The sequence below is a fragment of the Lissotriton helveticus genome, chromosome 2_1, assembly GCF_964261635.1.
Source record: "Lissotriton helveticus chromosome 2_1, aLisHel1.1, whole genome shotgun sequence".
NCBI classification, from domain to species: Eukaryota; Metazoa; Chordata; class Amphibia; order Caudata; family Salamandridae; genus Lissotriton; species Lissotriton helveticus.
The window spans coordinates 1002106238-1002394595 of record NC_136059.1 but is presented as its reverse complement, the minus strand read 5'-3'; the positions used below and the strand labels follow the sequence as shown (position 1 = coordinate 1002394595).

The following is a 288358-nucleotide window of genomic DNA, read 5'->3' as shown; positions in this document are numbered from 1 at the left end:
GGGGGGGGGTTTCCTCATCTAGAATGCCCCCTTTTATCTGGTATATGAGGAATACAAAAAAAAAAGCAGCGTTATTTTTTAAGCGCAGGGTTGCAACATATTTACAACAATATGTTGCATCTCTGTGCTTACACCTGCGCTGGCACACAAACTGCCGCTAAGTGCCGATACAGGCAACCTTGCACCAAGTTGCAAGACTGCCTGCGTCATTGGGAGATTGTGTTTGTGCAGGAAGGGGCACTTTCCTGCACCAAAAATAAACAATTGAGATGATTTCCTCTTCAAATGTGTGCTGTAAAATGCAGCACGCATTGAGCGATGATAAAACCAAGGAAAAATGTATACATTTCTCCTCATTGCACCCCGCTACACCACCGCTAGGGTGGCGTGACATTCTGACGCATTTCCAGATTTAGGGGCCGATTATGATGGCGGACGGACCTGAGTCCGTCCGCCACCCTAGAGTCGGAGGGACCGTCCGCAGGGGCAGCGGCGGTCCCTCCGTGCAAATTAGGATGTGACCGCCACCCTGGCGGTCACATCCTGTATTTTTAACATTGGGGCGGGTGCTGCTTGAAGCAGCACCCGCCGCAATGTTAAAAATGAAAGTTGTGCATTTGCATGCACAAAGGGGCAGGCACCGCGCGGTGCCTACCGCTTTGTGGATACAAATGCAGGGGGGTACCATTGGTACCCCCATGTGCATCCCCCCCCTTCACCCAGGGGGCCCGCAACGGGCCCCCGAAGTGAAGGTCCGTATGCTTTTCCACGGCGGAAAAGCCGCCGCGGAAAAGCATACATCTAACACCATCCTAATATGGCTGGCGGTGTCTGATAGACACCGCCAGCCATGTTAAAGCTTTTCCGCTGCGGTCGGAAGGCGACCGCGGCGGAAAAGCTGCGGACAGATTTCAAGACCCACCGCAATCCTAATATGGCGGTGGGTCTTTTGAGGCTCCGTTGCGGTTTTCCCGCATCCTCCGGGCCGGCGGTGGCTTCCGCCGGCCCAGAGGATGCGGGAAAACCGCGATCCTAATCTCCCCCTTAGGCTTTATTGTAAGTCTGGCAATGCATCAGTGGATATGGGTATTGCGTGGGAACAACCACAGCAACACCCATGGAACATCCCTTCTATGTAAACTGCTGCGTGTAAAGGTGGCATATTCACAAGGGCATGGAAAGTCACACAGGCTGGATTTTCATTTCATTGTAAATATTGACCATGACACAGCACCACCAGTATGTCAACAAAAGTGAAGTACTAATGGCACAAGGGTCTAGAAAATTGGCCCTGTTGTATTCAAGTGCTCGGAAAGTTACACAGTGTGGTGCACACACAGGGCTTGTGGTGCCTCACTGCGGCACACTCTTGGAAATCTGGCCCTATCCTGTGTAAATCTCATGATATACATAAGTCTGGATGTGTATGTAAGCATGAGGCATCAATCAACCAACCAAACAATCATTGAAATTATAAGTGCGCTACTCACATGTGAGGTTCTGAATGAGTGGGGGGGAGCATCTGCGTGCAGTTGAAGAGTTAGATCTTTACAGTTGCTATGAAGATGTGCAGGGTGGGTTTTTGCTCAGGCTTGTTAGCGCATTGAATGTGGGTCAGAGTTATACCCACTTCCACTTGACGTTGAAAGGCCACTTCTGATGCTTGTGTTGATCGTAATCTTTTAATGCTGGACTGATGGCTGCAGCAGCTTTGTGGAAGAGGGGTGGGACAGGGGTCCATCTGTGATCATGAGTGGATGCCTATAATGGTCGATGCGTTATCTTGGGTGCTGATAGTCGTTCGAGATCAGATGGAGGGGTAGCTGGTGTTGCTTGAAGATTGTGTATTTTCATAGACCTGTGACTGGTCTTTAAACTTGTCTTAGAGGTCATGATATCCATGTGGAATTATAAGCAGAGCTTATTGTAGTGGTCCTGGGAGGGGGAGAAGTATGTATTATCCATGTGAGTTTTGCAAAAATAACTGATGATGCAGAATAGTTACTTTGCATTTCTGGAGTTGGTGAGTATCGAGTGTGGGATTACATTCCTTTTTTGTAAGTCTGATGCTTTGGGTGGAATTCTGATATGGTGTTCTTGCAGTTGGATCCGTTTTCAGGGGACTTGCTTTTACTCTGCTTCTCCACAAGGCATCTGCATGTGCTTCCTGTGCTGCTGTGTGTTGGTGCTACATACTGTTGCAAGTTCATGTACACATTTTGAGATCCATCAGTGGATCCATTTTAAGCAAAGTTTGTTTTGTACAAGGTTTTAGTGGCATTATGTCTTTTAGCTGAATATAGTTGTTTTATGATCATCTTGTGTCAGTTCCTTAGTGGAGTGCATTTAGGATTTTCATATACAGATGCTTTGTTGACGTGGAGGTGTACGCTGTGCTGGTCAGTCAATGGGGGTTACGTGGTCTGGCTGTAGTGGATGGGGTTGTGGGTGGTGACAAGTTGTTACTGTTAGACGTTTGCAAGCTTGTCCATGTGGCTGTCAAATTTGTTGTCAACCGAAAGCTGTTAGTTGAGGTATGTTACAAGTATGTAGTACATGTATGCAACGGCATGTTGTACAATAATGTTTGTGAAGTAGGTGGTGTACACAGTTCAAAGTCTGGATGATCTGTAGCCAAGCGTCCCTCACATGTTTGTCCTTGGTCTGGTCTGAATCCGGAAGTGTACGTGTTTGGTGTTGAGTGGGCTGTGCTTGAGTTTGAGTTTGTGATTCGGAAGTAGCTCTCAAGTGCAATGGTAAGGCCTCATACAGAGAGGTAGTTGCAGGCCCTTCCTCATATTTTTATATTGTTCTGTGATGCATTTGGCAATGTTGTTGGCAAAGGTGGCATTTTCCATGGTTGCTGTGAGTAATGCAACATCTGGTGCAAGGGTGTTGATGAAGATCCAGATCTCCATTGCTAGTCTGTTCAGGGAGGACACTTTGAGGAGGATGCATTTCAGCGGTCACGTGTTGGTGCAGTTTGGTGTGTATGTAGTGTGTATTTGTGCAGTTGGTGTTGCAGGTCTGAGGGCAGTATAGTCAGGATTATTGTCCATGGATGTTGCTCTGTGTGTACAGGTTGCTTTTCTGAAAGTTTTCACTGGTACAGTGCAAGACATTTACTGAGTCATAGCTGGGGGATTCCGGAGATCCATGACCTCTGGCGCTAGTTGCGTTTGTTTTTTTGACGGCTGCAGAGGGGTTCGGCTGATGAGCAAATACTGTGCATGGCTGCTGTGTGGATATGCATCAAACACCATCTAATTGGGAAGGGGTTACTGATGCACAGCTGGAACTCTGGAATCGTCAGTGTGGAGGCACTGCGGGTGTATCAGGAACGGATGGGGAAGCGGGCAGCCAAAAGAACAACAAGACATGTGCAATAAACAATGCAAAAGTCACACGCAAGGCCCAATCAGTGTGCAATCAGGCAACAAGATAGAGTTTAACATGCTGCAATAATGTAGAGACTCAAAGAAGTATTGTGAGTCCTCACATAAAAAAACTGTGTACACATGTGCGTGGACAGACACATTTTTGGGACCAGACATCCTTACAGCATTGTGCAATTGTGTCTGCGTATATCTGATTAATCTGTTGAAGCGCATGCAAACTCACAGGGATGCTACACATGCATTTTTTAACACTCAGTGAAGTGTGATGTGGAATTGATACTATTATCTATTTTAAACAACAAGGGAACCCATACGGTTATCCAGGGACCGTGGGTGGCTATACTTTATAAACAACAGTGGTCCCAAGGAATATGTAGATATAGATTTAGTAGATAAAATACAGTCCACGATAGGAGCTATATTGGCCACTGTCCAGCCGGACAGGGTATTTTTTATTTTTCAATGAAATATATAATGGAGTAAACAAAGGCACAATCCTGTACCTTTTTGTGAACACACAGAGAGGGTTTTTAGGCAAGAAAGAGCATAGTTGGCCACTTGTAATTCAGTAGGGTTTTTAAGTAGTGCCAAGTAAGTGCTAGACACAGCATCAATCAAACATAATAGTTAGGCTGTCAAAACACTTTAAACAAGTCGACGTTTCGATCCCTTATGCTCAATATAACGGGATCATCATCAGGACTAACAATCCATATATTTGCTTGCCTGGTAAAAACATTTTAACACACAACCGCCTAATCGAAACAGAAATACAAAATGAAAAAGAAACATAATAAACAATGGGGAAATAAAGAAGAGAGAGAGAGAGAGAAGGGGGGTTACCCACTGCGTTAAGCACTGAATATCACTGACATTGCACTGTATTCGGAACCGACTTAGCGTGCCTAGTAATTTCGTGCAAGTGATGTCTGTAGCCTTGATTCGCGCTGGTGGTGAGGAGGGTGACAGACGATATGGTTAATAAAAATTAATAAAATAAAATATATTAATAATGGACCAATAGCACTTTTCTGTCGGAATACGAGGTGGGAATATCCTTATTACAATTGTCAATATTCTTTTGCAGGATCAATAGTTGTGCCTGGAGATTTTATTACAGAATCCGCGTGGGTGCATCAATCACGGGCATTCGTGTCTACTCATACATCATGCACATACGTGCTCATCCATTCCGTGTCTTATCCAGGGACGGCGGGGCCGCTTACCCATTTGGGGGTCGGAAGGGTTCAGGGAAGGTTTGAAAGGGTGGACGAGGCTTTTGGATAAACCTAGAGTGAGGAAGAGAAACCAATAAATGGGGAATTGCCAGTGAGTAGTTGTACTACTGGTGGTGGATCGCGGTTGCCAGTAATTACCTGGTAAATGCCGGTAATCAGTCTCGTCTTCAGTTAATTAAGAAGTCTGTGGGGTAGAGGACTTGGTTTAGTAACAGGGTGGTAGAAAGGGCTCTATACTCCTTACCGCGGGTGAGGGGGCTTACCTTGATTTTAATGAGTGGCCGCATGGTCAGTTGATTGCTCTAAGTCGAGTCGAGTCTGAAAAAAGAAACCGCGTTTTAGTAACCGGGTCTCGATGACCTCGTGGGGGGGTACGGGGAGCGTCTTAATTCTATCAGCTTTGGCTTACCTTGGGAGGAGAGAGCCTCCTCGGTGTCCGTTTCCCTGGGTGTACTGTAGAATCACAGTCACTACGTCGCTCTGGAGGGAACGCTAGATAAGCGTGGTCTGCCCGACAGAGACAAAGGACTAGGCGCGCATGGGCGCCATCTTGGAGTGGGGTGTTTTGTTACTACATGAGATAGAGTGCACTGGTGAGGTGCTGTGGTGAATTCCGGCGACGCAGTGACATTAAATATTATGATAACGGCGCAGTGCTAGTGAGGCTGTGACTGTAATTAAAACCAAGATGAAAAATTGGTAAAAATGGAGAATAATTACAATTATGTACAAAATGTTAATTTAACATATGTTTGTTCAGGAAAAAACGAACAGGAGGGTCAAGTCTCTCATAGGTATATGCAATGTTTAGAGTTCCATTGAAATGTTCCAGACTGGTTCCTTTTCCTTCCTTTATAACAATGTGGTCCAATCCTCAGCACGGTTTAAACCATCACGAATCGAGTTCAAATGGATCATGAGTTTCAGCTCTTCTCTGTTCAGCATTTTCGCCAGGTTCGTGATGGTTTAAACCGTGCTGAGGATTGGACCACATTGTTATAAAGGAAGGAAAAGGAACCAGTCTGGAACATTTCAATGGAACTCTAAACATTGCATATACCTATGAGAGACTTGACCCTCCTGTTCGTTTTTTCCTGAACAAACATATGTTAAATTAACATTTTGTACATAATTGTAATTATTCTCCATTTTTACCAATTTTTCATCTTGGTTTTAATTACAGTCACAGCCTCACTAGCACTGCGCCGTTATCATAATATTTAATGTCACTGCGTCGCCGGAATTCACCACAGCACCTCACCAGTGCACTCTATCTCATGTAGTAACAAAACACCCCACTCCAAGATGGCGCCCATGCGCGCCTAGTCCTTTGTCTCTGTCGGGCAGACCACGCTTATCTAGCGTTCCCTCCAGAGCGCCGTAGTGACTGTGATTCTACAGTACACCCAGGGAAACGGACACCGAGGAGGCTCTCTCCTCCCAAGGTAAGCCAAAGCTGATAGAATTAAGACGCTCCCCGTACCCCCCCACGAGGTCATCGAGACCCGGTTACTCAAACGCGGTTTCTTTTTTCAGACTCGACTCGACTTCGAGCAATCAACTGACCATGCGGCCACTCATTAAAATCAAGGTAAGCCCCCTCACCCGCGGTAAGGAGTATAGAGCCCTTTCTACCACCCTGTTACTAAACCAAGTCCTCTACCCCACAGACTTCTTAATTAACTGAAGACGAGACTGATTACCGGCATTTACCAGGTAATTACTGGCAACCGCGATCCACCACCAGTAGTACAACTACTCACTGGCAATTCCCCATTTATTGGTTTCTCTTCCTCACTCTAGGTTTATCCAAAAGCCTCGTCCACCCTTTCAAACCTTCCCTGAACCCTTCCGACCCCCAAATGGGTAAGCGGCCCCCCCCGTCCCTGGATAAGACACGGAATGGATGAGCACGTATGTGCATGATGTATGAGTAGACACGAATGCCCGTGATTGATGCACCCACGCGGATTCTGTAATAAAATCTCCAGGCACAACTATTGATCCTGCAAAAGAATATTGACAATTGTAATAAGGATATTCCCACCTCGTATTCCGACAGAAAAGTGCTATTGGTCCATTATTAATATATTTTATTTTATTAATTTTTATTAACCATATCGTCTGTCACCCTCCTCACCACCAGCGCGAATCAAGGCTACAGACATCACTTGCACGAAATTACTAGGCACGCTAAGTCGGTTCCGAATACAGTGCAATGTCAGTGATATTCAGTGCTTAACGCAGTGGGTAACCCCCCTTCTCTCTCTCTCTCTCTTCTTTATTTCCCCATTGTTTATTATGTTTCTTTTTCATTTTGTATTTCTGTTTCGATTAGGCGGTTGTGTGTTAAAATGTTTTTACCAGGCAAGCAAATATATGGATTGTTAGTCCTGATGATGATCCCGTTATATTGAGCATAAGGGATCGAAACGTCGACTTGTTTAAAGTGTTTTGACAGCCTAACTATTATGTTTGATTGATGCTGTGTCTAGCACTTACTTGGCACTACTTAAAAACCCTACTGAATTACAAGTGGCCAACTATGCTCTTTCTTGCCTAAAAACCCTCTCTGTGTGTTCACAAAAAGGTACAGGATTGTGCCTTTGTTTACTCCATTATATATTTCATTGAAAAATAAAAAATACCCTGTCCGGCTGGACAGTGGCCAATATAGCTCCTATCGTGGACTGTATTTTATCTACTAAATCTATATCTACATATTCCTTGGGACCACTGTTGTTTATAAAGTGGAATTGATACAGCATTTTCAACATCCTGGTGTGGGTGACACCATTGCTGTACTCAATATGAAAGGAGTTACATGGTCTGGTAATTACATGCATGTGTCATGCTAACTTATTTTTTTCCATTTAATAAACATATGTCCGGAATTCCAACATGATTGTACGTCTGTTCATGTTTCTTAGGTGGACTACAGCCATATACACAGGGGAGGTCGATACATTTGAAGACCCCAACGCTGCCAGTGAGTATCATTCATCATTGATTGTGATGTTGGTGATGTGCAAGGATGGAAGCTTGACTCTGTTTGTGGGCAACTATAGTATGATCACTACATCCAGCTGCAGTCTCAACTTGTTGAACGTTATCAAAGTTCAAATACCATGATGAAACACATTGTGAATGTTGTACTGCGTGGAGACATGCGTGGACACATTAAAAGCCATGAAAGTGTCAGACAGGCCTTCCCTCAATCCACAATTCGAAATGGAGTGCCCATTGCCACTTAGCATGGAGTAGCAGAAGCCAAGTGGTTATAGCAGCATCAGATGGATGATGTTTGGAGAGGAAGGCATGCTTAACACTGTCCTTACTACATGTGGGTAGTGGTATTGTGCCCAACCGTTGGACAAGATGTTGTTCCTGGGTTGCAATGTGGGTGCAAGGTCAGAGTCAGCTGGTCTAGGGAAGTACATGGGTTGCAATGCTTTTTCGCATAGAGTCAATGTAATAGCACAGAGAACAACCAAGGACAAACTGGCCATGCTCAGTGTCCATCATTGTCATATGTCTCTTCACAATTTTGACATTTTAAGTGTAAACAAGTTTAGTTATGTGACTATTATTTGTCATCCATGGCTCAAATTTCTGATGTATCGTACTAGGGATACCTGATCAATGATGCACTTTCAAACAACATCCATAGACCATACTCATTTGTATGCAAATGAGCTACAGGAATGGCAGTCTGCCTTATGTATTTGGATGCGATAACCTTGTGCTGTGTCAAGAACAATATTTAATTGTGTCATCACGCAAGTGTGCCACATCTTGTACTACAAAATTGCCTTCTCATTCAAGCGGCATATATGTCTAGAAAAGATGATCTTCATCCACGACACACTGTGACACTGTCTGATATCAGCTCTTGTTGCAGATTAAGGATTGCATGACTCCATGATTTGTACATGGGGAGCCAGATAATGTGTTTTCTTTGAGGAAATGCCATGATGTATGTTAACTGGTTACTCATTTCTCTGGCTCTTCATAAATTGATTAGTTTTTAAGTGTGAAAATGATTTACGTAGAATCATGACATTCAGCAGTCTACACAGTAAATGATGAACCAACTGAGTGGTATTGTATTGGGTTGTGTGGGCCACACAGTGACCAGATTATTGGCCCTAATGTTGGGTTCATCGCACATGATAGCATGCCTTTCCTAACAACATTTGTCCGTCATGTACTGATTGGCTGACATGTGTGCTTCTTTTCATACAGATAACATGCGTGCAGAAGAGGAAAGCGTTTTCCGCAGATGGAAGACCTGATACACACACATCTGTGAGGTAGTGAAGGGGTTTAGATGGACCTCCCACCTGTATGACAAGCAGAAGGCAGTCAATACCTGGAACACCAACGCCCCAGGCAAGAATGGCAAGGTTTCAAGTCAGCATCCGGGAGCATTGAAAGCCCCAACCCCAGCCCCAGGAGCTGTCAGTACCTACCCCTCCATGTCAGGATAAACTGTCGGACATGGCATGTCAAGCCAGGATGTGGACTATTTAAAAAAAAGAATGGATGGGCTGGAGCAACAGATGGCTAAAATGTCTGAAAAAATTGACAAAATGCAGCAGTCCCTGGACCATCTCATCAGCCTGATCTGAGGGCTGATTGTACATATTTTTTAATAATTAAGATTCAGTTTATTGTAGAGTTTGCATTGTTAATATAGGTACCCATAGTTAGTTTAGTTAGGTTAGTTAGTTAGGTGTTTCTAATTAAAACGTTATTCTTTTTTTTTCATAGAGTATTTTTATAGTATTTAGGGGTTGGTGCGTCCTTTAGTGTGTGTTTCATGTTCTTAAAATACATTTCTACTTAGTTTATGTATAGGATAAGTATGTGTATGTCTATTGTGCATTGACGTGTTTTAGATTATTCATGATTTTAGTTTCAAATTTTATTGTCAAGGACATTGAAAAATTGGAAGAGGAACTGAAAGAGGAGGAGGATCAAGCAAGGATTGGAGAGTATAGGGAGCAAATGAAAAAACGCTTGAAACTCTATGAAGATAAGATTAAAGTAAGCAAACAGAGTAAATTCGATAGAGACGCAGCCGACTATGCCCAAGGTATGGTTCTGACATTCGCAAAGAAATTTGACGCCCCACGCAAGGAGTTATGAAACAAAAATAAAAGCCCGGTACAAACAGCTACAGGTACAACGGAGGCACCAGCAACTTCAGAATCGGAAGTTACCGAGAACGAATCCTCGGAGGAGGAAGGTGGAGGAGCGCTGAGGTCAGGACGTCCTTTTCGCGAGGAATTCAAATTGATCCGCCAATCTTGGCGGCAAGGGGGTGCGGGCAAGCCCCCAGAAAAATCCGGAAGAGGAAAACAAGGAGGGGGCAGGGGGGCTGGAAGAGGCAACTTCTCACCACCTGCAACAAGAAGCAAAAAGATTTACAACCAGAAACGACAATAATGGAAGACAATCTCACCATTATCAATTTGACTGAGAAACAGCTGACGAGTACTGAGGAGTCGGTACTCAAGTTGGGGTTGACATTCTGCCCCCAAAAAACTATGGAATTTACGCAAACTCGTATTGACTTGTATAAATTTACGAGGAAACTGAAACTTCATACGTTTTTCAAGACTAAACCACAAACTGGGAGACCGTCAAAACAAGGTAACACGGAAATAGAAACGTACAAACTGGCTGTGAAAGATCTCGGGGCAATAATGACCCTCGAGGAGTTGAGAACGGAGGAACAATTGACAACGTTGAGTAGGACACAACAACTCAATGTATCAGAAATAGTTCAAGTTGGAGGGTTAACATCTTTCAAACCTGCCTCCAAGTTTCACCTTCAGATGGCTGTGGATGCTATTGATATATTTGCTGATGCAGTGGTCAAGAATTTAACAAAATTCAGACGTAGACAGAAACACTCTAGCTCATCGAACAACAATTTCTCTGAGATACAAAAACAAGCGCTGTTGAAATTGTGTGATGATAAAAGTGTTGTCTACAAACCGTCAGACAAAGGTGGCAACATTGTTATCCAGAGCAAGTCAAATTATGAGGGAGAAGCTCTTCGCCAACTTAATAACAAGGAAACATACTCTCCGATCACAGCCAAGGAATATCAACAAAGCATGGTAGAATGCCAGGCGCTCACGTCGAAATGGCATAACAAAGGGCTATTAGACATGGATGAGTTCCTATTCTTGAGACGTTTGAATCCCACCATCCCTACATTCTATCACCTACCCAAGGTCCACAAGAACAAGACCATGCCCCCGGGAAGACCGATTGTAGCGTCACAAGGAAGTCTGACAGAGAATTTGTCTATTTACATTGATTTCTTCCTGATACAACATGTGAAGACCTTAAATTCCTACATTCGGGACACTATGGACCTATTGGACAAATTGTCTGTATTGAAATGGGAGGAGGGTTATTGCATGCTGGTTTTGGATATAACCAGCCTGTACACATCGATTGAACACAGAGATGGTCTCCTGTCCACGAAGTATTTCCTTGAAAAAAGGCCATTGAAATATACACAACACAGTGCAATGGTCTTGGAATTTGTAGAATTCTGTTTATCCAATAACATTTTTCTTTTTGAGAAACAGCTGTATAGACAACTGGATGGGACAGCTATGGGCACCTGCTTTGCCCCCAGCTACGCAAATTTATTCGTTGGCTGGTGGGAGGAGCAGGTGGCCTGGGGGGCACCCAATAAAGAATGGACAGATCGCATCGTAGGGTGGTATCGTTTCATAGACGATCTATTGATCATATGGAACGGACCCCCAGACAGAGCTAGGGAATACATCAAATTCCTGAATAGGAATCAAATCAACCTAGAATTCTCGGGTGAAGTGAGCACTACATCTGTGAATTACTTAGATATTAACATCTATGTAGATGCAGGAGAACTGAATACCCGACTGTATCGCAAGCCCATGGCGGGGAATTCAGTGTTAGAAGCCACTAGCAGTCATCCCCCGAATCTTATAAGAAGTATCCCCTATGGGGAGCTTCTTAGAATTAAACGCAACTGCTCAGATGAGAGAGAATTCCAGAGTGCTGCCAAAAACAGTATGCAACGTTTCAGAAACCGGGGTTACAGTGAGGAAATCCTGAGTAGTGCATTTGAAAGAGCCAACAAACTTAAAAGGATAAATCTCCTTAAGACCAAAAATAGAGAACAGCAGGATTCAAAGAATGAAGGCAAATTTCGCCTGATAACAACTTATTCTAAGAATGCCATGCACCTGAAAAAGATTCTGAGAAGGAGCTGGCATATACTACAGACCGATGAGGCTTTAAAGACAGATCTGCCATCTAATCCATTGATTACCTTTAGAAAGGCGAGGTCTTTGAAGAATGATCTGGTGCCATTTTGCCACAAAATCCAAGTCAGCTTTTGGACCCTTGCAAGGCTTTTTCCCTTGTGGAAAATGCAAAGCTTGCAAGATCAGTAAAAGAGTCCTGAGCTATGAAATCCCCATTGCAGGAGTTTGTAGGAAGATCAGAAGTTTCCTTACTTGTACGACTCCCTATTGTGTTTACTGCTTAACCTGCCCGTGTGGGCTGCGTTACGTGGGAAGCACAATTAATCCCATGAAAATGAGAATACTGGAACACATGCGGGCAATTGCCAAGGGTGATGAAGCATACCCTGTTGCGCGTCATTTTGACAAAGTTCATCAACGCAACAGGGATTTATTGAGTTATTTTGGCTTGGACCATGTTCCCAGTAACCCTAGAGGGGGAGACAGATTGCTAAGACTTCGCTGACTTGAGTCAAGGTACATCATTGACATGCATACGAAACATCCTCTAGGGTTGAATAGCAGCGAAGAACTTGCTATACATTTGGGGGAATAAGTATGGACCATCCTGGTGGGTTGGCAAATATGGCTACATGAGTTTGTTGGGATGTTATGGTCTGCTGTGATAACAACTTGGGGATGGCGCCCCTGACCATAAGCTGTTGTATATACTGTAATTTATGTCTAGATTTATTATGTAAATAGAATTTCTCTTGTTCTCCTCTAACCTCTTGATCCTTTCTCCTCTTCCTTTTTCTCTTCCTCTTCCTCTGTTTCTCTCCTTTGGTAGCAGGATATATATTATATTTTTTTGGTCACTGTTGAACGCAGAGGAAGCAATAGGTTATGAGCGTATGCCCATCCAGGGCATGATGGATGTTGCTGATATATATGTTTATATTGTATACAATGCACAAATTGTATATAAGTGTGCCCATCCATGGGCGTGATTAGGTTTAGACATTACTTTAGAGGTTTATTTAGACACTCTAATATGGCGCTCATTTATCGTCAATGTCCTGTCGAATTGTTCGAGTCCTTCTTTGCTTTCCATTAACTTTGTGTTTATAACTGTGACCATGATGGCGCTTCGGTAAACATGGATGAAAGTTTACTACCAAAACGCGTCTGCTTACGAAGTGTTGGTTTGGTGTTGAAATAAACTAACCCAAACTGGTCCCCGCGAGTGCTTTTTTCCGTTTGGGCAGTGTCCCTTGTTACGGAGTTTGGAGCTGAGATAAAAATAATGTTATTTAACAAGCTTTGACTATATTCTTTGATGGTCAGCATTTAGTATGTTGTATCCGTGAGTTATTGGGCACATCAAATATGAACACAGATTACTGTTTGAGTGTATCATATTTGTTCATTCTAGCAGGTTGGTGCTCCATGCATGAATATTTGTACATGTTAGTCCAACACCTGTGCTTCAACATTTTGTGGTACCCACTCTTGGGTATTCACATACATATGGGTCTGATTCCAATCATGAGTCTTTGGACAACCTAAGCATGTGTATCTATCTTAAATCTGTGTCAGCTATGTATGATGTCGCTATATGTAAGTGAAATATGGGTTGTCTTATTCACAGATGTTCAGAACGTACACACCACACATTATCTCTCTCGGTGTTGTCATACCTATTACATGTTAATGGACAAGTAATCATTGTGTTATGAGTGGCTAATTCATACAACTGAACAACCCAATGTCTGTATACAGGCGGAGTTGAGTGGCATGGCTGGTGTATGAAGTAGCCTGGTCAAACTTTGACCACATCTTGTTTGCTGGTATGTATAATTTCATGGGCTGTACAAGTTCAATATTTTGACACTACATCGTTAATGTTTTAGGTGCAGATTTATAATCCTGGCATTGCGTCAGTATGCTACGCCACACTAGGGGTGGCATACAGAGGCACAATGTGGAGCAAGCTTTTCATTTCTCCACGTTTCTTAAACTTTGAAGGTGTGCTGCAGTGTACAGTATGCATAAATGTAGGAAAAAGCCTATTGTGACCGTTTTTGTGCAGGAAGGTACCCCTTCATGCACAACAAATAATCTCACCATGACGCAGGCATTCTTGCCCCATGGTGCAAGGGTGCATGCACAGGCGCATTGCAGCTGTTTCAGCAAAAGCGCAGGGGAGAGCAAAGGAATGCTACATTTGATTGGATATATGTGGCATTTCTGTGCTCAGGAAGTTACACAGCGTGGCTCAGACAAAGGGTTTGTTGTGCTGAGCTCCGGCACTTTCATGTAAATCTGCCCCTTAAATCTCCATATGATAACATGCATTTTCACATTTGCATAGTCATACTTAACAGACATTGATCAAGTACTTACACACTCTTTCATGTGTGTCTGGATTTTACAACAAACATTATACCCAGTGATATTGTGGAATGGTACAAACCTGAAACAAGGGCACATTGTTCTTGACACACAAGTAGTGAAGCAGCAGAAACAATTTGACTTTGATGAGAAAAATGTTTGTAAGTGTTGAAACAAAGAGATTTTATTTGTATTTTGCTCTGTGATGAATACATTGTTGTTGTCATAATGTATTCTACTTCAGTGAGTGAGGAAAAACAAGATGTGAGGCACAGGTGTTACCGTTTTTTAAATGATATTGTCTGTCCGACATTTTTCTCATCAAAGTCAAATTGTTTCTCTTGTCATACAACACCTGTAACTTTGTGTCAATTTAGTGACCGGTCTTCCTCCTGAACTGTGTTGCTGACTCATTATCCTCCTCAGAGTCATCAGATTTGGCCATTGTTGGCTCTGTAACTACAGGGCGTGTTGTATCACTGCTACCACCAGCAGTGGCAGAGGAGGTGTGAGGGAACACATATTCTGGTGACATGAAGTTTGCCATAAGGGCATTCAACATCACTTGCTGATTTTTAACTGTTCCCCATGAAAGGCAGTCATGGTTGTCATGTACATGTCTTGCTTTTGCTGCATGTATGTCATTGTCTCATTGATGTTTTGAAGGTGCTGAGCAACATCCCTGGTGCCACTTTGTGGTAGCATTTGTACATGCCTCTGGATCATTATGTTGGATATGTTAGCCTGTGATTGTGCAAGTCCTGGTGTTTTTGTGTTGCTGGCTTGTCCTGTACCAATGTCCCACAAATCAGGATTCAAGCTTCGGAGTATTGCTTGCAGGATGCCACCCATACTCTCCACAGCCACATGAACCGCTCTGAGGAGTTCCCGTTGTAGAGCTACAGTAGTTCTTTGGAACTCTACCTGTGTGTTCTCCAAGTCCAGGCTCATATTTGTTGTTGCAGATTCTGGTGGTGGTGGTGGTTGGGTTTCAGATGGAGCAACTAACACACCATTCTCACTTTCAGGAGGTGCCGTATGGTGGTAATGAGTTCCTCTAATGTGTCACTGTCAATGGAGGGCAGGGTGTTGTCCATTTCCTCAAAAAGAGTGGTGTCATCCACCTGTTGTGATGTGGAAGGTGCATCCTCTGAAAAATAAGGTGTAAGTCTGTTAGTTCTGTTTGCATGTTCAGTTGTAGTGAGGTTTAGTAAGAGCCATTGTATGTGGCTTATCAAAGCTGATCTCTGTGTCACAGACAAGCGATCTATGCCCTGATGTAGATTGATGCTCAAGACTCATATCCACTAGCATGGACATTGTAGCACTTATTGTTACAGTTGTGGTGCTGGTCATTGTTATTCATTGTTACTGACCTGTGGACTGCATTGGAAAATGTTGCTCTTAGTGGTAGATGCACTTTTCTGCCAAAACTGCAATGGCAATTGGAAATTAGTGTGTGACATCAGTATGTTGGTCTCCTTTCAAGCACAACATACTACCAACCTAAAGATATGTTTCCATGGACATTTTGGAGATATTATAGCCCATATGTAAACGTACTCACTGAAACTACCACCAACACTAGTTAGCGGACGTTTGCTGTGTGCCGGCCTATCGCCCACAAACAATGCACTGTTAGTGATGTCATTATAATACTTTGTAACATGGAGAGATTTGCAGTTGGCTGCAATGATGACTACCAGAAATACGGCTGTAAAAGCGTAGGTAATTTCACTGTTAGCAAGCAATGACTTACAAAAGGTAGAATAGCAGCAAAGGAAATCAAATAACTCACCCCTAGTTTTTTATGACATCAACAGTGAATTCAAGCCTTTGAGTCATTCTATAATGAGAACTGGATACTAAAAATATTTATCATGCAGAATGGATTAGCCTGGACCCAGTACATCACAGATAAGCAACTCCCCCAAGCCCCCCAACAGCTGTGATGACCATCCATAGACCCAGGGAAAGAAGAAAGTCTGGGCTACAATACTGAGTACAAGCACTGTGCTGAGAAATGCCATTGTGCATCAAATCTCATTGGGCACTCCTGCTACACAATGGCATACAAACCCATCTAGCCACCAATGAGTACCCGGCTCAGGGTGGCATTGGTGGCCCGCCATTTGTCAGCCGACCTGGGATGCGGAGGTGAAGTGAAGTTGCTGGTCTGTGGTGGTAGGCATTGAGGCATTGGTGATCACCCTTATCTGGTGGTGTAGTCAGCCGGGTCGCATGGAGGCAGGTTTCAGACTTGTGTGAGAATACACCCTGGTCCCCCTTGTAGCTGTGAATGGTATATGTCCTCCTGAGTAACTACGTGGGGAGGTACACATTGTATACCATGCCCCAACAGTACACTGGGCTGCACAAAGGATTTCGCCAATGGGGGCCAATGCATATCTGCATCAGAGGCCAAAGGATGGGTCACTGGCCATACGCTGTGGAGGGTGCGTACCCTGGGATGATGCAAACTTATGTTGCACAAGCACTGAAACTCCACACCCAAGGGATGCGTGTTGCATCACCATTATTGTGTGATTACTCAGCTGTCTTATCATTGAATGCTGGACCCAGGCTTGTGTAAGCCCACCTGGCTGGGGATCATGCTGGCTGAGTCACAGACTTTGAGAGAGTGAATGAGATGACACCACTGTATCGATGTCCAAGTGAGTGGAAGGAATGATGTGTAGCGGAGGATTCCAGGGTATAGTGGGGCACAGGGGTAGCACCTGTGGGTGAGGGACCCCCAGTGGTGGATAAGCCACTATGGTGCTGGAGCACTGGGCCAATGATTTTGAGCAGTGCAAGACAGTGAAACAAAGACCATGAAGGTCAATTTTCAAGGTACTAATGCTATGTTTCCTTTCTGGGTGGGAGGGTGATTGGGGCTGCTCTACTCACAAGTAGGGTCAGGGCTCAGTGGTATGCCCTCTAAAGTGCACAATGACTGTTTCTTTGGCCCTCCTAGTCTGCCCTGAACAGTCATGTGCACTTCCCTGTTTGCAATGCAGTCAGCATTACAGGGTGCAGGGAGAACATGCCCACCCCTCAAACCCCTATCTGAACGCATTGTCCCTGTGCGCATGAGGAATCACAACGCCACATTGCAGCCTTGTGATTGACTTAGGTGAGGGAGCCTGGCTGGCTGCTTCCTGTTCCTTGAAGCAGACTCAGAGGTTTAGGAGCACAGAATACGCAGGACCAGGCCTGGTTGCACTTTTCCTTTTGTAATGTGATCCCATACCCCGCACACACCCACATCCATGCCCCCTCCAGTGTCTTTTCAGGCTTTTTCCACCTCTCAGCTGTCCATTGCCCCCTACATCAGTTCTCAGTGGCAGATGCTGTGAAGCCATGTGCAGCAGGCGGACCAGTGTATACCAAAGGAATATCTTTGGTTGCAAGGCATACCATTACATTGCATTCCAATCAAATGCATGGCAATATGTCTCATATTGCAACAGTGGAGAAAGAGCTGGATAGGGTAGCAATGTAAATTACAGTTCCCACTACGGGGAGTGCAACCCTAACAGGAACACTTGTAACACATAACAAGACACCCTAATTTCATTTCTGACCCCAAAAGACACCTTAATTTCATGTTTTGACCCCAAAAGACACAGTAATTTTATATTTTAACCCCAAATGACACCCTAATTATATATTTTGTACCCAAAAGATACCCTAAATTCATTTTTTGACCCCAGAACACACTATTTTTAATTTTTTACCCCTAAACAAATCTATTTTTTATTTTATCCATACAAAAATGACACTACATGTCACGATTTAACGCATAAGGCCCCATACATTTTATATTTGATCACAAGGAAACCCCCTTATATTTTTATCTGACACCAGAGCGCAATAGCTGACCTGGAAATTATGGATTTCCATTACTTGCATCACAATGCATTAATACGACATGCAATGTAAAGGCCACTGCGTGCCTGAAGTAACTTTGAACTGGCATTCAAAAGTGATAACTGTGTTGTAATGTATGTCTCCCATGATGAAGGCAAGCCATGGATAAGACCATCTGCGTCTATTTGCCCCTGGACCACACTCAGCAGCAAGGACCATTCCTCTCATACACTCCTCCGCTGCAACACAAGCACCCTCCTCGCCATCTACCCTGGACGCAAGACCACCTGCCATTTTGCAAGACTGTATGCTTATCTTGCACCCTGCACCAGTCGAAACTCCAAACAAGCCTTCAGCCACATCAACACACCAGTGCCTCATGCGACCCAGCCAAACAACACTCCACACAACCAGCTCAACTGCATCCTCCACAACGTGCAGTCTATACACATACACACTACAGAAATGTGGCACCTCGTTGCTGCAACCTCTTCAGATGTCACCTATTTCATAAAAACATGTACCAACCTCTGGTCTGGACCAAAAATCACAATAGCCATCAGTGACAGCTACTTTATGACCTGCAAGGCCCACCACGTCCATCGAGGAGGAGGTATTGCCTTCTCCTACAAGAAAGAAAAACACTCCAACTAATCATGCACTTTGATGAGCCAGCGGTGACCATGGTACTACACAACTTAAAATCCTGGACCAAGCACAGCAACATTAACTTTAGCACCTTCTTTTGCAGCCCCCCCCGGGCCATGGACACCCATTCACCAATGCCATTTTAGACATCATTGCACACCAGGCTCTCCCATCCACCAACAACATTCCTACTTTGAGAACTCTAGTTCCACCTGGACAACCACAGTGACCAGAACACCATTGCCTCCTGGGTGAGCTTGCTGACATCAAACTGTAGCAGCTATTTGCCACAGTAAGCCATGTTGCAGGAGACAAAGTCAAGCACATCTCCTCCACCAGTAGACAGATTCAACTACAGCCACACCACCGGATTCACCTGGACCAACCATCATTGTAAATGTCACATATTCACCAAGCCCATCAGACACCATCCCCATCATTGAGCCACATCACAAATGGATCCAGGCCATCTAATCAGTTATAATTGAGTCCATTGACCTCATCACTCTGCCAATGCTTACATACAATGACCCTGCTGCACACGTCCCCCAACCATTGATCTCAAACTGCCCCAACACACTGGCATACCTCAAGAAAGACCAGGCAAGATGTAGCACCACGTTGCACCGTTTTACCTAAGTTACGCATGTCTGCATATGCATGACCTTGTGAACGTCATTTATGTAGTCCTTGCGCCAACGGGTCTTCACTGTGGACATTCACAAAAGTGGTCTACTGTTGGTGCAAGGCCCTTCATATATGAGGTCCAGTATGTCTGCTCCGTCAGAGATGGACATGGCAGTGCTGTTTTGACATGTGATTGTCATGTGTGATTAACTTACATTGATAATACTTGTGATTGCGGAAAAGTATAGATAACAAGATGCACACATCAGACTGTGGCACAGGGACATTTCTATCTGCAATCACCACCATGACACATTACTGACATCTGTGCACTTATTGTTACTTACCCGTTGTCTGTTCTTCAGTTTTTCGGGCTGCACTGTCCTGTCCAGATATTCCAGTGATGATTTCCTCTGGGATGACTGCCGCCACCCGCTCCTCAAGGTCATCCAGGACCTCCTGCTCTGCTGGGCTGCCTCCTCCAGTTATTGGGGCTGCCTTACGGTTTGCTGCAAGCTTTTATTTTGTCCTGCGCTTACAGTCATGCCACCTTTTTTTGCAGTCCATGACTGTTCTCTTGAACTGGCCTACACTGTTCATCTTTTGGACGATTCTTTTCCATATCGCCTCTTTTTTAGCGAGAGGCAGCTTGGAACTAACAAAGAGCTGGTGCTGGTGGTTGGTGACCTCCGTCACCAGTATATAATTTTCCTCTCGACTCAAATTGGACTTCTGTTTCCTTTTTGTCTCAGTCTCAGCCTGTGTATCTGGTCTTCTGCTACCAGTGTTAGCCAGAGGGTCCTGGCTCCTAGGGTTACCTTCCTGGTTCGTTGTTAGGTCCTCCGTGGTCCACAAATGTCTTTTTGGAGATTTGCGTCAATTCCCGGGTGACTTTTGCCGCTTTATGCAGTGTGAACTGTCGCAAGGTTTTCTTAATGGCGTTGCGTGTCGCAAATCCACCTTACGTGACTCTTTCTGCAGTCGCGTCAGCCTGACTTGCAGCAGTTTTGCAGCACCTACGTCAGTTTTTCTGATGCTGGCCTCCGCGTTGTGCCACAGTCCGTCACCTTGAAGATTTGCTGCATCCGATTTGACTTGCGTTGTCACAGAAGCGACACAATATTTTGGACGCATCATTGCTTTACTGAAGTGATACATCACTTTTTGTTAATCTGCCCCCCCCAGTGTTGTGCAACATGTCGACGACGTCTTTGCTCTTCAAGAAGAAAGCAAGCTTTCATATTGAACAGGAAATGCAACAAGAGCATATGTTAACAATCTATTAACTGTGTGAAAGAGATGTTTTAATGAATGCAAATATACACTGCCGATAAGATGCACGCTTTGAAGAACTTTAACATGAAGAAAAAAAGAGAACTCGAAAAGCTCCATGAGAAGTGACAATGCAAAACAAACTTTATTTAAAAACGTATAATAGGTGCTTTAACTGGGAAGGCACTCTCCAGGTGCTGAGTGCCTGCGCTGTTGACAGGGAGAGAATGTGCGCTCCTCAGCACTATTACAAACGATTTAATGAGAGAGTGCTGACCCTTTTCAGGAGGAAACTCTGGATAGTGAGTACCGACAATTCTATATTTCCATTTAAAGCACTGCGGAAGACCATCCTCACTACTATCATTCCTCTAAAAGAACCTTGCCACACCAGTGCAGAAAATTGAGGAGCTCAGGCCATATCTCGGGTCCAGCATCTGCTACTGAGCAGGATCCGAGGTCCAGACCAGCCCCAGCGAAGTATGCTGGATTTGTCCTACATGCTCTATGTTCATAGGAGAAACTTGCACGTGGTGAGGACAGGCTTTAATGTTCAGTTACAGATAGACCTAAAAAATACCTCACTTAAAGGCCATCATCACTTATGTTGTTTACTTCCCACCTTGGCTGGGGCTTAGCTGCAGCTTAACATCTTGGTGCAAGTGCCATTGAGGAAACAAAGACACTCATTTAATCACTTCTCAAGTGATCAAGAGCAAAGCTTCTTGATTTGGAGACAGGATTTTAGCTTTCCAACTCCTTCATGTAACAAGTATGCATGCAATGTAAGAATGTCAGCTGTTTCTGTCTGTATAAGTAATTACATGGGCATTGGTGCAGCTAGTGAAGTGGCATCAGGGCCCAGAAGCCTGTGAGACCCATTGAACCCAGATTATTGCGTATTTTATAAGTCAAACAATAGGCGGGGGCACTACTTCCTTTCACTAGACCCCAGGACACTATGGCTACATCTAGAGTAATTACTTAGAGTACTATTTATATAGCATGTACTAATCTATTTTTCACTATATAGTTACTATTGTAGCACTACTCATCCCATTATAGGGTGTCAGAACATTTTGCATCACACACATTTTATTTCAATGAAATGATTCATACAAGTGTGTAAGCCAGTATACAGGAAACATTACATAAAACAATGAGGACTACAAGATTAAGGAGTCACATATCATCCTTACTGCTAAGATTTCCATGTTAAGAGAGTTTGTTCTGGAGCAACACAGTCAGATTTTAAAATGGGTGTCGTCTCCAAAATGTAGTTTTGAGGTTGTCTATTATTTACTTTCCTTTGTCAGTACATCTAGGAACACTTTTCAGCCACCGTAGAATCACACACTATTGAGGGAAAAAACAATAAGACTCTTGCAGTTTGTGTACAGCTCCTTGATACCAGCTTTCACTGTTTTAGAAATTAAGGTTTCTGGTTGGCAGAGTATACACCCGTTTTAAGCAGGAGCCACAATCCTAGTTAGCGTAAATCAGATACACAACCTAAATTAACCTGTCCTCACCCTCTGGTAGCTTGGCACAGAGCAGAGAGGCTCAACTTAAAAGGCAATGTGTAAAGTGTTTGTGCAACACTTACAGTAGCACGGTGAAAACACCACAGCAAAACTCAACACCTGGTTTCGAAAAACAGGGAATATTTATCTTAGTAAAACAAGACCAAAACGACAAAAATCCAATCAGTAGAAGTAGAGATATGACATTTTTAAGATTATATACAAAACAGTGCTTAGAAGTCAATAACGCTAGAAGGTTACTTGAGGTCGTACTAGACCGGGTAAATCCAAAGTTCAGGCCGACCGCAATGGAGGGCAGGCCAGCTACATGACCCACGCAGGGACTGCTGAAAAAGAACCTTGTACGGAGCAAGCATCGAAAGCTTGACTGCGTAGGCTCTGATCCACACATTCGGTCGATGTGTCGGAGTAGAGACTCGTAGACAGTGTGGAAGGATCTGCTCTGTATTATCATTACGCTTCACAATCAGTGTAAAAGGATCGGCGCTTTGTTGTTGTCAAACCTTGCAAACAGGACCCACTTCAGCATCGAATCAGCACTGAGTCGCCATCACAGAGCACTGTGTCAGTTCCAATCAGCACAAAAGTGTCACTGTGTCGAGTTTTGTAGAAAACAGCTGCAGAATCCACTTCTGGGGCCCAGGACTGGAGGGAGCACCTCAGGCAAGAGCAGGACCTACAGATGGCAGAGTCCAGCAGCACCAGCATAGTTGCAAAACATCTTTTGTATCCCTGAGACTTCAGAAAACAGTAGGCAAGCCAGCAAGCCCTTGGAGAGTCTTGGGTTCTTGAGTCTTGGATTCAAGGATGTAGAGAACAGGTCCAGTCATTCTCACTCCCAGGCAAGAAGCAGAAGGCCAATACAGCAGAGCAGGTAGCAAAGGAGAGAACCTCTTACAGCACAGCAATTGTCAGGCAGCAGGCTAACACAGCAATGCAGGTAGCAAAGTGGCAGTCCCTACAGAACAGCAGCTCATCTTACAGGCAGAATGTCCTTGGTTCCAGCAAAGTTCTGATTTGGTGGTGTAAGGGTTCCAGTACGTATACCCAAATGTACCTTTGAAGGGGGTGAGACATTTAAGAGAACTCTGAAGATCACAAGGTCCCTGCCTTTCCTGCCCTTGCTCCAAACTCACTACAGGGGGGTAAGCAGCTATTTGTGTGGGCACAGACAGCCCTATTCAGGTGCAAGTGTCAGTTACTCCCTCCCAAGCTTCCTCAGGAAGGTCCATCAGCCTGGTGATGGGCCCTCAGGATGCAAATGTCACACCCCTTCTGCCTTTGTGTGACTGTCTCAAGAGAATGCACAAAGCACCTCTGTCACCCAACCCAGACATGTATACAGAGACAGGCAGAGGCATAAAATGGTTATAGTAAGGAAATGACAACTTTCTAAAAGTGGCATTTTCAGACTTTAAATTTAAAATCCAACTTCACCATCAGTTGTGATTTTAAATTGTGAGTCCAGAGACACCAAACTCCAAATCGTTAGCTTTCTCCAATTAGAAATTGCACTTAAAATTAGTTTTAAGGCAATCCCAGTGTTAACCACTGGGTGGGATCGGTATTGCAGTGGTGAACAATTAATGTAGCAGTTTTTCACTACCAGTACATGTCCTGCCTTTTAAATACACTGCACCCTGCCCATAGGGATGCCTAGGGCATATCTTAGGGGTTACTTATATGTAATAAAATTGAAGCTTTGGGCCTTGCAAATAGGGTAACTTGCCAGGTTGAACAGGCACTTTAATACTGCAAAAACAGGTTCTGCAGTAGCAGGCTTGAGCCATGTTTAAATGGCAACTGAGCGCGAGTCCACTGGTATTATTTCATTTAAAATCACTTGACACAAATTGTGCACTCTTCTAGTACTTAGAAGTCATTAAATATGCCAATTGTGGTTAAGCCAATGTTACCATATTTTCAGTACAGAGCATATGCACTTTAGCACTGGTTAGCAGTGGTAAAGTGCCCAGAATCCTAAAGCCAGCAAGAATGAAGAATGAAGGGGCATATTAGCAAGAACCTCGTTAAAATAATCGCCGTTTTAGCGGCTGGAAACTGCTGCTAAAACTGCGATAATGGGCTTGCTAATATGCGTTATAGAATTCCAATGGAAGCCCAGGCTAGATGTCCAAAAGGGGGTGGTGGTGATGGACGGAGCATCTGAACCATTCAAACACTCACACCCAGTCAACAGATCTGGGTTTGATCCATCACCGTTCTTTAGCCCACACTGCCACCCCAGTTCAGACATGGCCATATGCAAATCAGTCTGACCCTGTGCCTCATGGGAACAGTCCAGCCCAAACTGCCAAGCGATGCCTTCCCTGGACCGGAAACAAGCTTCCTAGGACCGGTTTCTGGCATTTCAGCCGTCATCAGCCAGGCTTGCTTGAATCCAGTGGCAAAGTGAGCAAGGGACTCACGTCTGAGCATACCCTGCCAACTTATGGCGAACAAAGCGGTACAAAAGGGGGTGGTGATGGACGGAGCATCTAAACCAATCAAACACTCACACCCAGTCAACAGATCTGGGTTTGATCCATCACCGTTCTTTAGCCCACTCTGCCACCCCAGTTCAGACATGGCCATATGCAAATCAGTCTGACCCTGTGCCTCATGGGAACAGTCCAGCCCAAACTGCCAAGCCATGCCTTCCCTGGACCGGAAACAAGCTTCCTAGGACTGGTTTCTGGCATTTCAGACGTCACCAGCCAGGCTTGCTTGAATCCAGTGGCAAAGTGAGCAAGGCACTCACGTCTGAGCATACCCTGCCAACTCATGGCGAACAAAGCGGTACAAAAGGGGGTGGTGATGGACGGAGCATTTGAACCAATTAAACACTCACACCCAGTCAACAGATCTGGGTTTGATCCATCACCGTTCTTTAGCCCACTCTGCCACTCCAGTTCAGACATGGCCATATGCAAATCAGTCTGACCCTGTGCCTCATGGGAACAGTCCAGCCCCAACTGCCAAGCCATGTCTTCCCTGGACCGGAAACAAGCATCCTGGGACTGGTTTCGGGTTCATAACCCTCATCAGCCAGGCTCATGAAACCAGTGGCAAAGTGAGCAAGGGACCCACAACTGGGCATACTCTGCCAACTTGGGGCGAACAAAGTGAAACCAAAGGGTGTGATGGTACCAATGCACTGTGCCAGCCGAAGAAGAATCTGACATCAATGCACTTGTGCCAGACGCAGTGTCCTCAAAAATGACATCCTTTGAAACCCTTTCTCCTAAGGCCTCCTGTACTCGAGATTCAACTGGACCAACTGTTGAAGTCAAATTTGTAAAAGGTTGTGAAACCCCAGCATGACAGCTTAACAAAGCCTGCAGATGTGATGGAACTCAGAAATGTGTAGAGTAATTGCTGTCATTAACAACCCTCTTGTGTTTACTAATTACATTTGCTTGTTCAAGGTTGAGCTTAACCACAGCCCTTTTGCTCCACCAGCCTCTACCATCAAATTTGAAATGAACCTTTGGCAACTTTTGTAACTTTCAGTGGGAGTGAAAATTTCGACTAACCTTTCTTTACTGTATGTGGGGTCCTGATCAATACCAAATCACCCACAGAAAAGTCAATCACCCTCACATCATGTTTTGCATCACAGAGTGATTTTTGTTCCTCCCGATAATGCGAAAACCTCACCTTCACCTGATCTTTGTCCTCACACCAACACGGATTTTCTTTGGCAAGTATGTCCCTGATCCAATCCGGACGCATGATATTTTTGAGTGTCCTTTTCCTTAAAAGATAGAATGGTGCAATACCAGTTGTGCTATGGGGAGTGATAGCATAAGCCCAAACCTTTTTTCTTAGAAATTCCACCACTGGTAAGTTATTGGCTAAACACCCTCCTTAAAAAATCTGTTCATTCTGGGGGCGTGGCCGAGCCGCCGACCAAGATGGGCCCACGGCATTGAACCTTTGCCAGCCAGCCCAATTTAACTGCGATTTCCCCCTCATGCAGAGCAGTTACTGCTATGAGCTCCCCACCTTAGTGCTGATGATGCTCGGCTGCACGCGATCATATGCGTGATTGTTGGGGCGACATATTAATGACAGTGCTCAAGAGACCTTCGTCATAAGATTGGTGCACGAGGTGCCTGTGATGGGCCCAGCTGGAGGCGTTGAAAGTGAAAGCGGCAAATACCTGAGGCCGCAATCTTCCAGACCCGGGGACCGTAGTTAGCGGTGAGTGCTCTGTGTGCCGGTTGGACAGGTTTCCTTCACCCCCCCTTCTTTTTTGGGCTCTGGATCATTTCGTTAGAGTCTGGGCCCACACACATCATCAGCCCGCACTTCCTTTACATCCCTAAGGCCCCACAGGGATAGGGCCGGCGGGCGAGTCCGGGAGGCGGCTGCCTGGCCATCACTGGGAGTGCGGCCGGGGGTGAGGTTGGAGAGTGCCCATTGCCCCGGCACCTGGTTCTGCTCCTGTGCTGACCCTGAGGCTATACGGCCCGTGGGATCTCGGCCGGTGCCGCCATTACACAACTAATGCCCTCCAGCTGGAGGCAGGATCCTGGAGCCTTCCAGCAACAAGCGCTACCACCCAGATGCGGCCTACGAGACAGCGCGCTGACATAGGGACAGATTTGGTGCTGCTTGGCCCACTCCTTCCAGTTGATGTAAGCCCTGACTGCATTGCGCCCCGCCTCACTACGCAGGGATTGCACTGCTCCAAGTCTATCCAAAGTTTTCTGCCTCATCAGCACTGCTTGATCTTCGGTATTGTCCGGGGGCCAGATCCACAGTGTCTGAACACAATCCCGCACCACCTGCCGGTCTGGTTTTGTGATGTAGTGGGTTTACCAGACACGGAGGGGTCACCTGGTGTTGCCTGCGCACTCTAGGGCCTATATACTGCTGCGGTGTACTGTGGCTATCTCCGCCCTGTGCCTGGGCCAGCTCCCCCTCCGCATTAAGTTCAGCGGTCGTGTCTGGGCGGCCTGACACGGCTTGCAGCACAGCGGCATGGGCTGCAACGATCCAAAGCAGAAAACATTCCCATTTGAGAAACTGGTCGAGAGGACGGATGGGGGCCAGGTTCAGACCGCGCTGATTCCTCATCTGCCCCTGGCTTTAGGGCCTTGAATGGGTGCTTTGACACCCTCGACAAGAATTTGAATCACTTGGGGCCAAGATCCTGGCCCATGACAGGCGCTTGGATGTGGCAGAGGCGCGTATCTCTGACATTGAAGACGGCACCTCTCAATCAGTCAAACGGCTAGAGAGGGTGGAGCACATACTAAAAGAAGTGGCCATCAAAAATGAAGACCTCGAAGCGTGCAGTTGGCGCAACAACATCCACATCCTGGGAGTGCCAGAATCCACCGCCACTGGCCGTCTTGACCTCCTCGCCGACCTCTTCATTGAGACCCTGCTGTCGGATCTGTTTGGGAGAGAGTCCTTTACACTAGGATTTGTGGTGGAGCGTGCCCATCGTACCTTGGGGCTCCGACCAAACCCTGGCTGCCTCCGTGCCTACTCATTGCACGTTATATGTACTTCCGGGATCGCGACACCATGCTGCGCCTTGCCAGAGAACACGGGGACACCATATGGCAGGGCTCCAAACTGCTTTGTATCCAGACTTTACCGTCATGGTGCAGGAGGCCCTGGGCAAGTGTAATGGGGTCAAGGCCACACTTAGAAATCTGGGACTAAAATATGGCATGCTGTATCTGGCCAGGCTTAGGGTGGAGGTGGGTGGCCGGGCATGCATCTTTGACAATCCAAATGACGTGCAGGACGTCTGTCACACTTACCAACGCAATAACGATCAGACGACTGCGGGTGGGAGCGAAACCTCGCCTCCACATAGTGGGTCATATGCGAGCATGGGACTTTTCTCTGGCTCCGGAGCTGGTTAACTTAATCGAACTGCTATTTCTTATTTACGTCATACTGTTTAGGGATTGCACCACTCGTCACTTTAACAGGTTACATGTTATGGGCCGGCCGGCGTGGCGTTGCCACACCTCTTGGTGTACACCTTGGGTTTGTTATGGAGTTCCTATAGTATCGATTTGAAGTTTTGTTGTTCCACTGTGAAGAAATTTGGTACTATGTATTAAGTTCTCAAGCATGTGTTAGCCTTACCTTTATTGCAGTAAGGCTGGGTGGGGGAGTGGGGGGGGCGAGGGTTATTCTTACATTGCGATTGTTGATTGTCTTTTGTGTTGTTCACTGTCACAGTTTCTTTTTTCCACGTTGGTGCTCGATTTCATCATGTATGTCACAACACTTAAATGGCACAGCCTGGTATGGATGACGGCCCCTCCAATCTGCCCTTGATGTCCATGAACGTACAGGGCCTCAATTACGAACGTAAAAGGCGACTGGTTCTCCACTACTTACTTAGGCACCACTAGACATTGCCTTCCTTCAGGAAACCCATTTTCCTACATCAGACCCCACCTGCTTTGTGTCTAGTTGAGGCACACATAGATATTTTGCTAATTTTAGTTACTACACAAGAGGAAGGGCACAAGAGAGTTCCCTTTAGCTGCCAGTCGGTCATCAATGACAGAGAAGGTAGATATACCATGGTGGTTGGGTCGTTGATGGGTCACAAGATTACGTTCCTGTGTGTATATGCCCCGAACACTGACTCCCCGGAATTTTTCCATTCCTTGCAGGCTCAGGTCTCCAAGCTGGAGCCGACTTTACTGCTAGTTGGCTTGGATTTCAATCTCCTTCTCAACATTGACCTGGATAGTACTGCCGGTACCATGGACACCAAACCTAGAGTAAGTCATGCTCTTCTTGACCTATGCAACCAATTTTCGCTGATTGATATATGGCGCAGACACAACCCTTCCCTTACAGACTACACACATTACTCGGGTCAACAGAATACCTGGACCAGGATTGATTATTGGTTTCTCTCTCCTGGTATTTCCTCCTGGTATCACATGCTGAAGACACTTACCAGGACATTTTCCGATCACTCCCTGGTACAGCTATTTCTCTGAGTCCCACCGCCTGATGGGTTTGAGAGACAATGGAGCTTCCCTGGTCGAGCCCTCTTCGATAACCCTTTTTGTCATGAAATCCGGGGGGCCATTGAGGACTATTTTACAATTAATACTGGATCGGTTGACACCTGGACAGTTCTATGGGAGGGGTTTAAAGCGTACATTTGAGGCATATGCATTTCCAAGCATGCTGGCGTGCTTAAGGCGCTCCGCACCACCTTGAAATGATGGACGGTGAGCTTCCAGATCTGAATAATGAGCCTCGACACGCGCCAGCATCTATTTTGGCAGACCGAAGGCTGGCCCTCCTCTCTGACTACAGAGGCACAGCGGATTGTGAGATCCTATTTCTGGACAAATATCAAGAATGCCTTAGTGCGAGCGGGAACAGCCTTGTTAAATTTGACACAGCGCCTAGGGGGGAGACCATTTGAGGCAATTCTTGCAATTTATAAAGCAAAATGTCTTGCACTAACACTATACGGTGCTGCAATCTGGGGATATGCCCCGATGGAAGATGTGCAAAGGGCCGAAAATAAATTGTTTTGTTGTCTCTTATCTATCCCTCATTCTACCCCAACATTTGCTGTACATCAGGAGTTAGGAATGGGGTTTGTTGGAGATTTGATTAGTATGGCCCCCCTTATTTGCTGGTTGAAAACTTGGCTTAATCCAGAGCTAACATTAAACCGTCATATTTTAAAAGACTGTACTAGTTTAGATAGGGGAGACGAAATACAGTGGCTCTCTTATGTAAAGGGAATGTTCTCGAAACTAGGGCGTCCAGAAATCTCTGAAAGCCCCGAAACCATCGTCAAAGGAGACATATAGGAACGGAAGTCTGAGGAACTATTAAAGCCCACGGTGAGAGCCCATTTCCTACTAGTCACCTCCTCATCTATAGAACCGTATTTAAAGGTAGTAACAAGACCATACCATCGCAGGTTGCTAACTAGATTTCGGTTCAATCAGATACACCTTTTATTGGGAACATATCAGGCATGGTCTGTACCTGAAAAGGCAGCATTTTGTGACCGTGATAACTGTTCAATCCAAGATTCTATGCATTTTATGTTCTTTTGCAAACACTATTCTACAATTAGGAAAAAGTTCATTATCCCACTATTAAGAGGTCTGGGGTTCCATCAGGCTAAACCTGCTTTAATGTATTTGCAAATGCTAAACAAAACATGGAACATTTTTAATATTGCTAGTTATCTTGTAACAGCCATAAGAATTAAGAAACTAAGAGGCCTGAGTATAACTGAACCATGAATTTTATGGTACTTTCCGCACTTGTATATACATGAAATTTGTTAGCAATTACTATAAGGACTCTATGACTTTTTTTACTGTTTTAATATTGTATTTAATGAATGTGATTTATATGTGTACTTTTATGATTTTAATTAATCGAATAAAGTGATTTGAACTGAACTGAACTGCCCAAAGATATGGTGAGGGTGATTGCCCAGGTTGAACTTTGGCTCAGATGCTTCGACCTCCCTACAACAAAGCATACATCACTGAGATCCGCTCTTCCGCGAATACTTTACTTACCTCAACTGCGGACATTAGCAACAAATTTTGGTCCTATTATACTTCCCTTTACACCTCTAAATTAGGCCGGGACCCTACTGCTCAAGAGGCTTATCTCTCTGAAGTTGCACTAGTGTATCTAGAAAAGGACATGCAGGACTTTCTAACAGAGCCGATCACAAGAGTGGTCCTTGGTACTATAAACGTTCTCCGCAGTTCCTCCGCCCCTGGGCTGGATAGTTTTACTGGGGAATTTTACAAGGCCTTCAAGGACCTCTTAGCCCCACAGTTAATTGAGGTATGTGCTGAGGCCCTAGAGAAGCAGATCCTTCCCCCACGCATCGCAAAGCTGTTATCATTCTTCTCCCCAAACCTGGCAAGGGTCCCACTTCCGGCGGATCATATAGACTGCTGTCCCTACTTAATTTGGACTATAAAATACTCGCAAAAATTATTGCCAATCGATTATCTCAATTGCTATAATTCATCATCTCCCCAGCTCAGTCCGGCTTCGTGCCTCACCGCTCGACCTCTTTGAATCTTAGAACTCTGTTCGCGGTCCTCCATAGGATCAACCCTGAAGTTGGTGCCGCGGCTATACTCCTTGATACAGAAAAGGCCTTTGACACACTAGAATGGCCTTTCTTCATGTCTATTATGTGCCGTATGGGCATGCCGGCTGGTATTATGGCCACCACGGCTCTGGTCTATAGCCGTCCCATGGCAAGACTCCGCATAAATGGCACTCTCTTGCACCCATTTTCTCTTACTCGTGGCACACGTCAGGGTTGCCCTTTGTCGCCCCTTTTATTAATTCTCGCCATGGACCCTTTAATTAGATACTTCCTGGAGAGACATCTACAACAGGGTCTACAATTTAACACTGGGCCCCTCCTGGTTTCCCTGTATGTGGATGATACCATTTGATATGTAAGAGAACTCCAACTAAACCTAGAGCCGCTCATCAGAGAGATTCTACCTTTTGGCCAACATTCTGGTCTAGGTATTAACTGGCATAAATCTGTTATTTGTCCCTGGACTCCCAGCACGACCCCCTGGCCCTGTGAATTCCATCTCGAATGGTGCTCAGATTCGGTCAAGTATCTGGCCATTCACCTGAACATGGAACAGACTATTCGATTTGACTATGGACAGGCAGTTGGGGCACTTGAGACTCAAGTAGAGAAATGGCTGTGTCTCCTGTTGTCCATTGTGGGCAGAATCGCCATTATTAAAATGATTGTCCTTCCCAAATTTCTGTATCTGTTTAATAATATTCCCATCCCGCTCCAAAACAGTTTTTAAAAAAAAATACGGTTGCATCTCATAAGGTTGGTCTGAGGTGGTAAACAGGCACCTGTCCGCTGTTCTCACCTTACCATATGATAGAGGCGGGTTTGGGGTTCCTGATTTCCATTTATATTATCTCGTTGCACAGTGTAGTTATGCATTTGCGTGGCACCATCCGGATGCCAGGACCCCGTTTCTACGCCCAGAGGCGGATTTTGTGTTCCCCGAACGGCTAGCTACTGTCATGCCTAGAGTTGTGCCTAGAGGCCCTCTCGATATACAAACAGTATCGACTACTGGTTGGGCCTGGGATAAGCTTAATGATATACTGGCGCTTCGGTGCTATATTCTTCGACTCTTCCTCTCCCGAATGCCCACTGGCTTCTGATCACAGGCGAAAAACTTGTACAACGCACAATGACCAAGTTCTCCATCTCTACTTTGGGTGACCTGTATCCCGGCCGCCACATTTTCTCAGTCTCGGAAGATGCCCGGTTCCATGAAGCCATGTTCATGGACAGCTTTGTACTCAAGCGACTGCATTCTGCCTCACGAGTGACACTACCTGGGTTCCCACTGGAACCCGATTTATTCACTCCTCTTTCCATCCTCCTTGAAAGCGAGAGTGGTGTACACCTGCTATCCAAACTCTACAAGGCCTGCTCCGCGATGAGCCCAAACATAGATGACAAGGTCCAAAGAGCCTGGGAAACTGATCTTGGTCGGCCCATCACGGATGACCAATGGGCCAAATGCTGTAAAGTCACACAAGACGTTTCCTTGAACAGCCGTCATAAACTCCTGCATTTTAAGTTTCTGTGAAGAATGTACATCACCCCTGCTAAAATGCACAGGCTCGATCCTAGTAGGCAGCACACTTGCTGGAAATGCGGTGCCCCACACTCTGACTTTGCCCACTTTACTTGGACCTGTCCCAGTATACACTCTTAGTGGGAGGCAGCCCACAAGGCGCTCTGTGACATGATTAAGATCTCCCTCATCCCCACATTGGAAGTGGCACTCTTAGGTGATACAGTAAATTTCCCCAAGACTGTCCGTAATTTCACATCCCTCAGTCTGCTACTAGCTAAATAAGAAAGTGCACTACACTGGGGTCGTAGTACTGCCCACACATTGCAAAGTTTGTTGAACAGTCTTGCTTATTGCAACACCGATAGTGAAGTTTACTCCAGCACTCTGCCTAGCTCCTTCCATCCCAAGGACATATGGGGTCCTTACAAGTTGTATGTAGTCTCCCTACAAAATTCCTCTGACTCCCTGATGGGATCAGGCATAGTCCCTACAGGTGTGGGGTAGACGGGTAGGGCCACACGACAACGAAGTCCTATATGCAACATGGCACCCTGTGGTGATATGTATTGACTCGCCTGAAAACTCCACACTTTGAGGCTGGGACAGGATGGCCTATATATCCCATATTATTAGGTGGTGACTAGACAGACACTAGATGTAGGGGGTGCCATGGACACTGTCTTAATTGTCAAATTGCTATGTACCTGGCTGCTATTGCTTTTTTCCTTTAATAACAGGTTGTGGAGGATTCTTTCTGATATTTTAATGTGATGTTTCCGTCTGTGATTACTATACTGCACAGTGAGCACAAATGATTGTATTGATTTGCTGGCCTTGATAATCAATAAAAAGAGTAAAAATAAAAAAATCTGTTCATTCTCTCAACTAAGCCATTGGAGCGTAGAGAATATAGTGACACTTGTAAGTGTTGTACATGTTGCTTTGCCGAGTAATCCCTATTTTGTGTTGACGTAAAGTGAGTTGGATTATCTATTATTAATACTCTAGGGGGGCCTCTATATACAAAGTTTTCTGCAGGAATTTCACAACATTTGAAGGGGTGGGTGTAGACACAAAGTGAAAATATACCCATTTTGAAAAGTAGTCAATCGAAACAATGAGGTATTTTTGATTTACCAGTAAGATGTCAAATGGGCCAGCAAGATCCATGGGCACTTTGGACCACACATCTTCTGGCAATGTAAGATGAGTCGTCCAATGTTTGTCAGAGAGAAGACATGTGGGGCACTTAGATACCCAATTGGCAACTTGAGTGTCTAAGGATGGCCACCCAAAAAAATGTTTAATGTTTTTACATGTGGCACCTACACCCAAATGGCCAGAATGTGCTGCTACAATTATATCCTCCCTAATAGGAGAAGGAGGAATGCATACATCATTACTTAAAAGCACACGATCGACGCACTGAAAGTTCCTCCTGAATTTGTGCAAATGGTTTTAGTGATGTTACCAAAGATATTTCTTTTAGCCAACCTTTAACAACAAACTCGTTGACCAACTTTAGTGTTTCATCCTTATTGAGTGCCTTCATCCACTAAGGTTTAGATGCAATGGGGCCGATTCACAGAACTAATCTGAGAAAAATCCTAAACTTACTACTTTTGGTATTCACAGAAGGCAAGTAGTAGTAGTAAAGTTAGTATTTTGTCTTAAGTTAGTATTTTGTCTTAAGTTAGTATTTTGTCTTAAGTTAGGATTTTGTCTTAAGACCAAAACTTAAGACAAATTCCTAACTTAAGACAAAATCCTAACTTAAGACACAATCCTAACTTAAGACAAAATACTAATATAAGACAAAATGATAACTTTACTACTACTAAATGCCTTCTGTGAATACCAAAAGTTGTAAGTTTAGGATTTTGTCTCGGATTAGTTCTGTGAATCGGCCCCAATGCCCGAAGCTGACAACAGTACCTCCTCAAAGTTGGCTACTACACATTCTACATTGTTCTTATCATCATCAGGCTCCACATCAGTCAAAGGTAGCCTCAACAAGCAATCTGCTCTGACGTTCTTACCACCAAGAACATGCCTGATTGAAAAATTGGACTCTTGCAGGTGAGACAACAACCTGACTAGTCTTGGCAGAAGCCTTGCCTGAGCCATTGTCATTGAGTATGCAGAGCAACAGTTTGTGGTCAGTCAAAAGTGTGAAATGTGTGAAATGTGTGCCCCAGAGGAAACTCTTGAACTTTTCAATTGCCCAGGAGCACGCTAGTGCATCTCTCTCAATTGTGCTGTAGGCTTTCTCGGATTGTAATAGAAGACGCAAGGCAATGGTGCGCTCCTCATCATGTACCTTTTGTGGTAGTACTGCACCAAGACCTATTTGACCGGCATCGTCCATTAACATACACTCAAAACCAGACTTGTAAGAAAGTAATGCTGCGGCTTGTACAATTAGCTTTTTAATGTCACCAAAAACATGAGCAGCAGATAAAGTTCTCACCTTTCCTCAACATTCCGTGTACAGGTTCTGCTACAAAGGCATACTTTTGAATAGAACAAGAATAGTACTCAAACATCCCCAGAAATGATTTAAGTTGTTCCTTGTCCTTGGAAGCTGTTACCTCAGCAATGGCCTTCACAAGGGAGAATTTCGGTTTGATACCATTAACTGATACATGGTGGCCTAAGTATTCCAGGTCTTGAACTAAAAAACAACACTTATTTTGTTTCAAGTGTTATGCCATATTTTTTAGTACACTCAATACTTTAGCCAAACATTTTCCAGGATTTACAAAGCTTACAATTTACAATAACTTTTATTCAGAACTTACCATTTTCCTAACAAAAGGTTTAAACACACTTTGAGTTTGAACATTGCAAATCCATCCTTCCGGGATTAATGACTGAATTTTTAAAGGGGCAATTGCTGTTTATACATTTAACTTGCATTCTCTAAGTTTAATCTTTAACATACAGTGTAGGCATTCAGAATTTTTCAACAATAAATTTAGTTTTGCTTGCAATCCTAATAATCACTCACGCCCACTCTAGCTCAACTACTTCTCCAGTGTAAACAACTGGAATGAAAGTGGAGAAGAATATATGACCCAGCAGACCAAAACTCTTTTACACTAGTTAGAAAACAATACCACACACACATTAAGCTAGCTAAAAAAGAATACTACTCAAATATAATTTTGGAGGCACATCATGATCAGAAAACTATTTTTTGATCATAAAGTCCTTCACAGACCCTAAAACACTGAGCACAGAAATCCCTCCATCACAGATATTATGCGACCAGATTGCGAGCTTTTTCGAAGAAAAAATCCTTACTATTCAAAAGGAATTTACTACAATCCCTACACAGAATCTGGCCTTAGAGACGGACCGTACCCACATTGGTCCTTCATTCCAGGCCTTTGAAACAGCATCACTTGAGCAGATACGTGAAGCAATAGCTGTCAGCAAATCGGGCTTCCCCCTTGATTGCTGCCCACCTCTGGTTCTTCACCAAATCATACATATCATCAACCCTGTGATCAACTCCTTGTTAAACACAGGCACAGTTCCTGGTGAATGGGGAATGGAAGCTGGCCATAGTTAAACCCCTGAAAAGGAAACAGAATATTGAATCACTAACTTTCTCAAACCTCCGACCAATATTGTTGCTACCCATATTGGGTAAAATTAAAGAGAGACTTGTCAATAGAGAATTATCCAACTTTCTTGAAACATCCCCGCCAATCAAGCTTCCGACCCAAGCACTCAACTGAATCTACGCTACTGGAAATAGCTGACACCCTAAAATCGTCTTTAGATAAGGCAGGAAGGCTGTTTTGATTTTACTTGACCTGTTAGCCGCCTTTAACACTATTTCACATGACATCCTCCTCACACGGTTAAAGAATAACGGTATCTCTAATACAGCATTGGCTTGGATCGGATCCTTTCTCACTAACCATAGACGAGCAGTGGCCCTAGGCACATTTCTCTCTTTCGAACATCCCATTACATCTGGTGTCCCACAGGGCTCTTCCCTCAGCCCTTTGTTATTTGATATAAACATGGCCCCTCTCATCTCCTTGTTTGATATCGAGGTAACGTCATACACTGATGACACACAATTGATCTTAACCTTGGACAAAGATTCCACTCAATTTTAAATCATGTCTAACAGAGGTCATCCAGTGGATGAAGCTTAATCATCTTAGACGTAATACTGATAAAACAGCAATCCTACTGATAGGAAATGACAATCCCTTTGAGCCGAGTATATGGTGGCCAGAAGATGCACCAGCACCCCCAAACACGGTTGAAGTGGCAAAAAACCTGGGAGTGATATTCGATACTTCACTCTCCTTTTGACAACATGCCCTGACGGTAGCAGGGACATGCGTCAACATAATTGAAACACTTAAAAAATTCTTCGATTGTATTCCACTTCCTGCGCGGAAGACTGTTGTGGTGGCACTCACCCTATCACGCCTATATGACTGCAACAGCCTACTTGCAGGAGCAAAGAAACAAACACTCCAAAAATTACAAATGGTGGCAGCACATGGCTGCACGTCTAGTGCTAAAACTACGTAGGTCTTCCGCCTCAACTGCCCTAAAGACCCTCCACTGGCTACCCTTGCATAAGAGAATCCTATTCAAGGTACTCTTAATCACTTTCAGGGCATCCAGGAATTTAGGACCTACATACCTCTCAGCCAGATTCACTCACTACACCACTGCTAGGACACTTCGATCCTCATCTGCAAAGTTTCTCAAGCCCCCCTACTTATGGTGTAACACAAAAGTAGGAAAAACTGTAGCTGTATTAGGAACCATAGCCTGAAATGTCATGCCCACGTATTTAAGGCTTATCAAAACATAAACTCAGTTTAGAAAGGCCTTGAAGACCTGGATCTTTGGATCCTCAGATGACATCTGCTCATTGCTCTTATAGGGACGCTCTTGCCCACCTAATTCTCGCCCACCCAGCGGCAGGATGCTCCTTTCCTTGTGACATTTGCGCTCTACAAATACCCATTCAAATTCATGAAGAGCAATCAAGCACAATTTGTTCACCTTCAACCATTTCTACAATCACCTGGTAAACCCCCATTGTCCTGGAAACAATGGGCCCGATTCACAGAACTAACTTAAGACAAAATCCTAAACTTACTACCATTTTGATATTCACAGAAGGCACTTACTCATTTTGGTATTCACAGAAGGCACTTTACTACTCCTAAACTGACAAAAATCCTAACTTTAAGACTTTTGGTATTCACAGAAGGCATTTAGGAGTCCTAAAGTTAGGACTCCTAACTTCTGTGAATACCTAAATGAGTAAGTGCCTTCTGTGAATACCAAAATGAGAAAGTGCCTTCTGTGAATACCAAAATGGTAGTAAGTTTATGATTTTGTCTTAAGTTACTTCGGTGAATCGGGCCCAATGGTTTAAAGTTTTTGAAAGTTACTTGGTTGCCCGGGAAGTAGAGAAGTACTCTTCTAAACGAAAAGCTGCAATACTTTTTAATAACCTAGGTACTGAAGGTCAACAAGTTTTCAATGACTTGCCAAAGATTGCGCAGGTTACTGAACCAGAAGGAAGGAATGAATATCTGGAAAGCATCGCAAGATTAGAGAAGAAAGTTTCTGAGCAGCCAAGCGGACTTTTAGAACGATTCAACTTCAGTAAAAGGAATCCGCATGCAGATGAGTCTGTTGATGACTATGTTTCTGCATTACGCCATGCAGCAATGACTTGTAATTTTGGGATGACATTAGATTCATGTTTGGTTGTAAGTCTAAAAAAATCCAAGAGTGGTTAAAGCTGCAGAGATCCAACTCTATTCAGGTAATAGATTTGGCTAAAGCCATTGAGAGGTCTATCTTTTCTGCAGAAAGGATGGCTAATGATTCAAACAATTCATGTGTGAATGTTATACAGGAACCTGATACAATTAATGCTTTATGTTTTAGGGAGAAAAACAAGAAACCAACACAAAAGAGACCTTCTGGTTTTTGCTTTAGGTGCGGTTTGAAATTTCATCTAACTTCACTGGTTGTCCTGCACTTGGCAAAAGTTGCAACAAGTGTCCCAAGATAGGAAACTTTCAAGGTGTCTGTAGGGGGTAAAAATAGTGTCAAAGTGCATAATGTTGGTATTGATACTGACCCTTCTGTCTCTTATATTTCACACACCTCCTGGCGATCCTCTCTCCTTCAGCTCCCAACTCCAACTGGTGTAGTTGGAGTTGGCAACCATGAAGAAGGAACCGAGAACATGGAACTATACACAAATATCTACATAGTGTGCATGCTGGTTAACAGGCAGCATGCACTTGAATATGCATGTATATATGCATGTGTCTACCACTACAATAGTCTATAGAAAATGTTTATGCTGAGACTGATACAAGCACAGCACTGTAGAAAGTACACAGTTGAACCTTAAATAGAATACACCCATTTGTGAGAGGGTAAATATTTGCCTTTTCATGAATTAGTTCATCCTTTTGCCTACATGTGGTTGCATTAAAGCAGTGCCTGCTGCTCTTGTTCAAAGGCATCCATGCATTGTGCTAGCACTGCCAATGCTGTGGCTTTCAGTGAGCTAGTAAGACTTAGTTTTGTCTCACTTGTCAGCTGTGGCTGTGATTGGGATTCCTTCTGGGGCTCCATCTCCCCATCTGTGTTTGAGATTGATATATGAATGGTATATATTCTCTCCATAGTCCCATTTCCTTTCCCTAAGTCTTCCCTTGCAATGACCTGCAAGATGTCACCAGGCTTATGACATTATGAAGGGGAGTCTGGAATATTGTGTTTTCTGAGTTGGAATCCAACCTTGCTGGTCCTGGTTTGTTTGACTATTGGATATGTGTTTGTGTGCTCCTTCCTCTTCAGGTTGGAATTGTCTAATTCATTTTGGTGTGTGTGCCCTGCCTATTCTGTTTTTACAACGTTGCATTTTTTATATGTAGCCATGTGACATTATTTATGTGTTGTGATATTAGGTTGTAAATAAATTATGACACCTATAGTCAACAGACCATTTATTTATTTAGCTGTTTTATATAGAACAAACTAGCCACTGGTGTGTCAGAGCGCTTTACAACAAACAATGGGTTGGGACTAACTGTAAGCAATAGGAAGAGAGTAAAATGATAGCGGATGAATGAATGCTTTGGAGTTCTGTATGTTTTCAAAGCTGGGATCTCGAGAAAATGGTTATTTGTGACGTGAAGTTGCCATTGTACACCTGAGATTGTTAGTTTGCTGGAAAGATAGTTCTGGTTGTTCTCATGTATTGTCTTAAGGGTAATGCAGGCTGGTTTGAAAGAAACTCTTGCTTCGTCTGGGAATCATTGAAAAAAGGTATGGAGATATATGGTTCTATCGTCTTGTGCTAGAGACCAGTCTGGCAGAAGCATGCATGATTTCTTCAGCGGAGCGAACTAAATGTGGATTCAGTAGACCTACTGATAGGAAGCTGTCATAATCTAGTCTGTACAGGGCAAGTGCCTTGAATGCCTGTCTGAGGCCATGCTCTGGGATAAATAGTTTGACACCTCTTAGTTTTAGAGTTGAGATTGGGCTTCTTTTACAATGTTGTTGATATGCTCTTTGAGGTTCAAGTGCTTGTCAAGATTGAATCCTAATGATTTCACTGAGTCAACATGTGTTGGGTTGTTGCTAAGAAATGGGTTTTATATGGGCTAATTTAGGATGGGTATTCTGCAGTTAGGGGAGCAATGAGGAGAAATTCTGTTTTTGACAGGTTGAGTTCTAAGTGGTGCGTCAACAAGTTTGGACATCATTGAGAATGCCCACCAACTTTACATGTCTTCTGGATAGTTGACTTATATGTAGAGTTGTGTCACCATACAGAAGGTATAGTTGCTGATTAATTGTATAGTATATGAGCAAGATTTTCCATATAAGTGCTAAAGAGAGTTGGTATGGGTATTGTTCATTGAGGGACCACTTGGTGAGGTATTACTAAGTTTGAGCTGAAGTTACTAATTTGAATGAAAAGGAGAAGAACCATTTCAAGACAATGCAATTATTCTGAACCCATGCCTGAAAATTATCAGGAGTGTTTTATGGTTCAGTGTGTCAAAGGCTGATGAGAAATCTAGTAGTATGAAAAGATAAGTTTCCTTTATCAAGGAAGTGCAAGGTGTCATATAATATTTTAAGGATACTGGTCTCTGTTCTGTATCCTTTTCTGAAGCCAGACTGAAGACCATCCAGCTCTTTCAACTGTAGAAGGAGCATGAGTTATTTACCTACAGAGTTTCTAGGACTTTGGCAAGGAGCTGTAGATTAGACATCTGATGATATATGTTGAGATCATCTGCGTCTGCTCATTGTTGTTTAGTAGTCGTTTGACTTGTCTTGTCTTTCCATCAGACAATCTGGGTCTGTACCTTGGATCAGAGAATTGTTTATGAGTTTCAACTAAGATGGGATTACAGACTGTCTGATGTCTTTTAGGATACCATCATAGGAGAACACGCTTGGTTCTAGCTTCACTCAGTTCTTCCTATGATATTTCACTGACAGTAGACCAGCTCAATATATATTCTTCTTGGTTAGTTTGATGTGTTCAATAACTTGGCTTAACTGTAATGGATCATTTGATATTTTTTATCTTCTCAATATAAACGTTGGAGAATTCCTCACATTCTTCGTTAGAATTTCTTATATTTTCTCTGGATGGTTTCCTGCTTAATACATTTCCTTTCCAATGTAAAGGTTTTTGCATCCATAATGACTTCTTTCCAGGCAGAGAAACATCACTTTCTATGGTGAGGAATTTTGGCACCCGTTTTTCTTCAAGATTAATTGGAGTTTTCTTTCTTTCTTTAGTTCTTTCAAGTACCATATCACTGAGATCCTTGTTCTTGTCTCTTTAAGGATTTTGTTAATAGCGTGTCAAGAGTCCAAGATATCATTTCGGCTCAGTGATTTGTGAGAAAGCTTATTTCAGTAGAATGGGGTATGGTTTGCTGAGTTTGCAATTTTTCAGAGAAGATTATTTTGTTGATATTGCAACCATTCTCTGAGTCAAATGGATTGGCAAAGAGTGGAGTATTATGCCCCATTCAGAGTAAAGAAAATGAGTGTGTGATATGACTAGTAAACTGGTCTTACCGAGAAAATCACTAGCTTTTCTGCTTTAGCAATTGGGAGATCTATAGTGGCTCCTCTTCAGTGGATGGATGTTGTTCAATGTTGTGTAACATTGTTGTTGAATAGGCACAGAGGGACACCAGCAGGTCTTTTTTGCTGTCCCAATGTAAGTTGAAGTCTTCCAGAAAAATATTGTTGACTGATTTTATGGCACTTTTTATAATACATTCTATTATCCAATCCGTAAAGGTCATGTATAATGGGGAATGGTAGTTAAGGTACAAGTTCATGGGTTTGTGTTCCATTTTATTTAGTACTTGAAAATAGCAAATTGGGCGTTAACTTGTTTTCTGCATTTAATGTTATTGTTGTGTATGAGTGCTACTCTACCTCAAGTTTTGCCTCCCTCCTCTGTTTAGGTGGATGTTGTCATATCCTTAAAGAAATAGCATGCCTTGTGATGGTTGTGATGCTTCTGTAAGCCAATCTGTCAGGAAGATTGCATGGGTTGATATTATTCCTGCTGTTTCCAGTTTATGTCTCGTTGAACATATGCAGTTGTGCAGATGTCATTCTGAAGGAGTAATTATGTGTGCCTTGTTTGTGGCATTTGATTATTTCTATTTATTGAAGGTGATTTTTGGTTTACACCTTTTGAATGGGGATTCTCTAGTTGTCTTCTACTAGATTTTATGACTAGGCTGTGGGAGCATTCTTGGTTGGTTTTACGAGTCTCATTGGAGTCCATATCTTTAAGAAAGCCCTCCAACCCTTTTTCTGAACTGATATTAAAGAGGAACATCATCTGATGTGCGGGTCTCTATAATGAAAAGGAATGGTTCAAATGTCCATCAAACCAGAAGAGTTATTGTGGTGGTGTATTATTCGAAGAGTGAACTTTTCCAGTGTAGTTGAGATATGAAATGAAATGAAAGAGCATTTGTAGAGCGCATGGCTACCAGAAGGCCTCCCAACGCTAGAGACAAAAAGTACTCCCCGGGCTATAGGTAGGGTAAATGAAACAAGAAAGTTTTTAAAAGTTTCCGGAAAGACATATAATTGGTTTCCAAACGAAGGTTGGTGGGCAGCTGGTTCCAGCATTTGGCGGCAATATATGAAAACTGCCGACCTCCACTCCGAGCTTTGTTTATCCTAGGGACAACTGCAAGCCCTTTGTTTTCCGAGCACAAAGCTCTGTTAGGAAGATATGGGGGAATGATAGCTGGTAAGATCGGTGGGCCTGTGGCTGAGAGGGATCTGTGAACCAGGCACATTGCCTTAAACTGAATCCGCCCTGCCACTGGAAGCCAGTGGAGGGAGGCCAAGAGCGGCCCTCCAGATTCCCGACCGTGGGCCTGCATAAGAAGGCGTGCCGCACAGTTTTGAACCATTTGTAGTCTTTTGATCGTTGAGCCTGGAGTACCTAAGTAAAGTACGTTGGCGTAATCAATCCTAGAAAGAATCAGGGCTTGAATCAGCAGTCTTCTAGTTCTGAATGGCAGCAAGGGAATTATCTTTCTGAGCAACTTCAGGATACCATAACAGGTACCTGCAACCTTGCGTGCTTGCTCTTTGAAGTTAAGGCTCTGGTCTAGCCAGACACCAAGGCTTTTTATCTGTTCTTTAGGGGAGGCATTTCCCCTAGGGAGTGGGGCCAGAAGACATTGGCATTCAGGATGGTAGGGTTACCTAGAATCATCAACTCCGTTTTAACACCGTTGAGTTTCAGAAAGGATCCTTCCATCCATTTGGACACCCTGACCAGACAGTCCGCCAAATTGGAGCCTGCTTTGTCAGATTGACTGAGGGACACAATCAGCTGCGTGTCGTCAGCATAGGTGACAATCTGAATGTCGAAGGGCCTGACCACTTTGGCAAGAGAAGACATATATACATTGAAGAGCGTGGGGCTCAGGGAGGAGCCCTGAGGCACCCCACATCTCAATGGGATACTGTTAGATATAGCATTCTCCTCAAATACCTGAAATGATCTATTTTCCAAAAAAGACTCAAGCCACCTAAGTGCAGTCCCAGACACTCCCGCTTCTTTGAGTCTCAAAATCAATAATTGATGGTTTACAGTGTCGAATGCCGCACTAAGGTCGAGCAAGACGACTGCCACAGAGCCCCCGGCATCCAACATTTTTCTGGTTTCCTCCACCACAACCAGCAGAGCGGTCTCCGTGCCCTGTTGGGGTTGGAACCCTGTTTGAGATGGGTGGAGACAGTTGTTTTTCTCTAGAAATGTGGAGGAGAGATTTTGAAATGTCTGAGGACAGTTAGGATTTCAGCTTGTTAAGTGTAACTGATTTATCTTGGATGAGATTGCTAATGATGGGATTGTGATTTCAGTTCAGATGAGCCGAACCTGGGTCAGTGGGCTGTAATGGGTGAGGAATTGAGATGCTTGGGGGTTCCTTATGGTACTATGTTAGCTGGGGGATAGCAGCAGTCAATGAGTTATTTTCTGAGGTTCTATCTATGATTCTTAGATGGCATGAATGTGGCTACTTCATCTAAGAATTTGGGTCAGTGCATTGAAGAGACAAAGTTTATAGAACATTGATGTTCTTGAAGGGGATCAAGATCTTGAAGATGTAGAGAAACAGATGGAGTGGTTTCCATTTTTTACTTTTTTATGTTTAGAAGCATCTGAAAAAGAGTCGAAGAGCTCTAGGTTAGCATCAGAGGATTGGATCATAATAGACTAAGAAGGTTATGCCCGTTTTATGTTGTTTCGATGAGTTAGTGGTGAGTCTTCTGCTGTAGGGGATTTTGACAATTTTTGTTAATTTTAGTGCTAAGATGAAGACTTTAATCCACAGAGAGGGGCCTAGGGCATTGAAGAATCGGTCAGTTCTCGAGGATCCTGTTTTAGTGGATAATCCAGGAGGAGTATTTGACAGTGTTCTGTGATTTTACGATGTTTCAAGGTTTTCATACCACTTTTGGAAAGGTTTGTGGGATATATGATTTTGAAGGAGTTCATACTTTTTTTCAGGGGCATGTTTTTTGTGTATAATTGGATATGGGTTGTGCTGGGCTTCAAGGTGAACCCAGTGATTAGCTTCTAAAGTATTTCTTTATGTAATGTTTGTAAATGCAAGGGCTACCGTTAGACCAGGCATCCTTGGTGCAGTTTACCCTGACTTTTTGCATTCTGAACTCTTGTTTTGCTGACTTCATTATTGCTGGCTTTAGGATTGTGGGCACTTTACCACTGCTAACCAGTGTTAAAGGCCATATGCTTTGAACTTAAAACATGGTGACACTGGCTTATCCACAATTTGCATATTTACTTTACTTTTAAGTCCCTAGTAAAGTGCACTGTATATGCCCAGGGCCTGTACATTAAATGCTACTAGTGGGCCTGCAGCACTGATTGTGCCACCCACTCAGTGGCCTTTTAAACATTGCTAAGGTCTATGCTGCAGAGCCTGTGTATGCAGGTTTCAACTGCCATTTAGGCCTGGCAAGTTAACCTACTGAATGTAAAGTTTCCAGGTCTTTTTAAAAGAATGAAGTTGGAATATCAGAACAGATGTATTGCACAATATGTATCCTATCATATATCATCTTCTGGAATAATGCAATCCCACAATTGTGATCTAGCTCCGCATGAACCTAATCTTAGCAAGGATGTGGTCAGTAGATTGTTAAGCCTAAACATCCAAGTACAACTTTTGTTGTCACCATGTTGTAGTCTATGTTACCTTTGTAAGATCTGGAGTAGGAGTATCTCATTAGTCAATGTTCCAACAGGTAATGGTGGCTGTCTGGATTTACCTTTTGTGAGTCTTTTATCAGTTGTTAATTCAGTCAGGGAACAAGCCGGTTCTTTGTAGCCATCATGTTGAAGTACGTTCTCCCTCTCTTTTAGGTCAGGGATAGGATTGTATTATTAGTGACTTTTCCTAGAGGTAATGTCAGCCACCTGGGATTTCTTTTTTTTGGTATTTTGCTAATGTTCGTTAGGTCAGGCATGTGATGATATTTCTAGCAAAGGGTTTATCTCCCTGAAATAGTTCATTAAATTAATTGTTTCCACATTGTATAAATCGTTAGAATGGGGTTTAATGTGGAAATGTCACCCTTGATTAGTATAAATGGCGGGTTCTCGCTACTGTTGGCGAGGTCACTGAGACAGAGTCAGGGAGCAAACGTGGTCAAGGTTCCAGGTAGAGAAAAGAACAAGCGGACTGCAGGTGGATGGTTACAACAACATGGACCTTTGACATCCCAAGGCGTTGTGGAGACTGGGACAGTCTGTAGACCAGCAGAGGCTTGGAGGATGGGCACATCTGCCCACTTTGGATCCAGTATTGTATCACAGAGTGCCACATGGGAGAGGGCAGGGATCATGCACAAGGGCAACGTGTGAGGTGTAAAAGTGCACTCATCCTGTCTAACAATCTCCTCTAGTTGCTATTTAGAACTGTCTCAATGCCTTGGCTCAATCGGACCTGACTGATGATCTCATGTTGCCTGATGTGTTGTCAAAATGTCAGGACACTGCAAGACTCTCCTGCTATAGCAGACTCCACATTCCTGTCTCTTCTTTGCTGGAATTTCTGTGTAGAGCCAATTGGGATGGGTGCAACCATGAGGAACCAACTTTTCTGGGTAAACTGATAGGTGAACCCCAGTGAATACAAAGCCTTAATAGTCTTTAATCCACCTCATGACTCTTAAATCTACTGCCAGACGCACCCTGCCCCTTTTAACTCACTCTTTTGGGTTCCTGCTTACTCTCTTTATGACGTTTTTTCTGTTATTCTCTTCATCCTTCTTTCCCCTTTGGGTATTTTTCCATCTCTTGCATTCAGGAAATATCTGAAGAGGAAAAATAAGTGCCAGTCCCCAAAAATGAGTGCTGATGGCTAACACCGGCAACCACCGGCTCAAATTAAGCACTGGTAAGCTCACTTGAGTAGGACAGTACCATCTTTTTATGTGTGGAGTTCGGCACCTTGACTGCAGAGTCTCTACTGTCATAAAGTTACTATTAAATCGTAATTTGTGAATACAAATAAACGTACACAAAAGTGTAAGTTTACCTTTGTGACTAAGGCCCAATTAAAAATATTCAATAATTATTAAAACTCTAGAGTGTTTTAAAAATTATTATAACTGATATTTATGAATTGCATTATTATATTTTCAATGTTTATTTTAATACATATTTCATTATTTGAGTAACAGTTTATTTTATAACACATTGATAATAAATATTTTAAATTAATTATTTTTCATTAAAATATTTTACATATTTTGTTTAAGAATTAATAAACTTAAATATTTTTCCCAGTACTTTCCCATAGGACAATCTGGTTGAGATCTCCGCATGCTACTAGTAACTTATCACTCAATAATTATGTTTCAGATGTCTCCACCCCTGAAGTGAGGGGGTGGAAACATATAAGCCTGCACTTATTTCTAAATTTACACTTAGATATGATGATTAGCGAAAAGTGTAGACTTACACCTAAATGCAAATGTAAATCTACACATGAGTATATCTACATCTGCACATTTACCTTTGAGGTTAGGGCACAATATTGTTACATCTATTACAGGAACTTACCAAAGGCAGAGTCGTAGTCATGAGATGGCAGTGTGTTTCTCGTATCAGATCCCAGTGTGTTGTGAGCTAGTCTTTGACATATATGTTCCTTTTCAACATACAGCTAAAGCAGTGGATAAACAATTCTGTAAACAGAATCGAAGAAATGTAACATTATAGTCACACCACCAGAAAATCAGCACCCCTTCAGCATTGTTGGACCTTGCCCTCTCTGCTGGGTCACCTCCAAACTTTTAGCCTTTTCCTCTCCACTTTTTGTTGAATTCTTTTTGTTGACCTTCCGACTCTGTGGACTTTACCACTGTTAACCAGTGACAAAGTGCTTGTGCTTTCTCCCTAAAACATTGTCAAATTGGCCACTACCCAATTGGCATATTTAATTTACCTGCAAGTCCCTTGTAGAGTTGTAAGCCATATACCTTGGACTGTATATTAAATTAAATGCTATCAGTGGACAGGCAGCACTTACTGAACCACCCACTTAAGTCGCACCTTACAACATGTCCTAGATCTGCACTGATCCCTGGTTGCAGTGTTAAACTGCTATGTGACTTGGCACCCCCTCTTCAAACATAAAGGGTCCTTTTTATTACATATAAGTCACCTCTAAAGTACCTCCTAGGGAGCCCATAGGGCAAGGGGCAGGGTAACATTGAGGAATCATTATTACATTTAATAAGCTGTAATTTTCAATTGAGAGCAGGTTGTTATATAATATTGGTATATTTGGAATTGTGGTAAAACATCCTATTTAATGGTGAAGTCAGGTGTTTTAAAAATGCCACTTTTTAGAAAGTTTGCATTTTTCTTCCCTTAGCCCTTTTGTACCTGTAGCCTGGCCTTGGCCACATGACTGGGTGTAACTGACAGATGGACTTGTGAATTTCTCCCAGATAGTCACACAATAGAGGGGTTAGGTGTGCCTAAATGGGCCATCTGCTGGCAGGATGGGGTTGGGCTGAGCACAGTCTCACTTGCACCTGAATGTGCTCCATCTTCACACAAAGGGCTTAACAACCTCACATTGTCACTGCAGTCAGCTTGGAGCCAGAGCAGGGAAGTCAGGAAAATCCATGCCCTTCAAAGCCACTTCCTAGAAGCTTCTCCCACCTTGCTGAGAAGGTCATCAGGGTATAAAAAGGGGACCCCAGACACAAACTCATCAGTATACTTCTGGACCCAGAGACACTCTGCCAGGAGGAAGGACTGCTGTGCTGCTAAAAGGACTGCAACTCTGCGGTACTGCTGACCTGCTGATGCCTTACTGTATTACTGCAGTTCAGCCATGCGGTCTTCTTGCCTGAGGAAGGCAAATTGGATCTACAACTTCATCTTGAAACTAGGGCTACCAGAGTGACTCTCAGGGCTAGTCTGATGGCCTCCTGTTCTGATCCTCAGGGACATAAAAGGCTCCCCAACATCTTGCACCTGCACCTGGATCCAGCTGAAGTGAGGTCCTGACACCCAAGTGGAGCCCCTTCAAGTCCTGTGCCCTTAGTGTGGCTCAGAGAGCTGTATTCAAGCTTTTGGGCTCTTTGTGACCAAGAATGGGCCCATTCACGCCGAGACCTTGGCACTCGCACTACGATTCAAAGCAAAGCGTTGTCAGCCCAACCCATTGCATTACAGCATTGACCGCTTGCGGGGTCCACCAACAAGAAGCTCCTGCAACTCTCGTCCACTATGCATGGCATGATCTTCGTGCTATACCGACAGACTACTGCATAGCTCTCCCTCTTCCATGAAGCCCTCTCCATCACAAAATGGACTCTTGGCACAGATTTAAGATGGTAAAACTTCAGTGGCCCATGGGGCAAGTGCCCACCTTAAGTTCAATTGGAAGGTATAATGGAAGACCAGGCAGAGGTTCATGGTGAGAAGGGGCCACGTGTTGCCCCCAACGAGAATCCAGAAGAATACTGGAGCACCCCAATAAACCAATCAATAAAAAACTTTGTGGACAGGCATTTTAAGAGGTGTCTAAAACCCATGATTTTAGGGGAAGCTGATGCATAAACATAAGGAAGTTGAACAGTGAATCACCGGAGCTAGTGCAGGATCAGCCCTGTTTAAAGCATTTGAATTTAGTAGTATGTGGTGAAGCCCCTTCCGAGCCAAGACTATCGTCACCCACCAGATGACTCCACTTGTGGTGGAGGGTTCAATAAGAGAAGGACCAGGGATGGACTTGGACTCAGAATGATTGCTCTCCCCAGAAGGAAGTGGTGACATTTCATTTCATAGGATTAATGGTCTAGTAAATGGCATTAAGATTATTGGGTAATGAGAACTAAATGAAGCCATTTCCCATACCTTCTATTCCTTGTTGGGATTGGAAATTTTAGCTTCCCCTACAGCCTCAATGCTGGATGTAATGCTTTTAATCAGCAGCGGCTGCTGCAGGTAAGAGCGGTGGGGCCCAGTGGGGGAGATTTCGACGGACGATGATTAGGGAAAATTAAATATACAATACATTTTTCCCACATCATCGTCAGTCGAAATCCCCCCCCCCCTCCACCGGGACCCCCGCTCTTCCTACAGCCACTGCTTTTAATGCAGAAAATGCTACAAGGAGTTCTAGATGCTATAATGCCAAATAATTAATTGGTAGAGAGCTAGGACGTGCACTAGCAGGCTATAGCAACTGAATAAAAAAAAATTAAATTGTATGGCATCATTAGTTAGGCTAGCAGTAGTTCGTATGGATAAAGTGGTATATGTAGTAACCAAAAACAGAGAAGATTCTACTTAAGCATATGAGTGGTCCGAATCTGTTTACATTTTTAACGTCAAATGCTGATCAAAACATTTATGACATATGTGGGCCATTTTTCCTGTTAGAGGAGAGAATATAAAGATAAAAGGACATTGGGCAAGGCAAAGAAAAGGGGGATATGGCGATCATCAGTAAGAAGAAACAATAGAGCTAGGACAAATAACAAGGGTCATAAAGTAAGACCGGTTTGGAAGATAAAAAAGAAAAATGTTGAGTCGCAAATGGGAGTTAAATGGAATACGCAAATGTGCAGTGAGCAGCAACCTTTACAACGAAATTTTTACCACGCACTACCATTACAACGCGGTCATTACAACGCAAACCATTACAACGCATTGCGCTGGGGGGCGCTCTAGGATAGGGAATAGGTTAATTTACTATCCAATAACCTTCCCTGGTGTTTACGGGGACTGGAGTTGGAATAGTAAATTAAACTATTCACTATCCAGCACCCCAAAGCGCTATGCGTTGTAATAGTATGCATGGTAAAAACCGCGTTGTAATGGTATGCGTGGTAAAAGTATGCGTTGTAACATCATACATCCGGAGGAATTTCCCACACAGATGGGACTGGGACAACTCAACAATGGATCCTGGGTTGGTGAGAACAGCAAACTGCCTTATATTGTCGGAAGTCCATTGTAAGAGTCAAAAGGATAACTTCTATGGACATCTGCACCAGAGAGAATAGTAGTTTGTGGGTTTCTTTGGAACCCTCAAAACAAAATGAAATGGGAAGAGAATGAGTAAATGTGTACGCTAGATCAACTGCAACTCATATTTTCTCTTGCGTGCCCAAGCCTGCATAAATTACTCTCAGGTGGCATAAAGCAAGTAGGTTTGTCTTAAGTAAGGAAGATAAAGATGTGAAAAAAGTGTTACTCTATTCTTTAATTGTGAAAATTGGCCTGTTGAAAGCAGAAGATGAGATGTTAAAGTAAGGGATTAAACTAGTGCAGACTTGTGAGATAGAAGTGAAAGATCCCTTGGGGTTTATCCTTTTGAAACATCATGCATTAGGTCAATAGGGAGGGAATTTGCCTTGGGAATCGGTATGAGTGTTTATAAGATTCATTTCATATGTGCCCTCAAAGAGAGTGAGGGGGTGAGCGACCTGGATAAGAAGAAAGATACTTCCACATTTCGGGGGGAAAGGGCACAGGGGTAGGTTTAGGAGCACTATGGATGGGGGAGGCTCATAGGGGGTGGGTAGGGAGCAAAAGTAAGGAAATAAAATAATTTTTTCAGTTTGACTATTTCTTGATCATGGTTTTTCACACTCTATTAAGAGAATGAATCGGATGCAAATGTTTTCAATCTTTCTGGATGTCTAATCAGGAACAATTGAAAGTAGTGTCATTCAATGTTAATGGTTTAAATAATAATAAGAAAATGCGGGCCATAGAGATGTGGATGAAAACAGAAAATCCCTAGGTAATTCTTTTACAAAAAACTCATATTCCATCCATAAAATTGTCTGATTTCTCTATGTTTAGGGCCTGGGCTTCATACCAAGGTTTTTTCTCATCCTCTGTATCTGATAGAGGGACAGCTATTTTCTTAAACAAAAATATTCAAGCAGAGGTTAAAAATTCTGAAAGTGATCACCTGGGGCGCTGGTGTTGGGTTACATGTACAATTAAACATAGACATAGACCTATAACCTTTGTAAGCTTTTATGTGCCGGTTGAAGATAACTTTATGATATATGAAGAGTTGTTCCAATCCTTCCTAACCATTTTAGGAGATGTGATAATTCGTGGAGATTTTAATATTCTTATCAATCTGATATTAGACTCCTCTACTCAGACAAGAAGACAACTAAAACCAAAGTCTTTGAAAGTTCTCCAAAACTACATAATCACTCTTGATCTCCATGACCCATGGCGTTTGAATTTTCCAACTAAAGCAGAATTTACGTGTTGGTCAGGTAGATTTAAGTCCCCATCTCGTATAGATTTTTTTTGGTCTCTAGAAAACTTTGCTTTAGTCATCAGAGATTTCTCTATATTGGATTCACCGATCACGCTATGCTGGTTTTAGAGATTTTCTTAAAAAGTTCTGTAAGAACTCCCAAACGGTGGGTCTTTAATAAACAGTATTTGAGTGATGAAGCATGGGTTAATTCTATGAAGGTAGTGATTAAAGAATTTCTTACTCGAAAACATGAGTCCGCTCCATTAAATATCGTTTGGGACTCTCTAAAGGCCTTCATTTGTGGAATTACCATCAGAAAGGATGCAACTAGCTTAAAGGAAATTAGAACTAAGAAGAAAACCCTAGAGCTAAGAGTGCAAGTACTTAGCACTATAAGGCTTCATAACCCATCTAGTGCTAACCAACATCAGCTAGATCAGGCCAAACGGGATCTCAGTGCTAATTACTATGCTCAAAGTGAAGCTGTTTTCGACAACAATGTCAGAAGATATATGAAGAAAGCAACTTCACAGGCAGATTCCTGGCCTGGCAGGCTAAAGAACATGCTGCCGCCAACCTAATTAAAGCTTTAAAATGTCCGCTCACTCATTTAGAGACAGATGACCCAGTTAAAATAGGGGATATAATGCTTAAGTATTATGGATCCGTTTATAGCCAGCATCAGAGTGTAGATTCCTCTCTGCTAGAAACCTTTTTTATATAATAATAGACTACCTACGCTCTCAGAAACAGAACAACTATCCATGGCTAGTCTATTTTCTATGGAAGAATTAGAGAGAGTAAACAAGGATCTTCCTAATGGTAAGGCCTGTGGCCCAGATGGGTTTCCTTCAGAATTTTTTAAGGTTTTGTTTTGTGCATTTGCTGATTTTTTTCTTATATTAATAAATTCCATGTTAGAGGGAGGCACAATACCAGATTCCTTCAGACAAGGCAATGTGGTAAGTTTCCTGAAAAAGGGGAAGGACTGTAAGGACCCAAATTCCTATCGTCCAATAACCTTATTAAACTCAGACTATAAAATAGTAACAAAACTTCTATCATTGCGCTTTAACCAATGTTCAGCAGAATTGATTCATCCAGATCAGAATGGTTTTATCACGGGCAGACAGCTGGCTACTAATACTCATTATTTAATTGAAGCTCTGGATTATTTTGAGACACGAGGGATTTCTGCTTTAGTTTTATTATTGGATGCCGAAAAGGCTTTTGACTTGGTGGTTTGGGAGACATTGTTTATTATTTTGGGGCACTTTGGTGTTTCTTTAATTCATAATTTGTATACCAACGCTAAAGCTAATGTCATCATTAATACCTCAGTGGCTGGGTCAGTTTCAGTTAAGCGAGGTACAAGACAAGGGTGTCCCCTATCGCCAGTCCTCTTTGCTTTTTTTATTGAGCCCTTGGCAATTGCATTGAGGAACTGTGTGGAAATCCCCCCCCCTCCAATTCCATCAACGGCTAAACTGAAATTATATGCAGATGACATCATGCTTATTATCAAACCTGAATTGCGAGTTCAAGCTAAAGTATTTCAGCTTTTCGAGGATTTTGAAATCTTGGAGGGATACCGTATAAATAAAAAGAAAACAGATTACTGCACTGCGGGGGGATAGCTTTGGAGCTGCATCCTGACATAGGCTCTTGTATTAACACCAGAACCAAGAGATATCTGGGATTTTTTTTCTCTGCATCAGTTAGGGATTTGTAGGACCTGAATTTTGATCCCCTTCTTCGAAAGAGTTCAAACATTGTTATCATGTTGGAACTCTCTACCATTAACTATTTTAGGTCGAGTGGCTTTGATAAAAATGTCTGTTCTTCCCTTGTTTAATTTTCTGTTCTCAACTATTTCATGTTTTTTGCCAGGTTCTTTCTTTACTCAAGCAGAATCTATGTTCACAGCCTTTATTTGGGCAAAGAAAACACCTTGTATTGCACTAAGCACTTTATATGAGGATTTGGATCAAGGAGGGCTCGGCCTGCCAAATCTTAGGGACTATTATAATGCATTTTTTGCACAGTATTTATCAAGATTTAAATGTCAACTCTATACTAAAAAAATATTTATACATTTCTTTATTGATTTAATGTGTAAAGAAACACAGATACAGGCTCCTTTGCAGGTGTTCAAATCCCCCAAATTAGTCCACTATAAGTCATTACTGTGTTTTTTTTTAAAAACGCCAGGCTCTGTTCAAAAGATATTCTATTCCCATTATTAATTTAACAACTTTATTATCCAGCATTCTCCCACTGACTGGTATTACACAATGCATACATCTAGCAGATAGTTGGGCTGCGGCAGGGTTTTCTAAAGTTTCGGATTTCTTGAGAAAAGGGAAATAGATTACCCTGGTGGAAATGTCACAATTAAACACCAGGAATGTTATTATATTAGGGTCATACAATACTGTGTATAAGTTTCTTGTTCAACTGGATATCACTCGGTTGGGTCAACAAAGCCAATTAATAAATGACCTTTTAATTGACAAACCCGATAGAAAACCAGGGTTTAGAAGCACCATCTTGCACAAAATAGGAAGTTGGATCTTAGCCAGAAGGTGACAAAAAAATGGCAGAATCAGGAAAATCAGGCAATCCCTTTGAATGTTTGGTTAGTTGTTAATAGATTTAATTTCAGCACATTACGTGGGGAGAATTGGCAGAGAATGCTATTCTTTAGTAAATGGTTACTTTATCGTACATCTGCTTCCATTTCTAAAATGTATCCTAATTATTCTCCACACTGTTTTAGATGTATCCATCACTCCCCAGGTAACTGGTCATATGTCATTGTTCACTGCGCCAAGATTGGGAAATTTTGGGAAGAGATCTTTAATTTTTGACAGACCGAATGTGATCTTATGATCGCAGTGAATGAGAAACTAATCCTGCACGGTTTTGACCCGGATCTTTTTTTACCTGACCAGGTGGCTAAATTACCATATATCGCTATGGCAGTGGCCAGATCTCTTTTGCTACAACAATGGCGCACAGAACAGATTCCATCTATGTATAAATGGCTAAAAAAGATGAGACGAGTTAAAACTAGTGAGCGAACCTTTGCGCTACGGGTGGGGGGGATTAGAAGATTTGATAAGATCTGGGGGACATTTTTTGATTAAATCTGAAAGGAATTATTGTTATTATAAGAGTCAGTAGTTCGTCTAAATATTATATTATTTGTATATACTGTGATTAATTGCTTAGTTACAATGCTTGGTGTATGGCTTGTGTTCTATTTGATAGGCTTGTGTAAATGTCTTTTTTTATACTGAATGAACTTAAGAAATGTCGATGGTTTGTATATTATGCATAACTTTGTATTGTCACTTAGGACTTCAATACAAAAAAAAGAAGAAAGATACTTCTCACAGCTTGGGGGGTTCTGTCTTGGAATGTAAGTGAGTTTAGCAAAATCTCATCTTAGGAAGTTTTAAAGAGGTGGTGAAAACATATGAGATATTTTGTTCCGAGGAAACATGGCTGCGCAAAGAGCCTGCTCCACTCCCGGGATTTTTCTTGATGCCTAAAAGTGCTGAAAAAGTGAGTCAGGGTCACTCCTCAGGGAAAGTGATGATTTTGATATCCACCAAAGTGGCACAAAAGTGACGGTAATAAGGTTGGACTGTAACTAGACATACTTTTGCTTAGTTCATTTGTTTAATAAGGATGAAAAGATGGATTCTATAATTGCTATTATTGTGTAGATTTATCCAGCAAATATGAAGGATTATCGGACTCAGCTAAAGCTTATGAAAGAGGGCCTGGAAAGATTATCAACAGAATATGCTTCACTGATGATATTACCATTAGGAGATTTCAGGCATTAATTGTACCCTTAAAATAGTACTAACTACTTACAAAATAAGCTCTGCATCCTTCCCTATTAATGCCACACGGCAAGGAATATAGCATTACAAGAATATTTAGCATTACTTAGGTTGTTCAGTTTAAACAGATGATTCTGTATGGCTCACCTGGCAAGGCAAACTGTTAGATAGAGGGACCAGGGTTGCCCAGTATAAAATATTTTTATCAATACCTGGTTCTTTTTTAGAGTGTTTGATTTTAGAGTTTTAAACTTAGATGGAAGTGATTATTGGCCTATTTGTGTTGTATTTAGAATGTGGGAAAGGAAGCTCAGGGAAAAGATTGTTTCAGTACATGTAAACTATCCCAAGCACCTACCACAAGGATATCAGAGAAACACTTAGGGGCATATTTACAAGGGCTTTATCTCCGCTTTTTTGGCTTGAAAAGCTAAAAAAAAAGCGGAGATAAAACCAGCACCCTATTTACAGGAGGGTGCTAACATGCATAATCGCATGTTAGCACCCTTTTTCCCCAACGCCTCCCTTTGCATCTCCAATGAGATGCAAAGTGGGCGTTACTGGGCATACCCCGGGTGGACTACCTTGCAAATATCGCTGATGTTTACATCGCGATATTTACAAGGCAGCCCACATGATTTTAGCAGACGTAATATTTTGGCGACAAAGGCAGTTTTCTCCAAAACTAACGTCTGCTAAAATCCTGGCTTGGCCATCCCTAACATAGGGGTGGATTCTACTGATACGACCTCAGGGTCATATCTGCAAGGTTATCGCCGTTTTACAGGGAACATCGCTGGAAAATCAGCGATGTTCCCTGCAAAACTGCGATCTCCCCGCTATTGCAGGAATTTTTATTGCCTTGGAGATACGCGTTGCTAATAACGCGATATCTCCACGATAAAAACCTGTGAATGCCGCCGTTAGGAAAATGAGTGCTAAGCACGCTTTGAGATAGTTATCGCAAAGCGTTGCTAATATGCCCCTCAATTCTTTTGGATGAGCTTCTGCAGCAACAGGAAGAAATAGAATGGGTGTACCAGAGTTTCAGCAGCAACAGAAAGGATAGGAAGGATGTACCAAGAGCATTCTTTATGCTGGTATAAGGAAATAATATCCTAAGTGGTATATTGTCTTCAGGCTGAAGTAAGAACACAAAGGCGAAAGGAGAATATGGAGCAAAGAGGGATAAGGAAAACAAATAGTTGGCTTGATAATGAATGTAGAAGTTTAAAGTGACAGAGAAGTAAAAGGGAAAGTAACTTTAATAAACACTATGACTGCAAGCAAGAAAATATCCTACAGTGGGATAAAAAGATCTAAAAGAATTGATTGAATTGAAAGAAAAAAGCCTACTTTAAGGTTATTGAAATGAAAAAAGGTAAGGACATTTTGGCACTTGGTGAGGGAGGGATCAGGCAAGGAAGGCTGGAAAGTGATTTGTATGATGTGCAAAGATGCCTTGGTTAGGTACTTAAATGACATCTACGATAGTGCAGGAATCGGAGTTCCAAGAGAGGTGCATTTTGTAATCAGTAAAGAACTTCACCAGCTCTCTTCCTATAAAAAAGATCAAGGAAACAGTAAACTCCCTAAAGTTAATGAAAGAAGCAGGTCCAGACAACCTCTGGGCAGTGATGCCTAAATCAAAAGCAGGCTGGTGAAAAAAAATCGACTTCCTGGTTTTTCAAAGTGTTTTAGGATCTGGCTTTTTCCTGAAAGTTGGAAGGGGGCAATTATAACACCTATGTACAAAAGAAGATGGTGCAACACTGGCAAAATATAATTGCTTAATTAGTCTATTAGATTTAGGGGAAAATATTTTCAAAAACTTAGCTCCAACTGTTGAAAGCATGGGTGGAAAGTAATAATGTAAAGCCACAGGAGCAATGATGTTTTAAAGAGGAGCACTCAACTTTAGACCAGTGCTTTAGTTTATGGGTACTACTACTGGCAAGGAAGTCGAAAGAGCAAAGGGAGAAATTCATTTGTTACTTTAAAGACATCCTTGCTGCGTTCGATATGGTGGACCAAAACCTCCAATGGGAGACCTTAATTAACTTTAGACTCCCAAAAGATCTTTTGCCAATACTTCAGTAATTACAAAGACAGAACTGGGCGCAGGTGATAAGGGATACAGAGAGATCATTAACATGGAACATAAACATAGTGAGTGAACTTCGCCAATGCTATGTGTTGGTTCCACTGGTAGTTTCCATTTTCTAGGGAGTCCTACTATCAGTCTTAAAAGGTACAAAGGGTTTTTGCCCAAAAATGAACAGCATGCATGTGCCATGCCTCCTATATGCTGATGATTTGATCCTATGGACATGTCACAGATTTTCTTTGATCACTGTTCAAGGAAGAAAGAGTCAGTTAATATGGAACAACTAAATTGGTGGTATTTGGGAAGTCCAAAACAAGGTTTCAATGGTTATTGGGTCAAAATAAATTAGAAGTGGTTAATAAGTACAAATAGTTAGGCATGCGATTTAATGGCACTCTGAATTGGAAGATCCACATTGAAGCCTTAAAGGTAGGTGTCCTATCCTCAGTCTGCGGGTTGCAGAAGTTTAATCGCAATCATTTTTTGACCCTCTTTTATCAGTAAACCTTGCCATGATCTGCCCTTAATTTCAGTATGCTGCGAACCTTCTGTATTTAAGTGGGAAAATAGATTGGAACAATGAGAAAGGCAAACAAGGCTATCCGAGGTGGGTCTTGACTGTAGCAAAGGAGAAGGCTAGCAAAATCCACAGGGAGGAAACTCTTTTGGAAGAACAGAAGAATATAGAAACAGACATCCCACCCAGGGTTATCCTGACTTTCAATTCTGAAACAAATCAGATTGCCAGTATAGTCACAAGTAACTGGAACACATTAAAAAGTGACCCAGAATTAGGACATGGTCTGCTCAAATGACCCATGATTACTTACCGTAAAGGGAGAAACCTCAGAGACATACTGGTTAAGGGAGATATCACCAGCAAAAATACTACCTTCCACCAGGGACTTCAAGAGTTTTATCCGTGTGGCCATTGCAAGACGTGCCGAGCAAGCTACATGAAGAAAACCTACGAGACACCTACAGGATCCAAAAACATTAGTCAATTTTTGACATGCAATTCCTCCCATGTCATTTATGTCTTGGAATGCCTGTGTAAATTACAGTATGTGGGCAGTACCCCCCTCCAGCAAATAAGAGAATACTAGAGCACACATGGGCCATAACCAAAAAAGACCCTCACTACCCCATGGCTAGACACTTTGCCGAGTACTATCTTTCCAACAATTTCCTGCTAATACTTTATTATAGAGCAGGTTCATCAAAACTACAGGGGAGGGAACAGAACACTACTGTTAAGGAAAATAAAATTGTGGAACATTCTAGAACTTCAGGGTAGTTTCCGAAGAGGCCACAACGTGGACGAAGATTTAGGTATTCACTTACATGAAAACTAAAGATCTAGTACAGTTCATACATGTTGTATTTCCACCTGTAATTTTTTATTTGACTGTGTGTTCTCTATTGTTCATTGATATGTCCTTGTTTTTATTTAATGCATATTTCAAGAATTGCATTTTATTTTATTTTTTATTACAGGGGAAAAGCAAGAGACCATCTCATGGAGAAGGCTACCGTTTGGAGTTCCTACCCTTTTCGTCAAACATCACGCTGAAGTGGTGGAGGGCACGTCACAGATAAGATTCATTCTGGTTTTATTAACATAGTTTCACATTGTGTTAATTTTATTTGTATATCACATGATTGAAGATGATATTTAAACCAGCAGGTGGTTGGGTTACTGTGGCAATACATACAGATCACCATTTTCAGTTAGTAAGGACTACGCGTGTGTCTAGTTCGTATTCCCTGACTGGATAACATAGAATCATACACTTTGTCTATTACTTCTTTAAACCATAAGTGGTTGTAAATACGAGGGGAGGATCAATGGCCACTTTGGCTAATAGTAGTAGGAGGAATTTAGGCACTATGACATTGCAGTATTGAACATGTACTCCTGTACCATTACATGATTACTCTGAGCTACAGACTTAACTTGGGATTCCCCCTTAGAGGGTGTACTGTGCTAGGAACCATTTAGACATGGCACTTATGCTATTAGGACAAAGTGCGGACTGTGTATATTCTCACTATGAGACGTACAACAGGATGACAATATGCAGATGTATTTCACAACTAGGTTACCATGACAACATGTAAAGTGCAGCTCTGTACTTACCTGGAGCATTTAACCGGGTGGGTTTTCACAGAGGGTGTATGTTGCTTGTGTGTAATTATCTGTGGACCATATTATTTAGGATATCCTAAACATAAAGTACTGTAGGAATTGACTACATGTATTTTAGACATTTCAATGTGGATGCACTGAGTATTTAACCAGGTTGGTTTCTCAGAGGGCATGTATTATATTATTTTATTTTGTTGATTTTTATTCTGTTTTGTCTGAAATGGATATTAATTCATTTGTATCTGCATAACACATGATTTACTGTGCCTCAAACAAATGTACTAAAGGAATTGGCATCAAGCCTACATTTATTTAGACATTTCAAAATGGATGCCCTGTTTACTTGTGTACCACAGCACTTTGTAGTCTGCCCTCTGCTTCTAATCTTTTGTATGTATTCAGCCATGTATCTCACATCCGGTGTAAGCAAGACTGCAAGACAGTCGAAACACGTAACTGGATAATACATCTACCATTGAATTTACCCCCTGAGTGATCATCCTATTTTGCTTTGTGACTGTGATTTTATGTCCGAAGCGCTCCGCCGGCATGAGCTATCCTCAGGGCGGGGAGAGTGGAAGGAGCACCTTGGATTTTATATATATATATATTATATCGCATGATGCTTTCTAATCTATACTTATTTTGCATTTGTTTTAAAGGCTAACAGTCTGAGTAAAAATTAATTTTAAACTTGAACTTCAGCGGGCCAAACCTGGTGACTGTAGTTGACCTGCGCTCGCTCCATCGCGGTCAACCTGAACATGTGACTTTGACCCGGTCCAGCAAGACCACATATAAACTGTTGTTGCTTTGTGCTTTTCGGAGTAAGTTTCACTAAAATCTTTAAAAAATCATAACTCCAGTTGTACTGATTGGATCATTTTGGTGTCAAATAATTAGTTAGAATGTACTCAATTATTCTAAATTGGTTTATTTCTGTGTTGTGTTCTCACTTGAATAATGTTTGTGTGCTGCATAAATATTTTGTGCATTGCGTCTAGGTTAAGCTTGACTGCTTTTTGTGCCATGATACCCAGGGTTAAGCACAGGTTAATTAATGACCATTTGTGGTTCACCCTGCAAGGGACTGTGGCTGTTGCTTGAGCAGGGCTCACACCCCAATTAACCAACAACCCATTTTTCTAACAAGCGTGCTTCTGTGTGGGAATGTTTGCACTTTTTCACCAAAACAAGTATTGTGTTTTAACTCTTGTCCTTTACACCTTTGTAATTTGCTTTGTAGTTCTTTCTAGGTGAGCACAGAGTTTGTGGGGTTTGAAACTGCATAATCATGCAGAATTACATTAAAGTTCTGCTAGATTCAGTGAAATTCCACGATGGGGCAGAGTGGGCATTTAGTGCTATTTTCTTAGCGAAAATGCACCCGTTTTTCTAAAAATGTATGCAACAATGCATTTTGCCTAAGAAAATAGTGCATCCTCCGAAAGCCCATACATTCTCTCCATTGATTAAAACATTGGGGAAGGGAGAGCAGCCACTCTATGTTTACAAACTGCATATCCCTTAGCACCCTTACACACTGAGATTAAAAGTTGTAATCACTGCAGAGTATGCAAGGTTGCCGAGTGATATGCAGTGGTTTTTAAACATAGAGGGAATTGGAAGCAGTCCCTTTGTGGTTAGAAAGAACTGCAGGGACTAAAGTAGGCAATTTTGCCAGCAGAGCAGCGGAATTTATCAATAATTCTGCATACAACAGTGATCTAGTCTGTTGCACTTTAAGAATGCATATTGCAATTCATTACAAGCTTATTGTTTCAATACTATGTTTGTCAGTTTACAGTGCTTACCCTTCCATATTAGATCACTACATTGTTGGGCTCTTCTCCCTAATACTGTGTCTCCCCCTTTTGCACAGTTTTCCCAATTTCACTTCTCCTTTCTATTAGGTCGGCCTTGCAAAAAAAGAACACATACATGCATAAACATGCATAGAGTGGAGAGAGCCCAACAGTCTACTTTTCAGTTACATATTCATAAAGCCACCTTCCAAATTTATCTTCACGATCACAATCTTTGATGAAGCTGAGTCCTCTATCATGAGACCTTTTGCTTTGGCTGGAGAATTCTATTGGTGTTTCTTTGACTGATGGGGTCTTGTCCAGTACTTACGTTTCCACTTCAGTCACAGCGACTACTCCTAATGCTCTGACAACTAGACATTCTTCCCAAGCAGTGATTGAGGTGGAAGAAGCCATCTGGAAAAAGATGGCTGATCCTTTCCAACTCTGATCTGCAAGTTAACATTAATTGTGCAAAAGAAAGAGTAAGTCTTCAGGATGTTGGTAAAATTGCGTACCCTGAACAATTAGGTGGCCTATTGAAACTTCAAAATGGGAGGTATCTATACAAAACACCTTTGTGCCAGGAGCCTGAATGGTCACTTAAGAGTAGCTCATTGTTACATAACTTCTAAAGATAAAACGTTAAAAAGACAATATATGATTCCTTTCAACGATTACCCCTGAACATGCATACATTTTGTTTTTAATGTTTTTAATGCATTTACTTACTTATCAATGAACTTTGATGTGGCTTATACCTTATGCACTTTGGGAGAATATATTTTGTTCAGAACGGGACCCCAAGTCCACAATATGTGATACTAACATCAGATAACCTTATTACTTCTCACAAATATGGACATCGGCTTTAAGGCAGTCACACTTGTTGTATGGTTCCTACTTTCTCAGTAAAACTGTGCGTTTAGGCAACATAAATTTCAACACTGAACACTGAGCCCTCCCATACCATCAGAATATGTTGACTTAATTCCCGGCTAGCTCAAAGTGTGCCATCTAGGCCCCTAAACTGACAAGGCACCGGATGGTATCTGCAACCTCAGAATATGACAACCCTAATTACCCCAAAGAAGTTGTGGGCTGTTATACATGCCCCCAGTAGGTACAACCATGATTTCGTTGATAGTGAGCATAACCTTCTGGCATACACCTAGACAAATGAGCACCATTTAAATATGAAATAATCTAACTATATTTGAGTCTGTGTTTACTCTTTAATTATTGTGTTTCTTGTGAATTTACTAATAATGTGACCCTACTCTTGTATTCTCAGTTATTTTTATTTTACAGACTTCTTTATTTCAGCAAATTGTGATTTCTATATTTATCAATGAATTTAGTTGCGAAGAATGCAGTTAAAAAAACTATTCTGAGAGGTCTAACTACCGCCAGTGTTTATTGATGAAACCTGCACACCGATAATAATGATAGGTCACAAAGAATTCTTTTCTTGCTACAAACCTTCATTAATATTTATTCTTACTTTTTAGCACAGGGAACCTCTTTTTCTCTTCCTTCATATGGATATTCTTTCTAGACACCACTCTTACATGTCGGAATAACATTTGCTGATTCACAATGGTATTTTTTTGAAATACGTGAAAATAATCTCATGTAGCACAACATGGCTCCATATTTTTGTTTTTTGTTTCTCTAGCCTTGAAAAAGCCGTAGGCTTGCATGCCTTCGTAAGTCGAAACGCTTGTTGGCTATACAAGATAACAACAATGTCACTTTGGAACAATAATAAACATACAGAGCAAGAACTACATTCCTGTATGACTGAATTTGTACCAAACTAACATACTCCACACTAAGCACCGTCCTGAGAATTTTGGGAAAACCTGAACGACACAAAAAAATTTTTGGGGACAATATTTTTTTCGGTATCTAATTCAAAATAGAGGTGTAGTGTGCCCGACCCTCCCATGAGTGTCCCTAAGATCCTCTACACAAAAAAACAAGTATACAAAAGGAGCATTGACTGGAGGGTCTTGAGTGGGTCGGGCCTTTGTGATGGTTCACCTGTCTGCCTGCATTGCCTTTGGTTTTCATTGAGCTCACCAAATGAATTCAGTCAGAACAAGATATATAATCACATTCTTAATGAATTAGAAAATATACACGTTTTTAGTGAAAGCAGTCATCGTTAGTGACCTTCGCTCTGAGCAAAGTTACAACTTTCATTTCCAATCTTTAATAAGTAAACTATACAGTTTATTGAGCCATAACATTCTTATCAAAACATTTTATACAGCAGGAAGGTATAATTATATGGCTGTAAAATATTGTAATCTATTTCACATATCAGGCAATAAATAGCTCAGGATGTTTTTTATTTGTCATATAAGCTCACACAAGTAAAAATGTGGAGATCCTGGTTTAGAGTGACAAATCACTTAGATAAAGCTTAGTTCATAAAAGCCAGGCCATTTCTGACTCATTTCTTTTTTACTGTTTTCACAGTGGACTATCCAACCCCAAGTATAACCTAACACCATTTTGATGCAGCACGCTACAGTCATCATCTGAGGTTTACACATTTACCTGAAAAAAACAAACTTAAACGTAACAATTATGCATTAAAGCAGAGCAACGCGAAGTGAAACCAGGAGCTTTATAAGCGCTGCAAAGCGGTTAGAAAGTACGGCTTAGGTTTCAAGACAAAACCAGATGATGGTGTCATATCAAGTGTCTCTTCATGAACTTTTTCAATCCTCAGCTGCTGCAGCATTGTTGTTAGAATGAGAAAAACCTCATTACGGCCAACATCTTCTCCGAGACATTTTCTTGTTCCCATACTAAACATCATTACTTTATCCACCTTGCTCTTGTCGAGTTCTCCCTTAAAATCCAGAAATCGTTCTGGCATGAACACATTGGGATTTTTCCACATTGTGCTGGCAAAAAAACAAAAAAAAGATTTAAAAAACCAAGACAGGATGAATTGCATTCTACTATTGTGCATGTTGGTAATATTTAAAGTTAAGGGTGCTATTAGCAAGGTCAGCTGTTCATTTACCGACTGATTTGTAGGGAATGGTCAATATTATTGACATCCTACACTGAAACATTTTGTATACATATTCTCATTAAGCAACTCCCTACGCCCCCTTTTCACAACCTTCTTGTCCTTTGTTGACCCTGCCATAAACTACCTTGGGTCAAAGTTTGGTTGCCAGGTAGACAGCTAGCAGGCTAGGTCAGGGAGGTGAATGTTCATAGAGACTTCTTATGGACACGAGTAAATCCCTGCAAGCAGGATTTGGATTCAGACTTGACATGTGTGGCTGGAATTTCTATATAACTATTCTTATTTATGGAAAAATTGAGCAAAATTCAGGTTTTCATCTTGTGACGTAACAACAGTGAGAAACCATTGCTTCGCACTGTTTGATGTTACCAATGAAAATGCTATCTTCCCCTTGCATACTTGTAGTTTTTTGTGCTTTTTTATTTGGCACAAGTATGTCCTCACATACAAAATGAAGGCCAGGTTTGTATTCTGCATATTTTCACTTTATTTATTTTAGCATTTCGTGTATTTAGATGAATGCAAATCATACACATTTCGCACACTTCTAGTAGAAAAAAAGAGGGTAACAACGATCAAAATCGAGTGAGTTGACAGCCAGGCCACTATTCTTCGACTTTGTCTGGGCCATCAAGGACCTGAGTGAGATGGTGGCTGGTGTTCTTAGCATCCTTTTTGTGCCTTTTTTGGGTCTCCGCAGACCTGCAGGAGAATATGTGTGGTATGCTTCTAGGGATAACAGACACATGTCCCTGCTGACCCACTCTTACAGGCAATAACATACTGCGCTGTACGGGAGCCCAGTTATTTTTAACTTTATATTAGAGCGAAGGGAGGACGAGGATTTCACAGAGAATGGTGTGGGTTTTGAAAGGAGACTATGTGGCATATTATCAAGAAACGGCGTTAAAAAGAAGCCCATGTTGACACCAGAACATGGGCTTCTATTGGAATTATCAAGGGCATATTATCAAGCCCATTATCGCCGTTTTCTGCTGCTAAAGCGGCGATAATTTAACGCTGTTTCTTGATAATATGCCCCAACATTTTGTTTTATATTTGGAAGGGTGAAAAGGAGCACATGTATGGCCCCTCATAGCCGCTAGTCCACAGCATAACTGTTGAAAGCAGCGCAGATGATTAGGGAGACTTGGTGGGTTATCAAAATATAAAAATGTAAATGTGTAAAAACTGAATAACAGACAGTTTTTACCTTTGGGGCTCCGAGTGTCATCACAGACAACTCATTTTATTTATTCATTGTTTGATTTGAGCCAAAAAAAGTGCACAAACATTACAAATTCACTCCTATTATTTAAAAAAAACACCTTTCGCTAGTTAGCTGTTACTTAAGGACCACTTTGAAATTCTCTTTATCATAGGAAGCTAAGTATGTTAATCACAGTACAAATGAACTCCCTAAATGTAGTAATGTCATCATCAGTTAATACAATCACCTCAATTTGACTTTATCTTTACAATCTCGTAATTATTCATTTTAGCATTTACGAAGTAACCAATATACAGTATACCACACTCAAACAGTGACCTATTATAACAGCAACAAAATTAAAATTCAAAGGCAATTGTATAAATAAACATACGGCTCATCATTGCCACAGTAGGCTTCATATTAAACTTATTGACCACTAGATCTGTTCAATATTATTGTTTATTGATTCTAAAAATGTACCAATCCTATAACATTGCCTGATATTACTGCATACTTATGATAGATAATACATCTTGAATATGTTGTATCTGGAGCTCTCTAAAACAGGAGGGAACATTTTCTTTCTTTCATAGGAAAAAACACTGCAAAATATTCATAGATGACACAAGTTCAAGAAGCACTGTGTGCAGCACGGACAAAGAGCCTTCGATTGGAATTCTTTATTGGAAATCAAAGTACTACATTTCCACTTTATAAACGCTGGCACTTGGCCGATTCTCATCTTCAGTATCCTTTTTATTTTTTGTTTTTTTATTTTATTAAACAACTCCAGTGTATACAGAAATGCAAAACTCAAACATAGACATAAAAAGCATATAAGACTTAAGCAACAAAAACGCCATAATGATATATCATAAGAAGAGAGAACACAGAATATAATGAAAATGTGCTACATATATTTATCCTCCCCAAAATAATGTATATTTGGTACCATTATTCAAGGTGATGTGTAAGTAGATGTTATTAAGTTGAGATGTTGTGTCCCCTACCGTTGTGCATACTGCTAATAATGTAATGTTGTGGTTTTGGCTTAATATTGTCTCTTTTCTTATTTCCATAGCTGGAGTTGTTTGTTTTTTAGAAGTTTTCATCCCCTGCCCCCCTTCCCCTCCCTCCCCTTTTCCCTCCCTCCCCCTCCACCCTCGCACCCAATATAAGGCAAAAAGACTCCATTGGAGTCTAAAAATGATGAAGGTGCAACACGCTATCAGGTCCCGATTAAGACTTGATATCAGAAAAAAGAAATTAGAAAATATACGAGAGCATATTATACGTAGGAAATAAAAAAAATTGTGAATAAATTATGTCCGAGCTACTGCTCTAACTGCCTACCTGGCCAACTCTAAAAAAAAAAAAAAAAGATCCCACTAAAGGACATCCTTAATAAATCATATCAATACTACAATACTACTTTCGGTTTGCTATAGAAACGTTAATTTTACTATCAGTCAACATATATATCTCATATCAATTAATTTTTTTGATTTTCAGGAAGTGGTTGTCAGCGACCCTTAGTGTATATACACACCTTGATGATCCCGATTAAAGCAATGTTATCAAGGATGTTATATTACTTTAAGCCATCTAGGTATTCCTTTACTTTAATTTCAGAAACAAAGAACTTAGTCTGCCCCCCATAGATAACCTTGAGCCGTGCTCGATTGTTAAGATAGACCCGAGCTTTTTTGTCCTGAAATGGTTTTATGAGTTGGGGTAGCCTCCATCTTCTTTCAACTGTTGTATGGCAAAAGTCTGGGCGTGAGAAATATGATATTCCTTTGGAGGTACGCTTGGCTTCTGGTCTAGCTTTTTCGAAGATTGCCTGCCTGAGCAAAAAGTTGGCAAAGAAAACAAGAATAGCTCTGGGGTAGGCTCCAGGTTTCGCGGGGGTCTTCAAAGTGAATGGCATACGATGGGCGCGTTGGATTTCAACATCCCAATTCCAGGCTGGGAGCTCAGGCAGGGAGTGGCGAAAAAGATTGATTATGAAGGTACGGGTGTCTTCCCCCTCTGCCGCCTTGGAACCCCCCTCATCTTCAGTATCCATTGTCTTATATTTTTTGCTTTTATATCTTTTAGGTACTGCTGTAATATACCATTATATGTCTAGTATAATGGGCCAGCTGTGGTCTCTTCCTGCAATCATTAATATCAAATTTCTTTTAGGACATTTTTTATTTTAATTTTTCTAACTCACAGTTGGAGTTCATTAAAATTAATAGAAGGGGACACCTTCATAGCCTGCAGGACATTTCCCAAATTCTTAGTCCAAAGGTTTGAGTCCATCAGTTGTGAGTGACATTTAAGTAAATAGCTACATTTTTCCTTGGGTGTTGACCAACATTTTACTGCTAATCAAGGGGGGGGGGGGGAGGAAGGAATCCGGGATCCTTCACTTCCCTATGCTTAAGTATAATCTGATCAAAGGAGAAGGATCACTTGTCGTGCATAACTCTGGGTATGCGGAAACGGTTCTTATAAGTCCCAATAAAAAACCCTCATACACGTGTTGAATGTTGGTAGCGTTAAGCGGTATATCTTGGTTCTCTGCTTTCCCTCACACGCGTTTGCACAATCATCGGGTTTAGTGGTTATGCACCTCCACCAGGAGGAAATACCCTTTTGTTAATACAGTAGTGACCAGTAATGGTGCTCGTGAATTAGTGAAGGAAAATTAAAAGTCTCTATAGTCAAGATATTGTTATTTATTCACTCTGGTTTCTAGAGGCATTAAAAACAATGTGGGTGACTTTGAGTTATTATGACTCAATCACACTGAAAAAATGGTGTAGGTCGTCATGTTTCAGCCCTCAATCGCCGGTTGGTCGGGTGGGCTTTCTTCAGGACCAGGGGGTGTAGTGTGTGAAAGGTACTACTAAGGATTACTTAGTGTATCTGTGAAGAGGAACAGCTGTTAATGTGGTTCCTAAGGTCCTAAGGTACCAGTGAAGAAAATAATCAAAAAGGAGGTTTTTTTTTTAGGCTATTCAATCTTCAGAATATCCTGAGGACATTTTTAAAATAACAACACAGTGGTCTCATTTTTGATAAAAAGTTAATACTTCTAACTCTACTCCCTATGTCTCAGATAGGGTCAACTCTCTCATAATTAGCAAACAACTTAGTTTCGTATATCTAGAACGTCTATTGGCAAAGTGGTATCTGGTTTCATGTATTGCATGTCTGTTCGGAAGCCATTTTACTATGTCCAGTAAGTCTCTGGTTTTTAGATAATCACTAACAAAATGTTATTACTCATTATACTGAAGTCTGCTAACGAAGGCGCATTTCATATACCTTCGCTAGTAATCATTCTGAGCGCTGCGTTCTTATCATTCATACCAATGAGGGCGCATTTACCATAACTTCTCATGGTTTTGAACAATTGTAATCACACTCAGCATTACGCGAGGTTGGTAGGAGGTTCGAGGTTAGGGAAGTGTGTGAAAGCACTCTCATATATTCGAAGGCGCATTTCAAATACCTTCTATGACATTCATTCCAAACGTGCATTCAAACAAACCCAAAACCGATGGAGGCGCATTTCATATACCTTCTCATGTGGTTTGAGTAACATACAGACTGGTTCAGTATTATGCGACGATAGTCAGAGGTTCGAGGTTCATAGGGTGGTTATGTGAAACTCCTAGGGTGAGTCGTTCACTCAATTGGTGCGGTCACACTCTGCACGTACAATTATTGTATACATTCAATTCACGTACCTTCAATAGGGTTTCATTAAAACCTCATCGGGATCCACGAGGGTCAGCGGGGCCTGCTATGAGGACAGGTTGCATTTTAGTTTACATAACACAATTTATCATACGTTACGGTTTTGTAGCCGTCGAGTCTCCTGCTACCTGCGGTTCCTCCGTAGTCAAACTTGTTCTGACTCTGCCACTGATGGTCCCGGAAACAGAAGGTTCGTGTATTTATGCGTGAATGGCAATGTGGAAAGACATATTATCTTGCCCTTAGTCTTTCTTCTGATGTGAAAAAATTACGTCGTGTGTTTACAATGTCACAGTGGTCATTGTTTATGGGATTTTATAATTATTCACGAAATTTCATGATTTTCTTATTGCTCAAGGTCATTACATTACAGTATAGTAAAACACGTGGTATTGCCCTTAGTCTTACTTCTGGTGTCACACAAAGACTATCATGTGTTTGCGTTATCGCAGTGTTCTTGGTTAAAAAGTTTTTTGATTTGCCACACATCATCCTTACTGTCTTCACGGAATTCTTTATTTTAATACGATATTTTTTGACATCATCGTGGTTCTTAGGTTCATTTCCCATTTTTGTTGTTGATCTTCGGTATTGTTCAATGGATAATGGGTGACCCTTTTGTTTCCATTGGGGTAGCTCAGCGCTTGCTGCTTACTTATAAACGCTCCCCCATGGGATATTGTCGTTTAGTCCTTCCCGGTCAGTGCCCAATCTGTGTATCCATCTTTGTTCCTTTTCAAAAAGGATCCGTTCGGTATTGTGGTCTTTGTTTGGCAGTGTTTCTAGAACAACCCATTCTAGGTCATTCATTGTGTGTCCTGCTTCCAGGTAATGGGTAGACATCTTGGTAGTGATCTTTTTGCATTTGACGTTACTTCTACGTTCACACATCCGCTGTTTTATTTTTTTGCAAGTCATGCCAATATAGAGTTTTTTGCATGGACATGTGATCATGTAGATCACATGACTTGTATTGCAGTTGGTGTGGTTCAACAATTTCCATCTGAAGTCTGGCAACAGTAGTATTTCTTTTGTGACCTTAGTCAGAGGACACACAGAGCAGGAGCCGCAGGGGTAATTTCCCATGACTGGGCGCGTGTCCCATGGTGAATTCGTGATGGATGGAGGTTTTTTAGGGGGTGGTCTGGTATGAACCAACATATCTTTCAGATTCCTAGTTCTCTTATTAGCAAACCTCGGTTTCGGCCACTGTATATCTGCTGAGGTTAGAATATTCCAGTTCTTATTTACGCTCTTCTTAAGTTTATTGCTTGCAGGCCCATAAGTGGTTACACACGTCAAGATGTCGGGTTCTTGTTCTCGTAGTATTGGTTCGAGGAGCCCCTCTCTGTTCTGATTCCGTGCTCTTTTCTGACATCTATCGATAATTCTTTTGGGATGATTCCTGTCTCCAAGCTTTCTTCCAAGATCGCGTGCTTGTAATTTGTAGTCATTGGTATTGCTGCAATTCCGGCGTAATCTTAGGAACTGGCTGTAAGGGAGATTCTCCCTTAACGGTCTGGGGTGAAAACTTTGGTAGGAAAGTAGGCTGTTCTTGGATGTTGGTTTATGAAAGGTTTTTGTCTGTAAATTTTCTCCTTCTACGTAAATGGTGATATCTAGAAAGTCCAGATGTTTTTTATTGGCTGTATATGTAAATTTGAGCCATTGATCACGTGTGTTGATCCAATTATGGAAGTTCACTAAGCTTTCCAGATCCCCTTTCCAGATTAAGATGACGTTGTCGATATAACGACGCCAAAACAAAATCTGTTCATGGTAGGGATTAACGGGGTTGTTGATATGTTTGACCTCAAAATTGCTGACATACAGGCCTGCTACGCTTGGAGCAAACGTGCTTCCCATAGACGTTCCATGGCATTGTTGGTACATGGTATCGTTATACTTGAAGTAGTTCTCTGTCAGGGCCATCTTGCAGCATTCCAAAACAAAATGTCTGGGTGTCTTGTAATCCCAGTCTCTGTCGAAAAGGATATTCTCTAAAGTTTCTAGAGTCTCTTGCTGTGGCAGACTTGTGTACAAACTTTCGACATCAAGTCCAACCAAAATCATATTCTCTTCTGAGTATTGAAAGTCTTTGAGGAGATTCAAGAGGTCCCTAGTGTCCTTAAGGTACGTTGGTGTTCTTTGAACTATCGGTTTTAGGTATTGGTCTGCGAATTGCGACAATGGTTCTAACACCGAACCGATACCGGAGACTATAGGTCTACCTGGTGGGGGGACACGTTCCTTATGTGTCTTGGGTAAGGAATAAAAGTAGGGTATACGGGGGTTCGTGGTTTCTAAGAATTCTGCCTCCTTTTTCGAAATTCAGTTATTTGTTTCCGCTTCATTAATCATTAGTGTTATGCTTCTCTGTAATCTTGGTGTTGGGTCAATGTTGATCTCTCTGTAGAATTTTTGATCTGACAATAGATCTAAACATTGTTGATTGTAGCCCTCCTTGGAAAGGAGGACTACACCACCCGCTTTATCTGCTTGTTTTATAATGATGTCTCCATCATTCTTCAGTTCATTCAACGCCTGTTGTTCGGCTCTTGAGAGATTCTGAAATGGTTTGTTCATGGTGTCTTTTAGGCCATCTATGTCTTTCATTACTGCTTGTTCGAAAGTCAGTATTTCGATGGGTACCTGCGAGTTGAGAGGACAGAAGGTGGATTTTTTTCTTAGGGTGGTATCGCCATCCAGTGTTTGGGGAATCTGGTTACTGAAAAATGACTTTAACTTTAGTTTTCGGCAGAATTCCGCAATTTCGCATTTCATTTTGAAGATGTCAAGGTTTGGGGTCGGGACATATCCAAGACCTTTATTGAGGATCTTTTCTTGGTCTTCAGTTAAGACTTTATTTGTGAGATTAACTACAAGGTTGTTGTGCTCGTTCCTGCCTTCCCTCTGGTCATACTCCTGGTTTGCACCTGTCGAGCTTGGTCCTGCCAGGTTACACCTTTTTGTCTCGGTCCTCAGTTGTTCTGGCCTCTCCCTAAAAAAGAAGGCCCTTGTTGATAATTTGGTTGTTGCATCTGTGCATTCATCGACGGGGGACCTTGGAAGTAAGGGTCTACCCACCCTTGAAAATGGGGATTGAATGGTGGGAAGGGAATCATCGCTAGATTCGGTGGATATTGCGGGGTCCGCCAATAATTCCTACCTCGTCGATTGCCTCTCCTGTTGCGGTTTCTCCCTCTCTGATTAATAGAGAAATCTTCCCCACTCCAGTCAGAACCATCCGTTGATGAACCACTGTTGGAGCTATAGTTCACTGCATTGTCATTTGGATTGAAATCCTTACTGCTATAAGGATGAATTTTTTCCAAAGAGAATTTCTTTAGTTCTTTTCCTAACTTCTGCAATTTCTGTTGAGTTAGGTACTCTTCGGTCTGGCTCATCTCTTTATTGATTTCCTCGAGCCGTTGTTTATATACAGTTACGTGTACCATATTGTTAAGTTTAGTCTCTATGATTTGTATTTTTATTGTCAATTTATTCGTGATTTTTGTGGCAGTTTTTATTATCAACACTAAGTAGTCTCTGGTGCACTTCCAGGAAATAGCTGACCAATCCTTGCGGAAGGCTAGGTCCTTCAGAAAAATTCTTGGTGCGTTCGTTACCCAGAGACCTTTGGGTGCTGTATTTACCCTAAGGTACTCGGTCATTCCTTCCCATTCATTATTGTTCGCCAAAGTCTGAGATCGGTCCTTATCCAATAGTAACGGAGGTCGAGCGAGTATCTCATCAATTTCTTCTGTTGAGTTGCTCAATCCAAGGTTGTCTGCCATGTTAAATGCCCTTCACTTTTAGGAGGGCAGAGTGGTTGCAACTGGTTTCTCCCGCAGCTGCACGCTGCTCAATACTGCTAATCAAGGGGTGGGGGGGGAAGGAATCCGGGATCCTTCAGTTCCCCATGCTTAAGTATAATCTGATCAAAGGAGAAGGATCACTTGTCCTGCATAACTCTGGGTATGCGGAAACGGTTCTTATAAGTCCCAATAAAAAAACCCTCATACACGTGTTGAATGTTGGTAGCGTTAAGCAGTATATCTTGGTTCTCCGCTTTCCCTCACACGCGTTTGCACAATCATCGGGTTTAGTGGTTATGCACCTCCACCAGGAGGAAATACCCTTTTGTTAATACAGTCGTGACCAGTAATGGTGCTCGTGAATTAGTGAAGGAAAATTAAAAGTCTCTATAGTCCAGATATTGTTATTTATTCACTCTGGTTTCTAGAGGCATTAAAAACAATGTGGGTGACTTTGAGTTATTATGACTCAATCACACTGAAAAAACGGTGTAGGTCGACATGTTTCAGCCCTCAATCGCCGGTTGGTCGGGTGGGCTTTCTTCAGGACCAGGGGGTGTAGTGTGTGAAAGGTACTACTAAGGATTACTTAGTGTATCTGTGAAGAGGAACAGCTGTTAATGCGGTTCCTAAGGTCCTAAGGTACCTGTGAAGAAAATAGTTTCGTATATCTAGAACGTCTATTGTCTATTTGCCAATAGACGTTCTAGATATACGAAACTAAGTTGTTTGCTAATTATGAGAGAGTTGACCCTATCTGAGACATAGGGAGTAGAGTTAGAAGTATTAACGTTTTATCAAAAATGAGACCACTGTGTTGTTATTTTAAAAATGTCCTCAGGTTATTCTGAAGATTGAATACCCTAAAAAAAAAAACTCCCTTTTGATTATTTTCTTCACAGGTACCTTAGGACCTTAGGAACCGCATTAACAGCTGTTCCTCTTCACAGATACACTAAGTAATCCTTAGTAGTACCTTTCACACACTACACCCCCTGGTCCTGAAGAAAGCCCACCCGACCAATCGGCGATTGAGGGCTGAAACATGTCGACCTACACCGTTTTTTCAGTGTGATTGAGTCATAATAACTCAAAGTCACCCACATTGTTTTTAATGCCTCTAGAAACCAGAGTGAATAAATAACAATATCTGGACTATAGAGACTTTTAATTTTCCTTCACTAATTCACGAGCACCATTACTGGTCACTACTGTATTAACAAAAGGGTATTTCCTTCTGGTGGAGGTGCATAACCACTAAACCCGATGATTGTGCAAACGCGTGTGAGGGAAAGCGGAGAACCAAGATATACCGCTTAACGCTACCAACATTCAACAAGTGTATGAGGGTTTTTTATTGGGACTTATAAGAACCGTTTCCGCATACCCAGAGTTATGCAGGACAAGTGATCCTTCTCCTTTGATCAGATTATACTTAAGCATAGGGAACTGAAGGATCCCGGATTCCTTCCTCCCCCCCCCCTTGATTAGCAGTATTGAGCAGCGTGCAGCTGTGGGAGAAACCGGTTGCAACCAATCTGCCCTCCAAAAAGTGAAGGGCATTCAACATGGCAGACAACCTTGGATTGAGCTACTCAACAGAAGAAATTGATGAGATACTCGCTCGACCTCCGTTACTATTGGATAAGGACCTCTCTCAGACTTTGGCGAACAATAATGAATGGGAAGAACTTTCCGAACTTAAAAAAGAACAGGTGAGAACAGCGGTGCATGGAATAATAATGACCGAGTACCTTAGGGTAAATACAGCACCCAAAGGTCTCTGGGTAACAAACGCACCAAGAATGTTTCTGAAGGACCTAGCCTTCCGCAAGGATTGGTCAGCTATTTCCTGGAAGTGCACCAGAGACTACTTAGTGTTGATAATAAAAACTGCCACAAAAATCACGAATGAATTGACAATAAAAATACAAATCATAGAGACTAAACGTAACAATATGGTACACGTAACTGTATATAAACAACGGCTCGAAGAAATCAATAAAGAGATGAGCCAGACCCAAGAGTACCTAACTCAACAGAAATTGCAGAAGTTAGGAAAAGAACTAAAGAAATTCTCTTTGGAAAAAATTCATCCTTATAGCAGTAAGGATTTCAATCCAAATGACAATGCATCGAACTATAGCTCCAACAGTGGTTCATCAACGGAAGGTTCTGACTGGAGTGGGGAAGATTTCTCTATTAATCAGAGAGGGAGAAACCGCAACAGGAGAGGCAATCGACGAGGTAGGAATTATTGGCGGACCCCGCAATATCCACCGAATCTAGCGATGATTTCCTTCCCACCATTCAAACCCCATTTCCTAGGGTGGGTAGACCCTTACTTCCAAGGTCCCCCGCCGATGAATGCACAGATGCAACAACCAAATTATCAACAAGGGCCTTCTTTTTTAGGGAGAGGCCAGAACAACCGATGACCGAGACAAAAAGGTGTAACCTGGCAGGACCAAGCTCGACAGGTGCAAACCAGGAGTGTGACCAGAGGGAAGGCAGGAACGAGCACAACAACCTTGTAGTTAATCTCACAAATAAAGTCCTAACTGAAGACCAAGAAAAGATCCTCAATAAAGGTCTTGGATATGTCCCGACACCAAACCTTGACATCTTCAAAATGAAATGCGAAATTGCGGAATTCTGCCGAAAACTAAAGTTAAAGTCATTTTTCAGTAACCAGATTCCCCAAACACTGGATGGCGATACCACCCTAAGAAAGAAATCCACCTTCTGTCCTCTCAACTCGCAGGTACCCATCGAAATACTGACTTTCGAACAAGCAGTAATGAAAGACATAGATGGCCTAAAAGACACCATGAACAAACCATTTCAGAATCTCTCAAGAGCCGAACAACAGGCGTTGAATGAACTGAAGAATGATGGAGACATCATTATAAAACAAGCAGATAAAGGAGGTGGTGTAGTCCTCCTTTCCAAGGAGGGCTACAATCAACAATGTTTAGATCTATTGTCAGATCAAAAATTCTACAGAGAGATCAACATTGACCCAACACCAAGATTACAGAGAAGCATACCACTAATGGTTAATGAAGCGGAAACAAATAACTGGATTTCGACAAAGGAGGCAGAATTCTTAGAAACTATGAACCCCGGATACCCTACTTTTATTCCTTACCCAAGGCACATAAGGAACGTGTCCCCCCAGCAGGTAGACCTATAGTCTCTGGTATCGGTTCGGTGTTAGAACCATTGTCGCAATTCGCAGACCAATACCTAAAACCGATAGTTCAGAGAACACCAACGTACCTTAAGGACACTAGGGACCTCTTGAATCTCCTCAAAGACTTTCAATACTCAGAAGGGAATATGATTTTGGTTGGACTTGATGTCGAAAGTTTGTACACAAGTCTGCCACAGCAAGAGACTCTAGAAACTTTAGAGAATATCCTTTTCGACAGAGACTGGGATTACAAGACACCCAGACATTTTGTTTTGGAATGCTGCAAGATGGCCCTGACAGAGAACTACTTCAAGTATAACGATACCATGTACCAACAATGCCATGGAACGTCTATGGGAAGCACGTTTGCTCCAAGCGTAGCAGGCCTGTATGTCAGCAATTATGAGGTCAAACATATCAACAACCCCGTTAATCCCTACCATGAACAGATTTTGTTTTGGCGTCGTTATATCGACGACGTCATCCTAATCTGGAAAGGGGATCTGGAAAGCTTAGTGAACTTCCATAATTGGATCAACACACGTGATCAATGGCTCAAATTTACATATACAGCCAATAAAAAACATCTGGACTTTCTAGATATCACCATTTATGTAGAAGGAGAAACTTTACAGACAAAAACCTTTCATAAACCAACATCGAAGAACAGCCTACTTTCCTACCAAAGTTTAAACCCCAGACCGTTAAGGGAGAATCTCCCTTACAGCCAGTTCCTAAGATTACGCCGGAATTGTAGCAATACCAATGACTACAAATTACAAGCACGCGATCTTGGAAGAAAGCTTGGAGACAGGAATTATCCCAAAAGAATTATCGATAGATGTCAGAAAAGAGCACGGAATCAGAACAGAGAGGGGTTCCTCGAACCAATACTACGAGAACAAGAACCCAACATCTTGACGCGTGTAACCACTTATGGGCCTGCAAGCAATAAACTTAAGAAGAGCGTAAATAAGAACTGGAATATTCTAACCTCAGCAGATATACAGTGGCCGAAACCGAGGTTTGCTAATAAGAGAACTAGGAATCTGAAAGATATGTTGGTTCATACCAGACCTCCCCCTAAAAAACCTCCATCCATCACGAATTCACCATGGGACACGCGCCCAGTCATGGGACATTACCCCTGCGGCTCCTGCTCTGTTTGTCCTCTGACTAAGGTCACAAAAGAAATACTACTGTTGCCAGACTTCAGATGGAAATTGTTGAACCACACCAACTGCAATACAAGTCATGTGATCTACATGATCACATGTCCATGCAAAAAACTCTATATTGGCATGACTTGCAGAAAAATAAAACAGCGGATGTGTGAACATAGAAGTAACGTCAAATGCAAAAAGATCACTACCAAGATGTCTACCCATTACCTGGAAGCAGGACACACAATGAATGACCTAGAATGGGTTGTTCTAGAAACACTGCCAAACAAATACCACAATGCCGAAAGGATCCTTTTTGAAAAGGAACAAAGATGGATACACAGATTGGGCACTGACCGGGAAGGACTAAACGACAATATCCCATGGGGGAGCGTTTATAAGTAAGCAGCAAGCGCTGAGCTACCCCAATGGAAACAAAAGGGTCACCCATTATCCATTGAACAATACCGAAGATCAACAACAAAAATGGGAAATGAACCTAAGAACCTCGATGATGTAAAAAAATATCGTATTAAAATAAAGAATTCCGTGAAGACAGTAAGGATGATGTGTGGCAAATTAAAAAACTTTTTAACCAAGAACACTGCGATAACGTAAACACATGATAGTCTTTGTGTGACACCAGAAGTAAGACTAAGGGCAATACCACGTGTTTTACTACACTGTAATGTAATGGCCTTGAGCAATAAGAAAATCATGAAATTTCGTGAAGAATTATAAAATCCCATAAATAATGACCACTGTGACATTGTAAACACACGACGTAATTTTTTCACATCAGAAGAAAGACTAAGGGCAAGATAATATGTCTTTCCACATTGCCATTCACGCATAAATACATGAACCCGGAAACAATTCTGTTTCCGGGACCATCAGTGGCAGAGTCAGAACAAGTTTGACTACGGAGGAACCGCAGGTAGCAGGAGACCCGACGGCTACAAAACCGTAACGTATGATAAATTGTGTTATGTAAACTGAATGCAACCTGTCCTCATAGCAGGCCCGCTGACCCACGTGGATCCCGATGAGGTTTTAATGAAACCCTATTGAAGGTACGTGAATTGAATGTATACAATAATTGTACGTGCAGAGTGTGACCGCACCAATTGAGTGAACGACTCACCCTAGGAGTTTCACATAACCACCCTCTGAACCTCGAACCTCTGACTATCTTCGCATAATACTGAACCAGTCTGTATGTTACTCAAACCGCATGAGAAGGTATATGAAATGCGCCTCCATCGGTTTTGGGTTTGTTTGAATGCACGTTTGGAATGAATGTCGTAGAAGGTATATGAAATGCGCCTTCGAATATATGAGAGTGCTTTCACACACTTCCCTAACCTCGAACCTCCTACCAACCTCGCGTAATGCTGAGTGTGATTACAATTGTTCAAAACCATGAGAAGTTATAGTAAATGCGCCCTCATTGGTATGAATGATAAGAACGCAGCGCTCAGAATGATTACTAGCGAAGGTATATGAAATGCGCCTTCATTAGCAGACTTCAGTATAATGAGTAATAACATTTTGTTAGTGATTATCTAAAAACCAGAGACTTACTGGACATAGTAAAATGGCTTCCGAACAGACATGCAATACATGAAAGCAGATACCACTTTGCCAATAGACGTTCTAGATATACGAAACTAAGTTGTTTGCTAATTATGAGAGAGTTGACCCTATCTGAGACATAGGGAGTAGAGTTAGAAGTATTAACGTTTTATCAAAAATGAGACCACTGTGTTGTTATTTTAAAAATGTCCTCAGGATATTCTGAAGATTGAATAGCCTAAAAAAAAACCTCCCTTTTGATTATTTTCTTCACAGGTACCTTAGGACCTTAGGAACCGCATTAACAGCTGTTCCTCTTCACAGATACACTAAGTAATCCTTAGTAGTACCTTTCACACACTACACCCCCTGGTCCTGAAGAAAGCCCACCCGACCAACCGGCGATTGAGGGCTGAAACTTGTCGACCTACACCGTTTTTTCAGTGTGATTGAGTCATAATAACTCAAAGTCACCCACATTGTTTTTAATGCCTCTAGAAACCAAGGATTACTTAGCGGAGAACCAAGATATACCGCTTAACTCTACCAACATTCAACACGTGTATGAGGGTTTTTTATTGGGACTTATAAGAACCGTTTCCGCATACCCAGAGTTATGCAGGACAAGTGATCCTTCTCCTTTGATCAGATTATGACCATAATTTTACTCCATAATTCAAGATTCCCTACTAGTATCTTTGTTTTAAATGCATATGACTCAATGTCGGTCAATTGCACTATTGATTGAGCCTTTTGGGAGGTTAACCCAGTTTTTCCAAATAGACATTACTGCTGATTGCAGGTGCACTATATCTTATTCCACAATGATTTCACAGCCATAAATTAATAGACTTACTATTTTTAAAGTGTAAGATTCACTTAAAACTTCAATGGACCTATCTTCTTTGCACACTAAGCAGCAGTCTTGGCCCTCTGGTCCTGGGAGGCCAAGGGTGTCTTAAAATTAAGGTTATCTTTAAGAAGTAAACCCAGATATTTATATTCAGTTATGTTAGAACTGGGGGTCTCTAGTTGGCAGAGGTAGGTACCACTGTCCAAATAGGGACCCTTGCTTCTAGTCAGGGCAAGGAGATAACCCTCTGAGATAACCCCTGCTCACCCTCTAGGTAGCTTGGCACGAGCAGTCTAGGCTAACCAGAGGCAATGCGTAAAGTATTTGTACCAACACTCACAGTAACACAGTGAAAACACCACAAACTGACTCCACAAGAGTTTTAGAAAAATAAAGGTATTTAATCTAAACTACACAAGACCAAAACGACAAAAATCCAACATACACAGTTCAAGAATATGGTTTCAAAAGAGTTCTTAAAGGTTGCGTTAAAGTTCTTCAAGTTGCGGTAAAATAGACCACAGATGCGTGAAAAGTTCACAGTTGCGTCACGTTTACTCACAGTACCTTTTAGTTGCAACAAAGTTCCAAAAAGCAGAAGCTGGTGCGGTGGAAAACAAGCGATGCGTTGCTCTTGAGACCCTGGGGAGGCATTTGCGACAGCCCCGCTGCAGCAGCGGGCGTGTTGCGACGAATCCGGTCTGTATGGGGAGGAAGGCCACTTGTATGGATTCCGGTGCGTAGGTTCCGTAGGAAGTCTGTTCTCGCAAAGGCACGATGCGACGATCTTGAAGGGGCTGCGACGATCTCCGGGGCGACGATGCACGGTCCAGCGGTGATCCTCTCTCTCGCAGCTCCTCGATGCGATGGTCTCTGCGACGACACTCGCAGCGACGTGATGCGGTCCGCAAGCAAGCGGTGCGGCGATCTCACCCAGCGACGACAGGCTCTGCGACGACACTCGCAGCGATGTTCGGCTTTCCCGCACCAGTCTGGTGCGTCCCGCAAACGAAGGATGCGACGGCTCTGGCAGCGGCGTCAGGCGCTGCGACGATCTCGACCTTCGTAGTGGCGGGAAACTTCTCGCACTGTCGGGGATGCGCTCCGCAAGCGAGCGATGCAACACTTTTCAAATTCAAAAGTCTCTCAAGCTTAGTTTCAAGCTTCCCAGCACAGGTCCAACCTACAGAGGCCCCACAACTGGATCAAGCACTCTAGGAGGGACAGAACTCTCTCAGCAGAGTTCAGGGAAGCTGGGGTGAAGTCCTTTTGTTCCTGGGACTTCAGAACAGGGAGCCAGCTCTTCTCAGGCCCTTGGAGATTCCTTCAAGACAGGGGACACAGCACACAGCAAAGTCCTTCCCCTCTCCTTGGCAGCAAAGCAACAGGTCAGTCCAGCAGAGCAACAGCAGGACAATCTTCCTTCTTCAGTTTCAGCTTTCTCCTTGGCAGAGGTTCCTTCTTGATTTCCAGGATGATCTAATTTTCTGTTGTCAGGGGTCCTGTACTTATACAAGGAAATTTATCGCTGCTATTTATTTTCTGTTTGTTTTGTGGTTCCCATGCTTTTAGATGCCCCCTCAATACCCCTAAAGTCTTTGTTCTCTCTGTGCATGTGGGCCCTGAGCCCGGTCTGAACCAGTTCTGGGTGTTTCCTGAGTACTTTGTTTTGCTGGCTTCTGGCTTCCTTTCAGAGTGAGGGGCAGGGTCCTCAGCCGCCCAGCAGGGGGGTGGAGCCAGCATTGTGGAAGGCAGGCACAGCCCTATTCAGCCCAGGTGCTAACTCCTCCCACTACTCAAGTTGCAGATGCAGTCATTCAGCCTAATGCTGACTCATCCATCCTGCTGGGGAATTCCCCAGCCCCTGTCACTCACGAACCAGACAGTCAATACACAAACAGGCCCAGGCACACAGAAGGGTCAGACAAGAGAACAGCAACTTTCTAAAAGTGCTGTTCTCAAACACAGGATTTAAAAACAACCTTTCCTAAAAGATGTGTTATTAAATTCTGAGTTCAGGGATACTAGATACTTATGTCATATCTTGTTCCTATGGGAAGAAATGCTGTTAACCACTGTAGCCATCATCCCCCATGTTAATCTATGGAGCTAGATAGCCTTACAATAGTGAAAAACGAAAATGGCTGTAATTCACTACCAGAACATGTTACCTGCACCAGTACATGCTCTACCTTTCACATACACTGCACCCTACCCAGGGGGGTGCCTTGAGCCTTCCATAGGGGTGACTGATGTGCACGAAAAGGGAAGGGATAGGCCTGGTCAGTGGGGACACTGACCAGGAGGGCATGGCAGTTCTAAACTGCACGCAGGCACTGCAGTGGCAGGCCTGAGACAAGCTTTTTAGGGCTACTCATGTGGTTGGCACAATCAGTGCTGCAGGCCCACTAGTAGCATGTGTCATCACCAGCCCTGGCACACCCAGTGCACTTTACTAGGGACTTCGTGGTGATACAAATATGCCAAACATGTATATCCAATCAGAATAATACTTTACATAGAGAGCATATGCACTTTAGCACTGATCAGCAGTGGTAAAGTGTGCAGAGTCTTATTGCCAACAGCCACGGGTCAGGAATAATAAGGGAGGAAGAAACAAAAAGTTTGAGGATGACCCTGCAAGAAAGGCCAGTTCCAACAAGTTACAACCTCTAATTTCTTTGATTTAATCCACCATTTTCACTGGTTTTTCTTTTTCCTTGCTTTCGAGAATATCATTACTTTAGTTTTTGAGTTATTGATTTTAGGTCATTTGGTAAGTAGCTGCTTTTAAAGGTGTAATGGTGTACAATCCAGTAAGACAGTGCCATCAGCATATAATATAGCTGGGATCTCCCCTCTTAATTTGGCTGGAAAAGTACTGCCAGGACTTAAATTGACCATAATATCCATTATATTTAAAGAGAAGCACAATGGTGCCAATATACAACCTTTGTGTTGGCTGTTAGGTGTATACATTTTCCTTGTTGGGGCTCCATTGTTCCCCAAAATCACTTGAGTCCAAGCACCATCATGAAACTGGACAAATTTAATAGCCCAGGGAGTATATTCCAATTCATAAGCTTTCGCCATAATTCGACTCTATTAATTGTGTTGAGGACAGTAGATAAGTCGATATACACTACATACATGGACTCATTTCTTTTTAAAACATAATCTTCCATTATCAAACAATCAATCAATCAATCAGGGGTTTATAAAGCGCATTACTCACCTGTGATGGTCTCAAGGCCCTATCAGTTCTAATGTGAAGCATTTCTAATGTGAAGCAGCATTCAACAGTTAGGTGGTTCCTCCTGAAAGTGTGAATATTGGGAGCTGTCCTCGCTCCCCTGCCAGTTCAAGTTTTGATTTTAAATGAACTCGGTAAGATCTGCCGAGTGTATGGTCGTGGAACCTTTCTCCTAGCACTGATGTTTGATTTTTACCTGGTTAATTTTGGAGTAAATGAGTGCGAATTGCGTGCTATTTTGGGACGTCAGACCATTGGCCAGCGTCAGTGGAGCGACTCCCATAAGTAATCACTGTTCTGATAAGGTGGGGGAACACCATGTTGGATGTTTTGGTGTGCCTATTCACAGAGGGCACTGCACACGATGTTTGACACTTGTTTTTATTGACTCTATTACAGGTTCCTCTCGGAGAGCAAGGTGCTCTACCATATATTATCTGAGCATTCACTCAGAAGGGTTTCTTCCCTCTACTCTTGGATCAAGGAGGTAGGGTTAGTACCCATGGGATCATTTCTTATGTGAGTCCTGATAAAATATGGGGTATTTAATTTTGCCGGCTGAAACATGTCAAAGGTTTTGCAGAGTGGAGGGGTAGGGGACTCATTATAGCCTCTGACATCACCATCCACTGGTCTTTAAGTAACCTTTTTACTTTGGACAGGGGATCCAAGATTAAAGTAGCATTTGGGATTTCCTGTGTCCATTTTTAATCACTGTTTCTGCACCTATTTTAACTTGTGATCCCATAATTTTTCTACTTATATGTTGTATTGTCTTCCCCCTCCCTATTGCTCCACCTCAAGCATCGGTCTGCGCGGAGGTGTGCTAGCAGCCCTATGATGAACCATGACACAGTTCTCTGTGTGTGAGGGCAGTTTTAAAACCCTTTGTTGTTCCCCAATCTTGGATAACAGCGATCACTAGTATGAAGTCCCCCTTCTATTTTGTATGAAGAAAGTTGTTGCATGAGGTCGAAGCGGGAAGTTATTTCCTCCTACCCCTTATCTTTTGTGTGTGAGGGGTTCCCCCTGAAACCCAACTGCACTTTTGGAATGATCTCTTCTTTTTCAACCCGTGCTTCTAGGGCCTGTGGCAGATGGTTCGCATAGATTTTAGTTGGTACATCCAATAGCGTGGTCATTCTATAACTATTTGGCATTACTCGTAACCCTTTTTTTAAAAATGGAACGAGATTACTTCCTTGCTAGGAATCTGGATTCATATCCTAATAAACTACATTGGCAATCAAAGGAGTTCGGAGTCATGTTCCAATTTTAATATACCTTCTGACAGTGGTCATTGGGTACGAGAGTTCTTAAGATATATGTAATAGTTGTAACCTCCTTTATTGATGGTATTAGATTATTCTTGTTCCTACTGTGAATTGTATTCCCCTGGCATTTAACTAGATAATGTTGCAGTTCTTTTTCTTTCTTTTCTTTGATACTTTTATTGTTATTTTCATCAACAGATCCATATTATACTTAACCAACTGTTCTTCATCCACTGGACAGGCCTCTGATTTTTTTTGTATCCCCTATTGTTTTACTCAAAACTTCTAAAAAGATTTTTGCTCATCCACTACGGAAGGCTGTAATAATGCCTGTCTAGATGTGCTCCTTCTTATTCCAATCATCCTTTCTTATTTCCCTTCTAAAATCCCTCCTATGCGCCTTAATCAATCGATGTTTGACCTGAAGGCCATATTTAAATGATTCCCTTATTTTGATATGCAGAGCTGCATTACCTTTCAACTTTTCTCCTTCAAATCTGCGTTATGGCCCTTGTCGTTTTGTTAATATTCCTAAACTTAAATAATAATGGGCTGATTTAATTCAGCAACATTTCATACTCCATCATTATTTTATTAACTGGCATCCTGCGATATAGGGTAAGAAGATTCTAAACTATTTGTTTAATTTGATTCTTCATTTTCACTGACCAAATTATTCTTCAGTCATTCTTACACCATGTATGATCTGAATTCATTCTCTTTCCATAGTTACCCAATCAAGTGTTTATAAAACACTCCCAGCTAACTCCCCTATGACCAAGTCATGAACTAAGCAAAACTCCTCTATAGATATTATTGCATAATCAGTCAAGCAGGACATTTTGCCATTGTCAAACGCTGGCTTAATAGGTTGATTCCCTTTACTTCATCCATTAATAACTATCATATTAAATGCATTCATTATAGTCACCATTTTCCTCCCTTTGGGATTGCTAGTTTTGTTTATTAGTGATTGAGTTGGTATATATAGACTGGCCTCCTTTTCTGCTTGAAATTCATCACGAAAATCGGGATAAGAATGTTTTGCTTTAAAAGCACCAAATAAAAGGGTTAGATTCTGTGGAGATCTTATACTTATCCTATCTAGAAGCAGTAGCATTTGCTGGACTTGCTGATCCTGAGGCTTTTTCGGTGGAAAGCGTGTGTTCATAATTATAAGATCATTAGCTCTATTGGGCTTTTATGGGGTCTTCTGATTAACATTTGTTATTAAAAATTTGGGAAATATTTAACCTCCATGTCCTTATGTCCCACTTTATGGATACTGATGTTAGGAGACCACCAGTCGTTCTACCAGATTACGCTTTCACAGCAATAACACTATAGGCAATTACATCATCATAACATCATTTAACCCTCAGATTTTCTGTGGTCTAATGTTTTCTTTTCTTTTTGTATTTCCGTTTAAATTGAATTTTGCATAGTTCTCTAATCAATGTCCGAACTTAGCTATTTACAGAAGGCTTTCATGCTCATTTTCCAAATGAGATACAAACCTGCGGATTCTCATACCTTTCTTTTTATTCTTCAATTTTTCCTTTTATTAGACATTTTCAAACAATTCATTTTTTGGCATATCATTTGGCCACTATCAATTTGAAATATTGAGAAAACATGTGTCTGTTTCTTAAGTTCCTGTCCCTCCTCTTTCTCAAATTTATGAGCTTTTGCAGCCACCTCAATGTCTTTAAAGACAATATCCTTTTTATTGAACTCTACTAGAGGATCATGTTTGAACATTTGCTTGTGCATGGTCTGGGCTGCATCATATATTTGAATCCTCCCCTGATTCTCCCACAGGGTCACTGAGTTTAGTCCAGGAACACACCCTCCTTCTTCCAATCTGATGGTTTGTGCTTCTATCTGATGGGGTATATAACCTTCACCCTCACGTTGCTGTGCCGTAATATCAGGCTCATTATTGTCATTTGCCAACTGAGGCTAAGCCTTTAATTTCATGAGATGCTAGAGTATTAACATATTTGTGTCTTGATTATAGTTAATAGCATTAACAAGTCTCACCAGCAGAGGGCTATAAATTCCAGTGTATTATTCATTGAATGCAGTCATTAGGTATTTAGCAGGGCTTTCTCCCCTTGCAGATCTTTTTCATGCGATGAGGAAATTTCTCCATCTTGAATTTCAAAACTTCTCGCCTGTCTTATTTTGGTTTCCAACCCAAAATCCTCTCCCTCTTGAGTAGAAGACAAGACAATCGGAAAAGGAAGAGAAAATATTCTTTGAATTTTTTCTAAAAATAGGGATAGCGTCCTTTTCTTTCATAGGGCTAGAGGACCTCTCTCACTGTTGAATAGTGATAGCATAGAACACAATGGCATCTCATAGTGGTCAATTATTTCCTCCTTCATGCTATCCCAAGCATTGACTTATCACTCACCACATTATACTTATTGAAGATTTGCTATGTATCTGTAGTCGTAAACCTCTTTCCAGTTTCCTGATACTTCATACGAGTCCCTGCTTTTAGTTGAATGAACAGGCAAGGTATATTCAAGAACAATTCACTACTCATGGCATGATGTACTTGTACATCAGCCCTAGATGATTTTTGGTTCATTAAGCTTTTTCCCTGGGACAGATTATACTCTTTAATCACAACACTCACTCCTTCTGAGTCAGGTTTGAATTTATGGCTTAGCATCTGACTTGGAGTCTGATAGTGTTGAACGGATTCCAATGTAATTATTTCTGGGTGCTATTTACCAGTTCTTACCTTTACAATAACTGTAATAGCTTCCTGCAGTGCTCTTCACCTTTCTCCACTTCAATTGGATTTTGAAGTACTATATTGCCTTGAAACGTTTTACTCTCAGCATCACCACATTTCACAATAGTTATATATTTTCTAATTGAGTTCTTCATCAATCTATGTCTCTTTTCTTTACTACTCTGTCATATCTAACTCTGGGATGTTACTGCTTCTTCTATTTTGTTTTTCAATGTGCTACTTTTTCTGGAGACAACCATTTGTATTCCTTCTTAATATCCAATCAAATCAAATCAAATTCAATCACATTTTTAGTCCACATCTGATCAAATAATACATTTTTCAACAAAATGAAGATATGCACAGTTGCGGCTGAAGATTCTGTTGTGCACAAACAGATCAACAGTGCTCAGTAAGGTTCTCCAAGAGTCCCAGGGACCACAAAGGGCGGGATTTTCTCCTCAAACAACCTTCTCCTTCTTCTCTTTTTCCTTTGCATGCCAATATTAATTTATTTTATTTTCTTCTGTGCTTCAATCTAGTCACACTTACCACTCTACCACTCACCCAAGCGTGTGCCTGCCACTCCTCAGGTTCCCCAAAAACTGATGGGTAAAAAGGAGGGGCCAATGGGATTGTGCTCAGGCCCTGAACTCTCCATCATGTTACTTTGCCATGCCGCTCAAATGTTACCAGTATGGCGTGCTCGGAACCAAGACTCCGACCCATCCTGACTGACCTTACTAGCCTCCGCCTTCAGCCTCTGCCTGCCCTCCGTAAAAATCAACGCTGTGAGTAGGCATCTGAACAAGCAGGCATCCAGGTAACAAGTGACTGGATAGTCAAACAATATGACACAGGCAGTCTAGTGGCAGCTGATGGCTATAGAGTTATAAGTTGTAAGTTCATAAGCAGATGGTAACTGTCAGAGGTAAGCCAACAAATATACAAAATATAAGGTATACTGAGGATGGAGGCTATTCATGCAATGTGGCAGGCACCATCAGTGTAACAAACCTCCAATACTTACCAATGTTTTAACCCAGCAAGAGATGCAACCCTGCAAACAGAAATGTTCAAGGAAAGTCAAAAACTAATAAGCATGTCTACAAAATAGGGGGCAAGCAGGGGAATGGCGTGCCAGGCAGGAACAAAAAGAGTCCTTCTTCCTCTTTCCCTCTCCACAAAGCTCTGTGCTCCGTGCAGTTTGTCCACAGGATGCAGGCCAATCACCAGGCATCCTTCTCCCCTTATGCAATTCCCCCCAGCTCCGTAGCACAACTCATTCCAGTCACTCCACCTGGGACTGAGAGGTAAACAGGGGGTGCAACGGGGCGTGGCCACGGAGGCGACCAAGATGGCCGCCTTTGCCTGAAGCTCCGCCAGTCGGACTCGGCAAGCTTAATTTTCCCAGATGTGAACGCTCTTCCAGCTACAGCGAACACCTTCCATTTACTCCTGCCAAACGGCGGAACATCCTGATGCCGAAGAGGGACAGTGCCAACAGGCTGGCCTGGCGTGGGACGGCCTGGAGCTAGAGGCGGGTGCGGCCCTGCGGCCCTTTCTTGAGGCAGATCCAGCGGCCTACTGGTGTGGTGAGTGCGGCCTTGGTGGGGGTCTGGCGCTGCCCTGCGCTCCTTCCCCATTGCCTCAGCGGGCTCTCCTCCCCCTGTCCCTCTCACTGCGGCTCCCGGACGGGTCCTGTCTTGCACGGGGTGCCTCCGGGTCTCTCCCGGCCTGGTGGGCGTCTCGGCGCCGAGGCCTAGATTGTGAGTTGCAGCGGGAGGTGGGGCGGGCTAGTGCGGAGGCCCCTATGCTTTTATCTGGGGCAGTGGTGGCGCTGGGCCTAGCTGGGCTTGCTTGCTCCCGCCCCCATCCCCCTGCGGGCTGACTGCCCACTGTGAACTGTGGATGCTGGCTTGGGGGGGCACACGCGGGAGTGTGGGCGGTGACGCACCATTTTCGCCCCACTGCTGTGCCTTGTGAGACGCCTGCTGTCCCTGGATTATGGGGCTCCCCCGCTGGCTGGCACTTGCTAAGACCCTTCCTGCATGCACGGATGGGCACCGCTGACCCTTCTGCGCCTTGTCGATCTCTCTGTGGCCTTCTTGTCAACCCTGGGCCCCACTCGCCAAACCTAACGACCTGAGGTGGGTCATAGACGCTCTGCCACGTTGTCATCTGGCTCACTCCCTTGAGTGCTGCTTGTATCCTGCACCTGGACCGGTTGCTTCACTCCAGCTGTTTCATCTGCTTGCTTGTCCTGTCTCTGGGCCAGTTGTGACACGCCATTGATTTCTTCTGTGTGCACGCCAGCTTTTCCACAATCGCTCAGTGCCATAGCGACTGCCCTTTGCCGCCATACACCGCGTGCTCCTCCTAGTGCTCCACACCTCAGCAGAGTCGCTTTTCCAGGTGCTCACTGCGCCTCTCCATCATCTGGTCATCCTTCGGCGGTGGCCTTGGCAGTCCACCAGCAAATCACCTTCCTTTGCCTTCGAAATGGGTAAAAAAGACCCCAACCAGCGCAAGTTGCAATTCGGCAGGGTTCCCGGCCCCTCTGCAGATGCCCCCCTGGGTCCAGCTAGTAGCGCCATGGGCTCTGATGTCTCTGAGGGCACTGCTTCACTCACAACAGCCATGCTTCATGAAATGAGGGCCGGGTTCAAAGCACTCGATAGCCGATTTGATGACCTTGACAAGAAATTGGCTGAGATGGGGTCTAGGGTTCAAGCACATGATCGAAGACTGGATGTGGTTGAGGCAAGGGGTTCGGACATCGAGGATGGCGCGTCGGCCTCGCTGAAACGGCTGGACAGGATGGAAAAGAACCTCAAGGACGTAGCCATCAAGAATGAGGACTTAGAGTCTCGTAGCCGCCGGAACAATATTCGAGTCATCGGAGTTTCGGAGACGACCTCCACTGGGCGGATGGGCATCTTTGTAGAAAAGTTGCTCAAAGAGCTGTTCGGCAGAGACAAATTCACTCAGGGCTTCGTAGTGGAGCGTGCCCAAAGGTCTTTGGGGCCCCGTCCCAAACTGTGTCTGCCTCCACGACCAATTATTGCTAGACTTATGAACTTTAGAGATAGAGATGCGGCTCTCCGTTCGCCTCGAGACTTGGGTGACATCCAGTGGCAGGGGAACAAATTGGCTTTTTTCCCGGACTTCACCATCATGGTCCGGGAGGCAAGACGTAAATTCAATGGTGTCAAGGCTACCCTTAAGAACCTGGGCCTTAGATACAGCATGCTCTACCCTGCGAGGCTGAAAGTCGATATGGATGGCAGATTTCGCATCTTTGATACTCCCACGGAGGCGCAGGAATTATGCCATGAATACAGGAAAAACAGGTATGGGGCGGCTGTCGTTCTGCGAACAGGCTCCCCATCCCAGGGGGGTTTGCAAAACAGCGTTGACCTATTTTCTGATCCGGTGACTGGTTGACTGGTTCTTGCATTTATCACTGTGTTCTGCTGCACTTAATGCTTTCATTTTCCTTTTTTTCTATTTGCATGATGATATCTTATTGCTCTATGCCCGACTTTCACAAGAGGCTATGTGGGGGGTGGTGGGCGGGATGTTCGCTCAATTTCATTGTTTCTTTTAGGCAGAGGATTTGCATGCACTGTGACTCAAATCTGCTTAGGTTTTTCCAATGGTTAAACTATGGCATCAGCCCGGTCCGTCCGGGCTCTCCATGATGTCATGGAATGTTAGCGGTCTGAATAACACAAAAAAACAGAGACAAGTCCTCAACAATATTATCACACAACATTGACATTGTATTTATGCAGGAGAACCATCTGTCCAATTCCAACTTGTCTCCCATTGCCAATAGCTGGGGCTCCCACAGATTTTTTTCCAATTACAGCAGGTACGCTAGGGGTGTTACCATACTCATACATAAGCATGTCCCCTTTGCACTTCACAAGACCTTGACTGATGTTGAGGGTCAAACTTTGATTGTCACAGGCAGCCTTTCGGGACACAAGATTTCATTTATTGGGGTTTACGGTCCCATTGTAGACTCCCCTTCCTTTTTCCACAAATTTCAGATGCAACTCCTCACGCTTGACCCTGGACTAATGATCATGGAAGGCGATTTCAATATATTGTTCGATCCAGCCAGAGAAAGTACTTCCACTTCTCCAGATACTAAACCCCGGTCGCGGCAAGCCCTTTACGACATATGCACTCACTATTCCAACTTAATATTCCCAGGCCAGGTGGCTAAGAACGACAATGGCGCTTCCCCGGGAAGGCATTATTAGATCCGGTTTTTAATGAGGAGGTCCGACAATCCATTGAGGATTATTTTGAAATCAACACTGGGTCGGTAGACACCTGGGCGGTTCTCTGGGAAGAGTTCATGGCCTACATCAGAGGCGTGTGTATCACAAAGCATGCAGGTGTACTGCGAGATTTGAGCTCTACTCTGAATCGTATTGAGCTGACATCGCCGCTTTAGACCTAGAGCTGGTGGTCACTGCATCCAACGCGGGAGAGACTAAACGTCTGGCATTGATGCTCGAATTTAGAGAAACAGCAGACCGTGAGTTGTTGTTCCTAAATAAACAGACTACCATGCGTTGTTATAGTGAAGGCGAACTGCCTGGTAGGTTATTGGCCCAGACCCTACGCCCCCCTCGTAACTCATCTTACATCACGGAAATTATTAGCCCTCAGGACACGTTGCTACACTCTACCCCAGATATTTGCGATTCCTTCCTTTCGTATTACAAGGCGCTATATACGTCCAGAATCTCTGGGGAACTACGAGAATTTACGAGAACAAGGGAACTTCTTGGCAGAGATAGCCATGGTCTACTTAGAAAGATACATGCAGTATTTTTTGGCTGTTCCCATTGATCAGGACAGCATACTAGAGGCTATAGATGTGTTGCGAGGCTCCTGTGCTCCCGGCCTTGATGGCTTTTCAGACGAGTTTTATAAAGCATACAAAGATATCTTGGTTCCGCGGTTGTTGGAGGTGTGCGCTGAGGCGCTAGAGGTGGGCCGCCTTCCCCCAACTTTCAGAGAGGCGGCCATTATTCTCCTTCCTAAACCCGGTAGAGACCCTAAATTGTGTAGCTCTTATAGGCCATTATCTTTATTAAACCTCGATTATAAAATACTAGCCAAGGTTATCGCAATTCGTCTGTCCTTATTAATGGAATCCATCATTTCACCTGTGCAGTCGGGTTTTGTGCCGCATCATTCCACTTCCCTCAACCTGAGCACCTTGTTCACTGTCTTGCATAGGATTGAGCCCTCCACTCCCGCTGCCGCCATCCTTCTAGATGTAGAAAAGGCTTTTGATTCCCTTGAGTGGCCTTTTTTCTTGTCTGTCATGAGACTTATGGGTATGCCCGAGTGCTTTATCTCTACAGTGGCTTTACTGTATACCGAGCCAACTGCTGGATTGCATCTGAACAGCACTATTTCCGCCCCTTTTACCTTGTCCCGGGGCACGCATCAGGGATGCCCCCTATCCCCACTGCTTTTTATTTTGCCGATGGATCCCCTGGTTCGCCATTTCCAATAAAAACACCTGCATCGCGGCCTTCAGTTCCGCACTGGCCCCCTTTTAATCTCGCTTTATGCGGATGACACTATATTGTATGTTAGGATGCCCCAACTTAACCTCGAACCCCTCATTTTAGAAATTATTCGCTTCGGTAAATTTTCCAGGCTCAACAGTAACTGGCACAAGTCAATTATTTTTCCACTTACTGCCAGCACTACTACCTGGACTTGTGCATTTCCGCTTGAGTGGTGCCAGGATGCGGTTAAATATCTTGGTATCCACGTCCTTCTTGATACCTCCACCCTGATCAGGCTGAACGATGGCAGGGCGATCAGTTCGCTTGAATCTCAGATAGTTAAATGGCTGTGTCTCCCTTTGGTAATGCCGGGAGAATCGCCATAATTAAAATGGTTGTCCTCCCGCGGTTTTTGTATCTTTTTAATAACATCCCCATCCCGCTTACCAAAATCTTCTTTTCGCAGTTGCGTTCCTTATTATTACCCCTCGTCTGGGGTGATTGGACACCTCGGGTTAGCTGGCGGATTCTTGCCCTGCCATATGCTGGAGGGGGTTTTGGGGTCCCAGACTTTTATCTATATTATCTGCGCAATGCTGTTATGTGCATGTTTGGTTTCATCCGGACGCTCGCATCCCATATTTGAAGCCAGAGGCCGACCTGGTGTTCCCTTGTCAACTTTCCACTATTTTGCCTACCGGATTCCCTCGTGAGCCCCATGATATCCAAACAGTTTCAACCACAAGCTGGGCATGGGACAGACTGCGCAGGCTACTGGTCCTTGACCGGCTGTACTCCCCGGCATTATCCTTACCGAACTCCTCTCTGTTTCCTATAACAGGTGAGGTGCTGATTTAGCGCACGATAGAAAAATTCCACATTTGCACGATAGGCGACCTATTCCCCGAGGGCCCCGCTTTCTCTGTGATGGAGGTTATCCAAACGCTCTTTTAGGGACACCTTTGTTTTGACACATGCACTATCAATGCTTCGCGCCACGTTTCCTTCCTTCCAATGGCCCCTTAACCGACTCCTCCACTGACGCTGCTTATCCAACATCCTGCTGGGGCACATCTGGTTTCTAAATTATACAAGCAATGTTGGGAATCCAAGCCCATCTCTGACTCCAAGGTGCGTGCTGCATGGGAGGTGGACCTTGGTAAACCCATTACTGATGACCAGTGGGAACAGTGCTGTAGGGCAACGAAGGATGTCTCTTTAAACAGCAGGCACAAACTCCTTCATTTCAAGTTTCTTCGCAGACTATCACACACCGGCACACTCACACAGAATTGACTCCAATCGGCACAACCAATGTCTGAAGTGTGGGGCTCCTTTTGCTGAATTTGCTCACCTCTCTTGGACATGCCCTAAAACACACCAATACTGGTCCTCGATACACACTACACTAGGAGACATACTCTCCATACAGCTCGTACCCACCCCGGAGATCGCACTTCTGGGTTACGTGGCCAATTTCCCTCGGATAGTACGAAAACTTGCTGCGATGGGCTTCATGTTGGCCAAAAGGGAGGTCGCTCTGTTAGGGAGCAGCAAAAGATCCCCAACATTGAGAGCGTGGCTTAGTAGTTTGGCATTCTGCAATGTTAACTGCAAGGAATATTCCACTCTGATTCCTAGCTCGTCCCGGACAGTGGATATTTGGGGCCCATACAGGGAATACATTGCCAAGAAGAGACCCGATCAGAAGTCGCAGACAGTGAGTGGAATTGTTCCTGAAGGGGTCGGTTAAATGACAATTTTGTACATGTGTTTGTTCTAATGCTCAAATCTTGACCTGCTGCCACTGGTGTTGCTGTGTTGCGTAATGCACCTCCATCTCCTTGAGAATTGTAGTCTTTTGGTAGTACATATCTCTGTTTTGTTCACATTCGCCTTGTCAGTGATATTTGCCCACAATGCATAACCCATTCACAGTACAAGCTGCTATTGTTTATGATTGATTTGATGTGCATGCTCTTCTCAATGCTGCTGAATTTATGCTCTTCAATGTACTGATCATTCTATTTCTGTAAGCTAAACTTGGGAAAAAGAAAGTTAAAAAACAAACAAACAGGGGGTGCAACAGGGAAGCGCAGAGGAGGAGGGCAGGGTAAGAATACAGGGAGTGCAGGCAGGGGAATCACAGCCACAAGCTGCACCGGGAGCTGGCCTGGCTGCTTCCTCAGACTATTGGCAGCCTCCGCACCCTCCTGTGGTTGCCATCCCAAGAGGGGGGCCTCACACACCTCTGTCACCATTGGACCACCAAGGCAGCCAATGCCTTTATTACCACCACCCAAACTCTGGCTCAAAAGCCCTCGTATACACCAGTGGTCTTCAGATAGCAGTGCAGGGCAGCGGGAGAGGAGCTGGCTGGAAGGAACACTTGCAAAGGAAACAATTGATGCACAGAATGCTGGACAATGCAAACATTACCCCCAATCACAAGGATCTGGGTTAAATTCATAATTCTTTTGCTGACCACACCACCCCAGTTTGGGCCCAGCCATATGCAAATCAGTCTTAAGCCTGTTCCTTTGTGGGAACAGTCCAGCCCGAACTGCCAAGCCAGGTCCTCCTTGGACTGGAAACAAGCATCCTGGGACCGGTTTCAGGGCATCACCCATCATCAGCCAGGCTAGCCTGAATCCAGTGGTGTAGTGAGCATGGGACCCACGTCTAGGCATACCCTTCCCACTTAGGGCAACATTTGCAAAGGAAACAATTGATGGACGGAATGCTGGACAATACAAACATTCACCCTCAGTCAAACGATCTGGGTTAAATCCATCATTCTTTTGCTGACCACAATACCCCAGTTTGGACCCCGCCATATGCAAATCAGTCTTGACCCTGTTCCTTGTGGGAACAGTCCAGCCTGAACTGCCAAGTCAGGTCTGAGTGGGACGGGTATGCCCAAATGTCGGTCCCGTGCTCTCCATGCCACTGGACACACGCTATCCTGGCTGATGAGGGGTGAAACACCGAAACCTGTCCTAGGATGCTTGTTTCCAGTCCAGGGAGGACCTGGCCTGGCAGTTCAGGCTTGACTGTTGCCATTGGGCACAGGGTCAACACTGATTTGCATATGGCTGGGTTCAAACTGGAATGGCATGGTGAGCAAAAACGATGGATTTAGGCCCAGATCTCTGTACTAGGATGAATGTATGACATTGTTCTGCATTCTGTCCATCAATTGTTGGTTTTGCAGCCGGAAGGAACAGCAGCTGGCGTGCAGTAGCAATCTGCGAGTGTGAACATAAATAAGCCTGTCGCTCTCTGCACCACACACACTGCACGCTTGGTGTTTTTTCTAGTGGAGTGATGGTGCTCTAAGACAGTACGCAAATATTATACAGTGAACTTAGGCATAAGTGTGGTGCAAAAGGGTAGGGGGAACCACCCCTCTCCCTGGATTGTGGAAAACCACAGACAAAGAACTCCATGGTCCCCTGCACACGCTAGTGGTACATAGAATTAACTTAGTACAGTAATGAGTACAGGAAACAAAAAGACTGTTCATCCACTGCACTGTGTGGTTCCAGGATTTATTGTCCTTGTTGTGCGTTCCTTGGTACAGTGTCTTAGCTTAGCCAACACGTGTTTCTTCACTACCATGAAGTACACATCAACTTCTTCAGGGTTAATAAATATATAAGATACACAATTGTATCAAAGTGGGTATAAGACAATTAACTACTATCACTAGAGATCTCTTTCCTGACCTATCCTACTTTTTATGTGACCTATACAGGTTCTACAATGCCAAAACCCACCAATATCATCCAATACCTCTAAATTGAAGATAGTCAATGTATTGCCATTTTCTATTATATGTTCTATTGTATTTTAAAATGTTTTCTTTATACAATAAAAATATTTTTTTCAGTTTACATTGCATTGTTTTTATCTATTAGTATACATTTGAAAAGGAAAAAACCACAAAAACATACCTATAAACAATACAATGCTCATTTCTTCAAACAGTTGAATCAAAATTCATAGCTACTATATAAATATACTAAAAATATAAAAAAACATGAACTAGCAGCAACCTATAATTCATTCATTCGTACTGCACATTCACACTCATTCTGTCTACATTCATACTATAAATACACATCACTAGAGATTCTGCTCTTTGAGAGTTTTCATGTTGTTATTAAGAGATCTGTATTTGTAGTTGCCTAGAGACACAGCTTGTGATGGAATTATCTTTCCCGGACCACTTCTCAGGGGCAAAGTTGGTCAATAAACCTATGCCAAATATCTATATTCTCAAAAAATGGGGCTACCTCGTTTAAAATATGTTTAATCAGCAGCCTTATATGCGGATACGGAACCAGCAGTATTGGAAGTCTTAGATAAGCAAACCTCAAATGCAGATACCATTCCTATTTTTAACTTATCAAACCATCAACTCTCTAGTGAAGAAATTAACATACTGAGCAAAGGTTTGTCATTTGTTCCCAGCACACAGCCGGATATTTACAAATGGAATAAAGCCCTTTTTACGTTTGTCCTCAAAATCTGATTACAAAAATTAATGTCTAATAATATTCCTTCAGAACAAGACATATATTATTTGGGTTGCAAGCCTCCATCCAGATTTACACCATCTCTAGCGATGGTAGGGCCAGAAGTTGCAGTTTTTGAAAAGACAGTTATAAAGGAAATTGAAAATGTTACTTAATATGTTCCAAAGGCAACCCCTAACCTTACTAACTTAGAAAGTAAAGTGCTTAGAGATCTTCAGAACAACACGGACATCACCATTAAGCCGTGTGACAAAGCAGCCGGTATAGTGGTGATAGACAGAGATAAATACTCTAACAAAACAACAAAATGGAAGCCATGTTGTCAGTACCCGAACATTACCCGCGTACACACAGAACTGTTCTGACAGATTTCAAAACAAAAATAGGGAGCAGAACAGCAAAAGCTTTTACTCAAGGTTACATCTGTCAAAAGGAACTAGACTTCCTTAACAAAACCAACACAGTTATCCCAGCTCTTTATGGAGTCACGAAAATGCACAAAAATACAGAGGACCCACCCATGCGACCTATTATGTCATCTATTAATTCTTGTACTAAACTGCTTTCCCAATATGTGGACGCGTTTATATGTCCTTTGACTAAACTCTATGCCTCATACATAAAAGACATCGGACACATGATAGCGACCATAGAACATAAACCCTTTAACCCCTTCGACGCTCATGACGAGCTGGGCTCGTCATGCAGTAGCCTCCCAGCACGCTCATGACGAGCCCAGCTCGTCATGAATAATGGGTTTTTGTAAATCCCAGCGCAGCAGCAGAATATGATGAGCTTCCATGGGGTTAATCATGAGACACAACTTCTAGTAACACTAGTTATAGAATCTTTATACACTAGTAACACTAGACATAGAATCTTTATACACTAACATCCCCAGGACCTAGCCATAGAGGCAGTGGCAATCTATTGCCTAGAGTCCCTGGGGAGGGACCCAATAATTCCATTTTGGAGTGTTTGGACATAGTGTTACATAACAACTTTTTTTAATTTGAAGATAATCTCTATCAAGTAATAAAGGGGACCAGTATGGGAGCTTCGTGTGCTCCCAGTGTACCCAATGTCTCTATGGGTGAATGTGAATTGAAACATACTTTTAACTAGTTAGCCCCATTTTTTGAGAATATATTTTATTTATAAAGTTGTATATAGCACGAACAAGATCCCGAGGGATATCACAGCGCTTTACAATATGATCGAAGGAAGGACATAAATGCAATCTCCGCATCACGTAAGAAAAAAAATCACAGATTACAGGACAATTGTACCGAGCACAATCAGCAAGTGTAGGCGGGTGACAAGTGAGGGTCAAGAGTATGCAGTAAAGAAGAGCAGTAACAGATGGTGGTACAATGGTGCTAGGAACAATGAAAACAAGCAAGTGCAGACTATCCCTCTTAGGGTAAGATTTTGTCCATTAGGAATCTTGTGGCTTCCAATTTGAACATTGTCACTGAAGAGATTCTACGTACTTCCGGTGGAAGGGAGTTCCATATCTTTGGGGCAGCGCCTGAAAAAGCTGTGTGACAAGTTCTCTTTTTGTAAAGAATGAGTGGTTTCAGGAGGAAGGTACTTCTTGAGGCACTTACCCCACAGGATAGTTCACGTTTTTGAGCCAGGTACAAGGGAGTATTGAAGTGAAGGGCTTTGTGCGTCAGAACATCAATCTTCAACTGGATTTGTGCTTCATAGGGCAGCCATTTGAGAGATTGTAGTACAGGGATATATGCTTGTTTCTTTTGGTGTCTGTGACCAATCTTGGCGCAGCATTTAGGGATGCCCTAAGTGGAGCCATGGCGTATTTGGGAAGGTCACAGAGGGTAGCACTGCCTTTGTCTAGCCTAGGCAGGACGAGCGCTTGGACCACCTACTTGAAATCATTTAGTGGAAGGAAAGGTTTGATATGTCTGAGTGATCTCATCAAGAGATTTGCTCCCTTACATACATTGCTGATATGATTTTTCATATTCAGGTGCTTGTCCAAGTGACTTGGCTGAGTCTATGATAATAGGAGTGCAGTTAAAAGCAGTGAGGTGAGTCAGCTATTCGTCTGGTTTGGGGATGTGGTTCGGAGGGGAGATGAGCAGGAATTCCGTTTTGGAATTATTGAGCAGGAGGTGGTTCTCAGTTAACCAGTTTTAAGTAGATGTTAAAGTTGTGTTGAGTGAGATGATGTTTTCCGGGGATGATATTTTCAGATAGAGTTGCGTGTCATCTGCATTCATGTGAAAAAGAATGTTCATGGAGGTGAGTGAGTTAGCAAGAGGTTCTAAGAAAAGGTTGAAGAGAATAGGAGTAGAGCGGAACCTTGGGGGACCTCCATGAGTACAGGGGAGACCTGAGAGAGAGAGAATGGTTTGCCTTGACTCTTTGTGATTTGTGAAGTAGGAAGGATTATAACCATTTTAGCACCTGAACCCAGAAACCCATTCTGTTTTGCAGGATGGATAGGAGGTTGTCAGGATTAACTGTGACGAAAGCGGAGGAAAGGTCCAGGAGGATCAGGAGGCAGGATTCGTTTTGATGAAGCATTGTTAGAATGTCATCTATTACGTGAGTGAGAGCCGATTTGGTGCTGTGCCCCTTCCTTAAGCAGGATTGATGTTGGTCTAGGAGTTTGTAATTTCCTATATGAGCACAAAGTTGGGATTGTACACATTTTTCTAGGAGTTTTGCTCGGGTGGGGATGTTGGAAATGGTGCGGAAATTATTGAGATCAGATTTGATAGCGTTAGGTTTTTTTTAGTATTAAATCTCTTTATTGGCAGATCATAGCACATACATAAAAAACATACAACCATATAGCCCCCATTACTCAATGTATTGCGAGACCCAAGGGCCATGCCACGCTGCAGAAAGAGACCCAATGTCGGGCGTAATCCTGAGCTGCTTTTAGGTACTTGGGGATCGTGCCATGAGACAGAGAGGCATTAACGATCCTTGTCCAGGTGGGAATAAGTGCACTCTTGATTTCTTGAAGATGAACGAGGGCAACGGGTCACTGAAGTGGTTGAAGGGGTTGATATTCTGTAGATACTTGTAGATGTCATTTTCACTAAGTGGGGTAAAGGTGACACATTGTTCTTGGTGTTTGGGGTGGTCGAATTGTGCTTTTCAATGGCGTCAATGGATGATGCTGCACTGGAAGAAGGTAAAAGAGCCTTCTTAGAGGCGAGGTCAGTGGAGATGAGTCTTGGTTTTTCCGTGAAGAAAGTTGCAAATTCGTCGCATGAAGGTGGGTTGCCACCTGGATCCGCATGGTTAGGGCCAGCGACTGATTGCTGTTTGACCAATTCAAAGTTTTTTGGAACGGTTTGCAGCTTTATCCAATTGGTATCTGAAATAGTCAGCCTTAGCAGTCTTGATTTGTTTGTTGTAAAGGCTCCTGACCTCTCTAAGGAATTTTTAGTTGATCCTAGGAGGGAATGGATCGCCCGGAACCTTCAGCTGCCCTTAGGTTGAGGCGTTCCGTGTTTAAGTTGTTGTTATACCACTGTCTGGATATTTTTGTAGAATAATATTTTTGTTGGATTGGAGCAATGTTATCCATGATGTCGGAGATGGTCGAATTGTAAGTGTCGGTCAGTGATTGCACCTCAACCAGGTCAGCTTGGGAGGAGAGGGCAGATTTACAGTGGGCAGCTAGTTCATCAGAGTTTATGGATCTGAGGTACCTTTTCCATATCTTTGATTGAGCCTTCTTTAATAACACTTCCCTGTTAATGTAATAGAGGATGCTGTGGTGGTTGGACCAGTCACACGGGGTAATGGAATAAAGTGTGATAGACTGCCCTTTGGCGATGATGAGGTCAAGAGTTTCTCTTTTAATATGAGTTGGTTGGTCACAGTGCTGAGTCAGATCTTGATCATTTAAGAATGATTTAAGGCAAGATACAGCGGGGTCATTGGGGCTAGACCAGTGAAGGTTGAAATCATCAAGGAAGATTTGGGACACCGCTGAGTCAACATTGCTGGTGATGATTTCCATTAGTTGCTCAATGAAGGGGAAATTATCTACCGGGGGTGGTAAAAGGTGTGAAGTCTGCAAACCAGTAGGTTCCTACTTGAGATGCTGAGACAGAGGTATTCACAGGAGGAAGGCGTAGAGAACTCTAAGTGAGATATAGAAAGTGTGTTCCTGCGAATACAGGCTACGCCACCATCCAGGTTCAGAGATCTGTCTAGCCTAATTATGTCTTGAGTGGGAGGTACTAGGAGGTCTAGGAAAGGCGTGGAGGCGGAATTTAGCCAAGTTTGGGTGAGAATGATAATGTCTAGATAATTGTGTTGGATGAGGTTGAAGATATTGGAGGCGTGTTTACTGGCTGATCTACAATAAAGTAATACACATTTAAGTTGTAGTGGATTAGGGGGGAAGGAATCTGGGTGACGATCACACGGGTGAGGTTGTCAGTATTGCTGCCTCTAAGATTGAGAGGAGTTACTCTGTTCGGGTTGGAGAGGATGCTGTGTATTTGTCTCGGCGGGTTCATGTTAGATTTGGACCATGTAGGGCAGGAGTTGTGTTGGTCATGGAAATCAAAGGACGCCAGGTAGGACTCAATCCACTGTGGCTGGCGGGGGCGTGGGGCAGGGGAATGGATTTCAAAATGGAGGGGGTAAAAGGCTAACCCATCTGATCACTATCCCTGGTGGATGCCTTGGGCCTATTTGCAGAGGTGATGATAGAGCTGATCATGGGGAACAGATCATTAGTGAGGGCTTTCAGGTCATGTAGCTCAGAAGTGAGAAGGTGCAACTGTAGAGATATGTCATTGAGGCACGCAGACAGGTCTGACTGTTGGGCGAGGGGTGGAGGGTGAGAGGGAGAAGTGAGGTGCAACAGAGGACCTCTGTATATGCCTGTTGAAGCCTGTGGGGAGAAACGTTGCCCAGACCCTAGTCTAGCCTGGGGGAAAGAACATCATATGTTAATCGAGAAGGCTGTGGGGCTTGAGGGATACTCTTATCTAAAAAGTCCTCCTGTATTGGCCTGACCGTCGGTGAGGGGAGTGAGCCCATCGACCTTCCCACCAGCTGAGAGGGTGATCTAGAGGGTTGAGAAGTACTGATAGGAGACAGGACGGCACTGGAATCCGCAGAAGGAGGTGAATGGTTAGGGGAGAGTGGAGTATTCACAACTGTTAAAAGGGAGTACTGGTTGGATCCAGCTGAGACGTGGTGGTAGGGTAAGGGTCATTGGAGTTGTTGTAAACCGCTTTTTTGAGAGTAGGGTAAAAATTGGCCATCTTAACTAGGTTGATATTAGTGGCTTGAATTAAGATGATACCATTATTATAGAAGGTAATAGTGGTGTTGTCTTTGACGGTGGCCGAGGGAGACGTTGTAAGTTTAAGGCCATGTGAAGTTTTCTTAGAACCTGTTATTCGAAGCATGGAGTGGAGCACGGCTCAGCAGCATGCCCGTTTTCTGGTATAGAAGATGAGGTCATTATCCAGAGTACCTTTGTTGGTGCAGAAGTTGGGGTCTGAATATAGTGTTTCTGGTCTAGCTTTGAGGATGCGATGTTTGTATTTTTTTGCTGCATTTTTAGAAAGGTCGGTTGGGTAATTAATGAGGAAAGGCGTTGGAACCATTGGGGTCTGGACTTATTTCCCATGTGACAAGGAAAACTAATGGGGATGGGATCCTAAATAGGTGAGCGAGCACGACATCACTCCTGGGTCTCTCAGTGGAAGGGTGAGGGGTGTGACGGTAGCACATTGGGAGGTGCAGAGTTATTATTAGGCAGTGCCAATGAATGGGACTCTTAATTCACTGAAGTCGTGACATCCCAAAATTGTCTCAGCTGTAAAGACTGGCACACAGGTAAATTTAGAACTCGCCTGGGATGATATAGGCAGGAGCAGACAGAGGTCTGCTCTGTAACCTGGAATACACGATTGCGAAAAACTTTGTCTGAAAGGTACTCGACAGAGGCTGATATAATGACAGGCAGGAAGGTCCAAGGGCTTCAGCAATTGTTGTACTTTAGACCAAAGGAACGCCGGGGTAATGAGATCAGTAGCGTGGAGGAGTGCTCCTCAAGATCAACAAGCCTACAAGCCTAACGTCAAGACCATTATACTGATAACTATATACCTAGAGGGGGTACAGTGATCACTATGACTTTGTACTGCCGCCATTTTAAAGTCAGGCAATGAGATCCGATCGCGATGTCTTCTTATTGACACCATTTTGATGTCAGGCAGTGATCAACATGCGAAACATATGAAGGCTGTAACTGACCAGATAAAGAGCTCAACCAAACAACAAGGTTGAAATGATTTGCCTCAACATGTTAAATATCGCCTTGTGTGTGATATGCTATAGCAGGGATCAGAAAAGTGAATCTCAGCAATGCAACAGCACCCTCAATTAGAGTTGCATTCAGCACGCGAACAAGGAAATGGAATAGGTATTGGCCACAGGCCTTTGAAATACCTGGTACCAGGCAAACGTTATTCGGTCGTTGGCGGAGGGGACTTAATCACCTGCAAACCTACCAATAATCCGCGAGCCATGGAATCCCAGCGTCACACGGGAACGTTGAAACGCAGGGTGGGACATGCCGCCGAAGATGGTCTTCACAGGGAAAAGTTGCAGTGCGTGGTAATTGAAACTGTTATAGATATTTGGCATAGGTTTATTGACCAAGTTTACCCCAGAGATGGGGTCCAGGAGAGAGAATTCCATCACAAGCTGTGTCTGTAGGCAACTACAAATACAGATCTCTTAATAGCAATGTGGAATATCTCAGAGGGCACAATCTCTAGTGATGTGTATTTATAGTATGACTGTAGTCAGAATGAGTGTGAATGTGCAGTACGAATGAATGAATTACAGGTTGATGCTAGTTCAAGTAGTTTTAAATATTTTGAGTATATTTATATGTGGTAGCAATGAATTTTGATTCAACTGTTTGAAGAAATGAGCATTGTATTGTTTATATGTATGTTTTTGTGATTTTTTCCTTTTCAAATGTATACTAATAGATAAATAAAATGCAATGTAAACTGAAAAAATATTTTTATTGCATAAAGAAAACATGTTAAAATATAATAAAATATGGTAAAACATTTACTGTCTTCAATTTAGAGGTATTGGGTGATATTGGTGGGTTTTGGCATAGTAGAACCTGTGTAGGTCATATAAAAAGCAATATAGGTCAGGAAACAGGTCTCTAGTGATAGTAGATATTGTTTTTCCCCCTGCTCTTGGACCTGGAAGTATCTTAGGGGGACCTTTCTCTTTACAGTTGGTATAAGACAATTAACGCCATTGGAAGACACCCATTGTGACATGTAAAATAAGAGAAAAGCAGCACGGTACACATGATTTCTTAACACATGTGGAAACCAGAGTTGTTATAAACATAATGTCTAATACATCAAAGCTTTTTTATATAAAAAGATTCTTTATCAAATGAGGAACAAAACTGTGTTTGGAAAGCACTAGTGAAATTGTGTGACTCATCACTGTGACAGCATTAATGTGGTTGTATGGTATTGTGACAAACTAAACAGTCATTAATGCCCTGCAGCATGGAAACTTTCATTACTTAAAATGGTGACTTGTGCATGGTGCAAATGTGAATTTGTGGGCTAATCCCCCCCTTAATGTGTCCAGTCCAAAGTCCATGCAAGTATAAAAAGAACAACGTGATAGAGTTACCTAAATTCCTATGAATACAGTCCTATAGGAAAGCAGAGAAAAGGGTTGAATCGGAGAGACTAGTACTCCAGAATACAACCATGAGATGAAAACACATATTGTGAGGATGGATAGTAATAAAACCAACCTTATTGTAGGCTGTACTTCTGTCCCGAAGGTAAATTGTAGTAGCTGGTCTCAAGGGTAACAGAGACCAGAATTCCATTTAATTAAAGTTTATTCATGAAGCAAATTCTACATGGATAAGGCACAAAGTAATAATCAAAGGTCGGTATTACGGTAGGGAAACTAGGGTTCAAAAAATATTTTAACATAGTAATGTTGATTGCACATACCAATATTCTGTGATGCAGACAAGTATTTAGAATATGCAGCTACCAATTATTGTGAGACCCTATTCGTTATGTTATGGCTGTCAGCCAACTTTCATTGTTTTGCCGCTGGTCACCCGATCCTAGAGTGGAATCGAGAACAAATAGGTTGAGCTACTGAGGAGAAACTCCTATGTAGGGAGTACTCCATAGCAATGAGCGGCTTGAACCACCCAACCGAAAATGAGGTTGTGGCCATGAGTGTTCGGGCCCTCAAAAGAATCTCTTACCGGTGAAGCAGCTGGTGCAGTCTCCCGCGTGTGAGAAGGACGGCATTCACCAGCTGAATGATCTCCTCTCCTTAAGTAGGAAAAGTAGGCAAAATAGAGAGGACAAAATATGAAATTGGTGCTCTGTTAATTGAAGACTGTAGTGAAGGTGGCGTGTTGGCCATCTTGGACTGCCCACCTGGCCTATGTTTGTCCAAGCAGACCTAGCTAGACACAATTGCCAATTAACCAAAGTATTTGTAGTCTTTGGTGGTGGGTAGTTTTGTGCATTCTATTAAGGCACCTCAGTAGAGAAAGCTATGCTCCATATGTGCGTGTCAAGGTGCTATTAATCGAGCTGTTCCAAGATGCTGTGAAGGATAATTATCACGTAAACGCTGGTCATCCATAATATAAGTATAACTATATGGGGAGAGAACAAAAACTAGGAGTATCAAATCCTAAACTAGTGGCAACATTAAGAGACAGTCACATCCGACTTTTAGCCATGTTCAAGAAACATTTTTATCCATTGTCTTCTAAACTAAAGGAGATTCCAGAAAACTATGGTGTGTCAGGCACACAGTATAGTAGTATGGAAAAGCAGCAGGTAGGATAACACTTCCCAATTAGTTAATCATGAGTAGGGACAGGACCTACAGACAAAGTCCTATCCCCATGCTGGGTACGTAATCGAGTTGCTAGAGGGCACACCTCATTTCCTAGGTTCAAACACAGAATCCTTACCTATGTGCGGATCAAGTATTGTGAGAGGAGAATGTTAAGAAAAGAGAATCATATGTCCAGAATACACGCAGCTTGCAATGCTGATGAGAAAATATACACATCAGTCACCCAGGAAATACTGCAATTCATAATCTGAACTGAGATCCAGTTCCATGCATTTGAGGCGCATGATCCAAGTGGCCTCCCTCTTCTGAGTGTCAGCTCTCTATTGCCTCCCCTAGCATCTCTTGGTATGGTATCAAACCCGAAGAAGGAGAAAGCTCTGTGGCCATCTTGTGCGGGACATTCAGCGATGTGTGTTTCTACTGGATATCTGGTGTCAGCCTGTTTCACTGCCCTCATGTGCTCCCCAATGCGATATGATATGTGCCTTTTTTTCAGAGATACCACTACTAAGAATGACCTTTTTGATTTTGTTTGATTCAGTCCCAAAGGTAAAAACACAAACTACTCTGGAATCTATTTGATGATTTTTAATATGGAGTTTGGCCTGGTGAAAATTGCACCAAGCAGGCTTTAATAACCTTTCAACAAGCATGTAATGGTAACCTCATGCCTACCGCTTAGCATCTAGTGTGCTAGCTTCTTTAAAATAATTTGATTGTTTGCTACAGTTGTGTCTCAAATGCAAGAATGTACCAAATCGTAGATTATCCTTCATATTTTGGGGTTGATGACTATTGTATTTTAGTGTGTTGCAAGATTTTTGCTTATTATAAAATGATGTGTATTGTATACCATCATCTTCATTAATAAATTCTAGGAAACTCTAGGAAGTTGATAGATGTGTTGTAAAGAAATAGTGTTAACTGAACTAATCCAGTCATGAAAGATCTTGAGTTCTGAATCCATCCCTCTCCAAATCACAAACTTGTCGTCCATGTATCGAATGTAAAGGATATTACATTTTAGGGAGTTACTGTCATGGTAGTTCCATTTTTTTACTTCTTCTATTTATAAATTTGCTATTTTGAGGGAAAATCACTCTTGCAGCAACGCCATTGAATATTAAGTCATTCTTGCTGAGGGCTTTCACAACATATTGATAAACCATAAAATTAAATCAAAGATTTAGTAAAAAAGATCCTTGATGACCAATGCATAACAAAAGAAAAAGCAGCTCTGGAGAGATTGGAAGCAACTATCAGAGAATTTGAAAAAATATATATTTTGAAAAAAATTAGAATGTGCAAAAAGACAATAAAGTTACACCAAAGAGAGGGCATAGCTTTAATTATGTACAGCGTTTGATCAATCCTCCGGTTATTTTAAGAGAGGTGGTTTTCCAGCCCCCCATGTGGTGTCATTTTCTGGTTTTGACTCATATAGTGATTTCAGTCCAAACTTGACCATTGCATTGGGTTTCAGTGATCAACCATCTTCATTGCATCAGTCTTTTTAACACAAAAATAAGAGGGTTGGGCCTCAAGCACCATGGAGAAGAGGTGGCCAAAGACAAATGGAATTGTAGTAAATATACGCTGGGACAATGACAAACCTAGAACCAATATTACAAACGTTAGACACTCTAAATGAAACCATGCCCATTTTTAATTTATTATCCTATTGCTTCAATGTAAAGGACATTGCCATGATCAATGAAGAACTTTAATTTGTACTGATACACAGGAATGATCAATTTTTCACAAAATTACTACTATGTTGCTTTAGTACACATGATACTCTGTATACTTTTGAAACTACAGGTCTTTATTGCCCCTCTACATATTATACACTGAAAAATACGATAAGCAAAGGGATCACAAAATGTGGTCTTCTCAGAGTTTATTTATCTTCTTAATCAAAAGAGATTTGTGAATTTTAACATGTCTATAGAACAGCATTAGGCATTAAAAACATTATTGACACTCACAAATGTAGACTTACACTTTTGTTTAATTTACTACTTTTAATAATTTACAAAGTACATGCAGAGTTTTACAACTCCGGACACCCTTTACTATGTGTTGCGAAGCTCTCCGCCCCTGGAGACTTTGCAGTTGGGAGGGAGAACACACATAAGTATAGGGAGGGCAGAATCATAAAACTCCGTACATAAAATATGAATGCCTAGAAGTAGTAAACTTACACAAAAGTGTAAGTTTACTGTTGTGAATCAGGACCCCAGTCCTTGAACCTACTGGTAAGGCTGTAGTATTGTTTGACAAGATATCCAAAAATATGATTATTTTAAAGGTTTGTCAACAAAATATCTAAAAAGAATATTTTGAGAAACAAATATCATGTCTAAAATAGTGTGATGTCTTAATATTGTGGGAAAAACAACAGGTGATGGACAGAATGCAGAACATTGTCATACATTCACCCCAGTACAGAGATCTGGGCCTAAATCCATCATTTTTTAGCACTCCACACCACCCCAGGTCAGACATGGCCATATGCAAATCAGCCTTGACCCTGTGCCTCATGGGAACAGTCCAGCCCGAACTGCTAAGCCATGTCTCTTCCGGACCGGAATCAAGCATCCAAGGACCGGTTTCTGGCTATCAGCCGTCATCAGCCTGGATAGCTTGACTCCAGTGGTTTGGAGAGCATGGGAATCACGTCTGAGCATACCCATCCCACTCGGGCGACAAAGGCAAAAACAACAGGTGATGGACAGAATGCAGAACATTGTCATACATGCACCCCAGTACAGAGATCTGGGCCTAAATCCATCGTTTTGTTTGCACTCCACACCACCCCAGGTCAGACATGGCCATATGCAAATCAGCCTTGACCCTGTGCCTCATGGGAACAGTCCAGCCCGAACTGCCAAGCCATGTCTTTCCCGGACCAGAATCAAGCATCCAAGGATTGGTTTCTGGCTATCAGCCGTCATCAGCCTGGATAGCTTGACTCCAGTGGTGTGGAGAGCATGGGATTCACGTCTGAGCATACCAGTTCATGTCTGAACTGGGGTGGCTTGGTGAGAAAAATAACGATGGATTAAACCCAGATCTGTGACTGGGGGGGAATGTTTTGCCATTGTGCAACATTCCGTCCATCATCTTGTGTGTTTTGCTGTCTTAATATTGCGAGCCAGAATTTCACAAGTAAGATTATTGTTTCTTTTAAATATTTTTACCACTGTATTGTAATGTAGATCTTTTTTAAGTGTATTTTGTGTATTTGTAAGATTAATATTGTATTTTTTAAATGTTTGTATTTTCTTGTATAGTCTTTTTAGGAGCTGGATGTTGGGTTTATGGTGGAAAAGGAAAGTGAGCAATTTAAAAGTTTCATTTAGTTTGTTTTGCTCACAAATGTTGTTGGGGTAAGTTTAAAAAACTTTTTAGCATGTTTTATAGCGAATTATTTTAATGAAATTGTATCTCTGTCTTTTAAATTTGGGGGCTGATTACAATGTTGGGCAGAAACTTTCCGCCTGACAAAGACTTGGAATTGGGACTGACCGACTCGCAGTTGGTGGTTCCGCCTGCCCAATTACGATGCAAACAAACACTGTTCAGTTGGATTCCTATTATTTCCTATGGGTGCTTGTGTTCCACTTGACAACCAGCCATAACACAGGCTACTATGGGGAAATGGGGAGAGTTTGTTAAATCCTGCACCCTGTTGCATGCACCCCACAGTGTCTGCCACACAGTACAGGGTTTAACAGGGGGGTCCTTTATGTACCCCATAGACCCCCAACCGGAGGCCACAGGATGAAAGGACCTATTTGTGTCGGACAGGCCAACACGGAAAGGCTGTTAGAAATAGACATTGTAACCCCAAGGTTGGAAACGCTGTCCATAGGGGTGTACAATGTGGTTCCGACCGAAAAGAATACTCCACGAGTCAGTCTGAATTGATTAGGAATGACGCACGGTTTACCTTCCGACCACGAACATCGTAATCGGTCGGGCAGATTGCAAACCTACTGAGTCAGCCGAGGAGAATCCGACTGTCAGGAGGAGGCTGGCTGCCAAACATCGTAATTGGCTCGATTATCTTTTTGAAAATGTGTAACTATGTATGTGTTTCTGTTTTTTAATTTCCAAACATTTTACATTTAAAGTAGTTTTAATTTTAAATAAAAATTAAATGAATTTCAAATATGTTAATATATTATATAGATATGTACATATATATAATATATTCATATATTATTTTGTATTATTATTTTGTTTTAAATAATGATGCTTTTCTAATTTGTTTATTTTTACTCTGTGAGATTTAAATGCCTGTAATCTAATTTTAAAATGTACAATATTATAAATGTTCAATTATTTTTATATTGAATCAATTCCTCTTCTTATTATTATTATTATTATTGGGAGTAGTATATTTATTTATCCATTTTAAAGTTATAGTAAATATTTGTTTTTAACATTTTTGGCAGCAATCCCAATTTACCTTATTTATGTCATGCGGTTTATTTTTGGGGAACATTTTAAAAGGTTTTCTGTGATGTATTATTTTTAGCGTTATGTTAACTAAACATTCTTGGAAGTAGTTCATTTTGTAACCTAAAAGTACATCACTCTCCCAAAGTGGTTATGTTTGGAGTGGGAATAGTAAATCTGCCTCTCCCCCAAAGTGCAGCACTTTCCCCAATGTGATTTAGGGCCTCATTATGATGGCGGTTGGATGAAGGTCAGACCTCCAATATATCGGGAATGGGACCGCCCAACTTGCAGTGAATTACAATACGACCGCCTTCAAGGCGGTCATAAAATTTATTTTTTGTATTGCGGCGTGTGCTGCGGGCTGCAGCACAGGCAGCTGTACAAAAAATAAAAAAAATTCATATCCCTGCACTATGTGGCAGCCGCCAAATGGTGCCTGCCACATAGTGCAGGCATATGAAGGGGGGCCCCATTGGTGCGCCCAGGTCCTATGTCTGAAGGCCAAGGGGGAATGGGGCCTGCTATGGGTCCCCTATGTCCATTTGTGCCTTCCTTTTCATTGCTGGTAAACCATCATGAAAGGGCCGGTGGGAGGGACATTGTAATCCCTATGGTGGTGCATGGCAGGCACCGCCAGAATTGTAGGGATTGTGACTCCCTCCAAAGGTCCGATGGCCAGAACCATGGCAGCCGGTCTCTCTGACCGCCATCCAACATCCTACCATCAAAATGCAGCAGAAGGTAAGGCAGGGTACGATGGCGGTGGGACTGCCACTGACTGGCTGACAGTGGCGGTCCCACCGCCATTGTAATGAGGCTGCAAATTTGTAATTAGACTAGGTAACCTGACCCCCCCCCAGAGTCCACCACATCCCCAATATAGTTACATTTGGAGTAAATCTGGCCCCCACTGCAAATCCCAACACTCTCCCAATTATGGTTAACTTTGGAGTAGGAATAGTAAATCTAAACTCAACAAAATCCAAACAATTCCCCAATGTGGTTAAATTTGAGGTTGGAATAGCAAATCTTCCATCTTCTCCCCACAGTGCACCACTTTCCCCATTGTGGTTATGTTTGGAGTGGAAATAGTTAATCTGACCCTCTCAAAGTCCATCAGTTTTTCCAACATGGTTAAATTTGGACTTATAGTAAATAGTAAACCATATCCTCCCACACAAAAAGTCCCATTGTGGTAAAGTTTGGAGAGGTGCCCCAAGATCACTGACTTTCCCCAATTGGACTACGTTCGGAATTGGAACAGCCCCCCTCCCTGAAAGTGCAACAGTTTCCCCAGTGTGGTTACGTTTGGACTGGGAATATTAAATCTAAACCTTCAAAAATCCCAATGTGCTTTGTGGTTAAGTTTGGAGTTTGAACAGTAAATCTTCCTTCGCCAAGTCCAACACTCTACCCAGTGTGGTTAGTCTAACATTTCACCATGTGCTTAAGTTTGGAGTCTCAATAGTAATGCTGAACCCCCAAAGTCCAACATCTTCCCCAATGTGGTTAAGTTTAGAGTTGAAATAGTAAATCTAACCACCCAACGCCCAACACTTTCTCCAGTGTGATAAAATTTGGACTTGGGATAGTAAATTTGACCCTCCCCATAATCCATTGTTTCACAATGTGATGAAGTTTTGAGGGGTAATAGTAAGTGAGACTTTCTTCAAACTAGAAAACTTTTCCTGGTGTGATTTTTATTGTAAATATTAAGGCCCTAATTACAATGTTGGTCGAGTTGCCTCCAACCGACACGGTCTCTGTGTGGGAACCGACCGATCATAGGTCGGCAATTCCAAACACCGTATTACAAAATGACCACACATGGTGCAGCCACAAACTTCCATTTCCCTAGGGGAGCTTGTGCGGCGGTCGGAAACCGCCCGCAGCACAAGCTCCCATAGAGAAATTGGAGTTTCTGTAAATCCCTGCACCGTGGCAGGCACGTGACACCATTTACAGTGACACCGTGACAGCGATTTACAGGTGCCCCCTATTCCACAATTGTAAGCTGCCGGGGCATGGGGGCCCTGCTAGGTGCCCGAAATTCACTTTTCTACAATATTTTCATGTTGGAAAGCCGATCATGAAAAGCCTTTCGGAAATCAACATCATAATCCCGATGGCGGAAACTCCGTTCGTGGGGATTATGTGAGGCATCCAACTGGCCAACGGGCTCCTTGAGCCCGTCGGAAGCCAGTCAGTCTGACCAGTCGGTTTTAACTCTGACTGCTTAACTTGTAATTCAGTGGTCAAACTTTAAACCATGGATGTTGGTAATCAGCCTCTAAAAGTGATATCTATAAACTGTTAGAATGTATTTTACAGTTTGTGTGTGTATTGAAAAGTTAGTCAATGATGGTATTAATTGTTTGTTTCATTATTAATATAGGGGCTTATTACGACTTTGGAGTTGCAGGGCTGGCTCTGCACCTGCTCAGCACTGCCAAAGCAGTGCAGGAACCGCCCTTCAGATTACGAGTTGAACTTGTGCCTGATGGGCTTTTCTTTTGCCGTTCCCACGGGGGTGTCCTGAAAATGGGCATCGCAATGGGAACACAAAAGATGTTCCAGAATGGCCGCCCTGGAACTTGGGGTGCATGCAAACAGGGAGGCACGTGTTGTGCCCCCATGAATGCATGCCCAATGTAGCAGGGGCACGGGGACCCTGTTGGGGCGGTCCAGCCCAGCATATTATATAGGCCCTTTGCGTTGTGCCACCACCAGAGGAACAGCTGTTTCCTGGCACAGCTGGTGCAGCCGGCGCAGCGGTGGCCGGTCCTAAAGGCTGCCTCGTAATGTGGAAGCTGCAGGACCCCAACTCTGAGTCTGGCGGGCCCATAGTACTTTTTCTGTTATATACATTCCTAAATGTCTCTTTTAATTTATGACATTTGTCACTGTTCTTTATTATTCTTCAATAAATACAAACTTTTTATTTCAAAGAATTACTTTTTTTAAATTCAGAATAATTACAGTTACACATATGTAGTTATTACATTCTTTTTAATGTGAAATATTTCACATTGTATTTAAAAAAAATATTATGATATATTCAAAGGTACTGCAAAATTATTTTTATATATCTTATTAGTATTTTTATTTTTAGATTTGCTCATAAAATATTTAGGTATACTTCCAACAACACATAAAAATAGTATAACATTTTTAGTATGCTGTTTAGAATTTTATAAACATTAATAAATAAAATATATTATTAACATTAATTGCAATGAGATGGAAGTATTTTTTACATTTTCATTATCTGTCATTTTATTTGACGTTTCATGGATTTTGTAGTTCTTTTCATCATTTTGAGCTGTTCATGGAGGTGGCGTCCATGTCCGATCGCCAATATCAGGTTGAGGTAAGGCTATTTTAACCTTATATTCTTAGAGTCTTGTACTGGGATGAGTGTGTTTAGACTTACTCAGGCAAATGTTTGCAGTTGGCAATTGTATTTTAATTATTGTTATGCATTTTAGTATATATATATATTAAATGCATTAGATGTGAATTTTTTATTTAATTATTGGGTATGTTTTTTAATATATTAATACAATTTTTATCAGTCGTGAAATGTAATTTAATAATTTGTTGTAATTATTAGTACCGTAGCGGGTTGTGGGTTTATAAGGGTAGAGTGTGGGAAGTAATTTATTTAAATTAAATCCTAAATTAGTTTTTAATTTATATTATTTATTGAATTGGAAATTATTTATGTTAATTTTGTTAATCATTTTTGTTTTATTTTAGATGTGGATTGTGGGGTTTATAGGGTTACAGGGTGGGAAGTAAATCAATTCTAAATAATTAATAATTAGGTATTAACTAATATTAGTTATTTAATTGATAATGAATCATGATAATTGTGTAATTATTTATTTCAATTGACATTTTAGGTGCAGGTTGTGGGCGTATGCGGTACAGGGTGGGAAGTAAATTATTTATAAGTAATTATTATATTGTTTTAAATTCATAATTATTTAATTGATAATTAATGCTGTTAATTGACCAATTCATTTTTTGATCTTACATTTTAGGTGTCGTTGTGGGTTTTGTAGGTCTATAGGGTGAGAAATAAATAATACATTTTCTAATTGATATTAATTATTAAATTGATAATTAATTATGTTCATTTTGCAATTTTGCAAGTTTCCGACTGCCTTTCCGTGCCGGACACACCAGCACGAAAAGGCAGTGGGAAACTGCCATCATACTCCCTCGGTCGGAAAGAGTACCGGGGAGTACTGGAGGATTTCCGGATGGCAGACGGGCTCTCCGAGCCCGTCGTAGACAATCCGGAAATCCGAGTCGGATTCCTTTCCGATCTAGCCCATCGGAATGGCTCGGTCGGAAAGGAATCCGTCCGACACATACAGATTCCGACCCGAATCGGAATCGGCCCCTTAGTGGTAACATTTGCAATCTAAGTTGTAGACTCAATCATTGCACAATATGAGCAATATTCTATCTCAGCTAGGGCTGCATTTTCTTGATAGGAAGAGGTACACACCCACGTATTTCTAAGATTTAATAGAGTGGAAGCGTTGTCTAAATCCAACGTTAAGGAAGGGCTTGAATTTTTAAGAAATAGCTTAAATTCTGACACTGACATAAATGCCAGTTCCCTTGGCTAATTTTAAAGTACGCTAAGGCAGCATGAAAGGTTTTCCGAAGGAACTGTTATGAATTTGCTCAATGAAAACCTCTTTCCACAATAGTCTCCTTAAAGACTTATCATTGGAATGTATCAACCAGAGATCCCACCGTAGAATAGCTGCTATGCCTAGTACAAATGTACTCACCAGGCCCATATCTAAATGCAAAGCCACTAATGGGGGCTACGGTATTCAAATGATCTATTCTGTGAAGAATTTAGCTTTCTGTGGAAAGATCAACTAACAATACTCACAACCTGTAAGGCAATGGAGTAAACAGGGAGGAATTGTTAAATGATATAGCTGAAGAAATAAAAAGTGCCTACAGCCTTGAACATTATTAAACAAGCTTAGCCTATTAACATGGATTATGGCTTTGGTGTGCGCATGCCTCATATGTTTTTTATTAAATACATTAAAACTGAAGTATTTTCCTAGCTGTAAGTATGACCTTACCTTCTCTAGTATTTCCGTCCCTATGTGCCATTTATTATTTACTCTCTTTAGTTAATGATTGTTTTTAAAAACAAAGTTTGACTCTTAGATCTATTTATTTTTAGAAAATGAGCACTTGGATTTGATTTAAGTAAATCTAGCCTTTTTTGTAGGCCCTTTGGAGTCAGATCAAATAAAACTATATCATTTGCTTACAGCAAACAGCACACCTGCTCCCGCCCCTACCTTAGGAGTGTCACCTTTATGCAGTGAGGGAGATCTTTATGGAGTGGGAGAGCCTCTGGTGGGTCATAAACACATGGGGAAATAGTAATGGGGCAAAGAGGCAATCTTGTTGGGGAATACCTAGAGTATAGAGCTTTCTCCAGAAGGTCAGTCTATGGATTAGATCCAACACAGTTGAAAAGTCTATAAAAGATGCATATATATATTGGCCTCCTGTTTTAACATATTTGTCTGTGATTGCCTATATTAGTAAGATGTTATTGAGGCTGGAACAACTAATGCCAAAGCCAGCCTGCTCTAGAGGAAGAATTTCTTTGTAAGCTACCAATTCTTGTAGATGTTTGAATAAGCTTTTAGCAAGAAGTTTCCCCACCGCATCCAGAAGTGCTATGAAGACTATTAGGAAAGCATCTGTCTCCATTTTTAACAAGCATTTACAATGCAACGGTCTCGCCTTTGCAAAAGTTAGAGCTATTGGAATTGTAAATGACAACATTTTTATTTATGTGTTGGTTTTGAAAACAGATCAATAAATGTCGTTGTCATTTACAATGGCAATAGCTTAATCTCTCGCAAATGCGAGACGTATTGCATTTGCAATGCAATAGGTCGGGTATTTACAAGAGTTTGAGCTATTGACATTGCAAATAACGCGTTTTATGTTTCAAAAACCAAAACATAAATAAAATGTTTCTCACACTGCTGTCTCTCTCACACTGCTGTCTCTCCCTAGAACACACATATGCCGTCTCTCACACTGCTGTCTCTCTCACACACACTGCTGTTTCTCACACACTTCTGTCTTTCTTACACACAATGCTGTCTCTCACACACAATGCTGTCTCTCACACACAATGCTGTCTCTCACACACACTGCTGTCTCTCACACACAATGTTGTCTCTCACACACAATGCTGTCTCTCACACACACTGCTGTCTCTCACACTGCAGGTGTGGGTTGGGGGATGTGGGTTTCCAGCTCATATCTGGAGGGTGGGAGCTGCTGCGTTTCCTTTTTTTTTTAACATACTCCCCTGGGCATTAGTGGTAGCTTCAAAAGCTTTTGTTTTGGGGTGAGGGATGTTGGGGGTCAGATCTCAGCCCAAAGCCCCGACCCCTCTTCATGACCTTGTGTCCTCATGCCTCGTAAACGCAATTGGCTTATGATTTTGTCCCCGGCACAGTATACTATATACCAAAACATTTCATAACATATACATTAACATAGCAAATCATGGCATAGACTATACCAGATGACAGCATGATATACTCCATAACATACAGCGTAGCGCAGAACAACACATAACACAGGGCAGCAGGGCATAGCAGACACTAATATATAACAAACATATGATCGCTTATAGCATCCAATAGCAAAGCAAAACATTGAACATACCAGAGCACAGAACGATGTGCTCCATGGCATACAGCGCAGCGTGTGACAACACATAACATCCACATGGCAGAATATAATAAAGCGTATCATCACATACCAAAGTATAACTCAACACCCACTTCACTTGGGTGTAGCGCTTTATGAAGAGAAGTGCTACTGGTTAAACTGGAGACTGCCGGACCATAAGTACTGGGTGCAAAACACAGACCCAAAACTTAACTGAACTGTGAAGTGTGAGGCAAACCGTCCCATGTGCATGTCAACTCATCTGGGCACCGGGCTGCATGTGCCTCAACTCCCCATCTGCCAAGCGCTATACGTGCCTGAATCCGTGATAGCTCAAAGTGTGTACACAAGAAGACACATTCATCCACTGACTGTACCTTGGCAGAGCGCAACAACCCCACACGGCCAGTGCAAGCAGCAGGGCGGAGCACCATGCTTTCTTGGGGGCTCTATGCGACATGCCTATGCATAACCGAGCGGGCTCCCACACTGTACCCACGGGGCGGGTTAGGTTGCGTTTCTGCCTGGGGCTGGCAGTAGAGAGTGGCGGTCGTCGGTGCGCGGTAGGAGCTTGGGGGAGTGCTTGCAGGAGAGACCTTGCATGAGCGGGGTGGACGCATGCAGGGGGCCTTTCATCCTTCTGAGGCCGTTTGGGTTGGAGTGCAGTTGGGCGGGTGATCTGGGGACGGGCGCGATCTGGAGGGAGAGGCGGTGGAGGATGCGCTGTTGGTGCTTGTTGCAGCAAACTGTTTCAGATTGGGATTCAAAGGTGGGAGAAGCCAGGTGCACAAATGCTCCATGAGTACAGTAGTAAACGACTAAGAAGAAGGCCGCAAGGGGTCTATGTACAAAGTGGAGGGGGGATTAGCCGACCTGGGACGGGATCTCCCGGGAGGCCCTCTGTGCTCCTTGCCCCTTGGTCCCGAGAGGGCTGGCGCACCCCTGGTAAAGTGCCAGACTTGAGGCCAAGGGATCGGGGCGATGCGGTGTCACTGCAAGCGCTCGGGGGGTGGGGATCAGAATACGGTGCATTGGTGGTGGTCCAGGCTGGTAGGCGCATGACAAAGAACGAATGCTGAAGGATGGTGGTTTGGGCGCTAAGGATAGAAGATTGAGGGTGAAGGTGTTTGGCTCAGAGTGCCTTCTCGTGCAGGACTCGCGCCTGCTTTGCCATATGCATCGCAGGCGCGAGACCTAAAAAGGGGTACAATAATACTGCCTTTCCATGATGGAGGGGTCTACTCCCTTCTAATAGTAATACTGAAAAATCAGAGCAAGACTGTGTGACCAAAGTAACAGCTCTTTCTTTAAAACCACAATTGAAATTTCATCTTGCCCCTTAGTCCTTAAACACCTCTATTTCACAATACAGGGTTTAATCTGGGCATTGGAAGAAGGGCCATTCTTACTACTGATATTAGCCTCAGGAGTTTCTACAAAGGAAGCTGCACATGAGCTAACACCATTATCTGCAGTTCCTTCTCCAGGTACTGGCCCAATACATTTTTGGTCCAAAATCCCAACAACATACCCCTCTCGTATCTAAGCTATTTGAAATAGGTAACAATGGGTTTGGAAATGTAAAGATTCAATCGATGTCCTCAGGCTCTTCAACTGTGTGATTAGAAACCTTGGCATTCAGGTCCCTGACTATAGATATCATGGCTTCTTCATCTGATACGATTATCTGTGCAATATAGGAAAGCAATATCTTTTTACTAAAGTAGTATTTTGTGAGCCTGGAGGAAAATAGGCATTACTCATAAAACATTGTGGACAACAGAAGAAGGAGGCAGAAACCCTAAAAATCTAATTACCTGTACTATGTTTGATTAATGTGAAAGCCTAGAGTAGTAACAATTTGAAAATATTCTTGAACAAGACATTTGTCAAATACGTCCGCGGGCATATAGACATGGAATTTACATATAACAATGTTACGCTAATTAAAGATGAACGTAGAAACACTTGTTTTTGTATTCAAAATCACATCTTTAATGTTTTGGGTATTTATGCAATATTAGGAAAAGCACTAAAATGAATGAGAGAAATAATTAACAACAGTTTAAAAAGTTGTCCTTAATGAATTGATACTTCAAAATGGTAAATGATAAAACCATTTTAGTGAAATTGCAGCACAATGGGCCAATTGCATGAATTTTTTTCCCCATAGACACAGAATGGGCATAATCCTTTCATGCATCTGTCCTAATAGCTCCAATTCAAAATTAATTTTGTTCTATACAGTTAAAGACAAGAAATCATATTTACTATTTCCATATTGACACACAAACATGGATCATATTGTGGAGGGCAAGAAGATAAATTGACATATTCACTAGGCGTGTTTTGGCATTGCTGCCTTCATCAGGAAGCTGTCACACCAATATCATATATGACATGCCCACGCAACACAATTGGTCCTTCCTTTTAAAATCAATTCTGAGAGACTTGTAAAACCAGTGGGTGTGTAGTCTTGGAGAAAGATGTCCCCATTACTGTGCTCTTTTTCCTGAAAGGAGATAGTGGGGGGTTCATAACTATAAGAAAATATAAATGATCAATGTTTCTGCATCCCGAAAAAGTGTGAATCGAACACTCTATGCTGAAAGTATCTCAAAGTGGCCTCTCGAGTGTATGTTCAGAATATCATTAGGCATGTAATTGCTGCACAAACCTAGCCAAAAAGTAAGGAGGCCTAATACTTATGATTGATCAACTACGGGAACCCAGCTGTGAACCGTTAGCTGGTATAACAATTCAGCAATCCACGAATGGAAATGATGTCATGAAAATGATGAAAAAGGAAGTAGGAAATATGTACAAAAATCCAAGATAATGCATAGGGTGACAATGCATCAATTATTACCGCGGTTTCTTTATACTATCAATACCAAAAGGAATTGCATGTCTTACCTGGAGATAAATGAGTCAAATCTTTAAGCGCTGATGAAATATCTAGGGGAAAGCAGTCATGCAACAGTGGCCCGTGAAAATGTCATCTCCACAGGGCATGATCAAACAACTCAGATGGATGGCAAATTCCTCAAACAAAGTGATAGTGACTCAGACTTTGGGCCCAAACAGATGAAATCGACAACAAGCCACCACCAATTGCCAAACACAGAATCCATTACATAAAAGGCTGCTTAATGCGGTCACTATTTATGGGGTAATGATTCAGACGACAACCGAGTCTGTAATACATGTCAAAGGGACTGCTTAGTGTGATCACTACTTAGAAAACGATGACTCAAAACATGCATGCACCTGAAGTGCAGAGAGGAAAGCATGCTGGTGCTGACTTTGTGGAAGAATATTACCTGACTACTTACTAATTATCCCATAATTATCGGTTAATAGTCCGAAGGGACTAAAATCTCACAGATTAAACAGTACCGAAAAAGATGAGGACCGACGGAAACTGTAAAATCAATATGAAGAAAAGTATTGGTATTTACTGAGTAGATACAGCCCACAAGCTTTACATCAAAGGCGCAGAGGTTGCTAGAAAGTGGCTTACCCGGCACTGCCGAAACAGGTTGTCTGTGGGACAAAATGTGGCCGTGCTTATTGTCTAAAACACCTACGTAGGGGTCATGACCTGGAAATGAAAACATGACTTCTATAATCTAGATACATCATCGCCATTTTGAAATGGACACTAAAGGTCTGAGAGTGAAGTACTGGGGCTTCAAAAGATAATTGCTGGCTTGAGCCTATCTTGAACACTCCAACCGTGTTGATGAAATATATTAAATGAATAAGAAATATACTTAGGAGGACGTAAATATGATGTGCATCTGGTGGGATGAACCGAAAGGAAAACCTAAACTTTATTTAGGCAGTGAAAATTAACAAAGCAGCACTGATGTCATCTATGAAAATAAGGGACATATATGAGGTTGTAGACTATGACTATGGAATTCAATACAATATTGTAATAAAAACTTTCCCAGCCATGAACAATTTTCCAAAAAAAGGGAATCAAATAAAACCTAAACTATGTTAAACACAATGAAAATTAACAAAACAACCAGAAAAAAGCAATGATGTTCTCTGCAAAAATGGAGGGTGTATATATAAGGCACTGGTTCCGAAACTGTGCGCCATGGCTCCCTGGGGGCAGTCAAACATAGCCTTGGGAGCTGTGCACCAAGCACTTTAATGCACTGAGGGGCAGATTTACAAGCCCCGTACGCCACTTTTGAGCCGCTGTTGCGTCACTTCAGTGACGCAATGGCTGCGTAAAGCCAGCGCCATGCTGCGGGGGATTTACAACGTGACGCATCTAGGGAGATGCGTCACGTTGTAAAGCCCTGCGCCACATGAAACCTGCATCAGTGCTGGAGTTGCATCAAGGGCATGACGCAACTCCAGCACTGTTCAAACCCTGCCTATGTTCATCATGGTGCGTCAAGCCTTATGCCTGCTTCAAGCAGGCGCAAGGTTTTGACCCCCCCTGCTCCGGAACGCCCACATGAAACCTGCATTAGGTTTCATGTGGGCGTTCCGGAGCAGGGGGTTGTTCCGGCGCAGGAACACCTCGCAAAAGTGGCTGAGTGAAATCTACAAGATTTCACTCAGTCACTTTTCCGACACACTGCGTCAAAATCTTGCGTCTGCTTGAAGCAGGCATAAGGCTTGATGCACCATGATGGACATAGGCAGGGTTGGAACAGTGCTGGAGTTGCGTCACGCCCGTGATGCAACTCCAGCGCGGCGCCAATCTTACGCCGGCAGATGCGACATGCATCTGTTTATCCTTGCGCCATGATGCGCCGCATCGTATACGTAATAGTATGCCCGTGCAGTAAGATCTATATAGGAAAGACCAACCAACAAGTCAATCTGAGGATTAGTCAACACAGGTCTCGCATCAAGAAGAAAGTTATGACAGCACCAATGGTGGAGCATTTTGTTGAAAAAGGGCACAGTGAAATTGATTTTAAGTGGTCAATTTTATTCACTATAAACCAGACACAACGCCCCGCTGATGTCGACAGAGTGTTATTGCAAAAAGAGGCGTATCTCATTCTGAAATTCAATAGCACTTTGACAGGTTTAAATAACCTGTCTGAACTATCAAGAATGTAAATAACATTGTGAAATCTGGCCTTTGTTTGCATCAACAAACTTGAACCCGATAATTTCGACGCACGCTCAGTGCCCGACATTAAAACCTCAATGCCACTTTACTTCATAACTTGCATCAAAACACGCATTTAGAACGGCCCCTTCAGTTGCTAGAAACTACGTGTCCCATAATCCCCAGATTAATAATAAAAAGAGTTCCAAGTGCAGACGTTTCCAAGATGGCCACTGGTCAAGCGGAATAGAGAGAGCACCCGTCCTGCTTACAAACAGTGATTGAATGTATTCCTTAAAACAAAGTTTTATTTTTTTAAGAAATGCCGACTTTATAAGCGGCATAATGCGCGTGAATTTAAAAGCTACACGCGGTAAATACATTTTGTTATAATTGTAGGAGCTGTGCGATAAAGACAAGCTATCCCGGTAACGCCGTTAAAGAAAAGAATCAAGTATGTGCAGTGCCACCCTATGTGGGAAGTCGTCCGCTTGGACTTAACGTGTTGCTCAGGTGGAATACAAATGTATCGATCTTTTCTCTTGACACAGGGAGCGCGTGCACCTGCAGGGCTCAGCGAATGATGGGAATCAGGATATAGTAATTTAATCCAGTACCTACGCACTGACAAAGGTACGTTATATAGCAAACTGGTGGCAACAAACGATGCGGTTGTTGGGGACATAGCTTGTACGGGTCCAATATTGTTACAATTTCTTTTGTCAGAACCTGCTTTCGAAAACAGAAGCACAGGCGATCCACTTGCCGCAATTAAGACTCTGACACTGGAATAGAGGTAGGAATGAGTAAGATTGCACCTGCTTCCTCCTCCCTGCCCTGTGTGCATAAATGAGTGTAGAAACTCAGACTTTTTCCTTCTATCACAGGCAGTCAACATATAATGTCCTGTTTCACAGCATGAACCACTTCCTTAAATACAAAGATTCATAAAAAAGTTTTCCATGAGCCTGACGATACAGTCAGAGGCCAGGAAATCAGAGAGTAACAGGTAGAAATTTTAGATCATTTAGTGCAATACCAGAAAGAATAGAGGCTTAAAGCTAAATAATTACAACTTTATTGTTTTTCTGCATTCTACACAGAAAAGTGACAAAGCCCTGATGACAGTCCAGGAACTGGTTTCCTCGGACTAGAAACGCGTCGGCACACCTGAGGGAGCAATTAATATCACTAAGCGTTTGAACTAGCTCTGGCTGGTTGTATAAGTCATCCTTATTTGAGGGCGTGCTCCTTCTTTTTGACTTTGTCTCTTCTTTCTTTATGAATTCAGATTAACTTTATTGAAAATTTCAATTTTTTGTGTTTGTATAGTGAATTTTTTGTGGAATGCATGATAATTGTGTATATGAATTGTAAATATTGTGTTTGTAAATAGTCAGATGTTGGAATTTAAATGTATTGAACGTACAGTTTTTTCCTTTTTTGCGACACTTTCAAAAAAAGAATGAAAACATTTCGAAATAGACAGGTATAAATAACAATACCGGGTCAAGTTCCATAAGTTTGTGTTTTTCCTATGATCTGAAATAAGTTTTTGGAAAGTAGTTGGGTGTAGGCATATTTTTGTGTTTTCTAGTTTAATATGGTCCAGCCTATCCCATATCCTACATGGACCTAACTCCTTTGTTTCACAAAGTTTAGGACGTATTGTTGTCCGCAAGAGTTTGAGGGTGCAGGATTCATCCTGTTTCTTGTCTTGATCACATAGCATAAATTAAATTGCGGAAAGACACTACCTTTCCAGAATATGGCAGAAAAGGATACATTATCGTTCAGTGAGAGCCACATCCAGGATTTGATTGCCTCTTGCACTTAGTACTTCTGCTAAACAGCAGAACGAATCTGACAAATTAATTAGGCTACACAAAAAACACGTAAGAACAGAATTACATGGTCATTTTCTCCTGAAGCACCTCAAGTAAGGAAATATCCCTTGGGGCCTTCAGGTCAAAAATACACCTGTGATATTTATTGAAGACACTGAATATAACAAAGGCTTCAGCTACATTAACACCAAAAGTAGTAGAGATCTGATGGTACATACAATTGAAACGGCACAGAGACTTTGTCGTAAGGAGGAAGAAGAAATTGAAGAACTCACTCAGGCCATAAAAAACAACCAAACGGTGACAGACGTAAAGAGTCTTTTAGAGAAGATTGAAAAAGAGATTCAAGTGTTCAAAGATAACACAATTAACGATAAAAGCAACACATTTGAGAGAGATTCAAAAGCCTTTAAAATAGAACAAGTATACCCCTTTTTAAAAGAGCATTGTTACACTCTGACAGATTCACGCAGGGCGTTATCTACTTACCAAGGGAGGTCCAGAAATAGATTCAAAACCTTTTCTGAAACATCATATTCTGATTCCTCGGGCTCAGAAGCAAGAGGTCCTAATTCTAAAATACAGGTGGCTTTTTAGAACAAGGCCAACAACCAAAAAGCTGTTACAAGACCCCATGGGAAATGAGAACACGGAGCCGCTTTTACAAATCGTAGGCGGACCTACCAGGGTGGTAAATCTATCATCTAGGATACTTTCTACTGACAAAGAGGCTGTTCTAAATTTGGGCCTCAAGTTTCTACCATGCAAACAGACCAATTTCACAAAGTTAAAACTGGAAGCCATGGAATTTTGTAGAAAGGTAAGACTGAAGGCTTTTTTTGCCAACCAACCTACAATTACGAACAATGAGACTACAGGCCTTAGAAATAAATCTACATTTGTGCCCAGTCAGAACATCCCAAAACAAATCTTTACATTCGAACAGGTTTTATTGTCTTCTATTAATAAACTAGAAAAAACTAAGAAGCATGTAAAGCAGAATATTAGCCATAAACAACGAATGGCAATTCAGACATTGAAAGAAGATACATCGGTGGTAATAAAACAAACCGACAAAGGCGGGGCGGCGGTGGTCTGGCCCCACGAGATGTATTTGACTGAGGGTCTCAAACAAGTACAAAACGATACTTAGTACCGGTTGCTGACAGAGGACCCTGTGAAACAGATTCAAGGCATGATTTCAGACATTTTACAGATAGGAAAGAACGGTGGGTTCCTAGGTATGAAAGAATATGACTTTTTAATAAAGAAGTTCCCTAGAACCCCCATCCTCTACCTGTTACCCAAAATCCATAGGAACCTGCACAAACCCCTGGGACGGCCTATAGTCTCGGGATGCGATTTGTGCCTTGAGCCCATCTCTTTCTTCTTGAAGCCATTCCTCAGGGAAGTTAAGTCATACTTGAGAGACACCACCGACTTTTTGACCCCTTTTGACCAACAAACCCAAATAATGGTTACTATGGACGTAACGTCCCTCTACACGCAGATCCCCCAAGACGAGGCGTTGGAGGTGATTGAATTGAATTGGACAATAGGGTTAGACCTCATAGGGTGCCAACCTCATTTATTCTCAAATTGGCGGAAATAGCTCTGAAGAAGAATTATTTTAAGTTTAATGAGCAATTCTATATGCAAGTGAAGGGGACTGCCATGGGATGTCTCTATGCCCCAGAGATGGCAGTCCTCTTCATGGCAGAATCCGAGAAATAATTTGTGGAAACCAATAACCCATTTGAGGACCACATCAGCCAATGGCTACGCTATATAGATGACATCTGGCTCCTGTGGCAAGGGAGCCAGATGCAGCTAGAGGCGTTCCATGGATGGCTTAATGCCAGACATGCTGATATAAAATTTTCCCTTGAACAAAGCACAACTAGAATGACATTTCTAGATGTAGAATTGACGTGTGTTGACGGACATTTAAAGGCATCTTTATACAAAACAAATACGGATAAGAACACTATCCTACACCATAGGAGTGCCCACCCGAGGAATTTAAAATCAAATCTTCCTTACGGCCAACTCCTAAGAATTAGGAGAAATTGTACAGAGGTCACTGACTATGACGAGCATGCCCAAACCTTTTGTGGTGAAATGGTACAGAGGGGATACCCGAAGAAACTTTTGAAACATTCTTTCAAAAGAGCGAGGTTTACGCCTCGTGAATGTCTCCTCAAAGTAAAGCATGAAAAAGGAGCTGGACGGGCTTGTGTGTGTAACCCCTTTTGGACCAGACACACACCAAATGAGACAGGCTGTTCTCAAAAACTGGCACATTCTTGAGGGACTTGAATGTCCATTTCCGCGACCAATTTTTGCCTATAAAAAGAATCGGAGCATAGGACAACAAATAGTCAGGGCTGACATCACTGTACCAAAGGCAAGAAGTGATTTGCTTGCCCAATGGAAGATGGAACCGTTGGAAGGTCACCACAGATGTGGGGACTGTATTGCTTGTTCAAGCACGATTGAGGGTAATGAGTTCCAACCCTCGGGAGTCAAGTGGAAACATCAATGGTTCACAAACAGTAAGACCATAAACGTGGTATACGTAATAGTATGCCCGTGCAGTAAGATCTATATAGGAAAGACCAACCAACAAGTCAATCTGAGGATTAGTCAACACAGGTCTCGCATCAAGAAGAAAGTTATGACAGCCCCAATGGTGGCGTATTTTGTTGAAAAAGGGCACTGTGAAATTGATTTTAAGTGGTCAATTTTATTCACTATAAACCAGACACAACGCCCCGCTGATGTCGACAGAGTGTTATTGCAAAAAGAGGCGTATCTAATTCTGGAATTCAATAGCACTTTGATAGGGTTAAATAACCTGTCTGAACTATCAAGACTGTAAATAACATCGTGAAATTTGACATTTGTTTGCATCAACAAACTTGAACCCGATAATTTTGAAGCACGCTCAGTGCCCGACATTAAAACCTCAATGCCACTTTATTTCATAACTTGCATCAAAACACGCATTTAGAACGGCCCCTTCAGTTGCTAGATACTACGTGTCCCATAATCCCCAGCTTAATAATAAAAAGAGTTCCAAGTGCAGAAGTTTCCAAGATGGCCACTGGTCAAGCGGAATAGAGAGAGCACCCGTCCTGCTTGCAAACAGTGATTGAAGCTAATCCTTAGAACAAAGTTTTATTTTTTTTAAGAAATGCCGACTTTATAAGCGGCATAATGCGCGTGAATTTAAAAGCTACACGCGGTAAATAAGTTTTGTTATAATTGTAGGAGCCGTGCGATAAAGACAAGCTATCCCGGTAACGCTGTTAAAGAAAAGAATCAGGTATGTGCAGTCCAACCCTAAGTGGGAAGTCGTCCGCTTGGACTTAACGTGTTGCTCAGGTCGGATACAAATGTATCGATCTTTTCTCTTGACACAGGGAGCGTGTGCCCCTGCAGGGCTCGGCGAATGATGGGAATCAGGATATAGTAATTTAATCCAGTACCTACGCACTGACAAAGGTACGTTATATAGCAAACTGGTGGGAACAAATGATGCGGTTGATGGGGACATAGCATTACGGGTCCAATATTGTTACAATTTCTTTTGTCAGAACCTGCTTTCGAAAACAGAAGCACAGGCGATCCACTTGCTGCAATTAAGACTCTGAATCTGGAATAGAGGTAGGATTGAGTAAGATTGCACCTACTTCCTCCTCCCTGCCCCGTGTGCATAAATGAGTGTAGAAACTCAGACTTTTTCCTTCTCCCACAGGCAGTCAACATACAATGTCCTGTTTCACAGCATGAACCACTTCCTTGAATACAAAGGTTCATAAAAAAGTTTTCCATGAGCCTGACGATACCGTCAGAGGCTAGGACATCAGAGAGTAACAGGTACAAATTTTAGATCGTTTAGTGCAATACCAGAAAGAATAGAGGCTTCAAGCTAGATAATTAAAACGTTATTGTTTTTCTGTATTTTACACAGAAAAGTGACAAAGCCCTGATGACAGCCCGGGAACTGGTTTCCTCGGACTAGAAACGCGTCGGAACACCTGAGGGAGCAATTAATATCACTAAGCGTTTGAACTAGCTCTGGCTGGTTGTATAAGTCATCCTTATTTGAGGACGTGCTCCTTCTTTTTGACTTTGTCTCTTCTTTCTTTATGAATTCAGATTAACTTTATTGAACATTTCAATTTTTTGTGTTTGTATAGTGAATTTTTTGTGGAATGTATGATAATTGTGTATATGAATTGTAAATATTTTGTTTGTAAATAGTCAGATGTTGGAATTTAAATGTATTGAATGTACAGTTTTTTCCTTTTTTGCGAAACTTTCAAACAAAGAATGAAAATAATTTCAAAATAGACAGGTATACATAAAAATACCGTGTCAAGCTCAATAAGTTTGTGTTTTTCCTATGATCTGAAATACGTTTTTAGAAAGTAGTTGGGTGTAGGCATATTTTTGTGTTTTCGTCGCATTGTAAATGAGGCGCATCTGTGGTGGCGCAAGGGTAAACTTGCGTGACACATCTTTCCTCACGCATCCCTTTTGATTTGCAGGGATGCGCCAGGAAACTTAAATCTGCCCCTTAATTTTTAAGGGTCTGTTGGCTTCAGTAAACGAATTAGACTTAAATGCATAATGTCGATGATTTCTAAGTGACATGCCTAAAGCTGGAAACGTAGTGCTTAATTGATGGCATGTCGGTGGGGATGACCTCCATATTTCACTGGATTCCAACGTTCCAACACTCCCAAATTAAGTGGAAGATGACTGATTTATTTTGTTAGACTCTGTAATAGTTTTGTTTTTTTCCAAATGCATTTTACACCAACGCAAGTTATCTGGAAAGTACAGTTGTCCTGTCTTTTAAACACACTATGGGGCCAATTCCGATGTCGGTCGGAAACTCTTCCAGCTGAATTGATTTTGGAATGGTTTCCAACCGAATCAGGTTCTGCGAGTCTGACCGACTGATTACAATGCTTCCCAACAGTGGTCGGGCAGGCTCGCATTGACTTCAACGGGAGCCTATGTTTCTAACAAAAACACAAGCTCCCATTGAAAAAAGGGATGGTTGGGTAAAACCTATCACCCTGTGGCGGGCACCTCATGGTGCCGGCCACACTGTACATGGTTGTAAAGAGGGGACACTTGGGTACCCCCATGGGCCCCAACTGGAGACCTACGGGTGAAGGGGGGCCTGCTAAGGGGCCCCAAAGTCAGACTCCAACAGCCGTTTTGTGTCGGCCAAACCGATTCAGAACAGGTGTCAGAATCGCCCATCGTAATCACTCTGTTGGAATCCGTGTCAATAGAGCTGTACGATGCAACTCCAAACTACTTGGGCTGTTGTATTCAGTTCTGATCGGCATTCAGAGAGGCCGATTAATTCGGTTTCCCTGCATCGTAATCAGTTGGTCGAAAATGTATCTGATTTGGTTGGAAACATAGGTTCCAAATCGGATTCGGAGAATCCAAATCCCGTTCAGAGCTTTTCCGACCAACATCAGAATTGGCCCCTAAGTATTTTTAAGTATTGACATTTGTACTAGAATCATAGGTAATTCCAGTGCACATTTCTTTCAGTACACAAGCATTTCCAGACAGGCCTGCTGTCTCCTTAGGAAGTGTGGATATTTAATTCAAACACCCACATACGGGGCCTGAACCTTGAAATTCCTTGGGACCAAGTAATCAGGATCCATTCCTAAATTCATTCATCCACACAGAAAGAATTCCACACGTTTTCCGTGCCTGTTTCATCTGCTGCATGGCACACTGCATGCAGGTTCTAAGTGATGCCATGCCATTAACCCGAGATTTTGCCAGATCGTGTTAGACGATACCCACTTTTGATGCTATGTTTTTTTATCCCCTGCAGGTTCGCTAGACGCTCCTCATTATAATATTGTGATGTATTCATATAGTTCTTTATAACTACATTAGCTTATGGGTGCCATTGCTCTAATCAATACCACCAACACGGTCTGGATATTTTTATTTAACACCTTACATATACACACCCTCCATTTTTGCAGAAAACATCATTGCTTTTTCTGTGTTTTTTTGTTAATTTTCATTGTGTGAACACAGTTTAGGTTTTATCTGTTTCCCTTTTTTTGAAAATTGTTCATGGCTGGTAAAGTTTTAATTACTAAAGTTGAATAACTTTATTTAGTTGTTTAAACCATCAAAGTATAAAGAGATACAAATATTCATCAATTTACAGTCTAAAACAAAAGAATAAGTTTCAAAAGTCTACATTTAAAATATGCAGTAAAAAGTGGTCAAAATAAAAACATGGATTAAAAGGCATAAAGGGCAAGCTTCAGTATAACAACCTCCCAGCTAAAGAGCCATGCCACATACAACGATATTAAAAAGAAGCTTATATACAGTACACAGTACATTGATTCTATTAGGCAACATATCACAGTCAAGAGAGATTATTTTCTCAATGCGGCCTAGGGTAAAAGCTTCTGGCGAATTATCCAGAAGGAAAGCAAAAAGCGACTAACCCAAAGACTAGTGGCCCTGATGTGTCAGTTTAAAAGATTCTATATGCTATCTGACATTGCCTGGCTCTAAGATTTAAGCAGATCGGTCTTATCCACCTCCTGCGTGTCAGGTGGTATGTAGGGCAAAAGAAAATTACATGTTCTTCGGTCTATTTTGCTCTAGCACAGGCAGTGCATAGATCTGTTGATAATCCTGTAGCCTCATTTCTGGGGAGCTTTAGGAGCAAATTGCCATTTCTGAATCTAACGTATAAACTTTTGTCAAGGGGGGGTGTGATTTGATCCAAATAGGATTCAAATTGCGGACATTGCTTGGAATTTAAGAATTGCGTTGTTTATTGGCCATTGGCTGATGTAGTAGCATAACGCTCCGCCACCACTGCCCAATACCTGGCTTTTAGTCTCAGTAGAACACCTCTAGTGGCCTTCTCTGGGCATTCCCATAGATCCAACATATTTATTGATTTACACCAATCTGCGATGTGTTTGACCCACTGTAGTTTTTGGGCACCCCTGGTCATCAATACCTCCCTCATAGAGTTACAATAATCAGAAAGCTGAGGAGTTGTCCACATACGCAGCCAGTAAATTAAATGTTTTGGAATATTATATTATATTATATTATAGGATAGTCTGGAAAATGCAACCACTCCCAGTTAACATATCCAGCCGGAGGTTTGAGTGGAACATTTTTCCAAACTGAACCAGGGCTGAGGATTCTGGCAGCCTAACCAGCCCTAGAGCTGATCGGAACATTGCTAATACTCTTCCTGCTATGATTACGATTGGCACTGCCCTGGTTTTCAGCCTAGATGACACCTTATCGGCAATTAATAGATTAAAGGCAGGTAAAGCCCCCGGCCCCGACCAGATACCAGGCGACTTGTATAAATCAGAACCCACGATATGGGCCCCATACATAAATCTTTTGTCTAATTGTATATTGGTTGGTGGGGATATCTCGGCAACTTTGAGGGGAGCCGAAATAATTACTATATATAACAAGCATTTACAATGCAATGGTCTCGGCATTATTAAAGGTAGAGCTATTGGCATTGTTGCTGACTTTTTTTTTTATCATAAATAAATGGCATTGTCATTTACATTGCCAATAGCTTAATCGTTTGCAATGGTATTGTCCTTGGTGCATCACTGGTTCACTATTCTAAGATGGCTGAGATATTGCTTCTAAATGAGTCGCCATGTTGGAACCTTAAAACAATGATAAACTATACACTATACCATTCCAAGATGGCCACCCACAATTATGTTAGTTTACCTTATTCTTTAATGCAAAGCATTTTTTAAAACCTTTATTCTGCTTTTGTATAAATGTATCTTGCGTATGTTTGCTTACATTGAGTGTGTGTTTTACTAATCATGAGTGAAGTAATGAATTCGGGTGAGTGGGTGAATGCAATAATGAGTCAGAGAATGGAATGATGCATGTGTGGAAGAAAGAGCTACAGGGCACATGTGTGATGAGTTAGTGAATGAGTGCCTAAACTCATCACAGACTGAATATGAACGTTTAGTTATAAGTCAAACAGTGGCATTGCCATTGCCTGTTTTCAATAGAGAGCACAAGCATGCCTCAGAAAAATGTATGTTCTACAGCATAGACATTCTCAGCAGGGCTCGTGTATCTTAAACTGAACACCACATGAAACTCTCATGTGCGGGTCTAAGCCTTCAGTTGGAGAGTAACAGAATGTTTCTGCTGTGCTTTCATTTGTACGGTGCCTGCACTTTTCAGAAAGACTGCTGTACTTTCAGTTGGACTGTACAAGCACTTTTCCACAGGGTAGGTGTACTTCGATGGCGCTTTGCTTTCAGTTGGACAGGACCAGCGCATCCGAGCAGGCAGCTGAACTTTTCAGACTTTACCTCGACTGATGTCCTTTAAATTAACCATTTGCTGCCCTCTCAGTGGAGTTTCCTTTCTTTCAATGGGACTGAGCAGGCAGGCTGCTCTGCTCGGGACTGAGCAGGAAGGCTGCTCTGCTGTTAAATAGACAGTGCCTTCTCTTTTAATAGGCCTGCTGTACTGGGACTCTTCCATTCTCAGCCAGGCAGATGTATCATAGCTCAACAGCAGTAGCACCTCTTCTCCTCGGGCATGAGCAGGGGGAGGGAAGCTTGAGGGGGGGTGAGGGGGAGTGGGTGTAAGAGCGGGGAGGCCGGGGGAGATTAAGGGGTGGCTCAGTGAACAGGAGTGGCGATCAAGCGACAGCAGGGGGGAGGGAACTGGGGGAAATTTTGGTTGTTCGGATGCAATAGGGCTCAATTGAGGTGCTATACCAGAGAGTTCGATCTGAATTGGGGGTGCTCAAACAAAAGTGTGGTGTTTTCATGGAGAGGGGATGAGCGACTGCAAATCGTATTTATCCTGCGTCCGGGGCTCTAACAGCCGAGAGACTCGGGGTGTCTCAGGGCCACTCCGATGTGATAAGGGGGCAAAGGCTCTATTGGGGGGCAGAGGATACACAGGGTGAGAGGGACCTTTCGGGGCGGACTGCGGACACGGGGGTGCTCAGGCAGGAAGAGGGGTGTTTGCGCTGCAGAAGGCCCCATAATGTGCCTGCCGTACACTGTGCCAGAGCTGCAGAGAAGTCTCGGGGTGCGGGCGTGGGGGTGCACCAGGGGTTACCCGACCAGTGGCAATGGTGTTGAGGGTTTTACCTGCGAGAGGGAACGGATATCTGGGCGCGGTAGGGACAGGCAGCGGCTGCGGAGCTCGGAGTTCAGACTGTGGCCAGACTCGGGAGCTCAGTTGTTCCCGCAACAGAGCCGGCAGATGGTGTTGGTAAGGCGGCGGCTGTAGGGTGGATTATCCTGCCTTCTCGGTAACAGAGGCTGGCATTGGTAGAGACTGCATATGGGACACCCAATTGGCTGCAAGACCATGACTTGAGGATGAGCGAGTCCAAGGAGCGGGGACAATAACAAGCGAAGTGCTCAAAGTCCACCAGCGGGGACTGACCAGCCGAACGAGCATCTTTGGACCGAGCTGGGTCGGAAGCGGCCCGTAAACTCGTTGAGGGCAGACAGTGCCTATAGGAGCCTCGGTCTTGAGATTGATATCGCGTGGGCTGGAGAGGGCTGCGGCCGGGTGTACAGATGCGATCATACTGGGGAATAAGCGCACAACCATAACCTGAATCGCACATAAACACTTCTTTCGTTTACTTTTTTATTTATTTATTTAATGCGTTTTTATATAGCGCAGACTTTACCCGAAGGTGTCAGAGCGCTTCACAATAGGAACAGTAGTGAAACATGAGGACAAGATAAACTGCATGCGCATTCACAAAAAGCGGGAGAGGTGCCTCCACACGTCCACGTTTCGCCGATGTGAGGCAGAAATGCCTCGGAGAAACCACTACCATTTTCATGATTGGGGGCGTGTTTTCGTTCTCTCCCCTTCCCATTGGATGGAAGGTAAAATTCCAGCAAATGGGAAGAGGAAAGAACGAAAACAAAAAAGAAGAGAAAAAACACGTCCCGAATCGCATAAAGACGGGGCTTGATCATAGTGACGCCCCTCTCCTCCAATGGCTGGCCAGCATTTACTAGCCCAGCCAATGGAGAAGAGGGGCGGGTTCAAGCCCCGTACTAAGAATCATTAAATCTCTGACCGAGACTGCGCAAGCGCAGCCTACGGTCCTCGACCTAAAAAAGGAGATGCCTCCATCACCTCCAATTAAAGACCCATCAGCCTGATTGATAACTTGCAAAAGATTTTTGCCAGACAAGTTCTGGACAAACTCTAGGACTGGATAGATGACAAATGCGATACTGTCCTTATACCAAGCAGGTTCTCGATCTAAAATAAGCACATGCGACCAGGCCTTCGGATTTACCCAACTAATATGGAAATATGTGCTCCTAAAAAAACAGAAACTCTATGTAGCATTTGTCGATCTGAGAGCAGCTTTTGATTTAGTACCGCGTGATCTGCTATGGGAAAGAATTCTTGATTTAGGTGTTTCAGTAGATCTGGTAACCTTGGTAGCCAGATTACACAAGGACAACAATGCTCAGGTCAGTTGGGGGAAAAGCGGTGAATTGACAGAGAGGATACCAATACAGCGTGGGGTGCGGCCACACTATTTACTATGTTTATTAATGGTGTGGCGAACAGATTGCTGATTGTAGGAATGATTCTCCCACCATGAATGGCGCGAAAGTCCCAATCCTGCTCTTTGTAGATGAGTCTTTACTTATATCCACAACTCCCGTGGGGTTACAAATTTTAGTGGATAGATTTTTAGACTCCTGCAGGGACAGGAGTTTGGGACTTAGGGGCATATTATGCAAAAAGGGATGCAAAAATGGACCGCCCACCATAAGGGCTGGGGTCCCGTGGGGGACATTAGGATGTGCCCGCGACACTGGCGGGCGCATCCCGCATGTTTAGCAGCAGCCCGAAGTGCTAAAAATGCACATCATGCAGTTCAGTGCACAATGTGACAGGCACTGCACTGTGCCTGCCACGTTGTGTATTGAAATGCAGGGGGGTACCATAGGTACCCCCCCATGTGCACCCTCCACCCCCCAGAATCCATGGGGGCCCGCAACGGGCCCACAAGTGATTTCCGCCTGCCTTACCATGGCGGCGTTGTTGCCACGGAAAGGCATGTCCCCGCCATTATGCTAATATGTATGGCGGTGTCTCCCAGACACCGCCACCATGTTAGCAGCTTTTCCGCCCGGTCGACTCTTTGACCGGGCGGAAAACCGGCAGACGGTCTTTCTGTCCGCCAGGCCCCCCCCCGATGGTAATGTGGTGGGGGGAGATTTCAGTGTGGGCGGAGGTTTTCTGCGGGCGGATGGCGATCCGTCGCAATCATAATGGAACCCTTAATGTTGTTAAAACAAAATATATGGTGCTTGGGAAAGTGCGGGGGGACTACGTGAGATTAGGATTGTTCGCGAACCTCTCGAACGGGTACACATTTTTTAATACCTTATGATAAGACTGAGTGACTCACTTAGCTGGGAACAACAGGTAGACAAGAGTTACCTTGTCCTATGCCAGAGGTCTAAATCAATATTGAGATTCCACAAACAGTCATATACTCAATACTTAACTCCAGCACAGGAAGCCTATTGTGCTAAAGCTCAAAGTGAAGCCTTGTGCAGAGCAGAAATACGGGGCCACACTAATATAAACAAATTAACGACGTGTGAAAATATTTCTGTAAATTCACTTATTTTGATACCCATTACTACACCATTGGTTCCTGTGGTTTGTGACCCAGGTATGAAGAGAGTAGGTGACATGGCTTCATTGAAACCATTAATTTACTGGCTGCGTATGTGGACAACTCCTCAGCTTTTTGATTATTGTAACTCTATGAGGGAGGTATTGATGACCAGGTGTGCCCAAAACTACCGTGGGTCAAACACATCGCAGATTGGTGTAAATCAATGAATATGTTGGATCTATGGGAATGCCCAGAGAAGGCCACTAGACGTGTTCTACTGAGACTAAAAGCCAGGTATTGGCCGGTGGTGGGGGAGCGTTATGCTACTACATCAGCCAATGGCCAATTAACAACGCAATTTTTAAATGCCAAGCAAAGTCCGCAATTTGAATCCTTTTTGGATCAAATCACATCCCCCCTTGCCAAAAGTTTATACGTTAGATTCAGATATGGCAATTTGCTCCTAAAGCTCCCCAGAAATGAGGCTACAGGATTATCAACAGATCTATGTACTGCCTGTGCTAGAGCAAAATAGACCGAAGAACATGTAATTTTCTTTTGCCCTAAATACCACCTGACACGCAGGAGGTGGATAAGACCTATCTGCTTAAATCTTAGAGCCAGGCAATGTCAGATAGCATGTAGAATTTTTTAAACTGACACATCAGGGCCACTAGTCTTCGGGGTTAGTCGCTTTTTGCTTTCCTTCTGGATAATTCGCCAGAAGCTTTTACCCTAGGCCGCATTGAGAAAATAATCTCACTTGACTGTGATATGTTGCCTAATAGAATCAATGTACTGTGTACTGTATATAAGCTTCTTTTTAATATTGTTGTATGTGGCTTGGCTCTTTAGCTGGGAGGTTGCTATACTAAAGCTCGCCCTTTATGCCTTTTAATCCATGTTTTTATTTCGACCACTTTTTACTGCATATTTTAAATGTAGCCTTTTGAAACTTATTCTTTTGTTTTAGACTTTAAATTGATGAATGTTTGTATCTCTTTATACTTTGATGGTTTAAACAACTAAATAAAGTTATTCTACTTTAGTAATTAAAACTTTACCAGCCATGAACAATTTTTGAAAAAAGGGAAACAAATAAAACCTAAACTGTGTTCACACAATGAAAATTAACAAAAAACACAGAAAAAAGCAAGGATGTTTTCTGCAAAAATGGAGGGTGTGTATATGTAAGGTGTTAAATAAAAATATCCAGACCGTGCTGGTGGTATCGATTAGAGCAATGGCACCCATAAGCTAATGTAATTATAAAAAACTATATGAATACATCACAATATTATAATGAGGAGCGTTTAGCGAACCTGCAGGGAATAAAAAAACATAGCATCAAAAGTGGGTATCGTCTAACACGATCGGGTTAATGGCATGGCATCACTTAGAAACTGCATGCAGTATCCATGCAGCAGATGAAACAGGCACGGAAAACGTGTGGAATTTTTTCTGTGTGGATAAATGAATTTTGGAATGGATCCTGATTACTTGGTCCCAAGGAATTTCAAGGTTCAGGCCCCGTATGTGGGTGTTTTAAATAAATATCCACACTTCCTAAGGAGACAGCAGGCCTGTCTGGAAATGCTTGTGTACTGAAAGAAATGTGCACTGGAATTACCATGATTCTCGTACAAATGTCAATACTTAAAAATACTTAGGGGCCAATTCTGATATTGGTCGGAAAAGCTCTGAACGGGATTTGGATTCTCCGAATCCCATTTGGAACCTATGTTTCCAACCAAATCAGATAAATTTTCGACCGACTAATTGGAAAAATGTTCCACTCAAACCTACGGCTGGATATGGTAACTAGGAGCGGTTGTATTTTCCAGACTATCCTATAAAGTAATATAATATTCCAAAACAAGCGATAATCATTACATTTTGCAGCTAATACCAAGTCTTGCCAGTTTTTGTCTGCGTAGTCACGCTTAGCTTTGGTTAGTGCAGCTTTGTATCATTTGCGAGCCAGGGCTAACTCAGGCTGGCTGTTTCAATTACATTATTGTACTGAATTCCATATTCATAGTCTACAACCTCATATATATATCCCTTATTTTCATAGATGACATTAGTGCTGTTTTGTTAATTTTCACTGTTTCAGTTCATCCCACCAGATGCACATCATATTTTTGTCCTCCTAAGAATATTTCTTATTCATTTAATATGTTTCATCACCATGGTTGGAGTGTTAGAGATAGGCTCATGCCAGCAATTATCTTTTGAAGCCCCAGCATTTCACTTTCAGACCTTTAGATTACATTTCAAGATGGAGCTGCTGTATCTAAATTATAGAAATCATGTTTTCATTTCCAGGTCATGACTCCTACATAGGCATTTCAGACTTGAAGTTAGGCCATGCCCTCCTTTAGCACGGCCACATCTTGGCCCACAGACAATCTGTTTCGGGAGCACCGGGTAAGCCACTTTCTAGCAACCTGCACACCTTTGATGTAAAGCTTGTGGGCTGTATATACTTAGTAAATACCAATACTTTTCTTTATATTTATTTTACAGTTTCCGTCGGTCCTCATCTTTTTCGGTCCAGTTTAATCTGAGAGATTTTAGTCCCTTCGGACTAATAACCGATAATTATGGGCTAATTAGTAAGTAGTTAGGAATTATTCTTCCACTAAGTCAGCATCGGAATGCTTCCCGCTCTGCACTTTTGACGCGAGCATGATTTGAGTCATTGCTTTCTATGCGGTGATCACACTAAGCAGACCCTTTGACATGTATTACAGACTTGGTTGTCATCTGAATCATTACCCCATAAATAGTGACTGCATTAAGAAGCCTTTTATGTAATGGATTCTATATTTGGCAATTGGTGGTGGTTTGTTGTCGATTTCTTCTGTTTGGGCCCAGGGTCTGAGTCACTATCACTTTGTTATAGGAATTTGCCATCCATCTGAGTTGCTTGATCATGCCCTGTGGTGATGACTGCGTTCCCCTCGCTATTTCATCAGCACTCTGTATCACTTACAGATTTGACTTATTTATCTCCAGATAAGATATGCAATTCCTTTTGGTATTGATAGTACAAAGAAACCCCTGTAATAATTGATGCATTATCACCCTATGCATTATCTTGAATTTTTATACATATTTCCTACTTCCTTTGTTCATCATTTTAAGGACATCATTCCATTCGTGAATTCCTGCATTGTTATATCAGCTAACGTTTCACAGCTGGGTTCCCATAATTAGTCATTCAGAAGTATTAGGCCTCCTTACTTTTGGGTTGGTGTATGTCCTTTGTACAGCAATTGCATGGCTAATGATATCCTGGGCATACACTCGAGAGGCAACTTAGAGATACTTTTAGCAAAGAGGGTTCGATTCACACTTTTTCGGGATGCAGAACGTTGATCATTTATATTTTTTATAGTTATGAATTCCCCACTATCTCCTTTCATGAAAAAGAGCACGATGATGGGGCCTTCTTTCTCCAAGGCTACACACCTACTAGTGTTACTGGTCACTCATAATTGTTTTTAAATTGAAGTAGAAATTGTGTTGCAGGCATGTCATATATGTAGATCAACTGTTTTTAGGTCCTTTTTCAGATATTGGTGTGACGGCTTCCTGATGAAGACAGCAATGTCGAAACGCACATAGTGAATATGTGAATTTATCTTCAAGCCCTCCACAATATGATCCATGTTTGTGTGTCAATATGGAAATAGTAAATATAATTTATTGTCTTTAACTGTATATAAGAAAAATCTATGTGAATTGGAGTTATTATCCCTTTTGTTGCAATTTGACTAAAATGGTTTTATTATTTACCATTTTGAAGTATCAATTTATTGTTAAGAACAACTTTTTAAACTGTTGTTAATTAATTGTCACATTTGTTTTAGTGCTTTTCCCAATATGGTATAAATAAATAATTAAACAATTATAGATGTGATTTTGAATACAAAAACAAGTGTGTCCACGTTCATCTTTAATTAGCATAACATTGTTATATGTCCATTCCATGTCTATATGCCCACAGACGTATGTAAAAAAATGTCTTGTTCACAAATATTTTCAAATTGTTAGTTGTTTTTCCCTACTCTTGGCAAGTTATTTGAATGCAGGGGGGCCCTTTTTCCTAAATTAAAACCTAGAGTAGTGCCATATATGCTTAGTATTCAGGCAAATTGAAATGCCCCCACTTCCATGGCCTGTACCTGGAGAGTTGGCAGGCAAGGTAATAGTGAGATATTTGTTAAGAATAATGTTAGAGGAATTCTTGGTTTCCTGATATCAAATTATAGCTGCTTTAAGGCTAGCAAGCAAAGCAAATTTTTGTTCTGATATGCCAGCCACGTTCCAGGAAATTCCGCTAAGGCCTATAATAGAGTTAGAAACCGTATCTGGGGGAGAGTGGTTGCCTATGATGTATGATTTAGCCAGCCATTTCGCGTTCTGAAGGTTCCTCTGCTGTTGTTGCCACAGAGAAATCCTCTGAAGTAGAAACAAATACAGATCTCCCAGCGGGGGATACAGTCATTAGGTCATTCTGTAGTTAAGGCACTTCTTATGGCCTCGCCCTGATTAGTATCAGATTTATTATTCACAATGTAGTTCTTATACGAAAATTGTGTTACCACATCAATGCCTATACTCAAAAAGTAATCACAATTTACCATAACAAGGCTAGCTATAACCTCTGATAGAAATGTTACCCTTCTATGCAATCCCATATGGGAGTGGAAAATATAAACTGCCAGGACATCACTACTTTTTACTGATGCCAGCAGGTTGATCTCCATAAACAATTTTATATAGAAAGATCTATTCACTGCCCACACACTCTCATCAAACAATGGCATACAATCTAAAGTGGAGAAGGTATTCATCAAGGAGTCATTACACTTTTTTGAGACAGTATTTTGAGGGTTGGTTTTCAAAATAAGAAACTTTTTTGAGCTGGATACAAACTTTAGTATTTGAGGGTTTAACAGAGCTGCATAAGGATTCAATCTTCTCAAGAGTTAGTGGGTATTGAGTGCAGAGGTTGAGTAGATGTCTGGAAGGGGCCCCTTAAGATGGTTAACTACGGGTGAGAGGGAGAGCTGTTAATGGGGGCAGAAGACCCACTGGATCTGCTATTCCTGTGTCTGCATCTGTAGGGATAGTGGCATTTTCCTGGACCTTCCATATATTGCTTTGTCAAACTTTCCTACTCCTTTTCTGGGGTCAAGACTTTCCGATCTTTGTTGTGGCTAGAATAACCTTACTGGGTGGTTCCGAAGTACAACTGGGAATTTATCTCTACATTGAGCTCATCTTTTGCAGTTTCAGACAACTTCTCAGGAAGATAGAGTATACAGGAGTCAGTATGACTGATTCACTGTGATGGTTACTACTACTACACACTGGCTCTTTAAACATAAATCTAAACGATGGTAAGTATAGTTTTGTAAAGAAAAGGGTCCCTTACTGTACCACACCATACTTTGAGGGAATTCCCTCTTTGTATGTGTTCTGTAGAAAAAGGGGGAAAAGGAAAATACATGAAAACAGTTCACCTTAGTACAACTGTCTCAGGAAAGTGCATAATTTTGGCAAAAAATCCCTATTGGCAATTGTTTGTAGATAGAGATTTGCATCAAAACTATGAGTGGTTGCATGTGAATGCCAATTCACCATCCATGGAATGCCCCCTTAATAATTCAATGCAAAACTTGATTTGCATTGGAATGTAAGTGACTGATTAGGATGGGACCGCCCGACAGGCTTTCGGCGGTCGCATCACAGGCATGCCTATATTTTGCATTGTGGCGGGGGCTATTGGCTGCAGCACCTGCTGCAATGCAAAAAAGGGACACTTTACATATCCCTGCACTATGTGGCAGGCACCATCATGTGTCTGCCACATGGTGCAGAGATGTGTAGGGGTCACCATGGGTGCCTCCCAGTGTCCACAGCATAGGGCCAGGAAAGAAGGGAGGCCCGCTACTGGTCTCCAAAGTCCCGTTCCACCTGCATGTTCATGGCGGGTTAATCGCCATGAGCAGGCGGGCAGAAAGGGACATTGTAATCCCTATGGCGGTGCCTGGTATGCACGCCACCATTGCAGGGGATAGGAGACCCTCCATCGCACCAGCAGGCTCAAGGAGCCAGTCGGATGCTTGGCGGTAGGGCTTTCTGACTGCTAACAAACCGCCCATCATCCTAATGTGGCGGACTGGAAACTTGCTTAGGATGGCGGTGAGACGGCCACCGACGGGCTGTCAATGCTGGTCTCACTGCCAGCCTAATCAGGCCCTAAATTAGTAAACCCCACTAGTAGACTTTGAGTTGGGTTTGGCTAAGAAACGTTACACAAGCCTTTAACAAAATCTTGGAAAATCTGAGCCTTAATTTCTACGCAAAAGTGGTAATACAATGTAAGAAGTGCCCACTGTATATTTTCTATTGATTTATTAATTTTCAGACTATAACTATTGAAATAGTTTAAGTCTTTGGCTCTAGGAAACAGCAGTAAAGCCTTTGAGTTCTGTGCAATTGTCTTGAACAGCATGGCTTTCTTAACCTGACATGCACAAGTAAATGGTGATCAGACAAGCCAGTGAGAGTGTTGTCTGGTGAGACCAAATTATAGTATTCAGGTTTTGATGGATAGAAATATGTAACTGGGACAGTAGCAGACACCACACTTCAGTTATTTTTGCTTTATTAATCCACAACTTGAGGCACAGGAAAAAATGGTTTGATCAGAATCGTACAATTTTTTGTCAAATAGTGATAGCACTTGCCATTAGCAATTTGTCTCACTTTTGATTGTGCAGTTTGTATAGTGTTTTGAGGAAACCATTATAAATGTTGGAGAGAAATACAGAGCATGATGCTGTCAAGAAAAATTGTGTGTTCCTTATTTCTAAAGTTTAGAATACTGAATACAACACCCACTTAAAAAAATGTGTAAATGTATATACGGCCTTTGTGATGTTAGTCACTTAAAGAAATGAATAAAGAACCTAATAAATGATTTGATACTTACTCATCATGATTTATTTGATAAAAGTTCAGTAAGACGGTTGTTCTCCTTGGTATAAAATATCCATTTAAAACGGTGTCTTCAATTGTACTGAAAAACAAAGTGTGCAGTACAATAAAAGCATAGGTGCAAGTAGTGCAATAAAAACCTATAAAGTCTGTAATCTACTTCTGAGAGTAAAAAATATGACCCGAAGCAACACAATACCCCACATCCAAATATTTTAGCAAATGTATGCATAGATGCATTCATTTAGCAGCAGCGCCTATTACAAAAAAAGCACTGCCAAAGCCAATAGGTTTCACATTTATACAACATATGTATCCCCGTCAGAAATGTGAAACTTGTTGGCTAGACAAATGTTTATTGGAGTATATGAAAAGCTAAGAAAAAATCTATCTGCAATTACCTTATAAAGCAAGTAAACATTATTTGCTTAAAACCAACTTCTAGTAGCAGCTATTCATTTGGCGCAACAGCAGCTTTCCCTCAGCACTATAATCTCCTGTGAGGACATCTGGCCTGTCTTAAATTCAACGGCAATCCTCAATTTCATGTAAGGACATCTGTCCTGAATATGGTTCAATTGCAGCTTTCCAACTACATCTTCCATCAGACTCTGTCCTACACACACTTTCCCACCCAGCCCACCTTGAACTATGCTTTCCTGACAGTGAGTGGAAATGTACTTTCAAGATGGTTGGCACTGCTGCACTTCTGCTGTAGCAGAAGGCCTTGATGGAAGTAGTAGTCAAGCCAGACACCAGTGTTAGCCATCTTGCTTTCCAGCTACACTACACTCCCCTATAAAGACATATGTGGGTTGTGCAGCGCATCTGAAGCTTTCTAGCTACACTCCACTCCCCGATAAAGAGATATGTGGGCTGTGCAGTGCATCTGCAACTTTCAAACTTCAATTGGCGCTAAAAAGAGGCTGTGAGGTTCTGGGTCAAGGGCAGAGCTACCAGCAGCAAGGTCAAAACCTTCCAAATTCAGACAAAAGAAAGACAGTCCTTTTAAATTGTTTTCCTGAGACTGATGTCTCCTAGTCAAGACAAACATGTTAGCACTCTTACACAAGTGCTGACAAAAGCAGCTCTACATCACAGCACATTTAGTTAACGCTTGTCGCTTGTGTAATATGGAATGGAAAAAAAATAATTTACTTCAAACTAAACGTTTGAACAAGAGCAGAGTATAGCAAACTGATTCCATACTATTACACCATATATTTTTTCTATTTAGCTACTGTTAAGTGGAAAACAATTGACTAAGGGACTGACTTAGATTTCGGCAGATGGGTTACTCCGTCACAAATGCAACTGCTGTATTATGACTACATTAGACTGAATGGTACTTGTAATATGTTGGGCGGGATATCCGCCACGTTGTGGTGGAGTAACTTGTTCACAGAAATCTAAAACATGCCCTAAATTAGAGTCAAATACAGTTTAGCTCAGTTCTTTTTATTTAACAAAAATTGTGTAAAACCAATTTGTATTTTTTTTAAGTAATTGAAGGGATAGAAATTATTTGGTAAACCCCATATTACACTTTCAAAATGCTGCATACATAATACATGCTTAAAACATGTTTAAAAATAGTTTCACAATCAATTTTCTACATTTTTGCCCTGGAGCAAAAATCCTTCTATCATAATAATTGCAGAAAACTGTTATTCTAAATCACAGATGCAACAGACATTTGCAAACAGATGTATAACGTTTTGCACCAGACCAAAGTTTAGTGGTACATCTCATAGTCTCAACTACTTACAGGCCACTCTCAGTTTGTACTAGAGATCTGTGATCCTTAGTAATCTGTTTATGCACCTTGACGATATATATATTTTCAAAGTACTTAGATGTGGATGATAGATATATAGATAGATAGATGATAGATAGATAGATAGATAGATAGATAGATAGATAGATAGATAGATAGATAGATAGATAGATAGATAGATAAGACGTTTATTGTTTCAAGTTATTTAGAGCAATCACAATACAAAAACCGCAATCAAGATAAAACAATTCATAGCTTAGTCATTCAATTAATATAGCAGCACTCGACTCTGTCAGAAGCCAAGTCCACTAAAGTGCAAGATGCAATGCTGATCACATAAACCCAATAAGACTAACTCATGAAACAGAAATAAACCAACTCCATCTACTATTTTTATTTTTTTTGTCGGAAGTAATAACCTGCACTATAGACATAAGATTTGTGGAAAGTTAGAAATGGGGGTCTCTAGTTGGCAATGGCATGCACCTTTGTCCAAATAGGGACTCTTGCTTCTAGTGAGGGAAAGGGGGATACACTCCTCAATAACCCCTGCTCACCCCCTTGTAGCTTGGCACAAGCAGACAGGCTTATCTTAGAGGAAGTGTGTAAAGCATTTGTGAACACATACAGTAATACAGTGAAAAAACTACAAATGGACACCACACGAGAATAAGTCATCTTTACTAGACTTAACACAAGATCAATCGTAAGAATGGAAGCAATAGCTTAGTTCAAAGGAGATGGTAAATGCGATACTTTACTCTCAAAGTACCGTGGATGAGTCACGAAAAACAAACAAAAGGGTTGCAGGGAAGGTGATGCGTTGGTTCCTTGCTTCGGGGGAGGTGATGCGTTGGTTCCTTACTGCAGCGCAAGGGAGGTGATGCGTTGGTTCCTTACCGGAGAGGAGGTGCTGCATCGGTTTCTTACTGCATTACGGCTGCAATGCTACAAGATGGTGCCTCAATGCGATGCGATGATCTTGTGCAATGCAACAAAATGGCTTCTTGGATGGGATAATGTGGATGCAATGCATGCATGCCTGATGGACGTGCTGTGAAATCGATGAACTTTGGTGCGACAGGCACTGCGACGCGCTTCTCCGGTGATGCAAGGGCACCCTCTGCGGTGGCGGCACGCTTCTCCGGTGATTCGATACACTTCGTCTGCGATGTGACGGCGAACAGTGGTTGTCGCACGCTTCTTCGGTGATGCGACAGCAATTGCTGCGGCGGTGACACGCTTCTCCTCGTTGCGTCGTGCTTCCAGCTCCCAGCAACACACAGTCTCTCAGAGGGCCCAAACAACAGCAGGCTCCTCACTGCAGGTAGAATTCCCAGCTAGGAAATTCAGGGGGAGCTGGTGGTGAAGTCTTTGTGTCCTGAGACTTCAGAACAGGAGGCAAGCTCAACTTCAAGCCCTTGGAGATCTTCCACGAGATGATTAAAGTACACACAATGTTCCTTTTCTCCTTTCCTTGGCAATAAAGTAACTACTGCAGGCCTAACTCAAACAATCACTTTTGCAGGGGCAGTCTCCTCCTTCAGTTTCCTTGGTTCTTCTCCTTGGCAAAGGTTTGTCTTTATTCCCAGAAGTGATCTACAGGTCTGGGGTCTGGGCCCCAATATTTATACTACTAAATATATTGTTCTCTGGAGGCAAAGAGTATCTGTACCTAGTCAAAACTGGTGCTGTCCTCCCTGGTGCAGATTCCTGGCAGGAGGTGGAGACAGCATTGTTAAAAGCAGACAAGGCCCAGGTCGCTGAAAAGAAATCTCCTTTCCCTACTCTCTATTCTATGTAGCTTCAAGCAAGTGAAAGGACTTCTCCTCCCCTACTCTCCATTCAACCCAGGTCCTATTCAGCCCAGCCCCATCAGACTGCTGGAGCCAAATCCCTCTCCAGCCCCCTGTCACTCACAAACCTGACATGCAATACACAAACATAGCAGAGGCATACTGGATGGTTAGGCAAGAAAATACACACTTTCTAAAAGTGGTATTTTCAAACACAGAATGTAAAAATCACCCACACTAAAAGATGTATTTTAGCATTCTGAGTTCAAGCATACTTGACTCGTTTTTCTACCTGGTTCCCTGGGTCAGTTAGGATTATAAGATGTTATAATCAAACTGCCCATTCTGGACTATGGGAACAGGTAGCCACACACATATCAGGGCATGTCCTACCTTTCACATACAATGCACCCTGCCCATAGGGGTGACTAACTTGTAGAAAAGGGAAGGTTTAGGGACTGGCAAGTGGGTGCACTTGCCAAGTCGACATGGCAGTTCCACCCCTCACACAGGCTCTGCAATGGCAGGCCTGAGCCACATTTTACAAGCTGCTCCTGTGGGTGGCACAATAAGTGCTGCAAGCCCACCCTCAGCATTTGATTTACATGCCCTTAGCACACATGGTGCACTGTACAAGGGTCTGAGAAGTAAATCAAATAATCCAATCATGGAGTCACTAATCCATTACAAGAATGTACAATAGAGAGCATATGCACTTTAGCACTGATCAGCGGTGAAAAAGTGCCCAGAGTCAGAAAACCACCAACATCAGGTCAGAAAAAAATACAGGAGGAAGGCAAAAAGTTCAGGGATGACCCTGCAAAAAGTGCCAAGTCCAGCATGGATTACCCCAAAAAACGATACTGAACAATAAACAAATTAGTATTACTAGGTACGGCAGACAAGACCCTCCAACAGCATCTCTGCAACTTTATCCGATAACATGAGCATAGATTCCCATGATTATTTAGATAGGATACCAACGACCTACTAATGAGTACTATATTGGCCAGGGTCCACAGATCTGATGAGGTGCAGGGCAAGGCATGTGCTCCCCAACCCAATAAATCATATTTCAAAATCCAGGTAATGTACTCTCAGAAGTAATGCAACATTCGCTGTAACAATTCTGCAAACATCTCTGATACAGAAACAACTGCCTACTCATATCACACTTAACCAAATATGGGCGACTGTTAAAACAATAAATAAATAAATACAGAAGTCTCAGAAGTCAAGAAACCCAATGTAGACCGACAGAAAATAAATAACTCTTCGATGGCAAGGATAGTTAAGAGCTCTCTGACACTAAAATTAATAGTTTTTTAGCTTGTTTGAGGAATTTCACACATCTTGCTGATAGCTGTGGGTTCACACCACTCAGACATGCAGAGGTAGCCAAGTTGCAGTGTCTAAGCCAAGTTTATGGAACAGAGGTTTCAACCAGAAACAACATAAATTTGTCAAAGTTGGGCAAACACATATTATGTGGGCAAAACGTTCCTTCATATAGTAGAATAAGCAGCAATGCAGCTCCGAAGACCCTGTTAACCTTCCAAATGTATAGGCTTTTAGGGGTATTAAACCGCATCCCAGCCTTGACCATTGTTTTAAGGCTAGGTACACAGATTTCCCCAGCTCTTTGTACAATGAGTCGCATAAACTGGCATGAGCTTTTCAAGATAGTTCTTGTATGTCCTCAATCCTAGATTGTATTCTCGCCATTTTTACCAGCAATCCCGGGTTAGGTTTTGAGCAAAGATGTTGGCCGCCTCCAGGGCTTCCATTTCCTCTCTCAAGTAGGGTTTCCATATTAATGCTTTATCATGGATGGCTCGCCTTATTATTTCCTTCCGAGACCCTGATTTCCTTAATATCCCAAAAGTGGAGCCCAAATTCAAGCTGAAGCTGGGAGGATGGTGTTGCTTCAATGAGGTTAAATAGAAGTATGTAACATCTTAATTGTGCTTTAGCCAGTCAATGCAAAAAGTGGTCTTTAAAAATCAATGAGCCATATGCAAGTGTTGGCATACACTTGGTATTAATTACTTTACAGATGCCTGTTAAATCAGGCTCACTCATCTTGGAAGCCAACTTTTTAAAACTCGTTATCATTGACAAAGCAGAGTCATTTAGGTACCCTAGATGTGTGACATGAGAGCCACGGTTGTTGAAATAAATGCCCAGATATTTAATGCTTGTCACTTGTTCCATGACCACATTATTCATCGAAAAGTTACATTTGGCTGCACATTTATTTCTGACCCCACAAACAATGTTTTTTGTCTTGGCATAGTTAACTTTAAGTCTGTTTTGGGCACAGTAGCAAGCAGGGGCTGCCAGTGAATGTATCATCTGTATTCCGAAGACATTGTATATGGAGGCCTGCACACCTAGGAGGTACCACCCATGCTGCCCCTAGAGCTATGTCGATGCCTGCCAAGTAAAGGTTAAACAACAGTGGAGAAAAAATGCAGCCTTGTTTTACTCCAGTGGTGGTCTTGATTCTGTGGGTGGTAACTCTATTGTGACTTTAACTATTACCCAGGTGTCCGTATATAGGCTTCTAATGACTCTTAGAATATCTTTTGTGATGAAGTATATTGAGGTGACATATTGCGGGGTGGTCATTTTCTGGTTCTCAGTTTTAAGCAGCAGGGAGAGTATCATAAGATTGTCTTCAGCGCCATGCCCATACCTAAAACATGACTGAGGGATGAGGATTAGGGACTCTTCTAACTCATTGTTTAGAAGTTTAGAGAAAAGTTTGCCTTCCACTTCCAGTAGGGCAATGAGCCAGAATTTGGCAGGGTTATCACTTGTTCCTTTTTGTGTATGGGAGTGAGTATAGCGCCTCACCAGCTGTCCCACACTGTGTTCTCCCATAAACAATTTTAAAAGGGGGATTAAGTAAGGATGCCCATTCTTCTGTGGCATTTTATAATATTCTTGTGAGGATACTATTCGGTCCCAAAGCTCCTGCGGCTCGAAAAGATGCCAATGTGCACTTGATCAATTCATGGGCCATTGTTGCTTCACCCCAGAGCAACAAACTTTTCCTACAGCTAGCACGGTTCACTAGTTCTTCTACAGGATCTTCCTGTCTGCCTTCCTTTTTCTCCCCGTATTATACAGGTTGAGGATATTTTCAGACCACTTGTCGGCTGGCACAGCCGCTGACGCTTTCTGCATGCTTTGATTCTACTTCAACTTAACAAGCCTTCAAACTTCTGCTAGATTTTTCCTTTTCAGAGCACTGTGTACTTTCACCCATGCCTGTTCTTCATCAGCAAAGGCAATTTCCCCGGATTTTGATCTGAAAGACTCCCTCGTCTTCCGGATCTCCGCGACTTGTGCAGCAGTAGCAGTACTTTTGTGCGCCAAACTCCTGAGTTTATTTACCTCTCAGTTAAAAACCCTCAACGCCGAATTGCCAGGTCTGTCTGGGCGTAGACGTCACCCCGCTTTTGTGGCTGACTTGCAAATCTCTCCAATAGTTTACACAATAATGTTTCCCACTTTTAGCTGAGGGGGACACACTGCATACCACACGTTGCAGAGCTTCTCTCAACTCCACCAGGGCCGGCGTTGTTGACCATTTTATTTTTTGCAGCCTATAGGTGCCATCTTCTGTACCAATTGCTTGTAGTTGTATTAGTTTAGTTGTCTCCCTATTGAGAAAACATGACAACCATGCTTGATCACTTGTTGCAAAGTGGAGTACTTCGAAATTACTTTCCAACGGGAAGTGCTGGGTAGAAATCCAGATATAGTCTGGAGGCACACAACCTAGTTCTACATGTATAGCTGGCATTGGCCCCTCTTCCATTTAAGGTTCAGAGGTCCAAAGCATTCAGAGAGGTGGCAACTTCTGGCCCGCCTTGTCCCTCTTTACATGACCCAGCATAATTTCCGGTATGCCCCGTATATTGCACTCTTCTTGTTGCCATGAAAATATTTCAGGAGTTTCAAGCAAGAAGATATTGAAGTCACCGTAATTTATTTATTTATTTATTTAGCGATTTATAGAGCGCCTGGTGACCCGGAGGCTTCCCCGCGCTGTAGCATTTGTGGAGGCCAGAGGGGAGAGGGGACTTTATTTTGGGAACAGCAGCGTTTTCAATTTTTTCCGGAAAAGGAGATGGCTGGGTTCCTGCCTCAGGGGGCGAGGAAGTGAGTTCCATCCTGAGGATGCTTTTACAGAAAAGCGTCTACCGCCGGTGCGTGCCTTCCTGTATCTGGGGACGTTGGCCAGACGCTCATTGTTCGAGCGTAGGGATCTGGGGGCCTTGTAGGGGGTAACCAGGTCTCTCAGGATAGCAGGGCCGAGACCGTTGATAAGTTTGTGTGCGGTGCACAGGGCCTTGAATTCTACCCTTTGTCGTATTGGAAGCCAGTGGAGGGCCTTGATCGCTGGTCTGGCTGAGACTCTGGAAGGGAGATTCATAAGGAGCCGGGCAGCTGCGTTTTGCGTACGCTGAAGTCTAGCCATAGTGGCTTCAGGAGCTCCTAGATAGACCGTGTTACTGTAGTCTAGCCGCGCAAGGATCAGGCCTTGGACCAAGAGTTTCCTAGATAGGGGCGGAAGTAGTGGGAGGATCCTGCGGATGGAGCGCATGAGACCAAAACAGGTGCCTGCTGTTTTGGTTGCTTGGGTTTTCAGAGACAGCTCGGGTTCCAGCCAGACTCCTAGGGTCTTAATTACTTGTTTCGGGGTGGGTACTTCCCCGAAGACGTCTGGCCAGACCGAAGAGGGGATGGTGGTCCATTGCTTGCCCAAAAGCATGACTTCTGTCTTTGATCCGTTTAGCTTGAGCGATGACTCGCACATCCAGTGGTGAATTTGTTGGAGGCAGTTCGGCAGATTGTCTGGGTGATTGTCCAGATGTGAGAGTGAGACGACCAATTGCGTGTCGTCCGCATAGCTCACTATCTTAATCCCGAAGGGGGCGACGACATCCTCGAGGGGGGCCATGTAGGCGTTGAATAAAGTGGGGCTTAGGGATGACCCCTGGGGGACTCCGCTCGCAAGGGGGAGGGAGGCAGAGTGGGAGTTGCCATCCCATACCTGGAACGAGCGCCCTGAAAGGAAGGATTCTATCCATGTGAGCGCCGAACCTGCGAGCCCTGCCACGGCCAGCCGATGGAGTAGGACACGGTGGTTCACCGTGTCGAAGGCTGCGCTGAGGTCCAGGAGGATCACTGCCACTGACCCTCCTGAATCCAGGATGCACCTTGCCTCCTCGATGACAGCGAGAAGGGCGGTATCTGTGCCGTGGCCCGGGCGGAATCCAGTTTGTGACTGCCGCAGAAGGTTGTTTGATTCAAGGAACTGTGACAGTTGCCCATTGACCAGTTTCTCGGCCATTTTGCTGACGCATGGCCACGCATGACGCATGACGCACGTAATGACCCGCATTTCTGTGGTATACTGCTATCATAGGGCCTTAATTAACTTTAAAATGTCAAAAGTGATTATTTTCTTTTTTTGCACTTTAGGATTAATAAATATTTCTAATAATAATTGGTGGCATCCATTTTTCTGTCTCTCGAGGAAGTTGCCACTAGCGTCTGGAGCATACAGGCCCCAATAACATTTGCGAGGATTCTCACAACAATCTCCAATTCTTTATGAACCAAAATTAAGACACCTCCTGAAGAGTGACCCTGTGTTGGAAGGGATGGCCAGTGAGCAAAATTCCTTATGATCCGGCCAGGTCATGTGCGTCATTTGCCAAGTTTCATCCAGGTAGATGATATCTTTATGCCTATTTCTTTGATTTTCAAATTGTTCTTCAGGAGGGGTTTTAGGCCTTATATATTCCATGAGCACAGTTGCAATGACGTATTGAGTTTATGTTTGCTAGAATTCAGCATTCTCATGTTACATGACATCTCTCTTACAAGGGTTGGACTTCAGCGACCATTCCTTAACAACCGACAGACTCTTTTATTTGCTGCATGGCCCATTAAAATTGTAATGGGTCAACTAATGATCAAGTGTAATCCAACCCCTTTAAAGCACAAAGTTTGGGATCACGCTGCTACGGCGGCTTATTTTTTGCAAACAGGCAAGCATATTTTGGTTTTGCTGGCTTACTTATATTTATTCCCGAGTCTGCCAAAATCTCGTAATGGGCCTCCACACGCCTGGCGTTCTCTTTGTTTCTCGCAGAGGTGGGCCTCCGAAGGGGGCTCAAGAGCCGTCGCCATAACCCGGCGGCGAGACCCCCATGGCAGTTGCTGGGGGCAGGGGACGGCGTAAGGGACGCCGATTTCGGTGCAAAAATGGGGACGCCCGGCGAGAGGCAGGGGAAGCCTCCAGAGGTGTCGCGGCTGCCCCCCCGGTATCACGGCCAATGGGGGGGCTGGCCACTTTCAAACCCCCCAATGAGGGGGGAGGCACGAAGGGCGACAGTGGCCTGGGAGAAACATATAAGCGCTGCTCCCCCCAGGTATGCTCCTATCGAGGTGGAGCAGAGGGAGCAGCACGGCGAGCAGAGAATCTTGTGGGGAGTCTGGTGGGGGCGACGACGCAACGCCGTGCAGCCCACGTGGAGGACCAGCGAGGAGGAGAACGTGACCGGAGCCCATCCAGTGCATCCGAGCTGGTGGAAGCGGAGCCAGAACTAAAGCGACTGGCGGGAGCCTATCCCGCGGCGCACTACCCCCCATCGGTCATCGACCGTGTGCAGCGTCCGGCAGGACTCTACCCCGCGGCCCAAGGAGGCCTACAAGACCACTACCGGAGCCCATCCGGTGCGGCCCAGCCAGTGGGGGGAGGAACAGAAACCTCGGCGAAGCGTCCGGTGGGAGCCTACCCCGGGGCGCACTGAGGGCGGCGGGAGCACGACCGGAGCCCACCCGGCGCGTCCTAGCCTGCGGAGAGCGTCCATCGGAGCCCCTCGGTAGAGCGACCGGAGCCCACCTGGCGAGCTTCTAACGGCAGCGTTAAGCGGCCATCGGGAGCCTACCCCGGGTGCCCAGGAGGGCAGGAAAGCGCGACCGGAGCCCACCCGGTGCGTCTGAGCCAGCCGCCCCCCGGAGCCCACCCGGGGGGCGAGTGCCATACGAAGTAGCCTGCCGGAACCTACCCAGCAGGGCGGGAAGCGGGGAACCAACACCCGACACGACCCAAGCCCACCCGGCGTGTGCGGAACCGCCAACGAGCAAAGGAGACGGTCCCCTTCTTCCCACAGCACCGAGGGAGCGCGATCAACCCCCCCCCCCCTCCTCCCGGTCCCACCAGCTTACCTGGTCGAGGGGGCTGGGTGCCTTTCCGGCAGCAGAGCGCAGGCCTGACCGGCAGCAGAGCGCAGGCCTGACCGGCAGCACCAGAGAGTCAAGGAAGAGTGCCCCTCTGGCCCGGGGAACTCTAGGAGAACTACGCCCTCTAAGCTCGAATCCACTGTTCAATCCTAAGGCTTCTGTTCCAGGACCCAGGCCATCCGTTGGCTATAGAAAAAGTGGTGCTGCATCACAATGATGGTGATTTCCTGAGGTAGATCTCAGAATATTAATCTTATTGCTTAGTTTATATTCTGTAAGAAGATTGGACATGATTTCCGGAAGGGCTGACATTTTTTCAAGAAGCAATGAGCAGTAACACCACTCCAACGACTTGTCCACCTGTTGTTGGGCTTTCGTTATGAGTGAATTTAAATTATCCAATCGGAACTCAATTTTCTCGACATTGTTTACCAAGATTGTAATATTGAAATCTGTGAAACCAGCTTATAAGCATGCAGCATGGGCACCTGGCTCATGGTTTTCAGTGTACTATCTATAACTGACCACCAATTCTGTGTCAGCAAATCAGCAGCTGCCTCATCCTGGTGGACTTTTCATACTTACCAGGTTTACCAGGGTTTTCTATAATACATTTCTGGAAGAGTACTTCGTAATCACTTTTCAATGTTTCAGAATACATGGGGAAAATGATTCCATAATAATTCTTCCGGTTGTTATAACATAACGATATTCTTCTTTTTCTTTGATCATTATAAGTTCATTGGAATCACTGCCGCTGTTACTAGTCGGCACATCAAATGGATCTGTCGTGTTCAGTAGTTCTTCATTCCTTATATAGAATTCCTCTGCCTTTTCCAGCTTCATAGGGTGGCTTCTATACCCGTTGCGTGCTAAGTTGGGCTGGCTTGTGTCATGACACATAACTTTTCCAAGATTTACATGAATGAATTTCTCTGGTTCAACAACACATGGAGGCACTGCATTAAAAGGAGGATCAAGATATATGATGTCTTAAGATTTGTAATCTGGGCCTCAGGACTCAAACCCCCTGTTGGAATTCAACCTGGAAAAGCTGCAACAATTATAACATCTGGTGAAAGGGGCCCAGGAGTGAGTGATGAGGGGTCCTCCAAGTCCTGGTCCACCTTTTCTGTGTGTGGTGTAAGGCTAAGATCAATGTCTGGCAGAATAGAATGATTGGGTCAATCACTCCTAACCTTCTCATTAGCCTCCGTCAACCCCACGGCTTGAGCAAGTTCTTTTGGAGTTTGTTCTCGCGATAAAGACATAGCTAAATAGCCCTCACTTTGTTCCAAATGGGGGTATTGCTCTGCGGCTAATTTTCCTTCACCCTACACTATATTTTGCATGTTGTGGTTGCCCTTCAGCGACTTTAAGCAAGAGGAGCTGTTCACCAAATCTGTTGATATACTATTTTTCGCTTTATAGCATTTCTTATTTCCCCCAATGGTGGGTGTCTCAATAATCTGATTCTTTACAAACCCCGTTTACGTCCCTTGTTTATGTGTAAGGAGTTCACCTGCTTTTCTGTTTGCGAGGTTTTCTCGCCTCCCTATTTGTCTTACCGTTCTAGTTCTGTATGATTTTAGGAGCAGCAATCTCCCCATGAGCATTTTTAACCCCACATTCCTCTAGAGGCCTGGCTCAAAGGCCATGGGTAAGGGGCAAGATTACTAGAAGTCCTTTGCAGGAAAACAAAAGTTCGTATTCTTGTTCTTGGCCCATCCTTGGTGTCACTGACAATCCGCCATTATAAGTCGTGGGTCGTAGGGCGCTGCCACAACTCCCTAGAAGTAGGTGTTATATATTATAGTATATTTATATGATACTTTATTTATTATCCCTGGTGATAGGGCACAAGCATGCCAGAAGCCAAAGGAAGAACTATGCAGGGTGTAAGGCGGGAGACAACAAGCAGAGGTAGTAGAGGACAGTGCAGACTGAGGTGTAAACAGTGGCGGACCACCAAAGGCACGAGATGCACTGGCCTAATGTTGGCTGTCTCCATGCCAGATGAAGGGAACCCCGGCACTACCCCCCCCCCACCCATAGCTTCAACTGCCCGAGTCTCCTGCTTCCCAGTTTTCCACATGACCCCAGTGAGACCGACCTCTGCCACGGTGGGTTTGGGGCCGCGTCCTGTTTCTACAGCAGGTCACAAGCGCTGGGAGGGGGGCAGGGGCACCAAAGCCCCTGAAACTGTGGGTTCACGCGGCCGCCAGCCCCGACCGACAGCATGACTTGCACGTCACGGCTGCATCACAGGAAGCACGTAGCACACGGCGACGAGGAGCAGAAATATAGTTCCCGACGTGTCTTCAAGGAAGGAACGCTTAGATATGAAATTAACAATAGTAACTTTACATTATCTATATGCAATTACCTTCTCTATATTTTGGTCCTTAATATATTTGCCCCACGTGATTTCTGTCCTAGCTAATCAGTCTTACAACCACTATAATGGAACAAAAATCCTTTGCTTAGCCTTGAACCACAAGTAGCCAACCAAGGCATTAGAGCCTTAAAGTCCCCACTTCTGTATTGCACTACAGTATTGGAAATCTTTACTTTGACAGTTAAATTGGCTGATTAAAGTACAAAAAAGACAAAACAAATCACATTTTTTCTGATGTATTTGCAGAGAGCAAAGAAGTTAAATAAAATATTCTTCTTACCAGTGGGGTATAGGAAATGCCATAAATGAGGTGTGTCTAAATATTTCATTAATGAAAGCTTCAGAATAATGTAATTCCTTCCTGTCAGCAAATTTAGGAAGTCGGGTCCCAATCTTTTCATCTGTAATAGTTAAGCACATTGTCAACAATCATGATTTGAAATATAGACTCAAAATATTCTACCTCCATCCCTTTTAATTTTTAGAAATGTGGTAAGCAAAGGTTAGCATTTGTGCATCATGAAGCATTAGATTTTCAACAAAGGAATGCATGTTTTCTTTGATGTACATAGTAAATGAGTGTAGGAAACAGGATTGATGAACCGAGGAAGATTTCTTTAATATGAATTGTGGGTGAGCACTCAAAAAGTATGAGCAATTTTGGCTCTATTAAAAAACACATTCATATGAATCCTGAGATTACTCTCTGTAGCTTGGCACTAGCATCAAGGCATTCCTCTAAGAATAGTTTGTTTAAATGAACAGTAATACTAATCCAACATTACATTTAAGACACAAATAATTAAAACTCTCAACCAATTTAATAATGTAAAAACAAATACTATATACAATAACACCAGAATTACTGAAATATGGCATGGAGATGAAAAGTTATTAAAGTATCAAAGGGAATCCATAGAAAACAATAGCAAATGGGTTGAAAGTGTCCTAGACACTCTCCACAGAGGACCAGTGCATGAGCAAGGTGGAACAAAAATCTGTAGCATGTATTGTAGTCAACGTTATTCAACAGAGCATGGTGTGGAGCAGGGCTCTTAAAAATCTGATATGTTCAGGTCAGTTTATACTTTGGCAGGCGGAGATAAGTCTGTTAAGGTTTTATTTTTATTTTATTTTGAAGGTTTTATATAGCGCTAGCTCCACCCGAGGGTATCAGAGCGCTTTACATCAGCAATGGAAGTACACAATATAAAACAATCCTAGTAGTTGACCAAAAACAGGTTATACAGGTGTTAAAACCAATAAAAAAATACAGGTAATAATATAGGGAAAACAATAATGATTAAAGGCACATATAGGAAGAGATAGAGTAGCAAGTTGCATCAACCAGAATATTTTTGTAGATAGGAAATTTAATAGAATGTCAAGGAGGTTTCAAAGGACATAGTAGGTAGTGAGTGGTAAAGAGAGGGGGAGGGGGAAGGGAGGCAACAAAAGGAAAATGGGGGGTGAATGGGGGAAGGGGGAGAAGTCTAAGGAGGGAGGAGGAGAGGTTGTCAGAAAGGAGATCCGGGATTTAGTTTCCCTAGAATGTAGTGAGCAAATGAATTTTAAGGTCTTTTTTTAATTTGGGGTAGGAGGGTTTGCAACGAAGGTCTTTGGGTAGGGCATTCCAAATGGTTGGGGCCTAACCTGAGAAGGAGCGGGATTTTGAAGCAGATTTTTTGAGTAGGGGTGGAATAAGACAGAGAGTCTCGGAGCTTCTCAGTGTTCGGGCACAGCACAGCTTTTTTAAACTGTAAAGGCCAAGGCTCTAGTTGCCAGCTCTTTCTCAGATATGTAAATGTTTTCTTAGGTGAAAAATATGGTTTAGAGCAAGTGGCCGAGAAAGCATTTAGAGCCTGATTTAGAATTTGGTGGATGGAGTACACTCTGTCAGAGTAGCAGAGGTCATTACCACCGCTAGCCTGAAGGACTACTTCCTACAACAGATAGAGGTGGCAGTCAGCCCATCAGTGTTCTCTGTACATTGAAGGGAACCACTATTATGGCTGTTGCTTTTAATGTACTAAGCGTTTGGTGTACAGCTCCCCTCAGTTTTGACAGCTGTTCACCAAACTGTTATCTTTTTTCTTTTTAAAAAACAAGCACCCAAAGTGGGTAAAATAAGGAACTTATGACCCTCTCACGCCATGGTGTGGGGGTCATTATAAATGTTTTTCTTGTCCCTCACTGCCAGGGTTTTCCTGGCAGTGATGGACAAGAAGAAAAAGACATTACACTGGCCATCCTAAATGGGGGGTTGGAGGCATAATGGCCTTCCTCTGATAGGAGTATTCCATTGACAGAGCCAACGGGGACTCCACCAATAGAATACTTCCCGTAAATGAGGCAGGTAATCTGAGAGTTTGGTGGGCTGGGTACTCCATTACTTTTGTGACTGAGTATTGGGTCTGCCAAACTCTGAATCAGACCCTAAGGGGCCGCATCTCAGTTTACTCTCTGACCACCACATTACAATGCTGGCGGTCAGAAACTAAACCAGCAGATCATTCTGGCTGGCTTCCAATGGACTCAGGGAGCCTGCCGGCCAGTCAAAAATCGGCCTGTAATCCCAAAGGGCGGTCTTTTCGCCTTTGGGATTATGATGCATGGTTTCTGACAGGGTTTACATGCCTGCCTTTACGACATAGAAATCCTGTCGAAAAGCGTGTTTGGGGAGCCCTAGCAGGGCCCTCTTGTGTGCATGGCCTCCGGTTGAGGGCCGAGGGTGCACCTATGGGCCCCCCTGTTAATCCCTGCACCCAGTGGCAGGCACCTTGAGATGCCTGCCATGGGATGCAGGGATTAACACCACCTCCCATTTCCCTATGGGAGCATGTACTATGACTGGTTTATGGCCCAAATACATGTTCTCATAGGGAAATGTCAAAATGTGATGGACAGTGTTCAGTCGCATCCCAATCAGGAGGTCGGTTATGTCCCAGTTCCGAGAAGGCATCTGCCCAACATAGTAATAGGGCCCTAAGTGTTTACTTCAACACGGGAACAAGGCTCTCAGCTGTAAACCTCAAATCAGGTTTCCAAGTGGAGTTTCGACATGCTGTTTTGTGCACAGGATAAGGCAAAAGCACTGGGAATATAAATTGGTTAATTCCGTAATTTTCCTGGGGAATCTCTGAATCCTGTGCTCCTAAATGATAAACTTGCATGTGCATTGCAGGTCTCTTGTAAGGCACTCACCCTTTTGATCCACCTTGCAGGAGTTCCAGTATTGTTTGTGACTTTAAAGCATGCATTGACAATGCCAATAGGACTGTTGTAGAGTATGTACATACAAAAACACTTAACATGCAGGTGCCCATGGAAAAACACAACATATATCCATGATCCTATGTAGATGCACATCAGAACATTTTCAAATATCAGTTAATGCGAACAAGTCATTGAGCGACATTTGCAGACAGATAAACAGAACCCAACGGTACCCACACATACACAAAAAAAACCTATGATCACTTATGCACTCATGTATTTTTTTCAAATATACAGACAGCAATACCCAAACACTGGCCATATGCATGTTCACAACTGGAGGCTGAGGAAAATTCCTCCAGATACATACACACACATGTGCACACACACATGTTAACATATATAAAGGCACCTTTAAATGCAGTCCAACAGATGTACATGTACATGTTTGGACAACATATCAAATTGGAAATATAGGATGCAGAAATATTGGGAAAACAATATTGTGACAAAACAATATGGTGATGCAGAAATATTGTTGCCAAGAATATACATTTTTTAGATAATTAATATTGTTTTCAAGACTATCGCTGTTGTAAGTATCGTTTTCAATAATATAGTTATGGAAAATAAAAAAAATATTATCTTTATGTGTGTTAGTTTATATATTATTTTTTCAGGGTTATTATAATGTTTGTACAATGGTTCATAACCTTTTTAAATATTGTCTGTAAGGGTAAGTGATTTATAATTTGTAATTTAATTAAATAGTAATTTAAATTGCTGTATCATGTTGCTAGGTTTGTAGGGGTGTAGTGTGGGAAGTTGATTAAGTATACATAATTAATTATGAATGTATTATTGATTTTTTTAATTGAACATTAACTATGTAAATTGTGCAACAATATATTTTTTAAGCTGGTAGGTGTGGGTTGCCGGGTTTTTAGGGGTATCTGGTTGAAAGATAATTAAATAATCATTAATTAACAATGGATTAACATTTTATGAATAATATAATTTTCCCCACTGTTTTTGAATAATTATTCATTTAATTATTAATTATGTACATTTTGTAATCCTTAAATTTTTTAAGTTATTTGTTAGATGCGGGTTGGTGGGTTTGTAGCAGAAGAGGGTGGGATGTTAATTATTAATTAATACATGAATTTATAAATAATTATTAATTGATTTATCAAATGATAACTTTTAAATAATTGATTCATGATTACATAGTAATGTGTCTATTAATAGTTAAATAGCTATTAATTATGTTGTTTAATATTTATTTATTTCAGCTATATGTTAAGTGCGGGCTTCTTGGTTTGTGGGTGTATAGTGTTGTAAGTTAAATAAATATTATAATTTGTTGTTATTGATAACTAATTATGAAATTGTTTATTAATTTTATAATATGTTAAAAAAATTGTATATGCATTTTTTGGGTTAATCAATGAAGTTTATATTAAGAGTTTTATATTTATATTAAATAAATAGGTTACGTTTCATATCTGGTATGTGTTTGAAGTGAAGTACTTTCCCGACTGTTGCATAGACTGGAGTGACAAAATATTACCCCTCAGAAGGAGTCGGAATAGTACATTTTACCTATCCAAATTCCAATGCTTCCCCTACTGTTGCAAAGAATGGAGTGGGAAAAGTACATTTACCCCTCCGAACTCCATTGCTTTCCCTACTATTGCACAGACTGCAGTGGCAATAATAATTTCTATTCCTCCGAACTCCAGTTCTTTCCCTACTGTTGCACAGACTGGAGTGAGAATAGTAAATTGTACCACTCTGGAGTCCAACATTTTCCCTACTGTTGCACAGACTGGAGTGGGAATAGTAAATGTTACAGCTCTGGAGTCCAACAATTTCCCTACTGTTGCACAGACAAGAGTAGGACCAGTAAATGTTAGCTCTCTAAAGTTCAACGTGTTCCTTGCTGTTGCATAGACAGGAGTGGGAATAGTAAATGTTATCCTTCCGTAGTCCAACCCATTCCTACTGTTACACAGATTGGAGTGAGAAAAGGAGATGTAGCCCCTCTGAAGTGCAGGGCTTTTCCTACTCTTGCAAAGACTGAAGTGGGAATAGTAAAGAGAATTTTTTCTAAGTCCAACCCTTTCCCTACTGTTGCAAAGACTAGAATGGGAACAGCAATGTCACCTCTCCGAAGTCCAAAGCTTTCCCTGCTGTTGCACAGACTGGAATGAGAATAGAAAAAGGTTATTCCCCGGAGTCTATCGCTTTCCTTACTATTGCACAGACTGGAGTGGGAATATTAAATTTTACCCCAGTGGAGTCCAACGCTTTCCCTACTGTTGCAGAGATTGTAGTGGGAATAGTACATTTTACACTACCGAAGAATAACGATTTTCCTACTGTTGCGCAGACTAGAGTGGGTATAGTACATGTATTATTCCCAGAATTCAGTCTTTTGTAATTTTGTTTAAATATATATATATTTGTTTTTGTTTATTTGTTTAATTTCATAATATTTGTATATATATATACATATTTAAATATATACGATCATTTTTTATAATTTAGTTTTTTAATATTGTGAGTACTTTTGTTTAAAATTAAATTTTGTTATTATTTTCAATATTTTGATTTTGATTTGTTAATATTTTTTGTTTATATATATATATATATATATATATATATATATATATATATATATATATATATATATATATATATATATATATATATATATATTATATATACATATACATATATTTTTTAATAATAGTGTTATATTATATATATATGTACATATAAATATACACATGCACATATATACTTGTGTGTATGTTTATATAAGTATATTTATATATAATATTAACTGTTACTTAAATGTATTTAATTTACATTATCTCAGTGTTATATATGAAAATATTTAAAAAGTACTATTTTAAACTATATACATATTAAGAAATTATATTTTTTTTATGTTTTTAAACAATATTAGTGTAAAACGATATTTAGTTTTCGATATTTTTGTACTTGCCTTTGTAAGTAGAGAGAAACAATATTTTTGTAATCGATATTTGTGACTTGATATTTATTGTTAGAATCAATATTCTGTCAGAGATCCTACATTCCACATACATCTGCAGACACCCATCAGCACACAAAACATGTTCAAACTCCCTATTACACATACAAAACACACATACAGTGAGCTTTTTATATAACTAGCTTACATAGAGGATGAATACAGGCTTGCACTCACATATACAATCGCAAACTACATACAGACAGGCTGTGGGCAAACATTAGTAGTAGATCAATTGAAACGTGTATTGATGAATGATTAATGAATGCATGAATGTGAGTGGCACATGGGTGATTAAATGATCGCAGGACTGTGAGTGGATGAACGGTTGCATAGGTATATGGACTAGGGTACACATGGATGGAAGGATTATTCCATAAGTGTATGGAATAATGTAGAGAGGAGTACATGTGAATGTGTGATTGAGTGACTAGACTGATTTAGAGCTTGATGTATTAGTGCAGGTGATGAATGAATATTCCATTTGAAGTTTGGTTTGGTTACCATGTCCTGAAACTTGTTATTGTTAGAAAATAACAGGTAAGGGAGGAGGGTAGGGGTCCTCTGACCCTCTGGTCATTATGGGGGCTGGAAAAAGCAATTTGCCTCATTTAATCCCACAGGAATCCCAGCAAACTCCTTCGGGAGCCAAGACGGCCTCTCCATTCACTTCTGTAGGACTCCAGCTGGAGCAGTAAAGGGGAAAAAGCAAATATAGATAATAAGAAGTGGGGATCTACTGATGGATGTCGGCTTATGGAGGTGTTGACTCTGCCATTGAGGGGGTTGAGTGCAAGACCTAGCCCTGCCACCAGGCCCCGAGGCAACCCCTTATGTGTGGTTTAGGGGTTTGTAACAAACTGATCATAATTGATCACAATAAGATGTTGCTTTACATTTTTTTTAAAACAGCAGAGAAATTCCCTGAAAAAAACAATGGTTGAAGTGAAATTATGTGTGAAGAAAGTAGTAAGATATTAACTCATTAACTGAAAAAGCAGTACCAGTTATAAATCAACAACATTTTAATTCACCGGTTATATAAGTTTCACTGCTTTAATGCTCTGCTTACAACCTTAAATATTATATCACTGATGATGAAAAATATGGCATTGCAAGTTATACAATTGGCGAATTTCACTGTTAATTTGGTTTTCAAACTAGTATTTTTTCATTGATTTTCTATCTATCTATCTATCTATCTATCTATCTATCTATCTATCTATCTATCTATCTATCTATCTATCTATCTATCTATCTATATCCCCAAAAAGTGTCCGTACTCTGAAGGAACTCCAGAATCAATGTGCAAAGGGTTCCGTGATCAAGGCTGTGACGTAGCCAAAGGTGTTGGATATGCTTCTGAATAAACCTTTTGATTCTGGTGTGTGTGCATTGCTTGGTTTAGAGTATTGACCCTTCCTTGGGGTATACAGGGGTTTCGGGCAGCATCAGCACTAGGACTATATCTAAAACAATTGCTACAATAAGCAGAGTATATCATCAGCCTATTTGCAATAATTTGAGCTCCCTCTGCTGTACAGTGATACTAGTAATAGTAGGGTTATAAGAGATCTTGGTAATAAGTAGTTTCTTTATTAAAGCAAATAAGCAAGGGAAAGTGGACACCCCTGGCATGCTGCACCATACAATGATTTTTCTTTGAGTACCAAGTATACGACAATTCACATGGTAAAATAAAAAGAATGGAAAATGGGTATGAAGGAAACTTAAATATTTATGAACCTACACATGATACTGAGTTTAGGGACAGTGGTTATTTTAACACCTCTGAATTTGTTTTTACTCATACTATCATGTAATACAGAGAGCATTTTGCAAAATCTCTTCTTTCTTACACACTGGCTTCCATTTGGAAGCCACAAATTCAAAGACATTGGATTGGTAATAACACATGTTCTGCTATTCTGTTGACAAAAGTGCCGGAATACCACCTGGACACATCACATTCCATCCAGCGAAATAAACGTTTTTTTATAATATGGGTATCTGCAAACTTTGCGTCTTTTCACACGTGCCACACAAGGGCTGCCATGTCTGGACAATACTGAAAACTAGACACCTGTGGAAGTCAAGGGAAGTGTGACTTGTGTGGTTCTCAGAAACCTTTGCTACCCAAAAGCCCTTGTAAGTCTCACATATTGACTAAAAACATACACTTTCCTCACAGATCTGTGAGGCAAAGTTCTGGAATCTGTGGGTATCCACAAATTTCTGGTATGGGTGGGACTAGCACCCACTAGAGGAAAGGGCCCAAAATACAGCATGGACAGATCAAATGTTTTCACTCAAACCAAGTCTTTATTTGCAATGTGGCTGGCTGCGGAAATTGATCTTAGCTCAGCCAGCACAGAGGAAAGCCTACCAGACCCAGACATATCTGAACACTAGACTACCAGGGGGGTCCAGGGTGGTGTGACTTGCATGGATCCCATAGGTTGTTTTTACCCAGAAGACCTTGCAAGACCATGCAAACCTCAAATGTTGGTTTCCCTTTGGTTTCCCTCACATTTCTGTGAGGGAAAATTCTGGATATCTGGGGAGCCACATATTTTCTACCACTTAAAATTCCCGCTTGTCTCCCTAGAAAAATGATACCCTGCTTGAGTGGATGGCACTAGTGCTTGCAATAGGGAAGTGCAGGGCCCAAAAAGCAACATGGACAAATCATATTTTCCCACTTAAAACCAACAATGGATTTTGGGTCCTAGCTCAGCCAGCACCCAGGGAAACCTACCAATGCAGACATTTCTGAAAACTAGAAGTACTTGGGAGTCACAAGTTGTCTGACTGCCACGGATCTCACACAATACATTTACACAGAAGTGCTTACAAGTTTCAAACGTTGCCTGAAAACACACATTTTCCTCACATTTCTGTGTGGAATAGTTAACTAAATATGTGGGGATCCATTAATTTCCTATCTACAGCTTTCCCAAACTTCTCCCAATGAAAATGGTACCCCATTTGTGTGGGTGGCCCCAGTGGCCATGACAGAAAAGTACCTAAAATGCAACATGGGCAGATCACATTTTTCCACTTAAAACCGACCCTTTTTTCAAATTTGGAAATGTGCACCCTAGCTTAGCTGGTACCCATGACATTCTGTGAAACCCAAAGCCCAACTACCAAACCAGGACATTCCTGAAAACTAAACATTCAGAGTAGTCCAAGGTGATGTGACCTTTTGGAAGGAAGGCAGAAGGAGACTGTATTATCCACTTTTGGGTGCGGGCATGACCCTGCACTAGTATGGACTACCACAACTTCTTTAAAAAATAAATAAAAATCCAAGGTGTCTAGTGGGCTTACTACAGGGAGGCAGATCCTCCAATCTGTCTCCCCAGGTGGACAGAAAGACTGGATTTACACCTTGGGGTTGGGGGCCCAACAACCACTTTCCTGTAAAAATGAAACACCCGGGGGTCTAGGTTGCTTTTTGTCCCCCAGGGGGCATATTGAAGGTCAAGACCTCCTACCGGCCCTGGTGGCAGAAATAGTGTTGTGCCCAGGGAAAGGGGAACACTAGCTCATTGCAAGTAGGACCACACCTCCCTCAAAATGAATCCCTGGAGTCTAATGGGTAAATTCCTGCTTGGAGATCATCCTCCTGCGGTGACCCCAATGCAGCAACCACTTGGTAGAGATATTATTGGAAATGGGAGAGAGTCCTCTCTTTCCAACGTTACCTCCCTCAACGGAGTTAATCCTCAGGGATGAGATATGCCCCGAATCACCCGAGCACATTGCACTTTTGCAGGAATAACATCAGTGTACCATGAGCTCTGATAGAAGGAGTAGGCACCTGGACACCTAGCTTGCCACTTGCCTGTGGCCTCCAGTTTCTGCTCGTTCCAGACTGTCCAGTGACACTGCAGTTGCCCGGGTTTTCCCACTCACTGTTCTTCCCACCAACAGAAGCCCCACCCACCCCAGGACCTACTTAATACATGAGGCAGTGTGACCACGCAGTGGACAGGTGCAGTGGGTGTACCGCTGGCACACCAATGGCACCCCACAGGCAAACCCATATGCACCTGGATCGCGCCCTGTCCCAAGAACCCTTGCTCTCCCTCCCCCAAAGATACACCATCGCCGAGGTCTACACCCTCAACGCCAGATGCAGAAACAAACACTGCCACATGCTTCATGGTAGGACCTTTCACCTGCACCCATTGCCACTTCGCCTGCCACTGCACAAACACCAGCCCACCGACCAGCCTCACCCCAAACACACCACAGACACCACCTGATCAAAAACACCAACTACCATGTGCCCTACTAAACACATGCTCACTATGCAATCATTACGCTGAATTATGGGACCTAATCACCACCCTCACACCCAATATCCTCTACCTCACTGAGACCTGGCTCAATCCCACATCCGCCCCAGACATTGCCACAGTGACTCCCGACAGATTTTAAGTCACTCACCAGTGCCACACCAACAATCCGGAAGGAGGAACAGCCTTCACCCAAAAAGAGACCATACACTGTACCACCATCACCAACAACAACAACACACCAATGGAACATCTCAACATGGATTACAATACAACCTTATGAGGTACCCTCACATACCAACCCCTGGCCCGCACTCCAGCTTTTGCAACACCATTGCAGACTTCATTGCACCTCTAGCCTTAGACTTCAAGGATGACATCTTCCTCAGCAACCTAAATTTCTACATTGAAGACCCCAAAGACAAAAACATTGCACACCTCCTCGACGGTATGAGCAGCCTTGGATTAACCCAGATCATCCACAACCCTACACCCATAGCAGGATCCACCCTGGACCCAATTTTCACCTCCACTAACCGCATCAAATACAGCCATGTCACAGAGCTCCCATGGACCAATCATACCATCATCCACTTCAGCATCTCCAGCCCCTTCACTGCCACCCTCAAGATGACCAACGCTCCCCGCCAGAGGTGGAACACAATCTCAGAGACCAGTTGAGCGAACACCCTAAACACCTCAAACCTGCTACTGCCACCAACCTAGAACAGGGAGTGAAAAGCTTCAACGCCTGGATCACCATTTGCACAGATGGTATTGTCCCCATCAAGTGCAACTTCCAGAGAAAATCCTCCAAAAAGGCCAGCAAGAACTCAGGACAGTGAAATGAGATAGCAAACAGTTGGAGAGGAGAGATGGCGCACCAGCAAGGACACCTCCGACAGAGCAGCCTTCAAGACCTCCCTCAACCTTCACCACCCCCTGCTAAGGCCAACAAAGAAAATAGACCCTGCTGTGCACATTGAAACCAGTGCCAACAACACCAAGGAGCTTGTTAACATCGTTAAGGAATTCTCTAACCTGGCTATCAGAGAAAACAACATCACACCCTCACAGGAGCTGTGCGACAACCTCGCCCACTTCTTCCACAACAAGATTGCAACCATATACAGAAACTTTGAACCCCTAACCACACTTATGGACTTCCTTGACAGATACGCCACCCTCTTAACCCACACAAACCACACACTGAGCATCTGGAAATTTCTCTCCACCTAGGACACCACCTCCACCATGAAATCTATCCACTCGGAAGCTCCCACAGACCCATGTCCATAACTCTTCAACCTTAGAAACCAAAGGATCAGCCAGGAACTCACCACCCTACTGAAAACCTCTATCACCACTGCAACATTTTCCAATGCCTGGAAACACGCCGAAGTCAGACCACTACTCAAAAATACCTCCTCCAACCTCAGAGAACTCAAAAACTACCGTCCAATCTCCCTGCTCCCACTTTAAGTGAAGGTACTGGAAAAGATCATCAACAATCAACTCATGACACACCTGGAACATAAGCAAGTTGATAGAGTTGTGTGGCACTCTGATTTAATTCTATGTGGTTCAGTGTAATCCTGAATTTGGGTGCTGATCAGTTTGCTCCCCCCCGACCAGTGGGGAGTTATCGAATAAATTGAAATGAAACCTGTCAAGCTTGGCAGGATAACTAATCGCACTCCTTTGAGAGATATGTTAATCTTCCCAATGTATTTGATCTAATTAAATGAAAACGTATTCCAAAGTATACCAACGAAAACTGAATTTCCACTCAAGTTTATTATTAAGGTCAAAGTTACTTCTCGATGTGTGCTGTTACATCACAGCCATGTCGTGTTTTCAATAGATTCCAAGAAGTATAAACAATCCATTTCGTTTATTGTCAGTGTTATCCAAAAGCCCAGTGCATTTCGTGCAACCTGCACTTCATCAGGGGAACTATATTTCAATCTGAAAAGCAAAATAAAACAAAACTATTGAGAATGATAACGGAGCAGACCACTGTATGTCAATGTAAAAAAGGTCAAACACATTATGCAATGTTCATAAACTAATTAATTGCGTGCCACAAAAAAAAGATACTAATGTAAGTGTGAGCAAATGATAATCAAACGAGTACAATAAGTGTGTGTTGCTAAAACTCGCCAGAATGTTTAAGAGAGTCCCTAAAGTAAATTCAAACGAGACTCCGGTATAATTTCCAAACACGGTGGCTTTGTACGTTCGAGTCACTGTACCCATGCTCTCAGTTAACGGACATTCGGTCCGTGCAATTGTCCGATTTCACATCGGTAAGCCATAGACGATGTATATTTAGAAACTTGGGTTAAGCGGGGAGGTTTCATGATATATAACACCATTGTTATTGAATGTCCGTTAACTGAGAGCATGGGTACAGTGACTCGAACGTACAAAGCCACCGTGTTTGAAAATTATACCGGAGTCTCGTTTGAATTTATTTTAGGGACTCTCTTAAACATTCAGGCGAGTTTTAGCAACACGCACTCATTGTACTCGTTTGATTATCATTTGCTCACACTTCCATTAGTATCTTTTTTTTGTGGCACGCAATTAATTAGTTTATGAACATTGCACAATGTGTTTGACCTTTTTTACATTGACATACAGTGGTCTGCTCCGTTATCATTCTCAATAGTTTTGTTTTATTTTGCTTTTCAGATTGAAATATAGTTCCCCTGATGAAGTGCAGATTGCACGAAATGCATTGGGCTTTTGGATAACACTGACAATAAACACCTGGAGCATAACCAGTAACTCAATGTCTCCCAATCTGGCTTCTGCAGCAATCACAGCACCGAAATTGCCCTGATCGCAGCCACTGATGACATCCAAAGCCTCCTTGACTGGGGTAAGACAGCAGCTTTGATCCTCCTCGGCGTCTCTGCAGCCTTCGACACCGGGTCCCACCACACGCTGATCAAAAGACTTCACAACATCGTCATCCAAAGGGACTCACTCAGAAGGATCACCTCCTTTCTCACCTGAAGAACCCGCAGGATTTACCTCCTACCTTTTACCTCTGAACCCAATGAGATCACCTGCAGTGTCCCCCAGGGCTCATCCCTCAGCCCCGCTCTTCAACCCATATATGGCCCCCACTGGCCAAGATTGTCAGATCCCACAGTATAAACAAAATTCCCTAAGCAAATGACACCCAACTTATCATCTCACTCATCGACAACCACACCATTACCAGAAACAACGTCCACAGATGCATGACAAACATCGCAGACTAGTTGAAGAACAACTGCCTGCATCTGGACACAGAAAAGTGCTGATCACTGGCAACAGCAGCAACACATGGAACAACTCCTGGGGGCCATCAGACCTAGGACCTGCACCAACTCCCTCCAATCACGCCAGAAACCCCGGAATCATCATTTCCAACAAGTTCACCATGAAATCATAAATTAACGCTGTCTCCTCTGCCTGCTTCCTCACTTGCACCATGACACAAGCCCTCATCACTAGCTGGCTGGACTACGGCAACGCTGTCTATGTCGGAATCGCCACACATCTTCTACAGAGACTTCAGACCATACAGAACCAATTCAAGCTGCTGACCCAAGCACACAAGCCTCTACAAAACAAAGGATCCGCCTACATTAACCACCGCCTGAACTGACATCTATAGAGAAGACTACGCCCTGCCTCCCTTTAACTTGCCCATACTCCCCGCATCTACAGAGCAGAAGTGGAGGATGCCCCTTCTCCAACATTGCAGCAAAGACCTGGAACAGCCACCCCAAGTGCCATTGGATCATCACCTTACTTCCGGAATTCCAAATGGACAGCAAGACCTGGATGCTCAAATAGGCTTCCGGGACCTGCAAGCACCTGGATTCCCTATTGGGTCATGAGCTGCGCTTTATAAATCCTGATTGATTACAAAGGGAAGCTCTTCATCAGCAGCCCAACCTGAGAAAAATGGAACCCCTCTGGTGCCAGCACCAGAGGGCTTCTCTGCCTTTGGCATTTGGATGTGATCTCCACATCTATAGCGCCAGGTTGTGAGTGATATGGACATCGAGGTCATGCTCATAGCACCCAAGAGGTTCAAATTACAGATTTTCTGTGATTAAAATATGAAAATGTTGGGTGTGACATGATTATTGTGTTATACACCAAAAATGAACTTAGAGGTGTATAGCAATACAAATGATGATAAATGATTTTTTATAAAATCAATTGTATTTGCATTTTATTTTTCAAATTTGAAAGAGGTGTAAGTTATGCAATGATGCATAAATTACAAACTTTCTTTCAACTATTCACAAAACTTTAAAAAGGCACCTAAAATTGTGAATACTAAATCATCCAAAAAACAAAAATTACTAAATTTAGACTTACGGCTGTTTTAAATTTTATTAAATCTGCCCCATAGAGTTTTAAATTCATTATGCTCATAAACAAATTCAAGGATAAAGTGCCATGTTACCCAAATTCATAACACTAATCTCAGCATTTGAATATTTCAAAGAAGCAAATGAAAAGACTTACCTAACTCATAGCGAGCTTGAAATTGAGGAAGTCATTGCAAACTTTAATGTGAGTAGGTCATCAGGCCTAAATGCACTTATCAGCAATTTATACAAAAAATATCCTGTGGTCTAGACAATACTTTTGCATTCACATTTTGACCAAATTTCTACTATATATGACATCCCAGACAACTGTCAATACTTGCTAATCCTTCCAATTTTAACAAGCATTGGCATAGTCAATAGGTCTCGCTTTCAGAACTTATAAGTATTTAGTTATGCAGCACAATATCCTTGATGCAATAACATTAACTGTTGCACGGTTAAACACTTATAAGGTCCCAAAGGTGAGACCTATTGGCTATGCCAATGCTTGTTTTATATTGTCGACACTTTTCAGCCACTCCATTCAAGCCTCATCTGGACAAGGGTATAAGGAACAACATAAAGCATAATAAAGAAAATCAAAAACACAGGTACCTCCAATTCAATTCCAGTTACCTACGTTCATACTCTAAGATGTGCTGATCATCCGGACAAGCAAAAGTGCCCATATAGCCTAAACTCAAAAGAAATAGTCAAAACTTATCGTGAAGTAAACTTGCTATATATCAAAGTCCTTGATTCTAAAACTACCAGAATGCAGCATAGCTGCAAAAAACCTACTGATCGGACTAATCATCCAAGAAAAATCACAATAAACCGTTTCCATGCCATCATCATGTTACAGTGTTACTAAAGTGAATACAGTTAGTCAAGTGCCGTCACCCACCTAAGTGAGTGTCACCCTGCGGGCCTCAAACTTTGTGGGCACCGCATGTCTCATGCATGAAAAAAAAATCTTTTTACAGAACTCACTTATGAAGCCTCACCCAGAGGGCTCATGTGTGCCTGTATCACGGTCTCAACATTCACTGTGTAGTACAAAGAAAGCGGACAACAATATTACTTGGACCCACACGCTAAAGGGGAGACAGAGCAACAAACCATCGATCTCAATTGAAAACCATTCTCAACTGAACTGCATATATGTGGATAAATACTCTATCCGATGTACCTTACAACTTCAAAGAGAGCACTCGATCCTATTAAACCATGCATACGGGTGTTCCTGAATGAGTCTTAATCATTCGTGAACCAGCAAGTCTTTACATCACACTGTGCCGACATAAACATATATATGCCTGCTCAGTCTACCAGTGCCAACTACACCTCCGGGATATTCTAAGTACTCTTCTGCAGAGTAAAATCATGTACCCCAAATGCACTCCTCCACGGGCACCGATATGTTCCTCCTCTATTGCGGGTAAACACCTTCGTGGGACCCGTGTTATGCATATGTTTAAAGATAGCCTCCCTCTGACGCTAAGTAATATGTGATCTCTACGTAAGTGCAATGGAGTAAATACTCCATGTACCTAAAGCGCTCTACAGCTCAGGGTCCTCCCAAATGGGTCAACATGGAATCTTATAATCACTAAAAACCACACAAAAGAAATAATGAAATATAAAGAAACTGCAATATTATAGCGAAATGACATCCAAAAAGTGAAACCTTCCTCCGATTCTGCGTGAGTGCAATGGAAACAAGCGCGCGGCAGCAGGGGGAGGGGAGAGAGGAGGGGGCCTGCGCGATTCCCTTGCGGGAGCGAGCAGCAAGGCGCGATAATTGCTAACATATGGTGCCAATGCTCGCTCCTGCAAGGTAATCGCCAAATATGCACGCGTTGCCATTCAAAGCAATGCAACGCATGCACGTTTTTGCCCGAAATGATGTGCCAATTACTAAAGGTCTTTTTCCTATGCAGCGCATGTGCGCTGCGTAGGCGAGACCTAAAAATGGGTGGCACTTCTAGAAGCTCTGCTGCTTACTAGCCTATATTCTCTTTTGGATGAGGACTAAAAACATTGCTTGACTTTTATTGTGAGCAGTTGAAGACAGGGCAAATGCCTCACAACCAAAAGACAAAGTGGGGGTTAGACAAAAGCAAGTGACTGCATATCAAATATTGAATTTATGTGGAAGGTGTCAGAGGCGGTTGACTTATGCATTTGATTTGATTATATTAAATCATCCTTAAACAAGGTGGACTTAATTTTATTGTTCTCTAATTTAATTACTATGGGCTTTGCAAATGCACTTTGATTAATCATTATTAATCAGATTCCACTCGAACTCCTGGGTACGAGTACACATGAGATGCTATTGAATGTGAACAACAAATGTTCCTGAGCATAATGGAAAAAAACTGGCACAATCATTGTTCTTAGCTTTTTATTCATAATTTTCTGGCTTCGCTTTCTTCAGCAAGAGCCAATCCCATATGATTAGGTGAATATTTGGTTCTTTTAGATCACTCACCTACTCGACTCCAACATCAACTGCATGCCCAGGAGACTTCACAATAAATACATTAGAAATCATTATAAAGTAGACTCTAGATATGCAAGTGCGTGGGAGAAAATCTTTATTTGGTTGGACTATGAATAATTCAAGAGTTAAGGTTGGGAACAGTTATACATATCTTGGAATTATTTTTACTAACTAACTGAGTTTCAGAGAACACTGTGAGCAGATATAATTTAGAGCAAAGTGAGCTATGATGGACTTATTATATTTTATTCATCATTGTGGAAAGTGCGCAATGTATCTTTAAGCTGTTATTAAAGAAACACGAAAATGATGAGTATAAAGGGCATTTGAGCACCCTTTGGTGTTAGGATCAAAGACAGTTGCTTTATTTTTTTAGTAGAATGAGAAAATGAATTATTATCTTAGTTTTACCTTGCAATTTTCAAAGTATTATTAATTCTGTGATCTTATGATTTTTGTATAGTTAATAATCGTAAGTGCATTAATACAGGCTGTTGTGTGTTTATAGATAGAAACCACAGTCCTTTTCTGGGTAGTACACAGGCATAACCCCCAATTAACCTATGCTCATCTCCTTGGTAGCTTGGCACAAAGCAGTCAGGCTTAACATAGAGGCAATGTGTAAAGTATTTGTGCAATACTTCAAACAGTAAAACTGTGAAAACACCACACAAAAAAACCCGCACAAGTTTAAACAGATAAAGTTTAATTTAAGAAATAAAACAAGACCAAAAAGACAAAAAGACAATTAGTAGAACCGGACTTTTGAATTTTATAGTTTTACTTAAAGATAGCGCCAAAAGCAAAAAGCGGCAACTATGGATATCTGGCCAAGCCAGATTGGGACGAAGTCTTAAGTTCAGGCTTGCCACGGTGGAGTGCATGACCAATATCAAAGGGGACCCCTGCGAATAAGTAAAGGGCGGGTGGAGCAGGGAAAACTCAGAAGCACCACTAGTACAGCAAGTCACCCGCCCAGAAGGATTGTAAGAGGCTCAAGAAAAAGGGTACTAGTATATCAACACCGAGGGCTGATGCACTCAAATATTTCAAAAAGACATTCATTTGTAAAAAATATATTATTCTTTTTATTTTCATCATATCAAACAAGATTCTTGTATTTCAAAAAAATATATAGATATATATAAATAAGGCATACTCTGTGTTGATATACTAGGACACTTTTTCTTGGGCCTCTTACAATCCTTCTGGGCGGGTGACTTGCTGTACTCACGGTGGAGTGCATGCCAGCTACACTTTGGTTCATCCCTGAGGTTTCCATTTCAATGTACCTCTGATCGCTTTGCATAGCCACATACAACACATTTGTTTTTGAGACAGTATTTTGAGAAATACACTGCACATGATGTTTGTTATTCAGGGACTCTTCCTGGGATTTCATCTACACATTTTGTATAAGGTTGCTGGTAATACATAATAACATAATGTACTGTTTTCTTTGCTCATTCGGCAACATTTCCTAACATCTAGACATAATGCGGTCCACAGCTGCATCTCCAGCACAATAGTTTTTATCATATAAAGTGTACCCCGTTACCTTGGGGGCAAGAGAGGAGAATTCCTGCAGAGTCCACTCTTCTGGAATGACAGCAGGGCCTGGCATTCAACCCTGCATAAACAAACTTTACACTCATGTTGCGGACCACCTAACTGCATACACACAGGCATGAGGTCCAAGGCCAATCTCAGAGATCACAGATATATCCCTGTGCTCACATAGCAAGAGTAGATGTAGACAGATATATAATTTGCCATGGTTGGGATGTTTGTCCTATAAAGTTTGTTAGCAATGCTAATAACGTAGCTTAGTTGCATCATCAGCCTAATGATTGCAGCACTTCTACTTCATAATAGACTACGATAATATTTTGTTTAAATCATTTTTATTGTATTTCAAACAAAGAGGACATACCACCGGTCGGACACTATGCATGTCGGGGGCAAGCCCCCATTCAAACTCATGGCCCCCGCCCCCATAGAAATCAGGGTGGCTGGGTAAGGAAATGTGTCTATGTGGGCGCGTGTGGTGACTACGATAGTTTTAATAAACATACTGTAAACTTACTTCTTGTCTTTCTTAAATATACTAGGGGCATACATGAGTGAGTGAGTTAGCTAAAGGGGAGGATCTGTTTCCCGGGTTCCTTTGAGGACTAGAGGGTCATGTTCAAGGTTGCTTAAATCACTCTGGAAAGTTTAGGGGTTCAGGTGAAGCACTGTGAGCCAGTCAGGATTGGGCCAACTGGTACTGATGCCATAGAGATACTCGGGCCTCATTTACAAAGAATTGGTATAGGGCAGTGCCGCAAGTCATTTTGCTGTGCTGCCATATGCCAATTCAAAAGGGCAGGAATGCACCATATTTACAAGATATGGTGCATTCCTGTACTTTTAGCTGATGCACAATTTGCAGCTGAGTTCCAATGCAATTATTCTTCCACCATGGTGCAAGGGTGCCTGCGTCGTTGGCATGATTGTTTTTAATGGAGGAAGGGCAACTTCGCTCCACAAAAACAATCATGAGAGGTGTTTACCCTTTTCTATGGGTGCTGCAGAATGCAGCACATGTGGAAAGAGGAAATAACAACTGCTCTGGGGAGGCACTGCCCCGGATTTGCGTGAAGTTGCAAATCTGAGGCAGTGCCAAAATCCATCAGTGTTGAGTGGGAACACCCACAGCACCACCCATGGAACACCTCCATTACGTAGAGTAAGGCAAGTCAGTGATTTGCGCAGCATTGCCTTACTCCATACCTCTGAGGCCATGCAATGTCAGGCTGGGTGGCTTTGCGTTACCTCAAAGAAATGATTACAAGGACTGCACCATGGGACCATCAGAAAAAGTGAAGCTTCTGCAGCTCATGCCTCTTGTAAATGAGGGCCTCAGTCCCTACACTCTGACATTCTGTTGTCCTAACACACAGTTATGCATAACCAGCAGAACCTGTGCAACAAAGTTCAGAGTTCAAGAGATGCAGGTCCAATCCTTCTCACTGAGGCATTAGGGCAGCAGGCAGCAGGCCAGTACAGCAACGCAGGAGTCCAGCAGAGTTCCATCCAGCAGAGAGGCAGTCTTTCAGCAGCACAGCAGTCTTTCCTGGAAGAGTATCCACAGGTACAGCAGTGTACTAAAGTGGTGTTGTCTGCGGTCCTTCTTTTATACCCTGGTGGCCTATGTTCTGGAAGGTTAAATGAGCTACTATACATTGTCTTTGAAGTGCATGGAATCCCTACCTCCTCTGCCCTGGCTCCAATTTGGCTGAAGTGACAATGCAGAGTTGATAGGCCTTTTGTGTGAAGACAGGACACAGCCTATTCAAGTATAAGTGGGGATGTGCCCAGCTCCACCCTCCCATTCTGCCAGTGATGGCCCATCCAGCCACACCTTAGCTCCCATTGTTTGTGGCTGTCTAGGAGGAACACACAAAGCCCATCTGCCAACTACACTTATTCATGTGACCAGAGAAAGGCTGGAGGCACCAAGTAGTTAATCAAAAAGGAGGGATAAGGGATCAGGGCATCCGTTTCATTCCCCAGGGCGAGCTGTAGATTAATCAATAGAGAAACGGACACTAGTTACACCTTTTGACCATTGGTACAAGGGATAAGTCAGAGTATCCTCAAAAAACTCAAAGCATTAGTTGGTTAAAGGTGCGGTATATCTGGTTTATCCGCCCCACATTAGAGTTGTGGCAGTTATCATTGGATACTCCGAAGTAGTGATTTTGCCGGCCTCAACCTGAGGCGCCTCTGGTCTAGGGTGCAGTGTCCAGAGAAGTGTGCGAAAAAAGTGTGAAAATAAATTGTAGAGAAAAGGAAAAAATAGTTAAAAAATGGTAAACAACCCAATGGATTTTAATATAAGGTTGATTAACCACAGAAGGTTAAAAATAAGAGATACTACTCTTTAGACCAAGTTACTGGGTCTAGCAGTATATTAAAGAGAAAATCGTCGACATGTTTCAGCTCCCTGGGCCTGGAAGGGTCTATGGAGCTTTCGTCAGGACTAACAAACATAAATTTGTACTTACACTATTTGTGTAGTATTATTTTCAAATGGTCGTTTTTTTTCATATATATTATTGAGACTTACTCCTACACAATCTACAATGAGATGAGTTAATATATACAAAACAAATACACACTTTTTTTAGATGAGTTACATTCAGGCTAGTAAATTTGTGGAACGACATTTTCATCACAGAGGGAAACGTGACTAAGGGAGGTATTGGCAAAGTGGATTAAGAAGTGCTAATGTTTTAGGAATGCTAATGTTTAGCAGCCACAGTATGCTACAAGATATCATGGGCACGCTTTATCTGTTTTATCTGTTTTATACTAGACTGCCACTTAGCAGAGCTATATTCATATTCCCCCGGCTATAACCATTCACATACGTGTTGTTAAAGAAAGCGAGTTGGGGATTGTTCACGGACACCATGGGTAACGTTTTTAAATAAGCCGCTCAGAGTCATCCTTCTACCTTGAAATAGAACGCTCGCAGAAAACTGGGGTTCAGTGTATTAATATGTTCAGTCCCGGTAGGGTTAAGCGCTACTCTATTCATACATTGATGTTAAACGAGTAGTAACAAAAAAAAAAAAAAGAGGGATTTGTCCTACCTGTTTCGAAAGAGTACTCTGCTTCACCGGGGTCCCGCTGTATTATTTAAACAGCCCAGAGCTGCTAGGAAAATGATTTTTGCATTAGTCTAAACCGGGCTCATGCGTCTTACCGATTTAGCGTGGTTCAGGGTTGTCGGCGCCATTACCCGGGTGTTTCGGTGCTTCCTGCCTTGTGCTGACTCTGCCCCCGGGTGTGGCTTCTCAGTCAGACGTTCAGGTTTTTAAAGGGGCCGGCAGTCGGCATTATTGTCTTTTTTCCGAATAACTTTATTTGTCGCAGAAGGCAAATAGCAGAGATAGATTCTTTTCTGTGTTCAAAGTGAATTTTCAGATAAAAAGTGATCTCAATGTAAACCAGAAACGAATGTTATTCAGATATATTCAGAATGAAGGATGCATTCTACAGAGGATATCACGAAGTGTACAATTCCTGCTATGTATTTATTTGGCAAATCGATGCCAAGGAATAGAGTCATTCAGTCCTTGGTCACATGTTTTGAGGCGGTCTACCCACCTCTGTTCTTTTTCAAACAGTAATTGTTCACAGTTGTTCCTTTTATCAGTGAGCATTTCGATTACAGTCCAGCGGAGCTCTTCACATGAATGGCCTGCCTCTACAAAATGAGAGCACAGCTTTGTAGTGTTCTTTTTAAGTTTGATATTGCTTTTGTGCTCACCAATTCTTATTTTGATTTTTCGGCAGGTCATCCCAATATATTACTTGTTGCAAGGACAACTAACCATATAGATGACGTGAGAGGAATTACAGTTCGTGTGTTGGCGTTGTGTCCATATCAGGGTCTCAGTCAGTTGTAATATTTTGGACCCTGTGGTTGTATTACAGGCTACACAGGAGCCACAAGGGTAGTGTCCAGTTACAGGTGTCATCATTACATCCCTCGTAGTGACCTGTTGCTGTCTCACCGATGGTCGAGTATGGACTAAGACATCCTTTATATTCTTTGTTCTGCGGTTAGCAAATCTGGGTTTTGGCCAATTGAAAACCCCGGTGTTCCAGATGTGCCAGTTTTTGTTTATCATTTTGTTGATTTCGTAAGTCGCAGGGCAAAAAGTCGTCACACAAGTAGTCAAGTCTTGTATTGGTGCTTTAGGAAAGCTTTGTAGGAGGCATTCACTGGGTTGGGTGCTCGCTCTTTTTTTGCAGTACTTGATTGTTTTCACCGTATAATCCCTTTTCTTGAGTTTTTGACTCAGTTCTTTTGCTTGAGAGAGATAATCTTCATTCCTGCTGCAGTTTCTCTTAAGCCGTAAGAACTGGCTAAAAGGCAAATTGTCTCTCAGTGGCTTCGGGTGATAACTTTTATATGATAAAAGACTGTTCTTAGCCGTAGGCTTCGTGTAGGTCTTGGTCTGTAGAACATTATCCTCTACAAAGATTGTGAGGCCCAGGAAGTCTAGGCTACTGTTGCTGGAAGTAAAAGTAAATTTCAACCAGGGATCCAACTGATTTAGCCCGTTCATGAACTCTTCCAAAACATCTGTAGTGTTCCAGATCAAAATTATATCGTCAATATACCTCTTCCAGTATAAGATACTGGAAGAAAAGATGTTTGTATCATTATAGATATATTGACTCTCAAAATGACTCACATAGAGTCCCGCCACCGATGGGGCGAAGGCACTGCCCATAGATGTGCCATGGGTCTGGAGATATAGAGTATCTTCATAGGCAAAAAAAAATTCTTTTAGTGCTAGTTTACAACATTCGAGGATAAAATGTCTCGGTGTGTTGTTTTGCCATTCTTCCATATAGAGGACATTCTCCAACACTTGTAAGGTGTCATCTTGTGGGAGGCTGGTGAATAGCGATTCAACATCTAAACCCACCAGGAGCATTGTATTAGGATCAAATGGTTTGTCTTTTATCTGTACCAACAGGTCTCTGGTATCCTTGAGATATGCTGGAGTTTGTTGAACCAGGGGTTTCAGATATTCGTCCGCAAATTTGGAGAGCGGCTCAAGGACTGACCCTATTCCAGACACTATAGGTCTTCCAGGAGGTGGAGACCTATTTTTATGCGTTTTAGGTAGTGAATAGAAATAGGGTGTTTTGGGCTCTCGAGTAATCAGATATTCTGCTTCTTTCTTAGTTATCCACCTCATAGTCTCTGCTTCATGCACCATGATAGATATCATGTTTTTTAATCTCTCTGTTGGATCTATAGTGAGCTTTTGGTAAAATCTTGTATCAGACAAGAGGGCAAGGCATTGTTGATTATATCCATTTTTGCTTAAGATTACTGTGCCTCCCCCCTTATCTGCCGGTTTGACTCTGTTACTAGTACAGATGACTACACCCCAAGGAGAGGACGCAATAACTACAGGAACCAGCGCCCCAGAAGGGGCAATAGATGGCAGAGACCTTTTTACCCAGGCTTCAATATGCCTTTCTATCCACCATTTGCCCCACATTATGGAGGGTGGATGGACCCTTTCAACCAGGGAATACAACAAATGCCACAGATGGGGGAGCAGCAAATGACAGTAAATACAAATGCGCACCAACAAGAACCGCCTTTTTTCTCCAGAGGCCAAAACCAACCGAGAGGCAGAAAAAAGTCACTAAGGTGGCAAGACCAACAGAGGAACGTACAGACCCGGAGCATGGCAGCAACACAACCTTCAACCAGCAAGACCAATCCCTCATAGTTAACCTCTCAGGATTGCAACTGACAGATGACCAAGTTGGAATCCTTAACAAAGGATTAGGCTTCGTGCCAACACCCCGACTTGATACTTTCAAATTGAAATGCGAATTGGCAGAGTTCTGTAGAACACTGAAACTAAAAGCTTACTTTAATAACAATACCATCAGTAGCCTAGAGGGCGACACCTCCTTACGTAGGAAATCAACGTTTAACCCTCCATACTCAAGTGTTCCTCCAGAATTTCATCAATGTGAAGTGGGGCTTGGCGCACCGTAAGGTTATGACAAAGGTGAGTAGTTTTCACAGGTAAAGTTATTTTTCAGGTGCTCCGCAGGTGTCGCATCCGTTCAGTGCGACTTCGAATGACTAGGTATAAAGTGTGCTACAGCAGTGTAGGCACATCCCTGTGTGGAGCACACTGGTGTGGTCTCAGGCACCCTGTGCCGTAGAGTTCCAATTAATGTTCAACAAGAAGAATGGTTTTTCAAACGTAGGTTTATTCCATAAAGTTCATATTTTTTCATATGGTCTGTAGGAATGACGTTAATGTCATGGTATTTATACAGTGCTCCGATGCATTTCGGACATTCAGTCCTTTCTCAAGGAGCTCTACAAGAGATGCAACAAAACATAGAGTCAAGAAAACAGCCTTCACGAGAAAAATGAAAAAAATGAAAAAAACGTGCACTTCTTTCCATGTCAGTATAGTAAAAGCGACCGCGTGCAGCCCAAGTTTAAAATGAAATTCGAAAACGTGCCGTGTGAACACCGTGTTGTTTAGAATTAAGTGATGCGGCGTGCAGGAAAAGAAAACTAAAAACGGGCGGATTGAATAAATAGTGAAATTCGCTATGGTTGCAAGTTGCAACGTGCGTTGACGTTTAGACAGAGAAACCATCCATGTGGTACCACAGTATTGTGAAAATGCCGGCTGAACAAACATGCATGGAAGTTTGAAAACAGCGTGAATCAAGCGGGTGCTGGAGTAGCATGGCGGTACTTACTTCAATACCGGGACGTGTTGCGTGCAACGAGTCGGGGTCAGTTGTGTGGGTTCAGTGGGGGAAGTGTGTGGTTGGTATATGGAAGTGGTGACAAAAATCAACAAAGGACTATACGTAAGCGATGTGAATAATTGACTAGCTTGGTGATAACGGCGGCCATTTTTAAGAAGGCTAAAAAAATGCAAAATCAAATGCAAACGTTTAAGATACAACAGCAGCAGAATGTCAGGGCAAAGCTATGAAAGAATAAATCTTTACAGGTAACAGCTAAGTTCTGTACGATCGTTAAGGCCAAGTGGTTTCTGGGATTGGAGCCTGTAAATCCACGATGTTTCACGTTGAAGCAAAGTCTTATTATTGTCTCTCCCTTCTATTTTTGGAACCAACTCAAGGACTAGGTATTTGAGTTGGGCCACATTATGATTAGCCTCGTTGAAATGAGTGGCGACATTGGATTTGGAGTTCTTTGTGCGGATATTAGACTTATGTTCATTAAGTCGGATTTTTATTTTTCTGCTGGTTTTTCCAACATAGATTTTTCCGCATGGACACTTCAAGAGGTAAATTAAATTGGATGAATCGCAGGTCGCATCCACATTTAATTTGATGTTAAATCCTCGCATTGGGTGTGTGATGTTGTTGCCTTTGATAATATTATTGCAGTTGTTGCAGTGGTAACAAGGGCGTGTCCCAGTGTGTTGCATGGTGTCTTCTGTCAACGGTGGTTTCGAAAGGATTTCTTTGAGATTCTTTGGTCTAGTATATGCAAAGATAGGTGGTTCTTTGAACAAATCCTTGAAGTCAGGCTCTGAGGAGAGAATTCTCCAGTGTCTTAAAATGATGTTTTTATAACGTTTACTTGAGGTGGAGTACCTCGACACAAGAACCATCCTATGGTCAGCTGATTTCACAGTTCTTTGTAAGGTTTTCTCGCGGGGAATTGCTGTGGTTCGCTGAACTGCGTCTTGTAAGATATCCTCGGGGTATCCTCTGTCTTTAAACCTGGTTTTCATGGTTTCAATTTGGGTCATCCTTGTAACTGGGTCTGACACGATCCGTGTTACTCTAAGAAGTTGGCTGAAAGGTAGGTGTCGCTTCAATGAATTTTGATGGAAACTACTAAAGAGTAAAGAGTTATTGCGGTCAGTGGGCTTACGGAACAGATCTGTTACGATGCCTTGGGGGGTGAGTTTAATCAGAACATCCAAATAAGTTATCTCCTGGGCACTGATGTTCCAGGTGAACTCAATGCGGTCGTCTTTCATGTTAAGTTCAATGAGAGCCGATTCCAGATTTTCTTTAGAATCGTTCCAAATAAAAAACAGGTCATCTATGTACCGTACATAAAGTTTTAAATGGCTCATCCAGTTGGCGTTTTGGTAAATGTGACAAAGTTCAAAGTTACCCATGTAGAGATTTGCGTATGTCGGTGCCGCACAATTGCCCATGGCCATCCCGGACATCTGGAGGTACCACTTGTCATCAAACTTGAAGTAACTGTGATATAAAGTGTATATCATCAGTTCCAATATGAAAGGTTTCAAGGACTCATCCATCTCTGCTGAAAGTAACGCTTGTTCGATGGCGTTAATCCCCCCATCATGGGGAATCGAAGTGTATAAGCTTTTGACGTCAGCTGTGCACAGATATAATTTTTCGTTCTCACCAATTTGTACTGAATTTAATTTGTTCAAAAATTCAGTCGTGTCTTTTATGTAGCTTTGTAGGTGCAAGACCATGGGTTGGAGGTAACGGTCTATAAATTTCCCGGTGGGTTCATGAATTGAGCCTCTAGTGGAGACAATCGGGCGAAATGGAGGGTCCATCAAGTTTTTGTGGATCTTCGGTAGCATGGTGATAGACGGACTTCTTGGGTGTTCTACAGTGAGGAATCTCTTGGTTCTATCATCAATGATCCCATCCGTCGAGGCTTGCTCAATAATCAATTGTAATTCCAAACGGTAATCATTGGTGGGATTACCTTCCAGGGGTAAATACACTTGAGGGTCCATCACGTGTTCCCGTGTTTTTGCATCATAAAGTTGCGTGTTAAGGATGACTAGGGCGCCGCCCTTGTCAGCCTTGATGCATTTGATGGAAGGATTTTTTGCGAGATTCTTCAGAGTATCCGATTCTTTGTTGGTGATGTTCCCACAGGTTTTTTTTCGAAAGTTAATCTTGGCAATATCCTGTTTGACCAGGGTCTCAAAAGTGTCAATGCTTTTGTGACTTGATGGTGGTATGAAGGTACTGTGTGGGCGTAGGCCCATAAGTTGATCTGGTTTCTGTTCTCTAGTTGGTTCCAGGATATTTTCAAAAAAGTGCCTCAGTCTGAGTTTTCTAGTGAGTTTAAAAGTGCTGACGTCCAATTCCAAGAGATTGGTGTCGTGGGTAGGGATGAACGACATGCCCTTTTGCAAAGTTTTGGTCTCAAAAGCAGTGAGTTTGGTACTTGAAATGTTAATCACTAGCGATTCTTCTTTTGAGTTTTTCGGGTCCTCGCTTGGTGTTGAGTTTCCTCTTGGTTTCTTGCCGGCTCTTTTCCCCCGTCTGGGTCTGCGGTTTTGTCTGGGCCTGAGCCTAAAAAAGGCTCACTGGTAGTTAGGTCTACATCTGAGGTAGATGGTGTGTCTTGAAACGGGCCAGTGGAGGCCGAGGCGCCTGTCTGGGTTCTTTTAGGAGGACGGTTGGTGGTGTCGCTTCCTGAAGAGGAAGTGTCGGTATTAGGATTGAAGGGTTTGTTTCTTCGTCGTTGGGCGTATAGGTCCGCCCACGTGTAAACCTCTCCTAATTTGTAGTCCAGTGTATCCCGACGAAATTTCCGGATCTTGCGCTCATTAATTTCTCTGGTATGTTTCTCCAGTTGTGCTTTGATATCCTCAAGGGTGGAATGAAGTTCCTCTGCAGTTATGGCATCTTTCAATTCATCCTGTATGATTTCAATTTCGTGGGTAAGTTCAATCAAAATACCAGATAATTCCTCTACGATTAATAATATAAGATCCAGACTACACTTGTTGAGGATCGCATTCCATTTTTCAACAAATGACTTAGAGTTTTTACATAGCGACGGTTTTAAAGCAATCCGTAGGCCACGGGGAATCCGGAGCACCTTGTGGTACTTGATGAGGGTATGGGCATGTAGTTGTTGGTTGATACGACGTTTTGATAAGTATAATAGTTGTTTGACGCATTGCTCTTTGGTTCTGCTGGTGGTGGTCTGTGTTAAATCTTCATTGATCAAGGCATAAATTCTTGCTGTTGCATCAGTGTCAAAAGCTAAAGTGTCAGCTCTTGCGTCGGTGGATTTAGAGATCTCTTCATATTGCATTTTTGGAGTTCAAAAGAGGTCAGTGCTGCCAGCCGAGGAACAGAAGGATACGTTGAAACAATGTGAAGTGGGGCTTGGCGAATTTCATACCTTTGAGCAAGCTTTATTGAAAGGTGTGGATCAAATAGATAAGAACAAAAAAAAAATTCAGAATCTTTCCAAAAAGGAACGTCTAGCTCTTGAATCCCTGGTGATCAAACCGGCAGATAAGGGGGGAGGCACAGTAATCTTAAGCAAAAATGGAAATAATCAACAATGCCTTGCCCTCTTGTCTGATACAAGATTTTACCAAAAGCTCACTATAGATCCAACAGAGAGATTAAAAAACATGATATCTATCATGGTGCATGAAGCAGAGACTATGAGGTGGATAACTAAGAAAGAAGCAGAATATCTGATTACTCGAGAGCCCAAAACACCCTATTTCTATTCACTACCTAAAACGCATAAAAATAGGTCTCCACCTCCTGGAAGACCTATAGTGTCTGGAATAGGGTCAGTCCTTTAGCCGCTCTCCAAATTTGCGGACGAATATCTGAAACCCCTGGTTCAACAAACTCCAGCATATCTCAAGGATACCCGAGACCTGTTGGTACAGATAAAAGACAAACCATTTGATCCTAATACAATGCTCCTGGTGGGTTTAGATGTTGAATCGCTATTCACCAGCCTCCCACAAGATGACACCTCACAAGTGTTGGAGGATGTCCTCTATATGGAAGAATGGCAAAACAACACACCGAGACATTTTATCCTCGAATGTTGTAAACTAGCACTACAAGAATTTTTTTTTGCCTATGAAGATACTCTATATCTCCAGACCCATGGCACATCTATGGGCAGTGCCTTCGCCCCATCGGTGGCGGGACTCTATGTGAGTCATTTTGAGAGTCAATATATCTATAATGATACATACATCTTTGCTTCCAGTATCTTATACTGGAAGAGGTATATTGACGATATAATTTTGATCTGGAACACTACAGATGTTTTGGAAGAGTTCATGAACTGGCTAAATCAGTTGGATCCCTGGTTGAAATTTACTTTTACTTCCAGCAACAGTAGCCTAGACTTCCTGGACCTCACAATCTTTGTAGAGGATAATGTTCTACAGACCAAGACCTACACGAAGCCTACGGCTAAGAACAGTCTTTTATCATATAAAAGTTATCACCCGAAGCCACTGAGAGACAATTTGCCTTTTAGCCAGTTCTTACGGCTTAAGAGAAACTGCAGCAGGAATGAAGATTATCTCTCTCAAGCAAAAGAACTGAGTCAAAAACTCAAGAAAAGGGATTATACGGTGAAAACAATCAAGTACTGCAAAAAAAGAGCGAGCAACCAACCCAGGGAATGCCTCCTACAAAGCTTTCCTAAAGCACCAATACAAGACTTGACTACTTGTGTGACGACTTTTTGCCCTGCGACTTACGAAATCAACAAAATAATAAACAAAAACTGGCACATCTTGAACACCGGGGTTTTCAATTGGCCAAAACCCAGATTTGCTAACCGCAGAACAAAGAATATAAAGGATGTCTTAGTCCATACTCGACTATCGGTGAGACAGCAACAGGTCACTACGAGGGATGTAATGATGACACCTGTAACTGGACACTACCCTTGTGTCTCCTGTGTAGCCTGTAAGACAACCACAGGGTCCAAAACATTACAACTGACTGAGACCCTGATATGGACACAACGCCAACACACGAACTGTAATTCCTCTCACGTCATCTATATGGTTAGTTGTCCTTGCAACAAGAAATATATTGGGATGACCTGCCGAAAAATCAAAATAAGAATTGGTGAGCACAAAAGCAATATCAAACTTAAAAAGAACACTAAAAAGCTGTGCTCCCATTTTGTAGAGGCAGGCCATTCATGTGAAGAGCTCCGCTGGACTGTAATCGAAATGCTCACTGATAAAAGGAACAACTGTGAACAATTACTGTTTGAAAAAGAACAGAGGTGGGTAGACCGCCTCAAAACATGTGACCAAGGACTGAATGACTCTATTCCTTGGCATCGATTTGCCAAATAAATACATAGCAGGAATTGTACACTTCGTGATATCCTCTGTAGAATGCATCCTTCATTCTGAATATATCTGAATAACATTTGTTTCTGGTTTACATTGAGATCACTTTTTATCTGAAAATTCACTTTGAACACAGAAAAGAATCTATCTCTGCTATTTGCCTTCTGCGACAAATAAAGTTATTCGAAAAAAAGACTATAATGCCGCCTGCCGGCCCCTTTAAAAACCTGAACGTCTGACTCAGAAGCCACACCCGGGGGCAGAGTCAGCACAAGGCAGGAAGCACCGAAACACGCGGGTAATGGCGCCGACAACCCTGAACCACGCTAAATCGGTAAGACGCATGAGCCCGGTTTAGACTAATGCAAAAATCATTTTCCTAGCAGCTCTGGGCTGTTTAAATAATACAGCGGGACCCCGGTGAAGCAGAGTACTCTTTCGAAACAGGTAGGACAAATCCCTCTTTTTTTTTTTTTGTTACTACTCGTTTAGCATCAATGTATGAATAGAGTAGCGCTTAACCCTACCGGGACTGAACATATTAATACACTGAACCCCAGTTTTCTGCGAGCGTTCTATTTCAAGGTAGAAGGATGACTCTGAGCGGCTTATTTAAAAACGTTACCCATGGTGTCCGTGAACAATCCCCAACTCGCTTACTTTAACAACATGTATGTGAATGGTTATAGCCGGGGGAATATGAATATAGCTCTGCTAAGTGGCAGTCTAGTATAAAACAGATAAAACAGATAAAGCGTGCCCATGATATCTTGTAGCATACTGTGGCTGCTAAACATTAGCATTCCTAAAACATTAGCACTTCTTAATCCACTTTGCCAATATCTCCCGTAGTCACGTTTCCCTCTGTGATGAAAATGTCGTTCCACAAATTTACTAGCCTGAATGTAACTCATCTAAAAAAAGTGTGTATTTGTTTTGTATATATTTTCTCATCTCATTGCAGATTGTGGAGGAGTAAGTCTCAATAATATATATTAAAAAAACGACCATTTGAAAATAATACTACACAAATAGTGTAAGTACAAATTTATGTTTGTTAGTCCTGACGAAAGCTCCATAGACCCTTCCGGCCCAGGGAGCTGAAACATGTCGACGATTTTCTCTTTAATATACTGCTAGACCCAGTAACTTGGTCTAAAGAGTAGTATCTCTTATTTTTAACCTTCTGTGGTTAATCAACCTTATATTAAAATCCATTGGGTTGTTTACCATTTTTTAACTATTTTTTCCTTTTCTCTACAATTTATTTTCACACTTTTTTCGCACACTTCTCTGGACACTGCACCCTAGACCAGAGGCACCTCAGGTTGAGGCCGGCAAAATCACTACTTCTGAGTATCCAATGATAACTGCCACAACTCTAATGTGGGGCGGATGAACCAGATATACCGCACCTTTAACCAACTAATGCATTGAGTTTTTTGAGGATACTCTGACTTATCCCTTGTACCAATGGTCAAAAGGTGTGACTAGTGTCCGTTTCTCTATTGATTAATCTACTGGAGGCACCAAGGCCCTTGTGTATGAAAATGTTTTCAATTTCTTAGCAGACCGCATTGCTATTTCAGGTCGTTAAGAAATGCAAAATTGCATTTAAGCATGTCTGAAAGGCATTTGCTACACCACAAAATGCGTTACGTACTCAGTAGAATTCACATTCTGCGATTCACAAAATAGAAAATCGCAAATAGGGATTTCCTATTCATGATTCGGTAACAGTATTTCCTAATTGAGATTAGTCGCAAAATGTCCATTTAGGAAATGGAATTACCATTGATTCGGATCTGATGGTAACCAAGTGCAAACTTTAAAAAAGGCACCCAAAATGCATCAGGATCAGTCCCAATGTCAGCTTTGTACATTCTCTCAAGGAGGAAGAGCCTCTTCATGACCAATTAAGTAGGCTAGAATGTAATTTCTTTGAGGGGGATTTTTAAAAATAAATGGGTAAGTTAACTGACTCTACTTTTGAACTGCTGCACTTTACACTCATTTCTCTGGCAAATCTTGACCCCCAACCTATGGGCTCCAGGAGCTAATATTTTCTAATTTCAGCACTTGTACTGGAGTACCTAAAGGTTGGAGTTTGTTTGTTTGTATTACACATCAAAATTCATCAATGAATAAATTAATCAATTGAATTATTTACATTCAGACAATGAGGCCATCTCCCTGGTTTCTTCTCAACTATGTACAGATTGTATTTTATTACTTGGCTAGATCCCTCTACCAGGTAACTGGCAGTATTAGAATTCTTTGTAAGAATGTGTTGCGATGGGCAGATTTAGAAAGAAGACATGCTATACCCAAACAAAGCCCATAAGGCCATTGGCATTAAGGAAGTTATGAGAGGCATGTCCTTGTTTCAGGTGCACAGGGAATATTGCAGAGTGTTTTACAGTAGGTGAAAGGTCAAAGCATTCTATTACTTCTCAGTTTGCATGAATGTGGCAATGGAGAGGGTGCATTGCAAGACGCATTACTTAAAGGTGTGTTAATGGTTTTTAGCAGACAGGCGAGTTATGCATATATTTACACATTTGAAGGGGAGCTGGGTTGTGCAGTTGCATTAGAAAATTAGGCCGTACGAACATTGTAAGCTTCCATCTGTCTTAAGTTGCATACACCAGATTTGCTATTTCGGAGCAGTATTTGACAATGTGCGCATTGCGGAACGTTCCATAGATATGACACAATGATATCAACATGGGGTGTCTGAAAAGATAGCTTAGAATCAGGGCATACAACTGCTCTCTTTCAGAGGCATTCCTATAAGGCACTCCCACAAAGAAATCCACACGTCAGGAGCCACAAAGTCAATCACCAGTAGCAAGACCTGTGTCAGTGCCGGCTTGTCAGTATGGGCGTCCATGCATTGTAGGGTAACCAGATTTATTTTTTAAGCCAAAAACCAGGGCATGCTATATATAAAGAAGCAGGGCTATGAAATGGCATATAATTGTGCAGAAAACGCAGTTTCCGAGACATTGCTACATGGACTTAACTTATAAAATTGACAACAATATATCCTGTTCACACATACTAAATATAGTAGGAAATATGAAGGTACATTTTGTGGACCCCTTTAAATATGACTATATTATGACTATTTTAACGAAGACATATGACAACGAGTTGCTGATCTAAGAAATGCTTAGAGTTATGAGATGCAGGGCAATGGGGTGATGCTGAGCCGGTGATACTCTGGCGCTGAACACCATATTTTTTTTCTCCATAAATGGGACTCTTGCTACGCATGCAGAAAAACAGATCTAAACATAGTACCACTTTACCAGGGACTTATGGGTAAATTAAACATGCAGATTGGGTATAAGCCAAAATTGCCATGTTTAGAGGAGAAAGCAAATGCACTTTAGCACTGATTAGCAGTGATAAAGTGCTCATAGTACTAATGCCAGCAAAAACGAGTTCAGACAAAATGGAGGTCTAACAAAATGCTATCTCAAGTTGGATAAACATTGGAGAAAGTGTATGCATTGGCGGGTCAGGGTGGGGTTGGCTTTGCCAGTACAACTAACATTGTGAAAAGTGCATATGTGGGGGGATCAGATTTACTATTTTAACTTCAGCCTAACAAAAATTAGGGAAACTGCATATTCTGATTCACAATTCTAATTCCATTTAGACAAACATTGGGTAAAGTGCACACTGTGGTGAAATCAGATTTACTATTCTGAATTAGAATCAATACATTCACATAATCTAAGTACAAATTTAATTATTCCAGAAATTTCTATAAAAATGTTCTAAAAAAATTAAATATCTAAAATATTGAAATAATCAATACAATGGATTTAAATTTAGAAACATAAGAAGTGATTTACTAAACTGAAGAAAAAACTTAAGATTATCTTAAGGGTGAAAAGCTCTTAATTTAAGGTTTTTAAATGGCTTGGTATTTCCAAAGTCTTGTAAGTGCATTAATAAAGTTTTGTGAATAGTCATAAGAAAATGCACCACTAACGTACATGAATTGCATAACTTACTCTACCATTACGTTTCTTAATTTAAAAAAATATAATTGAAATAAAAAATCATGTATTATCATACATTGTGTTGCAATACATTTGTAAACTTGTAAATGCATTTTTTTTTTATAATCAATTTCATTGGTTTTTTTTTACAGGAAACTACCAGCAGTAATCAAGTGCAGGATATTACAGCTGTGATAAGACATCTCCATATTACATATATGGGGGTGATAAAATTGCAATACTTGACCCCACAAAATCCCACATAGTGCACACAGTTCCTAGAGTGAGATGCATTCATTCTATCTGCCCCGGCCATTTGCCCCAAACCTTATGGTGCTTAGTTGGACATCCTCTGGACTCAAACATCGGTTTCTGCAGTGTTGCGCACCAGTCTACGCCTTTGCGCCATTTTGCTGTGCCGGAAGACATAGGGTTTGTCCAATTAGCAGCAATATCTCGCTTGGCCACCATTATGGCAGTAGTAAGGAATTGTTTGTCAGCTCGGGATCCATCTAATCCGTTCATAATTCCCAGGAGTATATTTAATGGGTTATGTGGGACCACCCAGCACAGGACCTCTGCGTACTCCTTTTACTTTGGAATCCCAATACTGTGCAATGACAGGACAGGCCCATACCATGTAAAAGAAGTCTGCTTGGTCGTTATCGCAGCGTGCACATGATGTGGCGGATTTCAAACCTTCAGTGTAGAGGCGCTTGGGCGTTAGGTAGGCAGCGTGTAAATAGTATAGTTGGACCAGACTGAGTCTGGCTGAGGTGGTGACAGTTTTGGGTGCCATCAATGCATCTCTCCAGTCCTCCTCTTCAAGAGGTCCTATCCATTGCTCCCACTGGTTTCTTAACTGGTCTAGTGTTGTTGTGTGGCGTTTTAGATTCCTATTGAATTTTCCCGATTCATGCCCTTATATAGGTACAATTCACATTGCCCTTATATAGGCATAGAAATCAAGCCCTTATTTAGGCATAGCCCAAGCCACCCAAATACAGGCATGGCTACTTCATCCGTTCACCAAACGTCACAACGATTTCTTGGAAAACCAGCTTAAGCCGTCAGGGACTTTCCCTTGCTTGAATATTGATTTCTCCAAAAACTCAGTTAGTTTTACAATGAACATCTATTCCTCAGGGGTTCATTCATGACGTTCATATGCCCGACTTTACCCTCTAAGGGCTGTAGAGCATCATTGGGGGTCGTTGGTGGCCATTGCAGGTGTAAAGGGGAGGTTACGTTGCATGAGGATTGCCACACCCCTTGAACCCCGGGTAAACCCTGAGTACCAAGCCCTGTCATAGCCAAAGCGTACCAGGAAGAAGCAGTTATTACACATAAGGTGAGTTTCTTGAAGCAATATTATGTTGGCAGCTTTGCGTTGGGCATAGCGCAGGACTGCCATACATTTAACCCTGTCTAGTATCCTGCTGACATTCTATGATAATACGTGGCGTGAGTCTCCACCGTTGGATATGTTTGTCACGGTGGATAGGGGTGTAGATGGAGTTCTGTAAGGCATGAGTTGGGTGTTGAGCTTTCTGCGCTGTGTGCAAACTGAGGAGTCGTGGGCACCCTTCTAGGTTGCGGAGAACGCAGGAGATTGTCATGCTGTTGGGTAGAGTTGCTGGTGTGGTGAACATAGGGGAATAACTGAAACTCGAAACAACGGTTCCCCCTATCCCTACCCCCTGCCCCCACCCTATACTTTGAGAACAGAAGTCCTTTGTGAACAAAAGAGAAAAGAACCAAACTAGAATGCTTGGTGGTGGGTTCGCGTGGAGGACCCCTCCCTACCTAAGGATGTTTATCGCTGCAATGTAAAGGAACTATACTTTACAGTGAAAGTTGTCTATTTGAAGATATCCCATCTTGCATGGGCGTCCCCGGTACGGGCCCCGGTAGGTGGTGCCGAGGAGTTTGCCTTTAGTGGCCATTCTTCAGTTAGCCAAGTCCAGGCCACCTCTGGCGAGTCAAAGAAAAGGGATTTGTTCCGGAACACCACCCGAAGGCGAGCCAGAAAGAGCAGTCGGTATTGAAGGTTCAGAGCACGCTATTTTTGTTTCAGCTCAACGAAGGAGCATCTTTGAGTCTAGACTTATTGTGTGTAATTTGGGAAGATCATTATTGGTTGCCCTTGGTCTGATAGAGATTTTCGGTTCAGTGCTTCATTTAGGATCAGGTCCCTATCTTTGAAGTTGAGGACCTTGGCGATGATGGGTCTATGTGGTGCTCCAGGTGGAAGTCTGGGAGCCAGGAAGTGGTGGTCTCTCTCGATCACAAACCAGGTGGAGAGGGAATCTTTAGGCTTCCAGGATTTTATCCATCGTTCAATAAAGTTGCTTATTTGGCCTTGTTCTGATCCCTCCAGGAACCCCACCCAGCGGAGATTATTCCGTCCCGATCAGTTTACAGCATCCTCTGCTTTTTTGTGGAGTTCCTTTGTGTGGGTTTGCAGAAGCGTGACTTGTTCCTTCAGGTGGTGGACGTCATCCTCGATTGTGGAAATGCGAGATTCAGTGTCTTTAATCCGAGCCGTCGTGGTGCGGAGGTCTTGCCGAAGAAGAGCCATATTGACCCAGACTTCGGCAATTTTGTTTTTCACCGAGGTGTGTGAGGTGATGATTGCTAGTAGGATGGTGTTGAGGTCAGCCATGGCAGGGTTTGGCTTCTCTGTGGGCCTCCCGCTGTTCCAGGATCATTGGTCGTGAATTGATCCATCTTGGTTTGTGTTGGGGAAGGCTTAGTTCCTCGGTCTTTCCCCATGCTGGTGACATGGTGTGGGCCTTACTCTCATCTAGTGCCACCGAATGCAGTGCGTTGTGCCCAGAGATGAGAAGGAATGGGCCCGTCCGTGGCTTTGGGCAGTGGACAGGAGAAGAGAGCGTCCGGTATGCCCACATGGGGTCTGTCGTCCTGTATTTAGTGGTTAGCTGTGCAGAAATAAGGTGGCATTGCGTTATTAGGTCCCAGAAGTCTTCTATTTGCCAGCTCAATTAATCGTGGTGTCACAGGGCAGATCCTGAGGCAGTCTAGGGTCCGGTTCTCTTGAGGGCCTTTTTAGGCTACGTCCTTTCAGTTGGGCCACTAGAGTGGATACTGGGGATCAGTAGTACAGAGTCAGTGAGGGACCGAATTTAGAGTCAAGCTTGCTTTGGGCCTATGTGGGTGCGCAGTGAGGCCTTCACCAGGTGGTCTGGATTTCTGGGCTGTACCCACTCTCCTCCGCCACTTTCTTTATCTGCCCAGTCTCCCAGTAGAGGGCGTATAGGAGGGGGAAGGTTCGCAGAAGATGTCTCCAGCCGTGTAGAGCCGTAAGAGTTCAAGAGGTACACCCTTGGGAGGCTACACTGGTGTTCGGTTAAATTAATAAGCACTGTGGGGGAGGGGCAGAAAGAGTCACAATTATCTCGGGGACAGCCCCATCCGACTGCTTACCAGATTATTAAGGAGATGATAAGAGGTTTCCATTAATCGCTGGCTAGTTGCATTGATTTCCTCTCTTTCTTTGAGGTGAGCCCTGGATCAGCATTCACTGGTAGGTCCTCTGTTCTTCATTTCCTTTGCTCCCTAGGCCCGCCTTTGGTCGGTTCTGGTGTAGACCTTTTTGGCGTGCTAATTTGAATGGTGGTTCCTGCAGGGTCAGTTTGATTGCCACAGGGCCGTCTGCTTCTTTCCCAGCGCTGTGTGCTTGGCCCATGTGTAGGCCCTCGTGGGTTCGCCTCAGCCCTCCGCCACAGTTGAGTCAGCACTCGGCAGGGGGGTATTCGCGGGGTGTCTCCAGTGCCCCAGAGCGTCCTCAGAGACCGCCGCAGCATGGGTCAACACCACTGGTCTAAATTCTTTATGGTCGCTGGCGTGGTGTGTGGTGCCCCGGGAGGCAGGCACTAGGTCCCACTGGGTCACCTACCCCTCAGGTCCGGGGACTGGATTCAAGCTAGCCTGGCTGATGAAGAGTGAATACCCCGAAACCCGTCCCATGATGCTTGTTCTGGTCAAGGGAGGACCTGGCTTGGCAGTTGGACTGGACTGTTCCCATGAGGCACAGAGTCAAGACTGATTTGCATATGGCTGTGTACAAACTGGGGTGGCATAGTGGGCAAAAGAACAATAGATTTAACTCAGATCTCTTGACTGGCGGAGAATGTTTGAATCATTCAGAATTCCGTCCATCATTTGTTGCAGTTATACTTTTCGACCTGAGTGGGATGAGTATGCCCAGATGGGGGTCCCTGGCTCACTGTGCCACTGGAGTCAAGCTAGCCTGGCTGATAAAGGGTGACATACCCCAAAACCGGTCCCAGAATGCTTGTTTTCGGTCCAGGGAGGACATGGCTAGGCAGTTTGGTCTCGACTGTTCCCATGAGGTACAGTGTGAAGACGGATTTGCATATGGCTGGGTCCAAACTGGGGTGGCATACTGGGCAAAAGAACAAAGGATTTAACCCACATCTCTTGACTGGGGGAGAATGCTTGTATCATTCAGCATTCCATCCATCATTTGTTGCAGTTACACTTTCCGTACTAAGAGGGATGGGTGTGCCCAGATGTGGGTCCCTGCTCATTGTGCCACTGAATTCAAGCTAGCCTGGCTGAAGAAGGGTGACATACCCCGAAACCGGTCCCAGGATGATTGTGTCTGGTCCAGGGAGGACCTGGCTTGGCAGTTCGGTCTGGACTGATTTCATGCGGCACAGGGTCAAGACTGATTTGCATATGGCTATGTCCAAACTGGGATGGCATAGTGGGCAAAAGAACAATATATTTAACCCAGATTTCTTGACTGGGGGAGAATGCTTGAATCATTCAGCATACCGTCCATTATTTGTTGCAGTTACACTTTTCACCCTAAGTGGGATGGGTATGCCAGACGTGGGTCCCTTGCTCACTGTGCCACTGGATTCAACCTAGCCTGGCTGATGAAGGGTGACATACCCCGAAACTGGTCCCAGGATGCTTGTTTCAATTCCAGGGAGGACCAGGCTTGGCAGTTCGGTCTAGACTGTTCCCATGAGACACAGGGTCAAGACTGATTTGCATATGGCTGGGTCCAAACTGGAATGGCATAGTGACCAAAAAGAACAATGGATCTATCCCAGATCTCTTAACTGGGGGAGAAGGTTTGAATCATTCAGCATTCTGTCGATCATTTCTTACAGTTACACTTTTCGTCCTAAGTGGGATGGGTATGCCCAGACGGGGGTCCCTTGCTCACTGTGCCACTGGATTCAAGCTATCCTGGCTAATGAAGGGTGACATACCCCGAAACCAGTCCCAGAATGCTCGTTTCAGGTCCAGGGAGGACCTGGCTTGGCAGTACGGTCTGGACTGTTCCCATGACGCACAGGGTCAAGACTGATTTGCATATGGCTGGGTCCAAACTGGGATGGCATAGTGGGCAAAAGAACAATAGATTTAATCCAGATCTCTTGACTGGGTAGAATGTTTGAATCATTCAGCATTCCGTCCATCATTTCTTGCAGTTACACTTTTCACCCTAAGTGGGTTAGATATGCCCAGATGTGGGTCCCTTGCTCACTGTGCCACTGGATTCAAGCTATCCTGGCTAATGAAGGGTGACATACCACAAATCCAGTCCCACAATGCTTCTTTCAGGTCCAAGGAGGACCTGGCTTGGCAGTTAAGTCTGAACTGTTCCTATGAGGCACAGGGTCAAGACTGATTTGCATATGGCTGGGTCCAAACCATGGTAGCATAGTGGGCAAAAGAACGATGGATTTAACCCAGATCTCTTGACTGGGGGAGAATGTTTGAATCATTCAGCATTCTGTCCATCATTTCTTGCAGTTACACTTTTTGCCCTGGGCGGGATGGGTATGCCCAGATGTGGGTCCCTTCCTCACTGTGCCACTGGATTCAAGCTAGCCTGGCTGATCTAGGGTGACATACCCCGAAAGCGGTCCCAGGATGCTTGTTTCGGTCCAGTGAGGAACTGGCTTAGCAGTTCGGTCTGTACTGTTCCTATGAGGCACAGGGTCAAGACTGATTTGCATAAGCTGGGTCCAAACTGGGTTGACATAGTGGGCAAAAGAATGATGGATTTAACCCAGATCTCTTGACTGAGGGGGGGGTATGTTTGAATCTTTCAGCATTCCATCCATCATTTGTTGCAGTTACATTTTTCGCCCTAAGAGGGATGGATGTGCCCAGACTTGGGTTCCCATCTCATTGTGCCACTGGATTCAAGCTAGCCTGTCCGAAGAAGGGTGATATCCCCCGAAACCGGTCCCAGGATGCTTCCTTCCGGTCCAAGGAGGACCTGGCTTGGCAGTTCGGTCTGGACTGTTTTTATGAGGTACAGGGTCAAGACTGATTTGCATATGGCTGGGTCCAAACTGGGATGGCATAGTAGGCAAAAGAACAATGGATTTAACCCAGATCTCTTGACTAGGGGAGAATGTTTGAATCATTCAGCATTCTGTCCATCATTTCTTGCAATTACCTTTTTTGCCCTAAGTGGGATGGGTAAGCCCAGATGTGGGTCCCTTGCTCACTGTGCCACTGGATTCAAGCTACAGTGGATTCAAGCTAGCCTGGCTGATGAAAGGTGATATACCTGAAACCTGTCCCACAATGCTTGTTTCCGGTTCAGGGACACCCTGGCTTGGAAGTTCGGTCTGAACTGTTCCCATGAGACACAGGATCAAGACTGATTTGCATATGGTTGGGTCCGAACTGGGGTGGCATAGTGGGCAAAAGAACAATGGATTTAACCCAGATCTCTTGACTGGGGGAGAAGGTTTGAATCATTCAGCATTCCATCCATCATTTCTTGCAGTTACCCTTTTCGCCCTAAGTGGGATGGGTATGCCCAATCGTAGGTCCCTTGCTCACTGTGCCACTGGATTCAAGCTAGCCTGACTGATGAAGGGTGATATACCCGAAACCTGTCCCACAATGCTAGTTTTCGGTTCAGGGACACCCTGGCTTGGCCGTTCGGTCTGAACTGTTCCCATGAGGCACAGGATCAAGACTGATTTGCATATGGTTGGGTCCGAACTGGGGTGGCATAGTGGGCAAAAGAACAATGGATTTAACCCAGATCTCTTGACTGGGGGAGTATGTTTGAATCATTCAGCATTCCATCCATCATTTGTTGCAGTTACACTTTTCGCCCTAAGAGGGATGGGTGTGCCCCGTCGTGGGTTACCATCTCATTGTTCCACTGGATTCAAGATAGCCTGGCTGAAGAAGGGTGACATTCCCCTAAACCGGTCCCAGGATGCTTATTTCCCGTCCAGGGAGCACCTGGCTTGGCAGTTCGGTCTGGACTGTTTTCATGAGGCACAGGGTCAAGACTGATTTGCATATGGCTGGGTCCAAACTGGGATGGCATAGTAGGCAAAAGAACGATGGATTTAACCTAGATCTCTTGACTAGGGAAGAATGTTTGAATCATTCAGCATTCCATCCATCATTTCTTGCAGTTACCCTTTTCGCCCTAAGTGGGATGGGTATGCCCAATCGTAGGTCCCTTGCTCACTGTGCCACTGGATTCAAGCTAGCCTGACTGATGAAGGGTGATATACCCGAAACCTGTCCCACAATGCTAGTTTTCGGTTCAGGGACACCCTGGCTTGGCCGTTCGGTCTGAACTGTTCCCATGAGGCACAGGATCAAGACTGATTTGCATATGACTCGGTCCAAACTGCGGTGGCATAGTGGGCAAAAGAACAATGGATTTAACCCATATCTCTTGACTGGGGGAGTATGTTTGAATCATTCAGCATTCCATCCATCATTTGTTGCAGTTACACTTTTCGCCCTAAGAGGGATGGGTGTGCCCAGACATGGGTTACCATCTCATTGTGCCACTGCATTCAAGATAGCCTGGCTGAGGAAGGGTGACATTCCCCTAAACCGGTCCCAGGATGCTTATTTCCCGTCCAGGGAGCACCTGGCTTGGCAGTTCGGTCTGGACTGTTTTCATGAGGCACAGGGTCAAGACTGATTTGCATATGGCTGGGTCCAAACTGGGATGGCATAGTAGGCAAAAGAACAATGGATTTAACCTAGATCTCTTGACTAGGGAAGAATGTATGAATCATTCAGCATTCCATCCATCATTTCTTGCAGTTACCCTTTTCGCCCTAAGTGGGATGGGTATGCCCAGTCGTGGGTCCCTTGCTCACTGTGCCACTGGATTCAAGCTAGCCTGACTGATGAAGGGTGATATACCCGAAACCTGTCTCACAATGCTAGTTTTCGGTTCAGGGACACCCTGACTTGCCCGTTCGGTCTGAACTGTTCCCATGAGGCACAGGATCAAGACTGATTTGCATATGACTCGGTTCAAACTGCGGTGGCATAGTGGGCAAAAGAACAATGGATTTAACCCAGATCTCTTGACTGGGGATGAATGTTTGAATCATTCAGCATTCAGTCCATCATTTATTGCAGTTACACTTTTTGCCCTAAGTGGGATGGGTATGCCCAGAAATAGGTCCCTTGCTCACTGTGCAACTGGATTCAAGCTAGCCTGTGTGATGAAAGGTGACATACCCCGAAATCGGTCCCAAGATGTTTGTTTATGGTCCAGGGAGGACCAGGCTTGGCAGTTCGGTCTGTACTGTTCCCATGACGCACAGGGTCAAGATTGATCTGCATATGAATGGGTCCAAACTGGGGTGGCATAGTGGGCAAAAAAACTATGGATTTAACCCAAATCTCTTGACTGGGCGGGAATGCTTTAATCATTCAGCATTCCGTTTATCATTTGTTGAAGTTACACGTTTTGCCCTAAGTCGGAAGGGTTTGCCCAGACATGGGTCCCTTGCTCACAGTGCCACTGGATCCAAGCTTGCCTGGCTGATGTAGGGTGACATACCCCAAAACCGGTCCCAGGATGCTTGTTTCCGGTTCAGGGAAGACCTGGCTTGGCAGTTCGGTCTGAAGTGTTCCCATGAGGCACAGGGTCAAAACTGAATTGCATATGGCAGGGTCCAAACTGGGGTGCACAGTGGGCAAAAGAACAATGGATTTAACCCAGATCTCTTGACTGGGGGAGAAGGTTTGAATCAGTCAGCATTCCGTCTATCATTTGTTGCAGTTACACTTTTCGCCCTAAGTGGGATGGGTATGCCGAGACGTGAGTCCCCTGCTCGCTATGCCACTTGAGTCAAGCTAGCCTGGCTGATGAAGGGTGAACTATCCCGAAACCGATCCCAGGATGCTTGTTTCTGGTCCAGGGAGGACCTGGCCTTGCATTTCGGTCTGGGTTGTTCTCATGAAGCACAGGGTCAAGACGGATTTGCTTATGGCGGGGTCCAAACTGAGGTGGCATAGAGAGCAAAAGAAAGATGGATTTAACCCCGATCTCTTAACTGGGGGAGACTGTTTGATTAATTCAAGCATTGCATCATCAATTGTTGCAGTTACACTTTTCGTCCTAAGAGGGATGGGTATGCCCAGACGTGGGTCCCGTGCTCATTGTGCCACTGGATTCAAGCTCGCCCGGCTGAAGAAGGGTGACATACCACGTAACCGGTCCTAGGAATCTTGTTTTTTATGGTCCAGGGAGGACCTGGCTTGGCAGTTCGGTCTGGACTGTTCCCATGAGACACAGGGTCATGACGAAGTTGCATATTGCTGGGTCCCAACTGGATGACATAGTGAGCGAAAGAACGATGTATTTAAACTAGATCTCTTGACTGGGTGAGAATGTTTAATCATTCAGCATTCCGTCCATGATTTGTTGCAGTTACACTTTTCGCCCTAAGTGGGATGGGTATGCCCAGACGTGGATCCCTTGCTTACTGTGCCACTGGATTCAAGCTAGCCTGGCGGATGAAGGGTGACATACCCCGAATCTGGCCCCAGGATGCTTGTTTCCAGTCCAGGGAGGACCTGGCTTTTCAGTTCAGTCTGAACTCTTCCTGTCAGGTGCATAGTCAACACTGATTTGCATATGGCTAGGTCCAAACTGGGGTGGCATAATGGGCAAAAGAACAATGGATTTAACCGAGATCTTTTGATTGGGGGAGAAGGTTTGAATCCTTCAGCATTCCGTCCATCATCTGTTGCAGTTACACTTTTTACCCTAAGTGGGATGGGTATGCCCAGACGTGGGTCACTTGCTCACTCTGCCACTGGATTCAAGCTAGCCTGGCTGATGGAGGGTGACATACCCCGAACCCAGTTCCAGGATGCTTGTTTCTGGTTCAGGGAGGACCTGGCTTGGCAGTTCGGTCTGAACTGTTCCCATGAGGCACATGGTCAAGACGGATTTGCATATGGCTGGGTCCAGACTGGGGTGGCATAGTGGGCAAAATAACGATGGATTAAACCCAGATCTCTTGACTGGGGATAATGTTTGAATCATTCAGCATTCCGTTCATCGTTTGTTGCAGTTACACTTTTCACCCTAAGTGGGATGAGTATGCCCAGATGTAGGTCCCTTGCTCACTGTGCTACTGGATTCAAGCAGTTCTAGCTAATAAAGGGTGACATACCATAAAACTGGTCCCAGGATGCTTGTTTCTCGTCTAGGGAGGACCTGGCTTGGCAGTTCGGTCTGGACTGTTCCTATGAGGCACAGGGTCAAGACTGATTTGCCTATGGCTGGGTCCAAACTGGGATGAAGGGTGATATACCCGAAACCTGTCCCACAATGCTAGTTTTCGGTTCAGGGACATCCTGGCTTGGCCGTTCGGTCTGAACTGTTCCCATGAGGCACAGGATGAAGACTGATTTGCATATGACTCGGTCCAAACTGTGGTGGCATAGTGGGCAAAAGAACGATGGATTTAACCCAGATCTCTTGACTTGTGGAGGATGTTTGAATCATTCAGCATTCCGTCCATCCTTTGTTGCAGTTACACTTTTCACCCGAAGTGGGATGGGTATGCCCAGACGGGGATCCCTTGCTTACTGTGCCACTGGATTCAAGCTAGCCTGGCGGATGATGGGTGGCATACCCCGAATCTGGCCCCAGGATGCTTGTTTCCAGTCCAGGGAGGACCTGGCTTTTCAGTTTGGTCTGAACTGTTCCTATCAGATGCATAGTCAAGACTGATTTGCATATGGCTGGGTCCAAACTGGGGTGGCATAATGGGCAAAAGAACAATGGATTTTACCCAGATCTTTTGATTGGGGGATAAGGTTTGAATCATTCAGCATTCCGTCGATCATCTGTTGCAGTTACACTTTTCACCCTAAGTGGGATGGGTATGCCCAGACGTGGGTCCCTTGCTCACTCTGCCACTGGATTCAAGCTAGCCTGGCTGATGGAGGATGACATACCCCGAAACCAGTTCCAGGATGCTTGTTTCCGGTTCAGGGAGGACCTGGCTTGGCAGTTCGGTCTGAACTGTTCCCATGAGGCACAGGGTCAAGACGGATTTGCATATGGCTGGGTCCAGACTGGGGTGGCATAGTGGGCAAAAGAACGATGGATTTAACCCAGATCTCTTGACTGGGGGATAATGTTTGAATCATTCAGCATTCCATTCATCATTTGTTGCAGTTACACTTTTCACCCTAAGTGGGATGAGTATGCCCAGATGTGGGTCCCTTGCTCACTGTGCTACTGGATTCAAGCTATTCTAGCTAATAAAGGGTGACATACCATGAAACTGGTCCCAGGATGCTTGTTTGACCTGACTTTGCAGTTTGGTCTGAACTGTTCCCTTGAGGCACAGGGTCAAGTTTGATTTGCACATGGCTGGGTCCGTACTGGGGTGGCATAGTGGGCAAAAGAGCAATTGATTTAACCAGATCTCTTGATTGGGGGAGAATATTTGAATCATTCAACATTTCGTCCATCATTTGTTGCAGTTACACTTTTCGCACTAAGTGGGATGGGTATGCCCAGAAGTGCGTCCCTTGCTCACTGTGCTACTGGATTCAAGCTAGCCTGGCTGATGAAGGGTGACATACCCCGAAATTGGTCCCAGGATGCTTGTTTCCAGTTCAGGGAGGACCTGGCCTTGCAGTTCGGTCTGAACTGTTCCCATGAGGCACAGGGTCAAGACTGATTTGCATATGGCTGGGTCCAAAATGGGATGGCATAGTGGGCAAAAGAACGATGGATTTAACCCAGATCTCTTGCCTGGTGGAGGATGTTTGAATCATTCAGCATCTCGTCCATCCTTTGTTGCAGTTACACTTTTCACCCGAAGTGGGATGGGTATTCCCAGACTTGGTTCCCTTGCTCACTGTGCCACTGTATTCAAGCTAGCCTGGCTGATGAAGGGTGACATACCCCTAAACCGGTCCCAGGATGCTTGTTTCTGGCCCAGGGAGGACCTGGCTTGGTAGTTCGGTCTGGACTGTTCCCATGAGGCACAGGGTCAAGACTCCTTTCAAAATGGCGACCGGTGAGGAACTCAAGAAGTGAGCTCCGTTGGCTAGGGATCAAAACTTGTTTAATATCCCTGTTTATCCTGTGCTAGCCCCACAGCTTCAGATCACTGTAACATAGGCACTTAGGAACAAAGTATACTTCAATAGGGAAGCTTTCTTTGTCGGAAGCTAAATCAGCGTTTTCAAACTTACTGACATGGACCATGGGAACCCACTGCTGCCTGATGCAGGATCGGAGGATCACCGTGAGAGCGCTGCGTCAGGACTCCGAAGATGACCATGAGAGCTGAGGATCCGTCCTCCAGTCACGATCCACCACTGTCCCAGAATCATTGTCACAGGAAACAGGACTCGAGAGCCTACGACCCACCATGCAGTCAAGAGCTGCTTCATCGGAGGCTCTGCTGCTTGAGCCGGGACTCGGGAGCGGACAATCCGCCTTCTGATCGGGTCTGCATCGCCAAATGAACCGGGGACTTGCAGAGTGCAAGATCCAGATCGTTAGAGACTCAGTTGCTTGGCCGGACTTTGCTACTCAGCCAGACTACTGCATGGGCCTGGACTCGAGAACGGAACGACCCGCCCTCTATCCAGACTCGCATCGAATCGCACAACGCAGGATCCGGGGGTCAGGAGTTGCCGACCCGCCTCTCGCCTGGCTCCTCAGCACCACTGGCACTGCCGCAGGACCCGGTGCTTTGAGGTAAAAAGCCCGGGAGAGCGTTGTGTGAAGATCAGAAGAACGTCGGTGATGTCCCGCCCTCTGAACGTTTTTTTGCCACATCACAGATCGCAGATCCCCAGAAGCGGATTAATGTGGCTGGGAATTTATCGACACAGGTAACCCTCCCTTCCTCCCCTATCACGAGCACCCTGGAATGAGGTGCGTGGTTTCACACTCCAGTAGCTGGGAGTATCCTTGGTTCCCTATGTGTAGGATCTCTGTAGGACCTCTATATATTTTATCAAGGGCAAACAGTTCCAGGCTTTGTTCCCTCCGGTTTCCTTATTGGCATGATGAGGGGCACTAAAGACAGAGCATAGTTGAGCCTACGCAGGGGCAATTATTTCTAGGTATTTACACTTTGTAGAAAGTTCACGCGACGCTGAACACTAGAGCGCTGAACCTTACTCAGGGGAGACACTCCCCGTTTTCTTCTTCTCTTCTATACCAATGTTGTTTAGCTGCTAACAACTCGGGCCAGCTCTAATCAGTAAGGCTGAGCCAAATACTATGTAACAACAGAAGAAAGTTGCCAATACTGATAATTAATTGAAACAAAATGAATTCCACATGTAAAAACACCAGTTCAATACATATGTACGCTATTTAATAGCTGTTTATTTTGAAAAGATTTCATTTGACCATACTTTTGAATTAGTTATGGAGTTCAAAGGGACAACACAATATAAACAAAGAGAAAAAATCAAAAGAAGGACACTGGGGTGAGATAAAAAACCTCAAGCAAACATCATTCATAAAATTCAAACATTTCACAGTCATACCACTTTCATTTAGACAATCAAACAGAGTACCCGACATCCACTGGGGGAAAAATGTGTAAACCAGTGGAGTGAGTAGCAGGTCTGCTGTGTTTTTAAATCACTATTCTTATAGTGTATAGAAGTACACTTCAATACAATGCGTTTACTAATACACTTTTCTTTTAGTCAATATAATTCAAGTGTACAAAAATCAAGATGCACTAATTCCATTTGTCACCAAGACCTAAACAACAGACCACAAAAGGCCTACGCGTTTCGAATCCTCGCTGTTAACAGGATTCTCATCAGGGCCAGTAAGCTTGTAATCAGTCCTTCAGCCGAAGGTCAGACAGATTGCAGTGAATGTAGTGTCAATCTCCTAAAAGACCAATTGATGGGCGGTTGGTAAAGATTATGCTCAGTTTCAATGGTGGAACCTTGGGACGCAGCCTGGAACCGGTATAAATCTCGGTTTGTCAGGGGCTGCCAGTACGTCTGTAAACCAGAATCAATCCGCATTACTGATGGTCGCATCAGTAATGCGGATTGATTCCGGTTTACAGACGCCTCTACGGTCAGCATTTCACAACGGCCGATGGATGTATTGTTGGTACCGGCTTAACCGAGAGTCTACCCTGAAGACGCCTGTCTAAATAACTCCACTCTACAAGTACTGGCATGACTGTCCGTCTTTTGATTTTTTCTCTTTGTTTCTATTGTGTTGTCCCTTTGAACTCCATAACTAATTCAAAAGTATGGTCAAATGAAATCTTTTCAAAATAAACAGCTATTAAATAGCGTACATATGTATTGAACTGGTGTTTTTACATGTGGAATTCATTTTGTTTCAATTAATTATCAGTATTGGCAACTTTCTTCTGTTGTTACACAATGTTGTTTAGGGCGACCCCATGACATTTTGTCCATTTACAGCCCATGCTAGCACCTCTGGTTGGGGCCCGGTGGGCAGGGCAAAGCCCCCATTTTGTGCCCTCATTTAAAAGTCCAGCAATGCCACCCTCCAAAATGGCCGACATAAGTACCTAATGAGAGAAAGGACTACTTACTCCTCAGTAATTCACAGAAACAGAGGATTCTTACTCTACTAAACAGAAACAGAGGACCAGCCATTGCAAAATTATTCTAATGGAAAGGGACAGATGACTATTCCTGGAAGGGCTCGATACATGGAAAGAGAGATGGGACTACACACCCTGATCTAAACTACACCTACATAATCAAGCAGCCATCTTGGAATGGCTCCTGCATCTGCTAACTAGAATCACAGATTGCGCATGACTTTATCTGACCGCAGGAGTGCCGCGCAACAGCACCCAAGGTATATATACCAAGCACATCTTACCACTAGGGGAGCCACTTAGAGTAATGATAAGAAGAATTATCATAAGTTGCCACCATCTGCACAATTACATAGGGGCCTAGTACTCCTCATACTCTCCATATAACAAGCCAAAAAACATACTATGGAGCCCATGGGTCTACACGCCGACTCCATCAAATACCCTTCTAGCCTCTCAAAAAAGGCGGCCAAAAGCTTCAAACATAGTCTACTAAAATCACACCCAGAAACCCCAATCTCTGCCCCCTACTTCTCAAACAACACAGGACACATAACGAACGACATTATCTTCTACACTAAAAGGAGAGCTCAATGGCGGAAAGCCTTCCTTACCCTATTCTCCATTGCATCTACTAAGAAAACTGCACACGGTCTTACTTTATCTATTACTCCCTCTCCGTTCTACAAAGCGACTGCTACAATCACCATTTAACATAATGGGATCATCCTCATGCAGGCATCTGACCATAACCTTAACATACTGGACATCATCTTCCTGATCATCAAAGCAAAGGTTGCAAGACCCTCCTCCACCTCCCCAACAAACCACTCTCCTAACCCTCTGACTGACTCCCTACCTGATGTCTCATCTACTCATTTTCCCTCGTTATCCCGTAGCGCAAACACACCCACCCCAGGACTTACCAACTACCCACTAAATTACATACATCTCCATCATCCCTAATCACCCCCTGCACCATCACAATTTCCACTACACCCACCTCGCCTCACACTCACATCACCTCTTCCCCAGCCTTCCCACACGCCCCCTCGCCCCCTACTACCATTCCCCATCTCCGCAACCATATATCTATTACCTCCTTATATAGCTCACACCTCCCCCATTAACCCCAGTCCAGAGTTTACTCCAATCACTCCTTACACAGCCACTCCTGACAAGTAGGCAGTCCGACTCTCCTCCCCTCCCTGAATGACGACTTTCTCTATCCCTCCTCCTACAGCCCACAGGAATACCCCTACACGTCTCCTCTCTATGCCCATCCTTTCCAGTGCTTCTGTCCTCCACTCTGCATCAATGCCTCATAACGAAACAGATACCCCTAAAACACACATCAATACCCCTTCATGTCCCCCCTCCACCCCTCCCATCCACACGGACTACCACAATCAAAAAACACCTTTCCTTGAACGAGTTCACATCTCGCCCCGGGACAACACACAAACTACAACACCTCCTCACTTAACCACAGGCAAGGCTATTAATATGATATCTCCTACATCGGACCCCAGACTAGATGAGATACTACTATCCGTACAACAACTAAAAGAGGACATCCAAACCCTTCATTTCCTGATCTGGCAGCAACCCAAACCTCGGGTGAATCCCATTCAGTGGCCATGCACTAGCCCCTCACTTCAGCTGCCCCCCAGATGAAAAACAGTACCTAACCCCAATGCCAAATCCGGTCCGATCAGGGTGATGAATACCCTATCTTCTAATGATCTTACCTCTTTACTACACTCCTACGAACCAACTTCCCTACCCTCTAGTCCTATGCACACAAAGATCAAACAGAAAATAATCCAAGCCATCCATTCCACTGCCTCCAGAATTACAAAACACACTCCCAGAGGTATTGTCGAGAACAACCTCATAAGAGTACCCATCTCCCACGATCAGAACACCGCCCCGTCTAAGGCCCTGTTAAAGTGCTTCCTACTAAACTGTAGATCGGCAACACGTTGTGCCGCAGATATAGCTGACCTTATTATATGTAATGAATCCGACCTGATAAATTTAGCGGAAACCTAGCTGAACTAATAATTCACGTCCATCCTATACATACTAGTTCCACCAAACTATCTCATCACAAGACTAGCTAGATCCGATAGACTAGGGGGTGGTATTGCCTGCATCCATAGGATCAACCTCTCTGTGAACCGCTCCAATGTCCCAGTGTGCTCCTCATGTGAATACCTGTGCATACGCATCACTAGCAATAACAAGCCAATATGCTCACTACACTCTTTCTACCATCCTCTGGGTAACAACCTTAAGTTCATCAAACACATCATGGATATTCTAGCAACAAATATCGGACAATAGACTATACAGATCTTCCTGGGGGATTTCAACCTCCACTGGAATTACCCTGACGACCCAGAGGTCAATAGTTTCAAAGCGTTTCTTTCCGACCTTAACTTGTCCCAAATCTGTATCAGCCCCACCCACGAAAAAGGCTCAATCCTAGTAATTTCCAAATCAGACTCTACCCAGCTGGAAACGATTCTACCTTGCGATTAGTCCGATCATTACATAATCACTTTCCATATCATGGAAGTAGTTAAACTACTCTCTGGCCAACCATCAGGAACGAAAATCTGGAAGAAGAATCCTGCCAATCTGCCATCCGCAAGTAACATCCTCATGCCCCCACCGGAGGGATTAAAGGATGTACAGGATATGACCACTCACTACTTCCACTCTATGAACAGGTTACATGACACCTTAGCTCCCCTACAATTAAAAAGAGTCACCACAAAAATGTCAAACCCCTGGTATGATGCTAGACTAAATGAGGACAGAAGATCAATGAAAGCAATTGAAAGACAATGGAGAGCCGCTCCATCCGATACCCACCTTAAATTACTAAGAACCACCAGAAATGCCTATTACAGAATGATTAGACGCTCAAACGTGGATTTCATTTGCAAGCAGCTAGACCAAGCTAACAATCGCCCCAAAAACTGTTCGAAATAATCAAAGCTCAATCCAAGGGCGTCTCCCACTCCCCCCAGACCAATCCGGACACACTCCCCAATTTCGAGGATCTTGCCTCCTTTTTCACAACAAAGACTGAAAACTTAAAGACAGATCTACTTAAAGATCTATTATCCCTTACCAACCCACACCCATTCTCCTCAATGGCACACCAGAGACCCCACTTAACTGCCCTACAAAGCTCGACCTCAAGAACAATGCTTCCTGGACCGCCTTCACCTTCTACAGCAAAGAAACTATACTAAACACGCTCAATACTTTGAATCCCTCCAATCACTTCAAAGACCCTCTCCCAGCATCCCACTTAAAGACCTTCATTCCACTGCTAGTGCCTCTTTGGACTAGGATTATAAATACTTCTCTTCTGCAGGGAACCATCCCAGACATCCTCAAAGCTGGTCAAGTATCCCCCATCCTAAAGAAAGTATCAGCAGACCCATCAGACCTAAAGAACTATCGCCCAATATCCAACATCTCGACTCTGGCCAAACTACTCGAAAAATTTGTCCACATGCTGCTTAGTACCCACATAGACCACTTTAACCTGCTCGACCAATTCCAATCAGGCTTCCGCTCAGGGCACAGTCCCGAATCTGCCATGACCCACATAATAGATGATGCATTACAAATACTGGACCAAAACAAGACTTGCTTGCTAATCTTACTTGACTTATCCTCAGCCTTCGACAGAGTCAAGCAGGGCAACCTTCTTGACCTACTGAAGCATAGAATGGGACTATCGGGAACGGTGCTAAACTGGTTTACCTCTTTCCTTCAAAACAGATCTCAAAGATTCAAGGTCAATCAATCCTTATCTAACCCTACCCCAGTCACTTTGGGAGTACCCCGAGGATCTTCCCTGTTCCCAACTCTGTTCAATTTGTTTATGGAACCACTCACTGAGCTTCTCAACTCTGAAAATATCCAATATCACATGTACGCCGATGACACACAACTCTACATTAAGGTCCAGTCTCTTGAAGACATCAAGGCCCTTAACTCAACGCTCCAAAAGACTCAGACATGGCTGGCTAGGAACCATTTAAAACTAAACACACTAAAGACAGAATTCCTCTTAATCGCTCCCCCCAACCAAACAACCATCATCGTGGAGTGGATGAAGCACCTAACTCCACTCGACGGTCAACCTCTCATTATCAATTCTGCTAAATCCCTGGATAATAAGCTAAATATGCAGAAGCACATCAGGGCTGCTACTAAAGGAGCACATTTTCAGATGAATGTCCTGAGAAAATGTAAACCCTTCATACCTGTAAACGACTTTACACAGGCAGTTCAAACTCTAGTAAGTCCCAGAGTTGACTATGGGAGTGTCACTCTCTGTGGCCTTCCCAAATCATCGACCACTCCACTAAGAGCCTCAATCAATACAGCCGCCAGACTGATCACTGGCGCAAAAAGAAACTGCCACATCTCCCCTCACCTTCATTCCCTCAACTGGTTACCTTTTGAGGCTAGAATCCATTTAAAAATTGCCTGCATGACACATAAGGCATTACATCACAAAACCCCGAGGTACCTAGCTGAGAAACTTGTGCTATCGGGTGGTAACAGAGCTACCAGGAGCTCTGACAATCTTCTACTTAAACCTCAACGTTTCTTCAAGAAGAAAACATACATTCATACCTTCTCAGTAATGGCTCCCAGGATTTGGAACGCCTTACCCCCAGAGAAAAGACTTAACCTGTCCGCTGCCTTATTAAAAAAATAAGTGAAATCAATTCTCATGTCCAAATTTACTTGAACTTTTCCTGCACACTCTTGTAGATATGTGCTCATTTCTAATAATTACCGATACTGTTGTCACAGAAGTCTGTAAATGTATAGTTATATGAATATGCCGTTCACCTATATTTGCCTTGTAAAGCGCTCTGATACCCGCAAGGGTCTTGTTCGCGCTATACAAAACCGTAAAAATAAATAAATAAAATATGGCTGGGTCCTACCTGGGGTGGCATAGTGGGCAAAAGAACGACAGATTTAACCCAGATCTCTTGACTGGGGGAGAATGTTTGAATCATTCAGCATTCCGTCCATCATATCCTGCAGTTGCACTCAGGTTCGGAGACGTAGTCAAATTCGGCTGCACTCGATCTTCGTCGCAGTGAATCAGTGTGCTTCAGTTTGGGTGCATCCGGGGTCTACCCTGGCTTTCACTTATTCAAATTATTGCAGCAAGTAATTTTAAAATAACATGGATGAAATAATCCACATTGTAATCAATTTATTTAGAGTACCATTTTTTGGAATTGTTATTTTATTGCATTAATGAACTATAATGGTGTTAAATATGCATGTATCTGAAATATCAATTAAACTAATGTCATATCTTAGTCACTCATAAACGTCTAACATATTCATGATCTCATTATAGCTTAAATATGCATGAGTGAAGAATATATGCATAAGTGAGTAGGTTAAGTTGAATGAGTAAGATATGCCATATGAGTTAATCATGAAAGTGTAAGTTTTTGAAAATGATGCCCAGCAAAGTTTATATTCATGTGTAACAGTGGGCATGATATAGCAATGTATAAGGCTGTGCAAATTATGTGTCAGATGTTTAGGTACATCCAAATTATCTTAAAAAATGTTTAGGATAGGTTGATGAGGTTTATTTATTGAAATATACAGTTTACAAATAAAAGAAGAATATATATATTGAATCCCACATATATTGTACTGCCTTCAGATTACACGTTGGTTACATGCACAGTCGGGGACAGCGTGAATGGATTGATGCTAAGACCAGCATATCAATAAATATAGGACGAAAAATTGAGTGTTGGTTTAATCACTTCCAAAATCTTCAACCTAATGATGCCTTGAAAGGAGTCATGAGTTTCTCATGAAGCTACTCACGAATACTTACAATAGTGAGGGTTTGAAAAATGATGTATGACATAGCAAAAAACCCTTCGGGTTGATTATGATGGCGGTAAATTTGTAATTTGTTTCCTTCCTCTTTCTGATCTTTCTAGTGCAGGTGTCAATGTTCTATATTTTTATTGTACAGATTATGCAATATTTTTTCACCACATTGTTAACCGGTAGGGAATAGTTGAGCAGTTTATTACATCCTTAAAATTAAACTTTGCTTTCCAACCTGTCTTACAGATACCTAAGTGTCCAATTATTCAAAGCACATACTTTTGTTTAAAGAATAATATGCAGCTTGAAAGCACAATGTCATTTAACAGAGTCATTTCTCAATTTACCTATTTCTTCTTGGATTTTTGTTTGCATTTCCGGATATTGAATCAAATACAACAGGCACCAAGAGAGTGCAGTTACAATGGTGTCAAATCCTAAAAAATATAAATGTAACAAATCAGAGGAGGTAGGGTATAATTTTGTAAAACCATAATCAAACATGAGATGAGAGCAGTGTTTATAATTGTTAAAAAGACATTGTAAATGTCTATTTCTGCAGTCTTTGCACGTAACAGCACTTACCGGCTCCAAAGACATCATTGATAGTTATTGTAATTTTTTCATCGGATAGCCTAGATACCTTTCCATCAGAATTTTTGCTTTCACAAAGATTAATGAGCACATCCGTTATGTCTCGGATATGATCCTGAAAGGAAAAAAAACGTTATTATGTAAAAAAAAATGGTGACAGCTTGTTTAGAAACAGCATTGTCTTAATCAAGTGTAATTGTTTGATAATTGTCCACCCAAACACTGGCTCAACCTAATAAAACTAAGACATACAAAACAGTCTGAATGGTTCCTTGTCAGTAGTACAGCGCTTTGTATAATGTGCGTTTTCGCCATGATATTACTGTGAAAACCACATCTTTAGTAAGTTCAAAGTTTGAGAATATATGCTTACCATGGATGTAGATAACACTACACCATTCGCTGTGTTTGGAAAATGCATACAATTACAAGGATTATGATCCCGAGTGGCTAGAATTTTCTTTTAGGGGTCACAGTTGGTTTAGGGATCATTGTCTGACTCTGCACCATGGAACACCCTTAACCGGATGCAGCAGAAGCAAAGTCAAACCTGGAGAGTGCGTCCAAATATGGTTAATCAGTGCAGATGCAAATATGTAGCCGCACTGTAAACAGTAAGTGTGAAACATCCGGAACTTCAGGTGAGCTTGCGTTGTCTCTGATTTGACCTATGCCTCTCTTGGTCACTAGGCCCTGCCAAACAAGTGGGACAGATGTTTTATCGGGACAAGCGTGAGAATGCTAGGTGATGGGAATGTGGTGGATCCCTGCAAAATGCAGAAGTTTCTGTCACAGAAATGTGAGGAAAATATGTGACTTTAGACAAAGTTTGCGATCTGAAAGGAATTGTGTGAAATAAACTTTATTGGATCCATGCAAGGCACACCACCCTTGACTCTCCCGGGTGGCTAGTTTAAAAAAAGTCTGTTTTTTGTAGGTTTTACCGGGTGCCGGCCGAGCCCGGGTCTAAATATCACAGTTACCCACATTTCCAAATCAGGACAATTTTTGACTGGAAATAATCATGTCTCCACATTACATTTTGGGCCTGTTTGCTACAGCTCTGGGTCCACCGACACAAATGGGGCAGTATTCATATCAAGACAAGTGCGGGAACAATGAGTGATGGAAAATTTGGGGATCTCTTCAGCTTCTGAAACTTTCTTTCAAAGAAATGTGAGGAAGATGCATGTTTTTTGCCAAAGGTTGAGGTTTGAAGGGCATTACAGGTGGGAAAATGTCAGGGGATCCATGCAAGACAAACCAACCTGGAAACCCCTCGGTGTCTAGCTTTTAGAAATATCTAGGTTTGGTAGGTTCATCTAGACGGTAGCTGTGCGAGGACCCAGATTCTGCTGCTAGCCACACAGTTAAAAAGTCACACAAGTGGAGTACTGTTATTAATGGTAGACATGGTAGCACAGACTGGTAGACCAGTTGTTATTACCAATTGGATGTATCTGCACTATCGGCTTCCAAAAGTAAGTCTGTGTGCAAAAAAGAAAGCATTTAGCAAAATGCTTCTAAATCACATGATACTATAGGTAATCCCGAATTCAGAGATGTACAAATAACCACTGTTTCTAAATGCACGATTTTGTGCACATTTCAGAAATAGAAAAGGTTCCCTTCATACACATATTTAATTTATAAGATTTTACCATATGAATTACATTTTTTGAAAAACCTGTAAACTATGTATATCGTTGCAACCAGAACCAGTTGTAATGGTATATTGGTTTTGTGAATCTGCTATTGTGACACAAAATTACAGATGGAAATGTTGTTACTAACATCTACTTTTTTCAGCTCATTTGTATTAATTATTTCATTTCAATAATTAGATCTTTGGGAAGAGCTTGAAGACTAAATTCAGATTATTGCCTACATTATAGAAATATATTGCTTTTTGGGACCACCCATAGGTTTCACATTTGTTATCACCACAAACGGCAAGCATCCTGATACTTTACAAATTAGACCACAGGAGAATCATGGGGCACTGGAAGCACAAGTACAAAAGGCAGACACTGTTGCTGATGTACAGCTGAAGGGAGTGATATTGCTCACAATATAATGCTATGTCCTGCATATAACTGTCTCATCAGGAATGTGCATGGATTTGGCTTGTATACTAAATGTTAGAGAGTGTAAGAATATCTAAAGCATATAAGTATATAGGTAGCATGTCTTCAAGAGATTCATTTAACATTTGCACAGCTAGAGGTAGTACAAAGATAATGGAGAGGACAGGTTAAAGGCACATCATATTTAGTATATGCCAGAGGTAAGCTAATATGGAATGCTCCTGCAACACTATACATTACAAGCAAACATTACATAGATATTGAAGGCAGATACCTGATACATCCAGCACCCTGGATGGTGGGACCTTATTTAAGCTAGTATCTGTGCACACAACACTAATATGGCATGGTTACATGACTCCTTAATTCCCAAGGTGCAGCAGCATCCAGACCTACCTAGCATACAAGGTGGAGATTACAATGCTCTTATTGCTATACATATGGACAGATTGCTTCTACCTCTACATGGAGCTGTAATGTGGGGAGTATCACAGAATATTTCATCATTGGTGGGAAACTGTTGTCTATTGGACATATGGAGGGAACAACATAAACGCTTGGAGTCCCCCCTTGCAACAGCAAGGTTCAGCTCACTAACAATTTTGGCGCAAGCCGAAAACATTGCCTTGCACATCGAAGACACCCTGGGACTCCGCAAACTCCAGATAGCAGCCGAATGGGACACCATCCAACACGATTTTCAAAACAGCTGGCAAACAGATGACAGACTCCTAGCATCTGCAACTGACATACTGCAAACAGGTACGTGCAAAAAGGGGTAGTGGGGACATTTAGTGGATTAGCCATCTTACTATCCTCCTTTCTCTCATCACTCACACATCCCCTGGAAGCATGACTATCACTGGTCATTGCAGATAACACCACTGAGTGGCACACATGGATAGCACAGATGCATCTGGGAGCCACTTAGATCTGAGTTGGGCAAAGGTGTACACTGTTCTCACCCTGACCCCAGTTCCTCTTGCTCCCCTCCCATGTGCCATACACCTTCATGCACGCTAATGATGCCAAATATATACAGCCACTTCCCATACGCTGCGCGCAAAATACCAACCAGTGCTCCTGCGGTGCTCACTTCTGGATATAACAGCAGCCACTCTTATCAACTATTGCTTGAAGTGTTGTAAATTGAAATATATGCGTTATGGAGCCTAACCAGAGCCAAGGCAATAAGGCACTGTATGGCACTTTTTGTTAGAAACTAATAAAGAAATTTAAAAAAAAAAGAAAAAAAAAGAAACAGAGTAAACAACATCCAGGAGCAAACGAATACATCTACTCTCCTCTCAATTGAGTACAGACACACATAGACATGTTCCTGATTGAGAAGGTCTTGGCACATAGGGTGGGACCACTGGATATATGAGCCTCCTTAGCTCCCAACCCTCTCTTAATGAGGAAACACTGGGAATATAGGAACTCCATGAATATCGACCTGGCATATTTCTGCTGAGGGATTGGAAGATGTGGTATTTCGCACTAGAGTGAACATTATTTTAAAGAGAACAAACCTATAGGACAGGATGAGGCCAATGAATGAGATGTCATTAAAGTAGTCATGGAGAGGTGCCTGAAGACCACATGTGAGGTTAGATTCACAGTGATTCAGGGCATATCAGTCATGGAGTCAAAACTGGGATAATTAGAGCTACAAGCTATCTCACACCCACATTGACGTAAAAACCTTTTAGGGACGGAAAATAAATATTATACTCTGATTGACAGGCTGCAAGGGATCAATTAAAAAGATTACATAACTAGGCAACATAGTGAAGATGATTGGTCTTGAAAATTATTTGTGTGGTTAGTGAGATCAACCATAGACCAGAAACCCGTTTGCTCCATACACTCAGTTACAGGTGATATTTGCTATACAAAGAAGGCTATTAATGACATCTTTGCTGCCTACTGCTATTAATGATCAGCCTTTCCCACTGCCCCCAGACATACAGGATATTACAGGTTATCAACAAGAGGTGCATCTGACCCAACTGACCCCTAATAAAGTAGCTTTGATTGACACCACCCTCACAGCACCAGAAACTGGCACAGCTGTAAACCAAGTGGCCAAGGTTAGAAACTCCTGGAGCAAATGGCCTACCGGCTGACATTATGCTACCTGTCAACCAAGATTAGCCTCTAATCACTTCACACACATAAAAAAGAGCCAGCGAGGTGACTGCTTCCTCAAAAGGCTGGGAAGGCAGCGATAGTGGTGCTTTTCAAACCTGGAAGAGGCTTCTTGGTTGTCAAATCGTATAGAAAATACAAACGAGAGCAACCTCTTAACCGACCTATCTGCTTTCAAGAAAATGGCAATGGCTCTCATTACAAAATTCACTGTACAGCATAAATACACAGAAATGAAACAGTTTTCACTTACATTATATTTATTATATATATACACATAGTCTGCCGCATCGGTGTAACCTTAGAAGAGCAATGGCAATGTTAGGCAAAAAGCTTTAAGACATCAACAAAGCCGACATTGCCTTTAAATATATTGAGACCTGTGAATAGGATATAGTACATTTCAACATAGCACATCATTTTAATATGTCGTCTTTAGTCTGTCGACCATTATTTATGTTTAGATCTTACAAGGCATGAGTGTTAATATAATGCAAAACATCTAAAATAGGTTGCAATCTTGTTGAACTTCACTCATATCTAGATCTTCGGGGGTAATCCATGACAAGAGTAAACATCACAATAATGAATGACCGTGCACTAGACACCAATTGACCACGTCTCCAAAATAGTTTTGAATGCTCGAAAACAGAATCTCAGCGTCTTTCCATAGGATTCGCTATAATAAGCAGTCGTATAACATCTCTGCTTTTTCTTATCTGTATGATATTCTGATTTGTGAATACCCTTTTTAACTGTATGCTTTTCTACTTACACAGATGGGTTTTTCTCGGATTTAAAACTACAGATACCTTTAAATAGGTGAAAATGAATATTCTCAAAGGACCTCTAAATAATATTTAATCCTGATGCTATATTTGGGTAAGATTTCTTTTGAATCCAATGATGTTTAAAGGCCAACCATTATGTATAACAACTTAAATGACTAGACATTCCCTGCATTACAGGTTGCAGTTGAAAGCTACAACACTTTCCAATATCGAGATAATCCTTGCTGATTCAAGTATCTTTCATATAAGATTTTGAATATTGCGTAGAAGATCTATTTCCTTTATTTGTGTAAGTAGGATACCTATAATAGGGAATCCCCATATTTAAAATCATAGGCCGAAATTTAACCTAACATGTACAAATCTTTCTTATTGCAGCTACTGCCTAAATCCCAATGTGGACATTCCAACACTTTGGAAAACGATAACGCGTCTTCAGCCTACTGTTTAGACATGTAGGTTCAAGTTAGTTTTCAAATGCTACTCTACCTCTGGTGAAGCAAGTCTAAACACAATGTATCCCCCCTGTTGTTTTTATTTCACCTATGGCGTGTATCTGCATGTTAACTTCTCAAATTTAGGTTTTTCCACTTCCTGTCATTCAGAACCACATCACACCTTACGGCTCTCTTTCTTTAATATGGAGTTCTGAACATGTTTTCTTTGTTTGGAGTAGTCACACTATCTTTATTGTTGGGCACGAAAATATGCCAAAAACTTTTGGAATATGCTTTTGGAAAAGATACAGCATATATACTGATACATAAAATTTTATTGTTACAGATAGAACCCCCAGACAATTTTTAAGATGGAACGTGTATTCTATTGGCCCTGAAGAAGGTGATAACAACTTGTTTTCACCGAAACGTACGTAGGCCAGCAACACACATCTTTTAAACTCACCCAAGAATTACGACAAGAAAACGATTATTAAAAACTTAAAAGTCGGACACGTGTTTGTGTTTTGGAATGTAATGATTTAAGGCAAACTAAATTATGGTAGTAGTGTTTTCACTTAAGATGTGGTTTCTTTATGAATTTGTTTGTGTAGTATGTTAGTTGGTGTGTATGAGAAGTTTGAAAGGTGAGAATGGATGAATGATAGAATGTTAACAATTTTTACATTTCGCTTTGGGGGTTATCTGCATATAAATTTGTGCACAGAAAAGTGAAGAAATGTCTCTCTCTTTCATGGAAAAAAATGTGTTAATAATTCCTATGTAATGTGTTTATTAATGTAAAAATCTTTTTATAAAGGAGGGAAAAAAGCATATATAAAAAATCAAATATACATGTAATAAATAAATATAATGTAAATGAAAACTGATTCATTTCTGTGTGTTTATGCTGTACAGTGAATTTTGTAATGAGAGCCATTACCATTTTCTTTAAAGCAGATAGGTCAGATAAGAGGTTGCTCTATTTTGTATTTATTTTCCCCCTCCTCTTAGGCCTCGAAGAAACAGGGGGTACCTTAGTATAAGTAGATGTCAAATCCTACAGGCCATTGTCCATGTTCAAAACACAGTATAAGATTTTGGGGAAGGTGTTACTCAATAGACGTTCACCACTATTGTTGACATTAGAACACCTGAACCAGAGTGGGTTCATCCCTGGCAGTAATACCCACTGTCTCTTTTGTGTGCTGGATAGGATGTTGTGGGCCTTCCTGTATGTGGCAGTGGCCGCGTTAGACAGAGAGAATCTTAACTTCCACCTGGAGAAAAACAGCGACAACAACACCACCACCCTACTCGACAACCTCGCCAACCTCGGACTCAAACAACTGGTGAACACCCCAACCCACATCGCTGGCCACACGCTCGACCCCATCTTCTCCACCAGCCACCACGTCTCCTTCAGCCACTCCTCCGGACTACACTGGACCGACCACAGATGCACCCACTTCACATTCAAAAAGAATACATCCCACCACCACACGCAACAAATCCCCCGCAGAGACTGGAGAAAAGTCACCACAGACCAGATCCTCTCATCGCTGAGCCAGAACCCACCAACAAACACCGCTGAAACCAACAACGCAGCCCACAGCCTCGCACAGTGGATCACCAACTGCTCCGACGAGACCTCGCACCTCTGAAGAACCCCCGAGGCATGACTGGCTACAGGAAATCTCCATGGTTCACAGACGCCCTCAAAGAATCAAAGAAGTACTGCCGAACCGTCGAAAAAACCTGGCGCCACGAACAAACTACAGCAAACATGACAGCCCTCAAGACCGCCATCCGCAAACACCAGCAGCTGATACTCACCACAAAAAGTACATCATTCAAAGAGCCACTAGACAGCAACACCCACAACAGCAAGGAACTCTTCAACATCGTCAAAGAACTCTCCAACCCCAGCACCAGCAACAACGACATCACACCATCGCAAGAACTCTGCAACTCCCTCGCCACGTTCCTCCACTGAAAGATCGCAGATATACACGACAGCTTCGGACCCCAGACTCCGCCTCCAGTCACCGAACCAACGACCCCCAACACCACCCTCAGTGCCTGGACCCCCATCAGCACTGAAGAAACCACCAACGTCATGAACTACATCCACTCCGGCTCCCCCTCGGACCCATGCCCCCATCATATCTTCAAACATAGCCGACACCATCATCGCACCCCATCTCCGAAACATCATAAACATCTCGTTCGCGTCAGCCACCTTCCCCGAGAGCTGGAAGCACGCAGAAATCAACGCCCTTCTGAAGAAACCCACAGCAGACCACAAAGACCTCAAGAACTTCCGCCCCATCTCCCTTCTTCCCTTTCCGGCCAAGGTCATTGAGAAGACCGTCAATAAACAGCTGACTGCTTTTCTCAAAACAAACAACTCGCTCGACCCTTCCCAGTCCGGTTTTCGAGCCAACCACAGCACCGAGACCGCCCTCATCGCAGCCACCGACGACATCAGGACTCTGATGGACAATGGAGAAACAACCGCCCTCATCCTCCTGGACCTCTCGGCAGCCTTCGACACCGTATGCCATCACACCATAATAATATGCCTCTTCAACACTGGGATCCAAGGAAAGGCCCTGGACTGGATCACCTCGTTCCTCTCTGACAGAACCCAGAGAGTTCGCCTCCCTCCCTTCCGCTCAGAAGCCACCAAAATCATCTGCGGCGTACCCCAAGGATCCTCGCTCAGCCCAACACTCTTCAATATCTACATGAGTCCCCTTGCCGCAATCGCACGCACACACAACATCAACATCATCTCCTATGCCGACGACACCCAGCTGATACTCTCCCTCAATAAAGACCCAGCCACCGCCAAAACCAACCTACAGGAAGGAATGAAAGACGTCGCAGAATGGATGAAGCTCAGCCGCCTGAAGCTGAACTCAGACAAGACGGAGGTCCTCATCCTCAGACAATCCCCCTCCGCCTGGGACGACTCCTGGTGGCCCTCAGCACTGGGCTCCCCACCGTCACCCTCGGACCAAGCACGCAACCTGGGATTCATCCCGGACTCCACCCTCACGATGACCAAGCAACTCAACGCCGTCTCGTCATCATGCTTCAACACCCTGCGCATGCTCAGAAAACTATTCCGGTGGATCCCCACCGAAACCAGAAAGACGGTCACCCAGGCCCTCGTCTCTAGCCGACTGGACTACGGAAACGCCCTATACGCAGGAACTACCGTCAAACTCCAGAAGAGACTACGCATACAGAACGCCTCCGCAAGACTCATCCTTGACATCCCTCGCCATAGCCACATATCCGCCCACCTGAGAGACCTACACCGGCTCCCCGTCAACAAGAGGATCACATTCAGGCTCCTCACCCACGCACACAAAGCTCTCCACGACATGGGCCCTGAATACCTCAACAACCGCCTCACGTTCTACACTCACACCCGCCGGCTCCGCTCTGCCAGCCTCGCCCTCGCCATCGTCCCACGGATCCGCAGAGCCACAGCCGGAGGAAGATTGTTCTCCTACCTGGCCGCCAAGACATGGAACTCCCTCCCCACACACCTTCGACTGATCCAGGACCATCTCACCTTCAGGAGGCACCTCAAGACCTGGATATTCGAGCAGTAGCAGCACCCTCCCCTCCCTTCAGCGCCTTGAGACCCTCTATAAATGTTTTGATTGATTGATTGATTGAGAGAAGGCCTTTGATACCCACTTGTGGAAATATACCTTCAGGGTGCTTCGGCGGCTCACACTGGGGGTGAACCTAATTGGCTAAATTTGTTTAGTATACACCAAACCTTTAACTAGTGTTTTTATGGGTAAAACAATCTCATCACAGTGGCCAATACAAGGCAGCAGCCAACAGGGTTGCCCTTTGTCCACCTTGGTGTGTGCCAAGGCCATGGAGCCGTTGGTGTGCATTCCGAGGGATGGGCCACCGAATTAGGTAATAAAGCTTCCACACACCTCCCGCATGATTTCATTATATGCAGACAGCACCTTCCTGTATCTCTATTATCCCCCAAGTAGTCTACCCAGGATGATGAAGGCTTTGGGAATCTTTGGAAATATCTCAGATGTATGCATTAAATGTGACGTATCATTCCAGTCTAAATACTGACCATACTTACCTACAGCAACACAGATCATTACTAAGCTGGGAACCTGTCCCCTTTCGGTACCTGGGAGTTCAGATATATCCCACAAATGTTCATATTTTGAGGGGTAATATTGATATGGTAATGACAGTCACAAGACAATCACTTCAGTTGATTCCCCCTTTCATCAATGGGCACGATAGCAATTATGAACATTGTAATCCAGCACCGCACACTAATGATCATATTCAGGGAACAGTTCTTCAGGGAGCTTTGGACCCTGCAAACTGTACTCTTGCGGAAAACCGGCTGGAAATTAAGCTTATTATCTGGCTACTCAGTTATGGTGGGATAACCAATGGTTTGAAAACCGCAGTGACCATCAAGGGACCAAACTGAGAGCAGCGCTTGAGAGTGTTTCACTGCAGGAGGTTCTTTCTGAGAAATTGAAGGTGATAGTGCTATAGAGCAAGCCAATTTGTATGGCACAACAGTGTTGGGTTAGATACACTCAAAGAATTGGGGGGAGTTGTACCACATTCTCCAGAATTGCCTTTATGTTGCCTATCTTACTTTTAACTTATGACTAGAACGCATGACAGAATCTTGTGGTCAGAGGCGGCCTTAACCACCAGGAGAGAACTATATGCAGAAGGGACCATATATTCATTTGACTCCCTTACAGCATAATATGGGCTGCTAGTTAAACGTTCGTATTATAATAAGTAGTAGTTAAGGCAGTCAAGTTGACATGGGGAGACAAACACCCTGAACTCCTGCGTTCCGACTTCCTCACAATCCTTTTCACATATGGGTTATGCAGACATGCCATCATGATACTGCATGCGAAATTGGTCCCTATCATGTATGCGATTACATCAGCAGTCAAATAATGATGTAAAGAAGTGATATGGAAGTAGCTCACAAAAGGCCCGATTCACAGAACTAACTTAAGACAAAATCCTAAACTTACTACCATTTTGGTATTCACAGAAGTTAGGAGTCCTAACTTTAGGACTCATAAATGCCTTCTGTGAATACCGAAAGTCTTAAAGTTAGGATTTTTCTTAGTTGAGGAGTAGTAAAGTTAGGACTCCTAACTTTAGGACTCCTGAATGCCTTCTGTGAATGCCGAAAGTCTTAAAGTTAGGATTTTTCTTAGTTTAGGAGTAGTAAAGTTAGGACTCCTAACTTTAGGACTCCTAAACTGTCTTTAGTTAGTTCTGTGAATCTGGCCCACTGTTTTTTATTATAGCAAGCACAAAAAGAAAACAATTGCTCTGAATTCAAAAGGATATGGGTGATTGGAATAATATTGTCTCACTATCCTTTAAATACTCTGTACAGGAAAGTATTAGAACACAGATATTAAACAACAATCAGAGGTATCTAAATTGGATGCAAATCAATTGGGAGAACCCGTTTCCCAAAGAGTCTCTAAAAGGTAGCACAACAATGTCAGTCGTCAGAATACATATAAATGCCTGCACTCCGTAGCATGTGTCATTTCTGTTATGAAATGTTAGTTCATAAAATTTCCTTTGTATACACAAACCAAAGAATTCCATATAACATTTATTCTTCATTTTTTTAGTCTACTGGGTCAATCACTCTCAGACTTCATAAGGGCTTTGATAAAAGTCTTGCCTCTAGGATTTCCGAAGCTTCCTAGTCCATATCTGAGAAGAGACATGCCATCACTCTTAGTGTAAGTTTAGGATTGCCCTGGGCTTTATTTCCCACCACAACCAGGGAGCAGTTTGTGAGGAGCACATTGCTTCCCGCAACAGCAACCATCAGATATACCCAGAGCTGCTGATCTCGAGACCTAGCCCTCCCAACACCCCTATCCACCTGGAACAGTGCCCGTTAATGATACTGTCTTGGAATGTGGCTGTGGTGACGACAAAGCTGACACTTCCACACTGGATCCAATTAATGGAATCCTTTAATAACTGTCTACTCCAGGAAACCTGAAGTACCATCGCATTGTATATGCTTGAGTTTGTAACATTCCATCATCCAGCCAACCAGAACAAAGTTGGTCGCCCTTCAGAGGGATTGTTAGTTTGGGTGAAGATAGAGCTTAACTACCAAGTTTGTGAGCTCTCCTGTAACAGCCCTGATATTTTGGCTATCCGCCTAAAGGGCAAAACAGGCAGCACCTTGGACATTTTCTATATCTATGTGCGAGGAATTGGGGGTGGTAGATCTACCACCCTGTAAGATCTCAAGGAGCTCCTAGGGGCAAGGCGCTCCTCGTACAGCTTGATTCTAGCAGGGGACTTTAATGTCAATTTTGAACCCCTGGGGAAGGAAAACAATAGCAAGGAAAGAGAAGAAGATGACTATTGGCTAGTCCCCCATCAGGAAATGGTATCAAGTCGCATTACAGCTAAAGCCATTACCCTGGGGCATGGACTACGGGCCACAAATGGGCGGAGTAAGTCCGACAAAATGGGTGCCAATACCTTTAATAGGTCTAAGCCGTATTGACTACTTCCTTCTTGGCCTAACGCTTTGGCCATTGCTTATAGGTATGTCTGTGGGTACATGTGTAGATAGTGGCCACAATCATTTGAGCATGAGCCTCACATCACCTTGGGATGGGACTCTTATAAAGCCATCTTTCGTAGTGACTAGAGAACTCCTTCCATCGAATGACAACCACCCCTTAAAGTGGCACAAGCTGATTCTAGATGAGGCCAAGCACCAGGCCCTCAATTACGAACTAGTTTCGGGTCTGCTGGACTTAAAGTCTTGCTTGAGTATTGGGAAGGCCAGGAACTTATTTCTCTTAGACATTCCAGCCTCTTCAAACAACTGGCTGCTCATTTTAACAACCCTTTATCACATCCACAGCACAGCCACGTGGTACCAAAGCAGACCGTTTGGTTTAACCGTGAGTGTAGGCAACTTAAACAACAACTAGTGTCTTCTCTTAGATCCCACTCGAGCAAGACAGTAAGAGACCTGAGATGGGCGTATAAGAAAGCTAAAGCAAGAGCAAAATTAGAGTGGGACGATAATAGATGGAGGCTAATCGGTGAGGCATGTGCTGCCAATGATGAACTGTTTTGGCAGATAGTGTTGTGTGGGGATGCCCATAGGGCCTCTCTACCAGCTGGTAATATAGCAATCTCTGTCTGGCAAGACCATTTCAAACTTTTGCATGCAGATTCTTTGTCCACAGATTTAGACCCACGCAAGCTTGCCCTGCCCTTGATCTATACTAAGGAGTTCTTTACTAATGTAGAAATACAGACTTCTATTAATTCAATTGTTCAAGCAAAAGCTGATGGAATTCTTGGCGACTTCTTTTGACACGATAAGGAGAATTGGTCAGCCTATATTTTGATTTTGTTAAATGCTGTTGCAGCAGGAGCTCCAGTAGCTCCATCATGGAATGGCACTGAGGTGATTCCGATATATAAAAAAGGTGACAGATTGTCCCCTACCAAATAGACCAATAAGCCTTATCGACTCTATCCAGAAAGTGGTCAGTTGAGCTCTGTTGAATAAGAAACAGTTCTGGATCAGTGAGAATAACATTCTATCCCCATTCCAAGCAGGCTTTAGAGCCAAAAAGGGAACAATTGATCGGGTCTATTGCTTAATTGTACTCTCGTGGAAGACCTGTGGTCACTGGCCGGGGTAGCCTATATGTGGCTTTTATCGACCTCAAAACAGCATTCGACCATGTTCCCAGACATATATTGTGGTAATGTTTAGCTGACATGGGGATACCACCAGAGATTCTGTCTATGGTAATTCGCCAATTTTAAACAAAAAGAAGGAGAGAGAGAATATATTACCTGGAAATGGATTCGTTCTCCCTGGGTTACATTTATAAACAAGAGGAATCCATTAAGTAATGGGTTAACAGTGTCCCTACTTTGGTTGGGAACACGTTTGGTGTTTTTGGGTACCCCTCACACACCAACAGGCCCCTTGGTGTCATGCTTCATCATCGGGGTCATCGTATCCCTCTACGGGATACGGCGTGCTGCGACCAACGCTTACGCGGGAGCACTTCTTGACTATGTGTGGTGTATTGTGAGGGATTTTTTTATATATATGTGAGTGCTGTGGTGGGGTTTAGGATAGTGAGTGGAGATTTAAAAAGGACCTGAATGCAAAAAAACTTTAATTGGTCCCCGAGTTGGTACTATTAAAAAGGGTACATGAGGAGGTGTGGCGTAGTTTTATGTGCGCCGCCTCCTTGTGTGTGTCAACATGTTTCGATGTAAAAACATCTTCTTCAGGACTGGGGTACACAAATCCCCACCTTACTCACGTTTTTCTAATCTTGTTTTTGAATATTTACAAAAAAGTGATATTTACAAGTGAAGGTATGTCAATGTACCTACTTAACAACCGCTATTTAGCTGACCTGTGGAGGGAAAGGACAAAAAAGTTTTTTTCAGGTGATCCCTTCCTTCAAAAAACCATGGGTTTGTTCACCCGTGGTGCTGGTCATGCAAAAAGATGTGCGGTTTATAATTTATCAGGACACAAGAGTGTCATTCTACACATAATGAACGTGCCTAAGGTGAAAATTTTTTGGAAAAATCAAAAATTCGAAAAATATTCGAATAAAGACACCTACAAGACAGACACACATATAACATAAAACACACGCTCTAATGTCAGGACCGTAGAAAGAGCCCTGTGGTATTATCTTAGTTTCGTGATTAGTGGAGAGATTACTGTGATGCTCACAGTGGGCAAAACATACTGTTTAGTAAGGAGTTTATTGCTCCATGAGACCGTTTTTAACGTAGGGGTTACCCGGGCTTCCTTGCTGCCTGTAAAGACAAAGGAACAAATAATATACACACATCCTGCTATTTGGTTTTCTAGTACTTACATATTGCTCAGGGGTTGTTAAGTTCTTCCGTTTTTTTGGTATTACTCACGGGTCTATGAGGAGAATCCCTCTTCGCTGCCCCTTACGCCGCCTCCGCTGGTTGTGGGAGTGCGATTACAGAGGGCCTTTATATACTCGCTAATACGCCCTTAATTAGATAATTGGTGACCGGGGCGGCCCATATTTGGTTCGCCGGTAATTGGGTTTTGTTCCCTGTATTTCTCCCAAAGAAGGCGCATGCGTTGCAGTCAGCCGCATTCGCTAGCGCTTGCACGTTAAGCTTGGTGGTCTTTCTTTTCTACGCGCATGCCCACAAACGTGCTCCTACACTCCCTCGACTTTTCTGAGAGTCGGGTTTGTGTCTGAAGCGGTTTCGTTTGTAAACAACGATCGTTTTTGGCAAAAGAAAACTATCTGCGTAAGGGGATTGCTTATAACAGTGATTGCCAAAAGGGATTTCTTATCATTTCAGAAACTGCTAAGTGTAACATGGGTTCTTGCCCGTTTTCGGTCTAAAAGGTTTTATGTACACTCCATTCTTAATAATAAATGGCAATACTGGTACAATGTTTTTTAAGGGGGTTATGATCAGGATACCAGTGGTTGTGTGCACTGGGTTCTTGGTAGATATATTTAGTGTATAGTATTAGCGTTGCTTCCTAACGATGTTTTTATGTCTTTAGTTGCCCCCAGGGGATATCATCATTTAGACCTGATATATGGGTACCCAAACGGAAAACCCAACGTTGTTCTTTTTCAAAAAGACCATGTTCTGTGGGTAATTGTTCAATCACGGTCCAATAGATGTCATTGACACAATGTCCCATCTCCAGAAAGTGAATCGCCATTTTCGTAGTACTCTTTTTGCACCGTATATTGCTCTTGTGTTCATTGAGCCTGGTTTTCACTGCTCTGGTTGTCATGCCAATGTACTGGACAGGAACAGACTAATTTGCATACAGCCAGGTTCTAAAACTGGGATGGTGCAGTGAGCTAAAAAACGGTGTTGGATCTAGCCCTGATCTCTTGACTGGGTGAGAGTATTCTGCTTAATTCAGAGACTCTGTCCCTCACCACCCCTTGTTGTAAATATTTTTGTCCACCCTAAGCGTGGAAGGGTGTACTCAGACATGAGTCCCTTGCTCATTGCACCATCAGGATTCAAGCAAGCCGGGCCGAAGACGGCTGTAATGCCAGAAACCGGTCCCCGGAAGCTTGTTTCCTTCCCAGTGTAAGAATTGGCTTTTGTAGTTTGGTTTGTCCTGTTCCCATCATGCACTGGGACAGGAACAGACTAATTTGCATACAGCCAGGTTCTGAAACTGGGATGGTGCAGTGAGCTAAAAAACGATGTTGGATCTAGCCCTGATCTCTTGACTGGGTGAGAGCATTCTGCTTAATTCAGAGACTCTGTCCCTCACCACCCCTTGTTGTAAATATTTTTGTCCACCCTAAGCGTGGAAGGGTATACTCAGACATGAGTCCCTTGCTCATTGCACCCTCAGGATTCAAGCAAGCCGGGCCGAAGACGGCTGCAATGCCAGAAACCAGTCCCCGAAAGCTTGTTTCCTTCCCAGTGTAAGAATTGGCTTTTGTAGTTTGGTTTGTCCTGTTCCCATCATGCACTGGGACAGGAACAGACTAATTTGCATACAGCCAGGTTCTGAAACTGGGATGGTGCAGTGAGCTAAAAAACGGTGTTGGATCTAGCCCTGATCTCTTCACTGGGTGAGAGTATTCTGCTTAATTCAGAGACTCTGTCCCTCACCACCCCTTGTTGTAAATATTTTTGTCCACCCTAAGCGTGGAAGGGTATACTCAGACATGAGTCCCTTGCTCATTGCACCATCAGGATTCAAGCAAGCCGGGCCGAAGACGGCTGTAATGGCAGAAACCGGTCCCCGGAAGCTTGTTTCCTTCCCAGTGTAAGAATTGGCTTTTATAGTTTGGTTTGTCCTGTTCCCATCATGCACTGGGACAGGAACAGACTAATTTGCATACAGCCAGGTTCTGAAACTGGGATGGTGCAGTGAGCTAAAAAACGGTGTTGGATCTAGCCCTGATCTCTTGACTGGGTGAGAGTATCCTGCTTAATTCAGAGACTCTGTCCCTCACCACCCCTTGTTGTAAATATTTTTGTCCACCCTAAGCGTGGAAGGGCATACTCAGACATGAGTCCCTTGCTCATTGCACCATCAGGATTCAAGCAAGCCGGGCCGAAGACGGCTGTAATGACAGAAACCGGTCCCCGGAAGCTTGTTTCCTTCCCAGTGTAAGAATTGGCTTTTGTAGTTTGGTTTGTCCTGTTCCCATCATGCACTGGGACAGGAACAGACTAATTTGCATACAGCCAGGTTCTGAAACTGGGATGGTGCTGTGAGCTAAAAAACGGTGTTGGATCTAGCCCTGATCTCTTGACTGGGTGAGAGTATTCTGCTTAATTCAGAGACTCTGTCCCCCACCACCCCTTGTTGTAAATATTTTTGTCCACCCTAAGCGTGGAAGGGTATACTCAGACATGAGTCCCTTGCTCATTGCACCATCAGGATTCAAACAAGCCGGGCCGAAGACGGCTGTAATGCCAGAAACCGGTCCCCGGAAGCTTGTTTCCTTCCCAGTGTAAGAATTGGCTTTTGTAGTTTGGTTTGTCCTGTTCCCATCATGCACTGGGACAGGAACAGACTAATTTGCATACAGCCAGGTTCTGAAACTGGGATGGTGCAGTGAGCTAAAAAACGGTGTTGGATCTAGCCCTGATCTCTTGACTGGGTGAGAGTATTCTGCTTAATTCAGAGACTCTGTCCCTCACCACCCCTTGTTGTAAATATTTTTGTCCACCCTAAGCGTGGAAGGGTATACTCAGACATGAGTCCCTTGCTCATTGCACCATCAGGATTTAAGCAAGTCGGGCCGAAGACGGCTGTAATGCCAGAAACCGGTCCCCGGAAGCTTGTTTCCTTCCCAGTGTAAGAATTGGCTTTTGTAGTTTGGTTTGTCCTGTTCCCATCATGCACTGGGACAGGAACAGACTAATTTGCATACAGCCAGGTTCTGAAACTGGGATGGTGCAGTGAGCTAAAAAACGGTGTTGGATCTAGCCCTGATCTCTTGACTGGGTGAGAGTATTCTGCTTAATTCAGAGACTCTGTCCCCCACCACCCCTTGTTGTAAATATTTTTGTCCACCCTAAGCGTGGAAGGGTATACTCAGACATGAGTCCCTTGCTCATTGCACCATCAGGATTCAAACAAGCCGGGCCGAAGACGGCTGTAATGCCAGAAACCGGTCCCCGGTCCCCGGAAGCTTGTTTCCTTCCCAGTGTAAGAATTGGCTTTTGTAGTTTGGTTTGTCCTGTTCCCATCATACACTGGGACAGGAACAGACTAATTTGCATACAGCCAGGTTCTGAAACTGGGATGGTGCAGTGAGCTAAAAAACGGTGTTGGATCTAGCCCTGATCTCTTGACTGGGTGAGAGTATTCTGCTTAATTCAGAGACTCTGTCCCTCACCACCCCTTGTTGTAAATATTTTTGTCCACCCTAAGCGTGGAAGGGTATACTCAGACATGAGTCCCTTGCTCATTGCACCATCAGGATTCAAGCGAGCCGGGCCGAAGACGGCTGTAATGCCAGAAACCGGTCCCCGGAATCTTGTTTCCTTCCCAGTGTAAGAATTGGCTTTTGTAGTTTGGTTTGTCCTGTTCCCATCATGCACTGGGACAGGAACAGACTAATTTGCATACAGCCAGGTTCTGAAACTGGGATGGTGCAGTGAGCTAAAAAACGGTGTTGGATCTAGCCCTGATCTCTTGACTGGGTGAGAGTATTCTGCTTAATTCAGAGACTCTGTCCCTCACCACCCCTTGTTGTAAATATGTTTGTCCACCCTAAGCGTGGAAGGGTATACTCAGACATGAGTCCCTTGCTCATTGCACCATCAGGATTCAAGCGAGCCGGGCCGAAGACGGCTGTAATGCCAGAAACCGGTCCCCGGAATCTTGTTTCCTTCCCAGTGTAAGAATTGGCTTTTGTAGTTTGGTTTGTCCTGTTCCCATCATGCATTGGGACAGGAACAGACTAATTTGCATACAGCCAGGTTCTGAAACTGGGATGGTGCAGTGAGCTAAAAAACGGTGTTGGATCTAGCCCTGATCTCTTGACTGGGTGAGAATATTCTGCCTAATTCAGAGACTCTGTCCCTCACCACCCCTTGTTGTAAATATTTTTGTCCACCCTAAGCGTGGAAGGGTATACTCAGACATGAGTCCCTTGCTCATTGCACCATCAGGATTTAAGCAAGTCGGGCCGAAGACGGCTGTAATGCCAGAAACCGGTCCCCGGAAGCTTGTTTCCTTCCCAGTGTAAGAATTGGCTTTTGTAGTTTGGTTTGTCCTGTTCCCATCACGCACTGGGACAGGAACAGACTAATTTGCATACAGCCAGGTTCTGAAACTGGGATGGTGCAGTGAGCTAAAAAACGGTGTTGGATCTAGCCCTGATCTCTTGACTGGGTGAGAGTATTCTGCTTAATTCAGAGACTCTGTCCCTCACCACCCCTTGTTGTAAATATTTTTGTCCACCCTAAGCGTGGAAGGGTATACTCAGACATGAGTCCCTTGCTCATTGCACCATCAGGATTCAAGCGAGCCGGGCCGAAGACGGCTGTAATGCCAGAAACCGGTCCCCGGAAGCTTGTTTCCTTCCCAGTGTAAGAATTGGCTTTTGTAGTTTGGTTTGTCCTGTTCCCATCATGCACTGGGACAGGAACAGACTAATTTGCATACAGCCAGGTTCTGAAACTGGGATGGTGCAGTGAGCTAAAAAACGGTGTTGGATCTAGCCCTGATCTCTTGACTGGGTGAGAGTATTCTGCTTAATTCAGAGACTCTGTCCCTCACCACCCCTTGTTGTAAATATTTTTGTCCACCCTAAGCGTGGAAGGGTATACTCAGACATGAGTCCCTTGCTCATTGCACCATCAGGATTTAAGCAAGTCGGGCCGAAGACGGCTGTAATGCCAGAAACCGGTCCCCGGAAGCTTGTTTCCTTCCCAGTGTAAGAATTGGCTTTTGTAGTTTGGTTTGTCCTGTTCCTATCATGCACTGGGACAGAAACAGACTAATTTGCATACAGCCAGGTTCTGAAACTGGGATGGTGCAGTGAGCTAAAAAACGGTGTTGGATCTAGCCCTGATCTCTTGACTGGGTGAGAGTATTCTGCTTGATTCAGAGACTCTGTCCCCCACCACCCCTTGTTGTAAATATTTTTGTCCACCCTAAGCGTGGAAGGGTATACTCAGACATGAGTCCCTTGCTCATTGCACCATCAGGATTCAAACAAGCCGGGCCGAAGACGGCTGTAATGCCAGAAACCGGTCCCCGGTCCCCGGAAGCTTGTTTCCTTCCCAGTGTAAGAATTGGCTTTTGTAGTTTGGTTTGTCCTGTTCCCATCATGCACTGGGACAGGAACAGACTAATTTGCATACAGCCAGGTTCTGAAACTGGGATGGTGCAGTGAGCTATAAAACGGTGTTGGATCTAGCCCTGATCTCTTGACTGGGTGAGAGTATTCTGCTTAATTCAGAGACTCTGTCCCTCACCACCCCTTGTTGTAAATATTTTTGTCCACCCTAAGCGTGGAAGGGTATACTCAGACATGAGTCCCTTGCTCATTGCACCATCAGGATTCAAGCGAGCCGGGCCGAAGACGGCTGTAATGCCAGAAACCGGTCCCCGGAAGCTTGTTTCCTTCCCAGTGTAAGAATTGGCTTTTGTAGTTTGGTTTGTCCTGTTCCCATCATGCACTGGGACAGGAACAGACTAATTTGCATACAGCCAGGTTCTGAAACTGGGATGGTGCAGTGAGCTAAAAAACGGTGTTGGATCTAGCCCTGATCTCTTGACTGGGTGAGAGTATTCTGCTTAATTCAGAGACTCTGTCCCTCACCACCCCTTGTTGTAAATATTTTTGTCCACCCTAAGCGTGGAAGGGTATACTCAGACATGAGTCCCTTGCTCATTGCACCATCAGGATTTAAGCAAGTCGGGCCGAAGACGGCTGTAATGCCAGAAACCGGTCCCCGGAAGCTTGTTTCCTTCCCAGTGTAAGAATTGGCTTTTGTAGTTTGGTTTGTCCTGTTCCCATCATGCACTGGGACAGGAACAGACTAATTTGCATACAGCCAGGTTCTGAAACTGGGATGGTGCAGTGAGCTAAAAAACGGTGTTGGATCTAGCCCTGATCTCTTGACTGGGTGAGAGTATTCTGCTTAATTCAGAGACTCTGTCCCTCACCACCCCTTGTTGTAAATATTTTTGTCCACCCTAAGCGTGGAAGGGTATACTCAGACATGAGTCCCTTGCTCATTGCACCATCAGGATTCAAGCAAGCCGGGCCGAAGACGGCTGTAATGCCAGAAACCGGTCCCCGGAAGCTTGTTTCCTTCCCAGTGTAAGAATTGGCTTTTGTAGTTTGGTTTATCCTGTTCCCATCATGCACTGGGACAGGAACAGACTAATTTGCATACAGCCAGGTTCTGAAACTGGGATGGTGCAGTGAGCTAAAAAACGGTGTTGGATCTAGCCCTGATCTCTTGACTGGGTGAGAGTATTCTGCTTAATTCAGAGACTCTGTCCCTCACCACCCCTTGTTGTAAATATTTTTGTCCACCCTAAGCGTGGAAGGGTATACTCAGACATGAGTCCCTTGCTCATTGCACCATCAGGATTCAAGCGAGCCGGGCCGAAGACGGCTGTAATGCCAGAAACCGGTCCCCGGAATCTTGTTTCCTTCCCAGTGTAAGAATTGGCTTTTGTAGTTTGGTTTGTCCTGTTCCCATCATGCACTGGGACAGGAACAGACTAATTTGCATACAGCCAGGTTCTGAAACTGGGATGGTGCAGTGAGCTAAAAAACGGTGTTGGATCTAGCCCTGATCTCTTGACTGGGTGAGAGTATTCTGCTTAATTCAGAGACTCTGTCCCTCACCACCCCTTGTTGTAAATATGTTTGTCCACCCTAAGCGTGGAAGGGTATACTCAGACATGAGTCCCTTGCTCATTGCACCATCAGGATTCAAGCGAGCCGGGCCGAAGACGGCTGTAATGCCAGAAACCGGTCCCCGGAATCTTGTTTCCTTCCCAGTGTAAGAATTGGCTTTTGTAGTTTGGTTTGTCCTGTTCCCATCATGCATTGGGACAGGAACAGACTAATTTGCATACAGCCAGGTTCTGAAACTGGGATGGTGCAGTGAGCTAAAAAACGGTGTTGGATCTAGCCCTGATCTCTTGACTGGGTGAGAATATTCTGCCTAATTCAGAGACTCTGTCCCTCACCACCCCTTGTTGTAAATATTTTTGTCCACCCTAAGCGTGGAAGGGTATACTCAGACATGAGTCCCTTGCTCATTGCACCATCAGGATTTAAGCAAGTCGGGCCGAAGACGGCTGTAATGCCAGAAACCGGTCCCCGGAAGCTTGTTTCCTTCCCAGTGTAAGAATTGGCTTTTGTAGTTTGGTTTGTCCTGTTCCCATCACGCACTGGGACAGGAACAGACTAATTTGCATACAGCCAGGTTCTGAAACTGGGATGGTGCAGTGAGCTAAAAAACGGTGTTGGATCTAGCCCTGATCTCTTGACTGGGTGAGAGTATTCTGCTTAATTCAGAGACTCTGTCCCTCACCACCCCTTGTTGTAAATATTTTTGTCCACCCTAAGCGTGGAAGGGTATACTCAGACATGAGTCCCTTGCTCATTGCACCATCAGGATTCAAGCGAGCCGGGCCGAAGACGGCTGTAATGCCAGAAACCGGTCCCCGGAAGCTTGTTTCCTTCCCAGTGTAAGAATTGGCTTTTGTAGTTTGGTTTGTCCTGTTCCCATCATGCACTGGGACAGGAACAGACTAATTTGCATACAGCCAGGTTCTGAAACTGGGATGGTGCAGTGAGCTAAAAAACGGTGTTGGATCTAGCCCTGATCTCTTGACTGGGTGAGAGTATTCTGCTTAATTCAGAGACTCTGTCCCTCACCACCCCTTGTTGTAAATATTTTTGTCCACCCTAAGCGTGGAAGGGTATACTCAGACATGAGTCCCTTGCTCATTGCACCATCAGGATTTAAGCAAGTCGGGCCGAAGACGGCTGTAATGCCAGAAACCGGTCCCCGGAAGCTTGTTTCCTTCCCAGTGTAAGAATTGGCTTTTGTAGTTTGGTTTGTCCTGTTCCTATCATGCACTGGGACAGAAACAGACTAATTTGCATACAGCCAGGTTCTGAAACTGGGATGGTGCAGTGAGCTAAAAAACGGTGTTGGATCTAGCCCTGATCTCTTGACTGGGTGAGAGTATTCTGCTTGATTCAGAGACTCTGTCCCCCACCACCCCTTGTTGTAAATATTTTTGTCCACCCTAAGCGTGGAAGGGTATACTCAGACATGAGTCCCTTGCTCATTGCACCATCAGGATTCAAACAAGCCGGGCCGAAGACGGCTGTAATGCCAGAAACCGGTCCCCGGTCCCCGGAAGCTTGTTTCCTTCCCAGTGTAAGAATTGGCTTTTGTAGTTTGGTTTGTCCTGTTCCCATCATGCACTGGGACAGGAACAGACTAATTTGCATACAGCCAGGTTCTGAAACTGGGATGGTGCAGTGAGCTATAAAACGGTGTTGGATCTAGCCCTGATCTCTTGACTGGGTGAGAGTATTCTGCTTAATTCAGAGACTCTGTCCCTCACCACCCCTTGTTGTAAATATTTTTGTCCACCCTAAGCGTGGAAGGGTATACTCAGACATGAGTCCCTTGCTCATTGCACCATCAGGATTCAAGCGAGCCGGGCCGAAGACGGCTGTAATGCCAGAAACCGGTCCCCGGAAGCTTGTTTCCTTCCCAGTGTAAGAATTGGCTTTTGTAGTTTGGTTTGTCCTGTTCCCATCATGCACTGGGACAGGAACAGACTAATTTGCATACAGCCAGGTTCTGAAACTGGGATGGTGCAGTGAGCTAAAAAACGGTGTTGGATCTAGCCCTGATCTCTTGACTGGGTGAGAGTATTCTGCTTAATTCAGAGACTCTGTCCCTCACCACCCCTTGTTGTAAATATTTTTGTCCACCCTAAGCGTGGAAGGGTATACTCAGACATGAGTCCCTTGCTCATTGCACCATCAGGATTTAAGCAAGTCGGGCCGAAGACGGCTGTAATGCCAGAAACCGGTCCCCGGAAGCTTGTTTCCTTCCCAGTGTAAGAATTGGCTTTTGTAGTTTGGTTTGTCCTGTTCCCATCATGCACTGGGACAGGAACAGACTAATTTGCATACAGCCAGGTTCTGAAACTGGGATGGTGCAGTGAGCTAAAAAACGGTGTTGGATCTAGCCCTGATCTCTTGACTGGGTGAGAGTATTCTGCTTAATTCAGAGACTCTGTCCCTCACCACCCCTTGTTGTAAATATTTTTGTCCACCCTAAGCGTGGAAGGGTATACTCAGACATGAGTCCCTTGCTCATTGCACCATCAGGATTCAAGCAAGCCGGGCCGAAGACGGCTGTAATGCCAGAAACCGGTCCCCGGAAGCTTGTTTCCTTCCCAGTGTAAGAATTGGCTTTTGTAGTTTGGTTTGTCCTGTTCCCATCATGCACTGGGAAAGGAACAGACTAATTTGCATACAGCCAGGTTCTGAAACTGGGATGGTGCTGTGAGCTAAAAAACGGTGTTGGATCTAGCCCTGATCTCTTGACTGGGTGAGAGTATTCTGCTTAATTCAGAGACTCTGTCCCCCACCACCCCTTGTTGTAAATATTTTTGTCCACCCTAAGCGTGGAAGGGTATACTCAGACATGAGTCCCTTGCTCATTGCACCATCAGGATTCAAGCAAGCCGGGCCGAAGACGGCTGTAATGCCAGAAACCGGTCCCCGGTCCCCGGAAGCTTGTTTCCTTCCCAGTGTAAGAATTGGCTTTTGTAGTTTGGTTTGTCCTGTTCCCATCATGCACTGGGACAGGAACAGACTAATTTGCATACAGCCAGGTTCTGAAACTGGGATGGTGCAGTGAGCTAAAAAACGGTGTTGGATCTAGCCCTGATCTCTTGACTGGGTGAGGGTATTCTGCTTAATTCAGAGACTCTGTCCCTCACCACCCCTTGTTGTAAATATTTTTGTCCACCCTAAGCGTGGATGGGTATACTCAGACATGAGTCCCTTGCTCATTGCACCATCAGGATTCAAGCAAGCCGGGCCGAAGACGGCTGTAATGCCAGAAACCGGTCCCCGGAAGCTTGTTTCCTTCCCAGTGTAAGAATTGGCTTTTGTAGTGTGGTTTGTCCTGTTCCCATCATGCACTGGGACAGGAACAGACTAATTTGCATACAGCCAGGTTCTGAAACTGGGATGGTGCAGTGAGCTAAAAAACGGTGTTGGATCTAGCCCTGATCTCTTGACTGGGTGAGAGTATTCTGCTTAATTCAGAGACTCTGTCCCTCACCACCCCTTGTTGTAAATATTTTTGTCCACCCTAAGCGTGGAAGGGTATACTCAGACATGAGTCCCTTGCTCATTGCACCATCAGGATTCAAGCAAGTCGGGCCGAAGACGGCTGTAATGCCAGAAACCGGTCCCCGGAAGCTTGTTTCCTTCCCAGTGTAAGAATTGGCTTTTGTAGTTTGGTTTGTCCTGTTCCCATCATGCACTGGGACAGGAACAGACGAATTTGCATACAGCCAGGTTCTGAAACTGGGATGGTGCAGTGAGCTAAAAAACGGTGTTGGATCTAGCCCTGATCTCTTGACTGGGTGAGAGCATTCTGCTTAATTCAGAGACTCTGTCCCTCACCACCCCTTGTTGTAAATATTTTTGTCCACCCTAAGCGTGGAAGGGTATACTCAGACATGAGTCCCTTGCTCATTGCACCATCAGGATTCAAGCAAGCCGGGCCGAAGACGGCTGCAATGCCAGAAACCGATCCCCGGAAGCTTGTTTCCTTCCCAGTGTAAGAATTGGCTTTTGTAGTTTGGTTTGTCCTGTTCCCATCATGCACTGGGACAGGAACAGACTAATTTGCATACAGCCAGGTTCTGAAACTGGGATGGTGCAGTGAGCTAAAAAACGGTGTTAGATCTAGCCCTGATCTCTTGACTGGGTGAGAGTATTCTGCTTAATTCAGAGACTCTGTCCCTCACCACCCCTTGTTGTAACTATTTTTGTCCACCCTAAGCGTGGAAGGGTATACTCAGACATGAGTCCCTTGCTCATTGCACCATCAGGATTCAAGCAAGCCGGGCCGAAGACGGCTGTAATGCCAGAAACCGGTCCCCGGAAGCTTGTTTCCTTCCCAGTGTAAGAATTGGCTTTTGTAGTTTGGTTTGTCCTGTTCCCATCATGCACTGGGACAGGAACAGACTAATTTGCATACAGCCAGGTTCTGAAACTGGGATGGTGCAGTGAGCTAAAAAACGGTGTTGTTTCTAGCCCTGATCTCTTAACTGGGTGAGAGTATTCTGCTTAATTCAGAGACTCTGTCCCTCACCACCCCTGGTTGTAAATATTTTTGTCCACCCTAAGCGTGGAAGGGTATACTCAGACATGAGTCCCTTGCTCATTGCACCATCAGGATTCAAGCAAGCCGGGCCGAAGACGGCTGTAATGGCAGAAATCGGTCCCCGGAAGCTTGTTTCCTTCCCAGTGAAAGAATTGGCTTTTATAGTTTGGTTTGTCCTGTTCCCATCATGCACTGGGACAGGAACAGACTAATTTGCATACAGCCAGGTTCTGAAACTGGGATGGTGCAGTGAGCTAAAAAACGGTGTTGGATCTAGCCCTGATCTCTTGACTGGGTGAGAGTATTCTGCTTAATTCAGAGACTCTGTCCCTCACCACCCCTTGTTGTAAATATTTTTGTCCACCCTAAGCGTGGAAGGGTATACTCAGACATGAGTCCCTTGCTCATTGCACCATCAGGATTCAAGCAAGCCGGGCCGAAGACGGCTGTAATGCCAGAAACCGGTCCCCGGAAGCTTGTTTCCTTCCCAGTGTAAGAATTGGCTTTTGTAGTTTGGTTTGTCCTGTTCCCATCATGCACTGGGAAAGGAACAGACTAATTTGCATACAGCCAGGTTCTGAAACTGGGATGGTGCTGTGAGCTAAAAAACGGTGTTGGATCTAGCCCTGATCTCTTGACTGGGTGAGAGTATTCTGCTTAATTCAGAGACTCTGTCCCCCACCACCCCTTGTTGTAAATATTTTTGTCCACCCTAAGCGTGGAAGGGTATACTCAGACATGAGTCCCTTGCTCATTGCACCATCAGGATTCAAGCAAGCCGGGCCGAAGACGGCTGTAATGCCAGAAACCGGTCCCCGGTCCCCGGAAGCTTGTTTCCTTCCCAGTGTAAGAATTGGCTTTTGTAGTTTGGTTTGTCCTGTTCCCATCATGCACTGGGACAGGAACAGACTAATTTGCATACAGCCAGGTTCTGAAACTGGGATGGTGCAGTGAGCTAAAAAACGGTGTTGGATCTAGCCCTGATCTCTTGACTGGGTGAGAGTATTCTGCTTAATTCAGAGACTCTGTCCCTCACCACCCCTTGTTGTAAATATTTTTGTCCACCCTAAGCGTGGAAGGGTATACTCAGACATGAGTCCCTTGCTCATTGCACCATCAGGATTCAAGCAAGCCGGGCCGAAGACGGCTGTAATGCCAGAAACCGGTCCCCGGAAGCTTGTTTCCTTCCCAGTGTAAGAATTGGCTTTTGTGGTTTGGTTTGTCCTGTTCCCATCATGCACTGGGACAGGAACAGACTAATTTGCATACAGCCAGGTTCTGAAACTGGGATGGTGCAGTGAGCTAAAAAACGGTGTTGGATCTAGCCCTGATCTCTTGACTGGGTGAGAGTATTCTGCTTAATTCAGAGACTCTGTCCCTCACCACCCCTTGTTGTAAATATTTTTGTCCACCCTAAGCGTGGAAGGGTATACTCAGACATGAGTCCCTTGCTCATTGCACCATCAGGATTCAAGGAAGTCGGGCCGAAGACGGCTGTAATGCCAGAAACCGGTCCCCGGAAGCTTGTTTCCTTCCCAGTGTAAGAATTGGCTTTTGTAGTTTGGTTTGTCCTGTTCCCATCATGCACTGGGACAGGAACAGACTAATTTGCATACAGCCAGGTTCTGAAACTGGGATGGTGCAGTGAGCTAAAAAACGGTGTTGGATCTAGCCCTGATCTCTTGACTGGGTGAGAGTATTCTGCTTAATTCAGAGACTCTGTCCCTCACCACCCCTTGTTGTAAATATTTTTGTCCACCCTAAGCGTGGAAGGGTGTACTCAGACATGAGTCCCTTGCTCATTGCACCATCAAGATTCAAGCAAGCCGGGCCGAAGACGGCTGTAATGCCAGAAACCGGTCCCCGGAAGCTTGTTTCCTCCCAGTGTAAGAATTGGCTTTTGTAGTTTGGTTTGTCCTTTTCCCATCATGCACTGGGACAGGAACAGACTAATTTGCATACAGCCAGGTTCTGAAACTGGGATGGTGCAGTGAGCTAAAAAACGGTGTTGGATCTAGCCCTGATCTCTTGACTGGGTGAGAGTATTCTGCTTAATTCAGAGACTCTGTCCCTCACCACCCCTTGTTGTAACTATTTTTGTCCACCCTAAGCGTGGAAGGGTATACTCAGACATGAGTCCCTTGCTCATTGCACCATCAGGATTCAAGCAAGCCGGGTCGAAGACGGCTGTAATGCCAGAAACCGGTCCCCGGAAGCTTGTTTCCTTCCCAGTGTAAGAATTGGCTTTTGTAGTTTGGTTTGTCCTGTTCCCATCATGCACTGGGACAGGAACAGACTAATTTGCATACAGCCAGGTTCTGAAACTGGGATGGTGCAGTGAGCTAAAAAACGGTGTTGGATCTAGCCCTGATCTCTTCACTGGGTGAGAGTATTCTGCTCAATTCAGAGACTCTGTCCCTTACCACCCCTTGTTGTAAATATTTTTGTCCACCCTAAGCGTGGAAGGGTATACTCAGACATGAGTCCCTTGCTCATTGCACCATCAGGATTCAAGCAAGCCGGGCCGAAGACGGCAGTAATGGCAGTAACCGGTCCCCGGAAGCTTGTTTCCTTCCCAGTGTAAGAATTGGCTTTTATAGTTTGGTTTGTCCTGTTCCCATCATGCACTGGGACAGGAACAGACTAATTTGCATACAGCCAGGTTCTGAAACTGGGATGGTGCAGTGAGCTAAAAAACGGTGTTGGATCTAGCCCTGATCTCTTGACTGGGTGAGAGTATTCTGCTTAATTCAGAGACTCTGTCCCTCACCACCCCTTGTTGTATATATTTTTGTCCACCCTAAGCGTGGAAGGGTATACTCAGACATGAGTCCCTTGCTCATTGCACCATCAGGATTCAAGCAAGCCGGGCCGAAGACGGCTGTAATGCCAGAAACCGGTCCCCGGAAGCTTGTTTCCTTCCCAGTGTAAGAATTGGCTTTTGTAGTTTGGTTTGTCCTGTTCCCATCATGCACTGGGACAGGAACAGACTAATTTGCATACAGCCAGGTTCTGAAACTGGGATGGTGCAGTGAGCTAAAAAACGGTGTTGGATCTAGCCCTGATCTCTTCACTGGGTGAGAGTATTCTGCTCAATTCAGAGACTCTGTCCCTTACCACCCCTTGCTGTAAATATTTTTGTCCACCCTAAGCGTGGAAGGGTATACTCAGACATGAGTCCCTTGCTCATTGCACCATCAGGATTCAAGCAAGCCGGGCCGAAGACGGCAGTAATGGCAGAAACCGGTCCCCGGAAGCTTGTTTCCTTCCCAGTGTAAGAATTGGCTTTTATAGTTTGGTTTGTCCTGTTCCCATCATGCACTGGGACAGGAACAGACTAATTTGCATACAGCCAGGTTCTGAAACTGGGATGGTGCAGTGAGCTAAAAAACGGTGTTGGATCTAGCCCTGATCTCTTGACTGGGTGAGAGTATTCTGCTTAATTCAGAGACTCTGTCCCTCACCACCCCTTGTTGTATATATTTTTGTCCACCCTAAGCGTGGAAGGGTATACTCAGACATGAGTCCCTTGCTCATTGCACCATCAGGATTCAAGCAAGCCGGGCCGAAGACGGCTGTAATGCCAGAAACCGGTCCCCGGAAGCTTGTTTCCTTCCCAGTGTAAGAATTGGCTTTTGTAGTTTGGTTTGTCCTGTTCCCATCATGCACTGGGACAGGAACAGACTAATTTGCATACAGCCAGGTTCTGAAACTGGGATGGTGCTGTGAGCTAAAAAACGGTGTTGGATCTAGCCCTGATCTCTTGACTGGGTGAGAGTATTCTGCTTAATTCAGAGACTCTGTCCCCCACCACCCCTTGTTGTAAATATTTTTGTCCACCCTAAGCATGGAAGGGTATACTCAGACATGAGTCCCTTGCTCATTGCACCATCAGGATTCAAGCAAGCCGGGCCGAAGACGGCTGTAATTCCAGAAACCGGTCCCCGGTCCCCGGAAGCTTGTTTCCTTCCCAGTGTAAGAATTGGCTTTTGTAGTTTGGTTTGTCCTGTTCCCATCATGCACTGGGACAGGAACAGACTAATTTGCATACAGCCAGGTTCTGAAACTGGGATGGTGCAGTGAGCTAAAAAACGGTGTTGGATCTAGCCCTGATCTCTTGACTGGGTGAGAGTATTCTGCTTAATTCAGAGACTCTGTCCCTCACCACCCCTTGTTGTAAATATTTTTGTCCACCCTAAGCGTGGAAGGGTATACTCAGACATGAGTCCCTTGCTCATTGCACCATCAGGATTCAAGCAAGACGGGCCGAAGACGGCTGTAATGCCAGAAACCGGTCCCCGGAAGCTTGTTTCCTTCCCAGTGTAAGAATTGGCTTTTGTAGTTTGGTTTGTCCTGTTACCATCATGCACTGGGACAGGAACAGACTAATTTGCATACAGCCAGGTTCTGAAACTGGGATGGTGCAGTGAGCTAAAAAACGGTGTTGGATCTAGCCCTGATCTCTTGACTGGGTGAGAGTATTCTGCTTAATTCAGAGACTCTGTCCCTCACCAACCCTTGTTGTAAATATTTTTGTCCACCCTAAGCGTGGAAGGGTATACTCAGACATGAGTCCCTTGCTCATTGCACCATCAGGATTCAAGCAAGTCGGGCCGAAGACGGCTGTAATGCCAGAAACCGGTCCCCGGAAGCTTGTTTCCTTCCCAGTGTAAGAATTGGCTTTTGTAGTTTGGTTTGTCCTGTTCCCATCATGCACTGGGACAGGAACAGACTAATTTGCATACAGCCAGGTTCTGAAACTGGGATGGTGCAGTGAGCTAAAAAACGGTGTTGGATCTAGCCCTGATCTCTTGACTGGGTGAGAGTATTCTGCTTAATTCAGAGACTCTGTCCCTCACCACCCCTTGTTGTAAATATTTTTGTCCACCCTAAGCGTGGAAGGGTATACTCAGACATGAGTCCCTTGCTCATTGCACCATCAGGATTCAAGCAAGCCGGGCCGAAGACGGCTGTAATGCCAGAAACCGGTCCCCGGAAGCTTGTTTCCTTCCCAGTGTAAGAATTGGCTTTTGTAGTTTGGTTTGTCCTGTTCCCATCATGCACTGGGACAGGAACAGACTAATTTGCATACAGCCAGGTTCTGAAACTGGGATGGTGCAGTGAGCTAAAAAACGGTGTTGGATCTAGCCCTGATCTCTTGACTGGGTGAGAGTATTCTGCTTAATTCAGAGACTCTGTCCCTCACCACCCCTTGTTGTAAATATTTTTGTCCACCCTAAGCGTGGAAGGGTATACTCAGACATGAGTCCATTGCTCATTGCACCATCAGGATTCAAGCAAGCCGGGCCGAAGACGGCTGTAATGCCAGAAACCGGTCCCCGGAAGCTTGTTTCCTTCCCAGTGTAAGAATTGGCTTTTGTAGTTTGGTTTGTCCTGTTCTCATCATGCACTGGGACAGGAACAGACTAATTTGCATACAGCCAGGTTCTGAAACTGGGATGGTGCAGTGAGCTAAAAAACGGTGTTGGATCTAGCCCTGATCTCTTGACTGGGTGAGAGTATTCTGCTTAATTCAGAGACTCTGTCCCTCACCACCCCTTGTTGTAAATATTTTTGTCCACCCTAAGCGTGGAAGGGTATACTCAGACATGAGTCCCTTGCTCATTGCACCATCAGGATTCAAGCAAGCCGGGCCGAAGATGGCTGTAATGCCAGAAACCGGTCCCCGGAAGCTTGTTTCCTTCCCAGTGTAAGAATTGGCTTTTGTAGTTTGGTTTGTCCTGTTCCCATCATGCACTGGGACAGGAACAGACTAATTTGCATACAGCCAGGTTCTGAAACTGGGATGGTGCAGTGAGCTAAAAAACGGTGTTGGATCTAGCCCTGATCTCTTGACTGGGTGAGAGTATTCTGCTTAATTCAGAGACTCTGTCCCTCAGCACCCCTTGTTGTAAATATTTTTGTCCACCCTAAGTGTGGAAGGGTATACTCAGACATGAGTCCCTTGCTCATTGCACCATCAGGATTCAAGCAAGCCGGGCCGAAGACGGCTGCAATGCCAGAAACCGGTCCCCGGAAGCTTGTTTCCTTCCCAGTGTAAGAATTGGCTTTTGTAGTTTGGTTTGTCCTGTTCCCATCATGCACTGGGACAGGAACAGACTAATTTGCATACAGCCAGGTTCTGAAACTGGGATGGTGCAGTGAGCTAAAAAACGGTGTTGGATCTAGCCCTGATCTCTTGACTGGGTGAAAGTATTCTGCTTAATTCAGAGACTCTGTCCCTCACCACCCCTTGTTGTGCACATAAAACTACGCCACACCTCCTCATGTACCCTTTTTAATAGTACCAACTCGGGGACCAATTATAGTTTTTTTGCAACCCCACGAGTCAGGTCCTTTTTAAATCTCCACTCACTATCCTAAACCCCACCACAGCACTCACATATATATAGAAAAAATCCCTCACAATACACCACACATAGTCAAGAAGTGCTCCCGCGTAATCGTTGGTCGCAGCACGCCGTATCCCGTATAGGGATACGATGACCTCGATGATGAAGCATGACACCAAGGGGCCTGTTGGTGTGTGAGGGGTACCCAAAAACACCAAACGTGTTTCCAACCAAAGTAGGGACACTGATAACCCATTACTATATGGTAATTCGCCTTCATAATGCAAACTTTGCAAAAATCCATTGCAGAAAAAAAGGGCAGTTTACTGATCCCATACCTGTCAATAGGGTTATCCACCAAGGATGCATCTTAGCTCCCACACTGTTTTCATTATAAATGAACAGTGTTGTTCAATTTTTTTACAGCAGGATCCTTCCGGTGCCCCAATGCTGGGAGGTGATAGGATCGCGACACGTCTGTTCACGGAGGACATCCTGCTGGTGTCAAAAACTCGTGGGGGATTACAGAAACTGCTCTCCCATTTTAAAGATTTATCTGAAAAGCATGGTCTCGAGATCAACACCTTTAAAACTATGTTTTTAATGATCAACCCCCATAAGTCCTATAAGGGCAGACCATCTCTGGGCGGTAACTTACTGGAGAGGGCAACCACCTTTGAATATTTGGGAATAACCCTCTCTGAGACCATTTCGTGGAAGCACCAAGTGGCTAAATCCTCTTTGAAATGTTCTCAAGTAGCTAGGGCTATAAGTAAGGAACAGAGCTCCTCCCATAGCAAACCAGTGGCGGTGCCTCTAAAGTAAGTGCCGCCCTCTATTGAGCTGAGCAGTTGGGGTTTGACAGGATGGATGACCTTTCTTGGGCTGAGAATACATTTCTGAGGAGTCTAGTCCAACTTCCCAGAGTACCCCTCTTCATCCCCTAAAGTTAGACCTGGGCAAGAAATCCATTGTCGACAAGGCAAAGCTCCGTCCTGTGCTATTCTACCGGAGAATATGGTCAACTCCTGAGCTAAACTCCTATGCCAAGGCACTTGAAGAAGTTATTTCACTAGACAAATAGACCAAACTAGGGTGACTAAAGAATTTAAAGCATCTGCTAGCTGACATTGGGCCAGGGGATCTGTTAGAGCATAGGGACCTCGTATCAATCTCCTCCAAAACTGAAAAGAAACTGCAGCGCTGGGTCTCCCTCCAAGTCGCTGCTAAATCTAATAAGGGCCAGTAAAGTAAGGATTTTACAGACTTTAAGTCCATTTCCCTCTAAGAACCTTTCTTAGATATCCTTCAAATCCCACTGGACAGGAAGCTGTATATGCAGTTCAGGTTTGGCACGCTTCCACTCAACGTTTGCACTGGCTCATGGCGCAATACTAGCGTAGCTACACGGTTCTGCCCTCTATGGACTGCATCACTCGATTCTCCAGCGCACCTATTCTTTGCCTGCCCTGCCTATTTTCACCCCAGAACTAAGTGAGCTATACCCCTATGTAAACAGCTGGGGACCCGAGCCCACACTGAAGTCCTGCGTATAATAAGATCTGATTCTAGACAAGATATTGCTTGTTCAGGTGCAGAGTTCATGGGCCATATTTGGGGCAGAAGGAGGAATCTACTGCTAAGAGGAGGAGATTGTTAATGTTGCATTTTATTGCTAAACCTTTTCGTATTAAATAGTTACATAGTACTCCTAGTGGATTTGTACATGTTTGTGATGCAGGTTGTTCTATGTTTCGGGGACTCAGAGGGACCAGGACCATGTGATTAGTTACAGTACGGGCCACGTGATGCGAGGAGAACCCATTAGTGGGCTTTGAATTTGTAACAATGATTAGTTTTAATTAGGCCTATGAACAGGCTATGTTTTATTGTTTTATCATTTATATTTTTTGTATGAAATTAGATGTATATGTGCTTTCTGAATTCGTTATTGCACTTTATCTCCCGTTCAACTTTGGACAATAGAATGTATGAGTTGATGGGCATATTGTACTTTTATGGCCAACGACCGAATAAAATGACTGTTGATGAAAGGTCTTGTACTTCCTAAATCCACTTATCTCAAATGCTCATTTGACTAAAAGTCTTAAATATACACTCAACCTGTAATCAAAACGCTTCGACACCAGTCCCAACGTTTCGAATGATATCCCCTTCAATATCCACAGTTGTACCTTTCTTTAATGGTTCAAATTCAAATTGTCTTTAGGGAAAGGGTGTACCACAGCATCCCAAAGTTTGGCTTGCACATGGATTTGACACCAAAAGCAAGCAAGCTGTTGTGTGCAGCCATTTTTATTGTTTAGAACACCAATGGACTTGATGGTGGGTGATGGTGATAGCGGGAGGCAACGGTGAATTTGAAAGTTAGAGTGAAGAGATAGGGAGTGCCAATGAGACGTAGTGAAATGAGAATTTTGTAAATGGGCATCTAGTACAGAAGAGAAGACACTGTATGAAGGATAACAGGGACATGGGTAGTTCTTACCTTGTCATAAGTTGAATAATGTTCCTTTACACATTTGGCAATGAAATTGTTGAAGTTTGCATAAAAAGTACGTGCCGACTTAATAGCAGGAGAGGGAAGATAGCGCAAACCAGGTATGTAATCTGCAGGATTGGTGGCACTCGCAGCTTTTAAGAAATCAGAATTTAGTTTGAGTAGGTGAATGAATTCTGCATCATTATGGTCATACCTTTTTCCAAAACAAAGGGCGCATACAACATTGCCAACTGCACTTAAAACAGAACTGAGTGGATTGAAACTCTTGGCCTTAGACGACAGTCCTAAAAACATCTTTACTAGTTCAGAAGCTTCATCAGAGACATGTTCTTCAAGAAGGCAAGAAAAAGTGGATGATTTTGCTTCGGACGTTGCGAAAGTTCTTAGAGAATTCTTGGCAATTTTTTTTTGAACTTTCCAACTTTCTCCCACGTCTTCCGAGAAGCTCATGCTTTTCCCTCCGGCAAAGAAGGAAAACGTTATCATTTTTGGCCTGCCTGCAAACGTGTCTCCTTTTTTCAGCAGTGCCTCTTTCACAGTCTCGAAGCCGCTGAGAACTACAACTGGTACAAACCCTAATTTTAATTTTATTACATCTCCGTATGTTGCCCTCATTTGAGTAAGTGGTAGATGCGGATACTCTCCAAGCTGGAACAGATTTCCCACAATTGGCCACCCCCATGGTCCTGGGGGAGATGGATGCTTCCTATTTATACCTTCCATGAATTTCATGAAGAGAAAGATAATCACCATGGCAAGCAGGGCATAGGTTACCGCTGATGATGAAACTTCAAGAGCCATGTTTACGAGAGACGATCTGAAACATAAAATGGTGCTTTTTAAATTATGACTATTTAAAATGATTCGATATACAATATGCTTAGTATAGAATGTTTGTTAGTTGACATTTAATGTATAAATAGCATTAACATTTCCATTCTGACTATATGTAGCATGTGCTGTCAGAACATGCCTGTCCCCATAAACAAAACTGTAACCAGTGGACCAATAGAAATTGTATTGGTATTTCTTTTCACTCTCTCTATCTCTCTCTCTCTCTCTCTCTCTCACACACACACCTTTTTTCAAGCCTTTCAGACTTTTTATGAGGCCTATGTCAAAAACAAGGTGTGGAGCTTACAGAACACTTCTTCTGTTTTTTTGCCAGGTGTTAGGGTAAGCTGATTCTAAAGTCTAAATTATGAGATAGGAGGATTTAGGTGTGGGTATTCTATATCCTTGAAATAACATGTCTGCCCGGTATACATACACTTAAGTCAGCCTATGCGGAGTTTTGGTCCGTGGGATGGAGAATAACATATGGTCCCAGCACCAGAGATATATGCTCAGAATTACTGGGTCCAAACCAGAACCCGGAGCATGGACGTCATTTAGGGGTCAATCCTGCGACCCCTGGCATGCCCCTTGTGACCATTGGGACTGCCTTTGCGACCCCTAGCGTCAGCAGTGGCAAAATCAGTGGCAGGAACAGGAGCAGCTCATCCTTATGGACATCGGTGGGAGGATTCTCTCACCTCGGTTTTTGACAATGTTTTATTATACTAATAATTAATAATATTTTATTATTCGCGATTAGTTTATTCAAAAATGGAGTACAAATAGCTGGAATATGGCCTTCCCTGGCAGCTGAGGTAAGTTACAAAAAATGACTGTAAATGGATGTATGTTGTGTGCGTGCGTGCAGTTTTGAGTGTGTTTATGTAACAAAAAGTGTGTGTATGTGTGAATGTGTGTGCATGTGTAGGTAGAGTGTGTGAGTGAGTGTGTGTGTATGTGTAAATGCATGTGTATGTATAAGCATATGCATGTGTGAGTGAAAGTGAAGGTCAAGGGGCATGTGGCTACCTCTGGCAATTTGGTGGATTGGCGTCCATGACCCAAAGTCCCCATTCAAATCAGGTCCCATTTAAAACCTTCTCTAGACAACAGTAAATGAAACTGGGGATGTGGGGGGGGGGCTGTCCAAGAGGTGAAGTGGAGGGCATCGGGAACTAAGTGAAACTTGATCTGGCAGGAGGACCCATGCCTGCTACGATTTTCCTGATCACATTTTCCAGCTGGTAAAATCAGGCCCACTGATAAATCAAATTCTGTTCTGATTTATTGTAAATTAACATACATTTTGAAAAGAAGACCAGAATAAACTTAGTTTCTATCAAAAGTCAATTCAATTCAATTAAAAAAAGTCTTTATTTCGATTATTCATCTTAAAAGACATCAATTAAAAAAGAAATACCTAATACAGGTGGGCGCAAGCAGGATTTACACCGTAAAACTAACAATAAATAAGTAAGAATATAAATACATATATTTACAATTTTAAAACAATTCATTACGACAGAATTAAATATGTTACACATTAGACTTTTCCTTTATCTACAACAGCGAAGACTAAAAACCACTAAATTTCTATTTCATACCATGCCATACTCAAGGATAACTTATGACTAGCTATAAGGAGCCCCCATTTTTCTCCCAAAAGACCAACTCAGGAACTTAGCCTCCCCTATAACTGCGATGTCGTTGCAACCAGTTTTCAATAACCTTTTGGCGACCATCGCGGAGCTGGTTCCCATAGTTCTACAAAGGGGTTTAAGCCACATACTTCAGGGTTGCTGGTAGGCGGGGCAAACGTATAGGAGGCGGCCAATGTCTTCAATATGTTCAGGGCAAAATGGGCATTTATCTCCGGTGCCTGATATCCATTTACATGTGAACTTCCTAAGTGGGAGTGTCTCAACTCGAAACTGGTGATAAAGCTTGCGATCTCTAGGTTTCGGTATTAGATCCCAATAACATTCCATGCTCGGTTCATCTTTAAGCTCACAAAAGTCTCTAGACAGGGGTGAGCTAGTCATAGCAGAGAACCTCCTGATTTTAATAAGGTTCCAGTATGCCGCTCTGTAAGTTATTTTAAGTGGGAATTCTGCAGACTCTGTACTATCCCACAGGTCCCTCATCCCCATGTCGGTGAGCAGAGATTTGATACTAATCAACCATGTAATTTTGTTCGAGCAGTCCAGACCCCTTACTTCTTTCAGGCCCCTTGCAAATAAATGTAATTCTGGAGTAATCCAGAGCCTTCTCCAGAAAGCCAGTATCCTATACCTTGCTATATCCTCGATTGCATGACAACCAAGATCTAGCAGGAGAGGGATATGCGGGGTCGATATGGGGAGGCCACGATTGATCTTAAGAATTTGTTCTGGGCTAGTGCTAGATGGTATAGATTACTCGCTCCCCAAATCTCAGTGCCATATAAATTTGCAGGGATGATTTTCATGGAGTACATTTTAACAACCGGGGTTACAGTCTTGGTTTGTGACTGCCTATGTTCCTTAATCATTGCACCTGCTAGTTGAGAGTGTTTCAGCACCAGTAGCTTCAGTTGGGGAGCCCATCTCAATTTTTCGCCAAAGGTAACCCCTAAGTAGGTGAAGACGTTGGTCTGCTCCAAGAGCTTCACGCTCATGAAAACACTTGAAGTGATGGGCCTAGCCCGTGGAGAACCATGCACTTAGTCTTCTGTACATTGACCACCAGATCATGATCGCAGCAGAACTCCTCAAACCGAGAAAGAGCCCGCTGGAGCCCCTGTCTCGTCTTGGATAAAATCAGGGTGTCATCTGCGAACATGAGCTGGGGCACCCTTTGGCCGGCTAGCACAGGCACGACCGTAGGGTAGTTGTTAAAGTACTGCACCACACCATTTATGAATAATGCAAATAGGGTGGGTGCTAGCGCGCACTCTTGGCGGACGCCCTTCCCCACTTTGAATTTCTCTGCGACCACCCCTGGTTCCCCCAACAGACCTGGGCGTAATTAGAATTGTGTAGTGTTACCACAAAGGCAACCAATTCCTTAGGCATCCCTAGACCTAGCAAGACACCCACAGTTTGGATATTGGGACTAGGTCAAACACAGATTTTAGGTCCACGAAAGCAGCAAAGATCATACCCTTACCCAAGAGGACCTCCTTCTAATAGAGCAGGACAAGTCTAAAGGCTTGATCCAGGGTCCCCATGTGGGCCCGAAACCCGGCTTGTAGTGGGGAAAGGATGTTTGCTTCAAGCATCCAACACTGGATCCTTCCCAATATAACTCTTGCTAAGATTTTTTGCAAGGCATCGATAAGGCTTATGGGCCTGTAATTGGCCGGCACGGAACGATCGCCCTTCTTGTAGATCGGAATGATTTCCTGGCCGCACCAAGATGCAGGAATTGAGGCTCCCCTTGCTAATGAATTGATTACATTCGTTATATATGGTATCCAGAGATCGGGGTCCTGCTTAAATAAGTCTGGTGGAAAACAATCGGGCCCAGGGGCCTTGCCACTTGGGATAATTTTCAAGACAGCCTCATCCTCTTTAGTGCTAAATAGCAAGGGGGCTTCTAGGGTCATTTGCAGGGCAGGCGCTTCGCTTTCCATGCCCTTCTGAAATTGGGTTTCGAAAAAGGCAACCCACTGCTGTGGTTCCACGTTGTTATTTGGAATAATAGACCTCTGCCTTTTTCCCCATTTTATAAAATCCCAAAACTGGGTCATGTTCCTGCCTTTGCATGCTAGTAGCAGGTCCTGCCAGCGCCCCTCGTCCCAGTCTCTTATTGCCTTTTTTAGGGTGATTTTATAAGCTGATCTAGACTGTTGGATAGAACAGTAGTTCCTTGATTTAATGGCTGCCACTACAACCTTGTGTGCAAGCCTACATGGTTCGTTATACCATAAGTTAGGTTTAAGGACGGTAATCTTCTTAATTGGCTTGGTGTCAATAAAAAATCTTTTCAACCCGTTTAAAAGCTGGTTGTGGGTCCCTGCTAATTGGTATTCAGGACCTCTTGTGAGCCACATTCATTAAGTTTCTTTAATGACCCTTTTACTAGTGCCCTAATCTCTAGCACTTTCCTTTCATTAAGCGCCACCTTGGCCCATCTGACTTTTCTCAAATCATTTCCCAAGATTACTTGGTTGGGGCAGGTGGCGGCCTCCGATGGGAGTGTGCCACAAAAGCTTCTGTCGTTCAGAGTAAGGACCAGAGGATTATGGTCACTTTCGGGGCGACCTTGGACTTCCATATCTAGCACTAGGTGCCATGTCTCCAAATTCACAAAAATGTAATCTATACGGCTTTTAGAGCGCCCATTGTCAAAGGTTGCAGCACCCAAGGTATCGGACGTTGTCCTTCCATTCACTGCCCTGAGACCCCAATCGAGGCACAACCCTTTAACTTGTAGGGCTGCCTCAGTCCATTTTCTAATAGACTGGAGGTCCAGCTGTGGCACTCCCCAAAGCATATCCACCTCGTTGCTAAGCCTGCCATCTTCCAGGTCCAGGAGGTTCGAAGCAGGTATTAAAGTCACCTGCAATTAATAAGATTGCATTGTGTGCTCCTTTAGCTAAATGGGTCTCAAGGGCTGCTATGACCTGTGAGCACCTACCACCCGGTTGTCCCCTTGCATAAACATTAAATAGGAGTAGGTCAAGGCCTGATCAAAAGTCAATTAGACCAATTCATATGCAACAAAATGTGACAAGGGTGACTGTAGTACAAACATACAGTGCTTAGAGTGGGAATATATTTGCAATGATGGGAAATTGGGTAACTGATTAAGGAGATGGAACCTTACTGAAGCAGCTACAACAATTCTCGTCAGGGGGAAATGCAAGCAAACCCCAAATTAACCTGTGCTTAACACTCTTGTAGCTTCTCACCAAAGCAGTCAGGCTTAACATAGAGGCAATGGGGAAAGTATTTGTGCAGTACTTTAAACAGTAATCAAGTGAAAACAGAACACAAGAAAAATGCGACATACATTTTCAAAAATAGCGTAAAATGTATTACATTTTTTTAGACTAAAAACAACAAAAATTTAATCAGTTGAACTGGAGATATGCAATCTTAAATCTGTAAGTGGAAAGAATGTATCATGCAGCAGCAGTTCTAAGGATCTGCAAATGGCAGGTCCTGTGTAGGAGATGCTTCGTGCAGCAAAGGTTCCGATGAAGAAGCTGACGGGGCTTGAGATGCAAGGTCCTGAGTCATTGCAGAGGATGCCATCAGTGAAGGCTTGTGAGGCGAAGTCCTGCATCTGAGATGTGTCGTGCAGCAGTGGTTCCAAGAAGCTGCAGGTTGAGGTGCTAGGTCCTGTGTTGGGGATGCATCACGCAATGACAGGTCCGATGCAGAACTGAGAGAACATATGCCAGATTGGATTGGTTCCACCCAAGAGATCACTGCTGGGAAAGCACTTTCAGATTCACTTCCAAGGGCTCAGGACAGGGGTGGCACCACATGGGAGGGCAAGACTCACAGAAGCAGGGTACAGGTGAATATTTCAAGATGGTTGGAGCATTTTCTGTCCCATAGGCTCTGATCATGAGGCCAGCCAGCTAGCCCTTGGAGTCCCTCTTGCAGTTCTGGATTCAAGATTTAGGTCCAGTCTTTTGTATGCAAGCAGCAGGGAAGCAGAGTAGCAGTCCTTCTTGCAGTGCAGCACAGCAGTCTTTTCTGAATCTTCCAAAAGTCCAGTGTTGAAAGAAGAGCTGGGCCTGAGGTTCCAGTATATATACTTGGTGCCAGCTTTGAAGTGGGAGAGGTTTCTATAGGTTTCCACCTCCCAGTCGTGGTTGATATTTCCCGCATCCCAGCCCTTGCCCAAGCTTGTCTGGGGGTACAATAGATTAGAGTGAAAACCTTTGTGAGTGTGCTGAGGCAGGGCCTTTGTGATGAGTAAGTGTGGTATGTGACAGCTCAGCCCCCTCATCAAGTCAGAGAGGGCCCATCAGAGTACGAACTTCTAGATTTGGTGGCAGAGCATTCAGCTGGACAGCGGCACAGTTGTGAAATAATCTCCCATTTAATATTAGAGAATCAGAGGAGTTCATACCGTTTAGAAAAAACGTAAAACCCATCTTTTTCTCAGGGTGTAGTGTTCATCACCTGCGGTGGGCTAACTCTGCGTGTGTATTGGAACTTCTATCTTCAGCGCCAGGATACCCGTGGGGTGATAGAGCGCTTTATAAATATTGGATACATTACATTGCATTACATTACATTACATTACAAGCCAGAAAGGGCCGGTCCTGCCAACACCTATCCCCTCTTTGTCACACTGTCTGGGAGCAATACACAAAGACCAACTGCCAGTTGCACTTAATCATGTTACCCAGGGTACAGGCTGCAAGGTTCAAATAGTTAGGACAAGAAAATGTTGACTTTCTAAAACTTCAGTTAAAGGGGGTAGGCCTAAATATAGGTAAATGGATAGGGCCTAATTCAAGTAGCACAACAAAATACCTAGCTACCACTTCCTCTGCTGTTATATACTTAAGCAGACAAGAACCAATACCTTATTTCATTGGTCCTGGTTATTTATTAAATCATTCTTTAATTTTTTTCATTTTCTGTTGTCATATGTGTCAGAGATAGAAAGAATACTTTTTGTTTCAAAAGATACATAATGCAAATTTTCCATATAAAACGTAATAAACAACAATAAATGAACAAGACATCAAACTGTTACACCAGTCAGGCATTTTATAAACTTCATACTTGCATCAATCCGACTATACTTTTGTGAATAATTAACATAGTCCTTTTTAAGGGGATGCTGCCCATGGGAACACACTTAGATGCAGCTAGAGTTTAAACATTACAATATTTTCCTTCTAGCTGCTCCTACTCCTAAATTAGTCTTTCCTCAATGGTTGAGGATGCAGACGAGTTTGAGTCCCAGTAGTACTCATGGGGTTCTCTTCAGGGCTTTGACTTGGTGCGATCTGAAAAATAAACAAATTACTCTATTTTGTAAATGATTCCTACCCCCTTCTCAGTGTCAGCTATCATGAACGCTGCACGGTACCAGTTTTGTTATCTTGTGTGTATTCTTTTTACTTTTAGGTTAAGCATTCTTCTTTGCTTGACCTAAAAGTAAAAAGAATACACGCAAGATAACAAAACTGGTACCGTGCAGCGTTTTACTTTTAGGTCAAGCACTCTTCTTGCTCATTCAAATGAAGAGGAGGAACATGGCGGCGGCAGGCTGACGCCGGTCGTAGGGGCTCCGAGGCGGCACAGTGGTAAAGGGATATCGGCGGCATGAAAAGAAAAGTGGCGCTTCCTTATCTTACCCGATGAGAGGCCGATGTTTCTTACCTCCTTCCTTTCGGATGAAATTCTATAATCTGTGTTTTTTCCCCTACAGCAAGGTAGTTCATGACGACTCGTAGTAGCGCTCTACGGCGCTAGGACCCTGGAGACCTCGGATGGGCTTTGATGCAGAGCACAAGGCGGGGCTAGAGCCTCAGGAAGCTGGTACTACAACAGCGCGGCTGTCGGGAAGATGTCGGAGGAGTATCTGGTGCCAAGCCCGGGCTGCTCTCTTACTCACCCAGTTTCGAGGACCAGTCTGCGGTGGATTCTTTCATCAGCACCTTAACTCTGTACACTCAATCCCGGTAACGAGTTTCCAAGGAGGGGAGGACCGACAGTGGGACTGTATGGAGCTTGATTCTCCCGTGGCTCAATCAGTTAACCCCTTAAGCGGGGAGGGGGCAGTTCCACAGCTGGTAAGAAACTCTGGCCCGCAGGCGAATATCTTCTTAAACTGCAGTAGAAAAAAGCCCAGTGGGGCTGAGGGAAAGTTGCTAACGTCACCAATAAAAAATAAAAATACATATCAATTAAGGTCCCAACAAGAGCTGAGGTCGAAGGGGGTACTGGATTCTGTGGCGAGAGAGGGTCCAACACCGTAAACCCCCTATAAAAGGAAGAAAAAGTCGGGAGGTGTAAAAAGGGTAAAAGGCCCTAAGGTGGATCAACAATCTCAAAAGAATACCCCATCGCTTAAGACTTTCTTTAAAATTATGGAGCAGGCTGTGGGTCCCAAAGTGGCAGCAGAGACGGCCGTATTAGCTGAGAAGCCTAGCGCTCCTCCCTTAGCGCTGGGAAATCGCTATGCACCTTTAGAGACTATGCTGGATTCAGGGAATACAGATGTGGTTCCTGTTGTTGATACAGCTGGGGGTCCTTCAATAGTCACCCCTATTAATGATCCTTTCCCCCCACCAGCTCCACAAGGCCTTCAGGCCTCATTGGAGACATCGGACTCTCTGCCACCCCGGGTTGGAGCAGACCAATGTCAATCTCAACCTCAAGTTCCGGCTCAGGATCAAGCTCAAGCCTCAGTTCAGGCCCAGCTGCAGACTCAGGTCCGTAGTGTTCCGCAGCGGTCAGATTGTCCAGACGACGATGGGGATAGGTTAGGTTCTCTATTTCAGTCATTAAGGGGGGACCTCCTGAGTAAGTTTGAAATTTCGGAGAGCAACCAAAAAAGTATTCACGATAGGTTTGATCTTTTGGAGTCAAGGCTGGATGATATCTGTACCCGGACGGGATCACTTCAGCTCAAAGTTACTACACTCTCGGACTCCGTTTTAGGAAACTCTAAGGATATTGATGCCTTAAAAACGCAGAACCGGTCCCTTATGATGGACATGGAAAGATTAAAGATGCAAGCCTGCAGGAATAACCTCATAATTTTGAAGATTCCTGAAGGGGAGGAGATGGAGGACATCAAGGGATTTGTGTGTAAACTGTTAAGGGATGGGGTTCTGAAACATCGGCTCGATATTGACTTGGAGGCGGAAATACAGAGGGTGCACTGGGACCCCTTTAGGCTACATCCAGACAGGAAAGCACCTAGAAAAATTCTTGTTAATTTCCAGACCTATAGCGTCAAGGAATTAATCTTAAGCAGGTGCTTATCTCGATCTTCTCTCCACTATCGGGCCAACCCATATCAAATTCGATCAGATATTGGCGGACGAACTGCACAGAGACAGTGGGAGCTCGGTTCTAGAATGCCGGAATTAAGGTCACTCGGAGCACAGGTCAAATTGAAGTTCCCAGCTCTACTGAAAGTGATGTGGAGGAATAAAATGTATAATTGCAGTCAGCCAGAAGATGTTGATGACCTCCTGTCCCAGATGAAACAGCAATAGAGAAAATGGTTAAGCAGAATATATATAATCTTTGGGGAACTTAAGGAGGTGTAGGGTTTCAAAATATTGGGTGACGAAAAAGAAAAAAAAATATATATACATGATTTAAAGATTTAATTAGGAAAGGAAAAGAAACATATTAAAAAAGAAAGGGGGAGATAAAATTACAGAAGTAGCAATAGGAAGTAATAGGAAGAGTTATAGAATCATGTCGCCCTATCTGGATAATGAATTAGTCGTTGTGTCGCCGTCGTGCGGGCTCCTAACGGCAGGACAGGCGCGCCTAGTATGAAGGGAGGGTTCCTCAGGGGAGGGTTACGGAGGGGTTACAGTCTGGGGGGGGTAAAACTGAAAAATTGTCCTCATACGTTGCAAAATTGTTCTTTCTTTTAAAAGCTCTAGATGCAGGGAAGCCTTGGGTTAGGTCATGGCCATGAGCAGGTTAATTGGTATAAAATTCCTCTCCTGGAATGTTAATGGCTTCGGGGGAGGAAGGAAACAATCCAGGGTCCGCGAATACCTAAGAAATTCAGAAGCCCATGTCTACCTACTGCAGGAAACCCATATAGAGACCAAAACATGCAAACAAGTTTTTGGTAAACTGAGTTGGGCACAGGATGTACTATGTTCAAGGCAGAAGGAGTGTACAAGGGGCGTAGCAATTATCGTTAGGGCAAACAAGGGGATTAAGGTCCAGAAATGGGACACAGATCAGTCTGGTGGATGGCTAGTAGCAGCCCTCTCCGTAGGTAGTCTACCTTTTACTTGCGCAGTGTACTATGGCCCGAATGAGGATAATCCAGGTCCTCTTTTGAAACTGGGGGCAAGTTTATTACAGCACGCAGCTCCGGTTATATTAGGGGGAGATTTTAATCTAGTCTTTGATAAGCAGTTGGACCGAACCTCTAGGGTCAAATACTGTGTTCCAACTAGTACACTATCAGCTCTTAATAATATTATGAAAGACTTTAACCTGCAGGGTGTGTGGAGAGCTAAATATGGTGCTATGAGAGAGTACTCTTTCTATAGCAAAAAATACAAGCAATACTCGTGAATAGACTATTTCCTGGCTGACCAGGCATTGCTTGCGGACATTGTATCGGCCTCTCATATTCCAGTTAGTATTTCCGATCACTCAGTGGTTGAACTGCTAGTTAATCTAAGGTCTAGTACTATAGAGCATAGATGGACACTGGATAGAACACTTTTTCTGGATGAAGGTGTAAAGGTTGACGGTAAAAGAAAGAATATTCAATGTATTTAATTTTAACATAGGTTCATCCACCGAGCAATTAGTTTGGGAGTCCTTTAAGGCCTACTTACGGGGCTTACTGAGTTCACAGATGAGTTATAGGAGGAAAACCATTAAGAAAAAAGAAACTGACGATCTTAAAGCCATAAAGGAGAAAGAACTGGAACTACAGCTGGCAGCTCTGACAGTTAGGGAGAGTATCCCAAAGTTGGAGAAAGAACTGCTGGAATTACAAGCAGTATTTAAAGCCAGGAGTGATAAGATCATTAAGGAAAGGTGGGAGGTCAGTAGATTAAAGAATTTTGAGTATGGCGAGAAATGTGGTGCTCTCCTGGCCTGGAAGTCAAGGACTGAGATGGTTAGAAATAATATTAAGTCATTGATGCAGAGAGAATCTGGGCTGCTGATATCAGAGGATGAGCTGATCAGGGAGGAACTAGGGGCTTTATGCAGGGTTTATACCAAAAAGATACTAGCCTTGAAGCAGAGGAGGTCAATGCCTGGTTAAATTTGAGGGATCTGCCCCAATTGTCGGAATTAGACAAGATTTACCTAGAAAGTGAAATCATGGAGGGGAAAATAAGACAGCAATTTAATAAAATGAGCCGAGGCAAAGCCGCTAGCCCGGATGGCCGGCCGGTTGAGGTATATTCGGATAATCTAGAGATAGTTGTGCCGGTGCTTAGGACACTTTTCAACAGAATCTTTTTACAAGGGGACAGCATCCCTCTTTCTTGGTTGGAAGCCACTATTACATTGATAGCCAAGCAAAATAAAGACCCACAAAAAATGGAGTCTTATAGACCAATTTCATTATTAAACTCCGATCTGAAGATCTTTTCTGGGATACTGGCTACTAGATTAGCCAAAATTACTAAAACAATCATACACCCAGATCAGAGAGGGTTTATACCTGGGAGGCAGCTCAATGAGCTTACGTTCCAGGTAATAGGGGCAATAGATTTTGCGGAGGAGAGAGGGCTGCCACTTACCATCATAGCAATCGACGCAGCTAAAGCGTTCGACCAGGTCAATTGGGCATACCTCTGGGCTACCATGACTAGCTTTGGGTTTCCTTCGATCTTTATTGAAGGAGTTAAATCCTTATATAGGAGCCCTCGAGCCAAAGTCCTAGTTAACAGCGGTTTATCAGAATGGTTTAACATCTCCAGAGGTACCAGGCAGGGGTGTCCCCTGTCTCCCTTATTGTTTGATGTTTATATTGAGCTCTTTGTCTGTTCTCTTAGAACTGACTGTATTATTTCACCTTTTAAAATTGGAGAGTTGGAACTTAAAACTGCCCTGTATGCGGACAACCTCCTCTTATATACCTCAAATCATGTCGAGGCAATTCCCCGGTTATTTAAACTGGCCGAGGATTTTGGAAGGGTATCCGGTTATAAAATCAACAAGGAAAAACAGATATAATGGGCTGGAACAATTTAATTCCTGTACAGGGGGCTAAACAAAAAATTAGGTACCTGGGAATATATCTTACCCAAAAACTGATGGATACCCCTAAAACCAGCTGGCAGACAGTAGTGAAGGAAGGGAGCAAGTTACTTTCAAGATGGGGAAGTCTGCCTCTGAATATATATGGGAGAGTAAATCTGGTTAAAATGACTATCCTCCCTAAAATACCTTTCCTGTTTAACACCATCCCGCTCTCATTTAATTCCAAGGACATCGCTAGCCTTCAAGGGAAGATTGGATCGTTCATATGGGCCACAAAATCACCCAGGATTGCCTGGAAGAAATTGAGGAGAGGGCTGAAGATGGGAGGTCTGGCCCTACCTGATTTATTTTTATACTGCCATGCCTTTCATTTTAAGAATTTCAGAATATTGGCCAATAAGTTAGATTCCTCTTCACAGGGCAGTCTCTTTCAGGCAACTTTATATGATCAGCCACAGGGTCTGGAATTTTTCCTTTTTAAATTCGGGGACCAAAAAGTTTATAAAAAAGTCCTCCTTAAGATCTTACAGGCGGCACTTAAGAACTGGGGATATATCCGGTGAGCTTTGGGGATACCTTATTATAACTTACAGGTTCCAATATGGGATTCCCCTGGCACCCCGGAATGTCTTTTAGATCAACTGTCACAGCCACTTAAAGTAGCCGATTTTAAAACGTGGGGCGACCTCTGTGTTAATACTAGGCTTATGGACTGGGGGTCCTTTGCGAATCTAACTAACGGGTCCCTCACTAGATTTAAGTACTACCAGTTGTCTGCGTGGTGGGCAAGACAAGCATGGGGTACTGGAGAGGACTCTCTGATCCTAGATCTCATTGGTAGAGGGAGAGTCTGGAAACGTGAGGTCTCCTTCTGGTACAGGACACTCGCGGGAGTAAAAGACAGTCTTGACTCTGAACTGGCGAACCTTTGGGGAAATGTTTTAACTGGGAGTGCTGCGGAGGTACAGAGAATTTGGACTGATGCATTCTCTATGTCTTAGAGAATAATCAAACCAGCACACCTCAGAAGAAATCACCTGTTTACAGCCTATAGGGTATATTGGACACCAGCTAAACTGTCCAGGATAACAGCTGATAACTACTACTGTCCTAGATTTAAACACCCGGCAGCGGATGATCAACATATGTTTATAGACTGCCCAGAGATCGCGAGTTATTGGGCGGCAGTATGTAGTTTTTTAGAGGAGGTCTTATTAATGCCAATCATATGTTGTCCTAGTTTAGTCTTTTTTGGCTTGCCACCGGGATATCTGATGAATGATATGGCTTCACAATTTCTGTTCTATGTGATTGTTATAGCCAGAAGAGAAATATGTATAATGGAAGTCGGAGGCCCCACCCAGATTTGCTGATTGTCTAAAAAATATCATGATGATCAGCCAGTCAGATATGGCTTGTGGCGGAGAGAGTGCTAATAAAATCTGGTCTGCACTAGAGGCCTGGTGAAGGGAATAACTTGGGTCCAATGATTATGCCAGAGGTTTGTGGTCCGGTCCTCGCTGGTAACCATGACGGTCCATCGAGGCAAACGGGAGTTGGACAAGGAGACAGCCTACCTCTGGGTGAGCCCTGTATGCCGCACACATATACCAGGGGCGGAAATCAAGTTTGTTTGTGTGAAAGGCATAGAGAGATCCCATCTAGAGCATACATCTTCTGGTGGCATGTATGAGGACGCAAAAAAAGCAAGAAAAAAAAGCACTCTTCTTCTCAATTAGTTTAAGGTGAAATTGTGTCCATTGACCATCCTGTCTGAGGTATGAAAGTCAAGGATACCTTTAAGCATCTTGTTGCCAAGTTTATTACGAAGAAAGACTCTAAGGGGTTATTCAAACATCTTACTTAGTTCAAACCGGCACCATTTATTTATTTATTTATCTCATTTATAAAGCGCTCTATCACCTAACAGGCATCCTGGCGCTGACATCAACGCTGACGTGTAATCTATATTGGAAATACCATGATGCAACATGGGGAACCGTTCTTGAATTACGGGTCTATTTCTTTCTACGGCCAAAGAGCAGACATTCAATTAGTGGCGCATCTAAAGATAAGCCACTTTACCCTGTGGGGAAGAAAGGCCAAAAGCTTACTTCTTAGTCAGAGAAACAACAGCATTCAATGCTCGTACTTTCAAACTGCAGTGCTCGCAGTTACTTCCGGTTTTGACTGACCTTTAACTGTTCCCAGTTCCGATGAAATCGGAATAGCTTTCTGGGCGATGTAGTGGTCCTGTCCAAACAGGGATACTCCTGGTCTCTTAGTCTAGATTTTGTTGACACTATTGAAACTCAGTGTGCATTTAAACATATAGAGCTTTCAGTGGCTTTCGACTACAGCGGACAATCTGAATAACCCAGTTAAGGTGTTTATTTATAATGCATTCTGGGAGTTGTGGTGATTAAGTACAGAATGAGAGTTAAGCCCTGGATAATTCTGACATCTCGTTCAGGCCACTGTTCGCACTGTTGAATTTCAATATTAAATATGCCTCCTTCTGTATCAGTGATGCTTCTATGTCTCTATGTCTCCTCCTCGTGGATTTGGCTTAATACCAGAAAGGGCGGTCCATTTTAATTCTTTCTTGCTGTTTTTCTTCTCGATAAAGTGAGTTACCATTGGGGCCGACATCACAATCCTCGCGCGGTGCTGCACAATGCGTTGATTCACTTGCTGGTTGGTCTTTCGAATGTAAATTTTTGGACAAGGCCATGTAATAGCATAAACAACGTTTTTTGTTTTGTACTTGGAAAATTCTTTATGAGTCTATTTCTGAGTGCTATGTATGAATTCAAATCCTTCAACTGTAAGTTCACAAACTGAACAATTGGCACACTTGAGGTGCCCCTCAATTGGCTTCAAGTTCCATTGGGCTTATAGATCTTTCTTTTGGCTAGGCATTGCAATCTCTTCCCATACAATGTGTTGGCCAATGCTGGCATTCTTTTTCATTACAAATATTGGTCGCTGGAGAGGGTATTCCAAATTTTGGAGAAGATGCCAGTTCTTCAAAATGATTTGGGAGAAATTATTAGTATGTGGGCCACAGGTTGAATTACATCCCAGTTTCTCCAAGGGCATTTTAGTCTTTTTCGTTAAAAGATCGTCTTGTGGGGTGTACCACGCTCTTTTAATTGTGTGCTTGAGGAATTTTTTTGGGTATCCCCTATGTTTCAATGGATCACAAAAGGTTGTGCATGAATTCCAAAATCTTCTTTGCAGGCGCAGTTTCTCCTGATTCTCAATAGTTGACCATATGGCAAATTGTCCTTCAAGTTTCTAGGTTGGAAACTCTTATAGTGAAGAATAGTGTTTTTATCTGTCGGTTTCCTCTGTAAAGTTGTCACCAATTCATTTCCAAGGGGTACAACTTCAACATCAAGGAAAGTCAAGTTTGTCCTACTTTTGGTGATACTGAATTTGATGTCCGCAAGCCTGGAGATTAACCATTCGCGGAACATTTCTAGGTCTTCTTCTGATTCATTCCAGAGGCACCAGATGTCGTCAAGATACCGATACCATTGTATCAAATGTTCTTGAAATGGGTTCCCTTTGAAGACAAATCGGTCTTCGAATCTACCCATGTAAAGTATCGCCATCTCTGGAGCAAAGAGACATCCCATCGCGGTCCCCTTCGTTGGAGTAAAACGTATCTTCAAACTTGAAGTAGTCTTTCTTGAGTGCTATTTCTGCTAGTTGGGGAATAAAGTTAGTTGGAACCCAGTGAGGACGTGTTCTTGTCTCCAGATAAAATTCAATTACTTTTAAAGCCTCATCTTGGGGGATCTGTGTGTAGAACGAGACCACGTCAAAAGAAAACAGCCTTTGTTGCGAGTGGTTAAATTCTTAACCTTCTATTTTGCTGATGAAGTCTGTTGTGTCCCTCAGATATGAAGGGATGCATTTCAAAAATGCTTTAGAAAAGTGTACACATACTTGGAAATCAGGTCCATCAGGGAATCACATCCCAATACGATCGGTCTTCCAGGTGGCTCCATTAAGTGCTTGTGGATTTTGGGTAAAAAATAAATGATTGGGTTCCTTGGATTTCTTTTATTCTTAAAATTAAACTCCTTAGGTTCCAATATTCCTTGTTCAAGCCCTTCTTTGTGTATCTTTGTAATCATGTCCTCTATCTGCTGTGTTGGGTCCTCCTTGATTTATCGGTACCACTCCTGATTGTGGACTTGACTTCTACTCTCCATCACGTACATTTCTTTTGGCCAAACCACTACTGCACTGCCTTTTTTTGGCCGATTTGATGACTATCGAATCATAACTTTTTAGATCTTGATTGGCTTTCTGTTGCTGTAATAACAACAAATTTTTCTTAAAGTTCTTTATGCCTTCCAGTTAGTGAATTGATGAAAGGACCACTTGTTCAAAGGCTGTAATTTCTTTGGGAATATTATATGAGGGAGGGACAACTTTTGATTTGTTGGCTAAACCTGAAGGTTTGCTAGTCATGGTGCTTTCTTTCCCAACAAAAAAGGTTTTTACTCTGATATTGCAGAAGAACTCAATGGCCTCGATCTTTAGGCGTGTAAAGTCAGTGCATTTTCCTGGTACAGACTTGACTCCTAGCTCCAAGACTGATTCCTCTACCTTAGTCAGTTGTTTATTGGATAAATTGATGATAAACGTTGGTGTTCTGTCTAGTAGAACTGTCGCCTTGTTCTCATTTCCAAGAATTTTCCAACTGCAAAACAAAAAACGTTGTGTACGCTATTACATGCCCTTGTCCAAAAATGTACATTGGAAAGTCCAACCAGCAAGTGAATCAACGCACTGTGCAGCACAACTCGAGGATTAAAACAAAGGAGATGTCAGCCCCAATGGTGACTCACTTTATTGAGAAGAAAGACAGCGAGAAATAATTAAAATGGACTGTCCTTTCTGTTATTAAGCCATATCAATAGATCAATAGAGTGAGGATGGGCGGCCGCGCTTTTAGTTTCACAGCCGCCACGCTTTGGAATACCCTCCCGCTGGCGCTGAGGAGTAGACAAGATCTCACTTCTTTTAAAAAGGATCTCAAGACCTTCCTGTTTCCTAGAACAATGTAACGTGGTCTATCCGTAGGAATGATGTGGTCTCAGCGCCAGGATACCCTTTGGGTGGCAGTTGCGCTTAACAAGCAATAAATACATACATACATACATACATATCCACGTGGAGGAGACATAGAAGCATCCCTGCTACAGAAGGAGGCGTACTTCATATTGAAATGCAACAGTGCGAATAGTGGCCTGACCGAGCTGTCAGAATTATCCAGGGCTTAACTCTCATTCCGTACTTAATCACCACAACTCCCAGAATGCATTATAAATAAACACAGTAACTGAGTGATTCAGAATCTTCCCTATAGTCGAAAGCCACTGAAAGCACTGTATGGTCAAAGGCATGCTGCGTTACAATAGTGCCAACAAAATCTTGACTAAGAGACCAGGAGTATCATTGTTTGGACAGAACCACTACATCACCCAGAAAACTATTCAAATTTCATCAGAACTGGGAATAGTTAAACGTCAGTGAAAACCGTAAGTAACTGCGAGCGCTGTAGTTTGGAAGTATGTGCTTTGAACGCCGTTGTTTCTCTGACTAAGAAGTAACCTTTTTGCCTCTCTTCACCACAATGTAAAGCGGCTTCTCTTCAGACGCGCCACTAATTGAATCTCTGCTCTTTGAACGTAGAAAGAAATAGACCTGTAATTCAAGAACAGTTCCCCAAGTTGCAGCATGGCGTTTCCAACATGGATAACACATCTGCGTTAATGCCGGTTTGAACTGAGTAAGATGTTTGAATAACCCCTTTGAGTGTTTCTTCATATTAAACTTGGCAACAAGATGCTTAAAGGTACCCCTTTGACTTTCAGACCTCAGACAGGACGGCAATGGACACAATTTCAACCTAAACTAATTGCGAAGAAGAGCTCTTGACATAGAAGTAAAGACAATACGCGCAAGATAACAAAACAGGTACCGTGCAGCGTTCAAGATAACTGACACAGCTGACACTGAGAAGAAGGTAGAAATAATTTACAAAGTATTATTGTTTGTTTATTTTTTAGATCACACCAAGTCAATGCCCTGCAGAGAGCCCCATTAATATTACTGGGACTCGAAAAGCGTTGGCATCCTCAATCATTCAGGAAACACTAATTTAGGAGGAGGAGCAGCTATAAGGAAAAGATTGTAATGTTTAAACCCTAGCTGCGTCCAAGTTTTTTCCCCATGGGCAGTATCCTCTTAAAAAGGACTATGTAAATTATTCACAAAAGTATAGTAGGACTACTGTAAGTATGAAGTTTATGAAATGACTGACTGGTGTAACATTTTGATGTCTTGTTCATTTAGTGTTGTTTATTACATTTTATATGGATAATTTGCTTTTGTATCTTTTGAAACAAAAAAGTGTTCTCTCTATCTCTGACACATATGATAACAGAAAAATAAAGAAATTAAAAATTGAAAGAATAGTTTAATAAATAACCAGGCCAATGAAATCAGGTATTGGTTCTTGTCTGTTTAAGTAGATTACAGCAGAGGAAGTGGTAGCTAGGTATTTTGTTGTGCAACTTTCTAAAAGTAGCATTTTTAGCATTTTCAGAATTGTGATTCAAAATCCAACTTTGTCATTAAAGAGGGTTTTAAATTACAATTCTTTAGACACCAAACTCGATATTCCTAACTGCTCCCAATTAAAAATTAGCACTTATTAAATGCAATAGGGTAACCCAATGTTATCCTAGTAGGCAAGGCAGAAGTGAAAAATGAATTTAAAATGTATTCAATACCAGGACATGTAAAACTTAAATGTACATGTTCAACTATATAAATACACTGCACCCCGCCACCTGGGCTTCGCATGACCTACCCTTGAGATGATTTACATGTATTAAAAAAGGAAAGGAAATTTTAGGCCTGGCAATCTTGTCAGGTCGGAATGGCAGTTTAAAATTGCACACAGGTGACAATTGCATGTCTGAGACATGTTTTACAGGCTACTTAAGTGGGTGTTACAATTAGTGCTGCTAGCTCACTAGTAGCAAATAATTTACAGATCCTGGGTCATGGAGTACCATATTACTAGGGGGGGAAACGACTTCAAAGCATACAGAAAGCCTCTGTACGCATGATCCTCAACATTCCCCGCCACAGCCAGATCACACCCCGCCTGAGAGACCTGTACTGGCTCCCCGTCAACAAGAGGATCACCTTCAAGCTCCTCACCCACGCACACAAAGCACTCCACAATACCGGACCAGCACACCTCAACAAACGACTCACCTTCTACATCCCGAACCGCTACCTCCGCTCCGCTGACCTCGCCCTCGCTACCGTCCCCCGTATCCGGAGAGAAACCACCGGCGGGAGATCATTCTCCTACCTCGACGCCAAGTCCTGGAACACCCTCCCCATCCTCCTACGGCAGACCGAAGACCTACTCACCTTCAGGAGACTACTTAAGACCTGGCTGTTCGAGCAGTAGCAGTAGCCCCCAGCTCCTTGAGACCCTCAAGGGTGAGTAGCGCGCTTTACAAATGTCTTGATTGATTAAAAGTAAATTAAATGTCCCAATTGGGTGTAAGGCAAAGTTACCATGTTTTAGGAAGTGAACACATGCCTTTAGCGCTGGCTAGCAGTGGCAAAGTATACAGAGTGCTCAGGCCAACAAAAATGAGATCAGCAAACAAATGGAGGAGTAAGCCAAAAGGTTTGGGGGAAGACCAGCCTAAGGCTGGCATTTCTAACAGCAACATTCATAACATAAGAACCTGTACAGTTCACAGTGGTTGTATACATTATTTAAAGCAGTTCATATCAGGGTAGTGTGAACTAGTACAGAGTCCCTTTGTGTTAATTCTAAAAGTGAACCAAAAGGGAGGGTTTCTGGATGTTGCGACCCCGTCTGATTGTTTAGGTCTCTTCAGGACGTCGTCATCTGACTATCACACCACGTTATTTGGCAATACAATTCCAGAATTCAAGAAAATATCTGCTCAAAAGAATATTTTATTCCTAGGCAGAGCAAGCATCCGCTTTACTATGCTGCCATTCTCAATGTGCATGCTGGATAATTTCAGCGCTACCAGATAAAATTGTCTTTTGAGCAGATATTTTCTTGTATTCAGGAATTTTTTCAGCATGCTTTGGCACTGTGGACTTAAGCCATTAGTGGTAATTGAGGTATTGAGCAAATGACTTGGAGATTCAGGGAAGGATTCCTCATTTACCACACACAACTTACTTTCCAAAATGAACTGTCACATTTTAGGACCAACAGAAACTATGTTCAGTGACTCCTCAGTTTCCTTTCTTAATGAACTCCATGAGGCAACTGTGTAAACTGGGCCGTGAAAAAATAAGCAAAGGGTGCTGGTGAAGTGTCTCCTCCAGCTCACAAGGTTGAGTTACCTTGTAGAGACCTTCCTGTTATTTAATGTTCTTGAATGCACAGCAGCCTCCTACACAATCAGTTGAAAAGCTCTCTCGCACCAAATGATAGTAGGTTCTGTAAGCAACTCTGTACCACCGTCTAGCAGCTTACTAAATCCAAATTCTTCAAAAACTGCAAAATGTAGCATGGAAATGATCTTTTGCCTAAAAGAAAACACTAGTGGCAGCATATCTTCAAAAACTATACTGTCTCTCAGTAAAAGAGAGATACACATTCAAAATTATCTGTCCCTAAAGTGGTTGCCGGCAGGAAACAATTGCGTAACGGCCCCAACACACAATTCTTGCACAGTGGAAGAAAATGGCATTTTCAAAGAGTTATTTAGATGTTTTGTGCATATAAATATACACACAAATAATACAAAACAATTTACTACTTGATTAAGTAGTAAACTAAAATATTGTACCACAATTATCAAACAACTTAAATATAGCATTAGAAAATGTGTGAGCTCTTGTCATTATAGTTATCTGTAGCTCATGTAAACAAATGTTACCAATGGAAAGATCCTGGTTTTTATTTAGTCTAAACAAAACATTAGGGCCATGAGGTCACCAGTATATTTGATAGAGACGAGCCCTAATTCCAAGCGCAATGAGCTCTAGGAGGAATATACTTTTTTCAAGCACTTTGCCTCCAGATGAGAATTCTTAAAATTTTAACTGAGCACTCTAAATCGTAACCATAAAAAAACCATAGGAACTGTTGCCCATTACCAAGTAAACCTCCAGATAGAGTTGGAAACTGTATACATTCATTTCTGAATGGATGCAAGAGCTTACTATGCATAAAAAGAGCCACGGCTGAGCTCATATTTTAGAAGGAAGAGCATCTGGATGTCTGTATCATTCAAAGGTGTCTGTACCGACCCATCACACTTACCCAATCCTGCCGTTCACTATGATACAGAAAGGTCATTACTTTTAATACCAGTTCACCTAATCACCCACTATGTCTTCAAATTAATGAAATATATTGAAATGCCCCTAGTGTACTGGGTCCAAGGTTATTAAATGCCTTGACCCCAAGTATGAGGGCTGATCCAAATTACATGTGCTTCTGACAGAAGCAGAAAACAGACTTCTTAATGCTTAATAATAATTCGATCTTTACTTGCAGGGTGTTCATGAGGGATAATGTCAGATTAGGGCCTCACCTCACTGATTGAATCCTCACTTCCATCTACACCACTCCGGAGACCCGAAGATGTGAGGCCACTCTCAGAAGTGACCGAGGTAGAAGAATTAGAAGAGAATAGCCCTCTTTGAGTGACAGGAGACAGGAAGTATCCATAGTATCCTTCTGGAAAGTTTGAGTTGTCTGTGATGCTCTGTGGAGGATCGACTGCAACATCTCTACAGAGGAGATAAACAGCTCTCAACTGAGATCCCTTATGTGTAGAACACATTAGGTTATGATACTGTCTGTCTCTGCAGAGAGGGCAATGAACACCTCATCTCCCCTGAACAAGTGCAGTTATTGCTCTCCTCTGAGCAACTTGATTGCTGGGCCTCATAATATCTGAGAATGAACACGATGTCAAGATCATAGACGTCTCTGCCTTGCCTGGTGATGTTCCCTTAGCTCCTGCCCTCACAGGACAGTCCAGGTCTATCTTCCAGGCAGCAAACAGCAGCATGGTTTCTCCTATGTCCTACGATTGTTGCCCTTTTCAGGGTAATAAACAAATTCTAATCCCTGGCACTAGCCAGATAATTCCTCTGAGCTGATTCTGCAGAACTACTTCTGAGGATAATAGCAAATACAAATTCACAATTCAGTGTGTTACTTTCATAAAGTCATGATGTAAGGAAATGCCTCTTTTTGCATGTTCACTGCCACAATTTTGGACAGATGCTGCTGGTTTTTCAACTCTGAGCATTCATAGAGCCCTGCTATGCCAGTGCTCTAACCCATTACAAAATGTATGAAGAAATGGAATAACTTACTTGTAAGTCCCTAGTATATGGTGCCCATGGTTTGTGGGCCACGTAAGGCAGAGTGTCCACCCAGGGCTGTCAGCACTGATTGTGCCACCCTGTGTGTGACAAAGTAAACAAGCATTAGCATATCCAATAGGTCTCGGATTTGGGACCTTATACGTGTTTAGCCATGCAACAGCTGGTGTTGTTGCACCCAGGATATTCTGCTGTATAACTAAATACATATAGGGTCCAAAAAGCGAGATTTATTGGCTATGCCAATGCTTGTTTGTTTTTTGTTGCTGTTTTGTTTAAGTTGCTAGATCTACAATAGCTGGACATGGTTTTTGTTAACAGTTCTTTGCATCAAATTAACTTGTTTTCATTTCCCTGAATGTTGTTTCCATTCTGGTTGTAGGAAGCAGTAATTCCCGGGGGTGTGGGGGCTGCCTAGCTGTGCGCATGCGCCGAACTTTGCAAATGAGTCACTCACACAGGAGTTCATGCACTGCACCTGCATACTCAGCATGGTTTAGGGAAACTTGACTCACTCCCTCCCAGGCATCGAACACATATTTACCAAGAAACTCTGAGAAGAGCCTGCCTGCTGCACTGACGGCTGGTGGTGTGTGTGCCTGGTGAAAGTGTGCACTGACGGCTGGTGGTGTGTGTGCGCCTGGTGAAAGCGTGCACTGACGGCTGGTGGTGTGTGTGCCCAGTGAAAGCGTGCACTGACGGCTGGTGCTGTGTGTGCCTGGTGGAAGCGTGCACTGACGGCTGGTGGTACGTGTGCCTGGTAGAAGGGTGCACTGACGGCTGGCGGTGTGTGTGCCTGGTGGAATCATGCACTGACGGATGGTGGTGTGGGTGCTTGGTGGAAGCATGCCCTGACGGCTGGTGGTGGGTGTGCCTGGTGGAAGTGTTGATGGCTGGTGGTGTGTATGCCTGGTGGAAGCGTGCACTGACGGCTGTTGGTGTGTGTGCCTGGTGGAAGCGTGCACTGATGGCTTGTGGTGTGTGTGCCTGGTGGAAGCGTGCACTGATGGCTGGTGGTATGTGTGCCTGGTGGAAGCGTGCACTGATGGTTAGTGGTGGGTGTGCCTGGTGGAAGCATGCACTGACAGCTGGTGGGGTGTGACTGGTGGAAGCGTGCACTGACGGCTGGTGGTGTGTGTGCCTGGTGAAAGTTTGCACTGACGACTGATGATGTGTGTGCCTGATGGAAGCAGGAGCATTAACAGTGACAGAAGACACAAATAAAACTGATGAAGAGGGAGGGGGAGAAGGGAGGGGGAAGTGCGAGCAGAGGAGCATGATTCACAGCTTGAAAACATGAATGATGCTGACCAGGAGGGAGTGGGAAAAGGGAGGGGGTTAGTGCAAGCAGAGGAGCCTGATTATAGCAATAAAAACCCAGATGGCAGCTGTGCACGTGCAAAAGCTCGTGAACGCAAGCTGTAGGCCAGCAAGAGCCTCTGGTGGCACTTTTAAAAGTAACTTACTAAATCACTCGAAGAGACAGCGCATGCGCTGTCTCAGGCAAGACCTAAAAATGGCTCCCAGCCTCAGCTGCGGCCCCTGTAGGGAGTTACGGTGGGGCAGGAAGGCGGGGAGGGGGAGAGGCAGGGTGGGTGGTGCTAAAAACCGGAATATGGATAATTGCAGGTAAGTAAACAATTTAATGAATGCGCGCTATGAAATTTGTTTTATTCATTAAATTGTTTACTTACCTGCAATCATTCATTAAATTGTTTACTTACCTGCAATTATCCATATTCCGGTTTTTAGCACCCTCCACCCTGCCCCACCCCTTCCCCGCCTTCCTGCCCCACCGTAACTCCCGCCGCGGGCCGCGGCTGCCCAGCCTGCCACTGCAGACTGGACGGGCTGTTGTGAAATGGCAAGTTTAACTTTGCCACTTAAACCAATGGGAAAAAAAACATTTCCCTTAGCAATGTGTGTAAGTCACCCTTAAGGAAGGCCTGCCAAGACCTAATGCAGGGAGATGTTTACTGTTTATAATTAATCAATAGTGGTGTGAGAAAACAGGCTTTTTGCAGCAGGTACCCTCACCTTCTGGAACCTGAACTGTTCCCATGAGGCACAGGGTCAGACTGATTTGCATATGGCCATGTCTGAACTGGGGTGGCCGAGTGGGCTAAAGAACGGTGATGGATTAAACCCAGATCTTTTGACTGGGTATGAGTGTTTGATTGGTTCAGATGCTCCGTCCATCACCACCCCCTTTTGTACCACCCTCACCTTCTTCCCACATTTTGGACTACTAACTGCTGCTTTTTATCTTTGAGAGTCGACTAAAGCCTTCTGTCCAGATCTCAGCGACAGTGTATTTTCCTGTTCAAAATGCTGTGCTTAATTGGATGACTCCAATTGGCATGTGCTGACTTACTTATAAGTCCCTACTATGCAGCACCCAGGAAATGGAAGCCTGGCTGTCCTCACAACAGCTGCAGCACTGGTTGTGCCACTCTGTTTTTTATTAAGGAAAGACACGACTTTCATCTGCCATTGTAAACTGTTGAGGCTGTGCATGCACTGAACACATGACTTTGCTAGTGCCACTAGTGTCAAAATACAGACGTCTCTTAATTATATATATAAGTCTCCTGACAGATAACACCTAACCATGTCAAGTAAGGTATCAAATTAAAGGGAGCATTAAATGCAACTCACTAGTGTAGTCGACATTTATATCAAATTTAATGCTGCCCACTTTTGCGAAAGTTGCCATTCCTTAACCCAGCTAGTCCCAGTAACTTTATAGAGGCACTGGGACTAAGACAGGAAGCTGTCTACCTGGGGAGATGTGTGAACAACTCTCAGGCCAGGAACAACGTCTGTTGCTGCACTGTGTGTGCTCCCTCCCCACAGAATGGATTGGAAAGGGTGTTAGCCATGAAGGCAAGCATCAAAGGTGAAGCCCCCTTTGAGTGGCTGATGCAACAACACTCCAGCACAGGTCCAAGGAAGGGAAAACCAGTTTCAGAACCAGTTTACAGTTGGCGTGCAGCCCATGGTAGCCACACCCCTGGGTGTGGGCTACCAAGGTCCTCACATCTCGAGGAGTACTTCAGCCATGTTGGTTGTGGAATGCAAGGTGCACTCTGAGATAGCTAGATGTCACACATCACTGGAATTGTGTCACCAGATAGAAGAGGACCTTCTAGCCAATTGGCTAGTGACTGCAGTACCCACTTGGGGAACTTTACTGGGATCCAATGGGCACCCCTGGCACCCAAGAATTTTGTTTTTGCTGGATTTGTACAAGGATGAAAGGATTACCACTTTCCACCCGTTGGAAGTGAACAAGAAGAGGCAGTGATCATGGCGAGAGTGCGCCTGCTGCACTTTGGGCTAGTGGACTTCGGCTCTGTGTTCTGCGTGCCTGGCTCAGGGAAAAGTTGATTCCCATCCCCAATCCGAAACAGAGACACCAAGGGTCAGTTCTTTGGCCGCCGGAACGGCACTGGGGCATTTCCAGGACGTGGAGGAGGCGGGCTTACTTTGCCGCTCTCCACCATTTAACCCGAATGCCACCACAGACACGCAGCGGATGCGCGCCTAGGGCAAGCCCGTCTGCGCTCGTCCGCGCCTGGATGTCACCAGGTGCCAGGACCCCTGGTCCTGGGACTTCCCACAGGCTAACCTACCCTCTGGAACTTCTGCTCGCCTCGTAACCTAAAGTGCCTTGCGTACACTATGAATGGCAATATGATGCTCCCCAAATGCAGTGCATTAAGTGTGGGTTTAGAGCCATGACGGGTTCTATGTCATTCCATCAGGCATCTGGCTCAACACATACCAATATCTACAGCCTCAACTGCAGGTCACTTGTAAAACACCGTATATACTGTTTCTGACGGAAACCTGGTTAACCTCTGACTCCGTGGCTATTCCCGCCCTGGCCCTTCCTGCAGGCTATATGATGCATACACAGAATATGACCTACCGGAGAGGGGGAGGTCTAGCGGTTATATTTAAAACCACTTTATCCTGTACTCTCTCCCCACAGACCATCCCAGACTGTGAAAGTTTCCTGTTTAAAATCACTATATCACACAACTTTACCTTTACGGAGCTCCTTATTTATCGTCCACCAGGCCCGGCCAAGGCCTTTCAAGAAGCCTTAGTATGCACTGCATCTACTCTTGTCCTAGAAGCAACCAATCTGAACATGTTTGACTCGTGGAGAGAGCATGGATTACCCGGGCTGCTTTTGAAGCTGTTTGAACTCAGATTTGGTGATTGAGTCCCCCTTGATTGATTCATACACTGCAGCCACAACCTTGCTGATCTAGTCGTAGCTACGCCGCAATTACAGTGCGGACCATCACACGAGAAACTGTATCCTGACTTTACCTAATCTTAGGTTGCCCCCCCCCCATCCCTTCTGTCCTGAGGAAGACCTGTCTGCTGAGGATGTAAATTCCCCTCTTTGCACCAGGGTCGACACGTCGATACTCCCCAATGGGATTTTAGCTGATATGACCCTAGCATTGCCCATTCCACAGATGATATAATCTCTATACACCTCCAGAATATCTGTGAACAACTGTTTGGAACTATCTATGCAGGACGGGCGTAGTTGTGAACTGGTGCCATTTGAAATCATAGCCTCTTCACCCATGATACTAAAAGTGAAAATCTATTGTTTTTATAACTCTATCCTGACTTGATTCCCTTCTTTTTGTTCTATTCATGAGCACATTTCTCTTTCTTCATACTCCCCTTGCAGCAACCTCCCAGTTCAGACAACGTTGATGGTGAACTGTTAAGAAAGTAATTGAGATAGAATGAACAGTCACTATTGGAGACATAATTTGGTGCCGCTGTGTCATTTGTGGATGTGCATTTTTTATGAATTGTTTTACATCAATAACTAGTATCTGATGTGGCTCTTGAAAAATAAATGTTAGAGTAAACTGTTTGCACAACTAAACTGTAGTTGAGAAATACATCTAGGGCCATTGTTTTCTATATGGATAATCTGAACATTATAGGCGACATTAATTTACATTTGGAACGCCTTGACTCCCAGGAGATTTTCAACTTCCTGGGAGACATGGATGCCTGCCAACTAACTCAATTAGTGAAGGGACCATCACACGTTGCTGGCCACTTACTTGACCCAATATTCTCTAATCTCCAGTCTTTGGAAGTTAACACACCCCTCCCTCTGACCTGGACGGATCATTTTCTCATTTCTATGTGCCTCGGTATTGTAGGCGCTCCTATGCGGACCTCCTGCCAGTCCTCCATGAAGCGTCCTTGGCACAAATTGGAAGCGTCCACCTTTGTATCTACCCTAAATTCGTCTTGCCCAGAATGGCCCACTGACTTGGAGGCAGCTGGCAGAGCCTTCAGGGCCTGGATTAACAACACGCTTGACCATTGTATCCCAAAGAAACTGATTGGGGCTAAGCGCATGCAAACTCAAGCCTCGTACAATGAGACATTGATGTCAGAAAAGAAAAACTGTAGTGTACCTATGATGTTACTGCAAAAAATATCTATAGGAATGCAATTAAAGCCTACTACAAACTAGTTCGAAAGAACAAAGCCTCGTTCTATGCCAACCTGATCTCTTCAAGGCCCAACCCCTCTAAAATAATTTTTTCCCTTATGAAGGATATAATAAAACCCTAAGCAGGAATTAATAATACCATGGGCCAGATGTAGGAGCCCTAATACCGGTCGGAAACGGACGATTTTGGCAGTTTCCGGCCGGTATTAGGGTTTTCAGATGCAGGGCATGCATTTACAGAATCGGTATTTTACCGATTCTGTATTTACCGATTCGGTAAAATTACCGAATCGGTAAATACAGACTCGGTAAAATACCGATTCTGTAAATGCAGATGTAGCTGGCACATGTTAGAGTGCCACAGGGCTTTAAGAATCTGTATTTTACCACCCAATCCAATTGGGTGGTAAAATACTGATTCCTGGTGTGCATGCACATGTGTGCATGCACACCTAGCCATGTGACAGACAGACATGCCCTTAGGGCATGTCTGTGTGCCACATGGCAAACATGCCCGTCTTGGGGTGCTAGAGGGTGTCAAAGTGACACCCCCTGCACCCTTGCTAAAATCGGTATTTACCGAATCTGTAATTACAGATTCGGTATTGCCCATTGATTCCTATGGGCTTCAGGGCCCATAGGATTCAATGGGCAATACCGAATCGGTATTTACAGAATCGGTAAATACCGAATCTTAACGATTCGGTATTTACCGAATCTGAAATACCTACATCTCCCCCCCTCTATTTTACCGCTTCTTAAATACGGAATCGGTATGATTCGGTATTTAAGAAGTGGTAAAATAAAATTACCTACATCTGGCCCCATATCCTCTAACATGCAATGCGAATTATTGGTGAAGTATTTTATCAATAAGGTGGAATGCATCTACAATGCACTTGACATGAGGCTGGAAGCCACCAAATCTTTAGCGATCTCTACTTCGACAGTCCTTTCTCATTCTCTACAGGGTCTGCCACCCATGTCTCTTAAAGAACTGGATGTCCTGGCAGCTAAGGTCAAATCAGGCTCTCCTGATGACCTTCTAAAACCGGAGATCTTTAGGAAATTCTATGACTGTCTCATGATCGAGGGCAGGGAACTGACGGCGGAAATCCCTAAATCATAGAAGCATGCTAAGGTCATTCCTCTGCTGAAAAAGCCCACATTAGTCATGTCTCTGCCGGAGAATATATCTGGCCAATCTCTCTGCTTATGTATCTGGCTAAGATTATGGAGCCCCATGTTAACATTACCCTGACCAAATATTTGGAAACTAATGCAATACTGGACGGATCACAAAATGGTTTATGGCCCAGACACAGTACGGAATCTGCTCCTCTGGCAGTCACAGAGTAGCTGTGGGCCATGCTACACAAGGGCAAAACTTCGTCACTGATTTTACTTGATCTCAGTGCGGCCTTCGACACGATCTCCTATAAGATTCTGCTTCAACGCTAGGAGAGATCGGGGTCAAAGGCAAGGCCCTGGCCTGGTTTGCGTCTTTTTTATCCAAGCGCTCCTGTCAGGTCTATGCCCCTCCCTACCTGTCCAGCATCTACCCCCTCAGCTGTGAGGTCACCCAGGGCTCTGCTTTGAGCCACACATTGTTTAATGTTTATGTCCGCCCTCTAGCCCTCCTGGCCAAAGCACGGAACATCAATATGGTATCTTATGCTGATGATACTCAGTTGGTATTTACCTTCTCCAACAACCCTGATCAAGACCAACTGAAATTCTCTGAAGATTTCCTGGCCATTTCGGATTGGATGGCAGACAACTTCTTACAACTTAAGACTGAGGTGCTCTTGGTCTGCCGTGATACCCATAAATGGGATTACCAATGGTGGCCCACGGCTCTGGGTACCCCTCCCCAACCGAAAATTGCAGTCAAGAACTCAGGGGTGCTGATGGACAATGCCCTCTCATTTGAGTTTCACGCTAAAAAAGTAGCATGACATGCTTTGGCCTCTTACGCGGCCTAAAACCCATCCTGGGGTTCTTTGATGCATCCACTCACCAAATGAGTGTTCAAACTGTAATTCAGTTGCACCTTGATTATTGTAATGGGCTCCTTCTTGGCATGAATAAATCTGTAATTAAAAGATTTCAGCAGTTGCCCTTTGTCCAGGTAGACAGACTGGTGGCAGGAACAGAGAGGAGAGACCAGTGCCCAACCGTTTTTTCCATGGATGGGTAGTCACACCTCTAGGGTGGGCTACCAAGCTCCTAACATCTGAGGATAGGTTCAGTAATCTTGAGAGTAGGCACAATAGTGTATGATAGTGCACTCTGGGATTGCTAGTTGCCACACACAGCTGGAAGTCATCACAGGGCTGGAGGGATCCCGGTAGCTAATTGGATAGTGAGCACATCACCCCCAGGGCACTTTCTGGTCATAGTTGTGGCATTACTGGTACTCTGAACTTCAGACCCCAAAGGAACTGGAGAGAGGATTGGATAAGGACTGCCCTGCTGACCCCTGGACTTGGCAAAGAGAGGTTACACTATCTGATGGACTGCTCCTGACACTCCTTAGGCTAGCAAAGAGAGGACTGTGCCTGTGGCTCCTGGCTTGAGAAAACGTCGCTCCCAAGCCCAACACCAAAGACTTGGCTCCAAGGGTCAGTTGGCTGACCTCCTGGAACCAGCACCACCAAAGCTGAAAAAGCCTAGCCGGCAAGTCAGGAGCCACCTCCGCTGGGCATCCCAAGAGACTGAGCTTCAATAGTCAATAGTTGTACCTGAGTCTTTCAGACCTGGCAGTTTCGTCTGATTGGTCAGCCAAAAAGGACACCAGCCTCTACCAAAGGATACCTCTGAGACTGCTTTTGAAGGGAACTGTTAGCCCCAGGTGTAGTTGGCCTTCTACTGGCTCAAAGAGGACTTCGTAGGACCCTGATCTCCGTGGCCAAAGTCGCACCACCTGACCTGTGGACCAAGGAGTAACCACAAGGACATCCTCGTCTACAGCACAGCACCCAGAGCATCCTCAAGCGGCCTACATATCCTGCATCCATGGCATAAGGACTGCTCTATTGAAGGCTATGGTGGTTGTGGTGTAAAGTTTAGAACTGAACTGTAAAAGGTTTTGGTGGTCAGGTAACTGTCCAAATACCTCTTTGTAGCTACCCCCCCCCCTTTAATCCTGAATTTCTCCCTGTTGGATCTGGACGGCCCAGTCGGCCCAGAGTAGCCGAACACAGCTTTTACAAACGTTTGAAAAGTTTAGGAACTTGGAGATTACCAATGCTTGTTTGCAGCTGAACTGAACTTTTCGTTTTTTTAAAAATCTATATCGCCAAATCCTCCGATGGATTTTGCGCATGTTGGTCTCTTCAAATTCATAACATGTAATTTATTTTTATAAAATTGATGTCTGATTTCTTTCATGTTGCGTGACTTTTATTTTTAGGTTTCGACTGGCCGAAAGCTGCGCACTGCGCAGCTTTTCGGCGCAGCCGAAATCTTATGTCTACAGTATGTGGCTTGGGAATCCGCCCTCTGTTCCATTGGCTAGCTCCATAAATGGAGGCTAGCCATTGGAACAGAGATCTGTCCGTCAATTGCGGAGCAGATTCGGGGGCGTTCCCGAGAATTTTAGGCTTTCTGCTCACGTCATGCGGCGGTGGGCGGATCTTTTTTTTTTCTCGTCCTGTTTTGGTCAGTTTCAAAGTGTCCTTTGCAGGAGTGGGCTGTGAGATTGAAGTTGCCAGGATGCGGTGGGCTGCGCGATTTCTTTCCTTGCAGGTAAGCGGCATTTTTTTATATTTTTTTAATCCAGTTTTCGCCCCCCCTCCCGCTGTCCGTGTGCCTGTTCCCGCCCCCCTCCCGCTGTCCGTGTGCCCGTCCCCGCCCCGTCCCCCCGTCCGTGTGCCCGTGCTTCTTGTTTTCCGTTGGTGTGGAAATCTTTTTTTGCAATGTGGCCGGGCGAAATGTTTCTGCTCCGTTCCAAATTACAGAAGCAACAAAAAGGTGCATTTTTAAAGGTGTTTAAATCAGTGGAAAGTTTCAATGACCCGGCCTAACTTAGCAACTATCGTCTAAGCCACATTTCCTTCGTAGGCTACATACATATCAGGAGGCAGCGGCTTCTATACGTTTGGGTATTCAAGATGAAGACGCTAAACCGGGCCTCGTTCCGGAGGAAAGGGTCAGCCAGCGGGACTGGGAGGACCGAGGAGCAGTGGGGCCAGGGATGTGCCTAGAGGCGGGGAAAGGAGGTGTAACATGACTGGGGCGTGCCCTTCATTCCAGGAATGTCATTCCTGGTGTGGGGTTAGTGGGAGGCCCCCTGAGTCCTGACTTCCGGGCTGAAGACGGCTGGAATGCCAGAAACCGGTCCTCGGAAGCTTGTTTCCGGTCCAGGGAAGACATGGCTTGGCAGTTCGGGCTGGACTGTTCCCATGAGGCACAGGGTCAGACTGATTTGCATACAGCCATGTCAGAACTGGGGTGGCAGAGTGGGCTAAAGAACGGTGATGGATTAAACTCAGATCTTTTGACTGGGTGAGAGTGTTTGATTGATTCAGATGCTCCGTCCATCACCACCCCCTTTTGTACCGCTTTTGGCTGCCATAAGTGTGGCAGGGTATGCTCAGACGTGAGTCCCTTTGCTTACTTTGCCACTGGATTCAAGCAAGCCGGGCTGAAGACGGCTGGAATGCCAGAAACCGGTCCTCGGAAGCTTGTTTCCGGTCCAGGGAAGACATGGCTTGGCAGTTCGGGCTGGACTGTTCCCATGAGGCACAGGGTCAGACTGATTTGCATATAGCCATGTCAGAACTGGGGTGGCAGGGTTAGGCTAAAGAACGGTGATGGATTAAACCCAGATCTTTTGACTGGGTGAGAGTGTTTGAAAGATTCAGATGCTCCGTCCATCACCACCCCCTTTTGTACCGCTTTTGGCCGCCATAAGTGTGGCAGGGTATGCTCAGACGTCAGTCCCTTGCTCACTTTGCCACTGGATTCAAGCAAGCCGGGCTGAAGACGGCTGGAATGCCAGAAACCGGTCCTCGGAAGCTTGTTTCCGGTCCAGGGAAGACATGGCTTGGCAGTTCAGGCTGGACTGTTGCCATGAGGCACAGGGTCAGACTGATTTGCATATAGCCATGTCAGAACTGGGGTGGCAGAGTGGGCTAATGAAAGGTGATGGATTAAACCCAGATCTTTTGATTGGGTGAGAGTGTTTGATTGATTCAGATGCTCCGTCCATCACCACCCCCTTTTGTACCGCTGACTTCCGGTGCGGCATCGCTCAGGCCCACCTTTGGCTCTGCCCAGCGATTGCCCTTAATCTCTGCCTCATGTCCGGAGCAGGGCGCGGACCCCTCCAGAGAGCGGGCCGGTGACAGCTTCTTGGCTCGTGTCCTCTTTAGGCCGATTTGAACATTTTCTTGCAGGGGTGACGTAGAAGGCAGAGCAACAGCTGCAGGAGTAAACTGGACTCGGTGCAGTAAAAGGAACGTCACGATTATTGCTGTTTTGCATTTTTATGTCTTTACATTTCTCATATCTGTCATGCGCCTGTTCTGGAAACGTCTACATCAATGTTTCCTGGGTGATGTCAGAAACATTTTTTGCGCTGTTCCTTGGTCTAACTTCCTCTCACGGTCCCCCTACTCCTCGGCCTAAACAATAAAAACCTATTTTGAAAATGTTTGAGTGTATTAATGGCGGTTCGGCGTTTCTACAAACAGGGGCAAGAGCATGCCAATGCTTTAAGTGGGCCGGGTCCCTCCTGATCTCAGACCTGAAAGTATTTAAAAACGCACATTGAGACAGGTCCATGTCGGGGACTGTATTCATCTCCTTAACTAAAACACTGAGATGATTTTGTGGGTGTCAAACAGTCGCACCCAATCTATAAAATATATCATCACACAAAGAAAGGAGAAACCAATAATGTGATTCGTTCTAATTGTTGTGAATCCCATGCGCCTGAACTTAAAAATGTCTCCGAGTGATATCTGAAAGCCCACCGGTGGCACGGTTTGTTCTGTGTGCTGTTTAATGACGTGCTGCGGAAACTACGTTTTATAAATAGACATTCCTTTAGTGTTAATGCTCAGATAAGAAAGAGATTGGCTGCCGATTGTGCATGCTGATGCCACAAGCAGTCTTTAATCTCGCTAATGGCCCAGCTAAGCAGCTTCTTTTTGCAGTTCTATAGAGCGCAAACTCGACCGGAAGGTATAGGAACGCTTTACATTAGCACCAGTTACATTGCACAAGAACACAAGCTTATATTAACACAGCTTTTCGGAGTCCTCTCCCAAGAAGACGCCCCACCTACACGTTAACCTGCGCGAGGAGTGTTCTTGATATTTTATGCAGGCTCCTGGTGGCTAGTGGTCTCGGGATGTCAGACAAAGTCACTGTCCCTTTAACGGGGTGAAGTAGTAGATATGTACATTTTGAGGTTCTGCCGGCGCCTGCACCTCAAATAAGGTTCACATTTAATCAGGCGCATGCACCACACACCTACGCATATGCGCTGAAACATTTGAGCACCGTTAAGTACAGGCCTGCAAAATGGCATCAGATGACATGCAGCTATACAACTTGTGCCGCACAAACTCGTGCAACTAGGAGAACTGCCAGTTGAAGAATCCTGGCGGAAACCGGGAGGTACTATGGCTTTTACAAGAAGGAAAGGGAGTCAACTGGACCCAAAGAGACCTAGACGGATGCAGGAAGACTTTATTCTATGTAACAATGAACCAAAAGAGAACATAAGAGTCAAACATGACACAGCACCTTTCTGAACATAGGACAAGTGCAGTACAGAGAGTGCTTGTAGCAAAAGTTTAAAGAAATACTAGCTCTCCCACAAGGATTGCAATAAACTTTGCTTCTGTGAAAAAAAAAATAGTGATGTCTAAAATAAAGAGTTAGAGACCTGCAATATCACTCATGGGAGTGAAATAGTTATAGCCTCTTCTGCAGCTACCAAACTGTAGGATTATTGAAATGGAGTAGAAATTAGAAAATGCACCCCTCCCCCGTCCATCTGCAAGATAGGACGGGGTGTTTTAGATCGGAGCCTGAGAAAACCTGTCTGCCTCGAGGCCTCTGGTCACATATCTCGCAGTGTGTGGGGGGGGGGCTCGCAGTGTGTGTGTGGGGGGGCTCTGTGTGGGTGTGTGGGCTCGCAGTGTGTGGGGGGCTCTGTGTGGGTGTGTGGGGGGCTCTGTGTGGGGGGGCTCTGTGTGGGTGTTTGGGGGGGCTCTGTGGGTGTGTGTGTGGGGACTCTGTGTGGGGGGGCCTCTCTGTGGGTGTGTGTGTGTTGCATTTGCGAGAGATTAAGCTATTGACATTGTAAATGACAATGCCATTCATTTATCGGTTTTCAAAACCAACACATAAATACAAATGTTGTCATTTACAATGCCAATAGCTCTAACTTTTGCAAAGGCGAAACCGTTGCATTGTAAATGCTTGTTTTGTTTGTAGCTGTTAAAAGCTTTGCCCTAGTTCCTTTGCTTAAGCCGTGCTGCCCACAGCCACAACTACCCAGGTTTTTGAGCTAAAGGTTTGCAAATGACTATCACTGGGCCCAAGACAGCCTTTGCAAGTGTATTACGCTGTAATATTGCACAACCATACCATACCACATAATACACCCAAATCCTCACACATGGCAATAAACACATGGTGCACCATATAAAACTTTGATAATTCAGCCAATTCAGTCTGCATCTTGCTCCCAGAAAGGGGGTAACAATAAAAAAGATGCAAGGGTTTGGTGAGAAAAAGTGCAGGCTTTGTGAGCAGGTGTACTACATTTTTAGACACCTCCTTCCACATCGATGTACATTAGGGGACGGCACAGGAATCGTAACCACAGCCTCGTGAGAGTGCATTGTCAGAGAACTTGAAAACAGCTTTCACACTTGGACTTAAAGTCGTAAAGCAATCAGAACAAGTATGCCAGAATGCACAACCTTTTTAACTTGCAGTGAGAGGAGTATCACCCCTAACAGCTCAGTGTCTAGTTGTCTATGGAGGGATTGCCCAAATTATTCTTGAAGTGCAAAGGACGTATAATAGTATGTTTGTGACTATTAGAGAAAATGATAAATTTAATCATATCCTCCATAATGACGATCATGTTCTATAATCTGTACATGGGATATTTTAGTTAAACTACTACCACAATTACCTCTTGCTGTGCTACTATAGATTTTCAATTAGTCTCTTCTTCATCTAAAGAATCAAATTTAAAGTTAACTGCTAACAGTACTAAAATATGTAAAGCTGATTGAAAATCAAACGAATTGTTTAAAAGTTAACATTAAATAATCTTTTTACTCTTAGTAATTAAATATACATAGTCTGTCATGGTCTGATGTATACAATATACGTGCATAAAACATATCCTGTCATTCGAAGGGTTAGTAAAAAAAAAATATACAACCCTCCGTAATATTTTAGTTTATCATTCACAAGCAGGAAAACCCATTTTGCTAATCTAAATTAAGCATGTATTAGTGAAAAAGACTAATGCGCGGCGCGTGCAGAGAGCTCATAGTTTGCCGTGATTACGAGATTAGTTTCCAAAAGAATTACAATACTTACTGTTCCGTTAGCCGAGATAATCAGTTATAAAGAGTCCACCAGCATGTACTTGGAACACAAGTAAATGAAACAGGATGGATGTGTAGTAAACGTTCTTGTTCAGCCGTGCCCGTGTTTCTGTTCTCTTTGCTCTCAAAAATGCTTCTAGCCTTCGCCTCCGATTCTCCGCCCATTTCCCGCTCTGGCGTTAACTCGTCCCCTGCTCGCTGTCCTCTCCTGCTCCCTTCCAGAATCTAGAAACGGTTTAATTTCCTCTGCCACCCGTTTCCGTCAGATTTCGTGATGTGTTTACATTAACGAAGAAAATAAGCCAACACAGTTACATAGGTATGTTTGCCTAACACTTATTTCACAAGAAGGTACACAAGAACCACGCCAAACTCAAACAAGAAGTTAAACAGTAATCTTGCTCTGATTTTTAAGTGTTGTAAATCATACCAGCATTTATGTAAACATGTTTCTATTTTAACCTGCTGTATAAAATGTAATCTGCAGAATGTCATCAGTCCAAGTCATATATCATTTCTTTGAGCTTGTTTGTGCTGTGGGAAAGCCCCTGAAACGTTTTCAACAATCACAAAGGGAAGGGGGTCCAAATAGGGCCACTTCCCTTTTGCGAATGAGTTAGCACCCCAATTTGGGACTATTACAACATGCGCGTTAGATTTGACAGCCTTAAGGAGGTCTTCCCCCCCAACCTTTTGCCTTCCTCTTCCACTTTTCTGACCTCATTTCTGCTGGTATTAGGACTCTGCGCACTTTACCACTGCTACCAGTGCTAAAGTGCTTGTAATCTCTCCCCTAAACATGGTAATATTAGTTAATTCCCAATTGGCATATTTAACTTCCTTACATACATGTCAATGGACCCAAATCAGACGGGAGACTACCGATTTGGGAAGCAAACAATTGCTTAATTTTAGCTGTCTCCCATCTGATATTGCCTCTGCATCTGTAGAAGGGAAAATACATTCTCCCGATTTTTTTCTCAAAATCTCCCACTTACTTGTTCTAAAATGATGGCATGTATGTACTTATAAGTCCCTAGCAGATAGGCAATACATGTACCCAGCGCTTTAAAATGAAATGCTACTTGTGAGCTTGCAGCACTGATTGTGCCATCCACTTAAGTAGCCCTTTAACCATGCCTCAGGTCTGCCATTTGAGAGTCTGTGTGCACAGTTTACTTCCATGTCGACCTGGCATAATAAAACTTTTGCAAGGCCCAAACCTTCTCCTTTTATAAATACATGTCACCCCCATGACAGGGCCTGGACAACCCAGAGACAGTGTGCAATGTATTTAAAAGGTGGGACATGTACTTAAGTTTTACATGTCTTGGTAGCGATACACTTTCAAACTCATTTTTTACTACCACAAGGCCTACCTCTCCAATAGGATACCATTGGCATTACATTATTATATTTTATAAGTGTAATTTCCAAATGGGAAGAGATAAACCCTTCTAGTCTAGTGTTTCTGGAATCCCTACTTAAAATCCAAATTTATCATCAAGTCAGATTTTTTATTACAATTCTGAAAATGGCACTTTTAGAAAATTGATAGGTAAGAAGTGCCTACAAGGGGTTTTATTTCAAAGAAATTCAATGAATAACTGTTCTAAAATTATTCTCAGAACAGTTATTCATTGAATTTCTTTGAAATAAAACGCCTTGTAGGCACTCCTTACCTATCATTGTTGAATCGCACAAGCCTCCAAGGGTATATTGGGTTTCCCAGTTTGTAAATTACTTTTAGAAAATTGGCATTTTCCTATTTTAGCCATTTGGTGCCTTTAGTCTGTCTCTAATCACATGACTGGATGTAGTTGACAGTTGGGATTTGTGTATTCCTCCTAGACAGCCATAAGCAATGGGAACGTAGGTGTGTCTCAATGGGCCATCTCTGGCAGAATGAGAGGGAGGATTTAATCGCAGTCTCTCTTACACCTTAATAGGCTGTGTGCTGTCCAAACACAAAGGACTGCATACCCCCCGAAGTGAGCATGGAGCCAGGGCAGGAAGGGACGATATCTGTGCACTTCAAATGCATGTCTCTGAAAACTCCCCCACTTCAACTGCACCTTTTGGTGTAAGTATTGACCTCAGTCACCTCCAAATCAATACACACATGGACCTGTGGATACTCTCCTAAGAAGAAGGACTGTCGTGTTTCTGAAAAACTACCTCTCTGTTGGACTGCAGCATTGCTGTGCTTATCATCTGCTGCCTCCTGCCCTGTTGCCTGGGTGAGAAGGAAAGGACATGAATCTCTTGAACGCAGAGCCCAGAGTGACTTCAAGGGCTAGTTGGCTAGCTTCCTGATCTGAAACCTCAGGGACATAACAGGATTCCAACCTACTTGCATCTGCACACGGACTCTGCTATCTGTGAGTCTTCCCTACCCTAGTGGTGCCACAATAGTCCAGGACCCTTGGAAGCAGGCC

General features: G+C 43.4%; 1 protein-coding gene across 1 annotated transcript; it reads right to left on the bottom strand.

Annotated features, from left to right (window-relative positions):
- Positions 1-63585: 63585 nt before the first annotated feature.
- LOC144818397 (cytochrome P450 1A4-like) lies at positions 63586-286235 on the bottom strand. Its single transcript, XM_078675767.1, has 7 exons — positions 285913-286235; positions 248641-249472; positions 213808-213931; positions 213570-213659; positions 157502-157622; positions 143977-144063; positions 63586-65108 (listed from the first exon to the last, which is right to left on the bottom strand). The coding sequence occupies exons 2-7, from the start codon at positions 249454-249456 to the stop codon at positions 64826-64828; spliced, it is 1521 nt and encodes a 506-aa protein (XP_078531893.1). The 5' UTR covers positions 249457-249472; positions 285913-286235; the 3' UTR covers positions 63586-64825.
- Positions 286236-288358: the final 2123 nt, after the last annotated feature.

Excerpts from the sequence above, each read along its gene's own strand:
- LOC144818397 (XM_078675767.1), bottom strand. The coding sequence starts at position 249,456 with ATGGCTCTTGAAGTTTCATCATCAGCGGTAACCTATGCCCTGCTTGCC. Across the intron at positions 213,932-248,640 it reads ATTATTCAACTTATGACAAG|GATCATATCCGAGACATAAC; the intron begins GTAAGAACTACC and ends TTTTCCTTTCAG. Across the intron at positions 213,660-213,807 it reads CAATGATGTCTTTGGAGCCG|GATTTGACACCATTGTAACT; the intron begins GTAAGTGCTGTT and ends TATATTTTTTAG.